The 288,358-nt window shown below is 44.1% G+C and overlaps 1 protein-coding gene across 1 annotated transcript; it reads right to left on the reverse strand.

Moving 5' to 3' along the window:
- Nucleotides 1-52,723: 52,723 nt before the first annotated feature.
- Nucleotides 52,724-206,272, reverse strand: CPZ (carboxypeptidase Z). Its single transcript, XM_069744760.1, has 11 exons — nucleotides 205,773-206,272; nucleotides 165,682-165,711; nucleotides 135,537-135,911; nucleotides 104,968-105,183; nucleotides 98,472-98,668; nucleotides 96,364-96,525; nucleotides 81,011-81,169; nucleotides 79,860-79,995; nucleotides 68,622-68,761; nucleotides 54,675-54,774; nucleotides 52,724-53,354 (listed from the first exon to the last, which is right to left on the reverse strand). Exons 1-11 carry the CDS (start codon nucleotides 205,870-205,872, stop codon nucleotides 52,993-52,995), a joined length of 1,977 nt encoding a protein of 658 aa, XP_069600861.1. The 5' UTR covers nucleotides 205,873-206,272; the 3' UTR covers nucleotides 52,724-52,992.
- Nucleotides 206,273-288,358: the final 82,086 nt, after the last annotated feature.

Genomic DNA, 288,358 nt, shown 5'->3' on the forward strand with positions numbered 1-288,358 from the left:
AAACCGGCGGACAGCTGTATTTCAAGTCACCTGTCCACCATAAACACCTGAAAACTCAGTAACGCATAGAGCCCTGGTCATGATAGAGATCTACAGCGCTCCAGGGTCCCGGTTGTTGCAGTCATATCAGTTTCCTCTACGGGGGAGTGATGTTACGTTTGGAGGCAATAAAGGAGATCTCTTTACCAGGTACCACAAACATACAACACATTTCATACTCCAGTCCACCAGGGAGAGCTATGCTCCTATTTATTAGGGCACTCTTCACAATTCGGTAAAACTGGTGGCCTGGATAGAAAGTTAGGCAGTTGCTAGCTAAGCTCCGCTCAGGTAGTTGGTCCCGGTCATACCGATTGTCCTATCCATCCGGGGGACAGAGAGAGAGACATAACATCTATAACATCTACAACATCTGTGAGGACCTTATGAGAGGCTTAGCAGTAAGGTATTACAGCACCAAGGCACTAGAGGAAGGCTACTGATTTCCACCTGGATAAGGGGACTCTGTTATGATTCGGTAATTCAGTACCACAATGGACATAGAAGTCAGAGCACATACAGTGACATGACAATAACCCAAAAACTTAGAACGAGCTCTGAGACGTGGGAACTCTGCTGACCGCAATCCCTAATCCTCTCCAACCACACTAGAGGCAGCCGTGGATTGCGCCCAACGCTCCCTATGCAACTCGGCACAGCCTGAGAAACTAGCTACCCCGAAGACAGAAAATAAGCCCACCTTGCCTCAGAGAAATACCCCAAAGGAAAAGGCAGCCCCCCACATACAATGACTGTGAGTAAAGATGAAAGACAAACGTAGAGATGAAATAGACTTAGCAAAGTGAGGCCCGACTTTCTGAACAGAGCGAGGACAGGAAAGGTAACTTTGCGGTCAACACAAAACCCTACAATCAACCACACAAAGGGGGCAAAAAGACCCTCCGTACCGACTAACGGCACGGAGGTACACCCTCTGCGTCCCAGAGCTTCCAGCAAGCAAGAAAAACAAATAAACAAGCTGGACAGAAAAAACGGCAAACAAAAATAACACAAGAGCAACTTAGCTATGCAGAGCAGCAGGCCACAGGAACGATCCAGGAGGAAGCAAGTCCTATACTAGAACATTGACTGGAGGCCAGGATCAGAGCACCAGGTGGAGTTAAATAGAGCAGCACCTAACGACTTCACCACATCACCTGAGGAAGGAAACTCAGAAGCCGCAGTACCACTCTCCTCCACCAACGGAAGCTCACAGACAGAATCAGCCGAAGTACCACTTGTGACCACAGGAGGGAGCTCTGCCACAAAATTCACAACAGTACCCCCCCCTTGAGGAGGGGTCACCGAGCCCTCACCAGAGCCCCCAGGACGACCAGGATGAGCCATATGAAAGGCACGAACAAGATCGGGAGCATGGACATCAGAGGCAAAGACCCAGGAATTATCTTCCTGAGCATAACCTTTCCACTTAACCAGATACTGGAGTTTCTGTCTCGAAACACGTGAATCCAAAATCTTCTCCACAATATACTCCAACTCCCCCTCCACCAAAACCGGGGCAGGAGGATCAACAGATGGAACCATAGGTGCCACGTATCTCCGCAACAATGACCTATGGAATACGTTATGGATGGAAAAAGAATCTGGAAGGGTCAAACAAAAAGACACAGGATTAAGAACCTCAGAAATCCTATATGGACCAATGAAACGAGGCTTAAATTTAGGAGAGGAAACCTTCATAGGAATATGACGAGATGACAACCAAACCAAATCCCCAACACGAAGTCGGGGACCCACACAGCGTCTGCGATTAGCAAAACGTTGAGCCTTCTCCTGGGACAAGGTCAAATTGTCCACTACATGAGTCCAGATCTGCTGCAACCTGTCCACCACAGTATCCACACAAGGACAGTCCGAAGACTCAACCTGCCCTGAAGAGAAACGAGGATGGAACCCAGAGATGCAGAAAAACGGCGAAACCAAGGTAGCCGAGCTGGCCCGATTATTAAGGGTGAACTCAGCCAAAGGCAAAAAGGACACCCAGTCATCCTGATCAGCAGAAACAAAGCATCTCAGATATGTTTCCAAGGTCTGATTGGTTCGTTAGGTCTGGCCATTAGTCTGAGGATGGAAAGTCGAGGAAAAAGACAAGTCAATGCCCATCCTAGCACAAAAGGCTCGCCAAAACCTTGAAACAAACTGGGAACCTATGTCAGAAACGATATTCTCCGGAATGCCATGTAAACGAACCACATGCTGGAAGAACAATGGCACCAAATCAGAGGAGGAAGGTAATTTAGACAAGGGTACCAAATGGACCATCTTAGAGAAGCGATCACAAACCACCCAAATGACTGACATTTTTTGAGAGACAGGAAGATCTGAAATAAAATCCATAGAGATATGTGTCCAAGGCCTCTTCGGGACCGGCAAGGGCAAAAGCAACCCACTGGCACGAGAACAGCAGGGCTTAGCCCGAGCACAAATCCCACAGGACTGCACAAAAGAACGCACATCCCGTGACAGAGATGGCCACCAAAAGGATCTAGCCACTAACTCTCTGGTACCAAAGATTCCAGGATGACCAGCCAACACCGAACAATGAACCTCAGAGATTACTCTATTCGCCCACCTATCAGGGACAAACAGTTTCTCCGCTGGGCAACGATCAGGTTTATTAGCCTGAAATTTTTGCAGCACCCGCCGCAAATCAGGGGAGATGGCAGACACAATTACTCCCTCTTTGAGAATACCCGCCGGCTCAGATAAACCCGGAGAGTCGGGCACAAAACTCCTAGACAGGGCATCCGCCTTCACATTTTTAGAGCCCGGAAGGTACGAAACCACAAAATCATAACGGGAGAAAAACAGCAACCAGCGAGCCTGTCTAGGATTCAACCGTTTGGCAGACTCGAGATAAGTCAAGTTCTTATGATCAGTCAAAACCACCACGCGATGCTTAGCTCCTTCAAGCCAATGACGCCACTCCTCGAATGCCCACTTCATGGCCAGCAACTCTCGATTGCCAACATCATACTTTCGCTCAGCAGGCGAAAACTTCCTGGAAAAGAAGGCGCATGGTTTCATCACCGAGCAATCAGAACTTCTCTGCGACAAAACAGCCCCCGCTCCAATTTCAGAAGCATCAACCTCGACCTGGAACGGAAGCGAAACATCTGGCTGACATAACACAGGGGCAGAAGAAAAACGACGCTTCAACTCTTGAAAAGCTTCCACAGCAGCAGAAGACCAATTGACCACATCAGCACCCTTCTTGGTCAAATCGGTCAATGGTTTAGCAATACTAGAAAAATTGCAGATGAAGCGACGATAAAAATTAGCAAAGCCCAGGAACTTTTGCAGACTCTTCAAAGATGTCGGCTGAGTCCAATCATGGATGGCCTGGATCTTAACAGGATCCATCTCGATAGTAGAAGGGGAAAAAATGAACCCCAAAAATGAAACCTTCTGAACACCAAAGAGACACTTTGATCCCTTCACAAACAGAGAATTAGCACGCAGGACCTGGAACACCGTTCTGACCTGCTTCACGTGAGACTCCCAATCATCCGAGAAGACCAAAATATCATCCAAGTACACAATCAGGAATTTATCCAGGTACTCTCGGAAGATGTCATGCATAAAGTACTGAAACACTGATGGAGCATTGGCAAGTCCGAAAGGCATAACTAGATATTCAAAATGGCCCTCGGGCGTATTAAATGCAGTTTTCCATTCATCGCCTCGCTTAATATGCACAAGATTATATGCACCACGAAGATCTATTTTGGTGAACCAACTAGCCCCCTTAATCCGAGCAAACAAATCAGATAACAGCGGCAAGGGGTACTGAAATTTGACCGTGATCTTATTTAGAAGGCGGTAATCTATACAAGGTCTCAGCGAACCATCCTTCTTGGCCACAAAAAAAAGAAATAATAATTCTAACTTGTTGAACTGGGTCACCAGAGGAGCGAGGTTTCAAGGCCAGAAACAATTTGCAATTATTTTTGAAATTCACAAACTTGGCTCTATCACCATAAAACAAATCAGGAATAGGAATTCTTGGTTCTAACATAGGATTCTGAACCACCAAATCTTGAATCTTTTGTATATTTATAACGAAATTATCCATTGAAGAGCACAGACCCTGAATGTCCATGTCCACACCTGTGTCCTGAACCACCCAAATGTCTAGGGGAAAAAAAAGGCAAAACACAGTGCAAAGAAAAAAAAATGGTCTCAGAACTTCTTTTTTCCCTCTATTGGGAATCATTAGTACTTTGGGCCTCCAGTACTGTTATGATTCGGTAATTCAGTACCACAATGGACATAGAAGTCAGAGCACATACAGTGACCTGACAATAACCCAAAAACTTAGAACGAGCTCTGAGACATGGGATCTCTGCTGACCGCAATCCCTAATCCTCTCCAACCACACTAGAGGCAGCCGTGGATTGCGCCCAACGCTCCCTATGCAACTCGGCACAGCCTGAGAAACTAGCTAGCCCGAAGACAGAAAATAAGCCCACCTTGCCTCAGAGAAATACCCCAAAGGAAAAGGCAGCCCCCCCACATACAATGACTGTGAGTCAAGATGAAAAGACAAACGTAGAGATGAAATAGACTTAGCAAAGTGAGGCCCGACATTCTGAACAGAGCGAGGACAGGAAAGGTAACTTTGCGGTCAACACAAAACCCTACAAACAACCACACAAAGGGGGCAAAAAGACCCTCCGTACCGACTAACGGCACGGAGGTACACCCTCTGCGTCCCAGAGCTTCCAGCAAGCAAGAAAAACAAATAAACAAGCTGGACAGAAAAAACGGCAAACAAAAATAACACAAGAGCAACTTAGCTATGCAGAGCAGCAGGCCACAGGAACGATCCAGGAGGAAGCAAGTCCTATACTAGAACATTGACTGGAGGCCAGGATCAGAGCACCAGGTGGAGTTAAATAGAGCAGCACCTAACGACTTCACCACATCACCTGAGGAAGGAAACTCAGAAGCCGCAGTACCACTCTCCTCCACCAACGGAAGCTCACAGACAGAATCAGCCGAAGTACCACTTGTGACCACAGGAGGGAGCTCTGCCACAGAATTCACAACAGGACTCTGGATTTGCCTCCAAACCGGCCAGACTCTGCCTTCCCTGTGATCTGGTGCCCTGGACTGTGGATGCTAAAGCCTTCAGTAAAAGGTAAAGAGACTGCAACCTTGTGTCCTCGTTCTTCACTGCGCCTCACACCATCCACCATCTACACACTGGGAAGCCCTGGGGACATACTTCACCTGTGGGAAGGTATACCATCTAGCTGCCATAACATCACCCCAGCTGACCCCTTAAAGCAGCGTTGGTCACCCTGACCGAATACCACAGGTGGCGTCATGAACATTTCCCCTTTAAAGACCTTTCCTCCCCTTTTATCAACGGACGTCCCAAGGGCCACGGAGCGGGTCAGCCACAGTGACATCCCCCTGAGAACCGAAAGACCTGGTACCGAGTACCCCACTGCCCACGGGGGCGCTCCAGATCCTGTAAAAAGGCTCAAGTTACCTGTCATGTGGGTTAGTGTCATACCTAAAGGGGGACAGAGAGAAAACGTGTGGACCTTGTGAGAGGCCTGAGGCAGCAAGGGACTACAACACAGCGCTAGAAGGAAGGCTTCCAACCCCACCTGGTTAGGGGGATTCCTGATTCACTTCCAAGCCGGCTGCACTACACCAGCACCTGTGATCTTGTACCCTGGGCTGTTACTGCCTGAATTCTACAGTAAAAAGGTGAAGAGACTGCAACCCTGTGTCTTCCGTTTCTTGCTACACCATTTACCATCTTTATCTATACACCAGGAGCCCTGGGGACCCAGCTTCACCTGTGGGAAGCCATACCATCCCTGCTGCCACAACATCACCCCAGAGTACCCCTTTAAGCAGCATCGTTCATCCTTGACCGAATACCACAGGTGGTGTCACAAACATTTATTATTTTAAAACTTTATTCAAACCCCTTTAAAGACATCCCCTTTATCATGGGAATCCAGGGCCACGGACCAGGTCACCGCTATGACATATCCCTTTAAGTATCGGCCCCGGTACCAAGTATCCCATGGCCCTGGCGGGCGTTCCAGCCCCCTGGCTCACTGGACACGATTGTCTCAGGAGATCGAGGACCGCACAATGGAGCCCCAGGAGCTGAATGCTACCCCTGGGCTGTGTGTTTGAGATTCCTGCTCTATGGTGTCATCCAGGGATACATTTGACCTTAAGAGAATCTGAAACTTTAAAGTTGAGACTCTTGAAGATAATGGAGAAGACTGTTTGTCTTATCATAACAGATGAAGACTCTACGCAATACAAATATATTATCACCACATGCCCCAACAGACTGCAGCTTAAAAAGAATCTGTCACCAGCTTTTTAATATACTATCTAAGAGCACCATGATGTAGGGGCAGAAACTATGATTCCAGCAATATATCACTTATTTGGCTGCTTTCTGAAAATTTGTTACAATCCCAGTTTTATTGCTTCAGATCTACCAGTTCTCTGAATTCTGAACTGTGTAAAACCCGCCCACACCACTGATTGACAGCTTCTGTGCACACTGTGCATAGGCAGAAACCTGCAAATCAGTGGTTGGGGGCAGGTATATACAGAGCTGATGAATATGAAGGACTAGATGACAGCAGGTATACTAGTCTTCAGTGATCACTTACTGTTGATATTACTGTGATTCTATCAAAACTACTTCAATTCACCCAGCAAGTGATACATCACTGGAATCAGGGTATCCAACTATATTGGAGATGCATGAATAAATTCAAGTGGAATTGACTTCATTTTATGAATATCTACGTTTTCAAAATTTGCTTTGGCGTGGATTCAGCAAAACGGTAGCCATGGTCCATTTTTCTGAACCGTAAAAGTCAATGACAATAACCTGACAATTTAAAAAAAAAAATGTAAACATAACCTTATACTCCCATCACCACTAACCTCTACAACGTCTCTGCTCCTCAAAGTCACCCATTTTGTCCTCGTCGTATCTTCGGATCACCATCGCAAGCCCTGAAATTTCCTGGCCTCTTAAAGGAAACCTGTCACCTGAATTTGGCGGGACAGGTTTGTGGTCATATGGGTGGGGTTTTGGGGTATTTGATTCACCCTTTCCTTACCCGCTGGCTGCATGCTGGCTGCAATATTGGGTTGAAGTTCATTCTGTGTCCTCCGAAGTACACACCTGGCAATCCTTCTGGGCTTCATCAAATCTGTATGTGCCGGCCCAGTACAAGAAGTCAACGCAAGCAGCAGTGATCTGCAGATGTCACAAGGACCGGGCGGGTAACAGTGAGGAGCGGTGTAGTCGGAGAGGTAACAATAACTAGTGAGGTATATAGAAGGATTTTTTTTTACATTTTAAGTTTATTGTAATCTGGGTTCTGTACAGACCTCAGAGAGCATAATAAGGAACATTAAGTTTGCAAAGAAAAACTTCTCAACTGATTGAATTTCCTGGCAAAAAGCAAGGGAAAGCATGAATTTGAATCTTGCCTGATCTGCTCATCTCTATTCTCCATATTGTGCTGCTCTTAGATTAGTGAGCAAGAAACCTAGTGAAAGATTCCCTTTAAACCACAACCACTGGGTAGCCGTATACAGACACATACACCATAAACATAGACAAGAGTAAAGATAATGAAGGACATTGTTGGGGGTCGAGTTCCTGCCTCTGCACAGGGGGAATCTCGGGCCATCTCTGCTGCGGTCTCCCATTCTTCTCCTGCCGCAGTGGAGCCTGCTCAGTGGAGGCGTCAGTCCCAGCGTCATGCTCAGTCTGACACTGTGAGAAGGGTTACTGCTGTCCTTCCAGCTTCTGCCATTGTGGCCAGTACTGGTCAGCAGCGAGCAGACGTCTTTGGGACTAAGTCCTACTTTTCCCCTTCTGAGCATGCCCAGGGTAAGATCTCTCATTGGAGATCAAGGGTCACATGCTCAGGTACTGCAGCAAATCCTATTGGTCCTCTAGGAAGGTCCTGAAGGTGTTCAACGTCTGTGGCAGTCTCTCATTGGTCCTTCTACGAAGGTCCTGTACTTGCTGCAGCTATAAGAGGTGCGCATGACCGCACGGCCATGCGCTAGTGTCAATTTATGCACGAGCTCAGCGCCAATGTGGTCATGTTTGTGTGTGTATTCAGGGACCCAGCTGAAATAAGCCCCTAGAATGCTGGCACCTCCGGCGAGGAGTTTCATGTTTGCATTTGACTGCATGACCACCATCTGCTCTACTAAGTAGCTGTGTTCCTCTATGAGCCAAACAGGGCACAGCGTTATCCTTGCTAACAGACTCTGTGAAGTAACAGAGTCTGTTTATACTACTGTATTGTACCGCCATATCTAGCTGCAGGTGCTTTCCTGCACGGTGGATCCCGGGTTGCGAACGCACCAACTTCTTCTAATAAATATTTATATTTGGTGCGTTCCGCCAACCCTAACAGTCATATCTGTAATATTATAGGTTTAACCTATTTCCAACATTGGGTGTAATAGTACGCTGATGTAGGACTCCCCTTATTCTCAGTGTCCAAGCCCACACCTTTCCGGGCACATTACAGCTGATCTATACAGCTGACATGCGCTCACAACAGCCGTGGGTGGAATTGCAATCCACCTGTGGCTGTTAACTAGTTAAATGCCACTGTCAATTTCTGACAGCGGCATTTAACTAGCACTTACCAGAAGCGCGTTACTAATCCTGCACATCATTGACCCCGTCACATAATCACAAGTCACCGATGGGTTGGCATGACAACCAGAGGTCTGAAGCAGACCACTTTGGTTGTCATTGTCGGATTGCTATGAGCGCCGCCCCGTGATCAGAATACTGCAACATCTAGTCTCCCATGGAGACTACTGAAGCATGCAAAAAGTAAAAAAAAATGTTTTTAAAAATATAAAAAAATATGAAAGTTCAAATCACCCTTTTGCCCCATTCAAAATATAACAATTCAAATATTCACGGCGTAACGATAAAAAATTTAAAACATCAGAATTATGTTTTTTTTTTGTTCGCCACTATATTACAATAAAATGCAATAATAGGCAACCAAAAGCTCATATCTACATCAAAATGGCATCAATAAAAATGTCAGCTTGGTGTGCAAAAAATAAAAACCTCACCCAGCCCCACACCACAAAAAAATGGAGACGCTACAGGTCTCACTGAATGGCGCCATTTTATTTAACAAATTTTGTTTTTTTTCGCCACTAAAATAAAAAAGAACCTATACATCTTTGGTGTCTATGATCTCATAATGATCTGGAGAATCATAATGGCAGGTCAGTTTTAGCATTTAGTGAACATGGTAAAAAAAAAAAAAAAAAACTATAGGATTGCACTTTTTTTTGTAATTTCACTGCACTCCCATGATATGTTAAAAACAATGGTGTCATTCAAAAGTACAACTAACTTGTCCCACAAAAAGCAAGCCCTCACATGGCCATAGTGACTGAAAAATAAAAAAAGTTATGCTCTGCTGGATAGAAGGGGAGCTAAAAACAAAAACGCACAAACTGAAATACCTCTGGTCTTTAAGGGGTTAAAATGTCTGACACACAGGGTGGATACTGTTTGTTATCAGCTGTTTTCTGAGAACAAACAGCAGAATGGGCAAAAAGCAAGAGGTTTGTGCTGTCATAACACATCCCATGTAAATAAAGGCACGGATGATTGACCTCGTGGAGACCAAAACATCCAACACCGCGGAGACACCATCACGTGTTTCTCAACTCAATGATCCAGAACACTGATAGCCAGTTTCCTTCTCCACACTGATGAGGGGCAAAAACCCCAAAACAGCTGTCTGTGGATGGATAGCATGCTTGGCATAGGTGGCTTCCCTTTATTGGATGTTTTCCTTTATTGGATGCTGCCCTTCCCTTGGTTGTTCCTTCCCGGGGAAAGGCCTGGCTATTCACTGCCTGCGTTGAGAAACACGTGATGGTGTCTCTGCAGCTCCTCTACATACATCCCGTGTAAAGTTGTGTAAATCGATTCCCAAGACCCTGATCTAGGTGTCACCTCAGTAATCCATGGCTGTTGGATGGGAAACCTGCGAACCACCTCATAAGTGCTGGAATTCCAGGTGCCCCTTCTGATTTGTAGACCTGGTGTGGCATGATGGTTGTGTCGTAGCACACATGACGTCTCGATAGGCCTTCTGTCCCCTTTTGGTATTCATGGAAAGTTTACACATTTGCAGAGCGGAAAAACATCCCTCTCTAGCGCTACCTGTAACTTTGTGTGTCCATTTTGGAGATAACTATTTCAAACCTCACAAACTTGTCCCTATTATTGCATGACATACAGTATGAACTCAAAAGCGTATGTGAGTTGGCCTTGCAATGGGTGGCCTTTTGGTGAACTGATCAGTAATCACAAGTTCGATAGGACTCATGAGGTGATTCAAGGTCTGTTTTGTCAATTATATATGGATGTAGATGTCTTGTTTCCTACTTGTCGCACTTGTTGACCCCCTTATCAAAATGGGTGCTGATGTAAGTACCACAGGACCTGGCACAATATATTTGGCCTCTGGGCTTTATTATTGATTATGGGAAAAGGGTGAAACTCGGTCAAAGGAGCGCCGAAAAGAAACTCTGACACCCGTTGAAACGTGTTGCGGCTTAAACCCCATTCTGGTGTCAGAGTTTCCTTTCGGCGCTCCTTTGACCAAGTTTCACCCATTTCCTGTTTCTGTCCTCTTTCGGAGGTGTTCAGCTGGAGCTGCGGGGGGACTGTGCGCCCTCCACTCACTAGAGCTACCTATCCAGCGCTCCTAAAGAATCTGCCTTTTACTGACTTTGTTTTATTATTGATTGTGGCATCCTTATCAGTTCAGTTGATGTCAGGATTACTGTAATGGCAGCCTATTTTGGAGGAACTAGTTCATGTCCTGTGTAAGGGTGATTTTTAATCTATATTTATTTACTATCAGCTACATTCTGATCTCACCATGACAAATTAGTTTTGTTCACTGACATGGATCAAATGGATGTAAAGATAGATGATAGATAGATAGATAGATAGATAGATAGATAGATAGATAGATAGATAGATAGATAGATAGATAGATAGATAGATAAAACCTGACCAGCACCTCGTAAGTGTGAACAGGTGTAAACTGCGATAGCTGCATTATATAAAAAAAAGAAAACACAGCAGCACTCTATATAAGCCAAGATATATGCAAACACTGAAACATTTAACCTAGACTGTGTTATTACTCAGTTCTTAGCACAGCCTGATTCTGCACTTCTCCCATTGACCAGCAGGTAAATTCAATCAGCTCTAGTTATCCATTTGAATTGAAGGCTCATGGCCTGGGAGAGATGGGGGTCATGAGGGAGAAAGCAATGATAGAGGTGTTGGAAATGGCAATGATGGGGTTGGTGTGGGAGAAGGCAATGATGGAGGTGGTGGAAAGGGCAATGATGGGGTTTGGTGGGCGAAAAGGCAATGATGGAGGTGATGGAGAGGGCAATGATGGCCTACATTTCAGTAGGCCAACATTTCAGATTTTAAAATGACTTTTCAAGCTGGTGTTATAAAGTATTCTAATTTCCTGAGATAATGACTTTGGGGTTTTCATTGGCTGTAAGCCATAGTTTTATTATTATACATTATTATAGCGCCATTTATTCCATGGCGCTTTACATGTGAATACGGGGCAAATATAGACAAATACATTAAACATGAGCAGATAACAAGGCACACGAGTACATAAGGAGGGAGGACCCTGCCCGCGAGGGCTCACAGTCTGCAGGAGGTGGGTGAGGATACACTAGGAGAGGGAAGAGCTGGCTGTGCGGCTGTTCAGTAGGTTGAGGATCACTGCAGGCTGTAGGCTTGTCGGAAGAGATGAGTCTTCAGGTTCTTTTTGAAGGTTTCTATGGTAGGCGCGAGTCTGATGTGTTGGGGTAGAGAGTTCCAGAGTATGGGGGAAGCACGGGAGAAGTCTTGGATGCGGTTATGGGAAGAAGAGATGAGAGGGGAGTAAAGAAGGAGGTCTTGGGAGGATCGGAGGTCGCGTGTACGTAGGTACCGGGAGACCATGTCACAGATGTATGGAGGAGACAGGTTGTGGATGGCTTTGTATGTCAGTGTGAGGGTTTTGAACTGGAGTCTCTGGGCGATAGGAAGCCAGTGAAGGGCTTGACACAGGGGAGAGGCTGGGGAATAGCGGGGGGACAGGTGGATTAGTCGGGCAGCAGAGTGTAGGATGGATTGGAGTGGTGCCAGAGTGCTAGAGGGGAGTCCAGAGAGTAGGAGGTTGCAGTAGTCGAGGCGGGAGATGATAAGGGCATGCACTAGCGTTTTTGCAATGTTGCGGTCAAGGAAAGCACGGATCCGGGAAATATTTTTGAGTTTGAGATGACAGGAGGAGGCAAGGGCTTGGATATGTGGCTTGAAAGAGAGGGCAGAGTCGAGGATCACCCTGAGGCACCGGGCGTGTGGGACTGGGGATAGTGAGCAGCCATTGACATTGATGGATAGGTCTGGTGGAGGGGTAGAGTCAATATTAACAAAAATAAACATTTGAAATAGATCCCTCTGTTTGTAAGGACTCTATCTAAAATATGAGTTTCACTTTTTGCATTGAAGAACTGAAATAAGTTAACTTTTTGATGATATTCTAATTTTTTGAGATACACCTGTATTATTCTGTATCTGCACTGTGTGATTTGTAGTGATAATGTTTTTTGGAAATCCTTTCTTCTAAATTATCACATGTGTGTGAAATGTCCGTGTGCTTCCAGCCTTTTTTTATCGGATGACACACATACTCATAGTTCTATAGGTCCGTTCACACATACATGAAAATCACGGATCTGAGAATGATTTGTTCTGATCAGATTTTGACGATGAGAATAGGACATGTTCAATGTGTCTGTTAAATGGGGCAGCACACCAACACTGTACACGGATACAAGAATGTAGCCTTATTATGTATAGCACAGTCCCTTAGTACATAGTGTACTCACTTTTTATGTATAACACAGTCCCTTAGTATATAGTAAACTCACTTAATATGTATAGCATAGTCCTTTACTATATAGTGTACTCACTTATGTATAGCAGAGTCCCTTAGAATATAGTTTACTCACTTATTATGTATAACACCATCCTTAGTTACATAGTTTCTTCTTTTATTATGTATACCACCATCCCTTATTACGTACCATCCTCTCTAGTTATATATGGCGCCGTCCCTTATTTTAGAGCATCCTCTGCTGTTATGTACAGTGCTATCTCTTACACAGTTTTTTCTTCTTATATTTGTTATTCACAGCGCCCTCTTTTATCACATAGTCCCCTCTCTTGTTAGATATAAAATGACTGCTGATGGAGAACCGATGACCAGACAAACCAGTCCATCAGCTCCTCCATTACAAAAGAAACTTCCCCAGGATCCATCAGCCATCATTGCACTGTACATTTACCAAGACAGGATGGTATATAATAAAGAGAGGGCTCTATATAATCCGATATGTAAGGGACGGTGCTGTACGTAACAAGAGAGGGCACTGTGAAATAAGGGACGGCAATATACATAATAAAGGAGACTATGTAATATATATGCATGTATGTGTGTGTGTGGCTATATATAATATATGTAACTTTGTCGCCATAAAAGGAGGGGGGCCCGACACATTTCTTGAACAGGGGTCCTAAGCTGTCAGTGTTCGCCCTTGAATAGATAGATAGATAGATAGATAGATAGATAGATAGATAGATAGATAGATAGATAGATAGATAGATAGATAGATAGATAGATAGATAGTTTGGGAAACAATTTAGAACTAGTTTCTTTCTTTTGATTCCAAACTTTTTAATTCTGGAAGATAGTACAGTGGTGATGCTGATTTAACATAAACTTTTCTTTCCTTTACTTGCACACATAAGCTATGACAGTGCAGGAGACTGTGAAATGTGGCCCATTTAAACTAAGTCATTTCCATGAATTATTAACAAGGCATTAAAGGAACTATTTATATAGCCAATGTAAGACGTCTCGAATATAGAACACAAGCTGTTTGAGCGTCTTTTGATTGCTTTAATTCAAAAAGGGAAGCATTTAGAGATAAGATGACCACCCAAGCATGCATAACTCTCAAATTGCCATGGCTGACCCATAAAAACACGGATGGTGTCTCACTTATATCAAATCTTAGAATTACCCGCAACCTAGTTTGTAAAACGCCATATATCAGAGTTTCAACACTCACTTTAACTAGTCAAATCCTTTTAAAGTTTAGAGAGCCAGCTGTCTTCCAGTGACAGTCAGTTTTCTAGTATGAATCAATTTGTCTCCACTGACGGAAAATAATTGCAAAGCAAACAAATTATCTATGCTACGTTGGATCCTATTCACTCCGGGGATTTCGAGCGTAAAGCTTTAAAAGATTGTTATTCCTTCCACAAATTATGACCTCTTTTACAAACAGTGAAGAATGAGGCCGTCCAGAAATGGTCTGGAGGCTTCGCTGCAGTCTATTTCTGCATGGAAAAAAAAAAGAGCAATGAGTTTATTCCAAAAAATTGCAATGATTATAGGATTAACTATGCTATTTAACTTTCCCCTTAAAGGGAATGTCTCATGTATTTGATTTAGCGCCCTTTATTAGATATCAGTCTGAAGAAGAGAAATATTGAGTTTGTTCTTTTTTTCAAATGTTGTAGCTATTTATTTCTTAGCTTTTTATAAACTTTCCTGTAGGCAGCCATACTGTAGATAGACAATTACTTCCTGTACAGTGCAACAGTGTGAATTATGGCAAATGAAAGGAATGAGCATCAGCAGACAAATGCTGAGCTGAACATACTTTTACATTCAGTGAGCACAGAGAATAGTCTGCCTCAGGCGACATTCACATGGTCAGTATTTGTAAGCCAAAATCAGGAGTGGAACAATCAGAGGAAAAGTATAGTAGAATCACGTCACCACTTCTGCATTTATCACCCACTCCTGGTTTTCGCTTACAAATACTGATGTCAAATACTGACCAAATACAGAACGTGTGAACATGGCCTAAGGGCCTCCTTCACAAGTCCAAATTATTATTATTATTATTATTTATACATGACTAAGGCTCTTAGCTGAAATGCGTTGGTTGTTCATCCTAGGTTGTAGTGACCAGGATCCATGTCTTTTTTAATATACTACTGTAACAAATAAAAGTTTTTTCATTTTTTTTTACAAAAAACTTTCTTTTTTTTTTTTTTCATCGCTGAAGGTTTCTTCCCCCACCTTTTTCTATTTCCCGACTTCCAAGACTGAGATGGCTCCGGGCAATGTTACTTCATCCAGAAAGGTGCCACAACAGATGGTGAGATACCCCATCATTTTACCTCTATTGTTAAATCCTAACAAAAACCCTGTAAAATACAACTTCAGTTTAGCCTTTGCTAAAAAATTCCGAGCAAACATAAGAAATGGATGAATAAACAATTAACTAATAACATAGAACCAATAGGATAGACATATATTTTGTTTACATGGGGGTTGTTCTGTCCATTCCAGGAAGGACAGTGTGGCTCGTATTATGCACTGAAGTTTAGTACTATAGTGTTTGGTTTGCTGTGTTATAGCACCATCTAGTGGTGGTTAAATTTATAATCTGTGCCTTAGTAACAATTAGAGTGTTGCATTTTGGGATTGTACCAAGGTATGCTGGGAGAGGGAAACTCCATTATTTTCTGTGTACCTTCTGGGACACACGTGCTCATGTGCTGTGCTGCAACCATCTCACTTACTTGCCATCCTGGTTAAGTTTATTCGGTAAGATTGTTGCCTCTGTTCTTGTAAGATAGTGTTGTACAGAATGTGATTTATTGTATAGCAGCTAGTACATAGGAAATGTATTATCAGAGACTTGCTGTATGTAGTTATATACACAAGTTGCATCATACTGTATACTTTCTCTGTTAGTTGTAAAGTGTCAGCTGTGCTATTATTTGGCCCAATACTTATTTATGTCATTTGTATTCTTATAGTTTTACCGCGTTTACAATACCTGTTTACCAATAAATAAGTTAGACTACAGAGAACAGTCTGCTTATTTGGAGGACAGAAGTGGTTTATGCTGTATGTTGGATCACACACCGTATCAACGTGTATGAAGACAGAACAGGGGTACAAGTTTTACGTGAGCGGGCTCATACTGTAATACTAACATTGATCTTTTAATTATAGCAAGGAGGTTAACCCAAAAGGAGGGATGGCATAAAAATCCTTGTAACTGGTAAAAGTAAGAAGGCGGCCAAGGAAAAGGGTGGCAAGAAAAAAACTCTCTAAATATAATCTCTTACTATCAACAAGGGTTGACACCCTAAAAAGGCTAAATAGTGGTGAATCCGTTTCTTGGTGTCTGTGCAGCAAATATTCCATTTTTCATTTAGAATGACAGGACGCAAAGAAAAAAACATTATTATACATTTATGAATACAGTAGAATAACAAAATTACAATGTGCCCCAGAGTAAACTTTTGAATATGCTCTACATTATCATTCCACATCACCATGACCACTACTAATCTCAACATTCTATGGCACAACCTCCCTTTCCACCCTCACTTATCATTCCATGGCACAACCTCCCCTTCCATCCCCACTTCTCAGTTTCTGATTCTATGGCACAACCTCCCCATTCCAGCATCGCTCCTCAGCTCATCATTCCATAGAATAACCTCCCCTTCCACTTCCACTTCTCAGCTCGTGATAAAAAGGCACAACCTCCCCATTCCAGCATCGCTCTTCAGCTCTTCAGTTCAAGTCAAACCTCCCTTTCCAACCCCACTCCTCAGCTCATGATTCCACTGCACAATCTCACCTCATTACCCTTGCCTCAACTTGTCAGTCCAGTGCATTGAACTTTAAAATTCCTATTTTGCATCTTTGTTCTTCAAAAAAGCAAATGCAACATCAACATAAGAGGATCCACATTGTAAACAGAGAAATGGTGAGGACACATTTAGCTAATTTAAATGAATTTATATCTCAATGTCCACATCAATTACATCCTAGGGTACTGAAAGAGAAAGGACAAAAAATTGCGGAACCACTAGCTTTGAAATATTCTGGAGAACAGAAGAAGACCCAGGAGATTGGAGAAGGGCAAATGTTGTCGCTATCTTCAAAAACGCGTCCGCTCTTCGCCAGTCGTTACACTGGCTGCCTATTCATTATAGAATCCAATTCAAAGTACTTGTTCTCACCCACAAAGCTCTTTACAGTGCGGCACCCCCTTACATCTCTTCCCTCATTTCTGTCTATCGGCATAACCAACCTCTGTGCTCTGCAAATGACTTTTGACTAACCTCTGCACTAACCCGTACCTCCCACTCCCGACTCCAAGACTTCTCCCGTGCTGCGCCAATCCTCTGGAATGCTCTACCCCAAGATATTAGGACCATTCACATTTTGCATAGTGTTAGGCGCTCCCTCAAAACACATTTGTTCAGATCGGCCTATCACATTCCCTAATCAGTCATTTTATGTTTGTGTGTAGCCCATTCACTACTTCCATCTATCCCCCATTGTTAACATTGTTACCTATGACTTTTGTGTTTGAAACTGTTAAGCTGTAAAGCGCTGCAGAATATGTTGGCGCTATATGAATAAAGATTATTATTTATTTATTAAAAAGGAAAGAAAGGAGCCAGGAAGTTGCAGGCTAGTGAGCTTTACAAAAAAAAAAAAAAATATATATATATATATATATATATATATATATATATATATCTAATATATAAAGCTGAATGTGTGTGTGTGTATGTGTGTGTGTGTATGTGTTATGATACGGTGGTCTAGGAGCAACATGGAACGAGCTCTGAAGGACGTGGTAACTGTACTGACCGCAGTCCCTAAGCTCAACACAACACTAGAAGTAGCCGTGGAATGCTCCTCCCTAGGCATCTCGTCACAGCCTAAGAGCTAACTACCCCTAAAGAAAGAAGCAGGAAAACTATCTTGCCTCAGAGAAAATCCCCAAAGGATAGATTAGCCCCCCACAAATAATGACTGTGAGTGGAGAGGGAAAAGACATACACAGAATGAAACCAGGATGAGCACAGGAGGCCAGTCTAGCTAAATAGATAGGACAGGATGGAATACTGTGCGGTCAGTATAAAACACTACAAAAATCCACGCAGAGTTTACAAAAAAAAAAACTCCACACCTGACTAAAGGTGTGGAGGGCAAATCTGCCTCCCAGAGTTTCCAGCAAGACAGAATAAATTCACACGGATAAGCTGGACAAACATAGAAATCACAGAATGGATAAGTCCACAATCTATGGACAGAAAAGAGCAAGCAAAAACTTAGCTTAGCTGAACTGGTCAGGATAACAGGGAACTCCAAAGAGATGTGAATCCAACCAGAAACCATTTACAAGTGGCACTGGCAGAAGACAGAGCCAAACCTAAATAGCTGAGCAGAAGATAAGATAAGGGGAGGCAGCTGATGACAGCTAACTCCAAGGAGCAGCCATACCACTAGAAACCACAAGAGGGAGCCCAAGAGCAGAACTCACAAAAGTGCCACTTACAACCACCAGAGGGAGCCCAAGAGCGGAATTCACAACAGTACCCCCCCTTGAGGAGGGGTCACCGAACCTTCACCAGAGCCCCCAGGCCGATCAGGACGAGCCAAGTGAAAAGCACGAACCAAATCGGTGGCATGGACATCGGAGGCAACAACCCAAGAATTATCCTCCTGGCCATAACCCTTCCACTTGACAAGATACTGAAGCCTCCGCCTCGAAAAACGAGAATCCAAAATCTTCTCAACCTCATATTCCAACTCTCCCTCAACCAACACCGGGGCAGGAGGGTCAACCGAGGGAACACCGTCACCACATATTTCCGCAACAAAGATCTATGGAAAACATTATGAATGGCAAAAGAGGCAGGAAGAGCCAAACGAAAAGACACCGGATTAATAATTTCAGAAATTTTATAAGGACCAATAAACCGAGGCTTAAACTTAGGAGAAGAAACCTTCATAGGAACATGACGAGAAGACAACCAAACCAAATCCCCCACACGAAGCCGGGGACCAACACACCGACGGCGGTTAGCAAAACGTTGAGCCCTTTCCTGAGACAACGTCAAATTGTCCACCACATGAGTCCAAATCTGCTGCAGCCTGTCCACCACAGAATTAACACCAGGACAATCAGAAGGCTCAACCTGCCCAGAAGAAAAACGAGGATGAAAACCAAAATTACAAAAGAAAGGTGAAACCAAAGTAGCCGAACTAGCCCGATTATTAAGGGCAAACTCGGCCAACGGCAAGAAAGACACCCAATCATCCTGATCAGCATACACAAAGCATCTCAAATAGGTCTCCAAGGTCTGATTAGTTTGCTCAGTTTGGCCATTAGTCTGAGGATGAAACGCCGAAGAAAAAGACAAATCAATGCCCATCCTAGCACAAAAGGCCCGCCAAAATCTAGAGACAAACTGAGAACCTCTGTCAGACACAATATTCTCCGGAATGCCATGCAAACGAACCACATGCTGAAAAAATAATGGAACCAGATCTGAGGAGGAAGGCAACTTAGGCAAAGGTACCAGATGGACCATTTTAGAGACCTGGTCACAAACAACCCAGATAACAGACATCTTCTGGGAAACAGGAAGATCCGAAATAAAATCCATGGAAATATGCGTCCAGGGCCTCTCAGGGACCGGCAAAGGCAAAAGCAATTCACTAGCGCGGGAACAGCAAGGCTTGGCCCGGGCACAAGTCCTACAGGACTGCACAAAAGCACGCACATCGCGCGACAAGGAAGGCCACCAAAAGGACCTAGCAACCAAATCTCTGGTACCAAAAATCCCAGGATGACCAGCCAACACTGAACAATGAACCTCAGAAATTACCTTACTTGTCCATCTATCAGGAACAAACAGCTTCCCCACTGGACAGCGGTCAGGCCTATCAGCCTGAAATTCCTGAAGCACCCGCCGCAAATCAGGGGAGATAGCAGAAAGAATCACCCCCTCCTTAAGAATGCCAACCGGCTCAAGGACTCCAGGAGAATCAGGCGAAAAACTCCTAGAGAGGGCATCAGCCTTAACATTCTTAGATCCCGGAAGATACGAGACCACAAAATCAAAACGGGAGAAAAACAGGGACCATCGAGCCTGTCTAGGATTCAGCCACTTGGCCGACTCGAGGTAAATCAGATTCTTATGATCGGTCAGGACCACAACACGGTGTTTAGCTCCCTCAAGCCAATGTCGCCACTCCTCAAATGCCCACTTCATAGCCAACAACTCCCGATTGCCGACATCATAATTGCATTCCGCAGGCGAAAACTTTCTGGAAAAAAAAGCACACAGTTTCATCAAAGAACCATCAGACTCCCTCTGAGACAAAACGGCCCCTGCCCCAATCTCAGAAGCGTCGACCTCAACCTGAAAAGGAAGAGAAACATCCGGTTGACGCAACACAGGGGCAGAAGTAAATCGACGTTTAAGCTCCTGAAAGGCCTCAACAGCCTCAGAGGACCAATTAGTCACATCAGCGCGTTTCTTCGTCAAATCAGTAAGGGGCTTAACCACACTGGAAAAATTGGCAATGAAACGGCGATAGAAATTAGCAAAGGCCAAAAATTTTTGAAGACCCTTCACAGATGTGGGTTGGATCCAGTCATGAATAGCTTGGACCTTAAAAGGATCCATTTCTATAGACGAGGGAGAAAAAATAAAACCCAAAAAAGAGACCTTCTGAACTCCGAATAGGCACTTAGACCCCTTCACAAATAAAGCATTATCACGAAGGATCTGGAACACCATCCTGACCTGCTTCACATGAGACTCCCAATCATCGGAAAAAATCAAAATATTATCCAAATATACGACCATGAATTTATCAAGATAATTGCGGAAAATATCATGCATGAAAGACTGGAACACAGATGGAGCATTAGAGAGCCCAAATGGCATCACAAGGTATTCAAAATGGCCTTCGGGCGTATTAAATGCAGTTTTCCATTCATCACCCTGTTTAATACGAACAAGATTATATGCCCCTTGGAGGTCAATCTTAGTAAACCAACTAGCCCCCTTAATCTGAGCAAACAAATCAGTAAGCAAAGGCAAGGGGTATTGGAATTTGACCGTGATATTATTAAGAAGACGATAATCAATACAGGGTCTCAAGGAGCCATCCTTCTTAGCAACAAAAAAGAAACCCGCTCCCAATGGTGACGAAGAGGGCCGAATATGCCCTTTCTCCAAAGATTCCTTAACATAGCTCCGCATGGCGGCGTGTTCTGGCACAGACAGATTGAAAAGTCGGCCCTTAGGGAACTTACAACCAGGAATCAAGTTAATAGCACAATCACAGTCCCTATGTGGAGGAAGGGAATTGGACTTGGGCTCATCAAATACATCCTGGAAATCCGACAAAAACTCAGGGACCTCAGAAGAGGGGGAAGAGGAAATTGACATCAAAGGAACTTCACTATGTACTCCTCGACAACCCCAACTAGTCACCGACATAGTTTTCCAATCCAGCACCGGATTATGTTCCTGTAACCATGGAAATCCCAGTACAACAACATCATGCAGGTTATGCAACACCAGAAAACCGCAATCTTCCTGATGTGCAGGAGCCATGTACATAGTCATCTGTGTCCAATACTGAGGTTTATCCTTGGCCAAGGGTGTAGCATCAATGCCCCTCAAAGGAATAGGGCTGTGCAAAGGCTGCAAGGAAAAACCACAGCGCCTGGCGAATTCTAAGTACATTAAGTTCAGGGCAGCGCCTGAATCCACAAATGCCATGACAGAAAAGGATGACAATGAGCAAATCAGGGTCACAGATAAGATAAATTTAGGCTGTATATTACTAATGGTAACAGACCTAGCGACTCTCTTAGTACGCTTAGGGCAATCAGAGAAAACATGAGCCGAATCACCACAGTAAAAACACAGCCTATTCTGACGTCTGGATTCCTGCCGTTCTATTCTAGTCAAAATCCTATCACATTGCATAGGTTCAGGACTTTGCTCAGAGGATACTGCCATATGGTGCACAGCTTTGCGCTCGCGCAGACGCCAATCAATCTGAATGGCTAGAGACATAGATTCGCTCAAACCGGCAGGCGTAGGAAAGCCCACCATAACATCTTTAAGGGTTTCAGAAAGACCTTTTCTGAAAATAGCAGCCAGAGCCTCTTCATTCCATTTAGTGAGCACAGACCATTTTCTAAATTTCTGGCAGTATAACTCTACCGCTTCCTGACCTTGACACAAGGCCAACAGGGTTTTTTCTGCATGATCCATAGAATTAGGTTCGTCATACAATAATCCGAGCGCTTGAAAAAATTCATCTACATTCAATAATGCCGGATCCCCTGTTTCAAGAGAAAAAGCCCAGTCTTGAGGGTCACCACGCAGCAAGGATATGATGATTTTTACTTGCTGAATGGGATCACCAGAAGAACGGGGTTTCAAAGCAAAAAACAATTTGCAGTTATTTTTAAAGTTCAAAAACTTGGATCTGTCCCCAAAAAACAAATCAGGAGTAGGAATTCTGGGCTCTAAAGCCGGAGTCTGGACAACATAGTCCTGGATACTCTGTACTCTCGCAGCAAGTTGATCCACACGAGAAAACAAACCCTGAACATCCATGCCAAGGCATATATCCTGAACCACCCAGATATCAAGAGGAAAAGAAAAAAAAAAGACAAACCAAAGCACAGAAAAAAAAATGGTTCAGAACTTTCTTTTCCTTCTTTTGAGATGCATTTAATTCATTTTTGGCCACTTGTACTGTTATGATACGGTGGTCTAGGAGCAACATGGAACGAGCTCTGAAGGACGTGGTAACTGTACTGAGCGCAGTCCCTAAGCTCAACACAACACTAGAAGTAGCCGTGGAATGCTCCTCCCTAGGCATCTCGTCACAGCCTAAGAGCTAACTACCCCTAAAGAAAGAAGCAGGAAAACTATCTTGCCTCAGAGAAAATCCCCAAAGGATAGATTAGCCCCCCACAAATAATGACTGTGAGTGGAGAGGGAAAAGACATACACAGAATGAAACCAGGATGAGCACAGGAGGCCAGTCTAGCTAAATAGATAGGACAGGATGGAATACTGTGCGGTCAGTATAAAACACTACATAAATCCACGCAGAGTTTACAAAAAAAAAAACTCCACACCTGACTAAAGGTGTGGAGGGCAAATCTGCCTCCCAGAGTTTCCAGCAAGACAGAATAAATTCACACGGATAAGCTGGACAAACATAGAAATCACAGAATGGATAAGTCCACAATCTATGGACAGAAAAGAGCAAGCAAAAACTTAGCTTAGCTGAACTGGTCAGGATAACAGGGAACTCCAAAGAGATGTGAATCCAACCAGAAACCATTTACAAGTGGCACTGGCAGAAGACAGAGCCAAACCTAAATAGCTGAGCAGAAGATAAGATAAGTGGAGGCAGCTGATGACAGCTAACTCCAAGGAGCAGCCATACCACTAGAAACCACAAGAGGGAGCCCAAGAGCAGAACTCACAAAAGTGCCACTTACAACCACCAGAGGGAGCCCAAGAGCGGAATTCACAACAGTACCCCCCCTTGAGGAGGGGTCACCGAACCTTCACCAGAGCCCCCAGGCCGATCAGGACGAGCCAAGTGAAAAGCACGAACCAAATCGGTGGCATGGACATCGGAGGCAACAACCCAAGAATTATCCTCCTGGCCATAACCCTTCCACTTGACAAGATACTGAAGCCTCCGCCTCGAAAAACGAGAATCCAAAATCTTCTCAACCTCATATTCCAACTCTCCCTCAACCAACACCGGGGCAGGAGGGTCAACCGAGGGAACACCGTCACCACATATTTCCGCAACAAAGATCTATGGAAAACATTATGAATGGCAAAAGAGGCAGGAAGAGCCAAACGAAAAGACACCGGATTAATAATTTCAGAAATTTTATAAGGACCAATAAACCGAGGCTTAAACTTAGGAGAAGAAACCTTCATAGGAACATGACGAGAAGACAACCAAACCAAATCCCCCACACGAAGCCGGGGACCAACACACCGACGGCAGTTAGCAAAACGTTGAGCCCTTTCCTGAGACAACGACAAATTGTCCACCACATGAGTCCAAATCTGCTGCAGCCTGTCCACCACAGAATTAACACCAGGACAATCAGAAGGCTCAACCTGCCCAGAAGAAAAACGAGGATGAAAACCAAAATTACAAAAGAAAGGTGAAACCAAAGTAGCCGAACTAGCCCGATTATTAAGGGCAAACTCGGCCAACGGCAAGAAAGACACCCAATCATCCTGATCAGCATACACAAAGCATCTCAAATAGGTCTCCAAGGTCTGATTAGTTCGCTCAGTTTGGCCATTAGTCTGAGGATGAAACGCCGAAGAAAAAGACAAATCAATGCCCATCCTAGCACAAAAGGCCCGCCAAAATCTAGAGACAAACTGAGAACCTCTGTCAGACACAATATTCTCCGGAATGCCATGCAAACGAACCACATGCTGAAAAAATAATGGAACCAGATCTGAGGAGGAAGGCAACTTAGGCAAAGGTACCAGATGGACCATTTTAGAGACCTGGTCACAAACAACCCAGATAACAGACATCTTCTGGGAAACAGGAAGATCCGAAATAAAATCCATGGAAATATGCGTCCAGGGCCTCTCAGGGACCGGCAAAGGCAAAAGCAATTCACTAGCGCGGGAACAGCAAGGCTTGGCCCGGGCACAAGTCCTACAGGACTGCACAAAAGCACGCACATCGCGCGACAAGGAAGGCCACCAAAAGGACCTAGCAACCAAATCTCTGGTACCAAAAATCCCAGGATGACCAGCCAACACTGAACAATGAACCTCAGAAATTACCTTACTTGTCCATCTATCAGGAACAAACAGCTTCCCCACTGGACAGCGGTCAGGCCTATCAGCCTGAAATTCCTGAAGCACCCACCGCAAATCAGGGGAGATAGCAGAAAGAATCACCCCCTCCTTAAGAATGCCAACCGGCTCAAGGACTCCAGGAGAATCAGGCGAAAAACTCCTAGAGAGGGCATCAGCCTTAACATTCTTAGATCCCGGAAGATACGAGACCACAAAATCAAAACGGGAGAAAAACAGGGACCATCGAGCCTGTCTAGGATTCAGCCACTTGGCCGACTCGAGGTAAATCAGATTCTTATGATCGGTCAGGACCACAACACGGTGTTTAGCTCCCTCAAGCCAATGTCGCCACTCCTCAAATGCCCACTTCATAGCCAACAACTCCCGATTGCCGACATCATAATTGCATTCCGCAGGCGAAAACTTTCAGGAAAAAAAAGCACACAGTTTCATCAAAGAACCATCAGACTCCCTCTGAGACAAAACGGCCCCTGCCCCAATCTCAGAAGCGTCGACCTCAACCTGAAAAGGAAGAGAAACATCCGGTTGACGCAACACAGGGGCAGAAGTAAATCGACGTTTAAGCTCCTGAAAGGCCTCAACAGCCTCAGAGGACCAATTAGTCACATCAGCGCCTTTCTTCGTCAAATCAGTAAGGGGCTTAACCACACTGGAAAAATTGGCAATGAAACGGCGATAGAAATTAGCAAAGGCCAAAAATTTTTGAAGACCCTTCACAGATGTGGGTTGGATCCAGTCATGAATAGCTTGGACCTTAAAAGGATCCATTTCTATAGACGAGGGAGAAAAAATAAAACCCAAAAAAGAGACCTTCTGAACTCCGAATAGGCACTTAGACCCCTTCACAAATAAAGCATTATCACGAAGGATCTGGAACACCATCCTGACCTGCTTCACATGAGACTCCCAATCATCGGAAAAAATCAAAATATTATCCAAATATACGACCATGAATTTATCAAGATAATTGCGGAAAATATCATGCATGAAAGACTGGAACACAGATGGAGCATTAGAGAGCCCAAATGGCATCACAAGGTATTCAAAATGGCCTTCGGGCGTATTAAATGCAGTTTTCCATTCATCACCCTGTTTAATACGAACAAGATTATATGCCCCTTGGAGGTCAATCTTAGTAAACCAACTAGCCCCCTTAATCTGAGCAAACAAATCAGTAAGCAAAGGCAAGGGGTATTGGAATTTGACCGTGATATTATTAAGAAGACGATAATCAATACAGGGTCTCAAGGAGCCATCCTTCTTAGCAACAAAAAAGAAACCCGCTCCCAATGGTGACGAAGAGGGCCGAATATGCCCTTTCTCCAAAGATTCCTTAACATAGCTCCGCATGGCGGCGTGTTCTGGCACAGACAGATTGAAAAGTCGGCCCTTAGGGAACTTACAACCAGGAATCAAGTTAATAGCACAATCACAGTCCCTATGTGGAGGAAGGGAATTGGACTTGGGCTCATCAAATACATCCTGGAAATCCGACAAAAACTCAGGGACCTCAGAAGAGGGGGAAGAGGAAATTGACATCAAAGGAACTTCACTATGTACTCCTCGACAACCCCAACTAGTCACCGACATAGTTTTCCAATCCAGCACCGGATTATGTTCCTGTAACCATGGAAATCCCAGTACAACAACATCATGCAGGTTATGCAACACCAGAAAACCGCAATCTTCCTGATGTGCAGGAGCCATGTACATAGTCATCTGTGTCCAATACTGAGGTTTATCCTTGGCCAAGGGTGTAGCATCAATGCCCCTCAAAGGAATAGGGCTGTGCAAAGGCTGCAAGGAAAAACCACAGCGCCTGGCGAATTCTAAGTACATTAAGTTCAGGGCAGCGCCTGAATCCACAAATGCCATGACAGAAAAGGATGACAATGAGCAAATCAGGGTCACAGATAAGATAAATTTAGGCTGTATATTACTAATGGTAACAGACCTAGCGACTCTCTTAGTACGCTTAGGGCAATCAGAGAAAACATGAGCCGAATCACCACAGTAAAAACACAGCCTATTCTGACGTCTGGATTCCTGCCGTTCTATTCTAGTCAAAATCCTATCACATTGCATAGGTTCAGGACTTTGCTCAGAGGATACTGCCATATGGTGCACAGCTTTGCGCTCACGCAGACGCCAATCAATCTGAATGGCTAGAGACATAGATTCGCTCAAACCGGCAGGCGTAGGAAAGCCCACCATAACATCTTTAAGGGTTTCAGAAAGACCTTTTCTGAAAATAGCAGCCAGAGCCTCTTCATTCCATTTAGTGAGCACAGACCATTTTCTAAATTTCTGGCAGTATAACTCTACCGCTTCCTGACCTTGACACAAGGCCAACAGGGTTTTTTCTGCATGATCCACAGAATTAGGTTCGTCATACAATAATCCGAGCGCTTGAAAAAATTCATCTACATTCAATAATGCCGGATCCCCTGTTTCAAGAGAAAAAGCCCAGTCTTGAGGGTCACCACGCAGCAAGGATATGATGATTTTTACTTGCTGAATGGGATCACCAGAAGAACGGGGTTTCAAAGCAAAAAACAATTTGCAGTTATTTTTAAAGTTCAAAAACTTGGATCTGTCCCCAAAAAACAAATCAGGAGTAGGAATTCTGGGCTCTAAAGCCGGAGTCTGGACAACATAGTCCTGGATACTCTGTACTCTCGCAGCAAGTTGATCCACACGAGAAAACAAACCCTGAACATCCATGCCAAGGCATATATCCTGAACCATCCAGATATCAAGAGGAAAAGAAAAAAAAAAAGACAAACCAAAGCACAGAAAAAAAAATGGTTCAGAACTTTCTTTTCCTTCTTTTGAGATGCATTTAATTCATTTTTGGCCACTTGTACTGTTATGATACGGTGGTCTAGGAGCAACATGGAACGAGATCTGAAGGACGTGGTAACTGTACTGACCGCAGTCCCTAAGCTCAACACAACACTAGAAGTAGCCGTGGAATGCTCCTCCCTAGGCATCTCGTCACAGCCTAAGAGCTAACTACCCCTAAAGAAAGAAGCAGGAAAACTATCTTGCCTCAGAGAAAATCCCCAAAGGATAGATTAGCCCCCCACAAATAATGACTGTGAGTGGAGAGGGAAAAGACATACACAGAATGAAACCAGGATGAGCACAGGAGGCCAGTCTAGCTAAATAGATAGGACAGGATGGAATACTGTGCGGTCAGTATAAAACACTACAAAAATCCACGCAGAGTTTACAAAAAAAAACTCCACACCTGACTAAAGGTGTGGAGGGCAAATCTGCCTCCCAGAGCTTCCAGCAAGACAGAATAAATTCACACGGATAAGCTGGACAAACATAGAAAGCACAGAATGGATAAGTCCACAATCTATGGACAGAAAAGAGCAAGCAAAAACTTATCTTAGCTGAACTGGTCAGGATAACAGGGAACTCCAAAGAGATGTGAATCCAACCAGAAACCATTTACAAGTGGCACTGGCAGAAGACAGAGCCAGACCTAAATAGCTGAGCAGAAGAGGAGAAGATAAGTGGAGGCAGCTGATGACAGCTAACTCCAAGGAGCAGCCATACCACTAGAAACCACAAGAGGGAGCCCAAGAGCAGAACTCACAAAAATTCCACTTACAACCACCGGAGGGAGCCCAAGAGCGGAATTCACAACAAGTATGTATGTATGTCCGGGATTGGCATCTGCACCGTCACAGCTACAGCCACAAAATTTTGCACAGTCACACGTCTGGACCCCGAGAGCGTCATAGGCTATGTTGTGAGGTGAAATTTTAACCCTGCGCGTTCCAATTCACCAAACAATTTTGCCCCTATCTACATAATGGGGAAAAAAGTGAAAGGAAAGGTGTTGGAGGCGTCGCAGCTACAGCCACAAAATTTTGCACAGTCACACGTCTGGACCCTGAGAGCATCATAGGCTATGTTGTGAGGTGAAATTTTAACCCCGCGCTTTCCAATTCACCAAACAATTTTGCACCTATCTACATAATGGAGAAAAAGTGAAAGGAAAAGTGTTGGAGGCGTCGCAGCTACAGCCACAAAATTTTGCACAGTCACACGTCTGGACCCTGAGAGCGTCATAGGCTATGTTGTGAGGTGAAATTTTAACCCAGCGCTTTCCAATTCACCAAACAATTTTGCCCCTGTCTACATAATGGGGAAAAGTGAAAGGAAAAGTGTTGGAGGCATATTGACAGCTGCCAGATTTGAACAAGGGGGACTTAAAGAATGAGAGCGATGGCACCAAAGAGAATATACCGTACAGTTGCTAAGGTGGGGCCTCGACATGGGATACTCACCACACACGGGGATATGAACACACACAAAATGCGCCACACACTACCACGTGCTTGAACACATATACCACCCTCAGCACACATTTCACCACACATACACCAACCTCGCCACATAAAAGTCGAAGCACAAAAGTCGCCGCTCAAAACTCGCCACGCGCAAAACTCGCCACATGCAAAAACTAGGCTCACGCAAAACTCGCCACAAGTGCAAAACTCACCTCATGGAAAACTCGCCACACGCAAAACTTGCACACGCGGAAAAATTGCCACATGCACAAAAGTTGCAGCACATGCAAAAGTTGCCTCACACACAACTTGCACATACTCAAAAGGCACCACACATAAAACTCGCCATGCGCAAAACTCGCCAGGCGCAAAACTTGCTGCACACAACTTGCTACACTAACCTGTCACATGCAACTCGACACACAAAAAGTTGCTACACGCATGTTGCCACACAAAACTCATCTCACAAAAGTCGCTACATGCATGTCGCCACACGCAACTCAACACACACAACTTGACAAACGAAACTCGCCCTAAAACACACACAAGTCTGGTATTATCCTTCAAAAATAAAAATTAGATTAATAAGCAGACAAACTACAAGAGCAACAAATGTACCATATAGGAAATACGGCAGCTGTCAGTCACATGACCTGTCTATTATGTGTATGTGTGAGCTAATATATACTGCCAGGGGGAGGGCTTCCTGTTGGCTGGGGATTTATCAGGCTGCCAATTTAGCTTACAAATACTGAGGTAAAAATGCTGAGCAAATAACGTGTGAACGAAGTCTAATACAGGAGGAGATGACACACAGGTATATACTATATACAGGGGAGATGACACACAGATATATACTATATACAGGAGAGATGACACACAGGTATACACTATATAGAGGAGATGACATACAGGTACATACTATATACAGGAGGAGATGACACACAGGTATATACTATATACAGGAGCAGATGACCCACAGGTATATACTATATACAGGAGGAGAAGACATACAGGTATATGCTATATATAGAAGATGACATACAGGTATATACTATAAACAGGAGGAGATGACACACAGATATATACTATATACAGGGGAGATGACACACAGGTATATACTATATACAGGAGGAGATGACATACAGGTATATACTATATATAGAAGGAGATGACATACAGGTATATACTATATATAGGAGGAGATGACATACAGGTATATACTATATACAGGGGAGATGACACACAGCAGGTATATTATATATACAGGGGAGATGACATACAGGTATATACTGTATACAGGAGATGACATACAGGTGTATACTATATATAAGGGAGATGACAAACATGTATATACTGAGGTGAAAATGAAAAGCTGTGAGTGCAAAATGAGAGGAATGAGGGAAAATAGTGGAGTGATCGGAAAATAACAGATGTGAGGTCGAAATGACAAGTGTTAGGGGGGAATGAGAGGAGTGAGGGAGAAAATGCGAGGTGTAAGGGAGAAAATGAGAGATATGAGGGGGAAAATGAAAGATGTGATTGGGAAAATGAGAAGCGTGATGGGAAAATAAGAGAAGTGAGGTGCTATAACTAACCACAGATATTTACTATGCCCAGGCAACGCCGGGCTCTTCAGCTAGTATATATATATATATATATATACATATATATATATATATATATATATATATATACATATATCTCAAAGAGAGATAATAAATGGTTGCACATTCAATTGGAAGAGAGTTTCAAAAGATGTACCCCAAGGCTCTGTCCTGGCCCCAATGTTGTTCAACAGTTTTATAAGAGTTTTATCTAGATAAGGAAACTGAAGGTAAATTAATCAAATTTGCATATGATGCAAAGCTAAAGGGGATAGCTAACACTAGAGAAGAGAGAGGATTCAGAAGGATCTAGATAAGTTTGAAGAATGGGCAGTAATTAAAGAAAGACCTTTTCTGAAAATAGCAGCCAGAGCCTCTTCATTCCATTTAGTGAGCACAGACCATTTTCTAAATTTCTGGCAGTATAACTCTACCGCTTCCTGACCTTGACACAAGGCCAACAGGGTTTTTTCTGCATGATCCACAGAATTAGGTTCGTCATACAATAATCCGAGCGCTTGAAAAAATTAATCTACATTCAATAATGCCGGATCCCCTGTTTCAAGAGAAAAAGCCCAGTCTTGAGGGTCACCACGCAGCAAGGATATGATGATTTTTACTTGCTGAATGGGATCACCAGAAGAACGGGGTTTCAAAGCAAAAAACAATTTGCAGTTATTTTTAAAGTTCAAAAACTTGGATCTGTCCCCAAAAAACAAATCAGGAGTAGGAATTCTGGGCTCTAAAGCCGGAGTCTGGACAACATAGTCTTGGATACTCTGTACTCTCGCAGCAAGTTGATCCACACGAGAAAACAAACCCTGAACATCCATGCCAAGGCATATATCCTGAACCACCCAGATATCAAGAGGAAAAGAAAAAAAAAAAGACAAACCAAAGCACAGAAAAAAAAATGGTTCAGAACTTTCTTTTCCTTCTTTTGAGATGCATTTAATTCATTTTTGGCCACTTGTACTGTTATGATACGGTGGTCTAGGAGCAACATGGAACGAGCTCTGAAGGACGTGGTAACTGTACTGACCGCAGTCCCTAAGCTCAACACAACACTAGAAGTAGCCGTGGAATGCTCCTCCCTAGGCATCTCGTCACAGCCTAAGAGCTAACTACCCCTAAAGAAAGAAGCAGGAAAACTATCTTGCCTCAGAGAAAATCCCCAAAGGATAGATTAGCCCCCCACAAATAATGACTGTGAGTGGAGAGGGAAAAGACATACACAGAATGAAACCAGGATGAGCACAGGAGGCCAGTCTAGCTAAATAGATAGGACAGGATGGAATACTGTGCGGTCAGTATAAAACACTACAAAAATCCACGCAGAGTTTACAAAAAAAAACTCCACACCTGACTAAAGGTGTGGAGGGCAAATCTGCCTCCCAGAGCTTCCAGCAAGACAGAATAAATTCACACGGATAAGCTGGACAAACATAGAAAGCACAGAATGGATAAGTCCACAATCTATGGACAGAAAAGAGCAAGCAAAAACTTATCTTAGCTGAACTGGTCAGGATAACAGGGAACTCCAAAGAGATGTGAATCCAACCAGAAACCATTTACAAGTGGCACTGGCAGAAGACAGAGCCAGACCTAAATAGCTGAGCAGAAGAGAAGATAAGTGGAGGCAGCTGATGACAGCTAACTCCAAGGAGCAGCCATACCACTAGAAACCACAAGAGGGAGCCCAAGAGCAGAACTCACAAAAATGCCACTTACATCCACCGGAGGGAGCCCAAGAGCGGAATTCACAACAAGTATGTATGTATGTCCGGGATTGGCATCTGCACCGTCACAGCTACAGCCACAAAATTTTGCACAGTCACACGTCTGGACCCCGAGAGCGTCATAGGCTATGTTGTGAGGTGAAATTTCAACCTCGCCACATAAAAGTCGAAGCACAAAAGTCGCCGCTCAAAACTCGCCACGCGCAAAACTCGCCACATGCAAAAACTTGGCTCACGCAAAACTCGCCCCTATATACAGGGGAGATGACACACAGGTATATACTATATACAGGAGGAGATGACATACAGGTATATACTATATATAGAAGGAGATGACATACAGGTATATACTATATATAGGAGGAGATGACATACAGGTATATACTATATACAGGGGAGATGACACACAGCAGGTATATTATATATACAGGGGAGATGACATACAGGTATATACTGTATACAGGAGATGACATACAGGTGTATACTGTATATAAGGGAGATGACAAACATGTATATACTGAGGTGAAAATGAAAAGCTGTGAGTGCAAAATGAGAGGAGTGAGGGAAAATAGTGGAGTGATCGGAAAATAACAGATGTGAGGTCGAAATTACAAGTGTTAGGGGGGAATGAGAGGAGTGAGGGAGAAAATGCGAGGTGTAAGGGAGAAAATGAGAGATATGAGGGGGAAAATGAAAGATGTGATTGGGAAAATGAGAGGCGTGATGGGAAAATAAGAGAAGTGAGGTGCTATAACTAACCACAGATATTTACTATGCCCAGGCAACGCCGGGCTCTTCAGCTAGTATATATATATATATATATATATATACATATATATATATATATATACATATATCTCAAAGAGAGATAATAAATGGTTGCACATTCAATTGGAAGAGAGTTTCAAAAGATGTACCCCAATGCTCTGTCCTGGCCCCAATGTTGTTCAACAGTTTTATAAGAGTTTTATCTAGATAAGGAAACTGAAGGTAAATTAATCAAATTTGCATATGATGCAAAGCTAAAGGGGATAGCTAACACTAGAGAAGAGAGAGGATTCAGAAGGATCTAGATAAGTTTGAAGAATGGGCAGTAATTAATAGAATGATATTTAACAGGGAAAAATGCAAGATTTTACATCTGGGGAAGAAAAATAAAAATTACAACTACAGAATGGGAAAAATAGAACTAAGAAACAACCCTTCTGAAAAATACTTGGGTATACTAATAGATCATAGACTGCATATGAGTCAACAGAGTGATGCAGCAACAAAATAGTCAAACACAGTTCTGGAATGTATTAAGAGAAGCATAGAGTCTAGATCACGTGAAATGATTATCCCCCTCTACTCCTCCTTAGTCTATCCTTGATCAAACCTAATCTGGAATACTGTGACCAGTTCAAGGCATCACATTTTAAAAATAGACATTGAAAAACAGCAGCAAGTTCAGAAAAGAGCTGTTAGGATGGTGAGCTGCCTGAAAACTATGTCCAGCAAGGAATGTTAAAGGATCTGGGAATGTTTAGCTTGCAAAAAAGAAGGATAAGAGGAGACTTAATAGCTGTCTACAAATATCTGTTGGAATGTCACAGTGTAGAGGGATCATCCTTATTCTAATTAGCACATGGAAACACAAGAAGCAATGGAATGAAACTGTAAGGGGGAATATACAGATTAGATAGGAGAAAAAACTTTTTGACAGTGAGGGTGATTAATAAGTGGAACAGGCTGCCACGAGAGGTGGTGAGTTCTCCTTCAATGGAAAGCTTCAAACATAGACTGAACAGATATCTGTCTGAGATGGTTTAGTGAATCCTGAATTGAGCATAGGGCTGGATCCGATTACCCTCTAGGTCCCTCTAGGTCCCTTTCAACTCTAACATTCTATGATTCTATGCTCCACAGTAGTGATAAGCAAGCCAGTTGAAGTTCGGATTCAGCAGGTTTGGCCAAACTTGACTTAAAATTTCGGTTTTGGTACAAACTTCACTCCAAACCCAATAGAACTCTATTGGGACCTGAACTTTGGTTCTTTAAAATGGCTGTTAAATAGTTGTAGTAAGGGCTAGGTGGCTGCAAAATGGAGGTAAGAACAGGGAAATTGCCCTGCAAACAAATGTAGATATAAAAATGACTTAAATCCCATAAATTAGTTAGTAAACATTGAGTTAGTTAGTTTACCCAACCAACAGGCTGGATAGAAACAAAAGAATGGTGAGAGGCTAGAAAACGCACAGTCCAAAAGCAATGTAAGTCAGTGTAGACTATTCTTGTCAATGTCACGTGTAAATATCCATCCATTCATTGAAACCCACTCAGAGTTAAATTACATTAGTAAGAAAAGCAGACAGCTGTGAGCTGGTGTTATAGTTCTGGGAAGGGTTCAATATCCATTTTTATTTTTTTCCGTTAAAAAATGGGTAAAGGGGGGTAATTATCAGGGAGTTAGTTGTGTAATTAAAGGACTTTTCTCTGTGTGTCTTTATTAATTTTGACTAAGTGGGTTAATAATAGTGGTGTCTGATAGATATCTCTACATTACTAACCTCTGTGCTTGATATCTGTGGACATAACACAGCTGGTATCAACCCCATAAACTATTACTCTGCTTGCCAACACACCAGGGCAAGTGGTACAGCCGAGGCTAAGCAGCAGAATAAGCCTTTCAACAAGCATTATTAGGCTTTTGGATGTAAAAGGAAACCGGGTGTACAATAAGAAGTTTATGTTTGGGGACTCCCTACTCCTCAGCTCATGATTCCTTTCCAACTCTCTCACTGCTTATTAGCTCCTGATTCTGCAGATTTCCTCCTCTTCTCAGCTGGCGATTATGCAGCACTATTTGGGAATTCATGATTCTGTTGCACCTCCCACCGCACGCTCCCCAGCTAGTGATTCCACGGCATCAACTTTTTCCCTCACCCCCGCACTCCTTAAATTGGAATCCGGCAGAATTACTTCCTCATTCCCCTCAACTCTTCAGCCCAGCATATTGAAAAATTATCGATGAGCTCAATGACATTGACCTCAGAGTGCACAGGCAAAGGCTTCAGTAGATGAAGGAGGCTGTCGTTTCTCTGTGGGTTCCCCAACCACCTCAAAGAGTGGTCTCACTCATTGCATTTGTTACTCCCTGGGGTACTAATTAGATATATGTCTAAAAGAAGCAGACTTCCCAGATATTTCACCCTCAGAGTCAAAGTCATACAAATATGAGCATAATAAACCTTCTAGCTGGTCTTGCAGGAGACAGACATGAGAGTGGGATGACTGGGTTCTTGATTATACTATCCTTCTCGGCCTAACTCGATTTCCTTGAAACCCATAGTGGAAATGTGCTAGGAACCTGAGCCTGTGAAAAAGAGATGTATACATTGGAACATTTTGTAATTAACTTGGATAACTAGGATAATGTTGTCTCAGGTGGTTTGGAGCATGGTAAGCAGTAATATTAACTAGAACTGAAATAACGGATCCTGCTTTAATCTGCACTAGGAGCCCACCTCTATGGCAAAATAAAACTTGCTATTTTTTTTTGTGTTGACTGAATGTTGACACCTTGCCAAAAGGTGCAGGAGTCAGGGGCAGCGACACCATTGAAAAACAAAACGAAAAAATAGAAAGCAGCACAGCCCGATATAGAGTGACCAGATGGAGTCACTGCGGGAACCACTGAGCTCAGCATGCACAGTGAGGTGCACGCGTCCAAGGCACAGCAAACATGTAGATCAAAAAATGAAGAAAGACGCGGCAACACTCACCGATCCTGTAAAGCGGGCTTTACCTCTTTATTCAAGTAAGTGTGAGACCATCTTCACGGCACGGGGGAAACAAAATGAAGGAGGTGAGCGGGGGAGAGGACAACAGCCGTTTCGCGCCTACACCGGCGCTTCTACGGGTCCACCTACGGTACCGTAGGTGGACCCGTAGAAGCGCCGGTGTAGGCGCGAAACGGCTGTTGTCCTCTCCCCCGCTCACCTCCTTCATTTTGTTTCCCCCGTGCCGTGAAGATGGTCTCACACTTACTTGAATAAAGAGGTAAAGCCCGCTTTACAGGATCGGTGAGTGTTGCCGCGTCTTTCTTCATTTTTTGATCTACCATTGAAAAACAAGCTGCGCACATGCGCTAAACTCTAGTGATTCTGCATACTGTATTTTTCGGACAATAAGATGCGCCGAACCATAAGACGTACCTAGGTTTTAGAGGAGGAAATTAGAAAAAAAAATGAAACAAAAAATGTGGTCAATTCTGTACTAGTATCCATTATCCTGGTACAGTATATATGGTCCCCTCATCCCATTCTGGTATGCATGACACCCTCATCCCTATTCTGGTATGCATGGCCCCCTCATCCCTTTCCTGGTACGCATGGCCCCCTCATTCCTACCCTGGTATGCATGGCTTCCTCATCCCTATCCTGGTATGCATGGCCCCAATCCCTATCTGGGTATGCATGGCCCCCTTATCCCTATCCTGGTATGCATGGCCTCCTCAAACCTATCTTGGTATGCATGGCCTCCTCATCCCCATCAAGGTATGCATGACTTCCTCATCCCTATTTTAGTATGCATGGCCCCCTCACCTCTATCCTGTTATGCATGGCTCCCTCATCCCTATACTGGTATGCATGGCTCCCTCATCTCTATCCGGTTAGGCATGTCCGCCTTATCCCTATCCTGGTATGCATAGCTCCCTCATCCCTATCCCATTAGGCATGACCCCCTTATCTCTATCCTGGTATGCATGGCCTCCTCAGCCCTGTCCTGGTATGCATGTCCTCCTTTACCCTATCATGGGATTCATGGCCTCCTCATCCCTCTCCTGGTATGCATGGCCTCCTCAACCCTATGCTGGTATGCATGGCCTGCTTAACTCTATCTTCGGATTCATGGCCTCCTCATCCCTACCTGGCATGCAGAGTCCCCATCTCAGTCCTGGTATGCATAGTTCCATCCTTATCCTGGTATGATTGGGCCTCATCCCCATCCTAGTATGTATCAGAAAAGCGTAAAAAAACCCATAAACCATTATACTTACCTTCCTGCACTCCCTCGCAGCATCTTGTTCCGATGCCAGCAGCTGCTTTATGCTTGTAAACAGCGCATGACAGTGACATCATGTGCTGCTTACAAGCCGAGGACAGCTGCTGGAATACTCGCTGCTGTCCTTGCTGGGATTATGTGTGTGGAGAGCAGTGAATATTCATTGCTCTTTAATAGTGGACACGCTATTAGCCACAGCTGCCGGCTTCCTGCAGCTGCCAGGCTCTTGCATGTCTTTGCTACTAAATTGAATAAATGTTCACTGCATTCCACTCCTATGGGAGTGGTGAGCAGTCAATATTCATTCACTTAAGTAGTGGAGACACGCGAAAGCCCAGCAGCTGCAGGAAGCAGGCGGTTGTGGCTAACAGCATGTGACCCGCTGCTCTGCCGCTGGCGCTCCCCCACCTCCAAATCCACAGCCAGAGCAGGTGTATCCGGACTATAAAGTGCACCCTCCATTTTTTTTGAGGAAAAAGGCGCGTTTTATAGTCAGAAAAATACGGTAATAAATTCCAGTTCATAGTGCACCTCCATAACTTTTTTGCCAAAAAAATAGTTTGGTAAGCTTATACCATATTCATAATCATGTTGGAAACAAAAATGTATGGCCTGAGACACATACAGCTGTATGTCATTACAATTCCATACATCTGCCATTGATTGCCATACAGTCATCTGTATCCAGACATACAGGTGCTTCTCACAAAATTAGAATATCATGAAAAAGTTAATTTATTTCAGTTCTTCGATGCAAAAAGTGAAACTCGGATATTATATAGAGTTATTACAAACAAAGTTATCTATTTGAAGTGTTTATTTCTGTTAATGTTGATGATTATGGCTTACAGCCAATGAAAACCCAAAAGTCAGTATCTCAGTAAATTAGAATAGTTTATAACACCAGCTTGAAAAATGATTTTAAAATCCGAAATGTTGGTCTACTGAAATGCATGTTCTGTAAATGCACTCAATACTTGTTCGGGGCTCCTTTTGCATTAACTACTGCATAAATGTGGCGTGCCATGGAGGTGATCAGCCTGTGTCACTGCTGAGGTGTTATGGAAGCCCAGGTTACTTTGATAGCAGCCTTTAGCTTGTCTGCATTGTTGGGTCTGGTGTCTCTCATATTCCTCTTAACAATACCCCATATATTCTCTATGGGGTTAAGGTCAGGCGAACTTTCTGGCCAATCAAGCACAATGATACTGTTGTTTTTAAACCAGGTATTGGTACTTTTGGCAGCGTGGACAGGAGCCAAGTCCTGCTGGGGAATTAAATTTCCATCTCCAAAAAGCTTGTAAGCAGAGGGAAGCATGAAGTGCTCTACAATTTCCTGGAAGACGGCTGCGCTGACTTTGGTCTTGATAAAACACAGTGGACCTACATCAGCAGATGACATGGCTCCCCAAACCATTACTGATTGTGGAAATTTAACAGCTTGGATTGTGGCCTCTCCACTCTTCCTCCAGACTCTAGGACCTTGATTTCCAGATGAAATGCAAAATTTACTTTCATCTGAAAACAACACCTTGGACCACTGAGCAACAGTCCAGTTCTTTTTCTCCTTGTCCCAGGTAAGACGCCTCTGGCGTTGTCTATTGGTCATGAGTAGCTTAACACAAGGAATATGACACTTGTAGCCCATGTCCTGGATACGTCTGTGTGTGGTGGCTCTTGAAGCAATTACTCCAGCAGTAGTCCACTCCTTGTGAATTTCCTCAAAATTCTGAATGGCCTTTTCATATCAATCCTTTCAAGGCTGTGGTTATCCCAGTTACTTGTGCACTATTTTCTAACATGTTTTCCTTCCACTCAACTTTCCATTAATATGCTTTGATACAGCACCCTGTGAACAGCCGGCTTCTTTAGCAATGACCTTTTGTGGCTTACCCTCCTTTTGGAGTTTGTCAATCACTGCCTTCTGGACATCTGTCAAGTCAACAGTCTTCCGCATGATTGTGGAGCCTATTGAAACAGACTAAATGCTTAGGAAGCCTTTGCAGGTGTTTCTTGCTAATTATTCTAATTCAGATAATGACTTTTGGGTTTTCATTGGCTGTAAGCCATAATCATCAACATTATCAGAAATAAACACTTGAAATAGATCACTCTGTTTGTAATGACCCTGTGTAATATATGAGTTTCACTTTTTGTATTGAATAACTGAAATAAATTACCATATATACTCGAGTATAAGCTGAGATTTTCAGCCCAAAAAAATGGGCTGAAAGTGCCCTCTCGGCTTATACTCGAGTCATGGAGGGCGGGGAGGTCGGCGGGTGAGGGGGAGCGACGCCTTTCAAATACTCACCTGCTCCCAGCATTCCTGATGTGGTTCCCGCATGTCCCACGGTCTTTGGACACGGCAGCTTCTTCCCCTGTTCAGCGGTCACTGGTACTGCTCATTAAAGTTATGAATATGGACTCCACTCCCATAGGGGTGGAGCCGCATATTCATTACTGTAATGAGCGGTGCCACGTGACCACTCACTACAGGAAGAAGTTGCCGCTCCCGGAGACGTGGGATATGCGGGGACCGCGTCAGGAATGCTGGGAGCAGGTGAGTATGTCATATTCAACTTTCCGCGTTCCACCGCCGCCTCGTCTTCCACGTTGTCTGCACTGACTGTTAAGGCCAGAGGGTGCGATGATGAATTAGTGTGGCACCATCCTCTGCCTGAACAGTCAGTGCGGAGAGACCGGACGCTGAGGAGCAGCGGGCAGCGACGAGAGGTGAGTATGTCATTTTTTTTTTTAGTTCAGCAGCATTACATGTGGCTATATGGAGCGTCTATGGGGCCATAAAGAACTGCATGGAGCATTATATGGGGCATCTATGGGGCCATAACTGCATGGAGCATTATATGGGGCATTATATGGGGCCATAAGGAACTGCATGGAGCAACTATGGAGCCATAACGGCATGGAGCATTATATGGAGCATTATATGGAGCATTATATGGGGCCATAAAGAACTGCATAGAGCATTATACGGGGCATCTATGGGGCCATAACTGCATGGAGCATTATATGGGGCATCTATAGGGCCATAACTGCATGGAGCATTATATGGGGCATTATATGGGGCAATAAAGAACTGCATGGAGCATTATATGGTGCATCTATGGGGCCATAACTGCATGGAGCATTATCTGGAGCTTCTATGGGGACATAACTGCATGGAGCATTATATGGGGCATCTATGGGGCCATAAAGAACTACATGGAGCATTATATGGGGCATCTATGGTGCCATTAAGAACTACATGGAGCATTATATGGGGCCTATTTGTATATGTCTCATCTTATGGGGCCATAAAGAACTGTATGGAGCATTATATGGGGCCTATTTTGTATGGGGCATCTTATGTGGCCATAATGAACTGTATGGAGCATTATATGGGGCTCCTGATTCAATATGGATATTCAAAAACACTTAAACTACTGATGTCTCAATTAATTTTACTTTTATTGGTATCTATTTTTATTTTTGACATTTACCGGTAGCTGCTGCATTCTCCACCCTAGGCTTATACTCGAGTCAATAAGTTTTCCCAGTTTTTTGTTGCAAAACTAGGGGGGTTGGCTTATACTCGGGTCGGCTTATACTCGAGTATAGACGGTAACTTTTTGATTATATTATAATTTTGTGAGAAGCACCTGTATATCAGTCAAATAGGACACAAAGCAGTATTTGGCCAATTTTTGTTTTGCGCTTTAATATTTTCCTCCTCTTCTCAGAATCACAACTTTTTTTATTTCTCCATATATATAGCCATAAGAGGACTTGTTTTTGAGCAAGACAAGTTGTAGTTTTGAATTACACCATTCATTTTATTATACAATGTACAGCAAAAAAAGGATAAAAATTCTAAGTGAGTCAAAAAAATGCAATTTTGACATTTTTTTGTTTTTTGTTTTTGTTTTAACGGCATTCATTGTGCAGTAAAAATTACGTGGCAACATCATTCTTCAGTTCTATAGGATTACGGTGGTACCAAATTTGGGGAAATAGCAAAGTTTCCGGCACTATATATCATACGTCCACCTCAATGTCCTTTTACTTATATTCATATTATCCCACTAGACAATAGGGATCTTGGATGCAACTCCAAAATAAAGCCAATCCAGTGTGCAAACAGAAAATGAAAGGTGGCACTCACCTTCCCATGACAGATCCTATATTCAACAAAAATTAAAGCATGGATGCAGGAGAGTTTTGATCATGTAATGCATGACGGTCATTTTGCGCCTTCCTGAGCTTCAACGGGTCTTAACATTTTGATTATGATTTTTTTTATTATAGGAGTGAAAAAAAATTGTTGTGGTATCATTTTTTGAGGGCCATATATATTTTTCTGTCAATGGAGCTCGGTGAATGTTTTTTTTTTGTGTAGCGAGCAGATGTTTGTATTAATACCATTTTAGGCTACAAAGCTTTGAAAGATTTTTATTGCATCTTTTTGTGATAAATCCAGCAACTAAAAAAAACCTCAGTTTGAGGTTTAAATTTGTTTCTCTTTCTCGTGTTTACCTCATGGGTTATATGCATTTATGTTTTTACTTTTAACCCCTAACCGTCATGGCCAATTTCAGTTTTTTAATTTTCGTTTTCTTCTTACCTTCTTTCAAGGGCTATACTTTTTTATTTTTCCATCCACATGGACATATCAAGCCTCTTTTTTGGGGATGGGGAGGTGGTAAAAAATTGCACTTTTCGATGAAGTTATTCATTTTACGAAATACTGTACTGTAAAAAAAATTAACTGCAGTGAAATTGCAAAAAGACGCAATTCTGACATTGTTTTTTTAGGAAATTGATTTGACAATGTACATTGTGTGGTAATATGATTTGACATTATGATTCTCCTCGTCAGTATGCTTATACCAATACCAAACTTGTCCATTTTATTATCTTATTCATTTTTGTTTGTTTTGTGGTGAAAAAATGGACGCATAAATAGTATTTGTGTATTTTTTTAATAACTATTTTTACTGGGGGGGGAAGGGGTAATTCAAATTTTTATGTTTTTTCAATTTCTTAAAATATTTTTCTTTTTATGTTTTTTTGTCTTGAACTTAAAGGGACTCAGCAGGATTGTGCACAGTAACCTACACACAGTGTCAAGTCGGTGCCGCTATACTGATTACAATGATACCTGCTCCTCAACCTCAAATCTGTCTTAAAAAAACATAAAACAAGTCACCCACTCTCCTCCCATCTGCTCAATCTCCAATAAGCTTCATGTGATTCATGACCTTTTTCTCTCACAAGCTTGCCTTCCTTGGCCTCACAGAAACATGGCTAACACCCTCTGACACCGCCTCCCCTGCTGCGCTGTGTTACGGTGGCCTCCACTTCACCCAACAGACATGGTGGAGGAGTGGGTCTTCTCCTTTCTTCTAACTGCAGCTTTAACCTAATCCCACCACTACCCTCCCTTATCCTCCCCTCTTTTGAAGTCCACTCTGTTCGCATCTACTCTCCCTCCAACCTCCAAGTGGCCGTCATATACCGACCTCCGGGCCTGGCCACTGCCTTTATTGACCAATTCTCCACCTGGCTTCTTCACTTTCTCTCTATTGACATTCCCACCATCATCATGGGTGACTTCAACATCCCCACTGATACCCCTCAGTCAACAGGCTCCAAACTCCTGTCCCTTACTTCATCTTTTGGACTTACACAGTGGTCCTCCACAGCCACCCACACAGACGGACATACACTAGACCTGGTCTTCACCCGTCTATGCTCTCTATCTAACTTCACCAACTCCCCTATCCCTCTATCTGACCATCATCTGCTCACTTTCTCATCCCTGTCCTCCTCACCAGTCACCCATGCCCAGCAACATGCGCATCCCCGCATAAACCTTGCACATCTAGACTCCCACACGCTCTCTGACTCTATCCTACCACTGGCATCCATATCCTTACTCCATGACACAGGCAATGCCACTGCTTTCTACAATGCCACTCTTGCATCAGCTATTGACACGGTCGCCCCTCTCGTTCATGGCAGAGTGCGACGTATCAATAGACAGCCCTGGCACAATAACATCACTAAAAAGCTCCGGCAACTGTCCAGGGTTGTAGAGCGGCATTGGAAGAAAACACATTTGCAAGATGACTTCACTGCATTCAAACAGGCAACACTCGCTTTTAAATCTGCTCTCACCTCTGCTAAACAGGTCTTCTTCACAACCCTTGTATCTTCCCTATCCTATCCTATCCTATTTAAAACCTTTAACTCCCTCCTCCTCCCCCCACTGCCCCCTCCAACCTCCATTATCTCTGCTGAGGACTTTGCCACACACTTTACAAATAAGATCAAACAAGGCAAGTCTTCATTGTTCAACCACCACAACCCCTTTGTATACCAGACCAATGCCCAAACCCCATAACTTCCCTCTCCAAGATCACTGAAGGGGGCTTAATTGTATCCTCTCCAAATCACTCCTCACCACCTGTGCACTTGACCCCATCCCATCCCACCTTCTCCCCAACCTCACTACCAAACTTATCCCACCCCTAACCCACCTCTTCAACCTATCACTAACTTCTGGCACCTTCCCTTCTGCTTTCAAACATGCCACAATCACGCCTATCCTTAAAAAGCGAACCATCAACCCAACAGCTATGTCCAGCTATCGCCCAATATAGCTGCTTCCATTCGCTTCCAAAATCCTGGAGCAGCACGTCCACGCTGAACTTTCCTCCAACCTCTCATCTAACTTGCTCTTTGACAATCTACAATCTGGTTTCCGCTTCCATCACTCAACTGAGACAGCCCTGACCAAAATAACTAATGACCTACTTACAGCCAAAGCTAACGGACAATACTCTGAACTCCTCCTTCTAGACCTGTCCTCTGTTTTTGACACAGTTGACCACTGCCTCCTACTATAGATCCTCTCCTCCTTTGGCATCAAAGTCCTCGCCCTATCCTGGATCTCCTCATACCTTTCCAACCGCACATTCAGCGTCTCCCACTCCCATACTACCTCCTCATCCCACCCTCTCTCTGTTGGACTACCCCAAGGCTCTGTTCTAGGACCCCTACTCTTCACAATCTCTACACTTGGCCTGGGACAACTCATAAAGTCCCATGGATTCCAGTACCACCTTTATGCTAATGACACTCAGATCTACCTTTCTGGCCCAGACGTCACCTCTCTGCTGTCCAGAATCACGGAGTGTCTATCAGCCATATACTCCTTCTTCTCTCACTTCCTCAAACTCAATGTGGACAAATCGGAACTCATCATCTTTCCTCCATCTCATAGATCTTCCATACCTAACCTATCTATCGCAATTAACGAAATCACGCTTTCCCCCGTGCCGGATGTCCGCTGCCTCGGAGTAACCCTTGACTCTGCCCTGTCCTTCAAACCGCACATCCAAGCTCTTTCCACCTCCCGTCGTCTCCAGCTCAAAAATATCTCCAGAATCCGTCCTTTCCTCAACTGTCAATCTACTAAAATGCTTGTGCATGCCCTCATCATCACCCGCCTTGACTACTGGAACATCCTTTTCTGTGGCCATCCTTAACTCTGCTGCCTGACTAATTCATCTCTCTCCTCGCTACTCCTCCGCTTTACCCTCTGCAAATCTCTTCACTGGTTCCCATTCCCTCAGCGTATCCATTTCAAATTACTAATACTGACCTACAAAGCCATCCATAACCTGTCTCCTCCATATATCTCTGAACTAATCTCCAAATATCTTCCCTCACGTAATCTCTGGTCCTCCCAAGACCTCCTTCTCTCCTCCACACTTATCCGCTCCTCACCCAACCGCCTCCAAGACTTCTCCAGAATATCCCCCATCCTGTGGAATTCTTTGCCCCAACACATCCGACTATCAACCACATTCGAATCATTCAGACGGAACCTAAAAATCCACCTCTTTAGGAAAGCCTACAGCCTGCACTGACCCTGCTGCCTCACCACTACCGAAGCTACCACCTCACCAACACCAGAGCTCCTGCAACCCTCAACCTATTGTCTTCATCCCCACCATCCTGTAGAATGTAAGCCCACAAGGGCAGGATCGTCACCCCTGTGTATCAGTCTGTAATTGTTAATTTGCTTCTGTAAGTGATATCTGTATTTTTTATGTAACCCCTTCTCATGTACTGTACAGCACCATGGAATCAATGGTGCTATATAAATAATAATAATAAATAATAATAAATAATAATACCTGGTGATTAGTGTTGAGCATTCGGTACTGAAATATCTGGTATCGACCAATATTCGCTGTATCGGAGTTCCGATACTGAGTTCCGATACTTTTATAATATCGAATACCGGAATCGGAAGTGCCCATAATGCAATGAGCCAGTTTGATTTTATTCAGCCAATGAGGATCCTAAGAAGTGTGGGCACATCCTGTTAGGCATGTTAACTAATGGCTTGGCTGTGATTGGCTGCTGAAATGATGTCATGATGCACTATAAAAGCCACCGTCGCCATTTTGGGTTCACTCTGCTGTGAATTTACTTAGGGACAGGACGCTGCTGTTCTGACTCTGAGGGACAGTTTGAGCTAGCGATTTGCTTTATTGTGCTTTACCCAGGCTACTTTAGCAACCGCTGTGTGAGAAGCTTTCTTTTGCCTTGCAGCGCTGTTCACGGCTGTCTGCGAGGTCTCTGTGTGTGAGTACAGCTCACGCTGTAGTGTGTTCTGCAGCCACCTCCGGTTGTAGTCCGCTCAGCATGCATCACTGCCTCATACATTGTCCTTTTTTGCATTAGTGCTGCTCATTTTTCCTGATTTCTCCTATTAGTGTGGTTCCATCCATATCTATGCCTTTAATGTCTCCTCCACCTCCCCCAATACATTCTACATTATTCTTAGGCTACGTTCACATTAGCGTTTCCCGATGCAGCGTCGGGAAACGCAGCGGCGATGCATGCGTCATGCGCCCCTATATTTAACATGGGGGGCGCATGGACATGCGTTGTGCTGCGTTGTGCGACGCATGCGTTTTTTTTGCCGCAAGCGTCGGGCGAAGAAAACGCAACAAGTTGCATTTTTTTTGCGTCGAAATTTCGGCAAAAAACAACGCATGCGTCGCAAAACGCAGCGTTTTTGCGTGCGTTTTGGTGCATTTTTATTTGCGTTGTGCGTTGCGTCGCAACGCAACGCAAATGTGAACGTAGCCTTAGTTGTTTTCCTTCATGTAGAATTAACCTACAAGGAAAGAAAGGGTTTATTTTCATTCCGATATTTGTGTCCCATTGACTTGCATTGGTTTCCAGTATCGGGATCGGCGATATCCAATATTTTTTGGGTATCGGTCCGATCCAATACGATCCGATATTTCCCGATATCGGAAGGTATCGCTCAACACTACTGGTGATGAAATCCGTCTTGTGGTTATTGTTTATTCTTTATTTTCAGTATTTAATTAATGATATGCTCATGATCCGGGGTGACATGTGGTGGGTGTCTTTATGTGGTGCTCTGATTAGATATTCACAATGCAGACTGGAGACAAGTCCCTCACTGACCCCACTAGTTTACATAATGAAAATCTGTACATACTGAAGAAAAAACAATCCATCTGCAGGCAGGAGCCAGCCGTGGCTTCTGCGCTGCTGCATAATCTCATGTTTAACCCCTTTCTGACCTTGGACGATATAGTACGTCCGAGATCAGATCCCCTGCTTTGATGTTTTGAACAGCTGACATGTGCCCGTAATAGGCACGAGCAGAATCGCGATCTACCCGCGCCTATTAACTAGTTAAATGCCGCTGTCAAACGCAGACAGCGGCATTTAACTACCGCTTCCGGCCGGGCGGCCGGAAATGACGTCATCGCCGACCCCCGTCACATGATCGGGGGTCGGCGATGCTTCAGAATTTTAACCATAGAGGTCCTTGAGACCTCTATGGTTACTGATTGCCGGCAGCTGTGAGCGCCACCCTGTGGTCGGCGCTCACAGCACACCTGATTTTCAGCTACATAGCAGCGAACAGCAGATCGCTGCTATGTAGCAGAGGCGATTGTGCTGTGCCTGGTTCTAGCCTCCCATGGAGGCTATTGAAGCATGGCAAAAGTTAAAAAAAAAGTGAAAAAAATAAAAAAAATATAAAAGTTTAAATCACCCCCCTTTCGCCCCAATCCAAAGAAATCAATAAAAAAAAAAAACCAAATCTACGCATATTTGGTATCGACGCACTCAGAATCGCCCGATCTATCAAATAAAAAAAAGCTTTAACCTGATCGCTAAACAGGGTAGCGAGAAAAAAATTCAAAACGCCAGAATTACGTTTTTTTGGTCGCCGCAACATTGCATTAAAATGCAATAACGGGCGATTAAAAGAACGAATCTGCACCAAAATGATATCATTAAAAACGCCATCTCGGCACGCAAAAAAATAAGCCCTCAACTGACCCCAAATCATGAAAAATGGAGACGCTAGGGGTATTGGAATATGGCGCAATTTTTTTTTTTTTTAGCAAAGTTTGGAATTTTTTTTCACCACTTAGGTAAAAAATAACCTAGTCATGTTAGGTATCTATGAACTCGTACTGACCTGGAGAATCATAATGGCAGGTCAGTTTTAGCATTTAGTGAACCTAGCAAAAAAGCCAAACAAAAAACAAGTGTGGGATTACACTTTTTTTGCAATTTCTACGCACTTGGAATTTTTTTCCCGTTTTCTAGTACACGACATGCTAAAACCAATGATGTTGTTCAAAAGTACAACTCGTCCCGCAAAAAATAAGCCCTCACATGGCCAAATTGACAGAAAAATAAAAAAGTTATGGCTCTGGGAAGGAGAGGAGTGAAAAACGAAAACGGAAAAACGAAAAATCCCAAGGTCATGAAGGGGTTAATGTCCCAATAATAAATGTGGTTGGTGTTTTTCAGATAGAAAAAAATACATTTTAAAATGGCACCCGTCGCGCCTGTGCAATAGCATCTATCGGTGTATATAGGTGATCTGATAGCTGCTACTGCGCATGCGCCAGCTGCTCCATCTTGCTGGAGAAGAAGAACAATTCCTCCTCCAAGATGGCGCCGCCTTTGCAGTAGCAGCCCTTGGCTATCTCTGATAGCTGCTACTGCACATGCACCGGCGGCGCCATCTTGCTGAAGAAGAAAAAAAATGTTCTCCTCCAAGGTGTCACCACTGGCGCATGCGCAGTAGCAGCTATCAGAGATAGCCAAGAGCTGCTACTGCACAGGTGCAGGCGGTGCCATCTTGGAGGAGGAATTTTTTTCTTCTCCAGCAAGATGGCGCCGCCGGCGCATATACAGTAGCAGCTAACGGATCACCTATATACACAGATAGCTGTTACCGTGTAGGCATGGCAGACACCATTTTAAAATTGATTTTTTTTCAATCTGAATAACATCAACCACATTTATTATTGGGTCATTAAAAATGCAATTATGCTGCAGCGCAGTTGCCACAGCTGGCACCTACCTGCAGAAGGTTTTGTTTTTTTCTTCAGTATGTCCAAATATTAATTATGTAAACTACTGGGCAGGTTAGTGAGGGATCAGTAGTAACCTGTTAGCACTCCGCATTATGAATATCTAATCAGAGCACCACATGAAGACCCCCACAGGCCGCCCCGGAGCATGAGCATATCATTACCACAAAACTGACAATAAAGATTAAACAACAACCACAAGACGGATTTCGTCAACCAAGGTATCATTTTAATCAGTATAACAGCGCCGACCTGACACTGTGTGTAGATTACTGTATACAGTCCTGCTGACAGGTTCCCTTTAAACCTACAATTGTCTGATCAACTGTTCCATTACTGCAGTATATAGGTAAATCCCAGTTATAGTACTTCACAAGACCATGGGGGGCCTTCAACATGCTGTCATGGAAACACATCGGCATCATGCATTTAATTGGCAAATAGCAGTGATCTGAGAATAGCTCTGATTGCTGCTGTTACATGCATACTTTTGATGTGAAGCACCACCGGCAACTGCCTGGTATGGTGCTGGCTCAGCTCTTGAGCCCATTTCATTCACCTGCGCAGACTGCATAACATAATTTTACATTGTGTTAAGTTTCTTGTCCAGGTCACTTACCTGGTGTATCTGTTTGGGGAAGTTTTTGTGTTGTGCACAACATTACATCAGGTAGCGTGTAGGAATTAAATCTAACTTCCTCCAGTTGTCCATAGAGAAAGCCTACTTCCTCCACTTGCACAAGTCAAAACCTGTGATTCTTACTTCATCCACTCGCTCATAGAGAAAGCCTGTGAGTCCTGCTTCCCATGTTCACATTCTGCTTGTTGACATTTTCAACTACATACAAATTTATATAGGAAGAGTAAAATCACCAAGTGTGGTTAGAGAAAGCAGGACTCATAGTTTTCAGATTTTTTCCAGGAGTATAAAAATACATAGTAACATAGTAACATAGTAACATAGTTAGTAAGGCCGAAAAAAGACATTTGTCCATCCAGTTCAGCCTATATTCCATCATAATAAATCCCCAGATCTACGTCCTTCTACAGAACCTAATTGTATGATACAATATTGTTCTGCTCCAGGAAGACATCCAGGCCTCTCTTGAACCCCTCGACTGAGTTCGCCATCACCACCTCCTCAGGCAAGCAATTCCAGATTCTCACTGCCCTAACAGTAAAGAATCCTCTTCTATGTTGGTGGAAAAACCTTCTCTCCTCCAGACGCAAAGAATGCCCCCTTGTGCCCGTCACCTTCCTTGGTATAAACAGATCCTCAGCGAGATATTTGTATTGTCCCCTTATATACTTATACATGGTTATTAGATCGCCCCTCAGTCGTCTTTTTTCTAGACTAAATAATCCTAATTTCGCTAATCTATCTGGGTATTGTAGTTCTCCCATCCCCTTTATTAATTTTGTTGCCCTCCTTTGTACTCTCTCTAGTTCCATTATATCCTTCCTGAGCACCGGTGCCCAAAACTGGACACAGTACTCCATGTGCGGTCTAACTAGGGATTTGTACAGAGGCAGTATAATGCTCTCATCATGTGTATCCAGACCTCTTTTAATGCACCCCATGATCCTGTTTGCCTTGGCAGCTGCTGCCTGGCACTGGCTGCTCCAGGTAAGTTTATCATTAACTAGGATCCCCAAGTCCTTCTCCCTGTCAGATTTACCCAGTGGTTTCCCGTTCAGTGTGTAATGGTGATATTGATTCCCTCTTCCCATGTGTATAACCTTACATTTATCATTGTTAAACCTCATCTGCCACCTTTCAGCCCAAGTTTCCAACTTATCCAGATCCATCTGTAGCAGAATACTATCTTCTCTTGTATTAACTGCTTTACATAGTTTTGTATCATCTGCAAATATCGATATTTTACTGTGTAAACCTTCTACCAGATCATTAATGAATATGTTGAAGAGAACAGGTCCCAATACTGACCCCTGCGGTACCCCACTGATCACAGCGACCCAGTTAGAGACTATACCATTTATAACCACCCTCTGCTTTCTATCACTAAGCCAGTTACTAACCCATTTACACACATTTTCCCCCAGACCAAGCATTCTCATTTTGTGTACCAACCTCTTGTGCGGCACGGTATCAAACGCTTTGGAAAAATCGAGATATACCACGTCCAATGACTCACCGTGGTCCAGTCTATAGCTTACCTCTTCATAAAAACTGATTAGATTGGTTTGACAGGAGCGATTTCTCATAAACCCATGCTGATATGGAGTTAAACAGTTATTCTCATTGAGATAATCCAGAATAACATCCCTCAGAAACCCTTCAAATATTTTACCAACAATAGAGGTTAGACTTACTGGCCTATAATTTCCAGGTTCACTTTTAGAGCCCTTTTTGAATATTGGCACCACATTTGCTATGCGCCAGTCCTGCGGAACAGACCCTGTCGCTATAGAGTCCCTAAAAATAAGAAATAATGGTTTATCTATTACATTACTTAGTTCTCTTAGTACTCGTGGGTGTATGCCATCCGGACCCGGAGATTTATCTATTTTAATCTTATTTAGCCGGTTTCGCACCTCTTCTTGGGTTAGATTGGTGACCCTTAATATAGGGTTTTCATTGTTTCTTGGGATTTCACCTAGCATTTCATTTTCCACCGTGAATACCGTGGAGAAGAAGGTGTTTAATATGTTAGCTTTTTCCTCGTCATCTACAACCATTCTTTCCTCACTATTTTTTAAGGGGCCTACATTTTCAGTTTTTATTCTTTTACTATTGATATAGTTGAAGAACAGTTTGGGATTAGTTTTACTCTCCTTAGCAATGTGCTTCTCTGTTTCCTTTTTGGCAGCTTTAATTAGTTTTTTAGATAAAGTATTTTTCTCCCTATAGTTTTTTAGAGCTTCAATGGTGCCATCCTGCTTTAGTAGTGCAAATGCTTTCTTTTTACTGTTAATTGCCTGTCTTACTTCTTTGTTTAGCCACATTGGGTTTTTCCTATTTCTAGTCCTTTTATTCCCACAAGGTATAAACCGCTTACACTGCCTATTTAGGATGTTCTTAAACATTTCCCATTTATTGTCTGTATTCTCATTTCTGAGGATATTGTCCCAGTCTACCAGATTAAGGGCATCTCTAAGCTGTTCAAACTTTGCCTTCCTAAAGTTCAATGTTTTTGTGACTCCCTGACAAGTCCCCCTAGTGAAAGACAGGTGAAACTGCACAATATTGTGGTCGCTATTTCCTAAATGCCCAACCACCTGCAGATTTGTTATTCTGTCAGGTCTATTAGATAGTATTAGGTCTAAAAGTGCTGCTCCTCTGGTTGGATTCTGCACCAATTGTGAAAGATAATTTTTTCTTGGTTATTAGCAGAAACCTGTTGCCAAACATAGCAAAGCCCTCAGTAAAACAGGATTTAGTAAGAAAGTTAGCTTCTGGCGGGAGCATTTTCCAGCCACTCAGTCCCATATTTGCTTGATATATTGCAGAAGATAATTGTTGCAGATGCCTTTTATCCCAAATAGATTTGCTCGGAATAAAAATGCTAGTATTAGATTTTTTTCAATCTTCTGCTGATGAAGCGCAACTCAGTTAACTATGAATCAGTTCAGCAACATCAAATTGAGTTTATTTCTGCATGTTGTGACTTATTTGTACACAGCATCAATGTCATAAAAATATATAAATTATATACAGGAATATTCCTAAACATCATTCGAAGAAAGAAAAAAAACATGGGCATAAAAAAAAATGTAATGGCCATATGGACAATCACTAAAGCAAATAAGGTAGGTTAAATTGTGACTACCAACACAAAATACATATAAAAAATAAAATAGTGAAATTGTTGCCTTTTAAAATTCAGAAATTAATAGTTAGTTGTTTTTAAGTAGCCATGATGGCCTGTTATGGCCCAACATGCTAAAATATGACCACCACCAAGGCTTTTCTCCATCTTGAGACTGTTCATCTCCTTCCCCTTCTTCTCGTTGACCCTGTTGTGTATGAGGATCATAAGAATCGAGTGGGTCATATCGTTCATAGATATCTTCGGGAATAAGTTTATCATATTTGCGAGTTTTGATCTCAACGCGGTTCAAAACAAAGTCAACTCGTCCAGGCTGGGTCATACTAGGTGGAAGAGTAATCTTCTTGGAGACCTTAGAGTAGCCAAAGGCTTCTGCAGAGACCACGTAGACACCTGGAATCAAGAGTCGCCAGTAATCTCCATTTTCAGCTTTATAAAACAAACAAAGAAAATTTTGTTGGCTAAGAGAATATAATCAATAGTTATTATTATGAATAAATGATGAAACAGCATCTAGAAAAGCTCTCCCAGAGGAGGTCAGATAACAGTGGTAGGAGAAAAAATTCATAGCTCATACAAAATGCACATATGAAGATAAATTGGGATAATTTGCAAAAACAACAGGGAGGACAAACAGAGGTTTCGGTAACTATCAGAAAAATCGTATAACAGTTTTCACATTTCTCAAAGTTTTCTTATTATTTATATTTACTTCTTATTCCAATTTATTTCTAATAGACTAAACATTTTTTAAGACTTTCTAACTAGATATAATCGTATCTGACAAAATTTGAATTTGCCAAATCATGTGGATTTTACCAAGAATTTTGATTTCCTGCCCACCTAAATATTAAGTGTAAAATAGCAATGTTCAACAAAATATATTAAAAACACTTTCGAATTAGCAACTTAACCCCTTAAAGACCAAACCTAACTTGGCAATTAAGTCCACACATTTTTTTTTCAATGTTATATTCCAGAAGCCTGATTTGCTACACAATTCTGGGGAGGGTGGAGAATAATAGTATTATTTCTTTCTTATTACTTTTTATACAATAAATACTGTTTGAAAAAAAAAATCTTTTATTTTTGTATCACCATATTATGAGAGTCATAAGCTTAACATTTTTTCTGTGAACAGAGATCTGTGAGAGCTGATTTTATTAAGGGATAAGATACAGTTTTCATGGCTCCGATTTTCATTTACATATGACTTTGATCACTTTAATCCACTTTTTGGGAGGTGCAATGAATAAAATGTAATTTGGGATTTTTTATTTTCACTTTTTAAACTCCAATCACCGTTCACTGCAGTTAACACACCACTTTTTTCCTGCAGGTCGATACGATAACGAGAATAACGAATTTACTTTTTTTATGTTTTTCTACTTTGCTGAGACCCATGGACTTTTTATTTTCCCATAGACTAAATAGTTTGAGGGTTTATTTCTTGTTAGTTGCACTTTATACTTGTACCATTTTTGGGCACATATGACTTATTGATCACATTTTTATTTTTTTAGGTGTAAGGAGGGTCAACAAAAAACTGCAATTCTGGTATTGTTATTGTCTTTTTTTATATGTTTTACAACCGATTATTGTGATGCTATATAATTCTTAAAATATATGACTAGCAAAAAAAAATATCTTTCCAGTCCTCTTATAAAAAAAATCTGGTCTCATTCATTATAATAAATATGGTATATGAATAAATATAATTGTATAATGCTCAGACTTGTATAATAATACCTGTCGTTATATCATGGCGAATTCCTCTCACTGAAATTCGTGCATTCTTTATTGGATTCCCATGTTCGTCCTTAACTACTCCTTTAATACCGCGATGAACCTAATAAAAATACAATCAATTTTAGGGACTTTTGTTAGGTTTCAATAGAAAATATAATATTAACCTACTGTATATAAAAGAAATGAAATTTATGGTAATTATGAAACTAAGGATCTTAAATGGTGGCCATACACATCAACTATCCCTCCTAACTGCCATCCATATCTGTAGCGGGGGCTTATCTCATTGTAGAACAAAAGTAATGAGCGTTTAAATTCAAAATGGCCGCTCTTTCTCCTCTCTAATATCATCTGACAGGAGATGGTTGAGACTTTCTCTTACACATTTGATGACCGCTGGCCATTTCCACTAAGTATTGTGAAATCTGATGACAGGCCCCTGTAAATTTCAAGCTGCATGCATTAGTAAAAACATTTCTTAGTTAGGAAATAAAACTGATGTGACTGGTATGCTTACTTTGAAAATACATATCAATACAGTCCTGAAACTAAAATGGACATATTATGAGTACAGTAAAAGAGTGAGACAGCTCATGAGTAGTGTTGAGCGATACCGTCCGATACTTGAAAGTATCGGTATCGGATAGTATCGGCCGATACCCGAAAAATATCGGATATCGCCGATACCGATATCCGATACCAATACAAGTCAATGGGACATCAAGTATCGGAATGTATCCTCATGGATCCCAGGGTCTGAAGGAGAGGAAACTCTCCTTCAGGCCCTGGGATCCATATTAAAGTGTAAAATAAAGAATTAAAATAAAAAATATTGTTATATTCACCTCTCCGGCGGCCCCTGGACATCAGCGGGAGGATCCGGCGTCCGGCACGGCTTCTTTCTTCAAAATGCGCGCCTTCAGGACCTGTGGAATGACGTCCCGGCTTCTGATTGGTCGCGTGCCGCCCATGTGACCGCCACGCGACCAATCAGAAGCCGCGACGTCATTCCTCAGGTCCTAGAAGGCGCTCATTCTAGGACTTTAGCTGAGGAATGACGTCGCGGCTTCTGATTGGTCGCGTGGCGGTCACATGGGCGGCACGCGACCAATCAGAAGCCGGGACGTCATTCCACAGGTCCTGAAGGCGCGCATTTTGAAGAAAGAAGCCGTGCCGGACGCCGGATCCTCCCGCTGATGTCCAGGGGCCGCCGGAGAGGTGAATATAACAATATTTTTTATTTTAATTCTTTATTTTACACTTCCGATACCGATACCCGATATCACAAAAATATCGGATCTCGGCATCGGAATTCCGATACCGCAAGTATCGGCCGATACCCGATACTTGCGGTATCGGAATGCTCAACACTACTCATGAGTCCAAGTTTATTCAGTCTCCATTAGAGATGTATTAATATATTCAAGTTTAATTGAACTCCATTCGAATATTGCAAATGGACAATAAATGATTTTAAAAAATTCAAAAAAATTCCTAGTACAAGCCTCACCACACACCTCTCTGGACCCTCTGCTTTTCGCTGTTAACTGTCCAGTTCTCATTGCATCTTCTGATCACCATTGCTCACTAGTGATGAGCGAATATACCCGTTACTCGAGATTTCTCGAGCAAGCTCGGGTGTCCTTCGAGTATTTTTAGGGCTTGAAAATTTAGTTTTTCTTGCCGCAGCTGAATGATTTACATCTGTTAGCCAGCATAAGTACATGTGGGAATTCCCTGGCAACCAGACAACTAAATCTCCCAGCACTAAAAAATACTCGGAGGACACCCGAGCGTGCTCGGGAAATCTCGAGTAACGAGTATATTCGCTCATCACTATTGCTCACGCTTAATCTCAGGTTCTCTTCATCCTGTCCAGGACTTCATGCTCTGATGAGATTCGGGATGTTTCCGCACATGCATCTGCAAGGTCATAACGTGTCGTAACATTGTGACCTTACATGCACTTGTGCAGAAACGTCCCAGGCCTCATCAGAGCCAAAAGTCATGGCTGGTATGAAGAAACTGAGGGATTGAGCATGAGCGGCAATGCTAAAAAGTTGCAACAAGGACCAGATCAGTGATGGTGAGGAGTAAAGGGGTCAGACAGGTGACTGGTAAGGCGAGTATAAGTATTTCTATATATATTATTACTTTTATTATTGTTATTGATTTATATAGCACCATTAATTCCTGGGTGCTGTACATGAAAAGGGGTTAGATCAAAATACAAATATAACTTACAGTAAACAAAACTAACATTGACAGACTGATACAGAGGGAAGAGGACCCTGCCCTTGTGGGCTTACATTCTACAGGATTATGGGAAAGGAGACAGTAGGTCTGGGGTTGCAGTAGCTCCGATGGTGTTGAGGTGGCCGTGTAGTCATTACAGGTTGTAAGCTTCTTTGAAGAGGTGGGTTTTAAGGTTTCTTTTGAAGGATCCAAATGTAGTGGATACCCGGACGTGTTGTGACACAGAATTTCAGAGGATGGGGAATATTCGGGAGAAGTCTTTGAGGCGATTGGGTGAGGAGCGAATAAGCATGGAGGAGAGAAGGAGGTCTTGGGAGGACCGGAAATTACATGAGGGAAGATATTGGGAGATTAGTTTGGAAATATACGGAGGAGAAAGGTTATGGATGGCTTTGTAGGTCAGTGTTAGTAGTTTAAACTGGATACACTGGGGAATTGGGAGCCAGTGAAGGGATTTGCAAAGAGGGGAAGCAGGAGTGTAGCGAGGAGAGAGATTAATTAGTCGGGCAGCAGAGTTAAGGACAGACTGAAGGGGTGTGAGAGTGTTAGAAGGTGAGCCACAGAGGAGGATATTGCAGTAGTCGAGGCGGGAGATGATTAGGGCATTCACAAGCATTTTGGTAGAGTGAGGGTTGAGGAAAGGACAGATTCTGAAAATATTTTTGAGCTGGAGTCGACAGGAGGTGGCGAGAGCTTGGATGTGTGGTTTGAAGGACAGGGCAGAATCCAGGGTTACTGTGAGGCAGCAGATTTTGGGGACAGGGGAAAATGTGATTTCATTTATTTTGATAGATAGATCAGGTAGGGAAGATATACGAGATGGAGGAAAGATAATTAGTTCAGATTTGTCCACATTGAGCTTGAGGAAGCGAGAGGAGAAGAAGGAGGATATGGCTGATAGACACTCTGGGATTCTGGAGAGCAGAGAGGTAGATCTGAGTGTCATCAGCATATAGATGGTACTGGAAGCCATAGGACCTTATGAGTTGTCCCAGGCCGAGTGTATAGGTTGAGAAGAGTAAGGACCCAAGGACAGAGCCTTGAGGGACACCAACAGAGGGGGGCGAGATGAAGAGGTAGTATGGGAGTAGGAAACGCTAAATGTGCGGTTGGTAAGGTGTGAAGAGATCCAAGATAGGGCGAGGTCTTTGACCCCAAAGGAAGAGAGGATCTGTCGTAGGAGGCAGTGGTCAACTGTGTCGAAGGCAGAGGACAGGTCTAGAAGGAGGAGTATAGAGAATTGTCTGTTAGCTTTGGCTGTAAGCAAGTCGTTAGTAATTTTGGTCAGGGCAGTCTCAGTGGAATGGTGGGGACGGAAGCCAGATTGTAGGTTGTCAAAGAGAGTTAGATGCAAAGTGAGAGGAAAGTTCAGCATGGATGTGCAGCTCAAGGAGTTTGGATGCAAATGGGAGCAAAGATATGGGGCGATAGGTGGACATAGCGCTTGGGTCAAGGGATGGCTTTTTGAGGATAGGTGTGATTGTGGCATGTTTGAAAGCAGTGGGGAAGGTACCAGAAGTTAGTGATAGGTTGAAGAGATGGGTTAGGGATGGGATTAGTGTGGTGGTGAGGTTGGGGAGGAGGTGGGATGTGATGGGGTCAAGTGCACAAGTGGTGAGATATGATTTGGAGAGAAGATGAGCAAGCTCCCCTTCAGTGATTCTAGAGAGGGAAGTTATGGGGTATTACACTTATTATATTCTGGAGGTCTTAAGAGACCCAATAGCATATTATGGGACATTTAATCAGAATACATTTCTCTGCCAATTGAATTTCCCAGGAAAATCCACGCAAATTTGAATTTTGCCGGGTTTGCTCATCTCTAGACTCCAGGCCTCAAACAGATGTAAATTTTTCACATATGGTGGATTTCACTGATAGCATTTGTGCATGTGATAGTTTATGGGTCCATTCACATGTCTGTGATCTTTTGTAGAGACATGCCTGATTTTGATCAAAGGGTCTGATCAAAATCAGCAATGAAAGCCTAAAGGTCCTTGAATATAAATCAGACCGCAATCGTATTGCATCTGATCGCAGTCCAATTTTCACAGACTGTCACATAAGAGAAAGTGGACAAATGTTTCTTTTCTTGACATACGAGAAAAACAGATGACACTCTGATCAAAATAATCCGTTTTTCTCATACGCAAGAAAAATGGATGAATGAATGAGGCCTAACAAAACTTCAGATTGGGCTGAGCAGAATGAGATTTCAGCTGAGGAAGGACACTGAGGAGCAGTCAACGAGGCTAGTTGGGAGGTGATTGAGTTAAACTTGAAAAACGTATTATACAGCCACTCTAACGTAGATTTTCAAAGTCCATCAGCATCATCAGGTCAAAGAGGCTCTATTTAATACAATATACAGTTTGTATTGTAAAATCTAATTACAGATGTGGTTTAATCAGCCTTAGGCTTCACAATGGGACAATATTCAGAACAACCTAAACTCAGCAGGGCATTTCTACTCAGTGAATATTTCGAAATGAGAAGCAAAATGTATTTCATTGAGCCATCTAGTCCTACTGAAGAAAACGCTAATTACAAGAGTCTGCTCAGTGTACCTGGGAATATTGACTTTCGAACTGTCATCTTAGACACTTTACTTAAGTACTGTACTTTCCTAAACAAGCTTCTGTAAGGACGTCAAATAATTACATGAAACCGCTTCATCCAGATATAAGATAATCAATCCAGCAGGTATCTCACATCCCGAGAAGTGGATCTGTTGCACATCCGTGTGTAATATTCTAGATTGGTCTTGGCAAATTTTAACAATAGATAAAGTAATTGACTCATCGTTATCAGTGGATTTTATCAGAGCCCTGTATTTGCTCTTCACTGTGGATGAGCTAGACTTTCACAGTGTCTCCACTGCTCAAATCTTCAATCTTGAAAGCTTTAATGTGTAATGTGTATGGATTTTATTGTGCCTTATTGGGCTCACAAACACAAAGTTTCACTGGAGAGCTGTAAAATAGAATGGACTTAGTGGTCTGAACTCTAGTACTTAAGTTGTAATAAAACTCGCCACAAAGAACATTAATGTTGTGCACAAAGAGCCTCCAATGCTCCAGTGAGGCCGGCAACTGTATCAATAGTTTCACTGTTAGTTAAAGTAATGTGAAGACATAAAAACTCAACTCCGGTCAGTTGGAAGAAAAATAACCATCACTGCTTGTGATAAACACAAATAGGGTCAACGATGAAATACTTATATTTATCATGATTAATCTTTTAAAGGAAATCTGTCAGCATGATTTCCCCCTCCCCTCCCCAAGCTATTTATACGTGCATGTAGCTCTTTCAATGTCAAGTCTTGTCCATTCCTCTTCAGCTGAGAAATCAGCATTTGAATTGATATGCATATAAGAGCTTTTTCAAGATCTGAAGCCTTTGTCACTCCAGCTCTCTTCCCCACCCATTGTCATCTCCTCTTACTTAACTGACAGCCTCTATGCTGTGTGACTTCAGACAATGGAGATGTTAGTCAAGTAGGAGGATATACTGCCAGCCAGGGAATAGAGCTTGAGTGACAGAGGCTTCAGATCTACAAATAGATCTTTGGCCAAATCTGCATATACATTCAAATGCTGATTTTTCAGTAATGGAGGAAAGGACTGGCCATGTAAAAGTATTGCTGGACTTGTCTTTAAAACAGTTACATGGACATATAGTTTGGGTGGTGAAATCCTGCTGACAGGTTCCTTTTAACTGATAAGAACATATGTGGAAGCACTAATTTGAAACTAGGGATCATAATTAAATTTTTTTTCTATATTTGTGTAAGAGAGAAGTGGAAAGTAAAAAACTGTGGGATAAAGAAATAAGATCCGTCTTTTACTGGTGTTTCCCCCCTGCATCGACTCCAGAGGATGATAAAGGAACATTTTCTTATGTTATCACCCCATAGAAAGTATGTACTCTCTACTTGGCTCATATAAGCCTGGCCATACATATCTGATATTAATTTATCTCTCCCTTTCTATGCCATATACATACAGTTGTGCTCAAAAGTTTACATACCCAACAGAATTTTTGCTTTGTTGGAATTTTTTTCAGTGAATATGAATGATAACACCAAAACTTTTTCTCCACTCATGGTTGGTGGTTGGGTGAAGCCATTTATTGTCAAACTACTGTGTTTTCTCTTTTTAAATCATAATGACAACCCAAAACATCCAAATGATCCTGATCAAATGTTCACATACCCCATTTCTTAATACCGTGTAATGCCCCCTCTAACATCAATGACAGCTTGAAATCTTTTGTGTTAGTTGTGGATGAGGTTCTTTATTTCCTCAGATGGTAAAGCTGCTCATTCTTCTTGGCATAAAGTCTCCAGTTCCTGTAAATTCCTCGGCTGTCTAGCATGAAATGCGTGCTTGAGATCTCCCCAGAGTGGCTCAATGTTATTGAGGGCAATAGACTGTGATGGCCACTCCAAAACTTTCACTTTGTTCTGCTGTAGCTAATGACAGGTCGACTTGGCCTTGTGTTTTGGATCGTTGTTATGTTGGAACGTCCAAGTACGTCCCATGCGCAGCTTTCAGGCTGATGAGTGCTAACTTGCCTCCAGTATTTGCTGATAACATGCTGCATTCATCTTTCCTTCAACTTTGACCTAGTTTCCTGTGCCTTTGAAGTTCACACATCCCCAAAACATCAGTGATCCACCTCTGTGCTTTACAGTAGGAATAGTGTTCCTTTCTTCATAGGACTTGTTGACCTCCAAATGTAACGTTTATGATTGTGGGCAAAAAGTTAAATTTTGGTCTCATCACTACAAAATACCTTGCTCCAGATGTGTTGAGGCTTGTCTCTGTGCTGTTTTGCGCATTGTAGGTGAGATACTTTGTGGCATTTGTGCAGTAATGGCTTTCTTCTGGTGACTCGACCATAGAGCCTATTTTTCTTCAATTGCATTCTTATTCTGCATCTTGAAACAGCCATACTGCTAGTTTTCAGAGAATTCTGTATTTCAGCTGATGTTATTTGTGGGTTTTTCTTTGCATCCCGAACAATTTTCCTAGCATTTGTGGACGACATTTTTGTTGGCCTACCTCACCACGTTATTTTTCTACAGAGCCACTGGTTTTCCATTTGTTAATCACAGTTTGAATGCTGCTGACTGGCATTATCAATTCCTTGGATACCTTTATGTATCCCTTTCCTGTTTTATACAGTTCAACTACCTTTTCCCATAGATCCATTTACAATTCTTTTGCTTTCCCCATGATTCACAATCTAGAAACGTCAGTGGCTGGATGAAAGATGCAAGAATCTGTCTGGATCCCAGAAACTCACTCAGCTTTTATGTGCACATACTGATTACAAGCAAACAGGTCACAGGTGAGGATGTTACATTTAGTAGCCATTCAAAGCCATTTGTGTCAACTTCTGTGCATGTTATCAGGCCAAAATCACCAGGGTATGTGAACTTTTGATCAGGGTCATTTGGATGTATTGGGTTGTCATTATGATTTAAAAAGAGAAAACACAGTAGCTTGACAATAAATAGCTTCACCCTACAACTAACCATGAATGTAGAAAAAGTTTTGGCGTTATTATTCAAATTCTCTGACAAAAGGCCAAGAAAGCAAAAATTCTGCTGGGGTATGTAAACTTTTGAGCACAACTGTACATGCTGAGCTCATTCATGTGTTTTCAATAGAGATAAGCGGATCAGGCAAAATTTAAATAGTTCCTTTCATGCAATTTTCCTTGAAAATTCAATTCACAGAGAAGTTATACTTTGCAAATTGAATGTCCTTTATTATGTTCTGGGATGTCTCCAGAACCCAGAGCATAATTAACGTAATTGTAAAAAATAAAAATCTTTATACTTACTTCACTGCTCACCTCTCCGACCCTTCACCACCAACTATTCAGTCCTCTTTGCATCTTTAGATGTGTTCAGCAATCCAAATATGCGGGGATCACCAGACGGGTGGTGGTAAGGAACAAAGGGGTAGGAGAGGTTAGCGGTAAAATGAATATAAGGATTTTTCTTAATTTGTAATACTTTTATGGTTCAGAAAGTGTTAAACCTAAGGTACCTTTCACACTTATAAATGATAGTATAGTAAAAGACATTCATGGCAAGGCTAAACTTATCAGGAGAATGGGGGTCCCCATTCTGAAAGTCGCATACAGGAAACAATAGAGACTAGGGCATTGAGTCTTGAAAATATTGACACCAGAAAACCATTAGAAAAACTTTAAGAAGTCAGAAAATGTTTCCACAAAGAGGAGTTGCACAAAAATGTTGCGACTTTTAGCTCCAGAAATGTTTTCCAGCCCTTGACTACAGTAGCATTTCTGCCAAGGCGCATGCCATTGTGAAGATGTGCCGCATTCATTAAGTGGTGTGTACCACTCCAAAACACCTCTTCATTAAGACTGGCATATACAATTCCAGTCTTAATTAATCGGGTCCTAAATCAATTATTTCTATATATTTTAATAAAAAAAAACATTAATTGTCCGCCTGATTTTGTGTATACTCATCAGATATAACAACAGAGACAGTTTTGGTCAACAACCCCCAGAGCCCTTCCTCCCGACTTCCCAGCCCTCCGCCTCCAAAACCAACTTCTCCACCATTACAGAAGATCAACTCTCCACTCTACTCTCAAGATCGCATCTCACTACCTGTGCACTTGACCTGCTCCCATCCCACTTAATCCCAAACCTCACCACAGTCTTCATCCCAACCCTAACCCAACTCTTCAACCTATCACTAACAACTGGTGTTTTCCCCTTAAGCTTTACACATGCCTCCATCACACCTATCGCAAAAAGCCTTCTCTTGACCCATCCTCTGTATCTAGCTATCGCCCTATATCACTTCTCCCCTATGCCTCAAAACTACTGGAACAACACATTTACCTTGAACTGTCCTCCTATCTCTCTTCTTCCTCCCTCTTTGACCGCTTACAATCTGGCTTCCGGTCACACCATTTCACTGAAACTGCCCTAACTAAGGTCACCAATGACCTCTTAACTGCCAAGAGCAAGCGACACTACTCTGTCCTCCTCCACCTCGACCTGTCGGCTGCCTTTGACACAGTGGACTATTCCCTATTATTACAGACCCTCTCATCCCTTGGCATCACAGACTTGGCCCTATCCTGGAACTCATCATACCTAACAGACCGGACATTCAGCGTCTCCCACTCACACACCACCTCCTCACCTATCCCACTATCTGTCGGAGTCCCACAAGGTTCAGTCCTAGGGCCCCTGCTCTTCTCCATTTACACCTTTGGCCTGGGACAGCTCATAGAATCTCATGGCTTTCAGTATCACCTCTATGCTGATGACACACAAATCTACATCTCTGGACCAGATATCACCTCCCTACTAACCAGAATCCCTCAATGTCTGTCCATTATTTCATCCTTCTTCTCCACTAGATTTCTGAAACTTAACATGGACAAAACAGAATTCATCATCTTTCCCCCATCTCATGCGACCCCCCCAACAAACCTATCCATTGCAGTAAATGGCTGCCCACTCTCCCCAGTCCCACAAGCTTGCTGCCTCGGGGTAATCCTTGACGCTGATCTCTCCTTCAAACCACATATCCAAGCCCTTTCTACTTCCTGCCGACTTCAACTCAAAAATATTTCACGAATCTGTACATTCCTCAACCAAGAATCTCCAAACACCCTAGTGCATGCCCTCATCATCTCTCGCCTTGACTACTGCAACCTCCTGCTCTGTGGCCTCCCCTCTAACACTCTCGCACCCCTCCAATCTATTCTAAACTCTGCTGCCCGACTAATCCACCTGTCCCCCCACTTTTCTCCGGCCTCTCCCCTCTGTCATTCCCTTCACTGGCTCCCCATTGCCCAGAGACTCCAGTACAAAACCCTAACCATGACGTTCAAAGCCATCCACAACCTGTCTCCTCCATACATCTGTGACCTCGTCTCCCGGTACTTACCTACACGCAACCTCCGATCCTCACAAGGTCTCCTTCTCTACTCCCCTCTTATCTCCTCTTCCCACAATCGTATACAAGATTTCTCTTGCGTATCACCCCTACTCTGGAACCCTCCACCAGAACACATCAGACTCTCGCCTACCATCGAAACCTTCAAAAAGAGCCTGGAGACCCACCTCTTCCGACAAGCCTACAACCTGTAGTAACCACCGATCGACCAAACCGCTGCATGACCAGCTCTATCCTTGCCTACTGTATTCTCACCCATCCTTTGTAGATTGTGAGCCTTCGCGGGCAGGGTCCTCTCTCCTCCTGTACCAGTTATGACTTGTATTGTTTAAGATTATTGTACTTGTTTTTATTATGTATACCCTTCCTCACATGTAAAGCGCCATGGAATAAATGGCGCTATAACAATAAATAATAATAATAATAATAATAATAATACTCTCAAGGATAAACTTTCGCACTCATAAGTCCTTTAAGTTGCAAACAATTTAGAATTTTATTTTCAAAACACCAAAATTAAATGATTCAAGGCAAAGGAGAGGAAAGGAGACGAAATATTTCATGAGAGGTGCTGGAGTCCCATTAGGGGCTACTTGTATGCTGCATCTGGAGACTGCAGTGGTGTCTCATTAAATATTTCCTCTCCTTGCCTTTCTACTATAAGTAAGGTTTCATAAAGACCCAGTGGGTCAAAACGTTACCTTATATCATTGGAATACGTTATTGTCTCAATTGCAGTGAATCATTTAATTTTGGTGTTTTGAAAATAAAATTCTAAATTGTTTGCAACTTAAAAGACTTCTGAGTGCGACTGGTTATCCTTGAGATTACATTTTGTGGAATAACTCCACGTCCAGTCAGCACCATCGTAGCAAGAGTGCACGTCTTTTTCTTTTCTATGATTCTGTGCATAAGCCATAAATGTCTAAATTGAGAAAAGTTCTTCAAAACAAAATTTACACCAAATTCTGAGTTCCCATTGAGCTTCATTCATAATGGTCCCATCTAAAGAGGTACATGGCACTGCTCAGCTATTATTATGAGCTCTGTACTTACGATTGGTGCTCCCAGTGCCAGACCCCCACTGATCCAAGAGTTATTTTACTTATAAAACTTTTAAATGGTGAGAAAACTCTGTAAATAACTATGTTAATCTGGGTTCAGGCACCATGATTCATGTTGTTGAATGACAATATACTGAATTTATACAAACACAGTTAATATCATGTGATCATTCCAATGAAACTGTGTTTAGTTACACAAATGTCTTTATTCCTTGACCAAATAACTATATTTTTATCAACATTCCGACCTATGATCCAGCTAAATGACAACAGTTCCGAAAAAGTTGGAATTTTTTTTTAACTAAAGTTCCATTTAAGTGATTTTCCACACATCGTATGTACATCAAGGGGATTTTTTTCTGAATAAAATGCACACACGGGGATACTGTATAAGTTATTCAGTTATTCATAGTCTTTCCTTGGCTGCAGCAGGAACTTTACTTCTTCATGGAGAAGCTATCAATTACACATGCCTGCAGGTAAAAGCTTTAAATTCTGAGCTGTCCATCTTGCTTCCTCAGTGCATCCATTCTCTTTTCCTCTCTAAAGGAAATCATTAAGCTTCCTTTCGGCACAGTAAGCTAATATTCTCTGTGCTTAACCCGACTCTGGACCATTTATGTAACCAAACTACTCACGTGAGAGGAAATGCAAATCGACCGACTCAAGCTAACGTCTGACTCGTGACCAGCCATGATCTATTCGCCATGTGTTGTGCAGATTTTCAGAAACGGTTCCCCTGGAGTAACAACTCTAGTTACAATAATATGAAACATCACTTAACCTTTAACACCCTAACAAGAGATTTATAATAGATATAACATCCTCAGTAGCAGTTCGTAATTACAGAATTAAATATGGCTGGTGGATCTGGGACAATGGTCGGTCATAATCATAAAACCTCAAACCATGTCTAGACTTCATGGAAGCAGTAAGTAGGATAAAGAAAAGCCAAACATGTAACACGATCCAAGGACATCTCTGCTTACAATTAGACTTTGCTAAGGTGTTTACCTTACTTTCTACCTTACTTATGAAATTCTAATAAATTGATAAATTGAAAAATTAAAAAAATTAAAAAATTGGAATGAATTCGAAAACCGAGTCCACTTTATGGAAGGAAATGAGCGGAAAAAAAAATACTTTGGACTCTGCACTTCAAAAACATTCTTGGATTAGAGAAGAAAAAAAAATCAAAGCAACCTCCACCGAAAATTGTGGATGCAAATTTTTGGCAGGAAATTGTTAGTCTGTCTGTTACTCTTATACAAGACATTTTAAATAACCACACGTATCCCAAAATGTAATATGACTAGAATAATAAAAAGGGAAGGCTTGGTTTATGGGATGATTTACATTTGCCTCAAAGTTTCAAACGGCGTTAACCTAAAACTAAAAAAAAGTGAAATTACATTTTATAAAAATATAAATATTCACAAATGAGTAATGTATTAAAAATGTTAAAACTAAATATAATATATCCTGTATGATATGATACAGTGGATTATCTCAATATCATACAGTATCAGAAATTTGAATAATTTTCCTTGTTTTGATATTTTTTGCATTTTTCGCTCAAGATCTTAAGAAAAATGCAGTTATACATTTGCTTTAAGTTTTCTTTTTTTTTTTTATTTCTACATGACGTCGGAACAGAAAACTCTAAGGCTGGCCTTATCTTATTGTAAATTACAGACGTTTTGATAGGGATGAGGGAATTTATGGCAATTCATGATTAAGAGATGTGAGTGGTGATGTCCTCTCACTATCCAGATTCACCCCAAAATGGTAGCTGCATTCCCTGCTTCTGCTTTTATACAGGCCGTGATAGTGCCTCCTGATGGGCTTCACTACACTTTGTGAAGTGATCACTGCTAGTCACTTTGGGAAAGGCTGCCCAGCTGGGCACAAGATCATATAATCTTCTTCTGGTTGATACAATCATCTGTAATGTGTGTAAAGGCGAACAAAAAGTTGCTTGAATTCACTGGGTTCAGTGAATTCCCCAAAAAATTCAACAAAAATTTGATTTCCATTGAATCAACTTGCTCGTCTTTACTTTTTGTACATCTGTGTTTTTAGTTCTGGCGATAATAACAAAGAATGTAAGTGAAGATGCAGGAACATAGGGGTGTGTGCTCTTTTGGAAAATGTTATTGTCTCCTGAGAACTTTTCCATCTAAATGCTGCAAAGCTGTATGCTGCCTAGATTATGCTGCGATCCCGTGTAATGGCCGTGCAACAAATTCCTACATTGAAGGACTTGAATTTTGGAAATGTGTTATCCCTTTCTTTATATGGAAAGTCCTATCTAAAATTAGAGGTCATTTGAAAAAAGATTAAATAAAGAATCCCCGTTGGTGCAATGGAATGTAAAATTGGCAACATCGGAGATGAGGAAAAGAAGAATGACAAAGGTTATATCTGGAATTAAATACACTCAGTTATTTGGCCTGCCCCAAAACATGGACTCATACCTGAAATATCAGGACTGTCATGAGAGGAGAAGGCTGAAACTTCCTCTCAATTTGATAAACGTCTTGAATACAGACCCCTTCCTCCCCTCCTTCTACTCCCCGTCTATTCCCATTCACTAACAGTGGGACTTGACATATTAGTGAAATATTTTGTCATAATTCTGCATGCTGAAGCGCTGCCCTGTACCATTTCAATTAAGCTCAGCAGAGATTCTTTATTGTCTTGCCAGGCAGGATACAGTTCGTCCTCAGTTGGGAACTTCTCACATCCCAGCTCCAGGGTAAGTTCGAAACAATTGGTGTGGAGATAACTGAAGTCTGACATTCCTAGAAAAGAATTTCATGACATGAGACCGGTAGTTTCGTACAGTACAAACCATTCGTAGTGACGAAGAATATAACTGAAAACAACTGGCCCACGTTCCTAAGAAAATCATCATGCATGTTCTCCAGGAATCAACCATTATATTTCTTTTTGCTACTAAGCACAATGGGGGACATTTTTCATTCCATTCGTGTCCAAATTTTTTTAGAAGATTTCAACATTTCAAAGTTATGTCTAAGCCAAAGTTATTAATGTTTTACATAATTAATTATTAAGTGCCTGCCTCAAAGCTTAAGGGTATGTGCACACGTAGAAAGATCCTCTGCGGATTTTTCCGCAGCGGATTTGATAAATCCGCAGTGCAAAACCGCTGCAGTTTTATCGCGGATTCTATTGCGGATTCCGCTGCGGTTTTACATCTGCAGTTTTCTATTGGAGCAGGTGTAAAACCGCTGCAGATTCCGCACAAAGAATTGACATGCTGTGGAAAATAAAAAAAGCTGCGTTTCCGCGTGGTTTTTTCCGCAGCACGTGCACTGTGGATTTTGTTTCCCATAGGTTTACATTGTACTGTAAACTCATGGGAAACACTGTGGATCCGCAGCAAAATCTGCAACGTGTGCACATACCCTAAAAATGACAAGAAAGGGGGGTACGGTTAACCTTTTGACATTAGTTTGCGATATAATAATGAATGCCTTTCGATATAAAAGTTGCCAAACAGTTGCATGTTTGGACAGGTAATAGCTGTTTAAAAAAAAAAAAGATGTGGAACAATTATATTTATGTTGCAACAATTCTTAACATGCGCAAAAAATGCAATTTACATAAATTACTATATTAATATGCATTATTTGGCATATTGTTTTCTCGCTCTTTTGTAACAGAAAGTGTACCACTTAACATGAATTAAAACATTGCAATCCATTAAAAAAATACTAGCATGAACAATGGTGGAACAAGACAGAGAACGCTAGTTAGCTCGCACTGCTTGTCGCTCAGTGTATAGCACACAAGGCTGTGTCAATCACACACAGCAACGGAAAAGACGCTCCGCAGTAGAGCTGTGTCACTCATGCACAGTAACAGAGCAGGTATGGCGCTAAACACGAACCCTGTTAACTTCACAGGAGAACGGTACCCTCACTGGGGCAAAGGAACCGGTAGTGGGTACAAACACAGCATGTGCACGCACACTAACTCCTGCCGGAATTCTAAAGACTATACGCCTGCCCTGAGCGCACGCAGACAAGTCCACACTACCGTTAGGTTCCACACGCTCACAAAACATAAATGATCTTAGCGCACCAATGGGCGCGCCAGAGATTCTTTGATACATGTAGAAAAGCCGCGGAGACACCATCACGTGTTTCTCAACGCAAGCAATAAATAGCCAGGTCTTTCACCGGGAAGGAACAACCACGGGAAGGGCAGCATCCAAAAAGGAAAACCACCTATGCCAAAACATGGTATCCATCCACAGACATCTGTTTCGGGGTATTTGCCCCTCATCAGTGTGGAGTAGGAAACTGGCTATTAGGAGCAGTGCCTAGTTAAAGTCCTTTTACTAGGCACTGCTCCTAATAGCCAGTTTCCTACTCTGTAAAAAAATAAGGGATATGAGATGGTTTACTGTATGTAAACCATGTCTCATATCCTGTCGGGTTTGATCAGGAGATAGCAAAAGCCGGCAATTGAATTACCGGCTTTTAAGCTATCTAGCGCTGTATGAAATATAAATAAATATACTTTAATATAGTTTACTCCTTGCTTGGGTGGTCTCCAAGTGTTTATGACTGCTCGGAGATTTAGTTTTCATCGCCTCCGCTGAATGATTTACAGCTACTAGCCAGGCTGAGTACATGTGGGGGTTGCCTGGTTGCTAGGGAATCCCCACATGTACAACCCCTGGCAAAAATTATGGAATCACAGGACTTGGAGGATGTTCATTCAGTTGTTTCATTTTGTAGAAAGAATGCAGATCACAGACATGGCACAAAACTAAAGTAATTCCAAATGGCAACTTTCTGTATTTAAGAAACACTAAACGAAATCAAGAACAAAAAAAGTGGTAGTCAGTAATAGTTACTTTTTTAACCAAGTTTAGAGAAAAAATTATGGAATCACTCAATTTTGAGGAAAAAAATATGGAATCATGAAAAACAAACAGACAAAAAAAATCACTAGTATTTTGTTGCACCACCTCTGGCGTTTATAACAGCTTGCAGTCTCTGAGGCCTGGACTTAATGAGTGTCACACAGGACTCTTCATCAATCTGGCTCCAACTTTCTCTGATTGCTGTTGCCAGATCAGCTTTGCAGGTTAGATCCTTGTCATGGACCATTTTCTTCAACTTCCACCAAAGATTTTCAATTGGATTGAGATCCGGACTATTTGCAGGCCATGACATTGACCTTATGTGTCTTTTTTCAAGGAATGTTTTCACAGTTTTTGCTCTATGGCAGGATGAATTATCATCTAGAAAAATGATTTCATCATCCCCAAACATCCTTTCAATTGATGGGATAAAAAAGTGTCCAAAATATCAATATAAACTTGAGCATTTATTGAAGATGTAATGACAGCCATCTCCCCAGTGCCTTTACCTGACATGCAGCCCCATATCATCAATGAAATTTGCATGTTCTCTTCAGGCTGTCATCTTTATAAATCTCATTGGAACGGCACCAAACAAAAGTACCATCATCATCACCTTGCCCAATGCAGATTCGTGATTCATCACTGAATATGACTTCCATCCAGTTATCCACAGCCCACAATTGCTTTTCCTTAGCCCATTGTAACCTTGTTTTTTTCTGTTTAGGTGTTAATGATGGCTTTTGTTTAGCTTTTCTGTATGTAAATCCCTTTTCCTTAAGGTGGTTTCTTACAGTTCGGTCACAGACATTGACTCCAGTTTCCACCCATTCGTTCCCCATTTGTTTTGTTGTGCTTTTCCTGTTTTGGAGACATATTGATTTAAGTTTGCGGTCTTCACGCTTTGATGTCTTCCTTGGTCTACCAGTATATTTGCCTTTAACAACCTTCCAATGTTGTTTGTCTTTGCTCCAGATTTTAGACACAGCTGACTGTGAAAAACCAACATCTTTTGCAACATTGCGTGATGATTTATCCTCTTTTAAGAGTTTGATAATCCTCTCCTTTGTTTCAATTGACATCTCTCATGTTGGAGCCATGATTCATGTCAGTCCATTTGGTGCAACAGCTCTCCAAGGTGTTATCACTCCTTTTTAAATGCAGACTAACGAGCTGTTAGGTGTCGAGTTCCTGCCTCTGCACAGGGGGAATCTTGAACCATCTCTGCTGCGGTCTCCCATTCTTCTCCAGCCACAGTGGAGTCTGCTCAGCGGAGACGTCGTTCCCAGCGTCTTGCTCAGTCTCACTCTGTGCATAGGATTACTGCTGCTTTTCCTGCTTCTGCCATTGAAGCCAGTGCTGGGCAGCGGCGAGCAGATGCTTTTGGGACTAAGTCCTGCTTTTTCCCTTCTGAGCATGCCCAGGGTGAGATCTCCCATTGGAGATCGAGGGTCACATGCTCAGATGCTGCAGCGGTTCCCATTGGTCCTCCTGGAAGGTCCTGAAGGAGCTAACTTCTGTGGCAGCTTCCCATTGGTCCTTTATTGGAAGGTCCTGAACGTGCTGCAGCTATATAAGCTTCGCATGACCGCACGGCCATGCGCTAGTGTACAATTGTAATCGTGTGTGTGTTGATGAGTGCAAGTCGTTCCTTAAAAAAACCATCCCTTGTGTATGACTGTTCACGTAAGGTGTATGGCTGCAATCTAGCGCCCGTCTGTACTCACAGTGTTTACCCACGAAACAGCGCCTACTGCTGTGACCGCCAGTACAGTGCCACGTGCCATTAGAGCGCTTCTTTAACCCAAGTCAGGGTGGTTAGTGGCGTCTGCCAGTACGACAGAGTTCGCACTCTCGTGCTATTCAATTATTAGTTTTGTTATGTGCGGTACTGCGGCCCTGTGACGCAACAGGGTTCGCTTGCTTCACACAGGGTGAAGTTAACCCGTGTGTGTATTCACATTGTACCGCCATATAGTCCGTCATTACTTGGCAGCAGGTTCCATCTCTCCACGGTGGACCCCGGGCTGCGAACGCACCTTAATCTATCTTATTATTTGATGCATTTCGCTAGCCCTAACACGAGCAGATCTAATTAGATGCAGGTGTTAGTTTTGGGTATGAAAATTTACAGGGTAATTCCATAATTTTTTCCTCAGAATTGAGTGATTCCATAATTTTTCCCCTATGCTTGGTTAAAAAAGTAACCATTACTGACTACCATATTTTTTGCTCTTGATTTCTTTTAGTGTTTCTTAAAGCCAGAAAGTTGCCATTTGAAATGATTTTAGTTTTGTGCTATGTCTGTGATCTGCTTTTTTTCTACAAAATTAAACAACTGAATGAACATCCTCCAAGGCCGGTCATTCCATAATTTTTGCCAGGGGTTGTAATCAAGCTGGCTAGTAGCTGTAAATCATTCAACTGAGGCAATGAAAACTAAATCTCCAAGCAGTCATAAATACCGTATTTTTCGCTTTGTAAGACACTCCGGATAATAAGACGCACCCCAAATTTTGAGGAGAAAAATAGGAAAAAAACTTTTTAATAAATTGGTGGGGCATCTTATAATCCATGTGTCTTATTACTCACCAGGGGTTGTGGCTGCAGTGGATCAGGGTCCCAGGGTCGGTGCTGGAGGCAGGAGTGGAGCATTGCTGCAGGCTGGGATGAGGGGGTCTGCAGGGGGGCTCCTGTGCTGCAGGGGGGCTCTGGGGCTGCAGGGCTGTCTCAGGGGCTGCAGGGATGTCTCCGGGGCTGCGGGGGGCTCTGGCGACATTTTGTGAAAGACCAGAGCCCCTTGGCAGTTCGTCCATGCGTTCCTGTATGACTGACTCTGGGAAAATGGCCGCCAGAATCTCGAGAGATGAGATCTCAGCGCTGAAATCTCATCTCCCGAGATTCCGGCGGCCATTTTCCAAAGTCAGTCATACAGGAACGCATGGACGAACTGCCAGGGGGCTCTGGTCTTTCACAAAATGTCGCCAGAGCCCCCCGCAGCATCGGAGTTTCCAGGATCTCCCGGGCAGCAGCGGACAACCGCGGCAGCGGTGGCGGGCGGCAGCGGGCGGCGGCGGGCGGCAGCGGGTAACAGCGGACACCCCCTCATCCCAGCCTGTAACGGTAAGCGGTATATCTGCTTTGTAAGACGCACCCCCATTTCCCCCCCCCAAATTTGGGGGAAATAAAGTGCGTCTTACAAAGCGGAAAATACGGTACTTGGAGGTCACCCGAGCGTGCTGGGGAAAACCCGAGCAACGAGTATACTCGCAACAAGTATACTCGCTCATTACTACTAATAACCCTTTCCTGCACAAGTCTTAGACATTCCACCTCAATGTATAACAGATGGAATTTAGATTTTTCAGAACTTTTCAGACATCTCAAAATGTTGTTGGAAAATAAGCATATTTGTAATTGTAACAGAGGATAATGAAGCCCTTTGTCGGGATTCTCTGGTTTGATCTATGATCTGAGTAGAATAAGAACACTGTGAAAAGTAAACAGACTTCAAGACAAATTTGAGCAAATCCGACTATTCTGAAATTGAAATTCACATGATCAACAAAGCAGCGATGAATCTGCTGATCTGTGTTACTATGCTGATCTGTGTTACAAGACAGGAGCAGATTCATCATGGACCATAATTAACACTTATTTTCCCTTATGCTATTTATTTTGTTTCCCCTTTGTATTTATTTTTGTGACAATTGTTCTGCCGTATTTGTCCATACAAATTGTTCAGTCTTTCCTTCTTGTTGCTGATGTTTTGCATGCAAACATACAATACATGGCAGCATAGCTAAATCTTGCCACTTGGTTATCAGTAATGAGCGTTGCCTGGTTGCAACTTTCTGTAGGGTTAATACTGGCAAAAATCAATGTTAAGATGCGCAGTGGTGTGGAGCACTGGTGTTGCTAAAAAGGTAGGCGCCCATGCAAAGGAGGAAGTAAGAGTAGTGGTAAAATAGAGACCAATTGTAATGCCATAGGGACCTTCTGCTATATACGTAGCATGAATTGCCAGCACCCATTTGCAGGGCAAGTACTTTTTACCCACCAAACCCATTTTAACATTTGTGCACCAATTCATGCCTCCTTCCACTTTGGACGTTGGGTACCTTTGTGGCTTGTGACACATGACGGCGCCAGTCCTGTTTTTTTCCCATCGACTTTAGTTGCTGCTTTATAAGGGAGTTATGAGTTATGAGTAATTTTTGGGGTAGGCTTTGATCATTCCTTCCCGAGAGTTCTGGGTGGGGCATTCAACTATTTTAAAACCCAGAAGCTCCGACTCGAATGCCAGTCAATAGCATTGATATCCTGGTGCATACTGCTGTGCTCCTGTTTGTTTGTTCTTATTATTCCTGTTCTATGACCTCGGCTTGATATTAGACTATCCGCTTGCTTTACGACCTTCTCCCAGACAAGACCTCTTGACTTAACACGGCTTGATGACTAGACATTGGTGGATGTTTTACGAACAAGATCGATCATCTCAAATTCAGCACGAACGCAGCACATTCGGATTCGTGTTGGCTTTCCCAAGCATTTTTCCTCAAAATCAGCAAAATTTGGTTTCCACTAATGGTTTTGTTTTCACTTTGACTAGGAAAATGATGCTGTATGATGAACGTGTTTTATGAAGGGAGGAGGTGTGTCTAGGTCAATGGAGCTGTGGAATGTAATTTTTCATTTTATTATATTTCTTTTTTAACTTAACGTGTGTACATTCCAGCAGCCAATCAGGGTACAGAATCCATCCACAATGTCATGACACAAGGTCTTCTGTGATTTTCTACTGAAGTCACATGTCCCTGTCCATATAAAAAGCAAACATCTTGTTTTGCTGGTGGCATTTTCTCAGTGTAACAGCACACAGAGGCCCTCATGCTGCTGCTGAAAGTGAACTTGTCCATTAGCTAGCTAGGATATTGTCCTGTGCAAAATTGATCATCTGGCATCTAACTAGATTGTGCTAAAACTGTGTTGCAATGAGGAACCAGGAGTCAAATTTGTTCATCAAAATAGTTAGGCCTAATATTCAGCTCAGCCAAGAGGACCTTTTTGCTAATCCAAATAATTTGGGACAAAAAATGTTTTGCAGTGAGGAATCAGGAGGCTCCATTTGCCCTTAAAAATACTTAGGCCTATTATAGGTGTTAAGCCAGGAGGCCCTATTTAATAATCCAAATCGTTTGGTTGTTAGGTGTTAATGTTAATGAAAGCTCAACTGAAAAAACACTGTCTCATCCTATCCAAAGACCACTGACAACACCTGTTACTGGACTGGCTACTCTATTCCCTTCCATTGGCAGCCACACAGTGGTACGCCTTGTAGATGAGGGTCAGATAGAGCATGTGCTCCAGTGGATGACAAGCGCTGCATCAAGTGGCCTCTCCTCCTCTTCCTCCACTTTTACATCACACACAGGGCCTTTCTGCAGAGCTGTTCATACATTATATTTTATGAGCATCAGAGGTCTGCTCCAAAAATTCACAGAATCTAGAGGAGGAAAAGCATATGCACAATGCCAAAACTTTTCATGTTGGATCCTGGAGCACGACCCTCGTCACCAGACATCAACCACCATGGATGTAGGTGATCCTGATTAGAATCATGTAGCACCCCAGGAGCCCAGTTGCCACACTGGCATTGCCTCCCTCACAGGGGGTGATGCCATGCCTGGAAGTAAGAGGGGTCCCCTTTCCAGGTAATTTCAGAATACAACACCTTTCCTGACTCCAGACCAGAAGGGTCTGGCCTGGAGGTGGTGTTAGTGAGTTTGAATCAGAGAGCAGACAGTGAAGGAAGAAGAGGCAAGAGGTGAGGAGAATCTGGGGATAGGAGCTGCGACTGAGCTCACCCTGAGACTAAGCGCAGAAGACTGGACACCGGAGTCCATATTTTTGTGGGAACTTCAGGCCCCACAATGAAATCCAGAGGACAGGAAATTGCAGGTTTCCTGGCCCCAGCTGACTGCCATGTGGGTAGTGTTTCACTTAGTGGACAGACTGAGGGAGGGACTTGAGGAGAACTAAAAGCACCAAGCACCCAGAGAACAGCTCAGTAGGAAGGCCTCCAACCCCACCTGGCTAGGGGGACTCTGAATTTATTCCAGGCTGCCCGGATCTCCATCACCAGCTGTGAATTGTGTCCTGGACTGCACCTTCAACCTGAGATTAAAGGTAAAGAAACTACAGTCCTTGTGTCCTCCACTCATTTCCTGCACCCCCATTCCTGCACCCCAACATCTACCATCCCTCATAAACTGTTCTGGTAACCCACCTGCGAGATGCGGAACCATCTCAGCTGAAACACCACCGGCCCCAGCGATCCCCTTAAGCAGCGTTAGCCATCTATAGCCAAACACCACATTCGAGGTCACGTACAATCACTTATGAACTTCCCCATTCTTATTTTTATTGCATGCCCAGGGCCACAGACCAGGTCATTGCTGTCGTGAACACCCATTTAAGAGCCATGCGACCCGGTTCTGAGTACGCCACGGCCCTAGTGGGTGCTGCACTTAGATACAAGAAGCGCAAGCAGACTGTACTGTGGTGTCAGGGCATGACATGGAGGAGGGTGACTCTCAGGGCGAGGTGTGGAAGAACAGAGAGAATAATGATGAGGTTGTAGATCCTACTTGGTGTGAACCCAGAGGTACGCAGTTGAGTAACTAAGTAGATAAGGTGGAGGAGGAGGAAAATGAAGAGGTTACGCTGCAGCTTCCCGCACAGAAACTGAGTGATGCAACCATGACAAGCACTGTATCTTCAGCCACAACTCTGGCTGTGGCCAGCACTGGTCGCGAGCCTGCAGTTTGCAGGAGCCACAAGAGTTGCCTAGATTGGGCCTTTATTGAGACCAAAAAGGATGACTCAACTCACATTTTCTGCCAAATTTTGAAAAAAAGACTCAGGTAAAGAAACTACAGTCCTTGTATCCTCCACTCATTTCCTGCACCCTCACTCCTGCACCTGAACGTCTACCATCCCTCATAAAATGTTCTGGTAACCCACCTGCGAGAAGCCGAACCATCTCAGCTACAACACCACCGGCCCCAGTGGTCCCCTTAAGCAGCGTTGGCCATCTATACCCGAACACAACAGGTGGCGTCACGTACAATCCCTTATGAACTTCCCTTTCTTATATTTATTGCGTGCCCAGGGCCACGGACCAGGTCATTGCTGTCGTGAACACCCCTTTAAGAGCCATGCAACCCGATTCTGAGTGCCCCATAGCCCTAGCAGATGTTGCACTCAGATACAAGAAGCGCACGCGGACTGTGCTGTGGTGTCAGGGCATGTCGTGGAAGAGGGCGACTCTCAGGGCGAGGTGTGGGAGAACAGAGAGGATAATGATGAGGTTGTAGATCCCACTTGGTGTGAACCCAGAGGTACGCAGCTGAGTAACTAAGCAGAGAAGGTGGAGGAGGAGGAAAACAAAGAGGTTACATTGCAGCTTCCTGCACAGACACCGAGTGATGCAAACATGACAAGCACTGTATCTTGAGCTACAACTCTGGTTGTGGCCAGCACAGGTCACGAGCCTGCAGTTTGCAGGAGCAGCAAGAGTTGCCTAGATTGGGCCTTTATTGAGACCAAAAAGGATGACTCAACTCACATTATCTGCCAAATTTGAAAAAAAAAGACTCAGTAAAGGCAAAATTGCAATAATTTGACAACTACATGCATGAACCGGCACATATGCAATCAACATGCCTTAGTCTGGGAATCTTTCTGCACTAAGGTGCGAACTAGCGGGCCTTGCGAATCATTGGCCGTTCCATCCACCACATCTGCTGCTTCTTCCTACTTCATCACCATGCCAAGTCTTCTCACACAGGTCTCTGGCCATAGAAACTTCACTTGTTTACCCCCTACAGTCGAGGTGAGTGAGAGCCCATCAGCTGATACAAAAGTGGACATGTTTTTTTGACACATAACAGATCTTTCTCAATACACCATATCATCTCCACCTGCACTTCACTCACAGTCCAACAGTGTGTCCTGTTCACCCTACTCCACCTTCTCTCAACACAGCAGCTAGCCCTCGGTCTTGCCATTGTGGTCGCCTACAGGAAATGTGTGATTGCAGTTGTGTGCACTTACAGGCTTCAATAGGCCCTCTGCGATGTGTAGCTGGGGCCTGCTGATGGCCTCCATCGCTACTATCTTGGCACTCCTCTTAAGCTCAGCTACAGAGACTGCACTTTACACTGCATACTACATAGTATTGCAGTTTATTGCATACTCAATCAAACAATCACAGGCTCAAGTCCCCTAAAGGTACAAAAATAAAATATAAAGAAAGTTTTAAAAAAATATAAATAATTTCTCAGTTTAAAAAATAAATGAATAATAAACTTACAAGTATGTGATGTCACAGCATTCATTAAAGTCTGGTCTATTAAAATATAAAAATATTTAAGTTGAAAGCTGAAAAGAAAAGGTGCCCAGTATACATTTTTTTAGTCCACGCATTTCCCCCAAAAATGCAATAAAAAGTGATTAATTTGTCGAATGTACCACATAAAGATATAAATAAAAATATCAGCTCAGCATACAGAGAACAAGCCCTCACACAACTCCATCGTTGAAAAAGCACAAAAACTTGTGCGTCTCAGAGAATGGCGACAAGCATAATTTGTTTTTGCAAACTTCTAAACCCTATTTCACCAATAAAATCTAAAGAAAACATACAAGTTTGATATTGCCGTAATTGTAATGACTTGGAGTATAATGTTGCTACTTCGTTTTAACAGCACAATGCATTCTGTAAATATTCATATACACAGGTAGTAAAATGTAGATAAAGCATGGCTAGAATTCATATAAGATCCATCAACAGTAGTAAGAATTATTAACATTTAAACAGAGATAAAAGTGGAAAAATAAAGAAAGACAGTTAAGATGATGAATATTTAATACCAAGAAGCTATTTCATATTTGCTGAGCCACGTAATAATTGAGTAAAATAAATGAAGTCAACCTACCTCCACTGAAGCTGTACCATTCCGCACCATTTATTATGGATCCTTTCTTAACAAAATTTCCACCACATCTTTCGGTCAACTGGTCTGACATTTTGGGATTTGAAGCGACATAGGTTTTTGAAAGTAACTTAAATACCTGATGAAATGGATGAAGATTGATTTGCGAATAACACCATGGCTGCTTTCTTTTTAATAGATAACTTTATTTGAAATATTGTTCAAAATGATATTTTATTTACATTTGATTTAGTTTTTCTTGCTAAGAATAGGGATCAATTGAGCCATTTCAGTCAACTGTCAAAATAATGAAATATTCATGCAGAACCTTATTTTTGTGTTAGATTAATGTTGGTGTAGGCATTAAATGTAGTTTGCCTGAATTCAGATACACGAAAGCTAAGAACAGTTGTCACTTCCCTTCCCCCACCCATTTGGTAAAATAACCCCAAATTTCTCCTTTTAAAGACAGTAAAGTTCAACATTCCTACATGCCTTTTTGATGAAAATGTGATTAATATATCACTTTCATCACAAATGTAAAAAGACAAGTTATTCTTCTCTAAGAAGATCAGACACCAAATGTTTCATGTTGAACTGGATAGACCATGTAATAGTGGCTGAAGAATGGAATACATTTTTTTTGTTTTTTTGTTTTTCTTTTAATCTTACTTCTACATTGCAGATATATTGCCAATCAAAGTATTTGGCACTGAATGAGTTAACTTTTGTTAAGACTAATGGTTTTCACTGGAGGAGTGTACTTCTTCTCCGTCTATGAGTTGTCCAATCATAATCAGGCAGCAACACAGCAGAAAAAGGACACACCCCCACCATAGCTTAGAGCAGGTTTCTCAGACGGTGAGATGTAATGATACAGGTCTGATCTCCTGGTCTAATCTTCTGCATGATCAGAAAATGCAGCTTAGTTTAGCTGTGACACAATAAAAACCCTTCTATCATCTCTCCTCTCTTAGTATGGTCAGCTCTACTGTACTGCCCTTTCGTTCAAAAGAAGGAAAGGAAAAAAGAAAGAAAAATTAGAAAGGATAACAGCAATCAAAAAAATTGTGCAAATAAACTGGCCTTTTCCTTATTCTATTGCAATGTCTCAGATTATAGAATATATATTTTATATGGTGCCTGCTTCTCACCTTGTCGTCTGGAGTAGGAGAAAACATTTTTTCTTCTAATGGATGTTTTGAGAAGTCATAAGGGTAACTGACAACCAAGTCACCTCCGTGAAGACTCCCAGATAGAACAAATGGGATTTTTCTCATCCATTTCATGACCGCTTTTGTCTCTGGAGCGACCTACATGGAAATGAGGGAAATATAGAAGATGTAAACTGCCTCAATAGGGTATAGTAGTGCCTGGAGGAGACCACTGTAGGATTTCAGTATAGATACTGGTGACATAGGACCAATATCCATGATGGGGCAGTAGAATATGCCAGCAGGATCTAATTGATGGGCATCTAGCAATTGTGACCTGTGCTATTAGCTAGGTCAAGTTGAAGAATGATTGGAATGCACCAATGAGATTCTTCCATTGGCTCTTTCAGGCATCCACATGGACACTGTTGACTATCAATCGGATATTGGTAATAATCCCACCATCGTGCCTAGTCATGTAAACAACACAATGAGGACAGAAAATGTCTTCATATTTCAATTACTTTAAAGTTTTAGTTCCAGACGTTTGCATATAGTAAGTGGATCATTTCATTGTTTAAAGCTAAACGGTTAAAAGTAAACCCATCCTGGTCATGTGATGACTACTCAGGAGCACTTTACACTAGCAGGGATTGTAGGGATGGAGACGGAAAGTGACAACACAGCATTTATTTTTTTTCCACAGTTCTGGAGACATAGGCCATTGTTCGTATGATACTGAACGTTGACTCTTGAATGGATGTTTGTTGTAGTTGTGACCACATAGCATTTGTTCTTGATTAGGCCAGATGTGTCTTTCGGGAAAATGAAGAGACCTAAGCCATTGTTCATATAAGCCTGAATATTGACTCTTTAATTGATGTTTGTTGCAGATTATTGTGTTGCTATCCATGGAGGACAGGGACACAAAGTAATTAAACACTTGATGTTTGCTGATATGTTGATGGCAAGAAGGACCACTGTAAACTATAAAAGGGGATCTCCCTTTGTTACCAAAGAGACTTTACATGACAGTAGCCAAGGCACCATCTCTCCAACCAGAAGATTACAGATTTGAGACCCTCTACAAGACGTCAGCTCCAGCTGGAGGAATACAGATCTGCTCCATTGACCATCACCTGAACCCATGGAGATGTTTGGAGAAGCCAGGTTTGGACAATCAGGACACCTGGCCCAAAGGAGACGTTCACAGAAGACAGGTTGTGAGAATCAGGTCATCTGGCTACGTACCTCAATTGACCATCAAAAGTGGGGTGCCAATGGTGGGGGTAGTTGGCCGTGGAAGCCCTGAAGTTGCAGCTGCTCTAATCCCAGTGAGCCAGCAGAAGGGTGAGACTCTAATTTACACCATCTTGTGTATTTGCTGGGACTGTTCTATATTTTATTTTCTGTTGGTGGTTCAGTAAAGTATTGCCACACTGTTTTTCTCTCACCCTCTGTTGTCTGAGTAGTATTCTGCCCACGGGGAAGGAGTTCGAGTGTTCAGTGGGATGAGCCCTTGTCCATGGGGTTTTTCTAAAGACAGCCGGGCCAGCGGACAAGAGCACCCACTGACCTTCGTGTCTCCACAGCCCCTTTTCATTAAGGTGATGAAAAGTTGTCCTCCTTCTGAGACACTGTTGATCATCTGTGTATTTTCTGGAAAATCTGAAAAGTAATTGCTTAGTTTTCCTGCAGCGCCTCCACAGGAAAAATGGGGTAATGAGTATTGAAAAAGTGTCCATTAAATGACACATTAAAGGATTGTCCATATAATGAAAAAGACTAGCCATGAAATTAGGATCCTGAACAGATTACCCCCCCCCCCAGTACTTACCATAGTACAGTATATATTAGTTTCATATACTGTATAGTAGTGACATACCTATAGGTATTTGAAAATGGATTGTGATCATCTCATAACCAGAAGAAAACCATGATAGTTCACAAGAATTTAATAAAAATTCACTGAGGCTGGTTTCACACTTGCGTTTTGATCTGCAGCATTTTAAACGCAAACGCATTTAAACGCATTTGGTGCAAAACGCGTTTAAACGCTGCGTTTTTTAGGTGCATGCGTTTTTGCATGTTTTAACGCAAATGCGGCGTTTTGACGCGTTTACAAGCGTTTTTTCCTGCGTTTGCGTTTTTGAAACGCATGATGAGAAGTGTGTGACAGCTGCCAATCATCAAAATCAACTAGAAAACCCACTATAAACAGAAATACCTAGGGTTAGGGTTAGGGTTAGGATCCCTAGTAACCCTAGGGATCCTAACCTTAACCCTAACCCTAAAACACAAACTCTAACTCTAACCCTACCTCTAACCCTAAAACACAAACTCTAACCCTAACCCAAACTCTAATCCTAATCCTAACCCAAACTCTAACCCTAACCCTAACACAAACTCTTACAAACTCTAACACAAACTCTAACCCTAACCCTAACCCTAAAACACAAACTCTAACCCCAACCCTAAAACACAAACCCTAACCCTAACACTAACCCAAACTCTAACCCTAACCCTAACACAAACTAACAAACTCTAACACAAATTCTAACCCTAACCCTAACCCTAAAACACAAACTCTAACCCTAACCCTAAAACACAAACTCTAACCCTAACCCAAACTCTAACCCTAACCCTAACACAAACTCTAACAAACACTAACACAAACTCTAACCCTAACCCTAACCCTAAAACACAAAGTCTAACCCTAACCGTAAAACACAAGCTCTAACCCTAACCCTAACCCAAACTCTAACCCTAACACAAACTCTAACAAACTCTAACACAAACTCTAACCCTAACCCTAACCCTAAAACACAAACTCTAACCCTAACCCTAAAACACAAACTCTAGCCCTAACCCTAATCCAAACTCTAACACAAACTCTAACACAAACCGTAACCCTAACCCTAACACAAACTCTAACACAAATTCTAACACAAACCCTAACACAAACTCTAACCGTAACCCTAACCCTAACCCAAACTCTAACCCAATGTTATGATACGGTGGTATAGGAGAAACATGGAACGAGCTCTGAAGGAAGTGGTAACTGTACTGACCGCAGTCCCTAAGCTCAACCCAACACTAGAAGTAGCCGTGGAATGCTCCTAACTCTCCCTAGGCATCTCGTCACAAGCCTATCTTGCCTCAGAGAAAATCCCCAAAGGATAGATTAGCCCCCCACAAATAATGACTGTGAGTGGAGAGGGAAAAGACATACACAGAATGAAACCAGGATGAGCACAGGAGGCCAGTCTAGCTAAATAGATAGGACAGGATGGAATACTGTGTGGTCAGTATAAAACACTACAAAAATCCACGCAGAGTTTACAAAAAAAAAACTCCACACCTGACTAAAGGTGTGGAGGGCAAATCTGCCTCCCAGAAATTCCAACAAGACAGAATAAATTCACATTGATAAGCTGGACAAACATAGAAAGCACAGAATGAATAAGTCCACAATCTATGGACAGAAAAGAGCAAGCAAAAACTTAGCTTAGCTGAACTGGTCAGGATAACAGGGAACTCCAAAGAGATGTGAATCCAACCAGAAACCATTTACAAGTGGCACTGGCTGAAGACAGAGCCAGACCTAAATAGCCGAGCAGAAGAGAAGATAAGTGGAGGCAGCTGAAGACAGCTAACTCCAAGGAGCAGCCATACCACCAGAAACCACCAGAGGGAGCCCAAGAGCAGAACTCACAAAAGTGCCACTTACAACCACCGGAGGGAGCCCAAGAGCGAAATTCACAACACCCAAACTCTAACACAGAATCTAACACAAACTATAACACAAACTCTAACCCTAACTCTAACACACACTCTAACACAAACCCTAACACAAACCCTAACCCTAGGGATCCTAACCCTAACCCCTAGGGTTAGGGTTAGGATTAGGATCCCTTAGGGTTAGGGTTTGTGTTAGAGTTTAGGTTAGAGTTTGGGTTAGGGTTTGTGTTAGGGTTTGTGTTAGGGTTAGGGTTAGAGTTTGTGTTAGAGTTTGTGTTAGAGTTTGGGTTAGGGTTTGTGTTAGGGTTAGGGTTTGTGTTAGGGTTTGTGTTAGGGTTAGGGTTATAGTTTGTGTTAGAGTTTGTGTTAGGGTTTGTGTTAGAGTTTGTGTTAGAGTTTGGGTTAGAGTTTGGGTTAGGGTTAGGATTATGGTTTGTGTTAGGGTTTGGGTTAGAGTTTGGGTTAGGGTTTGTGTTAGGGTTAGGGTGTTTTCTTGTGTTTTTCTATAAAAACGCATGCATTTAAAAAGCATGCAAATGCATGTGCTTAAAAACGCATGCGTTTACATAGACATCAATACGTTTTTTTGCCGCGAAAAAACGCATGCGTTTTTGCGGCAAAAAAAACGCAGCAAAAATTACTACATGTTGCATTTCTGCAACACAACGCATGCAGAGAAAAAACGCATGCGTTGCAAAAACGCGTCAAAACGCATGCAAAAAACGCATGCATTTTTAATGTTAAATATAGGAGAAAAAACGCATGCTTCTTTTGCGTTTTTTACAGCAAAAACGAAAAAAAAAACGCAAATGTGAAACCAGCCTAACAGCAAGCAGAAATAGGGAAAATACACGAGGAACTAAAACAAAAGGGGTAGATAAACGTTTGATGACATTTGTCCGGAGCTGCAGATTTTGCAGATGTCAACCAACCATCTAATGTGAATGGGGGCCTCCCGACTCTCCCCAAGAGATAATGTCAAGTAAGAATCTGATGGATGAATATTGGAGCCTGATCCTTTTGTTTGGCAGGGAGGTTAGCCACAATTAGATGATCCTCTATCTCCTCAAGAACACAGAAATATTCAGCAGAGTGAGCTGTCAGCCCAATGAGTGTCCGCCCGACAGCTAATAAATGTGTATGGCCACATACAAATAACACGTGTAACTATTTTATTTATTTTACTTGCTTATATAGCGCCGTCATATTCCGCAACACTTTCATGCCATTGTGAGCCCAGATGGGGACAGTGAGGATAATCTAAATTACTTATGTATGGGTTTGAAAGGAAACTGGAGGAAACCAATGCCAATACCAATTTTTGTTTGGGTGGGGTTTGAACACAGGACCCCAGCACTACAAAGAAACTATGCTAGCAACTGATTGATAAGGAGTTGTTTTACTAGTGGTCAACCCCTTGGACATACAACATATAATACTGCGGATCCTCCGAATATATATTGAGTCTGCATTCTGGACCAACATTTCTATATTTCAGGGGGCTCCTACTTAAGTAAATTAGTCATAAAGATCTTTTGTAAGCACTAGGAAACTTTTGAAGCACTGCCCCTTCATTAAGTAGCATATCAACCTGTAATGTCAAATACAACTGAGGACAGTGAGGAGTAATGAACCAGAGAGATTTTAGAGATTTCCTGCATGTGCTCATTAGCTGCCTTTTTATCTTTTTTGTTTAGATTCAGATTTTTGACCATTGTCTTTTCTTTTTTTTTCTTGAAGAAAACTTTGTATAGAATTTGATCGCCACTAGGGGGAGCTAACTGTACACGTCCAACTTTTGCAGATTTAGCTGGTTTATCTTCAAAGCATGGGGAAATAAATCAATTATAAGGTATTAGGATGCAATCTAAAACATAAACAATAAATAAAAAAGGCAAATTGTCCACTATGGACTCACAAATACTGGTTTATATAGTGCAGACAAAGTGAACCTCCATGGCTTCACAAATTCTAGAGCATGGTGGTGACCCAGGTCCTGACACCCTGATACAGCTTATCAGGAGTTTACTTCAGAGGACTCAGCATGAACTTCAACCCAATATTGCGGCCAGCATGCAGCCAGCGGGTAAAGAAAGGGTGAATCAAACACCCGAAAACCACGCCCATATGACCGCAAACCTGTCCCGCCAAATTCAGGTGACAGGCTCCCTTTAAACGACAACCACTGTGTAAGTTGAAATTGAACATTTTGCTGGAAAATAATTTTTTCCCTTTCTTTTTTTTCGTTTTTACTATATTTTGGTTATAATAACTTATTTTTAGTTTATCATATTTTATTATTTGGATATTAACTAATATGCATAGGATCGGAATCAAAATTATGTTTTATAGCATGCTGAGTGCCAAGCACAACCACTGTACGCAGTGATCATATACAATCCCAACATGTGATGCAGACTAGTAACGCAGAATCGCGTTGCCATCGCCTTGATGAGAGCGACATCTGGCGAGTGAACGACTTCTTCGTTTTTATAGATCAATCCTGACATCTTGTGGAAAAATTGTATAATGCACTGATTCCAAAAATTAATAAACAAGATCACTTATGTTTGAAAGGAGAATCTTCATTAAAGTTTCAAAACCAATGACATTGCCTCTCTTCCCATCTTAGCTGGAATTCAACACTACTGAGCCAACCTATTCTGCAAATAATATTAATTGATATCATATATAAGGTTTTTTATTGATCATTGGCATGTAAGCCCGCAAGGGCAGGGTCCTCTTCCCTCTGTGCCAGTCTGTCATTGTTAGTTTGCTCAGTGTAAGTGATGTTTGTATTTTGATGTAACCCCTTTCTCATGTACAGCACCATGGAATTAATTGTGCTATATAAATACATAATAATACTACTAATAATAATAATGTGGGTGTCTTATTGTTTTTCTGCTTTCTTTAAATGATTACCATTAAATATCTTCTGCTACAATAGATCCGTTTGAAGAAAACTTATACTACGAATTAATCCACTGGATAATCCACCGAACGTCCCATAGTATTGGATATTCGCTCTTTTCTCTACCAGTGCTGGAGCCCTAGGTTCAATTCCAACAAAAGAAAAGCACCTGCATAAAGTTTGCACTGATTTCCTCTGTGTGCTCACACATAGTAAAAGCCAATATGTAGGCAATGTGGAATTTAGATTGAGCCTACAGCAAGATTACAAACTAGCCCCTTATCTGGAAAAACTCCTGAACTCCAGAGACTGTCAGATGTTGAGGTAACACAAATGAAGTTCCCACAGGCCATCGAGGCCATGGAGAGCAGATTGTGCCAACACTGTGACCTGGAAGCCTCGGAGGCTGTGATTTACTGCCTGCTGCAATGCACTCAATGCTGAGCACCCACTTGAGAAGAATCTGTGATCGTTTCTCGGTGTTCATCTCCATGGATGAGGAAGAGAAACTATGCATCCTTCTGGGCGAAGAAAAAATGACTGTGGACATAGCAGCTAGAGATGGGTGGATCCATTCACTGGACTCAGGTCCATCAACCAGGTACAGTGGGGCAAAAAAGTATTTAGTCAGTCAGCAATAGTGCAAGTTCCACCACTTAAAAAGATGAGAGGCGTCTGTAATTTACATCATAGGTAGACCTCAACTATGGGAGACAAACTGAGAAAAAAAAACCAGAAAATCACATTGTCTGTTTTTTTAACATTTTATTTGCATATTATGGTGGAAAATAAGTATTTGGTCAGAAACAAACAATCAAGATTTCTGGCTCTCACAGACCTGTAACTTCTTCTTTAAGAGTCTCCTCTTTCCTCCACTCATTACCTGTAGTAATGGCACCTGTTTAAACTTGTTATCAGTATAAAAAGACACCTGTGCACACCCTCAAACAGTCTGACTCCAAACTCCACTATGGTGAAGACCAAAGAGCTGTCAAAGGACACCAGAAACAAAATTGTAGCCCTGCACCAGGCTGGGAAGACTAAATCTGCAATAGCCAACCAGCTTGGAGTGAAGAAATCAACAGTGGGAGCAATAATTAGAAAATGGAAGACATACAAGACCACTGATAATCTCCCTCGATCTGGGGCTCCACGCAAAATCCCACCCCGTGGGGTCAGAATGATCACAAGAACGGTGAGCAAAAATCCCAGAACCATGCGGGGGGACCTAGTGAATGAACTGCAGAGAGCTGGGACCAATGTACAAAGGCCTACCATAAGTAACACACTACGCCACCATGGACTCAGATCCTGCAGTGCCAGACGTGTCCCACTGCTTAAGCCAGTACATGTCCGGGCCCGTCTGAAGTTTGCTAGAGAGCATTTGGATGATCCAGAGGAGTTTTGGGAGAATGTCCTATGGTCTGATGAAACCAAACTGGAACTGTTTGGTAGAAACACAACTTGTCGTGTTTGGAGGAAAAAGAATACTGAGTTGCATCCATCAAACACCATACCTACTGTAAAGCATGGTGGTGGAAACATCATGCTTTGGGGCTATTTCTCTGCAAAGGGGCCAGGACGACTGATCCGGGTACATGAAAGAATGAATGGGGCCATGTATCGTGAGATTTTGAGTGCAAACCTCCTTCCATCAGCAAGGGCATTGAAGATGAAACATGGCTGGGTCTTTCAACATGACAATGATCCAAAGCACACCGCCAGGGCAATGAAGGAGTGGCTTTGTAAGAAGCATTTCAAGGTCCTGGAGTGGCCTAGCCAGTCTCCAGATCTCAACCCTATAGAAAACCTTTGGAGGGAGTTGAAAGTCCGTGTTGCCAAGCGAAAAGCCAAAAACATCACTGCTCTAGAGGAGATCTGCATGGAGGAATGGGCCAACATAACAACAACAGTGTGTGGCAACCTTGTGAAGACTTACAGAAAACGTTTGACCTCTGTCATTGCCAACAAAGGATATATTACAAAGTATTGAGATGAAATTTTGTTTCTGACCAAATACTTATTTTCCACCATAATATGCAAATAAAATGTTAAAAAAACAGACAATGTGATTTTCTGGATTTTTTTTTCTCAGTTTGTCTCCCATAGTTGAGGTCTACCTATGATGTAAATTACAGACGCCTCTCATCTTTTTAAGTGGTGGAACTTGCACTATTGCTGACTGACTAAATACTTTTTTGCCCCACTGTATGTAGTCTCTGGTTGCTAGAAGGGAGGCTGAAAAATGTTTTACTTTCTGGGATCCACGTTGTGGCTTTTAATTAGCTGGGCTGGTGCAATGTCATCCTTGCATCACAATGAAAGTATGACGTCAAAAAAAGTCCTACTGATCAAAATCAATGGTGGGGATCCCAGATTATGAGATTTACGAGCCTCACATCCAGTGGTCAAAGACTACTGATGAAGCGATGGTCGGGGAACCTCCACGGTGCAGGAAGACTACTGTACACAAGATGAGGTGCAAACAACAAAGGGTAGATTTATTGGAAGGCAAGGACTGAAGGGAATGAGGAAGATGCAAACAGGGGTATACAATGGCTACAGACAATTTACAAGAGTTATGAACTTTAACTTTCCCGTAAAACAGCACGGTGTTACAACTATTGCAGACTCAAAATATGTCTAGCAAGCAAATGTAAGCAATAAACAAGTGATGATGCTACTCTACGTATAACCTCCCTAGCCTTTACCAAGCAGGCCACATGGCTCCCGTGTACTGACTATTGAAGCCTACACTAGGCCCTAACAGGTGCACCAAACAGGAACAGACTCACGGTGATGTTGGAGAATCAGATCCAGTCCAGGGGGGGGGGGGGCAGCAGTCTAATATGGTGGTGCGCACGGTTTTCTGTCAGCTCTGTGAAACGTGGTCTTCTCCTTGCTTTTGGATCCTAGGGATGCTCCTGGAAACTGTAAATCCCTTTTTCTGTATCTTCGTGGCTCTCTTGCAGGTATATCAGGACACAGTTCTTCTCTCTTTCAGCTTTCAGCACAAGAAGTCCTCTCTGCAGCAGCCTCAGCTCACACACACTGCTCCAGCTCCACACCTGCACTCTGCACAGACTAGTTCATTACACCGACTCTTGCAGGGGAGAAGCAGAACATTCCATTATGCCAGACAAGGGGCTGCAGCCTCTTAAAGTGACAACGTGTTCCTTACTGTCCATATCAGCACCACCCTCTTACACTGAACTGGTTGATGGACTGGAGTCCTGTGAATCAATCCACCCATCTCTAATAGTGACACAATGCGGGAGTGGACACCATAGACTGAGAGTCATATGAAAACTCATGAACTTCTATAGATTCTACCTCTGATATATCCATATATTCCCACCGCCACATGCCCCAACTCCCAACTTTACACTTGATTTGTCAATGAAATCCCATGTCCTCTATGTGTCCAGAGAAACCTGCGACTTCCCTGTGGAGACAGACATGTGGCACGTCTTTCCAGACTGCAGCATGTCTATTTATCTTGCAGCGATGCGAGCCTCTGCAAGAGACATTTCATCCATACAATATATTAGGCGCAATGAATCTGCACGGTTCAATGAACACATGTGGATTCACCAGTGTTTAATATCTGGCAGCGCTTTGGACGCAGCAGACATGTGCTGCGTCCAAAGTGCTGGCAGTTCCTGATCATCTACACATTCCCTAAAAGGCCTAACATTAAAGATGGCACATTTCCTGTGCATTTTAGGCAAAAAAATATATATAATGTCAGGTCCTATTATGATCCGTGTTTGAGGATCAGACTTGACTATACAAGTCAATGTGGATCCTTTAAACACGAATGAGAATTGGAGTGCTATAAATTAAAATAACTATAATTTACATTTTAATGTCCATTCATTTGGATTTTTTTTTAAATCCTAAGTTCAAATAGGATTTACAATAAATTTAACTTGAGAATATTACTCATTGGAACTTAACTAAAGCATGCAAAATGACTTCAATATCCTAAGATGTGAATAACCTGAAGAAAAAATGCAGATGACAGTTTAATGGCGAACGGACGCAGTAATTGTTTCTGACCCTTTGAATAATCTCCATAATTGCTTTTAATGAGCACATATACGCCATTCATACCTTGCTCCTAACCGTCACGGCTGAATCTCATTAAATTAAAATCTGAACTTATTATAATTTTCCTATGACATGAGATGAACTTAAAAGAGATCAAGAAAATGGCTGTTGAGCTCAGTAGCTGATGAGTCAGTGATTGCATCAGATGAGACAGAATGGTATGGAAATAATAGTGGTAACTGGTAACTGCAAAATCGAGTGGTCATCAAACCTGTACAATACATTCAGAATCTGGGTTATATATTGTCTACACTGATAACAAATAGTGAATGTCCACCGACCACCTCTGGAGTCCCGTGCCCTGAAACAGCAGCTATAGTTTTAGTTCCATTATGGATCGCCCCCGTAGGGCAGTGGGGTACTCGGTAACGGGTCCTTCGGTTCACAGGGGGATGTCATGGTTCTGGGACATCCGTGTAAAAGGGAAAGGTCTTTAAGGGAAATGTTCGTGACACCACCTGTGGTATTCGGTCAGGGTGACCGACGCTGCTTTAAGGGGTCCGCTGGGGTGAGGTTATGGCAGCTAGATGGTATACCTTCCCACAGGTGAAGTATGTCCCCAGGGCTTCCCAGTGTGCAGATGGTGAATGATGAATGGCGCAGTGAAGAACGAGGACACAAGGTTGCAGTCTCTTTACCTTTACTGAAGACTTCAGCATCCACAGTCCAGGGCACCAGATCACAGGGCAGGCAGAGTCCGACCGGTTTGTAAGCAAGTCCAGAATTCCCTTATCCAAGTGGAAATCAGTAGCCTTCTCTTGCGCTGCGGTGGTGTAGTCCCTTACTGCCTATGGCTTCACATAAGGGTCCCACAGATGTGATGTTTCGCTCTCTCTGTCCTCCATATAGGATAGGACAATACCCGTATGACTGGTGACTTGAGCCTGTTTATAGGGTCTCTTATATAACCCGGCTCTGTAGGTGTCACCGTGCCTCCTGGGTGTAGGTGCGGACAGGTAACCTGCAATTAGCTTTCCTGCCGGTCTCTGAAATAAGGCATAGAGGTCCTTACTCCCTCGGTGTTCCGGCTACTGGGATGTTGCGCCTCAGAAGGAGACAGCTTGAGCGGGGCTGGTCCCCTTCTGGTATCCTCTCCTTTGCTTCGACTTCCTTCATGTTCGCTGCAATACAGTTCTGCCTTTCAATGTCTCTTTCGGGGAGCTGCAGCTCTGAGGGCATGCACAGCTCCTTTAACCTTCCATCCACATCAGACTCTGGTTTGGAACATTGTAACTTTCCCTACAGACTACCAGTGATATATATCTATGGGGAGTGACCTAATAAATTAGAGCAAAAGCTCCCCCTTCTGGTCTGAAGTGTGACATGTGTTGCATGTTTGTGATACCTGGATGCAGTTATCCTTATTTGCCTCCAAACGTAGCATCACTCTCCCAAAGAGGAAAGCAATACCACTGCGACGACCAGGACCCTGGGGCGCCGCACTTACTATGTGCACTTCACTCGTTCCTGGGTTGATCGGTCTCTTTTATACGCACACGTATTTTGAATCGCATCTTATTAGATGTATGTTTAACCCCTTTACCCCCGAGGGTGGTTTGCACATTAACGAGCAAGCCAATTTTTATAATTCTGTCCACTGTCTCTTTTTGAGGTAATAACTCTGGAATGCTTCAATAGATCCTGGCGATTCTGAGAATATTTTTTTTTATTACATATTGTACTTCATGATAGTGGTATAATTTCTTTGATATGATGTGTTTATTTGTGGAAAAAATGGAAATTTGACAAAAAAATTAAAAATTGCGCAATTTTCCAACTTTGAATTTTCATGCCCTTAAATCACAGAGATATGTCACACAAAATACTTAAAAAGTGACATTTCCCACATGTCTAATTTACATTAGCACAATTTTGGAACCAATTTTTTTTTGTTAGTAAGTTATAAGGGTTAAAAGTTGACCAGAGATTTCTCATTTTTAGAACACCATTTTTTTTAAGGACCACATCACATTTGAAGTCACTTTGAGGGGTCTATATGACAAAAAATACCCAAAAGTGACAACATTCTAAAAACTGCACCCCTCAAGGTGCGCAACACCGCATTCAAGGAGTTTATTAACCCTTCGGGCGCTTCACAGGAAATTTTGGAATGAGGAATAAAAATAAACATTTAACTTTTTTCCGCAATAAATTTACTTCAGATCCAAATTTTTTTATTTTGACAATGGTAACAGGAAAAATGGACCCCAAAATTTGTTGTGCAATTTCTCCTGAGCATGCCAATACCCCAAATGAAGGAGAAAACTACTGTTTGAGCGCACTGCAGAGCTCGGAAGAGAAGGAGCACCGTTTGACTTTTTGAATGTAAAATTTGATGGAACAATTGGCGGACACCATGTTGCGTTTGGAGAACCTCTGATGTGCCTACACAGTAAAAATCACCCACAAGTGATACCATTTTGGAAACTAGACCCCTCAGGGAATTGATCTAGATGTGTGGCAAGCACATTGAACCCTCAGGTGCTTCACAAAAGTATAAATCGCTGAGCCATAAAAATAAAAAAAATCTAAATTTTACCCCCAAAAAGTTTTTAACACAAAATATTGCATTTTCATAAGGGTAAGAGGAGAAATTGCACCAAAAATTTTTTGTGCAATTTCTCCTGAGTACGCCAATACCCAATATGATGGCGAAAACTACTGTTTGTGCGCACGGCAGGGCTCGGAAGGGAAGGAGCGTCATTTGACTTTTTGAATGTAAAATTTCCTGAAATCAGTAGTGGACGTCATGTCTCATTTGAAGAGCCCCTGATGTGCCTAAACAGTGGAAACTCCCCACAGGTGACCCCATTGTGGAAACTAGACCCATCAAGGATTGCATTTAGATACATGGTAAGCACCTTGAACCCCCAGGTGCTTCACAGAAGTTTATAACGTTCAGCAGTGAAAATAATAAAATCATATTTTCCTCACAAAAATGTTATTTTAGCCCCAAATTTTGCATTTTCATAAGAGTAACGGGAAATTGCACCATACAATTTGTAGTGCAATTTCTCCTGAGTACGCTGATACCCCATATGTGGGGGAATACTACTTTTGAGTCACAGCGCAAAGCTCAGAAGGGAAGAGGCGTCATATTGGAGTTCAGATTTTGCTGGAATGATTTGCGGGTGCCAAGTAACATTGGTAGAGCCCCTGAGGTGCCAGGACAGCATGAGCACCCCATATGTGAACTCATTTGTCTAGGGGTGCAGTGATCATATTAACACCACATGTGCCTCACGGAGTTTTATACCACTGAGCGGTGAAGAAAGAATAAATTACATTTTTACCATTGAAATGTTGTTTTAGCTCCAAGTTTTTAATTTTTCTAAGGGCTAATAGGATATCTTTTTACAACAAACTGAGGTCCATTTTTTACTAAGTGTGCCAATACCCTCCATATAATTGGGAAATATTTTTCCGTCACAGTATAAAGCTCAGAAGGCAAGGAGCACCAGATTTTACTGTTATGGCTTGCAGGTGCCATGACCCACTGGGAGAGCCCATGAAGTGCCAGTACAGTAGAACCCCCCATAAGTGACCCTATTTTACAAACCACACCTCTCAATGAATTCATCTAGGGGTGCAATGATTATATTGACACCACGGGTGTGTCACAGAATTTTATACTATTGAGTAGTGAAGAAAAAATACACGCGGGGTCAAAATTGTTGGTACCCTCCATTTAAAGACAGAAAAACCCACAATGGTCCCAGAAATAACTTTAATATGACAAAAGTAATAATAAATTTAAAAAAAACCTATGAAAATGAACAAATGAAAGTCAGACATTGCTTTTCAACCATGCTTCCACAGAATTTAAAAAAATAAATAAATTCATGAAATCGGCCTGGACAGAAATAATAGTACCCTTAACTTAATATTTTGTTGCACAACCTTTTGAGGCAATCACTGCAACCAAACGGTTCCTGTAACTGTCAATGAGACTTCTGCACCTCTCGACAGGTATTTTGGCCCACTCCTCAAGAGCAAACTGCTCCAGTTGTCTCATGTTTGAAGGTTGCCTTTTCCAGGCGGCATGTTTCAGCTCTTTCCAAAGATGCTCAATAGGCTTTAGGTCAGGGCTCATAGAAGGCCACTTCAGAATAGTCCAATGTTTTCCTCTTAGCCATTCTTGGGTGTTTTTAGCTGTGTGTTTTGGGTCATTATCCTGTTGCAAGACCGATGATCTGCGACTGAGACCAAGCTTTCTGACACTGGGCAGTATAATAAACACTCATAGGCAAAATATAGGTTGGCATGAGAGAGTTTAAAACGCAAAACTAAAAAATCTAGAACAAAGAGCAGGAAACTAATATTTAGAAACAATATGTCCAATGTGTCCAAAAAAGGCAGAACTGAGCTGGAATGTTATTAACCTGCAAATTAACCCTATATCTGCAGATTATTAGTATTTTGAGACATGGCAAAATTATAAAAATATAGTATGCAAATAAGTTGAATATAATTTAGAAGTATAAAATTCTAAAACTATAGTAGAAGTAAATATGACAAATTTTTGATCAGCATAAAATCATATAATATTGTACAAAATGAATATAAAAATCAAAATCCTTCATACCTTACCCCACCAATACGACTCAGGGATTGGCATATGATCTACTCGTGCTGAGCGAACTTTCATAATCTTATGCACCTCTGATGTCAAATCAGGGAAATTTCTATTGAGATCAATATTCTGAGCCGTCATTCGCCCATTTGTCCAACCATTGTAGCCCGCGCCCTGAGAGATGAAGACATTCAGATAAGTCTAAAGACTATTTTTTTTCTTTTTCATAAGAGAAATATATATTTTTAATCATATGGATTCTATAAAATTATATTTTTCTGGGAGTTCTGAAACTTTATTTTTATAAACTTTTCTATATAGCAAATGATAAAATATATAGGGTAATCAAATGGTTAAAAGCATCATGGAGACATTGATTAAAGTGATTCTCCACATTTCTTCAAAATTAAGCCCCACAATTAATTCCTTGAGATATCTCTATGACCATCTGAATTTCGTATAAATACATCTTTCTCTACTTATAAGCCACTTCTCCTCCAACCCACTCCCATCTCCTGAACTTATCACTCAAAAATACAACTAAAATCCATTTGGTTGTCGAGAAAACAGACTGTAAACTCATGAGGGATCAGATTACATTTGCCTATTGAACTTCATCCAAAGGGGATGGGAAGAGTTACAGAGAAATACACACTATGATGCTGCTGCTTCTTTATTAGTGTTTTACCTCTCCCAGTGCAGGATTCACAGCTACACTGCTTTACAAAGCTCTCCATGTTGCTTTTGTTTCTATAGGCAAGCCTAAAATAGAGGCAGGAGTATGAATTTATCATATCTTTGTGTGCTATGTATCAGATACACCATAACAGCTAGTCTTCAGTAAGTAGTGTTAGGGGTCGAGTTCCCGCTTCTGCACAGGGGGAATCTCGGGCCGTTTCTGCTGCGGTCTCCCATTCTTCTCCTGCCGCAGTGGCACCTGCCCAGCGGAGAAGTCGGCCCTTGCGTCTGGCTCAGTCTCACTCTGTGCTTAGGCTTGCTGTTGCTTTTCCAGCTTTTGCCATTAAAGCCAGTGCTGGGCAGAAGCGAGCGGACGCTTTTGGGACTAAGTCCTGCTTTTTCCCTTCTGAGTATGCCCAGGGTGAGATCTCCTGTTGGAGATCGAGGGTCACATGCTCAGATGCTGCAGTGGTTCCCATTGGTCCTCCTGGAAGGTCCTGAAGGTGCTAACTTCTGTGGCAACTTCCCATTGGTCATTTATTGGAAGGTCCTGAACGTGCTGCAGCTATATAAGCTTCGTATGACTGCACAGCCATGCGCTAGTGTACAATCGTATACGTGTGTTTGTTGTGAGTGCAAGTCGTTCTTTAAATACCCCTTCCCTATTGTATGACTGTTCGCGTAAGGAGTATGGCTGCTACCTAGCGCCCGACTAACCACTCAACGTGTTACACACGAATCAGCATCTATTGCTGTGACCGCCAGTGCGGCGCCACGCGCCAGTAGTGCGCTTCCTAACCCATGTCCGGGTACTTAGTGGTGTCTGCCAGTACGGCACAGTTCGCACTTCGGTGCTCTAACTATACCTATCACACCCAGTTGCGGTGTTGTGCGCAAGTAGTCTGTACGGACTTCAACCCTGAGTCTTGGGATTGAGTTCGCTGACTCCTTGCTTGCACTCATTGGTGCGGTATTGCGGACCTGTGACTTTTCAGGGTTCGCTTCCACCGCCATATAGCGCTGCCATTTACTAGCAGCAGGTTTTCACCTGCACGGTGGACGCCAGACTGCGAATGCACCAATATTATTTCACCTTTTACTTGGTGCGTTCCGCCGGTCCTAGCAAGTAGCTCAGAGAAAACTGAAAATTAGAGCGAAAGCAAGCGGAAGGGAACATTGGCGAAAACTGTTGGATATATGTCATCTAATGGTCAGAAATAGATTATTCCAAAACTACAGGAACACTTTAATGTAATGATTGTATGCAGTAAATTCCTAATCTCCCCCTAGTTGTGGCGACTGATAGTATACCGTATTTCATATCCATGTCTAGAGAAGTAAAAAGTAAAATGACAAATCAAAACAAAATGTAAAAACAATGAGACAAAAAGGAGAGATGTCACTGATAAGAGCTTACAATCTAAAAGAATTTAACATGTTACCTCCTCTGATGCCAACTCATAGCCATCTGGGTTCATGGAGGGCAAAAGGTGAATTCTGGTGGTGTTGATCAATGTCTGGATCCTGGGATTTCCAAGACGATATTCTGAGCACAAATACTGTGCTAGATAAATCAGTAATTCTCTTCCAACGACTTCATTGCCGTGCATGTTGCCAATATATCTAAATTCTGGCTCCACTGTTAACAAAAAAAAAAATAATAAAAAATTAATATATTAGAAAGAAAACATTTTATTCTTCATATTCCAAATTTTACCCAGTGAAATCTCCTTTAGATGACTGCATAAATGTCATTAAATCAGTTGTACCAGAATTATTGTGCTGACCTCCACTTAGGATGAGATGTTTCGGCTCTGCACACTGGGTACATTGGGCCGCAGCAGGAACTGCAAACAGCTGATTAGTGAGGGGCCGAGAAAGTATTGGATAATGTTGCAAAATGCTCATTGAGTTTTTGTGATGGTGAGCTTCAACCTTATTGATTGATTTTGGGCTACTTTTTTATATTTTAGCTTTTTTTTATCTGCCTTTCTAGGGCATCTGAGTTTACTGTTGCGTTTTGCACACAATTTTACTACTCATTGGTTCTTCATATATAGGTATTGCTGGGAAATATCCTTGGTTCACCTGCTTCACTTTAAGGGCCTAATTAATGAAGGTGTTTTCGCCAAAATACTGTCATAAAACACCTTCAAATGTCACAACAAGTTGCACAAAAAAGTTGGCAACTTTTGGCATTTTCACAACCATTTCGGCAAGCTCCACCAAAAGAGCTGGGGTTGGGACAGGGTGTGGCGAAGCCCTGCTGATAGCTTAATCAACAGCTTTGGCATTGCTTAAAGAGGTTGTCCACTAACCTGACCCAGTTCTTGGTTTTGCAATTAACGCTGAAGGGTAATGCCGCTAAACATCCCCATACATCTTTTCTAACAAGTTTCATGTTTTATGTAGTGATGAACAAATATATTCGGCACTATTTGTTACTCGCACAAATATTAAAACTTAAATGCCCCTATAAACCAATAGTAGGGAACCTATGGGTCAGGATCTGCTAATAATAGAATACAGAACACAAAAAAATGTTTAATAAGGAAAGGACTAGGGAGGATATTGGTTCCTTACCCTAAAATATTCCCTTCCTTGCAGCGGAGGTTGGCACCCTGGGATACGAAATGGCGCCCCCGCTCAACGTAGACTGACCCTGGAAACCCTAACAGGTATCCCTACCAAAAGCCACCACCCACAAAAACACCACAAAACAGAAAAAAGTGACTAAATACACTAACGTGCTGCAGCTAGGACTGACTATGGGTGCATCAATGGCACCGGTGAGCTTGATTCAATGAACCCTGAGGAATTCCTGAGACTTTCAGTGATGTTAATACTGAGAGATAAGGTGATTTACAGAAATGAAATGTAAAAAGTATTTTGTAACACAGTGTACTCTTCCTTCTGGATGTAGTTCAATCGGTACAGGAAAGAGACATGAAAAAATACTGGCTAATTACCTCAGATGGTAAAAAGAATATACATTATTTACATGAGCAATCCATCTCGTTTCATATTGTAGCCTTTTGGCTGAGAAGGAATTATAATCACCTATTAGAAGAAAGCCATTTCGTATCCCAGGGTGCCAACCTCCGCTGCAAGGAAAGGAATATTTTAGGGTAAGGCACCACTATCCTCCCTAGTCCTTTCCTTATAAAACAATTTATTTTTTTGTGTTCTGTATTGTATTATTAGCAGATCCTGACCCATAGGTTCCCTACTCTTGGTTTATATGGGCATTTAAGTGGTTCCTAGTTTTAATTATTGATATTAAAGCATATACTTTTAGGTCTTTTTTTTTTGTTTTTTTCGGTTTTCCTTGTTGATTCGACCTAGTCCATTCTTTTTGGTTTTCTCTACTCGCACAAATAGTACGGTATTCGCGGGTATTCATTACTTGGCGAGTAATTAGGTATTCGCCTCAGTATATTCGAGTGACCCGCCCAGCATGTTTGGTGCTTTATTTGCAGAGAATGAACATGCTGGGCTGGCTTGCCAATCACAGTAATGCCGGAGCCATCTTTGGTGTGGTATTCCTGGGCTTGGCTGGTCTTCCAGCATCATAGGAACTATTTAAAGGCTGCCGATGCCATCTTCAGCACATTGCAGCCGCAAACAGTGTAGGGAGAGCATAGTTTCCGCATAGGGACAGTAAAAGGAGCGTAGGGAAAGTGATAGGAGTAACAGTGAGCATTATTTGTTCCAAAAAGCTATTTTAAGAGCTGAAGATTGTCAAGAGACTACTTGTTAAGTAGGGATGGCGTAGGGAGGAATTTAAAAGGAGGAAGGGTGAAAGGCAGGCACCCGGGTGTTCTCATCATTGCAAGTACATGCTGCAGCTCTCTGCTATTTTCCACCTAAAATGCCTAATATTTGTCTAGCAGTTGTGCGGCTAGGGCAATCCGGATACAGATAATCTTACGTGACAATTTAGCAGAGGCAATAATCTTCATTACGCCACATTTGGAGTGTGTCAGCAAGACGACTGAAAAAAATCATAATTTTCTACTGGTTTATTGGTATTTCATTGAAAAAATATAAAAATTTAAATCAATCCCCTTCAATAAAAAAATACACACTTGGTATCACTGCATCCATAAAGGTCAGATCTATCAAAATATTAATTAAGACGATCTGTAAACACCATAAACAGAAATAAATGCAATACGCCAAAACTGCATTTTGGGGGAGGAAATTGCAATGCAACAAAAAATTGCCGGCATTGCATCATTTGCGTTTTCATGTCACTTTTTTTATGGTAATCGCACCCATTGCGCCAAATTCATCAAACTTCAGGTGCAAAGGCAATGATGAATCAGGGCCATTCTATCGATCACAAAATGGCAGTGAAAAGCATCTGCTTTCCCCACAATAAACAAACTCATCTAGCACCATTAACTAAAAAATGAAAATGTTACAAGTCTCAGAAAATGGCGACACTAACCAAAACAATATTTAATATTTTTTTTTAATTTCCTATTTTTTGCCACTGAAATAATAATTAAAAAAATGGATAAGTTTGGTATCGCATAATTGTACAGACCTGGAGATTCATGATGCAGATCATTTTTACTGCACAGTGCATGCCATAAAAACAAAACTCAAAAAACAATTTCAGAATTGCTGTATTTTTTTTATAGCACTTGAAATATATCTTTCCCATTTCCCACATAATTCAAAAGGAGAACTCATCTCGCAATACATAGACTCTCATACAGCTATGTGTATGGAAAAATAAAACAGTTATAGATTGTGAAAGAAGGGAAGAAAAAAGAAAAAATTGGTGGTGGAAAGTGTTCAAGCTCTGCAAAATGATATTCATTCATTACAATTAATAAACACAAAGGAAACGAATGCATTACTATTCACTAACATTTAGTAGTGGCACCTTTTACAGCCATATGTCCAGAGTAGCCTCAGGGTGGATGTTGCCCTATGTGGTACTGTGTATTAGAATCATGCAATCATAGAATATTTGAACATGAAGGGACCTCCAGGGTCCTCATGTCCAACCCCCTGCTCAATGGAGGACTCACTAAATCATCCCTACAGAGATCTGACCAAGCAGAACTAGAGGGGGATAATTGCTTCACGTGATCTAAACTCTATGTTTCTCTTAATAAATCGCCAGAACTATGTTTGCTTTTTTGCTGCTGCATCACACTGTTGACTCATGTACAGTCTGATCTACAGTATTCGTATACCCAAGTCTTTTTCACACGTGCTCTTGCTTAATTTTATTCCTCCTATTCTGTAATTGTTGCTTTCGTTTTTCTTGCTCAGATGTAGAATCATACAATTCTCTCTGTTCAATACCATTTTATTAGTCGCTGCAAATTTGATTAGTTTACCTTCAGTTTCCTTCTCTATATCATTAATAAAAATGTTGAACACTGGGGCCAGGACAGAGCCTTTCGGTACTCCACTTGAAACACTCTTCCAACTGGATGTGCAACCATTTATTACCACTCTTTGAGTATGATTACTGAGCCAGTTATGAATTCACCTAACCTTGTAAATCCCATACTTGGTCGTTTTTTCAATAAGGTTAGAATGAGATACTTAATCAAATGTTTTACTAAAATCCAGATATACTATATCTACCGCATTTCCCTGATTTATATCTACTGATTATCTACCTAAATCTACCGATTGCACAGATCTGCAGATGGAAAAACTGGCGATACAAGTCATATAATAGCCAGAAAGGTGAATTCCTATGGAAACAAAACATCTTATTCTGAAAAGTTACTTATAAATACACTTACTTGAAATGAGCGAATCTATTGACATTTGAATTTGCCAACTTCACCAAATTTTCCCAAAAAATTGATTTGCACTGTATAAATTTGAGCAAATGTCAATACTGGAAAGCATCTAATTGCTCAGGAGATACACGTGGGGGAGAAGAGAGAGAAAACCTCACTTACCATAAGAGCTTAAATTCTTCAGGAGAGAAAGAGAGGGAAAAGAAGAGAGAAAGGACCATACTAACCATAAAAGCTTCCACTCTACTGAAAACAGAGAGAGACCCCCACTGATCTTAAGATATCACACTACAGGAGAGAGAAAGGACCCCGCTGACCATAAGAGCTTACACTCTACAGGGGAGAGAGAGGACCCCGCTGACCATAAGAGCTTATACTCCACAGGAGAGAGACCCCACTGACCATAAGATCTTACACTCTACAGGAGAGAGACCCCACTGACCATAAGAGCTTACACTCTATAGGAAAGAGAGAGGACCCCGCTGACCATAAGAGCTTATACTCCACAGGAGAGAGAGGACCCCACTGACCATAGGAACTTACACTCTACAGGAGAGAGAGGACCCCACTGACCATAAGAGCTTACACTCTACAGGAGAGAGAGAGGACCCTGCTGACCATAAGAGCTTACACTCTACAGGAGAGAGAGAACCCCACTGATCATAAGAGCTTACACTCTACAGGAGAGAGAGTGGATCCAGCTAACCAAGAGAGCTTACACTCTACGAGAGAGAGAGAGAGAGAGACAGGATCCTGCTGACTATAAGAGCCTACACTCTACAAGAGAGAGGATCCCATTGACCACAAGAGTTTACATTCTGCAGTAGAGATAGCACTCTGCTGACCATAAAAGCTTGTACTCTGCAGGAGAGAGAGAACTAGGTGTCATGCAGATGGTTGTGGAATCACTGTGACACGGACCGCGCAGAGCCTGGAGGGGCGTAACTAAGCAATCACCTGGTTCTTCATTTGAGTCCCTGATGGTATGATTAGACTTATGCTGCAGGTAGATGCTAGTTACCACTCCTGGACAGAACCACGAGCAAAACCTGCTGACCCAAAGGGATAGGGAAGTAAGGATGAACTCGGAGAGTCAGACAGGCCAGGAAACAATTCACAGGATGGATGGATGTGGTACAGCTGGTTGACAGGACGGATACTGGAACTGGCAGGGCAGGTGCACGAATACAGGGCAGACTTCAGGGAAATGATCTTGGGCGCTAGTTCAGACTAGGTAGGAGCAAAATTAGGTACAGATGAGAACAAAGCAGATCAGAATCATGGTAAGGTACAGGCAGGATGGGAAGGTCATGTTCGGACAGGATGGGTAGGATCATGATTAAGTAGTATGGATATAGGGGCATTATAACTAAGTAGGAAGTGTACACACTAAACACTAATGTTGCTCAGGCACCTCCCCAAAGCTATTTGAGGGGGACATTTTCTGAAGTGTTTATTCTGCCCCTTTAAGAAGCGGGGAATGCGTGCATGTCCTAAACGCAATCCCGGGAGACATATGTGCTATGCACAGGTCCTATAAGGAAGAAGCTGCAGCGGGGACCACAACAGCGTGACCATGGCAGTGAGCATGTCAGTGTCCATGCCGGGAGAAGGAAGGTGGATCGTGCAGGAATGCCGGACTTGACATTACAATAGGACCCCGTTGACCATAGAACTTAAACTTTATAGGAGAGTGTGGGAAGATCGCACTGACCATATAAGAGCTTACACTCTACAGGAGTGAGAGGAGGGACCCCACTGACCAAGAGCTTACAATCTACAGGAGAAAGAGACTTACCCAGTGATTCTGGAAATGGAAAATGACACTGTCATACAAAATATGCTCCACAGGGAACCGCTGATCTGTGATGGCCCCGGTACTGACCACCATTGTACCACGTATTATAGTCCGATAGATGTCAAAGCTGAAGGGCATTATAGAGAGGCCTACGTGTCAATGCATCATTGACGTTAGCTTGCTCTCTGATTCTTCAGCAGTGTGGGAATGCAATAAGCAAGGTTTTTTCACATATCACAAATCTCAGTAAATTGTACTTAAATTCAGTCCTCCTTAAATCAATCCGCTCATGTCTAACACTTACTCTTTAAGCCTGCTTTCAAAATGTAACTCTTAGCGTATGTAGATTGAACAGGTACTCACGTAATTCATGCTGTCCTGGATTGTTGGAAAACTCAATAACAAAAATGTCTTTTCCTTCAAAGCTTCTTCCGATGCTGTATGTCTTGGCTACTTGGGGACACTTGGCTGCCGTCTTCTTTAGTATGGTGACCATCTCGGTATAGCTGTGGTGGTTGAAGTGTATGAAAGTAGTTGGCATTTGAGTGGCAAGGTCTTCAGGAGTGATCTCAACATTAACTATAAAACACAACCATAAAGAAACAATAATCTGCTATAAACGTTTGTTATTAAGAGTCTTTAGAAATTTCATCCGCCATAGTCATGTAGATGCTTACAAAAGTTTACATGTATTCCCATCTTAGTAAGTGATAGCATACTGCTGTGATATGCCATCACTTAACAGGACCAAGTCATTCCTCCCCCCTTTCTGACTCGGCAAATTTTTGTTTTTTATCGTACGAAAATCTTCCCTTAAAGGGGAACTGTCAGTAGGATCAACCCCCTTGAACTGTCTGTATGGGCATGTAGATCATAGAAAGCTGTAAAAATGATTCCTTGATATCTGCGATCTGATATCTTTTTCTAGAGAAGTCCGTTTTTCTTAATATGTAAATGAGCTGTTAGGGTCTATGGGCCAGACATACAGTTAAGTCCATATATATTTGGACAGAGACAACATTTTTCTAATTTTGGTTATAGACATTACCACAATGAATTTTAAACAAAACAATTCAGATGCAGTTGAAGTTCAGACTTTCAGCTTTCATTTGAGGGTATCCACATTAAAATTGGATGAAGGGTTTAGGAGTTTCAGCTCCTTAACATGTGCCACCCTGTTTTTAAAGGGACCAAAAGTAATTGGACAGAATAAATAATTTTAAATAAAATGTTCATTTCTAGTACTTGGCTGAAAACCCTTTGTTGGCAATGACTGCCTGAAGTCTTGAACTCATGGACATCGCCACACGCTGTGTTTCCTCCTTTTTGATGCTCTGCCAGGCCTTCACTGCGGTGGTTTTCAGTTGCAGTTTGTTTGTGGGCCTTTCTGTCTGAAGCTTAGTGAAAATTCATTGTGATAATGTCTATATCCAAAATTAGAAAAATGTTGTCTCTGTCCAAATATATATGGACGTAACTGTAGATCTCTCTGAGAATCTTCATCCAGAGCTTTTTGAAATAAAAGGGATATTGTCAATGTGAGATGTATAGATCAAGAGATCAGTCATTACATGTCTCACATAAGTAACCCCTCCTCTCATTTCAAATAAGCTCTAGAGCCAGATTCTAAGAGAGATCTATGTCCAGCCCATAGATCTCAACAGCACATTTACATATTAAGAAAAACAAAGATTTCTCTAGATTAAAACGAAAAAAAAAATTTGGTCTAAAGTAAAATTTTTGTGGAAAATGTTCATTTATTCCTTCCACATTGCATTAATTCCTGTGAAGCACTTGAAGGATTAATAAACTTCCATAATGTGGTTTTGAGCAGTTTTAGGGGTGCAGTATTTAGAATGGTGTCACTTTTGGGTATTTTCTGTCATATAGGCCCCGAGAGTCACTTCAAATGTCATGTGGTCCCTAAAAAATGGTTTTAAATTTTTTGGGGGAAAATTGAGAAATTGCTGATCAACTTTTCATCCTTGTAATTTCCTAACAAAAAAATGTTACAAAAATTATGCAGATGTAAAGTAGACATGTGTGAAACATTATTAATTAACTAATTTGGTGACATAACTCTCTGATTTAAGGGCGTAAGAATTACAATTTTAACATTGCAACATTTTCACAAATAAACGCAAGTCATATCGAATACATTTTACCACTATCACGAAGTACAATCTATCATAAAGAAACAATCTCAGAATCAGTCGGATCCCTTCAAGCGTTCCAGAGTTATTACCATATAAAATGACACTAATCAGAATTGTAAAATTTGTCCTGGTCATGAAAATGAAAACAAGCTCAAGGTGAAGGGGTTAAAAAAAGTGGACTGATATTGGAAAAAGGGGCCAGGGAAAATTTTCTAAAATTCATGGCAGAACAGTGACATATATTGTTACTGAAATGTATGCCAATTCATAGTCATAGATGTTTTTTCTGTTTGCTAAAAACTGACATATCAAATGCAAGTTTTGATAGTTTAACGTAAAATGGATGGACAAATATAAAAGTTATGGATCTCGGAAGAACGGGAGGGAAAAATCAAAGCGCAAAAATGGAATGAATGAAATCTTTCACTTTAAGAAGAAGAACATTTTAATTTTTATTTTACACATCATTAGAACATAAGGCAAACACCTTAAACTCTAACAATGTTTCATTGCTTCGATCTGGCACTGGTGCATACATGCTAACTGAAAGGGCGTGAATGAATATTTTTCACCAAGCTTGAAACCATCTATGAAAAATGTCAGAAATTAGAAGAAATCCATTTTTAATGTTATGCACCTAAATACCTAACCATATAGACAAACACTTCTGCTAGTTTTTCTCTATTTTTTTCATAGTATACCAGACATTATCATACTTCTTCAACTATATCGTAATCCTTATGTGTCATCTGTTTATTCTGTAGCACTGTTCACCGAATGCCATCACTCATATTAGTCCCTGTTTTTCTACCCCTGTGCAGGATTTTATGAATGGGCCCCATGCTTTTAATGGCAACAAACCTACAAAAATATTCATACAGCATATACAGTACATTCACTTTACTTACATACTAAAAACAAGTTTATATACAGTTGTGCTCAAAAGTTTACATACCCCCGCATAATGTTTGCTTTCTTTGCCTTTTTACAGAGAATATGAATGATAACACCAAAAGTTTTTCTCCATTCATGGTTAGAGGTTGGGTGAAGCCATTTATTATCAAACTATTATCACATGCACCATTTCTTAATACCGTGCATTGCCCCCTCTAACATCATTGACAGCTTGAAGTCTTTTGTGGTAGTTGTGGATGAGTTTCTTTATTTTCTCACATGGTAAAGCTGCCGACTCATCTTGGCACAAAGCTTACAGTTCCTGTAGATTCCTCGGCTGTCTAGCATGAACTACGCGCTTGAGATCTCCCCAGAGTGGCTCAATGATATTGAGGTCAGGAGACTGAGATGGTCACTTCAGAACCTTCACTTTGTTCTATTGTAGCCAATGACAGGTCGACTTGGCCTTGTTTTATGGATTGCTGTCATGTTGGAACGTCCAAGTACGTTGCATGCTCAGCTTCAAGGCTGATGAGTGCAAATTTGCCTCCAGTATTTGCTGATAACATGCTGCATTCATCTTTCCTTCAACTTTGATCAAGTTCCCTGTGTCTTTGTAGCTCACACATCCACAAAACATCAGCGATCCACCTCCATGCTTTACAGCAGGAATGGTGTTCCTTTCATCATAGGCCTTGTTGATCTCTCTCCAAATGTAGCGTTTATGGTTGTGGCCAAAAAGTTCAATTTTGGTCTCATCACTCCAATCTATCTTGTTCAAGAAGTTTTGAGGCTTGTCTCTGTGCTGTTTTGCGTGTTATAGGTGAGATACTTTGAGGCATTTGCGCAGTAATAGCTTTCTTCTGGCGACTCGACCATGCAGCCCATTTTTCTTCAAGTGCCTCCTTATTGTGCATCTTGAAACAGCCACACTGCTAGTTTTCAGAGTCCTGCATTTCAGCTAATGTTATTTGTGGGGGTTTTCTTGCATCCCAAACAATTTTCCTGGCAGGTGTGGATGGCATTTTTGTTGGTCTTCCTGACCATGGTTTTGTTTTTACAGAGCCCCTGATTTTCCATTTGTTAATCACAGTTTGAACGCTGCTGACTGGCATGATCAATTCCTTGGATATCTTTTTGTATCCCTTTCCTGTTTTATACAGTCCAACTACTTTTCCCATAGATCCATTGAAAATCCTTTTGCTTTCCCCATGACTCACAATCCAGAAATGTCAGTGGCTGGATGAAAGATGCAAGAGTCTGTCTGAATCCCAGAAACTCACTTAGCTTTTATGCACACACTGATTACAGGCAAACAGGTCACAGGTGAGGATGTTACCTTTAGTAGCCATTCAAAGCCATTTGTGTCAACTTCTGTGCATGTTATCCGGCCAAAATCACCAGGGTATGTAAAATTTGGATCAGGGTCATTTGGATGTTTTAGGTTGTCATTATGATTTAAAAAGAGAAAACACAGTAGTTTGACAATAAATGGCTTCACCCAACCACTAACCATGAGTGGAGGAAAAGTGTTGGTGTTGTCATTCATATTCTCTGAAAAAAGGCCAAGAAAGCAAAAATTCTGCTGGGGTATGTAAACCTTTGAGCACAACTGTACATATACAGTTGGAAGACTCATTGGAAGATGTCCATTTGGAAGACCAATTCAACCCAAGCTTTAACTTCCAGCAAAACAACCCCACAACATGAACCTGCCACTCCCATGTTCCACACATAGGGTGGTGTTCTTAGGCTTCCAAGCTTCTCCCTTTTTCCTCTAAACGTTAACAATGGTCATTATGCCCAAAAAGTTCAATTTTAGTTTCATCAGGCCCAGGGTTTGTTACTTTAGTGCTCGGTTTATACGACATGTTGAACCAAAGCACATTCTTCTCTGGGACACAGAACCCGTCTCCTTCCTGAGCGGAATGATGGCTGGACATTCACATCTTGTTTATCTTGTTGTACTTGTGTATAATTGTTTATACAGATGAAAGAGGCACTTTCAGGTATCTTGAAATTGACCACAAGAATGAGCCAGACTTGTTCAAGTCCACAATTCTCTTCCCGATATCTTTGCTTTCTTTAGACTTTCCTATGATTCTACACAGTGATTTTTAGATGTGCATTAAAATACATGCACAGGTGTATCTCTAATTAACTCAGATGTTAACACCCTCGACCCATCATGCGCAAACAACTACAGACCAGTCTCCAATCTCCCCTTCATCTCTAAACTCTTGGAGCGCCTGATATACTCCTGCCTTACCCATTACCTCTCCACTCACTCCCTCCTAGACCCTTCACAGTCCGGTTTCTGCCCCCTACATTCAACAGAAACTGCACTCATCAAAGTGACCAATGACCTTCTGACAGCAAAACATAATGGTGACCACTCTCTGCTCATTCTTCTCGACCTTTCTGCAGCTTTTGACACGGTTGACCATCCTCTCCTACTCTCTAGGCTCCAGTCACTAGGCATTAAGGACACTGCTCTCTCCTGGTTCTCCTCCTATCTTTCTGACCGCTCCTTCAGTGTTCTGTTCTCTGGCTCCACTTCATCTCCTCTTCCTGTCGCTGTCGGGGTACCTCAGGGCTCAGTCTTTGGCCCCTTCTCTTCTCTCTCTACACGGCCCCAATTGGACAGACCATCAGCAGATTTGGCTTTCAGTACCATCTTTATGCTGATGACACACAACTATACAGGTCATCCCCTGACCTTACTTTAACGCCACTGACTGTCTATCTGCAGTCTCCAACATCATGTCTGCTCTCTATCTGAAACTCAACCTCTCCAAAACTGAACTTCTTCTGCTCCCACCATCTACTAACCTCTCTAAATCTGACATTTCCCTCTCCGTTGGTGGCACCATAGTAACACCCCGGCAGCAGGCACGCTGTCTGGGTGTTATGTTTGACTCCGGTCTCTCCTTCACCTCCCATATACAATCTCTTGCCCGCTCGTGCCGCTTACACCTAAAGAACATCTCTAGAATCCGAGACAACTAAAACCCTCACTGTCAACCTGATCCACTCCCGCCTGGACTACTGCAATGCTCTATTAATTGGCCTCCCCCTCACTCGACTTTCCACTCTCCAGTCTATCCTTAATGCGGCAGCCAGGGTCGTCTATCAATATCTGGCTAATCGTTACTCGGACGTGTCCGCTCTTCGTCAGTCATTACACTGGCTGCCCATTCATTACAGGATACAATTCAAAGTACTTGTTCTCACCCACAAAGCTCTCCACAGTGCGGCACCCCCTTACATCTCCTCCCTCATTTCTATCTATCGGCCTAGCCGACCACTGCGCTCTGCAAATGACTTTCGACTAACCTCTGCACTAATCCGTACCTCCCACTCCCGACTCCAAGACTTCTTCCGTGCTGCGCCAATCCTCTGGAATGCTCTACCCCAAGATATTAGGACCATCCACAATTTGCATAGTTTTAGGCGCTCTCTCAAAACACATTTGTTCAGAGAGGCCTACCACGTTCACTAATTATTATTATTATTATTATTTATTTATATAGCACCATTGATTCCATGGTGCTGTACATGAGAAGGGGTTACATACAAGTTACAAATATCACATACAGTAAACAAACTAACAATGATGGACTGATACAGAGGGGCGAGGACCCTGCCCTTGCGGGCTTACATTCTACAGGATTATGGGGAAGGAGACAGTAGGTTGAGGGTTGCAGGAGCTCCGGTGTTGGGGAGGCGGTAGCTCCGGTGTTGGTGAGGCGGTAGCTCCGGTGTTGGTGAGGCGGTAGCTTCGATAGTGATGAGGCAGCAGCTGTGTCAGTGCAGGCTGTAGGCTTTCCTGAAGAGATGAGTTTTCAGGTTCCGTCTGAAGGATCCGACTGTGGTTGATAGTCGGACGTGTTGGGGCAGAGAGTTCCAGAGGATGGGGGATATTCGGGAGAAGTCTTGGAGGCGATTGGATGAGGAGCGAATAAGTGTGGAGGAGAGAAGGAGGTCTTGGGAGGACCGGAGATCACGTGAGGGAAGATATCGAGAGATTAGTTCAGAGATATATGGAGGAGTCAGGTTGTGGATGGCTTTGTAGGTCAGTATTAGCAATTTGAACTGGATACGCTGAGGGAATGGGAGCCAGTGAAGAGATTTGCAGAGGGGGGAAGCGGAGGAGTGGCGAGGAGAGAGATGGATTAGTCGGGCAGCAGAGTTAAGGATGGACTGGAGAGGTGCAAGGGTGTTAGCAGGGAGGCCACAGAAAAGGATGTTGCAGTAGTCAAGGCGGGAAATGATGAGGGCGTGCACAAGCATTTTAGTAGACTGGGGGTTGAGGAAAGGACGGATCCTGGAGATATTTTTGAGCTGGAGGCGACAGGAGGTGAAAAGAGCTTGGATGTGTGGTTTGAAGGACAGGGCAGAGTCGAAGGTTACTCCGAGGCAGCGGACTTCGGGTACAGGGGAAAGCATGATGTCATTGACTGCGATAGATAGGTCAGGTAAGGAAGATTTGTGGGATGGAGGAAAGATGATGAGTTCAGATTTGTCCACATTGAGTTTGAGGAAGCGAGAGGAGAAGAAGGAGGATATGGCTAATAGGCACTCTGGGATTCTGGATAGCAGAGCGGTGACGTCTGGGCCAGAGAGGTAGATCTGAGTGTCATCAGCATAGAGGTGGTACTGGAATCCATGGGACTTTATGAGTTGTCCCAAGCCAAGTGTATAGATTGAGAAGAGTAGGGGTCCTAGAACAGAGCCTTGGGGGACTCCAACAGAGAGAGGGTGGGATGAGGAGGTAGTATGCTAGTGGGAGACGCTGAATGTGCGGTTGGAAAGGTACGAGGCGATCCAGGATAGGGCGAGGTCTTTGATGCCAAAGGAGGAGAGCATCTGCAGTAGGAGGCAGTGGTCAACTGTGTCGAAAGCAGAGGACAGGTCTAGAAGGAGGAGTACAGAGTATTGTCCAGTAGCTTTGGCGGTAAGTAGGTCGTTAGTGATTTTGGTCAGGGCAGTCTCAGTTGAGTGATGGGGGCGGAAACCAGATTGTAGATTGTCGTACAACAAGTTAGATGAGAGGTGGGAGGAGAGTTCAGCATAGACGTGCTGCTCCAGGAGTTTAGAAGCAAATGCGAGCAGCGATATTGGGCGATAGCTGGACATAGCAGTTGGATCGAGGCTTGGCTTTTTAAGGATAGGCGTGATTGTGGCATGTTTGAACGCAGAGGGGAAGGTGCCAGAAGTTAGTGATAGGTTGAAGAGGTGGGTTAGGGATGGGATAAGTGTGGTGGTGAGGTTGGGGAAGAGGTGGGATGGGATGGGGTCGAGCGCACAGGTGGTGAGGTGGGATTTGGAGAGGAGACAATTAAGTCCCCCTTCAGTGATGTTGGATAGGGAGGTTATGGGGTTTGGGCATTGGTCTGGTATACAAAGGGGTTGTGGTGGTTGAACAATATAGACTTGCCTTGTCTGGTCGATCTTATTTTTAAAGTGTGTGGCAAAGTCCTCAGCAGAGATGAGGAAGGTTGGAGGGGGCAGTGGGGGGCGGAGGAGGGAGTTAAATGTTTTGAATAACTGTTTGGGGTTGTGGGATAGGGAAGATACGAGGGTTGTGAAGTAGGTCTGTTTAGCAGAGGTGAGTGCAGATTTAAAAGCGAGTGTTGCTTGTTTGAATACAGTGAAGTCGTCTTGCGAGTGTGTTTTCTTCCAACGCCGCTCCGCAACCCTGGACACTTGCCTTAGCTTTTTGGTGGTGTTATTATGCCAAGGTTGTCTATTGATACGTCGCGCTCTGCCATGGACAAGAGGGGCAACCGTGTCAATAGCTGATGCAAGAGTGGCATTGTAGAAAGCAGCGGCACTGTCTGTGTCGTGGAGTGAGGATATGAATGCCAGTGGTAGGATGGAGTCAGAGAGTGTGTGGGTGTCTAGGTGTGCAAGGTTTCTGCGTGGGTGAGCATGTTGCTGGATATGGATGATTGGTGAGGAGGACAGGGATGACTAATCAAAGTCATTTTATGTTTGTGTGTGTGTGTAGCCCACTCACTATCTCCATCTATCCCCACCCCCTGAAGATGGCTGGACCATCATTGTAAATACATCATTGTAAATACACACCTGTACATTGTATCTCCCCCACCTCATTGTAGATTGTAAGCTCTCACGAGCATGTTCGTCTTATTTCACTTTAATTATTGTACTGTTAACGTTGTTACTTATGACTTTTGTGTTTGAAACTGTTAGGCTGTGTGCACACGTTGCGGTTTTTTCGCGTTTTTTCCCAATAAAAACGCTATAAAACTGCAAAAAAAACGCATACAATAAGCATCCCATCATTTAGAATGAATTTCGCATGTTTTGTGCACATGATGCGTTTTTTTCCGCGAAAAGAATGCATCGCGGTAAAAAACGCAGCATGTTCATTAATTTTGCGTATTTTTTTGCGGATTTCCCACTACAAAATGCATTGGGAAGTGTCTGGAAAAAAACGCGGAAAAAACGCATCAAAACCGCAGAAAAAACGCGGCAAAACCGCGGCAAAATCGCGGCAAAAACGCATGCGGTTTTCTTGCAGATTTCTTGCAGAAAATGTCTGGTTTTTCTCAGGAATTTTCTGCGAGAAATCCTGAACGTCTGCACATAGCCTTAAACTGTAAAGCACTGTGGAATATGTTGGCGCTATATAAGTAAAGATTATTATTATTATTAGCACTGCAGCCTTGAAGCGCTGGAGTCCTGGGTTCAAATCCCACCAAGGACAACATCTGCAAGGAGTTTGTATGTTCTCCCCATGTTTGCGTGGAAAAACACAGATCTTAATTTTCCAGACAACCATGTTTTTGAAAACCAAGGAGAGCTGACTTTTTATCTGTATATTGGCTTGTGAATTTGGGTGTTTGTGTCTGGTGGGTCAAGAAGACAGACTTGCAAACTGATATACTATCTAACATACTCTGTAAAGGTACCGTCACACTAAGCGACGCTGCAGCGATACCGACAATGATGTCGATCGCTGCAGCGTCGCTGTTTGGTCGCTGGAGAGCTGTCACACAGACAGCTCTCCAGCAACCAACGATCCCGAAGTCCCCGGTAACCAGGGTAAACTTCGGGTTACTAAGCGCAGGGCCGCGCTTAGTAACCCGATGTTTACCCTGGTTACCGTTGTAAATGTAAAAAAAAAACACTACATACTTACATTCCCGGTGTCTGGTCATGTCCCTCGCCTTCAGCTTCCCGCACTCACTGAGCGCCGGCCGTAACGTACAGCGGTGACGTCACCGCTGTGGTGTACTTTACAGCCGGCCGGCGCTCACCAGTCAGTGCGGGAAGCTGAAGGCAAGGGACATGACCAGACACCGGGAATGTAAGTATGTAGTGTTTTTTTTTTACATTTACAACGGTAACCAGGGTAAACATCGGGTTACTAAGCGCGGCCCTGCGCTTAGTAACCCGATGTTTACCCTGGTTACCAGTGAAGACATCGCTGAATCGGCGTCACACATGCCGATTCAGCGATGTCAGCGGGAGATCCAGCGACAAAATAAAGTGCTGGACTTTCCCCAGCGACCAACGATCTCCCAGCAGGGGCCTGATCGTTGGTCGCTGTCACACATAACGATATCGTTGCTACGTCACAAAAAGCAACGATATTGTTAACGATATCGTTATGTGTGACGGTACCTTAATAGTGTCTGTACATAGTGTGTGTTTAGCTTTGATTGATGGTGTGTGCTGATACGCTAATAGTGCATTATATTCTGGAACCAACTTGTTGACTTTGAAAGCAGAGAGGGAAAAACTGTGCAAATAGATTGAATGGTCAAAGGTGTAGTACATGATCACATCACGATTGTTTACCTTATCTTGATGTTGGACTGAATTACACTGGGTAATTCTAAAAATAGCTTACATGCCTTGGGTATAAAAAGACTCAGAGATCACATCACGGGAGCCGGAAGTAACCCAGAGCTACCAGCCAGACATTCTGCTAACCACCCAACAGACAAGAGAAAGGACCGCAGCCAATTCATCATGGCACCATCACGAGGGACACTGATCTTTGATTCTATAGGAAAAATCCTAGGGGTTTTCGGCTCCGGTTGGAAGGACACAGATCTAACATAGTAACATAGTAACATAGCTATTAAGGTTGAAGGAAGACTTTAAGTCCATCTAGTTCAACCCATAGCCTAACCTAACATGCCCTAACATGTTGATCCAGAGGAAGGCAAAAAAAACCATGTGGCAAATAGTAAGCTCCACTTTGGGGAAAAAATTCCTTCCCGACTCGACATATGGCAATCAGACTAGTTCCCTGGATCAATGCCCTATCAAGGAATCTCGTCTGTTATTATGCCTAAACCTTCCTTCCTCCAGATGTAGAGGATGCCCCCTTGTCCCTGTCTCAGGTCTAGGATTAAAAAGATCATCAGAAAGGTCATTGTACTGTCCCCTCATATATTTATACATTAAAATAAGATCACCCCTTAGTCTTCGTTTTCCTAGCTAAATAGCCCCAAGTGTAATAACCTATCTTGGTATTGCAGACCCCCCAGTCCTCTAATAACCTTGGTCGCTCTTCTCTGCACCCGCTCCAGTTCAGCTATGTCTTTCTTATACACCGGAGACCAGAACTGTGCACAGTATTCTAAGTGTGGTTGAATCAGAGACTTGTATAGAGGTAAAATTAAATTCTCCTCATGTGCATCTATGCCTCTTTTAATGCATCCCATTATTTTATTTGCCTTTGTAGCAGCTGCCTGACACTGGCCACTGAACATGAGTTTGTCATCCACCCATACACCCAGGTATTTTTCATTGATGGTTTTGCTCAGAGATTTAGAATTAAGCATATAATTATCCATCTTATTACTTCTACCCAAGTGCATGACCTTACATTTTTCCCCATTAAAGCTCATTTGCCATTTATCAGCCCAAGCTTCTAGTTTACATAAATCATCCTGTAATATAAAATTGTCCTCCTCTGTATTAATTACCCTGCAGAGTTTAGTGTCATCTGCAGATATTGAAATTCTGCTCTGAATGCCCCTACAAGGTCATTAATAAATATGCTAAAAAGAAGAGGGCCCAATACTGACCCCTGTGGTACCCCACTACTAACCGCGACCCAGTCCGAGTGTGCTCCATTAATAACCACCCTTTGTTTCCTATCCCTGAGCCAGCTCTTAACCCACTTACACATATTTTCCCCTATCCCCATTATTCTCATTTTATGTATCAACCTTTTGTGTGGCACCATATCAAAAGCTTTTGAAAAGTCCATATACACTACATCCACTGGGTTCCCTTGGTCCAGTCCGGAACTTACCTCTTCATAGAAGCTGATCAGATTAGTCTGACATGAACGGTCCCTAGTAAACCCATGCTGATACTGGGTCATGAGGTTATTCCTCTTCAGATACTCCAGTATAGCATCCCTTAGAATGCCCTCCACGATTTTACCCACAGTAGAGGTTAAGCTTACGGGCCCATAATTTCCGAGTTCAGTTTTTGTCCCCTTTTTGAATATTGGCACCACATTTGCTATACGCCAGTCCTGTGGTACAGACCCTGTTATTATGGAGTCTTTAAAGATTAAAAATAATGGTCTATATTATATATATTATAATCGGGGGTGTATCCCATCCGGGCCCGGTGATTTGTCAATTTTAGTGATTTTTAGACGCCGCCGCACTTCCTGCTGGGTTAAGCAGGTGAAATTCAATGGGGAATTTTTATCACTAGTCGTTTTGTCTGCCATGGGATTTTCTTGTGTAAATACTGATGAAAAAAAGTCATTTAGCATATTGGCTTTTTCCTCATCCTCATCCACCATTTCACCAAGACTATTTTTAAGGGGGCCAACACTATCATTTTTTAGTTTCTTACTATTTATGTAGTTAAAGAATATTTTGGGATTATTTTTACTCTCTCTGGTAATGAGTCTCTGTCTCAATCTTTGCTGCCTTGATTTGCATTTGCAGGTTTGGGACCCGCTGGTCGCCTGGTTCCATGGAGATGGTCAGATAAGCCAAGTGGTGACTCTCGTGTCAACTGGCTTTGGACCTTGTATGGACTCTATGGACAGTTCTTGGATATCTCCCTACGCTTGTCGTTACCTCTTCTCTGTGCGTATCATGGGTGGAATAGCGACCCTGGGAGCTCTGACATCATGTCAACTGGCTTTTGACCTTGTACGGACTCTATGGAAAGTCCTGTCATCTTCCTACGCTTGTCGATATCTCTTCTCTGTGTGTATATCACAGGTGGAATAGCGACCCTGGGAGCTCTGATATAACATCTACCATTATCCCAGCAAGACAACAGAAGAGTAAGACCCTGTCATGTGCACTATGTTGGGGTAATTGCTGAGATTGTTCTGTTTGCTATTGTGTATAAGCTTGGGCTGATAAATGGCAAATGAGCTTTAATGGGGATAAATGTAAGGTCATGCACTTGGGTAGAAGTAATAAGATGTATAACTATGCGCTTAATTCTAAAACTCTGGGCAAAACCGTCAATGAAAAAGACCTGGGTGTATGGGTGGATGACAAACTTACATTTAGTGGCCAGTGTCAGGCAGCTGCTACAAAGGCAAATTAAATAATCGGATGCATTAAAAGAGGCATAGATGCACATGAGGAGAATATAATTTTACCTCTATACAAGTCTCTGATTCAACCACACTTAGAATACTGTGCACAGTTCTGGTCTCCGGTGTATAAGAAAGACATAGCTGAACTGGAGCGGGTGCAGAGAAGAGCGACCAAGGTTATTAGAGGACTGGGGGGTCTGCAATACCAAGATAGGTTATTACACTTGGGGCTATTTAGCTAGGAAAAACGAAGACTAAGGGGTGATCTTATTTTAATGTATAAATATATGAGGGGACAGTACAATGACCTTTCTGATGATCTTTTTAATCCTAGACCTGAGACAGGGACAAGGGGGCATCCTCTACGTCTGGAGGAAAGAAGGTTTAGGCATAATAACAGACGCGGGTTCTCTACTGTAAGAGCAGTGAGACTATGGAACTCTCTGCCGTATGATGTTGTAATGAGTAGTGTTGAGCGATACCGTCCGATACTTGAAAGTATCGGTATCGGATAGTATCGGCCGATACCCGAAAAGTATCGGATATCGCCGATACCGATATCCGATACCAATACAAGTCAATGGGACACCAAGTATCGGAAGGTATCCTGATGGATCCCAGGGTCTGAAGGAGAGGAAACTCTCCTTCAGGCCCTGGGATCCATAGTGAGGTGTAAAATAAAGAATTAAAATAAAAAATATTGTTATATTCACCTCTCTGGCGGCCCCTGGAACATCACCGCGAGGAACCGGCGTCCGGCAGGCTTCTTTGTTCAAAATGAGCGCCTTTAGGACCTGCGGAATGACGTCGCGGCTTCTGATTGGTCGCGTGCCGCCCATGTGACCGCCACGCGACCAATCAGAAGACGCGACGTCATTCCACAGGTCCTAAAGGCGCTCATTCTAGGAATTTATCTGAGGAATGACGTCGCAGCTTCTGATTGGTCGCGTGGCGGTCACATGGGCGGCACGCGACCAATCAGAAGCCGCGACGTCATTCCGCAGGTCCTAAAGGCGCTCATTTTGAACAAAGAAGTCTGCCGGACACCGGTGACTCGCGGTGATGTTCCAGGGGCCGCCGGAGAGGTGAATATAACAATATTTTTTATTTTAATTCTTTATTTTACACCTCCGATACCGATACCCGATACCACAAAAATATACCCGATACTTGCGGTATCGGAATGCTCAACACTAGGGTTGAGCGAAACGGGTCGAACATTTTCAAAAGTCGCCGACTTTTGGCTAAGTCGGGGTTTCATGAAACCCGATCCGACCCCTGTGCGGGGTCGGCCATGCGGTACGCGACTTTCGCGCCAAAGTCGCGTTTCAATGACGCGAAAAGCGCCATTTCTCAGCCAATGAAGGTAAACGCAGAGTGTGGGCAGCGTGATGACATAGGTCCTGGTCCCCACCATCTTAGAGAAGGGCATTGCAGTGATTGGCTTGCTGTCTGCAACGTCACAGGGGCTATAAAGAGGCGTTCCCGCCGACCGCCATCTTACTGCTGCTGATCTGAGCTTAGGGAGAGGTTGCTGCCGCTTTGTCAGAAGCAGGGATAGCGTTAGGCAGGGTCCATTAACCACAAAACCGCTTGTGCTGCAGCGATTTGCACTGTCCAACACCACCCTCGGTGTGCAGGGACAGTGGAAGTTTTTTTTTTTTTTTTTTCCCCTCAGCGCTGTAGCTCATTGGGCTGCCCTAGAAGGCTCCCTGATAGCTGCATTGCTGTGTGTACGCCGCTGTGCAAACCAACTGCTTTTTTCAAAGCACAAATCCTCTTGTTCCTTCCTTTCTGCACAGCTATCTTTTTTGTTTGTCCACACTTTTTATTTCATTTGTGCATCAGTCCACTCCTTATTGCTGCCTGCCATACCTGGCTGAGATTACTGCAGGCAGGGAGATAGTAGCTGCCTGCCATACCTGGCTGAGATTACTGCAGGCAGGGAGATAGTAATTGTAGGACATTCCCTGTTTTTTTTTTTTTTTTTTTTTTTTTTGGTGGGAGATTAAGATTGGCAATTTGGCATTTCTGCTAGAGTGCCATCCCTGTGTGTGCCATCTCTCTCACATAGTGGGCCATAGAAAGCCTTTTCATTTTTCTGTATTTTTTTTTGTGGGGTGTATAAATTCTCCCTGATAAAAATACAGTGGGAGATTAATATTGGCCTTTGGGCTTGTGTGCCAGTTCTGAGTGTGCCATCTCTCTCACAAATAGTGGGCCATAGAAAGCCTATTTTATTTTTTTTGGGGTTTTATAAATTCTCCCTGAAAAAAAGGGAGATTAATATTGGCCTCTGGGCTTGTGTGCCAGTCCTGAGCGTGCCATCTGTGCCAGCCCTGAGCGTGCCATCTCTCTCACAAATAGTGGGCCATAGAAAGCCTATTTAATTTTTTTTTTGGTTTTATAAATTCTCCCTGAAAAAAAGGGAGATTAATATTGGCCTCTGGGCTTGTGTGCCAGTTGTGAGCGTGCCATCTGTGCCAGTCCTGAGCGTGCCATCTCTCTCACAAATAGTGGGCCATAGAAAGCCTATTTAATTTTTTTTTTGGTTTTATAAATTTTCCCTGAAAAAAGGGAGATTAATATTGGCCTCTGGGCTTGTGTGCCAGTTGTGAGCGTGCCATCTGTGCCAGTCCTGAGCGTGCCATCTCTCTCACAAATAATGGGCCATAGAAAGCCTATTTAAATATTTTTTTGGTTTTATAAATTCTCCCAGAAAAAAAGGGAGATTAATATTGGCCTCTGGGCTTCTGTGCCAGTCCTGAGCGTGCCATCTGTGCCAGTCCTGAGCGTCCCATCTCTCTCACAAATAGTGGGCCATAGAAAGCCTATTTAATTTTTTTTTTGGTTTTATAAATTTTCCCTGAAAAAAGGGAGATTAATATTGGCCTCTGGGCTTGTGTGCCAGTTGTGAGCGTGCCATCTGTGCCAGTCCTGAGCGTGCCATCTCTCTCACAAATAGTGGGCCATAGAAAGCCTATTTAAATATTTTTTTGGTTTTATAAATTCTCCCAGAAAAAAAGGGAGATTAATATTGGCCTCTGGGCTTCTGTGCCAGTCCTGAGCGTGCCATCTGTGCCAGTCCTGAGCGTCCCATCTCTCTCACAAATAGTGGGCCATAGAAAGCCTATTTAATTTTTTTTTTGGTTTTATAAATTTTCCCTGAAAAAAGGGAGATTAATATTGGCCTCTGGGCTTGTGTGCCAGTTGTGAGCGTGCCATCTGTGCCAGTCCTGAGCGTGCCATCTCTCTCACAAATAGTGGGCCATAGAAAGCCTATTTAATTTTTTTTTTGGTTTTATAAATTTTCCCTGAAAAAAGGGAGATTAATATTGGCCTCTGGGCTTGTGTGCCAGTTGTGAGCGTGCCATCTGTGCCAGTCCTGAGCGTGCCATCTCTCTCACAAATAGTGGGCCATAGAAAGCCTATTTAAATATTTTTTGGGTTTTATAAATTCTCCCAGAAAAAAAGGGAGATTAATATTGGCCTCTGGGCTTCTGTGCCAGTCCTGAGCGTGCCATCTGTGCCAGTCCTGAGCGTCCCATCTCTCTCACAAATAGTGGGCCATAGAAAGCCTATTTTTTTTTTTTGGGGGGTTTTAGAAATTCTCCCTGGAAAAAAAAAGGGAGATTAATATTGCCCTTTGGGCTTGTGTGCCAGTACTAAGCGTTCCATCTCTCTCTCTCTCTCTTAGTCAGTGGGCCATAGAACGCCTATTTTTGGTTTTATTTGTTTTCTAAATTCTCCCTGAAAAAATCATTTTATTTTATTTGGTTTCTAAATTCTTCCTGATAAAATCATATTTTTTTTATTATTTTTTTTTCTAAAGTCTCCCTGAAAAAAAAAAAAAAAAACAACCAAAAAAAACAGTGGGAGATTAATATTGGCCTTTCTGCTTGTGTGCCAGTCTTGACTCCTGGGTGTGCCATCTCTCTCTCTCTCTCTCTCTCTCTCTCTCTCTCTCCAATTGTGGTCCATAGAAAGCCTATATTTTTTTTCCTTGATTTGGGTTCCAAAATCTACCAGAGAAAATAACTCCATCAATCATTGGTAGAAAAATATTGGCCTCTGGGCTTGTGTGCCACTCCTGATTCCTGTGTGCGTCATCTCTCAGTCAGTGGGCCATAGAACGCCTATTTTTGGTTTTATTTGTTTTATAAATTCTCCCTGAAAAAATCATTTTATTTTATTTGGTTTCTAAATTCTTCCTGATAAAATCATATTTTTTTTATTATTTTTTTTTCTAAAGTCTCCCTGAAAAAAAAAAAAAAAAACAACCAAAAAAAACAGTGGGAGATTAATATTGGCCTTTCTGCTTGTGTGCCAGTCTTGACTCCTGGGTGTGCCATCTCTCTCTCTCTCTCTCTCTCTCTCTCTCTCCAATTGTGGTCCATAGAAAGCCTATATTTTTTTTCCTTGATTTGGGTTCCAAAATCTACCAGAGAAAATAACTCCATCAATCATTGGTAGAAAAATATTGGCCTCTGGGCTTGTGTGCCACTCCTGATTCCTGTGTGCGTCATCTCTCAGTCAGTGGGCCATAGAACGCCTATTTTTGGTTTTATTTGTTTTATAAATTCTCCCTGAAAAAATCATTTTATTTTATTTGGTTTCTAAATTCTTCCTGATAAAATCATATTTTTTTTATTATTTTTTTTTCTAAAGTCTCCCTGAAAAAAAAAAAAAAAAACAACCAAAAAAAACAGTGGGAGATTAATATTGGCCTTTCTGCTTGTGTGCCAGTCTTGACTCCTGGGTGTGCCATCTCTCTCTCTCTCTCTCTCTCTCTCTCTCTCTCTCTCCAATTGTGGTCCATAGAAAGCCTATATTTTTTTTCCTTGATTTGGGTTCCAAAATCTACCAGAGAAAATAACTCCATCAATCATTGGTAGAAAAATATTGGCCTCTGGGCTTGTGTGCCACTCCTGATTCCTGTGTGCGTCATCTCTCAGTCAGTGGGCCATAGAACGCCTATTTTTGGTTTTATTTGTTTTATAAATTCTCCCTGAAAAAATCATTTTATTTTATTTGGTTTCTAAATTCTTCCTGATAAAATCATATTTTTTTTATTATTTTTTTTTCTAAAGTCTCCCTGAAAAAAAAAAAAAAAAAACAACCAAAAAAAACAGTGGGAGATTAATATTGGCCTTTCTGCTTGTGTGCCAGTCTTGACTCCTGGGTGTGCCATCTCTCTCTCTCTCTCTCTCTCTCTCTCTCTCTCCAATTGTGGTCCATAGAAAGCCTATATTTTTTTTCCTTGATTTGGGTTCCAAAATCTACCAGAGAAAATAACTCCATCAATCATTGGTAGAAAAATATTGGCCTCTGGGCTTGTGTGCCACTCCTGATTCCTGTGTGCGTCATCTCTCACTCAGTGGCCCATAGAAAGCATATAGTTTGTAACATTTGTTTTCTAAATTCTCCCTGCAAAAATCAATTTTTTTTTTTTGGGGGGGTTTCTAAAGTGTTCCTGAAAAAAATAAAAATAAAAAAAAAATAATAGTGTGACATTAATATTAACATTTGTGCTTCAGTGACAGTCCTGCGTGTGGGGCATCTCTCTAATTTGCAGCCACCAAAAAAAGAGTGTGTAACATTGGGCCTGATTTTCGCTGTGGTCTCACCAACCTGTAAAGGGGTAGCTAAATCATACTGAAGTTATAGCTCACCGTGTAAGTTGTGTGACTGCAACAAATAACGTTAGTTTGGTTACGTTTTTAAAACAATGAGGAAGTCTAGTGGAAGAGGTCGTGGCCGGGGGCGTTCATTGTCAGCTGGTAATGAGGGTAGTGGTAGTGGTGGAGCATCAGGTGGTCGTGGGGAAAAAAATATTGCACCTAAGTCTGGAGCTGTGGAGCCAGGTTCGTCGTCCGGCTACACAAGGCCTCGAACGCTCCCTTTTCTGGGATTAGGAAAACCGCTTTTAAAGCCGGAGCAGCAAGAGCAAGTTTTGGCTTATCTTGCTGACTCAGCCTCTAGCTCTTTTGCCTCCTCTCGTGAAACTGGTAAAAGTAAAAGCAGCGCGTCGTTAGTGGATGTTCACGGTCAGGGACAAGTCACTTCCTTGTCCTCTTCAGCAAAAACAACAACAGAGAAGAATGCAGCAGGCGACACAACGGGTTACTCCATGGAGCTCTTTACACATACCGTCCCTGGCTTAGAAAGTGAAGCAGTTAACAGTCCATGCCCATTACAAATTGAATCTGACATGGAGTGCACTGACGCACAGCCACAGCCAGACTACTATGCTGGTCCTTTGACTCAGACCACAACATTGCCCTCGCAGGGTGCTGATCAAGAATCAGACCCTGATGAGACTATGTTGCCCCATCACGAACGCTATACCACCGAACGACACGGTGACACAGACGAAGTTGCGCAGGAGGTACAAGAAGAGTTATTAGATGACCCAGTTCTTGACCCCGATTGGCAGCCATTGGGGGAACAGGGTGCAGGCGGCAGCAGTTCTGAAGCAGAGGAGGAGGAGGGGCCGCAGCAGGCATCAACATCGCCACAGGTTCCATCTGCCGGGCCCGTATCTTGCCCAAAACGCGTGGCAAAGCCAAAACCTGGTGGAGGACAGCGTGGCCATCCGGTTAAAGCTCAGTCTGCAATGCCTGAAAAGGTATCCGATGCTAGAAAGAGTGCAGTCTGGCATTTTTTTAAACAACATCCAATTGATCAGCGCAAAGTCATCTGTCAAAAATGTTCTACTTCCTTAAGCAGAGGTCAGAATCTGAAAAGTCTCAATACTAGTTGCATGCATAGACATTTAACCACCATGCATTTGAAAGCTTGGACTAACTACCAAACGTCCCTTAAGGTTGTTGCACCCTCGGCCAATGAAGCTAGTCATCAACGCAACATCCCTTCCGGCAGTGTAGGACCACCATTTAGCGCACCACCTGCTGTATCTGTGCAGGTATCTTTGCCAGGCCAAAGCAGTCAGGGTCAGGGAATCACCAGTTTCGTAGTAGGAAACACTGCATCTAGGGCACCGGCGGCAACAATACCATCTCCCACCGTCTCTCAGTCTGCCATGTCCACCGGCACCCCCGCTAGTTCCACGATCTCCATCTCTCCAGTCCAGCTCACCCTACATGAGACTATGGTTAGAAAAAGGAAGTACTTAGCCTCGCATCCGCGTACACAGGGTTTGAACGCCCACATAGCTAGACTAATCTCGTTAGAGATGATGCCCTACCGGTTAGTTGAAAGCGAAGCTTTCAAAGACCTGATGGACTACGCTGTACCACGCTACGAGCTACCCAGTCGACACTTTTTTTCCAGAAAAGCCATCCCAGCCCTCCACCAGCATGTTAAAGAGCGCATCGTCCATGCACTCAGGCAATCTGTGAGCACAAAGGTGCACCTGACAACAGATGCATGGACCAGTAGGCATGGCCAGGGACGTTACGTGTCCATCACGGCACACTGGGTAAATGTGGTGGATTCAGGGTCCACAGGGGACAGCAAGTTTGGGACAGTTCTGCCTAGCCCACGGTCTAGTAAACAGTTGTCTGTAGCCGTTCGCACCCCCTCCTCCTCCTCCTCCTCCTCGTCCTCCTGCAGAAGCAAGAGCTCGTCCACAGACCGCAGTCGCACAAACACTCCATCCGCACCTGCCACTGTTGCACACCAGGTCTCCCATTATGGGGCAGCTACTGGCATACGTCAGCAGGCTGTATTGGCTATGAAGTGTTTGGGCGACAATAGACACACCGCGGAAGTTCTGTCCGAGTTCTTGCAGCAAGAAACGCAGTCGTGGCTGGGCACTGTAGATCTTGAGGCAGGCAAGGTAGTGAGTGATAACGGAAGGAATTTCATGGCTGCCATCTCCCTTTCCCAACTGAAACACATTCCTTGCCTGGCTCACACCTTAAACCTGGTGGTGCAGTGCTTCCTGAAAAGTTATCCGGGGTTATCCGACCTGCTCCTCAAAGTGCGTGGACTTTGCGCACATATCCGCCGTTCGCCTGTACACTCCAGCCGTATGCAGACCTATCAGCGTTCTTTGAACCTTCCCCAGCATCGCCTAATCATAGACGTTGCAACAAGGTGGAACTCAACACTGCACATGCTTCAGAGACTGTGCGAACAGAGGCGGGCTGTTATGTTTTTGTGGGAGGATACACATACACGGGCAGGCAGTAGGATGGCAGACATGGAGTTGTCAGGTGTGCAGTGGTCGAAGATTCAAGACATGTGTCAAGTCCTTCAGTGTTTTGAGGAATGCACACGGCTGGTTAGTGCAGACAACGCCATAATAAGCATGAGCATCCCCCTAATGCGTCTGCTGATGCAAAGTTTGACGCACATAAAGGATCAGGCGTCTGCACCAGAGGAAGAGGAAAGCCTTGATGACAGTCAGCGATTGTCTGGTCAGGGCAGTGTACATGACGAGGTACCGGGCGAAGAGGAGGTGGAGGATGAGGAGGATGATGGGGATGAGTATATTTTTAATGAGGAAGCTTTCCCGGGGGCACGGGAAATTGGTGGCGTGGCAAGGCCGGGTTCTGTTTTTTTGAGGGACACAAGTGACGTAGATTTGCCTGCAACTGCCCCTCAACCAAGCACAACCGCAGATTTGACAACGGGAACTTTGGCCCACATGGCGGATTATGCCTTGCGTATCCTCAAAAGGGACACACGCATTACAAAAATGATGAACGATGACGATTACTGGTTGGCCTGCCTCCTTGATCCTCGCTATAAAGGCAAATTGCAAAATATTATGCCACATGAGAACTTGGAACTAATATTAGCAACAAAACAATCAACTCTTGTTGACCGTTTGCTTCTGGCATTCCCTGCACACAGCGCCCGTGATCGTTCTCACACGAGCTCCAGGGGCCAGCAGACCAGAGGTGTTAGAGGGGCAGAAATCAGAAGTGGCGTTGGCCAGAGGGGTTTTCTGACCAGGTTGTGGAGTGATTTTTCTATGACCGCAGACAGGACAGGTACTGCAGCATCAATTCAAAGTGACAGGAGACAACATTTGTCCAGTATGGTTACAAACTATTTTTCATCCCTTATCGACGTTCTCCCTCAACCGTCATTCCCATTTGATTACTTGGCATCCAAATTAGACACCTGGCCAGAATTGGCAGAATATGCATTGCAGGAGCTTGCTTGCCCGGCAGCTAGTGTCCTATCAGAAAGAGTATTCAGTGCTGCAGGTTCAATACTAACAGAAAAAAGGACTCGTCTGGCTACCCAAAATGTAGATGATCTAACCTTCATTAAAATGAACCACAACTGGATTTCAAAATCTTTTGCCCCACCCTGCCCGGCTGACACCTAGCTTTCCTATGAAAAGGTCTTGCCTGTGGACTATTCTGAATGACTTTTCCAATCTCGTAATTTTCTTCACCTGATTGTCCAGCATACGACATGTTTCCACCTCACGAAATGGCCAAACTCCCCACACGGGGCCGTGCTATCGCCACTTTGCGCTTGGACCCTTGAGAGTGCTGTTTGTCTGAAGAGGTGGGTGTGGCCGCTTTTGGTCGACGGCACTGCCACTGGGTCCCTCATAGTACAATAAAGTGTCTCTGGCGGTGGTGGTGCGCACCCAACGTCAGACACACCGTTGTAATATGAGGGGCCCTGTGCCTGTACCGCCGGCCACAAGCCAGTTCCCCCCCCCCAGCTCAAACAGTGCTCTACCACTAGCAAAATTATCTCTCACAGCTTCACCAATGTGTAGTCTAGGCGCTGACATCCTTCAATGCCTGGCACTGACAATACCATTGTTTTGACATTTTTGTTATGTTAGGCCTTCGAAGCCTGTCTGCGGTCCCTTCTTTCTACAACTACTACACTGACCAGGCCACTGCTGGCCGTGTTACCCTGGAACCAATTTAAAAGTGCCTACAGTCAGCCCAATTTTGTTATGTTAGGCCTTCGAAGACTGTCTGCCGTCACTCCTTCCACTAGACTTCCACTGACCATACACTGCTGCCCATGTACCCCTGGAACCAATTTAAAATTGCCTACAGCCAGCCCAATTTTTTTATTTTAGGCCTTCGATGCCTGTCTGCGGTCCATTCTTTCAACTACTACTACACTGACCAGGGCACTGCTGCCCAAGTACCCCTGGAACCAATTTAAAATTGACTACAGCCATGTGTTAATATTTTAGGCCTTCGATGCCTGTCTGTGGTCACTCCTTCCACTAGGCCTCCACTGACCACACCACTGCTGCCCGTGTACCCCTGGAACCAATTTAAAATTGACTACAGCCATGTGTGATTATTTTAGGCCTTCGATGCCTGTCTGCGGTCACTCCTTCCACTAGGCCTCCACTGACCACACCACTGCTGCCCGTGTACCCCTGGAACCAATTTAAAATTGCCTACAGCCAGCCCAATTTTTTTATTTTAGGCCTTCGATGCCTGTCTGCGGTCCATTCTTTCAACTACTACTACACTGACCAGGGCACTGCTGCCCAAGTACCCCTGGAACCAATTTAAAATTGACTACAGCCATGTGTTAATATTTTAGGCCTTCGATGCCTGTCTGTGGTCACTCCTTCCACTAGGCCTCCACTGACCACACCACTGCTGCCCGTGTACCCCTGGAACCAATTTAAAATTGCCTACAGCCATGTGTGATTATTTTAGGCCTTCGATGCCTGTCTGCGGTCACTCCTTCCACTAGGCCTCCACTGACCACACCACTGCTGCCCGTGTACCCCTGGAACCAATTTAAAATTGCCTACAGCCAGCCCAATTTTTTTATTTTAGGCCTTCGATGCCTGTCTGCGGTCCATTCTTTCAACTACTACTACACTGACCAGGGCACTGCTGCCCGTGTACCCCTGGAACCAATTTAAAATTGCCTACAGCCATGTGTTATTATTTTAGGCCTTCGATGCCTGTCTGCGGTCACTCCTTCCACTAGGCCTCCACTGACCACACCACTGCTGCCCGTGTACCCCTGGAACCAATTTAAAATTGCCTACAGCCAGCCCAATTTTTTTATTTTAGGCCTTCGATGCCTGTCTGCGGTCCATTCTTTCAACTACTACTACACTGACCAGGGCACTGCTGCCCAAGTACCCCTGGAACCAATTTAAAATTGACTACAGCCATGTGTGATTATTTTAGGCCTTCGATGCCTGTCTGCGGTCACTCCTTCCACTAGGCCTCCACTGACCACACCACTGCTGCCCGTGTACCCCTGGAACCAATTTAAAATTGCCTACAGCCAGCCCAATTTTTTTATTTTAGGCCTTCGATGCCTGTCTGCGGTCCATTCTTTCAACTACTACTACACTGACCAGGGCACTGCTGCCCGTGTACCCCTGGAACCAATTTAAAATTGCCTACAGCCATGTGTTATTATTTTAGGCCTTCGATGCCTGTCTGCGGTCACTCCTTCCACTAGGCCTCCACTGACCACACCACTGCTGCCCGTGTACCCCTGGAACCAATTTAAAATTGCCTACAGCCAGCCCAATTTTTTTATTTTAGGCCTTCGATGCCTGTCTGCGGTCCATTCTTTCAACTACTACTACACTGACCAGGGCACTGCTGCCCAAGTACCCCTGGAACCAATTTAAAATTGACTACAGCCATGTGTTAATATTTTAGGCCTTCGATGCCTGTCTGTGGTCACTCCTTCCACTAGGCCTCCACTGACCACACCACTGCTGCCCGTGTACCCCTGGAACCAATTTAAAATTGACTACAGCCATGTGTGATTATTTTAGGCCTTCGATGCCTGTCTGCGGTCACTCCTTCCACTAGGCCTCCACTGACCACACCACTGCTGCCCGTGTACCCCTGGAACCAATTTAAAATTGCCTACAGCCAGCCCAATTTTTTTATTTTAGGCCTTCGATGCCTGTCTGCGGTCCATTCTTTCAACTACTACTACACTGACCAGGGCACTGCTGCCCAAGTACCCCTGGAACCAATTTAAAATTGACTACAGCCATGTGTTAATATTTTAGGCCTTCGATGCCTGTCTGTGGTCACTCCTTCCACTAGGCCTCCACTGACCACACCACTGCTGCCCGTGTACCCCTGGAACCAATTTAAAATTGCCTACAGCCATGTGTGATTATTTTAGGCCTTCGATGCCTGTCTGCGGTCACTCCTTCCACTAGGCCTCCACTGACCACACCACTGCTGCCCGTGTACCCCTGGAACCAATTTAAAATTGCCTACAGCCAGCCCAATTTTTTTATTTTAGGCCTTCGATGCCTGTCTGCGGTCCATTCTTTCAACTACTACTACACTGACCAGGGCACTGCTGCCCGTGTACCCCTGGAACCAATTTAAAATTGCCTACAGCCATGTGTTATTATTTTAGGCCTTCGATGCCTGTCTGCGGTCACTCCTTCCACTAGGCCTCCACTGACCACACCACTGCTGCCCGTGTACCCCTGGAACCAATTTAAAATTGCCTACAGCCAGCCCAATTTTTTTATTTTAGGCCTTCGATGCCTGTCTGCGGTCCATTCTTTCAACTACTACTACACTGACCAGGGCACTGCTGCCCAAGTACCCCTGGAACCAATTTAAAATTGACTACAGCCATGTGTGATTATTTTAGGCCTTCGATGCCTGTCTGCGGTCACTCCTTCCACTAGGCCTCCACTGACCACACCACTGCTGCCCGTGTACCCCTGGAACCAATTTAAAATTGCCTACAGCCAGCCCAATTTTTTTATTTTAGGCCTTCGATGCCTGTCTGCGGTCCATTCTTTCAACTACTACTACACTGACCAGGGCACTGCTGCCCGTGTACCCCTGGAACCAATTTAAAATTGCCTACAGCCATGTGTTATTATTTTAGGCCTTCGATGCCTGTCTGCGGTCACTCCTTCCACTAGGCCTCCACTGACCACACCACTGCTGCCCGTGTACCCCTGGAACCAATTTAAAATTGCCTACAGCCAGCCCAATTTTTTTATTTTAGGCCTTCGATGCCTGTCTGCGGTCCATTCTTTCAACTACTACTACACTGACCAGGGCACTGCTGCCCAAGTACCCCTGGAACCAATTTAAAATTGACTACAGCCATGTGTTAATATTTTAGGCCTTCGATGCCTGTCTGCGGTCACTCCTTCCACTAGGCCTCCACTGACCACACCACTGCTGCCCGTGTACCCCTGGAACCAATTTAAAATTGCCTACAGCCAGCCCAATTTTTTTATTTTAGGCCTTCGATGCCTGTCTGCGGTCCATTCTTTCAACTACTACTACACTGACCAGGGCACTGCTGCCCGTGTACCCCTGGAACCAATTTAAAATTGCCTACAGCCATGTGTTATTATTTTAGGCCTTCGATGCCTGTCTGTGGTCCCTCCTTCCACTAGGCCTCCACTGACCTGTCTACTGCGGCCCGTGTACCCCTTGAACCAACCTAATAAAATATTTAAAAAATTAATTTGATTATAAAAAATAAGATCGTGTTGAGATCTCAAATGCAGACATTTTAACAATCAAAACAAACACACAACAAATATCTGGAACTGTACTACAAAGGTCCAACAGCTACAATTTCTTTCTCCTGCAAGAAGTTAACTGAAAGTTTTTTGGAGTTGTTAACACAGATATGGCATCCACCGAGTGTTGTCCTGTCGCGTCTCCTTTAAATTATTTCCAATAAGATGTTAAACTATTATCTTAATAAAATCAATAATTAAAAAAATAATTGAGTAAGTCAAAAGCACATTGCAAATAAACATTAATTACAAATCAAGAAGCATGGCGCGTCCGAGGGTGAGTAGATACCGAATAAGAATATAATCACCCTCGGACGCGCAATGCTTATTTACAACAGCCTTCCTTCCTAAGAATCAGCCCTTCCGTGGTGTAGAGAGAGGTTGTTGTTACACTCCAAGGTGTTCCCCAGGTTGCCTTTCCTGAGCTTCGATCTTCCGGCTCTCGTTTAGTAGCTGTTGGAAACTACGCTGCATTAGGCCTACTAATTGTGTATGGGTGAAACAGTGGCGCATCTGCGGTCCCTCCTTCCACTAGGCCTCCACTGACCTGTCTACTGCGGCCCGTGTACCCCTTGAACCAACCTAATAAAATATTTAAAAAATTAATTTGATTATAAAAAATAAGATCGTGTTGAGATCTCAAATGCAGACATTTTAACAATCAAAACAAACACACAACAAATATCTGGAACTGTACTACAAAGGTCCAACAGCTACAATTTCTTTCTCCTGCAAGAAGTTAACTGAAAGTTTTTTGGAGTTGTTAACACAGATATGGCATCCACCGAGTGTTGTCCTGTCGCGTCTCCTTTAAATTATTTCCAATAAGATGTTAAACTATTAATTTAATAAAATCAATAATTAAAAAAATAATTGAGTAAGTCAAAAGCACATTGCAAATAAACATTAATTACAAATCAAGAAGCATGGCGCGTCCGAGGGTGAGTAGATACCGAATAAGAATATAATCACCCTCGGACGCGCAATGCTTATTTACAACAGCCTTCCTTCCTAAGAATCAGCCCTTCCGTGGTGTAGAGAGAGGTTGTGTTACACTCCAAGGTGTTCCCCAGGTTGCCTTTCCTGAGCTTCGATCTTCATGCTCTCGTTTAGTAGGTGTCGGAAAGTAGGCTGCATTAGGCCTACAAATTGGGTATGGGGTGGAGAGAGATGGTGTGTTACACTCCAAGGTGTTCCCCAGGTTTCCTTGCCATTGCTTCGGTCTTCCGACTCTCGTTTAGTAGTTGTAGAAAAGTACACAGCATTAGGCCTACAAAATGGGTATGGGGTAGAGAGAGATGGTGTGTTACACTCCAAGGTGTTCCCCAGGTTGCCTTTCCTGAGCTTCTATCTTCAGGCTCTCATTAAATTGTGGTTAAATGGAACAACTGCATTTGGCGTACTAGTTGGTTTGGGGCCTACTATCGGTGTCTGCCACTCCTTGCTGTTCTCCTGGTTTCCTGTCCTGAAATTCCATTTTCAGCCTCTCGTTAAGTAGTTGTTAATGTTAGACTGCATTTGGCCTACTAGTTGGGTTGGGGCCTACTATCGGTGTCTGCCACTCCTTGCTGTTCTCCTCCACTGAACAAAGCTGTGCCGCCTGTTTACTACGGTTGCCAATTTTGAACTGCATTTCGACTACTTACTGATTTGGCCCTACTCTCTGTGTCAGCCTCTCATTCCAGTTGTCCTCCACTGCAATGCCCCCTGGTTATTCCTGTGTTACCAATTTTGAACTGCATTTAGCCCACTTTCTTCTTTGGGCCTATATCTGTGTTTCCACTTCATCGTGCCCATTGCCCAGCCAGTGATAGATGAGTCTGCTGGTACATTGACCCATAACGCAACATTCCCCGTGCACGCTACACAACAACATTGTGACCCTGCTGAAAGTCAGGTTGCTCTTCCCGCATACCATACCACCTTACACGGGGACAAAGAGGAAGGTGCAGATGAAAGTGCAGGTTCCTTCATCAGGTGGGGGGAGGAATACTAGTTGGCGACGTCACTGGCACAGGGCCTCTCATAGTACGCAAAAGTGTTGCTGCCGGTGGGAGGCGCCCCCGCCGTGCAAACACACCGCTGTACTTTGAGGGGCCCTGTGCCAGTGCCAATGCCAACGAGTGGGCCCCCCCTGCTTGCTCAGGATCACAGCACTTGCAAAGTTGAAATACTTACCTCTCCCTGCTCCACTGCCGTGACGTGGTCCAGATTTACTGGGCCCACTAATTACTTGAACCAGCCCTACCCCCCACAACTTTAGCCAAATGACCCCCAATTTCAAATGCCTTCCAATTATTATAAGGTAAATTACGCTTGACAAGCTTCATTAAGAAGAATGGATGGTTTTGACATTAAAATGGGCACTCTAGGTGTTTTCCTGGCCCCCACTCACTGCCGACTATGCTGCCCCATTGACTTGCATTGGGTTTCGTGTTTCGGTCGATCCCGACTTTACGTCATAATCGGCCGATTTCACTCGACCCGACTTTGGACATAGTCGGGTTTCGCAAAACCCGGCTCGACTCTAAAAAGGTCAAGGTCGCTCAACTCTACTCAACACTAGTAATGAGTGATTCATTACTAAATTTTAAGAGGGGATTGGATGCCTTTCTTGAAAAGTATAATGTTACAGGGTATATATACTAGATTCCTTGATAGGGCGTTGATCCAGGGAACTAGTCTGATTGCCGTATGTGGAGTCGGGAAGGAGCTTACTCTTTGCCACATTGGTTTTTTTCCTCTGGATCAACATGTTAGGGCATGTTAGGTTAGGCTATGGGTTGAACTAGATGGACTTAAAGTCTTCCTTCAACCTTAATAACTATGTTACTATGTTACTATATCACACAATTCACATTCTAGGTATATTAGTGTGAAAATTGTATGTGGTATGTGTTCTAGGTGTGAGTATTGTGAAAGGTATACAGTATACCATTCACAACTAGAATACATACTGCCTAAACCATTCACACCTGGAACACATACATCATACTTAGACACACATACATCATACAGTACATTAGACACACCTAGAACACTTACTGCACACCAATCTCACTTAGAAAACATAATGTATACACCGTTTACAGCTAGAATGTACATCACATACACGGTCATGATTCATTATGGGATTTGTGGCAGCTCTGGTTCTGTTGTAATTTAAATATTTTTCCTTTTGGTCCAACAAGAGTTAATGTCAGTCTCTTGCTGGCACCTGCTTTTTGGCTGGCCAGCTGATGTTGGTTGGTAACCACTCCCGCATCCTTTAAATAGTCACATGACCCATTAGCTGATGGTTGGTAATAGAGTTATTCTATGCAGATTAGCTTGGAGTGAGGAGCACTCTTGCGTGGGTGGAGTAGCTGCTGCTGCTGTGGGAGTTTGGATTCCTGGTGCCGTATTCTCTGCTGCTTTGGAGCTTAGCAGCAGAGCCTGAATCTGAGAATGTATTCCCTTATCTTTGTCTGTCCCGTGTTTGTTACTTCCCCTGTGTTTTTACCATCTGCAGTAGTGAGGCTAGCGTCCTTGCCGGCCAGTGCACTAGCCAGGGTATATGGAGGTGACAATCAGAAACTAGGCACATGAAAGTAGCCGGGGGAAGGACCCCGATAGGGGATTAGGGGAGCTTATGGACAAGCACAGATTGGTGTCAGGAGGTGTCCCATCTCTCGCTCCCTACCATTAGGGCCTTACTCTTTATTTTCCATTCTGTCATAGTTTGCTTTGTCACTTACCCGTGCCCGAGTGTGACATACACTATTCACAACTAATCCATTCAAATAATCTATTTATATTCCAAAGTTGTATGACAATTTTTGGCTCATGGTACAAACATTTTTTGCTTTACCTCTTAACTTCTCCAGTGGATCATGGCAGCCTTCCACTTCCCCAGCAAAGAATCGATCACAGTCAAAAAAGTAAGGCCATGCCATGTCAATAGCATCGAAGGCAGGCAGGCAATTTTTCTTTAACGTTTCACATACATTCCGACATGGTTTTAAAATCTTGTTCTTTTCACATTTTGGAGCCAGAACAGAACATCCCACAAGTCTGAGGTCAGGGTTACATTCTCCTTGAAGCAAATTGTCAAGAACACTCAACAGAATGTACTCAGCGCTATACTCAACGTCTCCCCTGGATCGATGGTCTAATAAATTGGGAAACATTGTTTTGCTGTAGGGTAAATCATCACAATATCCCAGGAAATTATCTGTGCAGGTTCCTAGAAAGAGGAAAACAAAAAGCAGATTAGATGTGAAATCCATGCAAGAGATTTCTGTAATTTTTTCTTTTTGGTATCAAGTTCACATTCTACTTAACTCTTTCTAGTGGTTCATTAGAAACATATTTAATTAATATGGTTCACCAGCTGAGTATGGTACAATAAAGGCAAAGCATTATGGGAGAAATGCTTACACAGTAGCTCTCTTGAGGAATAAAAGAAACTATCTTGCAACTACCACCTTCCTTGGAGAGGTAATTACCCTATGAGCAAGGTCTTGCAACATGATCAGAGATAAATAACAAGCCAAAAACACATTTACAGACCACCTGTTCCAGGGTATTTGCCCCTCATCAGTGAAGAGTAGAATCTGTCTGACTGAATGTAACAACTTTGAGGCAATGTGGAAAAAAAAATACTGGTTCTCCTTAAATAGATCAGCTGAATATTGAGTCATAGAAGACTTCCCGGGAGAAAAATATGCAAATTAGCTCTCTTGCAGAACAAAAGAATCTCACAAGTACCACCTAGGAGGTCTGACCCTTTTATGAGCTTTGCAACATGATCAAGGAAATGCTTAGTGTGGTGATAGCCCTACCTGAGTGGGTTGGGGGACGCTCACTTGGCACGGGATTAAAGCACTCAGGCACGGTTGCTCCACGTAAACAGTAGAGATGAGCGGTGTTCGAGTCGAACTGTTCGCCAATTTCAAATTTGAGCTGTTTTGGGCGGTGTTCGATTCGTTCGTCGAACTTGAACAATTTGCTTAAAATTCGGCTGTTCGAGTTTCTGTTCGATAACTGTTCGTTCACCAAAAGCCTCGCTTGATTTGCACATTAAACCTGTTTATCATTGTTAATAGACTGTTTCAGTGTGTAGTGGGTGGGGGGGTGGGGGATAGATCTGTGCTGAAATAACGCCGATCTCCTTTTTTTTTTTTTTCTTTCCCGCATTTACAGTGGAGCGGTGCAGTCTCTCAGCCTATCAGCAGTGCACACACACAGCAATGTGCATGTGATGCACACAAGCAAGGGCATGTGTCATTAGCTGAGTATGTCACATATCCTTGCCCTATAAGAACCAGCCATTTGCCCCGTCGCCACCATTTCCTCACTGCTGCAGCTTAGTGTTAGACGGCACCGCTGCTGCTGTGGGCGCTATACAGACTAAGAGTGTTTTTTGGGAGCGAATTTACAGAGAGATAGGTTTAGGGAGTCGGGAGTCGGGATTAGTTGTAATAACAGCCCTTCTCAGGGTAGGTTACAGCAGTTCCTAGCACTTTATGCCAGGCAGGTCTGTGCCAGTGCTGTGCAAGTGTTTGTCACAGCATTTGGTGTAATCAAATCCTTTTGGGCTAGTAGCATTGTCTGGTAGTCATCTGAGTAGCCTGCCTGTGAAGCTAGCTACACCACCTGTGTGTCTAAATTTATACTGTATCTAACCCAGGAAATCGTTTTGGGCTTAGTAGCAGTGTCTGCACGTCAGCGGAGTAGTCCACCTGTGAAGCTAGCTACGCCGCCTGTGTATCTACATTTTTTCTGCATCTAACCCAGTAAATAGTTTTGGGCCTAGGAGCAGTGTCTGCACTTCAGCGGAGTAGCCCGCCCACACAATAGTATACAGCATAGCCCACATAGTAGTAGATAGCAAAGCCCACACAGTAGTATATAGCAGAGCTCACATAGTAGTATATAGCACAGCCCACACAGTAATGTACAGCAGAGCCCACGTAGTAGTATATAGCACAGCCCACACAGTAGTATACAGCAGAGGCCACACAGTAGTATATAGCACAGCCCACACAGGAGTATATAGCAGAGCCCACATAGTAGTATGTAGCACAGCCCACTCAGTAGTATACAGCAGAGCCCACATAGTAGTATATAGCACAGCCCACAGAGTAGTATACAGCAGAGCCCACACAGTAGTATATAGCACAGCCCACATAGTGTACAGCAGAGCCACATCTCTCCTCCCCCCCTAGAATGGCCCCACAGTTCAGTAAAAAAAAACACACTCCTCACCTCATGCCAGCATTGCTTCCTGCTCCTGTCTCGGTGGCTGCCGCTGCACTACCTGGGACACAGTGAGTGAGCGCTCACCCGCAGTGTCAGACGCAGAGCGGGGAATGATGGAAGAGGGGGCGTCAGCAGATGCTTTCTCCTCCATCATGGCATTCAATTGTACCGGTGTCATAGACGCTGGTATAGTTGAATGCGGCGGTGGCGCTGGGGGGGGGAAGGGAAGGGTGAGTTGGCACGCAGCGGCCCACTACTGGCACCGGCCCTTCTGGCATTTGCCAGAACTGCCCGATGGCCAGTTCAGCCCTGTTAACATCATATCTGGTGGTAACAGCAATTTTTCCCAATCATTTCAAGATTTTTTTAGACTATCCTTTGCAAGGCCACATCTCTCCTCCCCCCCTAGAATGGCCCCACAGTTCAGTAAAAAAAAACACACTCCTCACCTCATGCCAGCATTGCTTCCTGCTCCTGTCTCGGTGGCTGCCGCTGCACTACCTGGGACACAGTGAGTGAGCGCTCACCCGCAGAGTCAGACGCAGAGCGGGGAATGATGGAAGAGGGGGCGTCAGCAGATGCTTTCTCCTCCATCATGGCATTCAATTGTACCGGTGTCATAGATGCTGGTATAGTTGAATGCGGCGGCGGCGCTGGGGGGGGGGGAGGGAAGGGTGAGTTGGCACGCAGCGGCCCACTACTGGCACCGGCCCTTCTGGCATTTGCCAGAACTGCCCGACGGCCAGTTCAGCCCTGTTAACATCATATCTGGTGGTAACAGCAATTTTTCCCAATCATTTCAAGATTTTTTAGACTATCCTTTGCAAGGCCACAGGAGACAAGAAGTCTGACGCACAGCCAACGCCTAGAGAGGATAGTACAAGAGTATCTCCAAGTTAACATCGATGCCATGACTGTGGAACTGGACCCTTGCTCATTTTGGGCTTCCAATCTTGAAAAATGGCCTGAGCTCGCCACTCACGCCTTGGAGACCTTGTCATGCCCTGCAGCCAGAGTTCTTTCTGAATGTGTGTTCAGCGCTGCTGGTGGTGTGCTGACAGATAAGCCATTGTCCAGTGACAATGTAGACAGACTAACGTTCATCAATATGAACAAATCCTGGATTCGCAAGGACTTTTCTACCCCTGTGTCATCCTGGGGAGACTAAAAGCTTGATGATTTTTGAAAATCACCTCACCAAACGTTTTAAAAAAACTCTGGCGAAATTGAGGCCACTTAAGTGGTGTCTGTGGCTGAATTTTTGGAAAAATGGAGACTCTTTATTGAGTCCCCTTGCTGTGTTTTACATGACGTTGTCATCGTCAATTCCAGGTGGGTGGGGTCATCTGCAGAGTTGTTTACTCACACTATGGCCTGGGATTCAGAGGTCTGCTCCAAAGCTTCAGTGTCTGCTAGTCAGCAGAGTAGACCACCCACCCACCCACCGCCTGTTTATCTAAGTAATAATTTTTAACTGCATCTAGCCCAGGAAATTCTTTTGAGCCTAGTAGCATTTTGTGCTACTCAGCAGAGTACCCAACCCATGAAGCAAGCTACACTGCCTGTTTACCTAAGCACTATTTTTTAACGGCATCTAGCCCAGGAAATCCTTTTGGGCCTAGTAGCAATTTCTGCTACTCAGCAGAGTACCCCACCCATGAAGCAAGCTACACTGCCTGTTTACCTAAGTACTATTTTTTAACTGCATCTAGCCCAGGAAATCCTTTTGTGCCTAGTAGCATTTTGTGCTACTCAGCAGAGTACCCCACCCATGAAGCAAGCTACACTGCCTGTTTACCTAAGTACTATTTTTTAACTGCATCTAGCCCAGGAAATCCTTTTGTGCCTAGTAGCATTTTGTACTACTCAGCAGAGTACCCCACCCATGAAGCAAGCTACACCGCCTTCTTCCTTTCTCAATCTAACCCCTCGGCTCTGGGGTGTCCACTCTCCCTCCAGCTCTCTCCTTCTTACAGGTGGACTACCGCGTGTATTCACACTGTGGCGAATCTTTTGGGCCCAGGCATAATAATAATAATCTTTATTTTTATATAGCGCTAACATATTCTGCAGCGCTTTACAGTTTGCACACATTATCATCACTGTCCCCGATGGGGCTCACAATCTAGATTCCCTATCAGTTTGACTTTGGAATGTGGGAGGAAACCAGGGTACCCGGAGGAAACCCACGCAAACACGGAGAGAACATATAAACTCTTTGCAGATGTTGTCCTGGGTGGGACCCAGGACCCTAGCGCTGCAAGGCTGCAGTGCTAACCACTGCGCCACCGTGCTACCCATAATGGTAATGGATAAAGGTAACCATAAAGGTAATGGATAATATGTGCCGCCTTACAAACATCCATGACGACCCATTCGAGGAAGCAACTAAACACCTCAAATAGTGAGCAGGATATGGAGCACCCCATGGGCAAACAGCGATCTATGTAGTATGCTCCTTCACAGAAGCAGCCCAATGGGAGGACACTATTCGGAGGCACAGGTAGTAACCGGAACGCCCCCTCAATGTCTGTTTTGGCCATTAGGGTGCCCCTTCCCAACTTCTTGACCCGCCTGATTGCCTCGTCAAAGGAGGTACAGTATAAAGTACTGTACTTGATTCTACGTCAATGTTGTTGTTTACTGACCCGCCCCTTGGATATGACAAATGGTGGATTAGTCTGAATGTATTGGGTTCATTTTTTGGCACAACTCCCAATGGGGGTACCACTACCTCTTCTAAGCAAATTGTTCTGAATGGACCCGCCGCCATTCTACCTAAAGATATTTATTTTTTTATTTTTTTTGTCACGACGTCTGGGTGTTGGTAGGGTGATTTTTGATTTTTACTCCAGCCTTTCTTGATTTTAGAAGGGCATGACATGCCTATATCTGTGTCTCCTCCTCCTTTTACTCCTCCACGTCTTTTCTTTTTGAATGACTATATGTAGTTGTGACTTTTCCATGTGTTTGTGGTGTCTTCTGAGCAGTTTGTCAGCTTTTGGACACCTTTTAAGGTGTTTTCCATGTGTTTTCTATGTGTTTGTATGTGTTTGCACTTGACTGCCATTGGTTTCAATGGGGTTCAACGGTGTTCATTGACCGTTCAGCGAACATTCATCGAACACGCACCAGTTCGACGAACCGAACTCGAACACTAGGGGGGTGGCTCAACACTAGTAAACAGTCTATTCTGGTTTGTTAAATGTCATAAACCGCGTCACAAACAGTTCATTACAGTTCATTATATACATCAACGGACCACATTAAGCAAAAACAGTCTGTTCCAAAGTCATATACAGTACAGAGCAAAAGTTTGGACACACCTTCTCATTTAAAGATTTTTCTGTATTTTCATGACTATGAAAATTGTAAATTCACACTGAAGGCATCAAAACTATGAATTAACACGTGGAATTATATACTTAACAAAAAAGTGTGAAACGACTAAAAATATGTCTTATATTCTAGGTTCTTCAAAGTAGCCACCTTTTGCTTTGATGACTGCTTTGCACACTTTGGCATTCTCTTGATGAGCTTCAAGAGGTAGTCACCGGAAATAGTTTTCACTTCACAGGTGTGCCCTGTCAGGTTTAATAGGTGGGATTTCTTGCCTTATAAATGGGGTTGGGACCATCAGTTGTGTTGAGCAGAAGTCTGGTGGATACACAGCTGATAGTCCTACTGAATAGACTGTTAGAATTTGTATTATGGCAAGAAAAAAGCAGCTAAGTAAAGAAAAACGAGTGGCCATCATTACTTTAAGAAATGAAGGTCAGTCAGTCCGAAAAATTGGGAAAACTTTGAAAGTGTCCCCAAGTGCAGTTGCACAAACCATCAAGCGCTACAAAGAAACTGGCTCACATGAAGACCACCCCAGGAAAGGGAGACCAAGAGTCACCTCTGCTTCTGAGGATAAGTTTATCCGAGTCACGGCCCTCAGAAATTGCAGGTTAACAGCAGCTCAGATTAGAGACCAGGTGAATGCCACACAGAGTTCTAGCAGCAGACACATCTCTACAACAACTGTTAAGAGGAGACTTTGTGCAGCAGGCCTTCGTGGTAAAATAGCTGCTAGGAAACCACTGCTAAGGACAGGCAACAAGCAGAAGAGACTTGTTTGGGCTAAAGAACACAAGGAATGGACATTAGACCAGTGGAAATCTTTGATTTGGTCTGATGAGTCCAAATTTGAGATCTTTGGTTCCAACCACCGTGTCTTTGTGTGACGCAGAAAAGGTGAACGGATTGACTCTACATGCCTGCTTCCCACCCTTAAGCATGGAGGAGGAGGTGTGATGGTGTGGGTGTGCTTTGCTGGTGACACTGTTGGGAATTTATTCAAAATTGAAGGCATAGTGAACCAGCATGGCTACCACAGCATCTTGCAGCGACATGCTATTCCATGGGGTGCTTCGACAGATGACCTGGCCTCCACATTCACCAGACCTGAACCCAATCGAGATGGTTTGGTGTGAGCTGGACCGCCTGTGTGAAGGCAAAAGGGCCAACAAGTGCTAAGCATCTCTGGGAACTCCTTCAAGATTGTTGGAAGACCATTTCTGGTGACTACCTCTTGAAGCTCATCAAGAGAATGCCAAGAGTGTGCAAAGCAGTCATCAAAGCAAAAGGTGGCTACTTTGAAGAACCTAGAATATAAGACATATTTTCAGTCGTTTCACACTTTTTTGTTTAGTATATAATTCCACATGTGTTAATTCATAGTTTTGATGCCTTCAGTGTGAATTTACAATTTTCATAGACATGAAAATACAGAAAAATCTTTAAATTAGAAGGTGTGTCCAAACTTTTGCTCTGTACTGTACATGTACAGTGCTGGTTCCCAGGGGAAACTGCCTCACTGGGGTCACTGTTATGATGCGGTGGTCTAGGAGCAACATGGAACGAGCTCTGAGGGAAGTGGTAACTGTACTGACCGCAGACCCTAAGCTCAACACAACACTAGAAGCAGCCGTGGAATGCTCCTAACTCTCCCTAGGCATCTCGTCACAGCCTAAGAGCTAACTACCCCTGAAGACAGAAGCAGGAAAACTATCTTGCCTCAGAGAAAATCCCCAAAGGATAGATTAGCCCCCCACAAATAATGACTGTGAGTGGAGAGGAAAAAGACATACACAGAATGAAACCAGGATGAGCACAGGAGGCCACTGTAGCTTGATAGATAGGACAGGATGGAACACTGTACGGTCAGTATAAAACACTACAAAAATCCACGCAGAGTAAACAAAAAATCTCCACACCTGACTAAAGGTGTGGAGGGTCACTCTGCTTCCCAGAGCTTCCAGCAAGACAGAAAACAATTCAAACTGAAAATGCTGGACAAACAAAGAAAGCACAGAATGGATAAGTCCACAAACTATGGACAGAAAAAGTAAGCAAAAACTTAGCTTTGCTGAACTGGTCAGGATAACAGGGAACTCCAAAGAGATGTGAATCCAACCAGGAACCATTTACAAGTGGCACTAGCTGAAGGAACAGCCAGGCTTAAATAGGCGAGAGAGGAGACGATAAGTGGAGGCAGCTGAATACAGCTAACTCCAAGGAGCAGCCATACCACTTGAAACCACAAGAGGGAGCCCAAGAGCAGAACTCACAAAAGTGCCACTTACAACCACCGGAGGGAGCCCAGGAGCAGAATTCACAACAGGTCACTGTCCTTGTGACCAAGGCACCTCAGATAGTCCAGACCCGCATAAGGAACTGTAGATTCCCCAACACAGTAGCCGTCACAGGCTCTGTAGATGCAGCTTCTCCATGCGCTTTTCAGGGAGTCCAGTCCCAGGCACTTCCAACACATGGGCCATCAGTCCGTAGCCTCACCAGGTGCTTCCAGGACTCCAGTCCACTCCAGGACAATCCAACACAGGCTATTCCAGGACTCACACTCTCAACAGGTGCTTTCAGGACGTCTCCACTCACAGGAGACTCTAACACTGACCTGACCTTGCACATGGACCATACAGATCCAAACCCTCTCCACCCTGTGACCCACAGCCTGGTCACATTATGTAGCTGTAACCGCCCCCATAGGTGGGTGGTGTGTGTGTGGTTACCCAGTCCCACCCAGCTCACCAGCTAACCCTATAAGCCCGCCCTTATAAGTAAACACAACAAACACTTGTGAACTATAAGTTCCCACAATAACCATATCATTTTGGGCTTACAGTGCAGAGTTCCTCTGCGACACATACCGGTCATTTACAATAATGCCATTACCTAATTCACCATCCTAATTATGTCTCCAAGCGCATCCTGAAGTGCACACACAGCGCCCCCTGGCTCTAACATGGGTCACTGCACCACATTAGCTAGAAACTCATCTACAGACATCCTGTTTTGGGCTTCTTGCCCCTTATTATTATTATTATTATTATTTATTTATATAGCACCATTAATTCCATAGTGCTGTACATGAGACAGGATTACATCAAAATACTAATATCACTTATAGCAAACAAACTAACAATGACAGACTGGTACAGAGGGAAAAGGACCCTGCCCTTGCGGGTTTACATTCTACAGGATTAAGGGGAAGGAAACAGTAGGTCGGGGGTTGCAGTAGCTCCAATAGTGTTGCGGTGGCCGTGTGGTCATTACAGGTTGTAAGTAGTGATGAGCGAGTATACTCGTTGCTCGGGTTTTCCAGAGCATGCTCGGGTGGTCTCCAAGTATTTATGACTGCTCAGAGATTTTGTTTTCCTTGCTACAGCGACAGCTTGATTACATGTGGGGATTCCCTAGCAACCAGGCAACCCCAACATGTACTCAGGCTAGCTAGCAGCCGTAAATCATCCAGCTGTGGCAAGGAAAATGAAATCTCTAAGTAGTCAAAAATGCTCGGAGACCACCCTAGCTTGCTCGGGAAAACCCAGGCAACGAGTATACTCGATCATCACTAGTTGGAAGCTTTCTTGAAGAGATGGGTTTTCAGATTCCGTTTGAAGGATCCAAATGTAGTGGATAACCTTAAGTGTTGGGGCACAGAATTCTAGAGGATGAGGGATATTCGGGAGAAATCTTGGAGGCGATTGGGTGAGGAGCAAATAAGCGTGGAAGAGAGAAGGAGGTCTTGTGAGGACCGGAGATTATGTGAGGGAAGATATTGAGAGATTAGTTCAGAAATATATGGAGGAGAAAAGTTATGGATGGCTTTGTAAATCAGTGTTAGTAGTTTAAACTGGATACACTGGGAAATTGGGAGCCAGTGAAGGGATTTGCAAAGAGGGGAAGCAGGAGTGTAGCGAGGAGAGAGATGAATTAGTCGGTAGCAGCATTAAGGATGGACTGGAGGGTGAGAGAGTGGATGTTGCAGTAGTCAAGGTGGCAGATGATTAGGGTATGCACAAGCATTTTGGTAGAGTGAGGGTTGAGGAAAAGACGGATTCTGGAAAATATTTTTGAGCTGGAGATGACAGAAGGTGGCGAGAGCTTGGATGTGTGGTTTGAAGGCCAGGGCAGAGTCGAGGGTTACTCCGAGGCAGCGGATTACCGGGACAGGGGAAAGTGTGAATTCATTTATTGTGATAGATAGATCAGATAGGGAAAGCATGAGAGATGGAGGAAAGATAATTAGTTCAGATTTGTCACATTAAGTTAGAGGAAGTGAGAGGAGAAGAAGGAGGATATGGCTGATAGACACTCTGGGATTCTGGAGAGCAGAGAGGTGACATCTGGGCCAGAGAGGTAGATCGGAGTGTCATCAGCATATAGATGGTACTGGAAGCCATATGACTTCATGAGTTGTCCCAGGCCAAAGGTATAGATTGAGAAGAGAAGGGGTCCTAGGACAGAGCCTTGAGGGACACCAACAGAGAGGGGCGAGATGAAGAGATAATATGTGAGGAGGAAACGCTAAATGTGTGGTTGGTAAGGTATGAGGAGATCCAGGATAGGGCAAGGTCTTTGACACTAAAGGAAGAGAGGATCTGTAGTATGAGCCAGTGGTCAACTGTGTCGAAGGCAGAGGACAGGTCTAGAAGGAGGAGTATAGAGAATTGTCTGAAGGCATCAAAACTATGAATTAACACATGTGGAATTATATACTTAACAAAAAAGTGTGAAACAACTGAAATTATGTCTTATATTCTAGGTTTTCCAAAGTAGCCACCTTTTGCTTTGATGATTGCTTTGCACACTCTTGGCATTCTCTTCATGAGCTTCAAGAGGTAGTCACCGGAAATGGTCTTCCAACAATCTTGAATGAGTTCCCAGAGATCCTTAGCACTTGTTGGCCCTTTTGCCTTCACTCTGCGGTCCAGCTCACCCCAAACCATCTCGATTAAGTTCAGGTCTGGCGTAGCACCCCATCACTTTCCTTCTTGGTCAAATAGCCCTTACACAGCCGGGAGATGTGTTTGGGGTCATTGTCCTGTTGAAAAATAAATGATGGTCCAAATAAACGCAAACCGGATGGAATAGCATGCCGCTGCAAGATGCTGTGGTAGCCATTATGGTTCAGTATGCCTTCAATTTTGAATAAATCCCCAACAGTGTCACCAGCAAAGCACCCCCACACCATCACACCTCCTCCTCCATGCTTCACGGTGTGAACCAGGCATGTAGAGTCCATCCATTCCCCTTTTTTTGTGTCGCACAAAGACACGGTGGTTGGAACCAAAGATCTCAAATTTGGACTCATCAGACCAAAGCACAGATTTCCAATGGTCTAATGTCCGTTCCTTGTGTTCTTTAGCCCAAACAAGTCTCTTCTACTTGTTGCCTATCCTTAGCAGTGGTTTCCTAGCAGCTATTTTACCATGAAGGCTCCTCTTAACAGTTGTAGTAGAGATGTGTCTACTGCTAGAACTCTGTGTGGCATTGACCTGGTCTCAAATCTGAGCTGCTGTTACCTTGCGATTTCTGAGGCTGGTGACTCTGATAAACTTATCCTCAGAAGCAGAGGTGACTCTTGCTCTTCCTTTCCTGGGGCGGTCCTCATGTGAGCCAGTTTCTTTGTAGTGCTTGATGGTTTTTGCAACTGCACTTGGGGACACTTTCAAAGTTTTCCCAATTTTCGGACTGACTGACCTTCATTTCTTAAAGTAATGATGGCCTCTCATTTTTCTTTACTTAGCTGCTTTTTTCTTGCCATAATACAAATTCTAACAGTCTATTCAGTAGGACTATCAGCTGTGTATTCACCAGACTTCTGCTCAACACAACTGATGGTCCCAACGCCATTTATAAGGCAAGAAATCCCACTTATTAAACCTGACAGGGCACACCTGTGAAGTGAAAACCATTCCCGGTGACTACCTATTGAAGCTCATCAAGAGAGTGCCAAGAGTGTGCAAAGCAGTCATCAAAGCAAAAGGTGGCTACTTTGAAGAACCTAGAATATAAGACATAATTTCAGTTGTTTCACACTTTTTTGTTAAGTATATAATTCCACATGTGTCAATTCATACTTTTGATGCCTTCTGTTGTGAATTCTGTTGTTGAACTCCCTCCTGTGGTCGTGAATGGTACTTCGGCGAGTTCTGTCCATTGACTCCCTCTGGTGGCTGTGAGTGAAGCTGCTGCTTCTGAGGTTCCTTACACAGGTGACGTGGTTTATCCTTTGGTTGGCTGCTCTATTTAACTCCACTCTGATCGTTACTCCATGCCAGCTGTCAATGTTCCTGTGCTGGTTCAGTTCGCTCTTGGATCTTTCTGGAGACCTGTCTCTTCCTGCAAGAAGCTAAGTCCCCGTTTGTTTTTTTCTGTTCTTGGTTTTCTAGTCCAGTTTGCTTTCATGATTTTGTCTTGCTAGCTGGAAGCTCTGGGATGCAGGGTGCGCCTCCGCACCGTGAGTCGGTGCGGGGGTCTTTTTGCACACTCTGCGTGGTCTTTTGTAGTTTTTGTGCTGACCGCAAAGATACCTTTCCTATCCTCTGTCTATTTAGTTAGTCTGGCCTCCCTTTGCTAAAACCTGTTTCATTTCTGTGTTTGTGACTTTCATCTTAACTCACAGTTAATATTTGTGGGGGGCTGCCTTTTCCTTTGGGGAAATTTCTCTGAGGCAAGGTAGGCTTTATTTTCTATCTCTAGGGCTAGCTAATTCTTAGGCTGTGCCGAGGCGTCTAGGCCTGTTAGGTACGCTCCACGGCTATTTCTAGTGTGTGTGATAGGATTAGGGATTGCGGTCAGCAAAGTTCCCACTTCCCAGAGCTTGTCCTGTGAGTTTAACCATCAGTTCATTCCTGGTGCTCCTAACTAGAGTTGAGCGACCTTGACCTTTTTAGAGTCGAGCCGGGTTTTGCGAAACCCGACTATGTCCAAAGTCGGGTCGAGTGAAATCGGCCGATTATGACGTAAAGTCGGGATCGACCGAAACACGAAACCCAATGCAAGTCAATGGGGCAGCATAGTCGGCAGTGAGTGGGGGCCAGGAAAACACCTAGAGTGCCCATTTTAATGTCAAAACCATCCATTCTTCTTAATGAAGCTTGTCAAGCGTAATTTACCTTATAATAATTGGAAGGCATTTGAAATTGGGGGTCATTTGGCTAAAGTTGTGGGGGGTAGGGCTGGTTCAAGTAATTAGTGGGCCCAGGAAATCTGGACCACGTCACGGCAGTGGAGCAGGGAGAGGTAAGTATTTCAACTTTGCAAGTGCTGTGAACCTGAGCAAGCAGGGGGGGCCCACTCGTTGGCATTGGCACTGGCACAGGGCCCCTCAAAGTACAGCGGTGTGTTTGCACGGCGGGGGCGCCTCCCACCGGCAGCAACACTTTTGCGTACTATGAGAGGCCCTGTGCCAGTGACGTCGCCAACTAGTATTCCTCCCCCCACCTGATGAAGGAACCTGCACTTTCATCTGCACCTTCCTCTTTGTCCCCGTGTAAGGTGGTATGGTATGCGGGAAGAGCAACCTGACTTTCAGCAGGGTCACAATGTTGTTGTGTAGCGTGCACGGGGAATGTTGCGTTATGGGTCAATGTACCAGCAGACTCATCTATCACTGGCTGGGCAATGGGCACGATGAAGTGGAAACACAGATATAGGCCCAAAGAAGAAAGTGGGCTAAATGCAGTTCAAAATTGGTAACACAGGAATAACCAGGGGGCATTGCAGTGGAGGACAACTGGAATGAGAGGCTGACACAGAGAGTAGGGCCAAATCAGTAAGTAGTCGAAATGCAGTTCAAAATTGGCAACCGTAGTAAACAGGCGGCACAGCTTTGTTCAGTGGAGGAGAACAGCAAGGAGTGGCAGACACCGATAGTAGGCCCCAAACCAACTAGTACGCCAAATGCAGTTGTTCCATTTAACCACAATTTAATGAGAGCCTGAAGATAGAAGCTCAGGAAAGGCAACCTGGGGAACACCTTGGAGTGTAACACACCATCTCTCTCCACCCCATACCCATTTTGTATGGCCTAATGCAGTGTACTTTTCTACAACTACTAAACGAGAGTCGGGAGACCGAAGCAATGGCAAGGAAACCTGGGGAACACCTTAGAGTGTAACACACCCTCTCTCTACACCCCATACCCAATTTGAAGGTCTAATGCAGTGTAGTTTCCAAGAACTACTAAACGAGAGCCGGAAGATCGAAGCTCAGGAAAGGCAACCTGGGGAACACCTTGGAGTGTAACACACCCTCTCGCTACACCCCATACCCAATTTGAAGGCCTAATGCAGCGTAGTTTCCAACAACTACTAAACGAGAGCCGGAAGATCGAAGCTCAGGAAAGGCAACCTGGGGAACACCTTGGAGTGTAACAAACCCTCTCTCTACACCCCATACCCAATTTGTAGGCCTAATGCAGCGTAGTTTCCGACAACTACTAAACGAGAGCCGGAATATCGAAGCTCAGGAAAGGCAACCTGGGGAACACCTTGGAGTGTAACACACCCTCTCTCTACACCCCATACCCAATTTGTAGGCCTAATGCAGCGTAGTTTCCGATAACTACTAAACGAGAGCCGGAATATCGAAGCTCAGGAAAGGCAACCTGGGGAACACCTTGGAGTGTAACACACCCTCTCTCTACACCCCATACCCAATTTGAAGGCCTAATGCAGTGTAGTTTCCAAGAACTACTAAACGAGAGCCGGAAGATCGAAGCTCAGGAAAGGCAACCTGGGGAACACCTTGGAGTGGAACACACCATCTCTCTACACCCCATACCCAATTTGAAGGCCTAATGCAGCGTAGTATCCAACAACTACTAAACGAGAGCCGGTAGATCGAAGCTCAGGAAAGGCAACCTGGGGAACACCTTGGAGTGTAACACAACGTCTCTCTACACGACGGAAGGGCTGATTCTTAGGAAGGAAGGGTGTTGGAAATAAGCATTGCGCGTCCGAGGGTGATTAGATTCTTATTAGGTATATACTCACCCTCGGACGCGCCCTGCTTCTTTATTTGGAATGAATGTTTATTTGCAATGTGGTGTTGACTTTCTCTATTATTTTGGTAATTAATGATTTTATTATTTTCATTATTTTGCATCTTCTCGGCAATAATATAAAGAAGACGCGACAGGACAACACTCGGTGGATGCCATATGTGTGTTTTCAATTTAAAAAAACTTTCAGTTAACTACTTGCAGGAGAAAGTAATTGTAGCTGGTGGCCATTTTCAGTACTGTACCAGATTTTAGTTGTGTGTTTGTTTTTAATGTTAAAATGTCTGCATTTGATATCTCAACAGTATTTTCTTTTTTATAAGCAAAATACTTATTTTTATATTTTCTGATGTTGGTTCCAGGGGTACACGGCCAGCAGTGCCCTGGTCAGTGTAGTAGTAGTTGAAAGAATGGACCGCAGACAGGCATCGAAGGCCTAAAATAAAAACACATGGCTGTAGGCAATTTTAAATTGGTTCCAGGGGTACACGGACAGCAGTGGTGTGGTCAGTGGAGGCCTAGTGGAAGGAGTGACCGCAGACAGGCATCGAAGGCCTAAAATAATAACACATGGCTGTAGGCAATTTTAAATTGGTTCCAGGGGTACACGGGCAGCAGTGACCTGGTCAGTGTAGTAGTAGTTGAAAGAATGGACCGCAGACAGGCATCGAAGGCCTAAAATAAAAAAATTGGGCTGGCTGTAGGCAATTTTAAATTGGTTCCAGGGGTACACGGGCAGCAGTGGTGTGGTCAGTGGAGGCCTAGTGGAAGGAGTGACCGCAGACAGGCATCGAAGGCCTAAAATAATAACACATGGCTGTAGGCAATTTTAAATTGGTTCCAGGGGTACACGGACAGCAGTGGTGTGGTCAGTGGAGGCCTAGTGGAAGGAGTGACCGCAGACAGGCATCGAAGGCCTAAAATAATAACACATGGCTGTAGGCAATTTTAAATTGGTTCCAGGGGTACACGGGCAGCAGTGACCTGGTCAGTGTAGTAGTAGTTGAAAGAATGGACCGCAGACAGGCATCGAAGGCCTAAAATAAAAAAATTGGGCTGGCTGTAGGCAATTTTAAATTGGTTCCAGGGGTACACGGACAGCAGTGGTGTGCTCAGTGGAGGCCTAGTGGAAGGAGTGACCGCAGACAGGCATCGAAGGCCTAAAATAATAACACATGGCTGTAGGCAATTTTAAATTGGTTCCAGGGGTACACGGACAGCAGTGGTGTGGTCAGTGGAGGCCTAGTGGAAGGAGTGACCGCAGACAGGCATCGAAGGCCTAAAATAAAAACACATGGCTGTAGGCAATTTTAAATTGGTTCCAGGGGTACACGGACAGCAGTGGTGTGGTCAGTGGAGGCCTAGTGGAAGGAGTGACCGCAGACAGGCATCGAAGGCCTAAAATAATAACACATGGCTGTAGGCAATTTTAAATTGGTTCCAGGGGTACACGGACAGCAGTGGTGTGGTCAGTGGAGGCCTAGTGGAAGGAGTGACCGCAGACAGGCTTCCAAGGCCTAACATAACAAACTTGGGCTGGCTGTAGGCACTTTTAAATTGGTTCCAGGGGTACACGGGCAGCAGTGGTCTGGTCAGTGGAAGTCTAGTGGAAGGAGTGACCGCAGACAGGCTTCCAAGGCCTAACATAACAAACTTGGGCTGGCTGTAGGCACTTTTAAATTGGTTCCAGGGGTACACGGGCAGCAGTGACCTGGTCAGTGTAGTAGTAGTTGAAAGAATGGACCGCAGACAGGCATCGAAGGCCTAAAATAAAAAAATTGGGCTGGCTGTAGGCAATTTTAAATTGGTTCCAGGGGTACACGGACAGCAGTGGTGTGCTCAGTGGAGGCCTAGTGGAAGGAGTGACCGCAGACAGGCATCGAAGGCCTAAAATAATAACACATGGCTGTAGGCAATTTTAAATTGGTTCCAGGGGTACACGGACAGCAGTGGTGTGGTCAGTGGAGGCCTAGTGGAAGGAGTGACCGCAGACAGGCATCGAAGGCCTAAAATAAAAACACATGGCTGTAGGCAATTTTAAATTGGTTCCAGGGGTACACGGGCAGCAGTGACCTGGTCAGTGTAGTAGTAGTTGAAAGAATGGACCGCAGACAGGCTTCGAAGGCCTAACATAACAAACTTGGGCTGGCTGTAGGCACTTTTAAATTGGTTCCAGGGGTACACGGGCAGCAGTGGTCTGGTCAGTGGAAGTCTAGTGGAAGGAGTGACCGCAGACAGGCTTCCAAGGCCTAACATAACAAACTTGGGCTGGCTGTAGGCACTTTTAAATTGGTTCCAGGGGTACACGGGCAGCAGTGGTCTGGTCAGTGGAAGTCTAGTGGAAGGAGTGACCGCAGACAGGCTTCGAAGGCCTAACATAACAAAATTGGGCTGGCTGTAGGCACTTTAAATTGGTTCCAGGGGTACATGGGCAGCAGTGTATGGTCAGTGGAAGTCTAGTGGAAGGAGTGACGGCAGACAGTCTTCGAAGGCCTAACATAACAAAATTGGGCTGACTGTAGGCACTTTTAAATTGGTTCCAGGGTAACACGGCCAGCAGTGCCCTGGTCAGTGTAGTAGTAGTTGAAAGAATGGACCGCAGACAGGCATCGAAGGCCTAAAATAAAAACACATGGCTGTAGGCAATTTTAAATTGGTTCCAGGGGTACACGGACAGCAGTGGTGTGGTCAGTGGAGGCCTAGTGGAAGGAGTGACCGCAGACAGGCATCGAAGGCCTAAAATAATAACACATGGCTGTAGGCAATTTTAAATTGGTTCCAGGGGTACACGGACAGCAGTGGTGTGGTCAGTGGAGGCCTAGTGGAAGGAGTGACCGCAGACAGGCTTCCAAGGCCTAACATAACAAAATTGGGCTGACTGTAGGCACTTTTAAATTGGTTCCAGGGTAACACGGCCAGCAGTGCCCTGGTCAGTGTAGTAGTAGTTGAAAGAATGGACCGCAGACAGGCATCGAAGGCCTAAAATAAAAACACATGGCTGTAGGCAATTTTAAATTGGTTCCAGGGGTACACGGACAGCAGTGGTGTGGTCAGTGGAGGCCTAGTGGAAGGAGTGACCGCAGACAGGCATCGAAGGCCTAAAATAATAACACATGGCTGTAGGCAATTTTAAATTGGTTCCAGGGGTACACGGACAGCAGTGGTGTGGTCAGTGGAGGCCTAGTGGAAGGAGTGACCGCAGACAGGCTTCCAAGGCCTAACATAACAAAATTGGGCTGACTGTAGGCACTTTTAAATTGGTTCCAGGGTAACACGGCCAGCAGTGCCCTGGTCAGTGTAGTAGTAGTTGAAAGAATGGACCGCAGACAGGCATCGAAGGCCTAAAATAAAAACACATGGCTGTAGGCAATTTTAAATTGGTTCCAGGGGTACACGGACAGCAGTGGTGTGGTCAGTGGAGGCCTAGTGGAAGGAGTGACCGCAGACAGGCATCGAAGGCCTAAAATAATAACACATGGCTGTAGGCAATTTTAAATTGGTTCCAGGGGTACACGGGCAGCAGTGACCTGGTCAGTGTAGTAGTAGTTGAAAGAATGGACCGCAGACAGGCATCGAAGGCCTAAAATAAAAAAATTGGGCTGGCTGTAGGCAATTTTAAATTGGTTCCAGGGGTACACGGGCAGCAGTGGTGTGGTCAGTGGAGGCCTAGTGGAAGGAGTGACCGCAGACAGGCATCGAAGGCCTAAAATAATAACACATGGCTGTAGGCAATTTTAAATTGGTTCCAGGGGTACACGGGCAGCAGTGACCTGGTCAGTGTAGTAGTAGTTGAAAGAATGGACCGCAGACAGGCATCGAAGGCCTAAAATAAAAAAATTGGGCTGGCTGTAGGCAATTTTAAATTGGTTCCAGGGGTACACGGACAGCAGTGGTGTGGTCAGTGGAGGCCTAGTGGAAGGAGTGACCGCAGACAGGCATCGAAGGCCTAAAATAATAACACATGGCTGTAGGCAATTTTAAATTGGTTCCAGGGGTACACGGACAGCAGTGGTGTGGTCAGTGGAGGCCTAGTGGAAGGAGTGACCGCAGACAGGCTTCCAAGGCCTAACATAACAAACTTGGGCTGGCTGTAGGCACTTTTAAATTGGTTCCAGGGGTACACGGGCAGCAGTGGTCTGGTCAGTGGAAGTCTAGTGGAAGGAGTGACCGCAGACAGGCTTCCAAGGCCTAACATAACAAAATTGGGCTGGCTGTAGGCACTTTAAATTGGTTCCAGGGGTACATGGGCAGCAGTGTATGGTCAGTGGAAGTCTAGTGGAAGGAGTGACGGCAGACAGTCTTCGAAGGCCTAACATAACAAAATTGGGCTGACTGTAGGCACTTTTAAATTGGTTCCAGGGTAACACGGCCAGCAGTGGCCTGGTCAGTGTAGTAGTTGTAGAAAGAAGGGACCGCAGACAGGCTTCGAAGGCCTAACATAACAAAAATGTCAAAACAATGGTATTGTCAGTGCCAGGCATTGAAGGATGTCAGCGCCTAGACTACACATTGGTGAAGCTGTGAGAGATAATTTTGCTAGTGGTAGAGCACTGTTTGAGCTGGGGGGGGGAACTGTCTTGTGGCCGGCGTTACAGGCACAGGGCCCCTCATATTACAACGGTGTGTCTGACGTTGGGTGCGCACCACCACCGCCAGAGACACTTTATTGTACTATGAGGGACCCAGTGGCAGTGCCGTCGACCAAAAGCGGCCACACCCACCTCTTCAGACAAACAGCACTCTCAAGGGTCCAAGCGCAAAGTGGCGATAGCACGGCCCCGTGTGGGGAGTTTGGCCATTTCGTGAGGTGGAAACATGTCGTATGCTGGACAATCAGGTGAAGAAAATTACGAGATTGGAAAAGTCATTCAGAATAGTCCACAGGCAAGACCTTTTCATAGGAAAGCTAGGTGTCAGCCGGGCAGGGTGGGGCAAAAGATTTTGAAATCCAGTTGTGGTTCATTTTAATGAAGGTTAGATCATCTACATTTTGGGTAGCCAGACGAGTCCTTTTTTCTGTTAGTATTGAACCTGCAGCACTGAATACTCTTTCTGATAGGACACTAGCTGCCGGGCAAGCAAGCTCCTGCAATGCATATTCTGCCAATTCTGGCCAGGTGTCTAATTTGGATGCCCAGTAATCAAATGGGAATGACGGTTGAGGGAGAACGTCGATAAGGGATGAAAAATAGTTTGTAACCATACTGGACAAATGTTGTCTCCTGTCACTTTGAATTGATGCTGCAGTACCTGTCCTGTCTGCGGTCATAGAAAAATCACTCCACAACCTGGTCAGAAAACCCCTCTGGCCAACGCCACTTCTGATTTCTGCCCCTCTAACACCTCTGGTCTGCTGGCCCCTGGAGCTCGTGTGAGAACGATCACGGGCGCTGTGTGCAGGGAATGCCAGAAGCAAACGGTCAACAAGAGTTGATTGTTTTGTTGCTAATATTAGTTCCAAGTTCTCATGTGGCATAATATTTTGCAATTTGCCTTTATAGCGAGGATCAAGGAGGCAGGCCAACCAGTAATCGTCATCGTTCATCATTTTTGTAATGCGTGTGTCCCTTTTGAGGATACGCAAGGCATAATCCGCCATGTGGGCCAAAGTTCCCGTTGTCAAATCTGCGGTTGTGCTTGGTTGAGGGGCAGTTGCAGGCAAATCTACGTCACTTGTGTCCCTCAAAAAACCAGAACCCGGCCTTGCCACGCCACCAATTTCCCGTGCCCCCGGGAAAGCTTCCTCATTAAAAATATACTCATCCCCATCATCCTCCTCATCCTCCACCTCCTCTTCGCCCGGTACCTCGTCATGTACACTGCCCTGACCAGACAATCGCTGACTGTCATCAAGGCTTTCCTCTTCCTCTGGTGCAGACGCCTGATCCTTTATGTGCGTCAAACTTTGCATCAGCAGACGCATTAGGGGGATGCTCATGCTTATTATGGCGTTGTCTGCACTAACCAGCCGTGTGCATTCCTCAAAACACTGAAGGACTTGACACATGTCTTGAATCTTCGACCACTGCACACCTGACAACTCCATGTCTGCCATCCTACTGCCTGCCCGTGTATGTGTATCCTCCCACAAAAACATAACAGCCCGCCTCTGTTCGCACAGTCTCTGAAGCATGTGCAGTGTTGAGTTCCACCTTGTTGCAACGTCTATGATTAGGCGATGCTGGGGAAGGTTCAAAGAACGCTGATAGGTCTGCATACGGCTGGAGTGTACAGGCGAACGGCGGATATGTGCGCAAAGTCCACGCACTTTGAGGAGCAGGTCGGATAACCCCGGATAACTTTTCAGGAAGCACTGCACCACCAGGTTTAAGGTGTGAGCCAGGCAAGGAATGTGTTTCAGTTGGGAAAGGGAGATGGCAGCCATGAAATTCCTTCCGTTATCACTCACTACCTTGCCTGCCTCAAGATCTACAGTGCCCAGCCACGACTGCGTTTCTTGCTGCAAGAACTCGGACAGAACTTCCGCGGTGTGTCTATTGTCGCCCAAACACTTCATAGCCAATACAGCCTGCTGACGTATGCCAGTAGCTGCCCCATAATGGGAGACCTGGTGTGCAACAGTGGCAGGTGCGGATGGAGTGTTTGTGCGACTGCGGTCTGTGGACGAGCTCTTGCTTCTGCAGGAGGACGAGGAGGAGGAGGAGGAGGGGGTGCGAACGGCTACAGACAACTGTTTACTAGACCGTGGGCTAGGCAGAACTGTCCCAAACTTGCTGTCCCCTGTGGACCCTGAATCCACCACATTTACCCAGTGTGCCGTGATGGACACGTAACGTCCCTGGCCATGCCTACTGGTCCATGCATCTGTTGTCAGGTGCACCTTTGTGCTCACAGATTGCCTGAGTGCATGGACGATGCGCTCTTTAACATGCTGGTGGAGGGCTGGGATGGCTTTTCTGGAAAAAAAGTGTCGACTGGGTAGCTCGTAGCGTGGTACAGCGTAGTCCATCAGGTCTTTGAAAGCTTCGCTTTCAACTAACCGGTAGGGCATCATCTCTAACGAGATTAGTCTAGCTATGTGGGCGTTCAAACCCTGTGTACGCGGATGCGAGGCTAAGTATTTCCTTTTTCTAACCATAGTCTCATGTAGGGTGAGCTGGACTGGAGAGCTGGAGATCGTGGAACTAGCGGGGGTGCCGGTGGACATGGCAGACTGAGAGACGGTGGGAGATGGTATTGTTGCCGCCGGTGCCCTAGATGCAGTGTTTCCTACTACGAAACTGGTGATTCCCTGACCCTGACTGCTTTGGCCTGGCAAAGATACCTGCACAGATACAGCAGGTGGTGCGCTAAATGGTGGTCCTACACTGCCGGAAGGGATGTTGCGTTGATGACTAGCTTCATTGGCCGAGGGTGCAACAACCTTAAGGGACGTTTGGTAGTTAGTCCAAGCTTTCAAATGCATGGTGGTTAAATGTCTATGCATGCAACTAGTATTGAGACTTTTCAGATTCTGACCTCTGCTTAAGGAAGTAGAACATTTTTGACAGATGACTTTGCGCTGATCAATTGGATGTTGTTTAAAAAAATGCCAGACTGCACTCTTTCTAGCATCGGATACCTTTTCAGGCATTGCAGACTGAGCTTTAACCGGATGGCCACGCTGTCCTCCACCAGGTTTTGGCTTTGCCACGCGTTTTGGGCAAGATACGGGCCCGGCAGATGGAACCTGTGGCGATGTTGATGCCTGCTGCGGCCCCTCCTCCTCCTCTGCTTCAGAACTGCTGCCGCCTGCACCCTGTTCCCCCAATGGCTGCCAATCGGGGTCAAGAACTGGGTCATCTAATAACTCTTCTTGTACCTCCTGCGCAACTTCGTCTGTGTCACCGTGTCGTTCGGTGGTATAGCGTTCGTGATGGGGCAACATAGTCTCATCAGGGTCTGATTCTTGATCAGCACCCTGCGAGGGCAATGTTGTGGTCTGAGTCAAAGGACCAGCATAGTAGTCTGGCTGTGGCTGTGCGTCAGTGCACTCCATGTCAGATTCAATTTGTAATGGGCATGGACTGTTAACTGCTTCACTTTCTAAGCCAGGGACGGTATGTGTAAAGAGCTCCATGGAGTAACCCGTTGTGTCGCCTGCTGCATTCTTCTCTGTTGTTGTTTTTGCTGAAGAGGACAAGGAAGTGACTTGTCCCTGACCGTGAACATCCACTAACGACGCGCTGCTTTTACTTTTACCAGTTTCACGAGATGAGGCAAAAGAGCTAGAGGCTGAGTCAGCAAGATAAGCCAAAACTTGCTCTTGCTGCTCCGGCTTTAAAAGCGGTTTTCCTAATCCCAGAAAAGGGAGCGTTCGAGGCCTTGTGTAGCCGGACGACGAACCTTGCTCCACAGCTCCAGACTTAGGTGCAATATTTTTTCCCCCACGACCACCTGATGCTCCACCACTACCACTACCCTCATTACCAGCTGACAATGAACGCCCCCGGCCACGACCTCTTCCACTAGACTTCCTCATTGTTTTAAAAACGTAACCAAACTAACGTTATTTGTTGCAGTCACACAACTTACACGGTGAGCTATAACTTCAGTATGATTTAGCTACCCCTTTACAGGTTGGTGAGACCACAGCGAAAATCAGGCCCAATGTTACACACTCTTTTTTTGGTGGCTGCAAATTAGAGAGATGCCCCACACGCAGGACTGTCACTGAAGCACAAATGTTAATATTAATGTCACACTATTATTTTTTTTTTATTTTTATTTTTTTCAGGAACACTTTAGAAACCCCCCCAAAAAAAAAAAAAAGATTTTTGCAGGGAGAATTTAGAAAACAAATGTAACAAACTATATGCTTTCTATGGGCCACTGAGTGAGAGATGACGCACACAGGAATCAGGAGTGGCACACAAGCCCAGAGGCCAATATTTTTCTACCAATGATTGATGGAGTTATTTTCTCTGGTAGATTTTGGAACCCAAATCAAGGAAAAAAAATGTAGGCTTTCTATGGACCACAATTGGAGAGAGAGAGAGAGAGAGAGAGAGATGGCACACCCAGGAGTCAAGACTGGCACACAAGCAGAAAGGCCAATATTAATCTCCCACTGTTTTTTTTTTTTTTTTTTTTTTTTTTTTTTTTTCAGGGAGACTTTAGAAAAAAAAATAATAAAAAAAATATGATTTTATCAGGAAGAATTTAGAAACCAAATAAAATAAAATGATTTTTTCAGGGAGAATTTATAAAACAAATAAAAACAAAAATAGGCGTTCTATGGCCCACTGACTGAGAGATGACGCACACAGGAGTCAGGAGTGGCACACAAACCCAGAGGCCAATATTTTTCTACCAATGATTGATGTAGTTATTTTCTCTGGTAGATTTTAGAACCCAAATCAAGGAAAAAAAATATAGGCTTTCTATGGACCACAATTGGAGAGAGAGAGAGAGAGAGAGAGAGAGAGAGAGATGGCACACCCAGGAGTCAAGACTGGCACACAAGCAGAAAGGCCAATATTAATCTCCCACTGTTTTTTTTGGTTGTTTTTTTTTTTTTTTTTTCAGGGAGACTTTAGAAAAAAAAATAATAAAAAAAATATGATTTTATCAGGAAGAATTTAGAAACCAAATAAAATAAAATGATTTTTTCTGGGAGAATTTATAAAACAAATAAAACCAAAGATAGGCGTTCTATGGCCCACTGACTGAGAGATGACGCACCCAGGAGTCAAGACTGGCACACAAGCAGAAAGGCCAATATTAATCTCCCACTGTTTTTTTTTTTTTTTTTCAGGGAGACTTTAGAAAAAAAAATAATAAAAAAAATGTGATTTTATCAGGAAGAATTTAGAAACCAAATAAAATAAAATGATTTTTTCAGGGAGAATTTAGAAAACAAATAAAACCAAAAATAGGCGTTCTATGGCCCACTGACTGAGAGATGACGCACCCAGGAGTCAAGACTGGCACACAAGCAGAAAGGCCAATATTAATCTCCCACTGTTTTTTTTTTTTTTTTTCAGGGAGACTTTAGAAAAAAAAATAATAAAAAAAATGTGATTTTATCAGGAAGAATTTAGAAACCAAATAAAATAAAATGATTTTTTCTGGGAGAATTTATAAAACAAATAAAACCAAAAATAGGCGTTCTATGGCCCACTGACTGAGAGATGACGCACCCAGGAGTCAAGACTGGCACACAAGCAGAAAGGCCAATATTAATCTCCCACTGTTTTTTTTTTTTTTTTCAGGGAGACTTTAGAAAAAAAAATAATAAAAAAAATGTGATTTTATCAGGAAGAATTTAGAAACCAAATAAAATAAAATGATTTTTTCAGGGAGAATTTAGAAAACAAATAAAACCAAAAATAGGCGTTCTATGGCCCACTGACTGAGAGAGAGAGAGAGAGAGATGGAACGCTTAGTACTGGCACACAAGCCCAAAGGGCAATATTAATCTCCCTTTTTTTTTCCAGGGAGAATTTCTAAAACCCAAAAAAAAAAAAAAATAGGCTTTCTATGGCCCACTATTTGTGAGAGAGATGGGACGCTCAGGACTGGCACAGATGGCACGCTCAGGACTGGCACAGAAGCCCAGAGGCCAATATTAATCTCCCTTTTTTTCTGGTAGAATTTATAAAACCAAAAAAAAATTTAAATAGGCTTTCTATGGCCCACTATTTGTGAGAGAGATGGCACGCTCAGGACTGGCACAGATGGCACGCTCACAACTGGCACACAAGCCCAGAGGCCAATATTAATCTCCCTTTTTTCAGGGAAAATTTATAAAACAAAAAAAAAAAATAAATAGGCTTTCTATGGCCCACTATTTGTGAGAGAGATGGCACGCTCAGGGCTGGCACAGATGGCACGCTCAGGACTGGCACACAAGCCCAGAGGCCAATATTAATCTCCCTTTTTTTCAGGGAGAATTTATAAAACCCCCAAAAAAAATAAAATAGGCTTTCTATGGCCCACTATTTGTGAGAGAGATGGGACGCTCAGGACTGGCACAGATGGCACGCTCAGGACTGGCACAGAAGCCCAGAGGCCAATATTAATCTCCCTTTTTTTCTGGGAGAATTTATAAAACCAAAAAAAAATTTAAATAGGCTTTCTATGGCCCACTATTTGTGAGAGAGATGGCACGCTCAGGACTGGCACAGATGGCACGCTCACAACTGGCACACAAGCCCAGAGGCCAATATTAATCTCCCTTTTTTCAGGGAAAATTTATAAAACAAAAAAAAAAAATAAATAGGCTTTCTATGGCCCACTATTTGTGAGAGAGATGGCACGCTCAGGGCTGGCACAGATGGCACGCTCAGGACTGGCACACAAGCCCAGAGGCCAATATTAATCTCCCTTTTTTTCAGGGAGAATTTATAAAACCCCCAAAAAAAATAAAATAGGCTTTCTATGGCCCACTATTTGTGAGAGAGATGGGACGCTCAGGACTGGCACAGATGGCACGCTCAGGACTGGCACAGAAGCCCAGAGGCCAATATTAATCTCCCTTTTTTTCTGGGAGAATTTATAAAACCAAAAAAAAATTTAAATAGGCTTTCTATGGCCCACTATTTGTGAGAGAGATGGCACGCTCAGGACTGGCACAGATGGCACGCTCACAACTGGCACACAAGCCCAGAGGCCAATATTAATCTCCCTTTTTTCAGGGAAAATTTATAAAACAAAAAAAAAAATTAAATAGGCTTTCTATGGCCCACTATTTGTGAGAGAGATGGCACGCTCAGGGCTGGCACAGATGGCACGCTCAGGACTGGCACACAAGCCCAGAGGCCAATATTAATCTCCCTTTTTTCAGGGAAAATTTATAAAACAAAAAAAAAAATTAAATAGGCTTTCTATGGCCCACTATTTGTGAGAGAGATGGCACGCTCAGGGCTGGCACAGATGGCACGCTCAGGACTGGCACACAAGCCCAGAGGCCAATATTAATCTCCCTTTTTTTCAGGGAGAATTTATAAAACCAAAAAAAAAAATAAATAGGCTTTCTATGGCCCACTATTTGTGAGAGAGATGGCACGCTCAGGGCTGGCACAGATGGCACGCTCAGGACTGGCACACAAGCCCAGAGGCCAATATTAATCTCCCTTTTTTTCAGGGAGAATTTATAAAACCCCAAAAAAAATAAAATAGGCTTTCTATGGCCCACTATTTGTGAGAGAGATGGCACACTCAGGACTGGCACACAAGCCCAAAGGCCAATATTAATCTCCCACTGTATTTTTATCAGGGAGAATTTATACACCCCACAAAAAAAAATACAGAAAAATGAAAAGGCTTTCTATGGCCCACTATGTGAGAGAGATGGCACACACAGGGATGGCACTCTAGCAGAAATGCCAAATTGCCAATCTTAATCTCCCACCAAAAAAAAAACAAAAAAAAAAACAGGGAATGTCCTACAATTACTATCTCCCTGCCTGCAGTAATCTCAGCCAGGTATGGCAGGCAGCTACTATCTCCCTGCCTGCAGTAATCTCAGCCAGGTATGGCAGGCAGCAATAAGGAGTGGACTGATGCACAAATGAAATAAAAAGTGTGGACAAACAAAAAAGATAGCTGTGCAGAAAGGAAGGAACAAGAGGATTTGTGCTTTGAAAAAAGCAGTTGGTTTGCACAGCGGCGTACACACAGCAATGCAGCTATCAGGGAGCCTTCTAGGGCAGCCCAATGAGCTACAGCGCTGAGGGGAAAAAAAAAAAAAAAAAAACTTCCACTGTCCCTGCACACCGAGGGTGGTGTTGGACAGTGCAAATCGCTGCAGCACAAGCGGTTTTGTGGTTAATGGACCCTGCCTAACGCTATCCCTGCTTCTGACAAAGCGGCAGCAACCTCTCCCTAAGCTCAGATCAGCAGCAGTAAGATGGCGGTCGGCGGGAACGCCTCTTTATAGCCCCTGTGACGTCGCAGACAGCAAGCCAATCACTGCAATGCCCTTCTCTAAGATGGTGGGGACCAGGACCTATGTCATCACGCTGCCCACACTCTGCGTTTACCTTCATTGGCTGAGAAATGGCGCTTTTCGCGTCATTGAAACGCGACTTTGGCGCGAAAGTCGCGTACCGCATGGCCGACCCCGCACAGGGGTCGGATCGGGTTTCATGAAACCCCGACTTAGCCAAAAGTCGGCGACTTTTGAAAATGTTCGACCCGTTTCGCTCAACCCTACTCCTAACCACCAGGTCATAACAGCCTTCAGTGTGAATGTACAATTTTCATAGTCATGAAAATACAGAAAAATCTTTAAATAAGAAGGTGTGTCCAAACTTTTGGTCTGTACTGTATTTGCCATGAAACCCGTAAAATTTTATGGTTCAAGCAACTACTAGTGATGAGCGAGTGTACTCGTTGCTCGGGTTTTCCCGAAAAAGCTCGGGTGACCTCTGAGTATTTATGATTGCTCGGAGATTTAGTTTTCATCTCGACAACTAAATGATTTACAACTACTAGTCTGCTTGATTATATGTGGAGGTTCCCTAGCAACCAGGCAACCACCACATGTACTCAGCCTGGGTAGCAGCCGTAAATCATCCAGCTGCTGTGATGAAAACTAAATCTCTGAGCAGTCATAAATACTCGATGGTCACCTGATCGTGCTCTGGAAAACCTGAGCAATGAGTACACTCGCTCATCACTAGCAACTACCTTCATAAGACACATGCCTAGTGAAAGGAAGTACACCCGTGTGCAATCTACGGCTAAGTTCACACTAGCATGTGGCTGCGTAGTTCCTCCCTTAAGCTCTGCCTACTTCTACATGTGTCCTGCGCACCTATCTTTAACAATGGGTACGCAGGGACATGCGGTCGGCGTTTTGACGTGACCGCCGACCACACGTGAATGCAATTTTTTGCCATTACTTACGCATAAAAATTGTAAAGCTCATTTTGAATTTACCAAAAGACATGTGGTAGACTCCCCAAATGTATGGAAGAAGGTGCTGTGGTCACTGAGATCAAAATTGATATTTTTGACCATCAAGGTTCAATGCTTCAACTGGTGCCAAACCACCACAGCCCATCACCCCACGAATATCATTCCCACAGTGAAACATGGTGGTGGCAGCATCATGCTGTGGGGATGTTTATCGGCAGCAGGGACAGGGAAAATTGTGCGAGTTGAAGGGAAGATGGATGGTGAAAAATACAGGGATATTCATGAGCAAAACTCATTTCAGGTTGTCAGTGATTTGAGATTGGGATGGAAGTTCACTTTCCAAGAGAATGACCCAAAGCATACTGCTAAAGCAACACTCAAGTGGTTTAAAGGGACACATGTAATGACTTAATCCGATTGAAAATCTGTGGTCAGACTTGAAGAGGAAACCATCTAACTTGAAGGAACTGGAGTAATTTTGCCATGATGGGCAAAACTCCCAATGGCAAGATGTGGAAAGCTCATAGAGACTTATCCAAAGTTGCAGCTGTAATTGCCGCAAAAGGAGGTTCTACAAACGACTGACTTTAGGGGGGGTGAATAGTTATGCACACTGATGTTTTCAGTTTTTTTGTCCTATTTGTTGTTTGCTTCACAATAAAAAGAAAAACAAATGTTCACAGTTGTAGGCATGTTCTTTACATGAACTGATGCAAACCCAACGGCGTGAATACATTTGCAAGCCACTGTATATTTTGCATAGAAAATAGGTCATTTTGCAAAAAAGTTCCAGGAGGAACTGTAATGTTATGGTAACCACAAGGCTTAATATATAAAAGCACAACTTTTTCTTTTTAATTGAATCTCGGAGTGATGAGATATTTTGCATCATATCTACGCATGAATTTGATTGAAGTCCCTGGACTTGCACCCATTATGGTGCCGCATCAGCTTTCCTGTTCCACATATTTAAAATAGGTGGTATGTCAGAAATCACCATATAAAGCTGTTTATCCAAGTTTAGAACACCCATTCCCCGGCTGCAGTTTGTTTTAAAAAAGCAAACTTGAGCTTCACTCACGCTCCGAGGGTCCAGCATTGTGTCTCTTCATCCACTCTTGGTGTCTGTTATTGCCTGAAACACTCACTGGTTGACTGCAGTGCTGTGGACATAACAGACACTGGGAGCAGTGAGGGAAACTTAGTGGGGAAGGGGGAGAAGAGTACAGGTTTAAAAAAAAAAGGCGAGGGGTCAGGGGCTTTCTGGGACAGGAAAACACTATTAAGTTACATATATATATACAGTATATACAGTACATCCCTGTTGACGAACCTGCAGCCCCTGTTATATTTCCTAGGTCTGTATCATAAAAGATGTAGAGCTGTTAGATGTCCGCCAAACAAACGATATTTTTCCATGGAACATGGACATTTAGAGGATTTTATATTTTCATATTGACTTTTTTTATTAAAAGGAAGAAAGAAATGAACACATATAGAAAGTGATTAATTAATACATCATAATGCTTACCTTTCTCCGAAGCTGGATCCATGCATCTTCCTGAAACATACAACAAAAAATAGGAATAAATAATTAGATGATAAAAACATTTTGATTTACATGCACATTGTCAGCCATAGTTTTTGAATATGACCTATACACATTAGGGCTCATGCAGACGACGTCTTAAGTTGGACAATTGCTATCTGTGGTTTTCAAGGATAGCACTCGTACCTCTGAAAATGAGACGGCAATCACCCATTCATGTTTATGGATATGTGAAAAAAAAATGGACCTCACTCGGATCACATCTGGGTGAGATCCTTTTTTTCATAGACAGATATAATGAAGAAACATTTTTTTTCTCTCCATATCTGAAAAAAAGGCATCCCACTGATCCAACTCTGATCAGAGTGGGAGTAGCATAAACCGACCGATTTTCTCGGATGGAGAGAAAACAGTTGTCTGCACCTAATCTTGCACCAATGTCGGCCAAATGATGGTCAGGAGAGATGTCGATCAAGCATGTCCTACTTGGGACTGCCGATCTCATTGTTCTCTCAGCCGTCATCTCAGTTGATAGCCTTCTCCTACAAAACAAAGGAGCGCTCCTGTGTATGGGAGAGACAGCCAAGATTGCTGTCAACAGAACGATGGGCCAAAACACTGTTTGGCCAGCAGCCATCTAATGTGTATGACAAGACTTTTTGAGGCAAGTATGTATTGAAAGTTTTCATCGTAATCAAGACTCCCGAGGCTAAGACCATGTTCAGACATCATTCCCCACCAAAAATCAGCAACAAACTACAGTACAATGCCAATGAACCTATTTTAGTTTACATACACAGAAACCAAATTCATGCCTTATGAAGGTCATTGAGTTATTTTACATTTTTTAGCAATTTCACCCTTTGCGATATAAAGAAGTAAAACCTGGTCATGTCACAAAACGCCTATTAGGATATGTTGAGAAAAGCATGGAAGGACAGATCTGTATGAAAACAAATATGCTTGTAGCCATGTCTACAGCTTTTACCCATTGTGTGTAAAGTTCTTCATTTCCACTTGTGTACGCCTGCATCCTCCCACCATCCCTAATTTGGGAACTACTCTACCACAACAGGAAGCTACAACCTAGGTATATTTAAAGAAGACTTGTGACCAAGTCAAAAGTCGCCAGATTGCACTTAATTCATTCCTGCTGCTCCCTTTGTATTCTGTACTTTTTTCAATTCCAAAGATACAAGTGCTTCTCACAAAATTAGAATATCATCAAAAAGTTAATGTATTTCAGTTTTTCAATACAAAAAGTGAAACTCCTATATTATATAGAGTCATTACACACAGAGTGCTCTATTTCAAGTGTTTATTTCTGTTAATGTTGATAATTATGGCTTACAGCCAAAGAAAACCCAAAAGTCATTATCTCAGCAAATCAGAATAATTAACAAAAAGCACATGTAAAGGCTTCCTAAGTGTTTAAAAAGGTCTCTTAGTCTGTTTCAGTAGCTCCACAATCATGGGGAAGACTGCAGACTTGACAGATGTCCAGAAGGCAGTCATTGACACACTCCACAAGGAGATTAAGCCACAAAAGGTCATTGCTAAAGAAGCTGGCTGTTCACAGAGTGCTGTATCCAAGCATATTAATGGAAATTAATGGTGAGTGGAAGGAAAAAGTGTGGTAGAAAAAGGTGCACAAGCGACCGAGATAACCGCAGCCTTGAAAGGATTGTTAAGAAAAGGCCATTTGGGGGGGCGTGGCTAACAGCTGAAGGAGCAGGACGTGCTTCCATTAAGCTCCTCTGCTGGCCGTTCTTATCCAGCTAAATCCACTTCTTTTCATAAGACATCCATTGGCCTTAAGAACTTTTCTCATCTCCTCGCTGGCATAGGAGTCTTTTTCATCTTATTATACCCCACAAATTGGCCTCTCTTAGAACTTTGGCCCTGAGGCCTGCACGTGGGCCAGAAGCCTGCCGGAGGATCCCTTCTCCCTGCCGGTGGAGGGCTGAGAGCTGCGCCTAGTGTGGAAAACCACCCAGACTTCTCCCTGCAGCGGGTGCTTTCCCGCTTCCCTCTACGCCTGGTGCCCTTGCTGTCTGGAGTGAGGGAGTCTTGAGGACTGTGCTGCGGCGCCGGGGGAAGGTAGGACTGAGGGGGCGACACTCCCCCTGGCCGCCGAGAGTGCCGCGGTTTTACCGAGCCCTGGTGAGAGGAGCGGAGGGTGGTGTGACGTGGCGCCGCCTTGGAGACGGTCCTGCACCGGAGGGAGCTGTCCCCCGGAGGTGCTGCTGCTGGGCGCCGCTCCTGCGCCCTCGCCCCGGCTCAGCGACCACACATTCCTGCCTCCTGTTGCAGCGGTCTGGGACTGGGGACCTGCGGAGCCGGTACCTGCGTCCCCTCTTGGCCCTCATCTCCGGCCACTGAGCGCGGGGATCCAGAGGGGGGAGGCGCGGTGCGGCCGGCGGTTCGCGGCCCCTCTGTCCCGGCAGTTGGTCACCGGCATAGCCGCCCCTGGGGAAGCACGGGAAATTATCGCGCCAACGCCATCTTGGATTCGTCTTAGAAGTGGTGAGTGGACTCTGCAACTACTGGCGGTGGGGAGTAATAGCCTGTCTCTTGCTGTCTCCCTTGTCCCGGAGGGCTCATCATCTGCTCCTCTCTGCTGCCCCATACCCAGAAGCAACGGGCACACATAACAGGATGCCGCAATTATATTAAACTCTTAAGCTGCTGACAAAACCCTAGAGCTTTTTGGGCTCCACAGCGTTCACTTATACAGCATAAAACCTGATAATCTTTCTCCTGCTGCCCCATACCCAGAGACATAAGTGGCTAACAACAGGGCACTGCGATCACATTGGTAATAAATCCGCTGCACATAAAAAGCACACAAAAAGCTCCTTTAAATACCGGAGACTATAAATATAATTGGAGGTGGCATTAACCCCCTCTGGTGATCAGGGCTGCGACGGACTGAGACGGCATTGTTCTCTGCACTGGGGTTCCCTCCTGCCCCTTCTCTCCCCTGCACTGTGGTTTCGATTATCTCGAGCTCTCATACCCTTAAATCATCTGGGTGATAACTTGTGGTGCATTCATATAATACAAACTCCTTTACAACTCTGCTACATCTTACTTATATCAACAGAGAGCTAGTAAGAAAAAGCCACAGTCCACCGCTGCCATCATCTGGCGACTTACAGGAACTGCTGCTCCAACCACATTTTTATTTCAATTTTATTGTTTTTTATTTTTTCTTTTACAATTTTATTTAGTTTTTTCTCATCTGCATACTTTATCCCCGGTCGAAACCGGTCAGCCATAAAGCGCAAAATTATGCTCAAACAGGAGAGAACCGTTTCTCAACAATGAACTAACACTTTTTACTTGAATGTCCAAGTGGTGACGAGAGTTGAGCGACCTTGACCTTTTTAGAGTCGAGCCGGGTTTCGCGAAACCCGACTATCTCAAAAGTCGGGTCGAGTGAAATCGACCGATTATGACGTAAAGTCGGGATCGACCGAAACACGAAACCCAATGCAAGTCAATGGGGCAGCATAGTCGGCAGTGAGTGGGGGCCAGGAAAACACCTAGAGTGCCCATTTTAATGTCAAAACCATCCATTCTTCTTAATGAAGCTTGTCAAGCGTAATTTACCTTATAATAATTGGAAGGCATTTGAAATTGGGGGTCATTTGGCTAAAGTTGTGGTGGGTAGGGCTGGTTCAAGTAATTAGTGGGCCCAGGAAATCTGGACCACGTCACGGCAGTGGAGCAGGGAGAGGTAAGTATTTCAACTTTGCAAGTGCTGAACCTGAGCAAGCAGGGGGGCCCACTCGTTGGCATTGGCACTGGCACAGGGCCCCTCAAAGTACAGCGGTGTGTTTGCACGACGGGGGCGCCTCCCACCGGCAGCAACACTTTTGCGTACTATGAGAGGCCCTGTGCCAGTGACTAGTATTCCTCCCCCCACCTGATGAAGGAACCTGCACTTTCATCTGCACCTTCCTCTTTGTCCCCGTGTAAGGTGGTATGGTATGCGGGAAGAGCAACCTGACTTTCAGCAGGGTCACAATGTTGTTGTGTAGCGTGCATAGGGAATGTTGCGTTATGGGTCAATGTACCAGCAGACTCATCTATCACTAGCTGGGCAATGGGCAGGATGAGGAGGAAACACAGATATAGGCCCAAAGAATAAAGCTGGCTAAATGCAGTTCAAAATTGGTAACACAGGAATAACCAGGGGGCATTGCAGTGGAGGACAACTGGAATGAGAGGCTGACACAGAGAGTAGGCCCAAATCAGTAAGTAGTCGAAATGCAGTTCAAAATTGGCAACCGTAGTAAACAGGCGGCACAGCTTTGTTCAGTGGAGGAGAACAGCAAGGAGTGGCAGACACCGATAGTAGGCCCCAACCCAACTAGTAGGCCAAATGCAGTCTAACATTAACAACTACTTAACGAGCGCCTGAAAACGGAATTTCAGGACAGGAAACCAGGAGAACAGCAAGGAGCGGCAGACACTGTTAGTAGGCCCCAAACCAACTAGTACGCCAAATGCAGTTGTTCCATTTAACCACAATTTAACGAGAGCCTGAAGATAGAAGCTCAGGAAAGGCAACCTGGAGAACACCTTGGAGTGGAACACACCATCTCTCTCCACCCCATACCCATTTTGTAGGCCTAATGCTGTGTAGTTTTCTACAACTACTAAACGAGAGTCGGAAGACCGAAGCAATGGCAAGGCAACCTGGGGAACACCTTGGAGTGTAACACACCATCTCTCTCCACCCGATACCCATTTTGTAGGCCTAATGCAGTGTAGTTTTCTACAACTACTAAACGAGAGTCGGAAGACCGAAGCAATGGCAAGGCAACCTGGGGAACACCTTGGAGTGTAACACACCATCTCTCTCCACCCGATACCCATTTTGTAGGCCTAATGCAGTGTAGTTTTCTACAACTACTAAACGAGAGTCGGAAGATCGAAGCAATGGCGAGGAAACCTGGAGAACACCTTGGAGTGTAACACACCATCTCTCTCCACCCGATACCCATTTTGTAGGCCTAATGCAGTGTAGTTTTCTACAACTACTAAACGAGAGTCGGAAGACCGAAGCAATGGCAAGGCAACCTGGGGAACACCTTGGAGTGTAACACACCATCTCTCTCCACCCGATAACCATTTTGTAGGCCTAATGCAGTGTAGTTTTCTACAACTACTAAACGAGAGTCGGAAGACCGAAGCAATGGCAAGGCAACCTGGGGAACACCTTGGAGTGTAACACACCATCTCTCTCCACCCGATACCCATTTTGTAGGCCTAATGCAGTGTAGTTTTCTACAACTACTAAACGAGAGTCGGAAGATCGAAGCAATGGCGAGGAAACCTGGAGAACACCTTGGAGTGTAACACACCATCTCTCTCCACCCCATAACCATTTTGTAGGCCTAATGCAGTGTAGTTTTCTACAACTACTAAACGAGAGTCGGAAGACCGAAGCAATGGCAAGGCAACCTGGGGAACACCTTGGAGTGTAACACACCATCTCTCTCCACCCGATACCCATTTTGTAGGCCTAATGCAGTGTAGTTTTCTACAACTACTAAACGAGAGTCGGAAGATCGAAGCAATGGCGAGGAAACCTGGAGAACACCTTGGAGTGTAACACACCATCTCTCTCCACCCCATACCCATTTTGTAGGCCTAATGCTGTGTAGTTTTCTACAACTACTAAACGAGAGTCGGAAGACCGAAGCAATGGCAAGGCAACCTGGGGAACACCTTGGAGTGTAACACACCATCTCTCTCCACCTGATACCCATTTTGTAGGCCTAATGCAGTGTAGTTTTCTACAACTACTAAACGAGAGTCGGAAGACCGAAGCAATGGCAAGGCAACCTGGGTAACACCTTGGAGTGTAACACACCATCTCTCTCCACCCGATAACCATTTTGTAGGCCTAATGCAGTGTAGTTTTCTACAACTACGAAACGAGAGTCGGAAGATCGAAGCAATGGCGAGGAAACCTGGAGAACACCTTGGAGTGTAACACACCATCTCTCTCCACCCCATACCCATTTTGTAGGCCTAATGCAGTGTAGTTTTCTACAACTACTAAACGAGAGTCGGAAGACCGAAGCAATGGCAAGGCAACCTGGGGAAAACCTTGGAGTGTAACACACCATCTCTCTCCACCCGATACCCATTTTGTAGGCCTAATGCAGTGTAGTTTTCTACAACTACTAAACGAGAGTCGGAAGATCGAAGCAATGGCGAGGAAACCTGGAGAACACCTTGGAGTGTAACACACCATCTCTCTCCACCCCATACCCATTTTGTAGGCCTAATGCTGTGTAGTTTTCTACAACTACTAAACGAGAGTCGGAAGACCGAAGCAATGGCAAGGCAACCTGGGGAACACCTTGGAGTGTAACACACCATCTCTCTCCACCCCATACCCATTTTGTAGGCCTAATGCTGTGTAGTTTTCTACAACTACTAAACGAGAGTCGGAAGACCGAAGCAATGGCAAGGCAACCTGGGGAACACCTTGGAGTGTAACACACCATCTCTCTCCACCCGATACCCATTTTGTAGGCCTAATGCAGTGTAGTTTTCTACAACTACTAAACGAGAGTCGGAAGATCGAAGCAATGGCGAGGAAACCTGGGGAACACCTTGGAGTGTAACACACCATCTCTCTCCAGCCAATACCCATTTTGTAGGCCTAATGCAGTGTAGTTTTCTACAACTACTAAACGAGAGTCGGAAGATCAAAGCAATGGCGAGGAAACCTGGAGAACACCTTGGAGTGTAACACACCATCTCTCTCCACCCCATACCCATTTTGTAGGCCTAATGCAGCCTACTTTCCGACAACTACTAAACGAGAGCATGAAGATCGAAGCTCAGGAAAGGCAACCTGGGGAACACCTTGGAGTGTAACACACCCTCTCTCTACACCACGGAAGGGCTGATTCTTAGGAAGGAAGGCTGTCGGAAAGAAGCAGGGCGCGTCCGAGGGTGATTATATTCTTATTAGGTATATACTCACCCTCGGACGCGCCCTGCTTCTTTATTTGTAATGAATGTTTATTTGCAATGTGGTTTTGACTTACTCTATTTTTTTGGTAAAGAATGATTTTATTATTTTCATTGTTTTGCATCTTCTTGGCAATAATATAAAGAAGACGCGACAGGACAACACTCGGTGGATGCCATATCTGTGTTTTAAATTGAAAAAAACTTTTAGTTAACTACTTGCAGGAGAAAGTTATTGTAGCTGGTGGCCATTTTTAGTACTGTACCAGATTTTTGTTGTATGTGTTTGTTTTTAATGTTAAAATGTCTGCATTTGATATCTCTCCAGTATTTTCTTTTTTATAAGCAAAATACTTATTTTTATATTTTCTGATGTTGGTTCAAGGGGTACACGGGCAGCAGTAGACAGGTCAGTGGAGGCCTAGTGGAAGGAGGGACCGCAGACAGGCTTCGAAGCCCTAACATAATAAATTGGGCTGGCTGTAGGCAATTTACAATTGGTTCCAGGGGAACACGGGCGGCAGTAGACAGGTCAGTGGAGGCCCCTAGTGGAAGGAGGGACCGCAGACAGGCTTCGAAGCCCTAACATAATAAATTGGGCTGGCTGTAGGCAATTTAAAATTGGTTCCAGGGGAACCCGGGCAGCAGTAGACAGGTCAGTGGAGGCCTAGTGGAAGGAGGGACCGCAGACAGGCTTCGAAGCCCTAACATAATAAATTGGGCTGGCTGTAGGCAATTTAAAATTGGTTCCAGGGGAACCCAGGCAGCAGTAGACAGGTCAGTGGAGGCCTAGTGGAAGGAGGGACCGCAGACAGGCTTCGAAGCCCTAACATAATAAATTGGGCTGGCTGTAGGCAATTTAAAATTGGTTCCAGGGGAACCCGGGCAGCAGTAGACAGGTCAGTGGAGGCCTAGTGGAAGGAGGGACCGCAGACAGGCTTCGAAGCCCGAACATAATAAATTGGGCTGGCTGTAGGCAATTTAAAATTGGTTCCAGGGGAACACGGGCAGCAGTAGACAGGTCAGTGGAGGCCTAGTGGAAGGAGGGACCGCAGACAGGTTTTGAAGCCCTAACATAATAAATTGGCCTGGCTGTAGGCAATTTAAAATTGGTTCCAGGGGAACCCGGGCAGCAGTAGACAGGTCAGTGGAGGCCTAGTGGAAGGAGGGACCGGAGACAGGCTTCGAAGCCCTAACATAATAAATTGGGCTGGCTGTAGGCAATTTAAAATTGGTTCCAGGGGAACACGGGCAGCAGTAGACAGGTCAGTGGAGGCCTAGTGGAAGGAGTGACCGCAGACAGGCTTCGAAGGCCTAACATAAGAAAAATGTCAATACAATGGTATTGACAGTGCCAGGCATTGAAGGATGTCAGCGCATAGACTAAACATTGGTGGAGCTGTGAGAGAAAATTTTGCAAGTGGTAGAGCACTGTTTGACCTGGGGGGGGGACTGTCTTGTGGCCGGCGGTACAGGCCCAGGGCCCCTCATATTACAACGGTGTGTCTGACGTTGGGTGCGCACCACCACCGCCAGACACTTTATTGTACTATGAGGGACCTAGTGGCAGTGCCGTCGACCAAAAGCGGGCACACCCACCTCTTCAGACAAACAGTACTCTCACGGGTGCTGGCGCAAAGTGGCGATACCACGGCCCCGTGTGGGGACTTTGGCCATTTAGGGAGGTGTTAACATGTCGGATGCTGGACAATCAGGTGCTGCAAATTACGAGATTGGAAAAGTCGTTCAGAATAGTCCACAGGCAAGACCTTTACATAGGAAAGCTAGGTGTCAGCCGGGCAAGGTGGGGCAAAAGATTTCGAAATCCAGTTGTGGTTCATTTTAATGAAGGTTAGATCATCTACATTTTGGGTAGCCAGACGAGTCCTTTTTTCTGTTAGTATTGAACCTGCAGCACTGAATACTCTTTCTGATAGGACACTAGCTGCCGGGCAAGCAAGCTCCTGCAATGCATATTCTGCCAATTCTGGCCAGGTGTCTAATTTTGATGCCCAGTAATCAAATGGGAATGACGGTTGAGGGAAAACGTCGATAAGGGATGAAAAATAGTTAGTAACCATACTGGACAAATGTTGTCTCCTGTCACTTTGAATTGATGCTGCAGTACCTGTCCTGTCTGCGGTCATAGCAAAATCACTCCACAACCTGGTCAGAAAACCCCTCTGGCCAACGACACTTCTGATTTCTGCCCCTCTAACACCTCTGGTCTGCTGGCCCCTGCAGCTCATGTTAGAACGATCACGGGCGCTGTGTGCAGGGAATGCCAGAAGCAAACGGTCAACAAGAGTTGATTGTTTGGTTGCTAATATTAGTTCCAAGTTCTCATGTGGCATTATATTTTGCAATTTGCCTTTATAGCGAGGATCAAGGAGGCAGGCCAACCAGTAATCGTCATCGTTCATCATTTTTGTTATGCGTGTGTCCCTTTTGAGGATACGTAAGGCATAATCCGCCATGTGGGCCAAAGTTCCAGTTCTCAAATCTGTGGTTGTGCTTGGTTGAGGGGCAGTTTCAGGCAAATCCACGTCACTTGTGTCCCTCCAAAAACCAGAACCCGGCCATGCCGCGCCAACAATTTCCACTGGCCCCGGAAAAGCTTCCTCATTAAAAATATAATCATCCCCATCATCCTCCTCGTTCTCCTCCTCCTCTTCGCCCGCTACCTCGTCCTGTACACTGCCCTGGCCAGACAATGGCTGACTGTCATCAAGGCTTTCCTCTTCCTCAGCTGCAGACGCCTGATCCTTTATGTGCGTCAAACTTTGCATCAGCAGACGCATTAGGGGGATGCTCATGCTTATTATGACGTTGTCTGCACTAACCAGCCGTGTGCATTCCTCAAAACACTGAAGGACTTGACACATGTCTTGAATCTTCGACCACTGCACACCTGACAACTCCATGTCTGCCATCCTACTGCCTGCCCGTGTATGTGTATCCTCCCACAAAAACATAACAGCCCGCCTCTGTTCACACAGTCTCTGAAGCATGTGCAGTGTTGAGTTCCACCTTGTTGCAACGTCTATGATTAGGCGATGCTGGGGAAGGTTCAAAGAACGCTGATAGGTCTGCATACGGCTGGAGTGTACGGGCGAACGGCGGATATGTGAGCAAAGTCCACGCACTTTGAGGAGCAGGTCGGATAACCCCGGATAACTTTTCAGGAAGCACTGCACCACCAGGTTTAAGGTGTGAGCCAGGCAAGGAATGTGTTTCAGTTGGGAAAGGGAGATGGCAGCCATGAAATTCCTTCCGTTATCACTCACTACCTTGCCTGCCTCAAGATCTACAGTGCCCAGCCACGACTGCGTTTCTTTCTGCAAGAACTCGGACAGAACTTCAGCGGTGTGTCTGTTGTCGCCCAAACACTTCATAGCCAATACAGCCTGCTGACGTTTGCCAGTAGCTGCCCCATAATGGGAGACCTGGTGTGCAACAGTGGCAGCTGCGGATGGAGTGGTTGTGCGACTGCGGTCTGTGGACGAGGTCTCGCTTCTGCAGGAGGACGAGGAGGAGGGGGTGCGAATGGCTACAGCCAACTGTTTCCTAGACCGTGGGCTAGGCAGAACTGTCCCAAACTTGCTGTCCCCTGTGGACCCTGCATCCACCACATTTACCCAGTGTGCCGTGATGGACACGTAACGTCCCTGGCCATGCCTACTGGTCCATGCATCTGTTGTCAGGTGCACCTTTGTGCTCACAGATTGCCTGAGTGCATGGACGATGCGCTCTTTAACATGCTGGTGGAGGGCTGGGATGGCTTTTCTGGAAAAAAAGTGTCGACTGGGTAGCTCGTAGCGTGGTACAGCGTAGTCCATCAGGGCTTTGAAAGCTTCGCTTTCAACTAACCGGTAGGGCATCATCTCTAACGAGATTAGTCTAGCTATGTGGGCGTTCAAACCCTGTGTACGCGGATGCGAGGCTAAGTACTTCCTTTTTCTAACCATAGTCTCATGTAGGGTGAGCTGGACTGGAGAGCTGGAGATCGTGGAACTAGCGGGGGTGCCGGTGGACATGGCAGACTGAGAGACGGTGGGAGATGGTATTGTTGCCGCCGGTGCCCTAGATGCAGTGTTTCCTACTACGAAACTGGTGATTCCCTGACCCTGACTTCTTTGGCCTGGCAAAGAAACCTGCACAGATACTGCAGGTGGTGCAGAAAATGGTGGCCCTACACTGCCGGAAGGGATGTTGCGTTGATGACTAGCTTCATTGGCCGAGGGTGCTACAACCTTAAGGGACGTTTGGTAGTTAGTCCAAGCTTGCAAATGCATGGTGGTTAAATGTCTATGCATGCAACTTGTATTGAGACTTTTCAGATTCTGCCCTCTGCTTAAGGTAGTTGAACATTTTTGACAGATGACTTTGCGCTGATCAATTGGATGTTGTTTAAAAAAATGCCAGACTGCACTCTTTCTAGCATCGGATACCTTTTCAGGCATTGCAGACTGAGCTTTAACCGGATGGCCACGCTGTCCTCCAACAGGTTTTGACTTTGCCACGCGTTTTGGGCAAGATACGGGCCCGGCAGATGGAACCTGTTGCGATGTTGATGCCTGCTGCGGCCCCTCCTTCTCCGCTTCAGAACTGCTGCCGCCTGCACCCTGTTCCCCCAATGGCTGCCAATCGGGGTCAAGAACTGGGTCATCTATTACCTCTTCTTGTAGCTCGTGTGCAACTTCGTCTGTGTCACCGTGTCGGTCGGTGGTATAGCGTTCGTGATGGGGCAACATAGTCTCATCAGGGTCTGATTCTTGATCAGCACCCTGCGAGGGCAATGTTGTGGTCTGAGTCAAAGGACCAGCATAGTAGTCTGGCTGTGGCTGTGCATCAGTGCACTCCATGTCAGATTCAACTTGTAATGGGCATGGACTGTTAACTGCTTCACTTTCTAAGCCAGGGACAGTATGTGTAAAGAGCTCCATGGAGTAACCCGTTGTGTCGCCTGCTGCATTCTTCTCTGTTGTTGTTTTTGCTGAAGAGGACAAGGAAGCGACTTGTCCCTGACCGTGAACATCCACTAACGACGCGCTGCTTTTACTTTTACCAGTTTCACGAGAGGAGGCAAAAGAGCTAGAGGTTGAGTCAGCAAGATAAGCCAAAACTTGCTCTTGCTGCTCCGGCTTTAAAAGCGGTTTTCCTACTCCCAGAAAAGGGAGCGTTCGAGGCCTTGTGTAGCCAGACGACGAACCTGGCTCCACAGCTCCAGACTTAGGTGCAATATTTTTTTTCCCACGACCACCTGATGCTCCACCACTACCACTACCCTCACTACCAGCTGACAATGAACGCCCCCGGCCACGACCTCTTCCACCAGACTTCCTCATTGTTTTAAAAACGTTACCAAACTAACGGTATTTGTTGCTGTCACACAACTTACACGGTGAGCTATAACTTCAGTATGATTTAGCTACCTCTTTACAGGTGGGTGAGACCACAACGAAAATCAGGCACAATGTTACACACTCTGTTGTTGGTGGCAACAAATGAGAGAGATGCCACACACGCAGGACTGTCACTGAAGCGCAAATGTAAATATTAATCTCCCACTGATTTGTGTTTTTTTTTTAAAAAAAGGAGACTTTAGGAAAAAAAAAAAAAAAAAAAGATTTTTTCAGGAAGAATTTATAAACCAAATAAAATGAAATGATTTTTTCAGGGAGAATTTAGAAAACAAATAAAACATAAAATAGCCTTTCTAGGGCCCAGTGAGTGAGAGAGGACGCACACAGGAGTCAGGAGTGGCACACAAGCCCAGAGGCCAATATTTATCTCCCACTGATTGATTTAGTGATTTTTTCAGGTAGATTTTGGAACCCAAATCAAGCAAAAAAATTAATAGGCTTTCTATGGCCCACAATTGGAGAGAGAGAGATGGCACACCCAGGAGTCAAGACTGGCACACAAGCAGAAAGGGCAATATTAATCTCCCACTGATTTGATTTTTTTTTTTTTTCAGGGAGACTTTAGAAAAAAAAATACAAGAAAATGAAGTTTTCAGGAAGAATTTAGAAACAAAATAAAATAAAATGATTGTTTCAGGGAGAATTTAGAAAACAAATAAAAAAAAATAGGCTTTGTAGGGCCCACTGAGTGAGAGAGGACGCACACAGGAGTCAGGAGTGGCACACAAGCACAGAGGCCAATATTTATCTCCCACTGATTGATTTAGTGATTTTTTCAGGTAGATTTTGGAACCCAAATCAAGCAAAAAAATTAATAGGCTTTCTATGGCCCACAATTGGAGAGAGAGAGATGGCACACCCAGGAGTCAAGACTGGCACACAAGCAGAAAGGGCAATATTAATCTCCCACTGATTTGATTTTTTTTTTTTTTCAGGGAGACTTTAGAAAAAAAAATACAAAAAAAATGATTTTTTTCAGGAATAATTTAGAAACCAAATAAAATAAAATGATTTTTTCAGGGAGAATTTAGAAAACAAATAAAACAAAAAATAGGCTTTCTAGGGCCCACTGAGTGAGAGAGGACGCACACAGGAGTCAGGAGTGGCACACAAGCCCAGAGGCCAATATTTATCTCCCACTGATTGATTTAGTGATTTTTTCAGGTAGATTTTGGAACCCAAATCAAGCAAAAAAATTAATAGGCTTTCTATGGCCCACAATTGGAGAGAGAGAGATGGCACACCCAGGAGTCAAGACTGGCACACAAGCAGAAAGGGCAATATTAATCTCCCACTGATTTGATTTTTTTTTTTTTTTCAGGGAGACTTTAGAAAAAAAAAAAAAATGAATTTTTCAGGAAGAATTTAGAAACAAAATAAAATAAAATGATTGTTTCAGGGAGAATTTAGAAAACAAATGAAAAAAAAATAGGCTTTGTAGGGCCCACTGAGTGAGAGAGGATGCACACAGGAGTCAGGAGTGGCACACAAGCCCAGAGGCCAATATTTATCTCCCACTGATTGATTTAGTGATTTTTTCAGGTAGATTTTGGAACCCAAATCAAGCACAAAAATTTATAGGCTTTCTATGGCCCACAATTGGAGAGAGAGAGATGGCACACCCAGGAGTCAAGACTGGCACACAAGCAGAAAGGGCAATATTAACCTCCCACTGATTAGATTTTTTTTTTTTTTTCAGGGAGACTTTAGAAAAAAAAAATGATTTTTTCAGGAATAATTTAGAAACAAAATAAAATAAAATGATTTTTTCAGGGAGAATTTAGAAAACAAATAAAACAAAAAATAGGCTTTCTAGGGCCCACTGAGTGAGAGAGGACGCACACAGGAGTCAGGAGTGGCACACAAGCCCAGAGGCCAATATTTATCTCCCACTGATTGATTTATTGATTTTTTCAGGTAGAATTTAGAACCCAAATCAACCCAAAAAATAAATAGGCTTTCTATGGCCCACTATTTGTGAGAGAGATGGCACGCTCAGGACTGGCACACAAGCCCAGAGGCCAATATTAATCTCCCACTTTTTTTTTTTCCAGGGAAAATTTATAAACCCAATAAAAAAAATAATAAATAGGCTTTCTATGGCTCACTATCTGAGAGAGAGAGATGGCACGCTTAGGACTGGCACACAAGCCCAAAGGCCAATATTAATCTCCCACTGATTGATTTATTGATTTTTTCAGGTAGAATTTAGAACCCAAATCAACCAAAAAAATAAATAGGCTTTCTATGGCCCACTATTTGTGAGAGAGATGGCACGCTCAGGACTGGCACACAAGCCCAGAGGCCAATATTAATCTCCCACTTTTTTTTTTTTTTCCAGGGAAAATTTATAAACCCAATAAAAAAAATAATAAATAGGCTTTCTTTGGCCCACTATCTGAGAGAGAGAGAGATGGCACGCTTAGGACTGGCACACAAGCCCAAAGGCCAATATTAATCTCCCACTGATTGATTTATTGATTTTTTCAGGTAGAATTTAGAACCCAAATCAACCAAAAAAATAAATAGGCTTTCTATGGCCCACTATTTGTGAGAGAGATGGCATGCTCAGGACTGGCACACAAGCCCAGAGGCCAATATTAATCTCCCACTTTTTTTTTTTTTTCCAGGGAAAATTTATAAACCCAATAAAAAAAATAATAAATAGGCTTTCTATGGCCTACTATCTGAGAGAGAGAGATGGCACGCTTAGGACTGGCACACAAGCCCAAAGGCCAATATTAATCTCCCACTGATTGATTTATTGATATTTTCAGGTAGAATTTAGAACCCAAATCAACCAAAAAAATAAATAGGCTTTCTATGGCCCACTATTTGTGAGAGAGATGGCACGCTCAGGACTGGCACACAAGCCCAGAGGCCAATATTAATCTCCCACTTTTTTTTTTTCCAGGGAAAATTTATAAACCCAATAAAAAAAATAATAAATAGGCTTTCTTTGGCCCACTATCTGAGAGAGAGAGATGGCACGCTTAGGACTGGCACACAAGCCCAAAGGCCAATATTAATCTCCCACTGATTGATTTATTGATTTTTTCAGGTAGATTTTGGAACCCAAATCAAGCAAAAAAATTAATAGGCTTTCTATGGCCCACTGAGAGATGGCACACACAGGAGTAAGGAGTGGCACACAAGCCCTGAGGCCAATATTTTTTTCCCACTGATTGATGTAGTGATTTTTTCAGGTAGATTTTAGAACCCAAATCAAGCAAAAAAATAAATAGGCTTTCTATGGCCCACTGAGTGAGAGATGACACAGACAGGGATGGCACTTTAGCAGAAATGCCAATCTTAATCTCCCACAAAAAAAAAAAAAAAAAAAGGAACTGTCCTTCAATTACTATCTCCCTGCAGTAATCTCAGCCAGGTATGGCAGGCAGCAATAAGGAGTGGACTGATGCACAAATTAAATAAAAAGTGTGGACAAACAAACAAGATAGCTGTGCAGAAAGGAAGGAACAAGAGGATTTGTGCTTTGAAAAAAGCAGTTGGTTTGCACAGCGGCGTACACACAGCAATGCAGCTATCAGGGAGCCTTCTAGGGCAGCCCAATGAGCTACAGCGCTGAGGGGAAAAAAAAAAAAAATGTAGCTTCCACTGTCCCTGCACACCGAAGGTGGTGTTGGGCAGTGGAAATCGCTACAGCACAAGTGGTTTGGTGGTTAATGGACCCTGCCTAACGCTATCCCTGCTTCTGACGAAGCGGCAGCAACCTCTCCCTAGGCTCAGATCAGCAGCAGTAACATGGCGGTCGGCGGGAACGCCCCTTTATAGCCCCTGTGACGCCGCGGACAGCAAGCCAATCACTGCAATGCCCTTCTCTAAGATGGTGGGGACCAGGACCTATGTCATCACGCTGCCCACACTCTGCGTTTACCTTCATTGGCTGAGAAATGGCGCTTTTCGCGTCATTGAAACGCGACTTTGGCGCGAAAGTCGCGTACCGCATGGCCGACCCCGCACAGGGGTCGGATCGGGTTTCATGAAACCCGACTTTGTCAAAAGTCGGCGACTTTTGAAAATGTTCGACCCGTTTCGCTCAACCCTAGTGGTGACCATTGCATATCACGCCATCAGAAGCTTTACTATGGGTAAAACAAACAAAGAGCGTGAAAAACTTTCAGCTAAACCTCTCGCTGACACTCAGACTTGTAAAGCACATGGAAATTTAGATAAATATCTTAAAAAGGGGGCAGATATGCTGCAGACTCCCTAAAAAAAATCATACAAGAGAGCTATCTCTTCAGACATCTTGGAAGACTCAGATTCCAGTGGGGAGGGCTCTGACTGTGAATCCACTTTGGAAGACTTAGCCCTGATCTCTAGAGCCTTCATGAAAAAATTACTTGCACAAAGCATGCAGCCACTTTTGGAAGAAATTTCTGGGTTGCGTGCAGATCTACAGCATATGGGCCAGAGAGCGGAAACCCTAGAATCCGCCAACATGGAAGCGACTGATGCCATCTTGTCCCTACGTGACCAACTCCTACAACAACAACACCAAATCAACACTGCCCTCCTAGCTGCGGAGGACCAGGAAAACCGCAGCAGAAGAAAAAACATCAGGCTGAGAGGCGTTCCTGAATCCTTTGCTCGGGAATCACTGGATAAGGTCACCAGAGAAATTTTCTCTGACCTCCTAGGGAAAGAGAGAGCGGAATCCATTGTTATTGAGAGAGTTCATCGCGCCCTCAAACCCAGGCCTAAACAGGGAGAGCCGCCTAGAGACATCATCTGTGGCCTCCTGAGCTTCGTTGATACCACAGCGGTCCTAACTGGCGCTAGGGAAAAAGACAATCTCTTATATGAGGGTGCTCATTTACAACTCTTCCAGGATCTTGCCCCATCCACTCTGGCTAAACGGAGAATTCTCAAACCACTCCTATCTGAACTGAGGTCACGCGGCCTGATGTATAGGTGGCTCTACCCCTTCGGTCTGGCCATCACGGTGGGCAACCGCCAGATCACAATACGATCCCCGTCAGACCTTGATGAAGCCTGGTCGACTCTTGACATTTCGCCGATAGACATTCCCTCCTGGATGCCAGTTGACACAGGATGGAATTTCCCTAAACTGACAAAACCACAAGAATGGTCAGTTAAAAAGAAACACGCTTCTCCTAAACCGAAGAAAACCGCCCCTAAAGTTCTCCCAACATGAAGCAGACCGGTTACGCTGGTTTGGTTTTTTCTTCCTCTTGAAAGGGGCAAAAATTACGACCTGACTCCTGAGTCTTTTTTCTTTTTTATTTTTCACCAAACCAAGTTCTTCTTATGATTCTTTTTCTCCTGTTGCCAATGTTTTTCCTCATCTGTTCACATTGACTGGAGTCGACAGAATTTTTGTCATCTCTCTGGACTTGGAGAAAAACTCCATATTGTTGATTGCATTATGTTTCTGTTCCTTAACACTAGTGTTTTCTCGATACTTTGATAATAGCTCCACTGCTATGTTCACATATTTGTAGAGGTCACCACTTGGGCCTTCTCTCGCTTATGTTTGGGTTCTTGTACCCCCCCCCTGCGATAAGCGAGTTGTATTTTGTATATAGTTGGTTAACTACCATGTTTTATGTTTTTTTCAGGCTCTATGGTGTGACGGGGGACTCTGAGGAAGGAGTGGATGGCAACTAACCGAACTGACGTGGGTACGGTTACGGTAGCGTCCCTTAATGTGAAAGGTTTAAATTCCCCTGCAAAACGCAGTCAGATCCTAACACTGTTAAAAAAACAATCTACACAAATAGCCTTCTTGCAAGAAACTCACTTTAAAATGGGAAGAACCCCTAACATGTCTTTCTCCCCTTTCCCAACTTGGTACAATAGCTGTTCTTCTTCCGCCTCTAGGGGTGTAAGTATTGCGCTTAAAAAAGGTCTCCCATTCACACTGGAGGACAGTCTGACTGATTCGGAAGGCAGATTCGTTTTTATAAAAGGGCTTTTAGCAAACACAAAAATAACCTTAGCAAATTTATACGCCCCAAATATAAACCAGACACAATGGATTCTCAAATCATTGGATACTTTACAGCTTTTTAAGGAAGGTTTATTGATTGTGGGTGGGGACCTAAACCTGACTCTACAACCCAAAGTAGACACCTCTAGTGGTTCCTCTTCCATTCCTCAAAAATCGAGACAAAAACTTCTAAATAAGCTAAACTCTTTACAACTAATAGACCCCTGGCGAAGCTTCTACCCCACAACGAAGGATTACACATTCTTCTCGTCACCACACAACTCTTATCATCGCATTGACTACTTTTTAGTACAATCTCGAGCCTTACATCTAATAAAATCTTCTAAAATTGGCACAATCACTTTATCAGATCACGCCCCTGTCTTCATTGAGATTCTCATCACCACGCTACCTAGACCTGCTTTGACCTAGAGACTTAATGAATCGTTGATTGATAGCCCGAGACATACAGACAAACTTAAAGCCATCATCTCTCAATTCTTCAATGAGAACATAAATACGGGTCATCTCACTCCCATTATATGGGAAACACATAAAGCCGTCCTCAGGGGTGAACTCATCTCACTTAGCTCGTACATTAAAAAACAAAGAGAAAAAGAAGTCCAATCTCTCCTCCACCAAATAACCACTGCAGAGCGTACACATAAAAGTACTAAATCACCCGAGTCTCACCAGGATCTTAGTTTCCTTCGTAACAAACTCAAAGACCTATTAAATGTAAAGTCAGCTAAATTGTTTATGTATTGTAGACACCGCTTTTATTTGCATGGCAATAAAAGTGGGAAACTCACCACACAATTACTAAAGAAGCAAAAAGAGAAAAAATTCATAAAAAAAATTATTACGACGACAGATAAGAGAGTGGTGGACTCAAAAGAGATTGCTGAGACCTTCCGGCAATACTACGAATCCCTCTATAACCTGCCCCTTTCTGATGACATGAAAAATTGCTCGACAGCCATGACTAAAATCCAAACTTTTTTGGCCTCTCTTCCCCTTCCAAAAATCTCCCCTGAGGAAGGTAACGCACTCACGGCCAAAATTACACTTAAAGAATTAGAAGACATTTTAAAAACCATCCCGAATGGGAAGGCACCTGGCCCCGACGGTTTCCCGGTGGGCTATTACAAAAAGTTCTCTGATATTCTTCTTCCCCACCTAGTTGATCTGTTTAATTCCTTTCTAGAGGGGAAGCTCCCACCTCGCCAGGCATTAGAGGCCTACATTGCTATTATACCTAAGGAGGGGAAGGACGACAGCCTGTGTAGCAATTACCGCCCTATCTCATTGCTCAACACTGACCTGAAATTATGGGCCAAGGTGTTGGCTTCGAGGTTGAATGGTGTCTTGGGCAGAATTATTCGGCCTGACCAGGTGGGTTTCGTGAAGGGTCGCGAGGGCAAACATAATTCTACCAAAATCCTCCACGCTATTTCATATGCAAAGAAGACTAAGACTCCATTGACTATTTTGTCGACTGATGCTGAAAAAGCATTTGACAGAATTAGCTGGAGATACATGGTCTGTACGCTTCAAAAGTTTGCCTTCCCACAAGCCTTTATAGATGCTGTAATGTCCCTCTACGTAGATCCATCTGCTAGGGTCGGTGTGAATGGTATTTTTTCCGAACCATTTAATATAACTAACGGTACCAGACAGGGCTGTCCTCTCTCTCCCTCCCTTTTTATCATGGTCATGGAAACCCTGATGGAAAAGATTAGACAGGATAGTGAGATCATAGGCCTTAAGATGGGTAAACTAGAGGTCAAAGTAGCTGCTTTTGCCGACGACCTTTTAACCCCTTTCTGCCATTAGACGTACTATTGCGTCCATGTGGGGTGGGCTTTACTTCCCAAGGACGCAATAGTACGTCATATGCGATCGGCAGCGCTCACGGGGGGAGCGCCGCCGATCGCGGCCGGGTGTCAGCTGTTTATCGCAGCTGACATCCGGCACTATGTGCCAGGAGCGGTCACGGACCGCCCCCGGCACATTAACCCCCGGCACACCGCGATCAAAGATGATCGCGATGTGCCGGCGGTACAGGGAAGCACCGCGCAGGGAGGGGGCTCCCTGCGGGCTTCCCTGAGCCCCCCGCAGCAACGCGATGTGATCGCGTTGCTGCGAGGGTCTCACCTCCCTCCCTGCTCCCTCCAGCCCCGGATCCAAGATGGCCGCGGATCCGGGTCCTGCAGGGAGGGAGGTGGCTTCACAGAGCCTGCTCAGAGCAGGCACTGTAAAGCAGCCTGCACTCCTATCAGATCAGTGATCTGACAGAGTGCTGTGCAAACTGTCAGATCACTGATCTGTGATGTCCCCCCCTGGGACAAAGTAAAAAAGTTAAAAAAAAAAATTTCAAATGTGTAAAAAAAATAAAAAAAAATATTCCAAAATAATGAAAAAAAAAAAAAAATATTATTCCCATAAATACATTTCTTTATCTAAATTTAAAAAAAAAACAATAAAAGTACACATATTTAGTATCGCCGCGTCCGTAACGGCCCGACCTATAAAACTGGCCCACTAGTTAACCCCTTCAGTAAACACCGTAAGAAAAAAAAAAAAAAAACGAGGCAAAAAACAACGCTTTATTATCATACCGCCGAACAAAAAGTGGAATAACACGCGATCAAAAAGACAGATATAACTAACCATGGTACCGCTGAAAGCGTCATCTTGTCCCGCAAAAAACGAGCCACCATACAGCATCATCAGCAAAAAAATAAAAAAGTTATAGTCCTGAGAATAAAGTGATGCAAAAATAATTATTTTTTCTATAAAATAGTTTTTATCGTATAAAAGCGCCAAAACATAAAAAAATGATATAAATGAGGTATCGCTGTAATCGTACTGACCCGAAGAATAAAACTGCTTCATCAATTTTACCAAACGCGGAACGGTATAAACGCCTCCCCCAAAAGAAATTCATGAATAGCTGGTTTTTGGTCATTCTGCCTCACAAAAATCGGAATAAAAAGCGATCAAAAAATGTCACGTGCCCGAAAATGTTACCAATAAAAACATCAACTCGTCCCGCAAAAAACAAGACCTCACATGACTCTGTGGACCAAAATATAGAAAAATTATAGCTCTCAAAATGTGGTAACGCAAAAAATATTTTTTGCAATAAAAAGCGTCTTTCAGTGTGTGATGGCTGCCAATCATAAAAATCCGCTAAAAAACCCGCTATAAAAGTAAATCAAACCCCCCTTCATCACCCCCTTAGTTAGGGAAAAATTTAAAAAATGTATTTATTTCCATTTTCCCATTAGGGCTAGGGTTAGAGTTAGGGCTAGGGTTAGGGCTAGGGTTAGGGCTAGGGTTAGGGTTAGGTTTAGGGCTAGGGTTAGGGCTAGGGTTAGGGTTAGGGCTAGTGTTAGGGTTAGGGCTAGGGTTAGGGTTAGGGTTAGGGCTAGGGTTAGGGCTAGGGTTAGGGCTAGGGTTAGGGCTAGGGTTAGGGCTAGGGCTACAGTTTAGGTTGGGGCTAAAGTTACAGTTAGGGTTTAGATTACATTTACGGTTGGGAATAGGGTTGGGATTAGGGTTAGGGGTGTGTCAGGGTTAGAGGTGTGGTTAGGGTTACTGTTGGGATTAGGGTTAGGGATGTGTTTGGATTAGGGTTTCAGTTATAATTGGGGGGTTTCCACTGTTTAGGCACATCAGGGGCTCTCCAAACGCGACATGGCGTCCGATCTCAATTCCAGCCAATTCTGCGTTGAAAAAGTAAAACAGTGCTTCTTCCCTTCCGAGCTCTCCCGTGTGCCCAAACAGGGGTTTACCCCAACATATGGGGTATCAGCGTACTCAGGACAAATAGGACAACAACTTTTGGGGTCCAATTTCTCCTGTTACCCTTGGGAAAATACAAAACTCAGGGCTAAAACATATTTTTTGTGGGAAAAAAAAAGATTTTTTATTTTCACGGCTCTGCGTTATAAACTGTAGTGAAACACTTGGGGGTTCAAAGTTCTCACAACACATCTAGATTAGTTCCCTGGGGGGTCTAGTTTCCAATATGGGGTCACTTGTGGGGGGTTTCTGCTGTTTAGGTACATTAGGGGTTCTGCAAACGCAATGTGACGTCTGCAGACCATTCCATCTAAGTCTGCATTCCAAATGGCGCTCCTTCCCTTCCGAGCTCTGCCATGTGCTCAAACGGTGGTTTCCCCCAACATACGGGGTATCAGCGTACTCAGGACAAATTGGACAACAACTTTTGGGGTCGAATTTCTCCTCTTACCCTCGGGAAAATACAAAACTGGGGGCTAAAAAATAATTTTGGGGGGAAAGATTTTTTTTTTTTATTTTCACGGCTCTGCGTTACAAACTGTAGTGAAACACTTGGGGGTTCAAAGCTATCACAACACATCTAGATGAGTTCCTTAGGGGGTCTAGTTTCCAAAATGGTGTCACTTGTGGGAGGTTTCTACTGTTTAGGTACATTAGGGGCTCTGCAAATGCAATGTGACACCTGCAGACCATTCCATCTAAGTCCTCATTCCAAATGGAGCTCCTTCCCTTCCGAGCCCTCCCATGCGCCCAAACAGTGGTTCCCCCCCACATATGGGGTATCAGCGCACTCAGGACAAATTGGACAACAAATTGTGGGGTCGAATTTCTCCTGTTACCCTCGGGAAAATACAAAACTGGGGGCTAAAAAATAATTTGTGTGGAAAAAAATTTTTGTTTTATTTTTACGGCTCTCCATTATAAACTTCTGTGAAGCCCTTGGTGGGTCAAAGCGCTCAGCACACATCTAGATAAGTTCCTAAGGGGGTCTACTTTCCAAAATGGTGTCACTTGTGGGGGGTTTCTACTGTTTAGGTACATTAGGGGCTCTGCAAACGCAATGTGACACCTGCAGACCATTCCATCTAAGTCTGCATTCAAATGGCACTCCTTCCCTTCTGAGCCCTCCCATGTGCCCAAACAGTGGTTCCCCCCACATATGGTGTATCATCGCACTCAGGACAAATTGGGCAACAAATTTTGGGGTCCAATTTCTCCTGTTACCCTCAGGAAAATACAAAACTGGGGGCTAAAAAATAATTTTTGTGGGAAAAAAATTTTGTTTTATTTTTACGGCTCTGCATTATAAACTTCTGTGAAGCACTTGGTGGGTCAAAGTGCTCACCACACCTCTAGATAAGTTCCTTAGGGGGTCTACTTTCCAAAATGGTGTCATTTGTGGGGGGTTTCAATGTTTAGGCACATCAGTGGCTCTTCAAACGCAACATGGCGTCCCATCTCAATTCCTGTCAATTTTGCTTTGAAAAGTCAAACGGCGCTCCTTCCCTTCCGAGCTCTCCCATCCACCCAAACAGTGGTTTACCCCCACATATGGGGTATCAGCGTACTCAGGACAAATTGTACAACAACTTTTGGGGTCCAATTTCTTCTCTTACCCTTGGGAAAATAAAAAATTGGGGGCAAAAAGATAATTTTTGTGAAAAAATATGATTTTTTATTTTTACGGTTCTACATTATAAACTTCTGTGAAGCACTTGGTGGGTCAAAGTGCTCACCACACCTCTAGATAAGTTCCTTAGGGGGTCTACTTTCCAAAATGGTGTCACTTGTGGGGGGTTTCAATGTTTAGGCACATCAGTGGCTCTTCAAACGCAACATGAGGTCCCATCTCAATTCCTGTCAATTTTGCATTGAAAAGTCAAACGGCGCTCCTTCCCTTCCGAGCTCTCCCATCCGCCCAAACAGTGGTTTACCCCCACATATGGGCTATCAGCGTACTCAGGACAAATTGTACAACAACTTTTGGGGTCCAATTTCTTCTCTTACCCTTGGGAAAATAAAAAATTGGGGGCGAAAAGATAATTTTTGTGAAAAAATATGATTTTTTATTTTTACGGTTCTACATTATAAACTTCTGTGAAGCACTTGTTGGGTCAAAGTGCTCACCACACCTCTAGATAAGTTCCTTAGGGGGTCTACTTTCCAAAATGGTGTCACTTGTGGGGGGTTTCAATGTTTAGCCACATCAGGGGCTCTCCAAACGAAACATGGCGTCCCATCTCAATTCCAGTCAATTTTGCATTGAAAGTCAAATGGCACTCCTTCGCTTCCGAGCTCTGCCATGCGCCCAAACAGTGGTTTACCCCCACATGTGGGGTATTGGCATACTCAGGACAAATTGTACAACAATGTTTGGGGTCCATTTTCTCCTGTTACCCTTGGTAAAATAAAACAAATTGGAGCTGAATTAAATTTTGTGTGAAAAAAAGTTAAATGTTCATTTTTATTTAAACATTCAAAAAATTCCTGTGAAGCACCAGAAGGGTTAATAAACTTCTTGAATATGGTTTTGAGCACCTTGAGGGGTGTAGTTTTTAGAATGGTGTCACACTTGGGTATTTTCTATCATATAGACCCCTCAAAATGACTTCAAATGAGATGTGGTCCCTAAAATAAAATGGTGTTGTAGAGATGAGAAATTGCTGGTCAACTTTTAACCCTTTTAACTCCCTAACAAAAAAAAATTTTGTTTCCAAAATTGTGCTGATGTAAAGTAGACATGTGGGAAATGTTATTTATTAAGTATTTTGTGTGACATATCTCTGTGATTTAATTGCATAAAAATTCAAAGTTGGAAAATTGCGAAATTTTCATAATTTTCGCCAAATTTCCGTTTTTTTCACAAATAAACGCAGGTACTATCAAATAATTTTTACCATTGTCATGAAGTACAATATGTCACGAGAAAACAATGTCAGAATCACCAGGATCCATTGAAGCGTTCCAGAGTTATAACCTCATAAAGGGACAGTGGTCAGAATTGTAAAAATTGGCCCGGTCATTAACGTGCAAACCACCCTTGGGGGTAAAGGGGTTAATCTTAACCTCCAATCCCAAAACATCTTTCCCGAAGTTAATGTCCCTGTTTGCTGATTTTGGTGAGATATCTAACTTTAAAATAAACGCAAATAAATCTGAAGCATTAAATGTCTCAGCAAACAACTCAGATATCCTGGTTTTAAAAGAAAACACCCCTTTTAATTGGCCATCAGAGAAACTAAAATATCTTGGAATTTATCTAACGGCCGACCCTTCCTCCCTTTATAAATGTAATTATACTCCCCTCCTGACACGGCTTCAAACGGACTTAAAAAATTATGACATACCTTATTTATCTTGGATGGGCAGAATAAATGTCTTTAAATCTTATATTTTCCCCAAAATATTTTATACCATGAACATGGTTCCCATACCCCTTCCCAACTCATTCTTCCATTCAGCCAACCAACTGATCTCCCAGTTTATATGGAAATACAAAAGAGCCAGACTCCCTTTTAAAATTCTTTCTCTTCCTAGAGGTAGCGGCGGTCTTGGCCTTCCAGACATCAAAACCTATTACAAAGCCATACATATTGCTAGATGGTTTAACCTGGTAAAACCCAGTCCAGAAAATCTCAGTACAAATCTAGAACTTGCTATACTAGGGGATGAAGCTGATCTCTATCTCTGGTCGTCTTTTAATTGCACACGCATAAAATCTAATGAGATCCTGTCCAACACTCTATATATAAAACGTTCCCTTATACCAAACCAGATTCCGTATTGTCATTTTCTAGACAATATTCCAATTAAGATCATCCCATGGTTGGTGGACCCTACCTATGAGGACGTTTATGGACTCTGGACATCCCTACCAGACGCCCCAATTTCTCAGTTCCTTTCAAACCGAATACCTTGCATTGATAATTGGCCGATCAGTGCCACAAAACAACCTACTAATTTTCTCCAGAAATATCACATACACCGTATAATGACCGCGTTTAGAACTAAGATAAACCAATCTACGGATTGGCTCTGGCTTGACTTGCTAGTGAAGTTGAAAGCTCCAATCACTAAACTGGTTTCTAAACTATACGCGAACCTCCTCAAAAGTTCAACTCAATTTAAACCTTTATATCTTTCTTCCTGGGAGACGGAGTTGGGAATGACGCTTTCCCCTCATGAAACTCAGCGGGTACTTGCCAATTCCCATGGGTTCTCCAGATGCATCCTATTACAGGAAAATACATTTAAGATCCTTTCCAGGTGGTATTATACCCCAGAAAGACTGTTTCATTTGGGATTGGTGGATTCCCCGCTGTGTTGGAGGTGTTCTCGAGGTGTGGGGTCCTTAGCGCATATCTTCTGGCTCCGTCCGGAATTAAAACAATTTTGGGCAGATGTAAATATGTCTTTACACGATATGGGCCTGATAGATCGGGATCTAACTCCCCAGGAGGTGTTGCTCTCTCTTCCTTCTTCCTCTTTTAACCCAAAGAAACACGACTTACTACCCATTTTATTAGCAGCCGCAAAACACTTAATCTCATTACACTGGAGAAAAACATCTCCTCCAACGCTGGAGGAATGGATCCTCAAAGTCCAAGATTTATATCGTTTGGAGGAATTATCTAGTTGGGAAACACGCTCTCACGAGAGATTCAAGGATTCTTGGCTTCCATGGGAAGTGTTTTTGTCCCCCACTCCTGGGTTTGGGGCGGAAGACCCCCCATGAGGACTTCATCTACTAGTTCCCTACCAAGAGTTCTGTTTTAACCCTTCCAACTTATCTTTTATTTAGCAAGACGCGATGACCGTCCCGACTCTATTTTTTGCATGTTCTAGCCTTTTTCTTTGCCATCCACTCCTCCTCCACCTCATCTGAATTCAATTTTATCCGCGGTAAAATAGTCCTTCCGTCGCACCCTCTAGCCTTCCAAATTTCTATTATAACTTGTATTGTATCTAGGGCTAGTTCTTTGCAGTCCTGAAATTTTGTTCTAAGTTCTGTAAGCTCAATTGTCTTCACTGTCTAAAGACTGCATACGTATAATTCAGATGCCATGATTATCCTTAGACATATTATAAAATGACAAATACCTGTATTTCTTGACATGAGAGCGAATGTTTACTGTTTTATTTCTGTTAATTGAAAACTTAAATAAAGAATTTCAAAAAAAAAAGAAAAGGCCATTCAAAAATTGGGGAGATTCACAAGGAGTGGACTGCTGCTGGAGTCATTGCTTCAAGAGCCACCACACACAGACGTATCCAGGACATGGGCTACAAGTGTCGCATTCCTTGTGTCAAGTGAAATAGATCGCTCTGTTTTGTAATGACTCTATATAATATAAGAGTTTCACATTTTTTATTTAACTATTGAACTAAGAACTAAAATAAATAGATTTTTTGACGATATTCTAGTTTAGTAAAGGTACCGTCACATTTAGCGACGCTGCAGCGATCTAGACAACGATGCCGATCGCTGCAGTGTTGCTGTGTGGTCGCTGGAGAGCTGTCACACAGACAGCTCTCCAGCGACCAACTATGCGAAGTCCCCTGGTAATCAGGGTAAACATCGGGTTACTAAGCGCAGGGCCGTGCTTAGTAACCCGATGTTTACCCTGGTTACCAGTGCTAATGTAAAAAAAACAAACACTACATACTTACATTCCGGTGTCTGTCCCCGGCGCTGTGCTTTCCTGCACTGACTGTGAGCGCCCGCGGGCCGTAAAGCAGAGCGGTGACGTCACCGCTGTAATTTGCTTTACGGCTGGCCGGCACTGACAGTGCAGAGAAGCACAGCGCCGGGGGACAGACAGACACCGGAATGTAAGTATGTAGTGTTTTTTTTTTTTTTTACATTTACACTGGTAACCAGGGTAAACATCGGGTTACTAAGCGCGGCCCTGCGCTTAGTACCCCGATGTTTACCCTGGTTACCAGTGAAGACATCCCTGAATCGGCGTCACACACGCCGATTCAGCGATGTCTGCGGGAGGTCCTGCGACGAAATAAAGTTCTGGACTTTCTGCAGCGACCAACGATGTCACAGCAACGTGTCAAACACAACGATATCGCTATCCAGGACGCTGCAACGTCACGGATGGCTAGCGATATTGTTGTGAAGTTGGTCAGTGTGAAGGTACCTTAAGAAGCACTTGTATGTGCCTTTATTTATTTAAAAAATGTTACGGTGTTTACAAGGAGGTGTGGCTCACAGGATCCTCTGGGACATGTATTTAGCCTGTTTTACATAATTACCCTGTGAGCACCACCCCCTAATTATACACTATAAAAATTAGCACTAAATTGAAAGGCCTATATCTCTGGAACCATATGGCGGGTATAAGAGAAACAAAAAATGGAATACTTAGGGCAGCACCAGGAATAAAAAAGAGAAAAAAATGGCAACTTTTGACTTGGTGACAAGTCATCTTTACAAGATGGGATATAGAGTGGTATGCCTCTAACATGTTCAGCCCTTATAAACATATATTAATATTAGTTTTGCAATGATGAATTGTATATTAGTTCCTTGACAACAAAAGGCAATACTTGTTTATTCTGTCACCTTCAATAGGTTGAGCTGTAAGAGGATCATTTCTACCACCTAATTTACATGTATTGGTATAGTGGGATAGCGATTCTTGTAGGAGTTGGGAGATTGTGTAGAAAATCTCAATCTCTATGCTATAATCCCAAAATTTGGGTGTCTCAAAAAAAGTTACTGCAAGTTCACCAAACAGGGAAAGTACAGTACAAGGATCTTATATATAATTGCCTAGAATACTACTTCCTGCAATTTGTGCCAACTTCCGTGGCTTTGTCCGGAGCTAATGTCCGGAGCTAATGTGCGGAGATAATGTCCGGAGCTAATGTGCGGAGATAATGTCCGGAGCTAATGTCCGGAGCTAATGTCCGGAGATAAGTGACGTCAACAGTGTCCAGTGTCTGATTGGTTGCCGCCTGCTGCGAGCGACCAATCAGAAACGTGCCGTACTGTGACACACTCCGCCCGCCATTTTGGTGTGATTTTTGAATTTTTACCTCACAGCAAGTTTCTACTGCGTGGAGGCGGGCCCAGTGAAGTTGCTCTTCAAGCTCCTGCCGAATTTCAAGTATATATGGATTCTAGACTCCCGATTCTTTAGAATCGGGCTGCCATCTAGTATGTAATAAAACTAAATTCAGCCTGCAAATGTGTCCATGAAACCTGACACAAACTAAAAGGTTTCTTTGAGCATTCACTGGTTTCATTGATATTTTTTACATAAGGGATTAATGGATGAATTACTCCATTGCACATCATTTGTTGTCGTCCATCCGCCTTTGGCACATTTATTAGGAAACGTCTCCCTATATATGCCAAACAGAGCCCAATCTCTATATTTAACTTTTCATGGGCCGGTGTAAAGCACAGACAGGCCCCAGGTCCTGGTCAGCTCCAGCCTATTTTGGGGTATGACGGTACATAGCGAGGTGAGATACTAGAGATAGGGACCATCCTGATAGGGTATACCTTGTCGTGGTGGGATGGCTTTTTCACTTTTTCGAAAAAATAAATAAATAAAAATATACTAAGTACCGTATGTTTTGTACATGCATAATTCCTATGTAGTCACTTACTGCAGGGAATCTATCTAATCATTGTTTTTATTCTAGAGCATATTCATCCTAATCTTTCTTGGTACTTAAGACAAGTGTTCACCCAAAATGTGTCAGCACTGATTTATTTTAGCTGTTTAATCCACAAACTGCACACGTCCCCTCCAAAAATAAATATATTTTCCAGATTTACATTGCATAACTGTGCACCCCCACTATATTCAAGAGAGATAACCTTAACCCTATTCCCTATATAGTCACCTACCACTGGTTAAGCACTTTCTGTAGCTCCTCGGCAAATATCATACTTTGAGCATTAACCCCTTAATGACCAGAGATATTTTGGTTTTGTATTTTCATTTTTCACTCCCCTTCTTCCCAGAGCCATAACCTTTTTTTATTTTTTGGTCAATAGGGACATGTGAGGGCTTGTTTTTTGAAGGACGAGTTGTACTTTTGAACAATACCATTGGTTTTACCATGTCTTGTAATATAAAATGGAAACAAGAATTCCAAGTCAGTGAAATTGCAAAAAAAGTGCAATCCCATACTTCTTTTTTCTTTGGCTTTTTTTGCTAGGTTCACTAAATGCTAAAACTGACCTGCCATTATGATTCTCCAGGTCATTACGAGTTCATAGACACCAAACATGCCTAGGTTCTTTTTTATGTAAGTGGTGAAAAACAATTCCAAACTTTGTGGAATTATTTTTCCACAAAGTTTGGAATTGTTTTTTGTTTGGAAAACAAAGTTTGGAATTGTTCGCAATTTTTTTATTTAGTCATTTTTTTTACCCGTAGCGTCTCCATTTTTTGGGACCTGGGGTTGGGTGAGGGCTTATTTTTTGCATGCCAAGCTGACATTTTTAACTCCTTCACCCCGAAGCCTGTTTTCACCTGACAGGGCCAATTTTTACAATTCTGACCACTGTCATTTTATGAGGTCATAACTCTGAAACGTTTCAACGGATCCTGGTGATTCTGAGAATGTTTTCTCGTGACATATTGTACTTTATGATAATGGTAAAACTTCTTCGATATGACTTGCATTTATATGTGAAAAAAATGGAAATTTGGCGAAAATTGGGAAAATTTAGCAATTTTCAAACTTTTAGTTTTTATGCCCTTAAATTAGAGAGTTATATCACATAATATGGTTAATAAACAATATTACCCACATGTCTGCTTTACATCAGCACAATTTTGGAAACATAATTTTTTTTGTTAGGGAGTTATAAGGGTTAAAAGTTGACCAGCGATTTCTCATTTTTACCACCAAATTTGCAAAACCATTTTTTTTAGGGACCACCTCACACTTGAAGTGACTTTGAGGGGTCTATATGACATAAAATGCCCCAAAGTGACACCATTCTAAAAACTGCACCCCTCAAGGTACTCAAAACCACATTCAAAAAGTTAATTAACCCTTCAGGTGCTTTACAGGAACTTTTGGAATCTTTAAAAAAAATTGAACATTTAACTTTTTTTCACAAAATTTTTACATCAGATCCAATTTGTTTTATTTTACCAAGGGTAACAGGAGAAATTGGACCACAAAAGTCATTGTACAATTTGTCCTGAGTAGGCTGATACCCCATATGTGGGGGTAAACCACTGTTTGGGCACATGGCAGAGCTCAGAAGGGAAGGAGCGCCATTTGACTTTTCAATGCAAAATTTGCTGGGATTGAGATCGGACACCATGTCGCGTTTGGAGAGCCCCTGATGTGCCTAAACAGTAGAAACCCCCCACAAGAGACACCATTTTGGAAAGTAGACCCCTTAAGGAACTAATCTAGATGTGTGGTGAGTACTTTGAACCTCCAAGTGCTTCTCAGAAGTTTATAATGTAGAGCCGCAAAAAAAATCAAATTTTTTTTCACAAAAAATGATCTTTTCGCCCCAAATTTTTTATTTTCCCAAGGGTAACAGGACAAATTGGACCCCACATCTTGTTGTGCAATTTGTCCTGAGCACGCTGCTACCCCATGTGTGGGGTTAAACCAGTATTTGGGCGCATGGCAGAGCTTGGAAGGGAAGGAGTTCCGTTTCACTTTTCAATGCAAAATTGGCTTTATTGTGATCGGACAGCATGTCGCGTTTGGAGAGCCCCTGATGTGCCTAAACAGTGGAAACCCCCAACAAGTGACCCCATTTTGGAAAGAAGTCCCCTAAGGAACTTATCTAGATGTGTGGTGAGCACTTTTAACCCCAAATTGTTTCAATAATGTTTAGAATGTAAAGCCGTGAAAATTAAAAAATCATTTTTTCTTTCCACAAAATGATCTTTTAGCCTGCAATTTTTTTTCCCAAGGGTAACAGGAGTATTTGGACTGCAAAAGTTGTTGGCGCCGGCTAGCCACCTCACGTTGCTCTGGTGGGAGAGCGCAGGGAGCCCCATCCCTGCGCGATCCCCCTCTTTGCCGCTGTCACTACTGACAGCAGCATCAGAGGGGATAAATGCCCACGATCGGTGCTAGCACCGATCGCAGGCATTGCGGCGGGGTGTCAGCGGTCACATACAGCTGACACCTGCACCTGATCACCGCGGCGCTCGCGGTGATCGGTGCGCCGTACTAGTACTGCGGCTGGCACAATTTCAGTTGGCGCATGAAGGGGTTAATGATATCATTTTGGTGCAGATACGATCTTTTGATCGCCTATTATTGCATTTTAATGCAATGTCACGGCAACCAAAAAATGTAATTCTGGCGTTTTGACTTTTTTCTTGCTAGGCCGTTTAGCGATCAGGTTAATCCTTTTTTTTACAGATTGGGCGAATCTAAACACGGCGATACCAAATATGTGTATGTTTGTTTTGTTTTTTATTGTTTTATTTTGAATGGGGCGAAAGGGGGGTGATTTGAACTTTTATATATTTTTTATTTTCAAAACAGCTGATATGTGCCGGGAAAGATGTGGGCTGACCGCCGGAGCCCACATCAACGGGAGGGAGTCTGACATCGGTGTACTATTATGCCTGATGTCGGAAAGGGGTTAATGGGGCAGTTCAAAACTAATACTGATTTAATCCTAAATTCCTATCTATTTAATGTATTAATTTGCTTTCTAATATACTTTTATAAAACATTCCCTATTGTTTCCTCTTTAATTTAACTGCCTTTTTTTTTACCAGCTTTCTCTTTGATGATATTTTGTTTGAGAATTCCCAGAACATGTTGGGATACTCAAACGAAACATCTTCAAGGGTGGAGGCTGTGGTCACTGCCACAGCCTCTGTCCCCACCCATAAACAGAGACGCATGCTCAGTAGGATGCTGTCACAGTGAACTATTCTTTTTAATGCACTGTGACAGTGTGCTCTCTCGCCGGCTCGTTGAGAAGTAATGAGCTGGCAAGAGAGCAGACAGTCAGTGCGCATGGCGACAGCATGGTGGCTCAGTGGTTAGCCCTGTTGATTTGCAGCGCTGGAGTCCTGGGTTAAAATTCCACCTAGGGAACATGCAACATCTGCAAGGAGTTTGTATGTTCTCCCCATGTTTGCGTGGGTTTCCTCCGGCCACCACTCCGGTTTCCTCCTACATTCCAAAGACATACTGATAGGGAATTTAGATTGTGAGACCCATCGGGGACAGCGATGATAATGTGTGCAAACTGTAAGGAAAAAGATTGTAAGGAAATTACCCTACAAGAAGAGACAAACCCAGCCCACAAATCCTATGTCATTTTTGGGGTCTGATCTGATCTTTGCTTTAGCTGCTCTCTGGGTTATCTCCTTAGAATGCATACTAACAGTGCGCTCTCTTGCCAGCTCGTCACTTCTCATCAGAGTCAGGGAGGGAGCGCACTGTCATTGTACATTAAAAAGAATATTGCACAGTGACAAGACCCTACTGAGCATATATTGGAATTGACAACTGATTAATGCTCAGTAAAGCAGGGACTAACCCACAACCCTGAAATGGACGTTACTAAGGATGCTTCGCTTCAGGGTGGGGACAAATGATGCAACAATGACCGTAGCTTCTTCTCCCTGATAAAGTCTCATTTGAGTACAGTATCTCAGCACGCAATGGGGATTCTCAAATGATGGGTCAAACTTGAAGTTGGAAAAAAAAGTAAAACAGTTAGAGAGAGTAGAGAGGGAACGATAGGGAATTTTTAATAACAGTATATTAGAAAAGCAATTAGATTAAGACACTAAATAGATAGACATTTAGGATTAAATCAGTGTTAGTTTCATACCAACCATTTAAAAAGGACTTTTCACTGGATTTTTTTTTCCTTAAACCAATTACCTCCTCAAATTGCCTCAATTCTACTGATTAAGGTGTAGTGTTTCTTTTTCTTCTGTTCCCCTGCGTTCCAAAGTTATGCCCTTCGAAATGAAGATGCAAATTTTTCTTTAACCAACTGGGCGTATACCATAGAACTTCTGCTTTTTCTCTTCTGACATTGCCCAATCAAAACACAGAAGAGACATTCTATGGTATTCGCATGTTGGACACAGGCAAAATTTGCTTCCTTACTCCCGAAGGCATAACTTTAGTACAAAGGGTCACAGAAGAAAACAAAAAACTGTTCCAGAATCAGTGGAGCAGCCACAATCGGAGGAGATACTAAGTTTAAAAAGAAAAGTCTGCTGAAAGATCCTCTTTTAATATATACCGGTGGCGCCACAAACCCTTTTCAACACCAGTACATTTATCAGGATTTTCTTAATGAACTCCTTATCAACTTTTTTCACCCCAAGACAAACTTCTTAACAAGATTCAAATGGCTAGTGCTGTAAGTACTTCAGGTCAGGGATTAATTATTGCAGGACATTCACATTCCAGATGATGGACAATGAAGCAAGTCTGGACATTCCCTGACCTATCTGGACGCAGGGTCCTTACCAAACCCATCAACACTTCCAAATATCCTGCTTTGTGGATGCTTCCTTACACCATAAGAATACACCATGTAATAAGATAATACATCAAGTCTTGGAATTTCATAGCGCCTCCGTTTCAGAATGAATCCCTTCTTTGCATTCCTGCCTACTGTATCTCCAATCATTACAGGGTAAAAATACCAACTGCTAACAGGACAGGGTCATTAAACGCTGCTATCCCCACAGGCTATGCTGGGCTAAAAAGAATGAGGACTGGGAAAATCCGTCAGGGAGGAGAGATAACTGTATCTCTTGAGAAATCACAAATACAGGTCAAGACGGTCACATTTATGAGCTTAGCAAGGGTTTTACAACCCATCTGAAATCAAGGAAAACAGTGGAGTAGTATTGGACAGAGAATGATAAAAAAATATGGGAAATTATGAAATGTATTACAAACTTTACATTCTAGGGGCTTTTTTATGTTTTTCTGTGTTTTTAGCATTTTTTGCTTTTTATATATTGCGACATACTCTAGATACGGTATTTTTTTGCAGGTATTTTTGCGTCGAAAAAATGAATATCAAAAGTGTGTGGTCAGACAAATCATTTACATTTCTTATACAACAAACAATGAAATGTATGGTGTTTTTTACAAGCACAAAAACTGTTTGTTTATATGGTCCTGTAGTTTTTTTTAAATAAAATTTTAGGGAATTGTTCAATTAGAAACATTAATTTAGACTGGACTTGTACAGACAATAAAAGGCATTACAGAATAATAATAATCACATAAATCAGATACCAAGAGGAGTGAGGGCCCTGCTCGTAAGCTTACAATCTGTGAGAAAATAGGGGAGACACCAGAGGTGGTGGGTAACAATTGCTTTCGTTGTTCGGACCGGCCATAGTGTAAGGATCGGGTGTTTATGTAAAGCTGCATAAACCGGTTATCATCCTAAGTATGTAACAGTACAGACACAAAGGGCTATTAACTGCATAAGGTGTATTAGAACATGATGCGAGGAACCTGATTATGATTTAAGATTTTTGAATGGGCAACACAGGGATAATTAGATTAGTGTGTTGAGGCGGTAGGCCAGTCTGAAGAAATGCGTTTTTAGGGCACGCTTAAAACTGAGGGGATTGGGGATTAATCTTATTATCCTAGGTAGTGCATTCTAAAAAAATTGGCGCAGCATGTGAAAAGTCTTGGAGATGGGAGTGGGAGTTCTGATTATTGAGGATGTTAACCTCAGGTCATTAGCAGAACGGAGGGCACGGGTAGGGTGGTAGGCTGAGACCAGGGAGGAGATGTAGGGTGGTGCTGAGCCATGAAGAGCTTTGTGGGTGAGAGTGATAAGTTTATATTGAACTCTGTAGTGGGTGGACAACCAGTGTAATGACTGGCACAAGGTAGAGGCATCGGTGTAACGGTTGGTGAGGAATATGATCCTGGCTGCAGCATTCAGGACAGATTGGAGTGGGGAGAGTTTGGTAAGAGTGAGGCCGATTAGCAGAGACTTACAATAGTCCAGACAAGAATGAATAAGATAAACAGTAAGAGTTTTTACAGAGTCAAAAATAAGAAAAGGTAGAATTCTCAAAATGTTTTTGAGGTGTAGATAACAAGAGCGAGCCAGTGATCGGATGTGGGGGTGAATGAAAGCTCAGAATCAAGTATGACCCCAAAACAGAAGGCATGTTGCTGGGGAGTAATGGTGGAACCGCACACAGAAATGGTAATGTCGGGCAAAGGTAGGTTAGTTGAGGGAGGAAACACAAGGAGTTCAGTGTTTGACAGGTTCAGTTTCAGATAGAGGGAGGACATGATGTTGGAGACAGCGGTAAGGAAATCGCTGGTGTTTTGTGATAATGCAGGTGTGATATCAGTAAAGGTGTATAATTGGGTGTCATCAGAGTAGAGATGGTACTGGAACCCAAATTTACTGATTGTCAAATAGGGGTATTATACAAGGAGAAGAGGAGGGGGCTTAGAACCAATCCTTGAGGAACCTCAACAATATGGGCAAAAGGAGAGGGGTAGGAGCTAGCAAAAGATACAGTGATGGAGCAGTCAAAGAGATAGGAGGAGAGCCAGGAGAGAACGGTGTCCTTGAGGCCAATGGAATGGAGCATAGTGAGGAGGAGCTGATGGTCCACAGTGTTGAATGCTGTAGAGAGATCAAGAAGAATTAGCATGGAGTAGTGACCATTTTGTGACAATTTAGCTGGTAGTAGAACATTAGAGACTTTAGTGAGGACAGTTTCAGTAGTCTGCAAAGAGTGGAAAATCGGCTTGTAGAGGGTCAAGAAGAGAGTGATCTAAGAGATAGCGGATTACACGGGAGTGGACCAGGCGTTCCAGGAGCTTAGAGATGAAGGGAAGATTAGAGACAGGTCTATAGTTAGCAGCACAGTTTTGGTCATGGGATTTTCTTAAGTAATGGATGTATGCTGGTGTGTTTAAATGAGGAGGGAAAGACACTGGAAGAGAGCGAAAGGTTGAATATTTTTGTTAGGTGAGTGGTGACAGCTGGGGAAATGGACTGGAGGAGATGTGAGGGAATAGGATCACTGGTGCAGGTAGTAGGGTGAGAAGATGCAAGGAGCCTGATCACTTCTTCTACAGTAGCAGTAATCACACTGCCACCAGTTTACATAAGGATCTAGGAGCTGAGATTGAGCTACTCAGCATGTGTGACCTCCAGCGCTGGACACATTAGGTGGACTTTCAGAGAGGGAAACAAAATACCAGCTGGTGGCACCATAACAAATTTGTAACAGATATTTCTACACACAGGAGCATTTTTTAAGATTTATTCCAGAGGAAAATTGTTCTTTGGGTGCTCTAAAATGAAAATTGAACTGTGGGTTGCATTTTTGGCAAAGGCTCAGAGCCCTCTGAAATCTAAAAATACATTTTTATTTGGTTTCGAGAGATAAAATAATTTTTGGTAAATAGTTTAAATATAACAAGCCATATCACAACATTACCATGGTTGGGGCTACATGGCGAATTTGAGCACAACAGTTCTTGCAGTCAGAGATTCCTGTATGGTGCTGCAACTTTATAGCATAGTGCAAATGAATGGGGTCACCTTGCCACCTGCAAAGTACCGCATGCAAGTTGCAAAAACCCAAGTAATCCCGACTATTTGCAACTAGCTTTTAGTGACACCTTGCATATCTTATTAGGGTGTAATGTAGCAGCAGCATTCAGCAATGTTTGACTGCGTGACGCATGTTAGAATATAGTCGCCATATAACCCTATCCTAAAGGAATATTCCCACTTTAGACATGTATGGTGTACCCAAAGGATAGACTATAAATGCATGACAGGTGATATTTTTATTTCTTGGACCATCTATTGTTAAGACAACATGGGTCCACTACTTTGGAGGACCATCCACAAGTATGCTCAATAATTGCATCTCTTTCCTTTAAAGGAAACCTGACAGCTGTTACATGCTGCCATTTTCACAGGCAGCAAGAATCAGGCACTCACTGTATAATCTCCGACAGCCGCACAAAAAAATGATTGGAACGGCTGTTCAGCACATGCACTGCCAATCTGTTCATCCATTATGCAATATACAAGTCCATGTCCATGATGGAACTCACAATCTAATGTCCCTTTAACACCAGACAGATCCCACTTTTATAACCCCATGAATTCCCAGTGTGGCAACCAACAGTCTTCTGATCAAAGCTGATTACGAGGAATCCCACTTCTAGGCCTATGCTGTGATCAGCTGTTATATCGCGGGGTCCTCACGGTAAATACTTACAGAACCCAATGTAGTCGATGGGCTTCTTCTGATAACAATTGATGCAGGCATTCCTCCGGAGAACAATCATGCGTGACTCAGATCTTGGCTGTCACAGTAGAGTTTGTAACAGATCATGGAACCTTCTCTCTACATAACCTTGCAAAAATCTACTATGAATGTCGGCCTCCCAAGTGTACTCCAATGGCTTTTGTATTGACTGGTGATCAAACATGTTGTATTTTAGCTTGCCCCATCGTCCGTTGCCTCAGTAGATAAATGGACAGCCATCGCCACTCTCACCAGTGTGAAGTAAAAATTCATGCTCGGCCAAAGCAAGTATGCATGTTTATAATGGCTCGTGCAGAAGACTGTATTTTCGGTCCGAGGGCGATCCAATGTTTTGTCCAATGTTATTCTATGGGGCCGTGCACATGTCCGATTTTTTCCTGGGACTGAGTCTGTCCAAGGCAGAAAATTGCAGCATCCAATATTCAGATTGCACTCGGCCATGCAAGTCAATGAGTCCGTGGAAAAAAGTCGGACGTTGTCTGAGTGCAGTCTGATTTTCATGGGACTGACAGAATGGGGAAGATGGAGACATTTTTTTCCCATCTTCTACTCATCCGAGAAAATTGAATCAAACTCTAATCACAGATTGATTAGTATAACTGGACAGATTGCCTTGGAGGGGAAAAATTACTGTTGTGGGACCCTAGCCTACGAAGGACGGGAGACATTCTGTATATACCAAACTGCTAAATATAATATACCGTATAAGATGACTTTTTAACTCCTGAAAATCTTCTCAAAAGTCGGGGGTCATCTTATATGCCAGGTGTCGTCTTATACGGCGTGTGTGGAGCTCTGCGATCGCCGCATATGGGGCGGGGGGCGGTCCCGATGACGACGTGCCTTACCGGGAAGGTGTGAGTGAATCTAGCCTGCCCTCCTTCTTTCACCCGTCTGGCCAACCCTTCTCTGCCGCTCAAATCTTGTGAGGATGGAAGGGAATCCGTGCCTTCTCTTTCACCCAACATGGCCCACCCTTCTCTGCCTTTCAAATCTTGTGGGGATGGAAGTGAAGCGGCGCATGCGCGCATGTGCCGCTACACTTCCATCGCCGTGATATTTGAAAGTCAGAGAAGGGCAGGCCAGACGGGTGAAAGAGAAGGAGGTAATAGAATACAAGGGCGGGCTTGATTCACTTACACCCTCCCGATGAGGGAACTCGTCACCGGGACCGCTCCCTGTACCATATGCGGCGACCACAGAGCTCCACACACGCCGTATAAGATGACACCCGGCATATAAGATGACCCCCGACTTATACGGCGAGTATATCCCAAACTCTATATTTTAAATGGAAAAGTTGGGGTCGTCTTATATGTCCAGTCGTCTTATATGTCGGAAAATACGGTAAAGATAAATACACATACATATACACAGATATACACACATACTATATATACATAAATTTAATTTATTTACAATCATTTTACCATGGTTTAACTTTCAACACAACACAAGGAAAAAGTTTAATTTAAAGCAAAAGGTTTGTAGAAAGTTTATAAACACACACATATGCATTGATAGATCGTAAAGAAGCATAAAGACATGAAAACTAGTATATAATGTTCTTACCTAAGGCCCGGTCTCCGGGGAAGCAGCTGGGGGAGCAGCGAACGACCCCCACAATGATGATGAGCAATCCTCCAAGAAGGGGACACCTGGATCCTGCCATTCTGGGCAGGGAGTGAGCAGACTGATGTGGCACAGGCAGCAGCAGGAGGGTCTGCACCACTTCTGAGACTCTGGGCTGTATCAAGACACTTTTTTTTTTCTTTCTTTCTTTCCAGGCGGCCAAATTGCTCACGTGTTACAATGAATACATCCCTGGGGTCATGTTACATTCGATGTTCTGGGGATATTCAGATTAACTAGGAGCAGGCTGCAGATCCCTAGCCAGTCTCAAAGACAATAGTTTTCCCCTTACATAGGAAATCATTAATTCCCGCCTCTTTATGAGTATTTACAAGCCGCTTGTTCTGAAGAATAGCCCAGGGATGACTATGAATTCCTCAGTACAGGAGGCAGATGTGTTTTCCTTACTATGAGGGAATGCATATGTCTCTAGCTATTCCCTCGCTTATGGTTGCACAAGAGTAAAAATGCTCCCAGTCTATAACTAGTAACCGCAGCACCACAAAAATGCACACGGATTCTTGCTACGTACACAACGAAGCTCGAGGCATGAGTCCGTAAAGTCTTGTAACATCCCGTGCATGATAAAAAAGCATAGCAGTAATTACTGTCTTATCATTTAACCCTTTCATTCCAGCGGGGTAATGGGAGGTGCCCCTCTGAGCGATGGGGCTCAAAGATCCATATGCGTATATCAGAATCCATGCGCAGTATAAAGGCTGCAGGGTAGATAGGGTTTTGTTACATATTTTTGCCAAGGAACCCCCAAGAGTCTTCCATATTTTCAGACTTAGGCCGGCTTCACACTCAGCGTATGAAAATACGGTCCGTATATTACGGCCGTAATACGCTGAAAAGTCCCGAAAATAGTGGTCCGTAGCTCCTCCGTAGGCAGGGTGTGTCAGCGTTTTTTGCGCATGGCATCCTCCGCATGTAATCCGTATGGCATCCGTACTGCGTGTTTTTATCGCAGGCTTGCAAAACCGACATACAGCTATACAAGGGATCCATGTGTAAAAAAAAAAAAAAACATATATACTGTCTATATATATATATATATATATATATATGTCAGTAGACACATATATGTATATATATAAATATTTCATCCAGCGCGATATAGCAGAAAGCCGGTAATTCAATTGCCGGCTTTTGCTTTCTCCTTCCTAAAACCCGACATGATATGAGACCTGGTTTACATACAGTAAACCATCTCATATCACCATTTTTTTTGCATATTCCACACTACTAATGTTAGTAGTGTGTCTATGCAAAATTTGGCCGTTCAGGCTAGTAAATTAAGGGGTTAAATGGCGGAAAAAATTGGCGTGGGCTCCCGCACAATTTTCTCCGCCAGAGTAGTAAAGCCAGTGACTGAGGGCAGATATTAATAGCCTGGAGAGGGTCCACGGTTATTGGCCCCCCCTGGCTAAAAACACCTGCCCCCAGCCACCCCAGAAAAGGCACATCTGGAAGATGCGCCTATTCTGGCACTTGGCCACTCTCTTCCCATTCCCGTGTAGCGGTGGGATATGGGGTAATGAAGGGTTAATGCCACCTTGCTATTGTAAGGTGACATTAAGCCTAATTAATAATGGAGAGGCGTCAATTATGACACCTATCCATTATTAATCCAATACAAGTAAAGGGTTAAAAAAAAATACACAAACACATTATTAAAAATTATTTTAATGAAAAAAACACAAAGGTTGTTGCAATATTTTATTGAACGCCCAATCCAATCACTGAAGACCCTCGTGCGGTGTAACGCACTCCATTAACGCAGCTATTAACCCTGTGTGACCAACTTTTTACTATTGATGATCTGTATGCAGCATCAATAGTAAAAAGATCTAATGTTACAAATAATAATAATAAAAAAAAGGTTATTCTCACCCTCAGCTGTCGCGTCCTCTCCTCGGCAGTGCAAGCGGCAGGTTCCGGGGCCAAGGATGGTATGCGAGAAGGAACTTCCATGACGTCACGGTCATGTGACCGCGATGTCATCACAGGTCCTGCGCTTATCCAACCCTGCGACCGGAAGCTGCCGCGTGCACCGCACACTGGCGACAGGACTACAAGGGCTCCCTCGGAAGGTGAGTATATGTTTATTTTTTTATTTTAACTCTTTTTTAATCTGTTACATACGTGTCTGGGCAATATACTACGTGGCTGGGCAATATACTACGTGTCTGGGCAATATACTACGTGGATGGGCAATATGCTACGTGACTGGCCAATATACTACGTGACTGGGCAATATACTACGTGACTGGCCAATATAATACGTGACTGGGCAGTATACTACGTGGCTCTGTGCTGTATACTACGTCGCTGTGCAATATACTACGTCGCTGGACAATATACTACGTGACTGGGCAATATACTACGTGGCTCTGTGCTGTATACTACGTGACTGGGCAATATACTACGTGACTGGGCAATATAATACATGGCTGGGCAATATACTACGTGTCTGTGCTGTATACTACGTCGCTGTGCAATATACTACGTAACTGAGCAATATACTACGTGACTGGGCAATATACTACATGACTGGGCAATGTACTACGTGGCTGGGCAATATACTATGTAGCTGGGCAATATACTACGTGACTGGGCAATATACTACGTGGCTGGGCAATATACTACGTGGCTGGGCAATATACTACGTGGCTGGGCAATATACTACATGGCTGGGCAATATACTACGTGGCTGGGCAATATACTACGTGGGCTGGGCAATATACTACGTCGCTGTGCAATATACTACGTAGCTCAGCAATATACTACGTGACTGGGCAATATACTACATGACTGGGCAATGTACTATGTGGCTGGGCAATATACTATGTAGCTGGGCAATATACTACGTGACTGGGCAATATACTACATGGCTGGGCAATATACTACGTGGGCTGTGCAATATACTACGTGGCTGGGCAATATACTACGTGGCTGGGCAATATACTACATGGCTGGGCAATATACTACGTGGCTGTGCAATATACTACGTGGACATGCATATTCTAGAATACCCAATGCGTTAGAATCGGGCCACCATCTAGTGTCTTTATAATCTCATACAGCCCCTTTAAACAACCCTTTTAATAAGAAATCACACAAAAAAATTGTAAAGTCAAGTATAGGATTTGTGCTGCTCGCAGTGCTCATTTGGACTCTTCAATCCTTCAAACATACTCTAAGGGATCAGAAAATAAGGTTTCTACAAAATGATACAACTTTTTTATCTCTTCACAACATAGGACGCAATAGTCCTATGTTGGGTACTAATTTATGGAGTGGATTTAGGGACTGAGTTTATAAGGGGGAAAATTTGGCCGATAGCTAATTCTACAACTTTAAGCACCCTACATAGGGGTCCCTGGGTTTTTGCGTGTGGTTCTGTTGCTGCTACGGACACCGTCAGATTATGTTCTCATACCATTTGTGTTGTACCGAACTTCTTTAAACTCATGATGAAGGAAATAGACGAGCTTGCAAAAATAAAGTCCTCTTTACTAATGCAGCGCCCCAGAGTCCTGGTCGTTGCAGTAATATCATTCTCCTCTAGGAGGAGTGATGTTACGTTTGGAGGCAAAGAAGGACAACTGAATCCAGGTATCACAAACATGCAACACATTTTGCACTCAAGGCCACCAGGGGGAGCTCTGCTCCTATTTATTAGGGCACTCCTCACACTTTGGTAAAACTGGTTGCCTGGGGAGGAAGTTAGTAAGTTGCTGGCTGAGCTTCGCTCAGTTAGTTGGTCCCTGATAGGGGTGGGATCCTGTCAGAGATCGAGACAGAAAGACACGCCCTAAGTGCCGCAGCTTCTAGAAAGAGACACTGAAGGAGGACTGTATTGTAGAGAGGGTGAAGAAGTCGTAGCAAAGGAGTGGATATCAGAGTAGTTCTGCCCTACACAGGCTGCCTCCTTCTGAGGCACAGGATCCCGGTAGCTGGAACACCAAGGGAGCAACGATCCTTTATGCCTTGCTCCAGAGACCGGCAGGACAGCTAATTTCACATTACCTGTCTGCCCCTACACCCAGGAGGCAAGCTGGCACCCCTTAGAGGCTGGGGCATGATAGAGTCCCTGTAAAATGCCTCAAGCCACTGGTCATATGGGTTTGTCCTATCCATCTGGGGGACAGAGAGAGAGAGACATAACATCTATAACATCTGTAAGGACCTTATGAGAAGCTTAGCAGTAAGGTACCACAACACCACGGCGCTAGAGGAAGGCTACTGATTTCGGCCTGGACAAGTTCAATCTGGATTTGCCTCCAAACCGGCCAGACTCTGCCTGCTGTGTGGTCTAGTACCCTGGACTGTGGATGCTGAAGCCTTCAGTAAAAGGTAAAGAGACTGCAACCTTGTGTCCTCGTTCTTCACTGCACCTCACACCTTCCACCATCTACACACTGGGAAGCCCTGGGGACATACTTCACCTGTGGGAAGGTATACCATCTAGCTGCCATAACATCACCCCAGCGAACCCCCTTAAAGCAGCGTCGGTCACCTTGACCGAATACCACAGGTGGCATCAAGAACACAAACTTTATCCCTTTAATGACCTTTCCCACGGATGTCCCAGGGCCATGGACCGGGTCAGCCACCGTGACATCCCCCTGTGAACCGTAGGACCCGGTACCGAGTACCTGGCTGCCCTTGGGGGTGCTCCACTAACAATAAAACTTATATACAAAGGTAGCAGGAAATAAACTTGCTGTTTTTTTTTTTGCAAAACAGATGCATATTCTTTTTGGCTATGGTGCCGCAATACGTGTGATGAACATTACTGAAGAACAACAGGACAAATTGGGCACCTCCATCTTGGTATAGGGCCACATGTGTTAGGTTAGTGTGGCACCCCAGGGTCCTGGTCATCGCAGTAGCATTGCTTTACTCACGGGGAGTGATGTTTGAAGGCAAGAAGGGATAACTGTCACCAGGTAAACACAAGCCTGCAACACATTCACACCAGGGGGAGCTTTTGATCCTATTTACTAGGTGACTCCCCATATATATGGTAGTTTGTAGGGAAAGTGGGTCAGTTCCTGTCAGAGAGACAGCGGGTAAGGAAGCAGAAAGATGTGCTAGAGAGGGAGATTGCCAGAAGGGAGCTTGTCGTGGAACATCAGCTGAGGTAGAGCTGGTACAATAGGAGAATAGCTGCAGCTCCTGGCAGAAAGAGGAAACTAAGAAGGAAAGAACATCGTTCAGACAGTTTGTGCCAGGAAGCAGACTGGAGCAGTCTGTGGCACAATAAGCTGTGTAGCTGTAGTGCTGCAGCTCCTGGGAAAAGTTAACACGAAAGCTGAATATATTGCAGTGAGCGTGTAGGAGAGAAGAGCACAGGAGAGGAACACCAGTGGGAGACCAGCCACGAGCAGGCTGCCTCCTTCTGAGGCAGAGACCAGTAGCCGGAACACCGAGGTTGTAAAGGCCTCTGCAACTTACATCAGAGAACGGCAGGACATCTGAACTCCAAGTTACCTGTTCGCCTTAATATCCAGGAGGCACGGTGACACCCTTAGAGCCCGGGGCATGCTAGAGTTCCTATAAACAGGCTAGAGTCACCAGTCATACGGGTTATGTCCTATCCTATACAGGGGACAGAGAGAGAATATCTGTGAAGACCTTATCTGAAGCCATAGGCAATAAGGGACTACAACACCACCGCGCTAGAGGAAGGCTTTGATCTCCACCAGTATAAGGGGACTCCTAACTTGCCTCCTAGCTGGCCGGACCCTACCTGTACCTGTGATCTGGTACCCTGGACTGTGGCTGCCTGAAGTCTTTAGTAAACAAGGTAAAGAGACTGCAAACCTGTGTCCTCGTTCCTTACTGCGCCATTCACCATCTTCCATCCACATACCGGGAGCCCTGGGGATATACTTCACCTGTGGGAAGTTACACCATCTAGCTGCCATAACATCACCCCAGAGGAACCCTTAAAGCAGCGTTGGTCCCCACTGACCGAATACCACAGGTGGCATCACAAACAAACTTTATTCCCTTTAAAGACCTTTCCCTGGGCGCCCAGGGCCACGGAGCAGGTCACCACCGTGTCATCCCCCTGTGAACTCAGGACCCGGTACCGAGTACCCCACAGCCCAGGCAGGGCGACTCATCAGGAAGGGGTCAATAATTCATGTCCCTTCCCAGCCTATTAATATCAGCCTGGAGCTCTCTGTTTAGCCTTTGCTGGTTACTAATAATAGGTGAGACCCCCATGTAATTTTTTTTGGTCGGATGCTAGTTGAGAAAAATCGCATTGTACTGACATGACACTCATCCTACTTTTCTGGATCAACATAAGAGCAATTTTATTTTTATGCAGATGAGTGTGAGCCCCTTAAGATAAAGAACGTTAGTACACACGCCCAGAGAACCCAATTGTATGGTGTTTAGGGCTTCTGAAGTAAACCTCCATAAGGGAATTCCCTTACATGTGTTTCTATTATACTTTTCTTCTGATTGTTCCACTCCTGGTTTTGGCTTTCAAATTCTGATGTAAAATACTGACCAAATAGATTCCATCTTATTCATTGTAAAGGATAATTTTTATGGTTAAAAAATAGCATAAATTAAGGGGGATTTAACATCTGTTCTACATTCCCACACCGAGCTTTTGTTCAGTTTTAATGGTGCAGAAAATCTGAAATATTTCTGCACTTGTTAAGTAAATTAGATTACTTGGGTTTTATTTTATTGTACCTGAGTAATTTTGTTTACACGTTTTTATTGCTGTGGGATTTTTTTTGCCTCTTGTTGATTTGTCATGTTTTAAATAAAGCTACTTTGCTTTTCATACCTCCCGATAATCGTCTTTGACAAAACTTTATTGATGCAGCGAAAATACACAGCGTCAAAAACTCATCATGGCCCATGGGCACACACTCAATAATAAGGACAGCAGCATTTATAAGAGGAGCGATCCTGCCTGAGAAACATGATTGAGGGGTGATGATTGGTTGACATAATAGCTCAAGGTCTTGCTGAGTCCCCCCTGGCTGCTCTTTTGGTACTCCTGTGAAGCCTAGCCAAAGGCTAATTACTGAATTGTTATAGAATGGCCGTGTATAAAACAAAGTTTCCAATGAGTTCTAAAATGAGTTCTAAAAATAAAAAAATAAACAATGAAAAGAAAATTTTAAAAATACATGAAAATTTTAATCACCCTTTTTAACCCCTTAGTGACAGAGCCAATTTGGTACTTAATGACCGAGCAAATTTTTGCAATTCTGACCACTGTCACTTTATGAGGTTATAACTCTGGAACGCTTCAACGGATCCCGCTGATTCTGAGATTGTTTTTTCGTGACATATTGTACTTCATGTAAGTGGTAACATTTCTTCGATATTACTTGCGATTATTTATGAAAAAAACAGAAATATGGTGAAAATTTTTAAAATTTTGCAATTTTCAAACTTTGTATTTTTATGCCCTTAAATCAGAGAGATATGTCACAACAAATAATCCATAAAGAAACTAAATGAAAGTGGCACTCACCCGGATGTTGCTGAAAAATGATGTCCTTTATATGGGTGACCTGGACCCGTAGAAGCGCACAAGCGCGAAACGGCCGTCGTCCCTTTCCTCCTTCCCGCACCCTAACTGCTACCAGCTGCCTCTCCACTCCATGTTTGTCCATTTGTTTTTCTGAATAAAGGACATCATTTTTCAGCAACATCCGGGTGAGTGCCACTTTCATTTAGTTTCTTTGTGGATCATTATGATATATCTTATAGTTGAGCACCACCCACTAGTTGCTATCCTGGATTTTGTGCCGCATATATCCTGAATTGAATCCTACGTGAAGAAGTGAATTGTTTGCCTCTTAACCGCCTTAGTGCCTTCCTACCTCTGGTCTTTTTGCATGTCACAACAAATAGTTAATAAATAAAATTTCCCACATGTCTACTTTATATCAGCACAATTTTGGAAACAAATTTTTTTTTTGTTAGGGAGTTATAAGGGTTAAAAGTTGACCAGCAATTTCTCATTTTTACAACACCTTTTTTTTTTTAGGGACCACATCACATTTGAAGTCATTTTGAGGGGTCTATATGATAGAAAATAACGAAGTGTGACACCATTCTAAAAACTAAACCCCTCAAGGTTCTCGAAACCACATTAAAGAAGTTTATTAACCCTTTATGTGCTTCACAGGAACTGAAACAATGTGGAAGGAAAAAATGAACATTTAACTTTTTTTTGCAAACATTTTAATTCAGAACCATTTTTTTTATTTTCACAAGTGTAAAAACAGAAATGTAACCATAAATTTTGTTATGCAATTTCTCCTGAATACGCTAATACCCCATATGTGGGGGTAAACCACTGTTTGGGCGCACCACAGAACTTAGAAGTGAAGGAGCGCCGTTTGACTTTTTCAATGCAGAATTGGCTGGAATTGAGATTGGACGCCATGTCACGTTTAGAGAGCCCCTGATGTGCCTAAACAGTGGAAACCCCCCACAAGTGACACCATTTTGGAAACTAGACCCCTTAGGAACTTATCTAGATGTGTGGTGAGCACTTTGAACCCCCATGTGCTTCACAGAAGTTTATAACGTTGAGCCGTGAAAATTAAAAAAATCACATTTTTTCTACAAAAATGATTTTTTGCCCCCAAATTTTTATTTTTACAAGGGTAACAGGAGAAATTAGACCACAAACATTGTCGTGCAATTTCTCCTGAGTACGTCGATACCCAATATGTGGGGGTAAACCACTGTTTGGGCGCATCGCAGAGCTTGGAAGAGAAGGAGTGCCGTTTTACTTTTTCAATGTAGAATTGTTTGGAATTGAGATCGGACGCCATGTCGCGTTTGGAGAGCCTCTGATGTGCCTAAACAGTGGAAACCCCCCACAAGTGACCCCATTTTGGAAACTAGAGCCCCCATGGAACTTATCTAGATGTGTGGTGAGAACTTTGAATGCCCAAGTGCTTCACAGAAGTTTAGAATGCAGAGTCGTGAAAATAAAAAATATTTTTTTTTTCCACAAAAAAGATATTGTAGCCCCCAAGTATTTATTTTCACAAGGGTAACAGGAGAAATTGGACCGCAATAGTTGTTGTCCAATTTATCCCGAGTACACTGATGTGCCATATCTGGGGTAAACCACTGTTTGGGTGCACGGCAGAGATCGGAAGGGAAGGAGCGCTGTTTTGGAATGCAGACTTTGATAAAATGGTCTGTGGGCGTTATGTTGCGATTGCAGAGCCCCTGATGTACCTAAACACTGGTAACCCCCAACAAGTGACCCCATTTTGGAAACTAGACCCCCCAAGGAACTTATCTAGATGTGTGGTGAGAACTTTGAATGCCCAAGTGCTTCACAGAAGTTTAGAATGCAGAGTCGTGAAAATAAAAAAATATTTTTTTTCCACAAAAAAGATTTTGTAGCCCCCAAGTTTTTATTTTCACATGGGTAACAGGAGAAATTGGACCCCAAAAGTTGTTGTCCAATTTATTCCGAGTACGCTGATGCCCCATATGTGGGGGTAACCCACTGTTTGGGCGCACGGCAGAGCTCAGAAGGGAGGGAGCACCATTTGACTTTTTGAGCGCAAAATTGGCTGTCGTGTTTGGAGACCCCCTGATGTACCTAAACAGTGGAAACCCCCCAATTTTAGCTCCAACCCTAACCCCAACACACTCCTAACCCTAATCCCAACCCGATCCATAATCCTAATCACTAACCCTAACGATAATCACAACCCTTACCCGAAAACAACCCTAATGTCAACCCTAACCATAACAGTAATCAAAACCCTAAATCCAAACCTAACCCTAATCCCAATACACCCCTAATCACAACCCTAACCTTAACCCTAATCCCAAACCTAACCCTAATCCCAAGCGTAACCCTAATGCCAACCCTAACCCTAATACCAACTCTAATCCAAACCCTAACCCCAAATCTAACCCTAACTTTAGCCCCAACCCTAGCCCTAACTTTAGCCCCAACCCTAACCCTAGCCCTAAGGCTACTTTCACACTTGCGTCGTTGGCATCCGTCGCAATCCGTCGTTTTGGACAAAAAACGGATCCTCCAAATGTGCCCGCAGGATGCGTTTTTTTGCCCATAGACTTGTATTGCCGACGGATCGTGACGGATGGCCACACGTCGCGTCCATCGTGCACTGGATCAGTTGTGTTTTGCCGGACCGTCGGCACAAAAAACGTTCAATGTAACGTTTTTTTGTACGTCACGTCCGCCATTTCTGACCGTGCATGCGTGGCCGTAACTCCGCCTCCTCCTCCCCAGGACATAGATTGGGCAGCGGATGCGTTGAAAAACTACATCCGCTGCCCACGTTGTGCACAATTTTCACAATGTGCGTCGGTATGTCGGGCCGACGCATTGCGATGGCCCCGTACCGATGTGTGAAAGAACCCTATCCCTGAATTTAGCCCCAACCCTAACCCTAAATTTAGCCCCAACCCTAACCCTAGCCCTAACCCTAGCCCTAACCCTAGCCCTAACCCTAGCTCTAACCCTAGCCCTAACCTTAACTCTAACCCTATCCCTAGCCCTAACCCTAACCCTAGCTCTAACCCTAGCCCTAACCCTTACCCTAGCCCTAACCCTAACCCTATTTTTAGCCCCAACTGCTCTTCTCCTGTCGGCCGGCAGATGGCGATAGATGGCGGGCGCACTGCGCATGCGCCCGCCATTTTCTTTTCCCCGGCAGCCAGGAGGAGCAGCAGGAGGATCCAGGGACACCGGTAAGTATAATAGGGTCCCGAATCCCCCTATTTCTCTGTCAGAGAATTACACTTTGATTTTTTTTTTTTGCGGTCGCCGGTAAACAGTTAATTACCGGCGATCGCAAAACAGGGGTCGGTAAAACCGACCCCGATCATGTTCTTTGGGGTCTCGGCTACCCCCGGCAGCCGAGACCCCAAAGATTCTCCCGGTGCCGGCCGGCGGGCGCTCTGCGCATGCGCCCGCCATTTTGAAGATGGCGGCGCCCACCGGGAGCCACGAGGAGCACTGGGGGGAGATAGGTGAGTATCGGGGGGCTATCTGGGACCCCTTTTCTCTGTCCTCTGATGTGCGATCACATCGGAGGACAGAGAAATTAAAAACAGATCGCGTATTTTTTTTTTGCGATCGCCGGTAAACGGTTAATTACCGGCGATCGCAAATGCGGGGTCGGCAAAAAAAACCCCGAATCATATTCTCTGGGGTCTCGGCTACCCCCGGCAGCCGAGACCCCGGAGAAAATCCGACTCTGGGGGGCGCTATTTACTTTTTCCACAGCGCCGTTAATTAACGGCGCTGTGGTTTAAGTACCCTTAGCGGCCGCCGTTAAAAGGCGTATCGGCGGTCGCTAAGGGATTAAAAACAGAAATAAATAAATAAGAAAAAATTTGGATATTGCTTCCACAACTCCGATGTATCAAAATATAAATTCATTCAGCAAGTAAACGCCCAAAATGCAAAAAAATATAACAATGATTCCCAGTTTTGAGTCAGTGCATCTTCCCCCAAAAAATTAAGTAAAATGTGATCAAAGAATCATATTTCTTAAAATGCTATTGATAATATTACAGAATATAATGTCTGAAAATGGAGGCACAAACCAAATCTTGTTGTTTTTACAAATTTGTACAAATTTCAGAATTGTTTTCACCACTCTTTTTCAGAAAAAAAAATTATATATACATTTGTCAATTTCAATATATATTATGTATGGATATAAGTTTGGCATCACCATAATTTATTTTTTATGCAATGTTTATATAGCGCTATCATATTCTGCAGATCTTTACATAGATTATCATCACCGACCCCATTGGGGCTCACACTCTAATTCCCTATCACTATGTCTTTAGAGTGTGGGAGGAAACCCACACAAACACGGGGAAAACATACGATCTCCTTGTAGATGTCGTCCTTGGTGGGATTTAAACTTAGGATCCCAACGCTATGCGCTTTATGTAAGATGCAGAGCCAGAGCCGTAGTCGTGGCTGAGATTAACTGAGTTCACATGCTCTGGCCCCCTATTACATGTAAGCAGTGACCCTTCTGCGGCATACCTTTTGCTTCACCCTCTGCACCATCTGGGTCCCATTGGGCTGGATGTGGTTCCGCTGCTTCCATTGAACAATAAGAGACAGAGTCCTTTTCCAACTTAGAACGAAGAACTTTACTATTAGACTTTCTCAGCACATTCCAGTCAGTAACAGCATTAGCATCAGGTTCCACGCAGTTCACATGCTTCGCGTTCCCTACGCTTTCCTCTACGTCCTGCAGTACATTACGGGGACATACCGCCTCTTGCGATAATGCAGCGCCTCCCTGTGCGAGCTCAATACACCTGCGTGTTCCTCTGTCCGTTTCGCCCAGGTACCAATGGCGTCAGCCCAAGCAATGATCTGCCACATGGCAAGCGACCTGTGTCCCTGTACTGGTTAAGGACCATTTCTTGACTTCTGTCCTGAACCGTGGAAAGCGCTTCTGACTCAGCTGTATTCTTGGTCCATCCGGACACTGTATGGCTGGGTACTTTATTTAAAGTTACGGGGCTGTCCCTGTGCGGTCCTGGACGTTAGGCCCCACGGGACTAACTGGGCACTATGGCCCTCCTGAACTGTTCAGCTCCCAGGCTCTTACTGACCAATAAACAGGAAGACTTACTTTTCAAAGGCAGCCCCTCCTACCAAACTATGTATAAAGTGGAGCCCCATCTAGTGTCCTACACTTGTCCTACATTACACAACATTACATAGCAGCATAACACATTTACATTTAAAGGGTTTACCCAATTAAAGAGGTAGGAATGCGACACCCCTTACAGCTACAATGGTGCAGTATTAACCACTGAGCCACCGTGCTGCCCATAGAGTAATCAAAACCCAAAAAACATGAGTAGAATTACATTTCTTTCCCCATTTCATGCAAATGAATGGTGTTACTCAAAACTACAGCTCGTCCTGCAAATAAGAAGCGCTCATACGGCGATGTCGATGGAAAAATGAAAAAAGTTATAAATGTTGAATGAGGGGGGAGGAAAAAAAAACAAGCTCAAAAACTAAAGTTAGTTGTGGCGGAATGGGGTTAATTTCGTTATTCTAAAAACAAATTAGTAGAAAGTAGTTTTGCATTGACCCTTGTCCTTTTCTTGGAAGATGTCCATTATTACACAAGTCTGGCCTGAGTTAATAAGAGACCGTGAACACAGTCAGGGTTGAGCAATAGACTTGTGTACAGGGATTGAAATCAGCCATTCTTGAATTGGATTTTCACAGTAAGTACAACAGTCCCAAGTACAGTATAGGCTGTTGTTCTAAATACTGTGTGTAGCTTCTATGGGAAAAAAAATAAAATGCAGATTTTTCTACAAATCTGTGGCAAAATCAGCAACAAATCTATTCACGTGTGGATTTTGCTGCTGATTTTCCATGGATTAAATCTTATATAAGGAAAAAGGGTAACTTTTGTGGTTAAAATACATGACATAAAATTAACATAGATTTAACATCTGCTCACAGATGGAACCCACACTAAAATATGAGCTATCCAAACAAAGGCTATGTGCACACGGCCAGGGGTGAACCTAGTCTTTCTGCTGCCTGAGGCGAACTGCAAAATGGTGCTAACCCCCTCCCCCCTTTCCCCCATGGTAAAATCAGTACAAATAAATCTGGTTTACTCTTTACTAGCCTAACCTGACACACATGTAAAATACATACACTTTTAAATAGGAATATATTTAGGAAATAGGAAAGATTTTTTAAGCCTCCACCACGACAAGGTAGACCCTTTCGGCCCAGCTCTACTCTACTCTAACGTATTAAACATTTGTTAAAATATCCAATACAATTTAGGTATATTTTTATTTTTCAATTTTTAAAATGATCAATAATATCACATACAGGGGACAAATACCACCGCACCATGACCAAACCATATATTACCACCACATAGAGATCTATAATACCACATACAAGGAACAAATACCACCATACCATGTCCAGACACCATATTACCACCTTAACGACCGAATAATACCACATACTAGGAACAAATACTACCACACAATGACCAGACCATATATTACTCCCACATGGTGACCGAATAATACCACATACAAGGGACAACTACCACCACACCATGACCAGACTACATATTACCACCACATAGTGACCAAATAATAAAACACCATGACTAGACCACATATTACCACCACATGGTGACCAAATAATAGCACATACAAGGAACAAATAACGCTACACCATAGCCGGACTACATATTACCACCACATAGTGACTGAATACTACAATACTGATCATTAACAAAAAAAAGACACAATACTAATATCACCTTAAGTACCATTAAACACAGGAGATCTGTACATAGTATGCAGTGTCTGTGTACAGGTAATACAGTGATCACCGGTGACATTATACACAGGAGCTCTGTCTATAGTGTCAGTGTACAGGTAATATAGTGATCACCAGTGACATTATACACAGGAGCTCTATATACAGTGTCAGTGTACAGGTAATATAGTGAACACCCGTGACATTATGCACATGAGCTCTGTATATAGTGTATAGTGTACAGATAATACAATGATCACCAGTGACATACCCAGGAGCTCTGTATATAGTGTCAGTGTACAGGTAATGCAGTGATCACCCATGACATTATACACAGGAGCTCTGTATACAATGTCAGTGTGCAGGTAACACAGTGATCACCGGTGACATTATACACAGGAGCTCTGTATATAATGTATAGGTAATGCAGTGATCACCGGTGACATTATACACCGGACTGCTGTATATAGTATGCAGTGTATAGTGTGCATGTACATGTAATACACTAACTCACCAGTGACATCTCTAGGTGAAGTCCTTCATCTTCGCTTTTAATCTTCATCCAGCACAGACCGCCATCACGTCTTCCAGCTAGGGCTCATCTCTGCAGGAAATAATAAAGTTCTCTACGGCACCTCTTCCAGAACACATTACTTAATTTTATCCCAAATTCTAAACTATACCAGATGAAGAAAAAAAGCGACAGTGTTGCTCTGCACATTAACAGGACCGCCTCCCCCATTTAAAACAGTATCCTCAAAAAAATAATATAAATACATCACTGCAGTAATAATATCCCTTAATTAGCATATAAATCAGGAATAGAACAATCCACAAAATAGATTATCTGTGTAGAAAGATGCATATTAAAACTTATCCTTTATTAGGTAAAATTGTAAAAAGCCAAATTAGTCAAACAAAAACAAAGGGGTACCACGGTGAAGGAAGTGCCCTATAAACAACGAACAGAAAAAGGGGGGTTATTAAAAAGGTACTGCTGGCCTCTCAGATCCTCAATATTAATCTGACCTGACTATAGTTGCCCATAGGATATGTCCTCCACTTGCTCAAGTAAGTCACAATAACATTTATGAGTATAACATCCTTTTCTTATAAGCGCCATATAAATGAGATCATGTATATACTATTCATGCTATGGGCAACTATAGCCATTTTGCTATCAGGTCAGATTAACATTGAGGATCTGAGAGGCCAGTAGTACCTTTTTAACGCCCCCACCCCCCTTTTCTGTTCGTTGGTTATAGGGAAAGGAAGAACAGAGAGAGAGAAAGAAAGAAAGAAAGAAAGAAAGAAAGAAAGAAAGAAAGAAAGAAAGAAAGAAAGAAAAAGAAAGGAAGTAGAAAGAAAGAAAGAACGAAAGAAAGAAAGTAGAGAGAAAGAAAGAAAGAAAGAAAGAAAGAAAGAAAAAACAGAGAGAGAGAAAGGAAGAACAGAGAGAAAGAAAGGGGAAAGAAAAACAACAGAGAGCGAAACAAAGAGCAGAGAGAGAGAGAGAAAGAGGGAAAAGAGGGGAAAGAAAGAAAGAACAGAGAGAGAAAGGAAGAACAGAGAGAAAGAAAAAGAACAGAAAGCAAAAGAAAGAACAGAGAGAGTGAGAGAAAGAAAGAAAACAGAGAGCGAGGAAGAAAGAGGGGAATGAAAGAAAGAGGGGAAAGAAAGAACAGAGAGAGAAAGAAAGAAAGAAAACATAGAGTGCGAGAAAGAAAGAGGGGAAAGAAAGAAACAACAGTGAGATAGAAAAAAAAACAGAGATAGAAAAAAAAGAACACAGAGAGAAAGAAAGAAAGAAAGAAAGAACAGAGAGAGAAAGAAAGAAAGATTAGAGAGGGAAAGAAAGAACAGAGAGAGAGAGAGAAAGAAAGATTCTATAAAGATACTATAGCAGCCCGGCTCCCATTGTAATGCCCACCTGAGCCTCCCGTTGCAGGACATATCATGATCCGCTCACATGGGCGGCATCCCCGATTCCAAGGTGATCCCGCTGTCCGAGGAGGACACGGTGATGGATCTGAAGCATTCCCTGAAGTGCCTCCATGTTTCCGTCACAATCTCCTCCCGAAACTACCTCATTTCCGGTCAGCTTCCAGTACGTCACTTCCCATGGAACGTCATGTGCGAGTTTTAAAGTGCTCCTTGGGGCTCCGCTGTGTACTCCTGTGTCCGCGGGAAAAGTAAGCTCCCGGCCGGAACAGCAGGGCAGACTCTCAAAATTGGAACTGTCCCGCTGGATCCAGGACGGTTGGGAGGTATGAAATTTGCTCCTTACCATTCACTGACTTCGTACACGCACGGCTCCGCACACCTCATACACACAAGGTTCCGCTTTGTATGCCTCGTACACACACAGCTCCGCTCCGTACACATGGCTCCACTCAGTGAATATGCGGCTCTGCTCCGTACACCTTGTACACACGTGGCCACGCTATGTACACCTCGTACACACATGGCTCCACTCTGTAAACCTTATACCTGCTCCATACACCTTGTACTCATGCGGCTCTGCGCCGTACACCCCGTACGCACAAGGCTTTGCTCCGCTCTGTACACACATGGCTCAGCTCTGTACACTTCGTACTCACAGGGCTCCATTTCGTACACCCTGTACAGATGCGGCTCCGCTTCGTACACCCCATACACACACGGCTCCGATCCGTACACCAAGTACACACACGGCTCCATTCCATACACCAAGTACACACACGTCTCTGCACCGTACACCAAGTACACACACGGCTCCGCTCCGTATACGTTGTACACACACGGCTTCCCTCCGTACACCTCGCACTTATGCCGCTCTGTGCCGTACACACCGTACACACACGGCTACGCTCTGTATACGTTGTACACACACGTCTTCCCTCCGTACACCTCACACTTATGCGGCTCCATTTCGTACACCCCGTATACACACGGCTCCCCTCCATACACACACGGCTCTGCTCCACACAGCTCGTACACACGCGGCTCCGCTCCACATACCTCGTACACACGCCGCTCCACTCCACACATTTCGTACACACGCGGCTCAGCTCCACAAACCTCGTACACATGCACCTCCACTCCACACACCTCGTACACACGCGGCTCCGCTCTGTACACACACAGCTCTGCTCCACACGCCTTGTACACACGTGACTCCGCTCCACACACCGCGTACACACGCAGCTCAGCTCCGTACACCTCGTACACATGGCTCAGCTACATCCACACTGTAAACCCCTCCTGACCCCACACATAAACTTCCCCTCATCCAGCACCAAGACAAACAGCACAGCAGAGTCCTGCATACACAGAGGCCACTGATCATGTGGCCCCTGACTACTCCCCTCCTGTGACCTTATCACAGGTCCTGTGGGCACAGAACAGCCTTCTATAAGCAGCCCGAGCAGATGCAGCGACTTCAGCTTCATGACCTGTGATGATGTCACGATCACGTGAGGGGATTCGGGATGCAAATTCAGTAACTACCAGGGCAGCATCTGCCGCCCCCTCTCTTCATTGAAGGTAGTGCCGCCTGAGGCAAAGTTCTGAACTTGCCAAATGGTAGCGGCGCCCCTGCGCACGGCATCCAAAAAAGCAGAATCTGACTGAAAATGCGCCATAAACGTGGTCCATAAAATGAACATGATGCACAGCAATGTCAAAACAAACTACTGTGCACATGTTCGGTTTTCTTTCTTCTTTTAACCACTTCAGGCTTTGGAAACCGAGTCGGTTAAAATAAGTGACTGTGAGATAGCGCTTACTGCATGGGTTGGGGGACACTCGCTTAGCAATGGGATTCAGTCACACAGGCACGATTTTCTCTATTAAACAGTCTATGCAGTTTATTATGGCATCATAAACCAGGTCATGCACTGTCCATTACACTTCATGGAACACAATAGGCACCAACAAGATGACATTAAGTTGCAGCTTTAGCTTAGATACTTCATATACGGCTTTAACTAACAGTTCAGACACTACACCCGCCAGCCCTCCTTGACCAGTTCCCGAGGGTGTCCGTATGCCGTTTCAATGTCTCTACTCATATAGTGCACACAACATTGGTTCGCAGTCTGTAAACATGCTGGACCTCACTTCATCCAGTTACTGTGGGAGATCACACAGTCCATTACTGACCCCCTGTCAGTGCACACAGTTCCCCATACTCTGGTTTACCTTCCAGGAGCTCCTGCTCTACATGCTGACTTCTGTCAGTACTCTCTCTCTCAGGGAAGCTGCCGAACTGGGGTCACCATCACGGACAATGCCTTGCTCACTAGGCCACCTGACCGTCCAGATCCTCAGATGGGCTGTAGCACCCCCAGTGCAGTGCCATCACAGACTCTGCATACACGCCTTCCCATGTGCTCTTCAGGAAGTCCTACTCCCATTACTTCCAACACAGGTTGTGCTATTTAGGAAGTCCTACCCCCAGGACTTCCAACACAGGCCTCTCAGTGCGCTATTCAGGGATCCGGTCCACGCACAGGACCTCCCAACACACAAGCCATCCAGGGCCTACACACTCTCTACCACAGAGATCATGTGACCACACCATGGTCTCATTATGAACCTGTAACTATTCCCATAGCTGTGAGGTGTGTGTTGTTAGCCAGACTCACCCAGCTCTCCAGCTAACCCTGCAAGCTTCCCTTTAAAACTATGCAAACAATTGAGGTCCCAGAACAACAACATTACTTCAGGCTTACAGTGCAGACTCCCTCTGCGACACATAACGGCCATTTTCAATCCTACCGGTCACTGTTTCACCATCATAATCACAGATACACCTCCACGTGTATTTTGAGGAGCACATACAGCTGCAGCATGGGTCACTGCATCACATGACATACGAATTATTCAGCAGGAATTGGAAACAAAAAGGCGCATATAGTCCAGGCGCTGTGCAAGTGTCATGGTGGTAAACTGTATGCCTCGTCAGTGCCACTCTACTAACCATGGCCATCACATGGCTCACTGAGTTTTGCCTCTTGCAGCACTGCTGCATCTTAGAGTGGTTTCCATTTTGCTGCAGGAGCGTGGCTGGTCTCAGCAGGAATTTAGGTTTAGGAAATTAGGTTCTCCAGCCAATCTCCTGTCAGCAAGCTCTATATCTGGCAGCTCCACCCACCACCCCTTGCCTAAAAGTTGGTTTCTGGCATGTTTGTTCAGTTATAGTTCTGTTTGTGCTGAGTCTGGTTTACCCGTTACTGACAGCTTGTTTACCTGTCCTGTCTGACCTTCACTACTTTTGCTGTGCCGCCTGCCCCGACCTTAGAGCATCTGACTGCGTGTTTGTCTTTGCCCTCCTGTACCGCATTCCCGTGGCTCTGAAGCCCGGTGAGCTGCTGCAGTCCTGGAGTTGTGCCTGGTGACTACCTGACAAGCCTATCCTCGCCACCAGAAGCTCTAGCAAAAACCAGCTGCTTAGTCATGTCCCTTCAAGGTAAGCCTGGCATGTGGCACAGTGGTCCACATCTACCAGAGTTATATACACCCCCCAGTGTTACAGGGAGAAGAGACCATCGCCTGGACCATATCGACCTTTTCCTTTCCAATTTCTGCTCTTGATACGGCTCCAGCCCAAGGTGATTGGGGCCAGCAGAGGTCAGAGAGCCACCTATGCAGTTTTCAGTTTTGTGACTGTTAAACACAACCCTTGGAGGTGAGTGAGATTCACCATTCTCATGCTGTCTAGTGTCACTAATTCATGCATGGAGTGCTTTTTTTGACCACATGTTCAGGCGTTCTCCGGGAGGTAGCGGGTCCAATTGGCGAGTAGAATGGCATGCCCTAATGCAGTAGGTCATGAATACATGCCTCAAGCAGAAATTAACTCCAGCATTTGACAAGTTGACACCAGCAGGTGGAGCTCAGCTCTTCTTGTTGCTGTAGGAATGCAGTTAGACAGCCATATAAATGAGACTGTATTGTTTGGACTGGCTTGTGGCTCACCCAACCTGAGCATTATAGCTTCATAAACTTCTATGTAACTGTAATCCTCAGGTCAGAGAGCTGTTGCCAGTCCAAGCATTGCGGTCTGATTTATACAGCCGTCTGACTGAACTCTTAGTGATGGCTCTGTAATTCAGGTGCCTGGATGGAACATATAGAGATCACGAGGTGGAAACAGCCAGGGGTCTGAAGTCAGTGTCTGTGCTCTCGGATCCAGACACTTGGCCTACTGCTCGGACAGAAATCCTTCTGCCTCCAGCTCCAGTTCAGTAATGTCTTGGCCGCTTCGGCCAAATAGCAGCATGTAATGGGTGTAACCGGTAGTTGCATGGACTTGATTATTGTATACCCACACCATCTCAGACACGAATTAGGGCCACTTCATCTTCTTGTTCTCTTCCAAGGTCCACAACATTTGCAACAGTGTTCAGTTAAAGCACTCACAGGCCACGTTCCCCTGTGGATGATATGGGGTGGTTCGGGATTTGCTGATTCCACAGATAAGATACAGTTTGTTCATCAATCTTCCTTGGGAGCAGACCCCTTGGTCAGAATAAATTCACTTCGGGCATCCATATAAGCGAATGAAGTCCTGACAGATGGCTCTGGTTGCAGCTTCGACTGTCTGATCCCGGGTGGGAGTCACCACTGCAAATTTAGTGAAGTGATCAGTCATCACCAAACAATACCCATAGAAATTATATGAAGTACTGATCATCAGATAGTCGATCATCAGGACCTCCAAAGGTGCAGAAGTTCGGATTGCCTGAATTGGAGCCCTCTGTTTTGGGGTTTTGTTTGGCTCACACCGGCAACTTTTTTGGCGAACTCCTTCGACCTCCTGCCGCAGTTGAGACCAGTACACCAGTTGTTGCAGCCACCGAAAGGTCTTCTCTACACCAAAGTGAGCACCCCTCACAAGCGCTTCTTTAGCTACTTGCACTGTCAGTGCTTTTAGAGCCACTACTTGCCAGGTAACATCGAACTCTCAAGGGAGTTGAATCCTCTGGCACAGCAGGCCATCTTTCAGGAAGAGCCTTTCCCACTGGCCAAAGATCTGCAGGGTATTTAAGGGCAAAGCAGCCCTAGGTTCATGATCAGGCCTTTGCCCCAGAGCGACCCACTTCCTCAGCTTTGCAAGCTCTGGATCGAACTGTTGCAGGTGTATCCACTCGTCCCTTGATCTGCCCAGAATCTGGGTGGGTCTGGGCTCTTCTCTATAATCTTGAGTGGTTAATAAAGCCGTGGCAAACTGCCTAAAATCCAGGATCTCATCACACTCAAGCTCTTCATCTATGTCCGTCTTCGGTCCAGCTTGGGTGACTCGGGACAAGGCATCTGCATGGGTATTCTGGGACTTAGACCAATAGGATATCTTGTACTGGTATTTAAACATCTTTGCGACCTACCGCTGCTCTTTCACTCCCAGCTTTGCATTTTCCAAGTAGGCCAGGGGGTTGTTATCTGTCCGCACATGTATTTCTGACCCTGACAAATACTCAGGCAAATTGTCCAGATTCTTCTCTGTGTTTCTCAGTGACTTACTGGCATACCCGATCACCCATTCTCTTCCTACTTGTACCTGAGCCAATACTGCCCCCAGTCCATGTAAGCTTTCATCGGTGTACAGCACGACAAGCTGTGAGAAGTCGGCATAGGCCAAATCGGGGCATTTGTCAATGCCATTTTCAATGCCTAAAATACTTCTACTTGTTGTGGGCCCCATTAAATGGGTTGACATTTGGCTCCCCCAGCCATTGATTGGTACCGCAATCTTGGCAAAGTCCTTTACCAACCTGCGGTAGTATCCAGCTAGACCTATGAACTCTCTCAGCTCTCTTAGGTCAGTGGGCGTGGGCCACTTCAGAACCGCAGCCACCTTTTCTGCAGTGGGGTAAACTCCTACACTAGACAAGGTGTGTCCCAAGTATTCAATTTCCCGCTTGAATAGGTGACACTTCAGGGGCTTAATTTTTAATCCATGTCTTTGAAGCACTTGCTCCAACCGGTGAAGATGCTCTTCAAACGTGGCAGAATAGATGATTATGTCATCCAAATAGATCAAGGAGGCTCCGAAGTTCAGGTCCCCCAAGCATCTTTCCATCAACCGCTGAAAGATTTCTGGTGCATTCATCAGTCCAAAAGGCATCCCGTCGAACAGGCCCATAGAGAGGACAAAGGCTGTTTTCGAGTTTTCCTTCTCAGTCACTGGTACTTGCCAGTAGCCACTAGCTAAATCAAGTGAAGAAAAATATTTGGCTTTTCCATTTGCAAATAGGGACTCCTCACTTCTGGGCAAGGAATAAGAGTCCCGTACGGGTCACACGTTCAGCTTTCGGTAGTCCACGCAGAACCTCAGGGTACCATCCTTTTTCCAAACTAACACGATGGGGGCTGCCCAGGGATTCTGGCTCTCACAGATCACGACATTGCACAACATGTGGGCCAACAGTCCTTTAATTTCTTGGTACATCTGAGGTGGAATCTGCTGATACCTCTCTCGAATGGGAGCAGTGGTTCCGGTAGGGTTCTCGTGCTGAATAGCCTGGGTGCACCCAAAGTCATCTTTATGCTGTGCAAACTTCCCTCATTATCACTGTAATATCCATCTGTTCAACCTGCCCAACTTAACTCTAGGAAAATTCTGTGAGGTTGGTCTCCATTTGTTCCAAGAGTTGACATCCAGCCAGAGGTTCGCTTTTGTTTTCCTGACTATCGAGTGACACCGCTACGGTCCATGGGTCTCCTCCCACAGGTGTCAGTCCTAGAGCATCAGGAGATCTTCTGGCATTATGTAAACCCGAGCAACTGCTTGTCGGGTCATCAAATGTAGACTTGCTCCACTTAAGTTTATACAGTGCACAGGAACTCGTTCTTGTCGCACGGTGGCCAGGGTGCAGGCAACCAATAATCCAGAGATCGCTTCTTCTCCCTCTATAGGCTAAACTGGACATCCACACCCTCTAAAGATACATGGGCCAGTACTGGCATAGTGAGTACAGTCTGTCCCACTGGAAGTCACTGTTACCTTGGGCACTATCAATACTTTGCTGAGATACTGGGAGGCAGCGGTTAACTTCTAAATTTGTCTGACTCGCACCAGTTGCTGGAACACCTTCTTACTGGCTGGGTCACGGGTGGCACGGGTTCAATTGTTTTCATCGTGGTCCTCTGCTAAGAATTGTCCAACTTCTTTTAGCACATTCATTCTTTGGGTTACAATAGGTACTCCGCCCCCTTTATCAACACTATTCCTTTTTGGTCCAGATCCTTTCCGCACATCCGGACAAACATCCACACTACTCCTGCTACTGGGATAGGCAGTTGATTAGCCGCCACCAGTCGAATAGTGTGTTCTTTTCTGGAGTGAGCAACTTTGGGAAAATTACTCTGGAAATATGCCTCAGGCATTGTGGTCACCTGAGACCCCATGTCCATTAAGCAGCGAATGCGTTGTCGATTGAATTCAGCCCATGTAAGAGGTCTTTCGGAGACAATATCCCGAGAATTTTCTCTTCCACTCTCTGAGACTCAAAACCCCATGGTATGCTCCACGGCCGTGGGGTGCGTTAGTTTAACAGGCGCCCCCATCTTCTCCTTTCTCGATTCGCACAGTCTCGTGAAATATGCCCTCTTCCACTACAGGTCCAACACTATCGCTCGCGTTATGCTGATGGGCTACGTACGCAGCATGATGGGGTCTTTCTCACTCTGACCTCCTCTCACGTGAGGTCGGGGAGTCAGCCAGAGGGCTGGTGGCTGGGGTCCCTTTGATGTTGCACAGCTCGCCTCAAATGTCCCATATCTCTTGACGTATCTCTCGCACCCAGTTGGGCTCAGTATGTGTTGACTCAGTGGTGACCACTTCATGACTCTGAACTGGGGCAGTGAGAACAGGGGTCTCTCTCTCCAAGACTCTAGCTTCTGCCCCAACCTTAAGAAAGCCCATACCGGGATTCAGGCGTAGGCATTCCTTTATAATCTGCTTCAAAGGTGCATCCTTCAGTCCAGCAATGAGTTGGTTCCGCAGCACTTCGTCCAAGGGGCCCAGTTCTCGGTGCCAGTCCCGGGTCTTCTTGGTGATATGCGTCGTCACTTCCAGCAATGCATTAACATACTGAGCTATGGTCTCACTTTCCCCTTGGACCCACTTTAACAACTGCATATGGAGGTGCCCCAGGTCCATAGTGTCAACATGCATATCCTCCAAGATTTTTATCACCTTTTCCAGTGTAACGAACTCTAGGCGGGGGTACATAACTGTCTGCCGGGCCTCCCCGTCAAGGGTCAGGAGGGTAGCTCTGCCTGATTGGAAAGGGTCAGAAGATACATGTGTAGCATGCTTTTCAGGCTCTCTACCCAGTCTCACAATGACACACTGCTCCCCGTGAACTTTGGACGGTTGCTGAGCATAGACCCCAAAGGTATATTTCCCTTGCCAGGCTTGGTCACAGACTGGTCCACCATCTATGTGTCTAAACATTGCATCCTGCCGACTACGTCAAATGTAACTCTTAGTGATGGCTCTGTAATGCAGGTGCCTGGATGCAACATACAGAGATCACGAGGCGGAAACAGCCAGGGGTTGAAATATTGGTATTTTGATAACTACTAAACAATTAAGGTTAGTAATAGTAAATATGTAATTTAACAATATAGAGAATTATAACAGGTTATGAACAAGCTAGGAAGTTTCTCAGTGCTTAACATCAGTGGTGTGCCCAGTCTTGGGAAACACCATGTGAGTTCTTACTTGAAGCTCTGGCTCTAGCGGGGGGCACTGGATTTTCCCGCTAGGCCGCAAGTCTCTTCCTGATGTAGTCTATTAAAACCCACTGAGCCTCCCACGCACCATCCTGCCCCCTTCCAACCTGTAATCCTAGTCCCAGCCAACCCCAGTACCGTAGGCGATAGCCGGAAGTGACAGCCCCCTCACTTGCACTGTCCCTCCGCTCTCGCAGGCATGCCTCTCCTGTCAGTCACTGCACGGCTCTTCTCGGCTTGACCATCAGCGAAAGTCTCTCAGACTTGGGGCAGAGAGGACCGGGCTTCAACTCTTGACAGGCATAGTCTGACCTTGGAGACTTGACCAGCACAGGGCGCAGATTACAGCTCTGACCAGCGTAAGCCGCACTCAGGGATATCTGGACCTTGCCAGGTGGTAACCGACACCCAGGTAGCACAGACTTCCTGCTGAGGGCTGTCACATTGGTCTCAGTGGAGTCTCTAGAGCACGTCTGCCCCACTTCCTTTCCAGGCGCCAAGTCTACCTGTGGTTTGGCGTGCTGGGCTTTTATATCAGGGCAGTTTTTAAACAGGCTCATCTGATCTCATCCAGCACACAAGGTTCCTCCTGTTGTGAATTCTGTGGTCACAAGTGGTATTGCAGTCTCTGGGCGTCCTCCCTCAGGTGTTTTGGTGAGCTCGTTGGCTGCCTTGCTATTTAGCTCCACCTGAGTCTGTCTTCCTTGCTCCTTGTCAATGTTCCAGTGTTGGATCTGAGCTACTGCATCTTTCCTTGGGCCTGCTGCTCTGCTAGATAAGTGCTTCTAGTTTGTTTTCTGTTTTTTCTGTCCAGCTTGTTATTATCTTTTGCTGGAAGCTCTGAGAAGCAAAGGGGTGCACCGCCGTGCTGTTAGTTCGGCACGGTGGGTCTTTTTTGCCCCTTTGCGTGGTTTTCGTTTTAGGGTTTTTTGTAGACTGCATAGTTCTCTTTGCTATCCTCGCTCTGTCTAGAATATCGGGCCTCACTTTGCTGAATCTATTTCATTCCTACGTTTGTCTTTTCATCTTGCTAACAGTCATTATATGTGGGGGCTGCCTATTCCTTTGGGGTATTTCTCTGAGGTAAGTCAGGCTTGTATTTCTATCTTCAGGCTAGTCAGCTCCTCAGGCAGTGCCGAGTTGCATAGGTAGTGATAGGCGCAATCCACTGCTGCTTCCAGTTGTGTGAGGACAGTTCAGGTACTGCAGTCTACAGAGATTCCACGTCTCAGAGCTCGTCCTATTGTTTTGGGTTTTTGCCAGATCTCTGTATGTGCGCTGATTACTGCACGCTGTGTTGCCTGATTGCCAGCCATAACAGTACAAGGAGCCTATTCAATGATTTCCAATAGAGGGAAAAAAGAAATCCTGACATCATTTTTTTTTCTTCTTAGCTCTGTCTTCAGTCTTTTTTTTCCCCTAGACATTAGAGTGCTTCAGGACACAGCTGTGGACATGGATATTCAGGCTCTGTGCTCCTCAATGGATAATCTCGTTGTAAATGTACAAAAGATTCAAGATACTATTGATCAGAAATCGATGCTAGAACCAAGAATTCCGATTCCTGATTTGTTTTTTGGTGACAGAACTAAGTTCCTGAGCTTCAGAAATAATTGTAAGCTATTTTTGGCCTTGAAACCTCATTCTTCTGGTAATCCTATTCAACAGGTTTTGATTATTATTTCTTTTTTGCGCGGCGACCCACAGGACTGGGCGTTTTCTCTTGCACCAGGAGATTCTGCATTGAGTAATATTGATGCATTTTTCCAGGCGCTGGGATTGCTTTACGATGAGCCTAATTCAGTGGATCAAGCTGAGAAAAATTTGCTGGCTTTATGCCAGGGTCAGGATGATGTAGAACTATATTGTCAGAAATTTAGAAAATGGTCAGTACTCACTCTGTGGAATGAATCTGCACTAGCGGCTTTGTTCAGAAAGGGTCTCTCTGAAGCTCTTAAGGATGTAATGGTGGGATTTCCTATGCCTGCTGGTTTGAATGAGTCTATGTCCTTGGCCATTCAGATCGGTCGTCGCTTGCGCGAGCGTAAATCTGTGCACCATCTGGCGGTATTGTCTGAGAGTAAGCCTGAGCCTATGCAGTGCAACAGGACTATGACTAAAGTAGAACGGCAAGAACACAGACGTCTGAACAGACTGTGTTTCTATTGTGGTGATTCTACTCATGCTATTTCTAATTGTCCTAAACGCACTAGGCGGTTCGATAGCTCTGCCGTTATTGGTACTGTACAGTCCAAATTCCTTTTGTCCATTACCTTAATGTGCTCTTTGTCATCATATTCTGTCATGGCGTTTGTGGATTCAGGCGCTGCCCTGAATCTGATGGATTTGGATTATGCTAAACGTTGTGGATTTTTCTTGGAGCCTTTGCGGTGTCCTATTCCGTTGAGAGGAATTGATGCTACACCTCTGGCCAAGAATAAGCCTCAGTACTGGGCCCAGCTGACCATGTGCATGGCTCCTGCACATCAGGAAGTTATTCGCTTTTTGGTACTGCATAATTTGCATGATGTGGTCGTGTTGGGGTTGCCATGGCTACAAACCCATAATCCAGTATTGGATTGGAACTCTATGTCGGTAACCAGCTGGGGTTGTCAGGGAGTACATGGTGATGTTCCATTTTTGTCTATTTCGTCATCCATTCCTTCTGACATCCCAGAGTTCTTGTCGGACTTTCAGGATGTATTTGAAGAGTCCAAGTCTGATGCCCTTCCTCCGCATAGGAATTGTGATTGTGCTATCGATTTGATTCCTGGTAGTAAATTCCCTAAGGGTCGTTTATTTAATTTGTCCGTACCTGAACACACCGCTATGCGCAGTTATGTGAAGGAGTCCCTGGAGAAGGGACATATTCGCCCATCGTCGTCACCATTGGGAGCAGGGTTCTTTTTTGTAGCCAAGAAGGATGGTTCGCTAAGACCGTGTATTGATTACCGCCTTCTTAATAAGATCACTGTTAAGTTTCAGTATCCCTTGCCATTGATTTCTGACTTGTTTGCTCGGATTAAGGGGGCTAGTTGGTTTACTAAGATTGATCTTCGTGGTGCGTATAATCTGGTGAGAATCAGGCAGGGAGATGAATGGAAAACGGCATTTAATACGCCCGAGGGTCATTTTGAGTATCTGGTGATGCCGTTCGGACTTGCCAATGCTCCATCTGTTTTTCAGTCTTTTATGCATGACATTTTTCGTGAGTATCTGGATAAATTCTTGATTGTTTACTTGGATGACATTTTGATCTTCTCAGATGATTGGGAGTCTCATGTAAAGCAAGTCAGAATGGTTTTCCAGGTACTGCGTGCTAATTCCTTGTTTGTGAAGGGATCAAAGTGTCTCTTCGGTGTGCAGAAAGTTTCATTTTTGGGGTTCATCTTTTCCCCTTCTACTATCGAGATGGATCCGGTTAAGGTTCAGGCCATCCAGGATTGGACTCAGCCGACATCTCTAAAAAGTTTGCAGAAATTCCTGGGCTTTGCTAATTTTTATCGTCGCTTCATCTGTAATTTTTCTAGCATTGCCAGACCATTGACCGATTTGACCAAGAAGGGTGCTGATTTGGTTAATTGGTCTTCTGCTGCCGTGGAAGCTTTTCAGGAGTTGAAGCGTCGTTTTTGCTGTGCCCCTGTGTTGTGTCAACCTGATGTTTCTCTTCCGTTCCAGGTCGAGGTTGATGCTTCTGAGATTGGTGCAGGGGCGGTTTTGTCACAGAGAGGTTCTGGTTGCTCAGTGTTCAAACCATGTGCTTTCTTTTCCAGGAAATTTTCTGCTGCTGAGCGTAATTATGATGTGGGCAACCGAGAGTTGCTGGCCATGAAGTGGGCATTCGAGGAGTGGCGTCATTGGCTTGAGGGTGCTAAGCATCGCGTGGTGGTTTTGACTGATCATAAGAACCTTACTTATCTTGAGTCTGCCAAGCGCTTGAATCCTAGACAGGCCCGTTGGTCGTTATTTTTTGCTCGTTTTGATTTTGTGATTTCATACCTTCCGGGCTCTAAAAATGTGAAGGCGGATGCTCTGTCTAGGAGTTTTGTGCCCGACTCTCCGGGGTTATCTGAGCCGGCGAGTATCCTCAAGGAAGGAGTCATTGTGTCTGCCATCTCCCCTGATTTGCGGAGAGTGTTGCAGAAATTTCAGGCTAATAAACCTGATCGTTGTCCGGCCGAGAAACTGTTCGTCCCTGATAGGTGGACTAGTAAAGTTATCTCTGAACTTCATTGTTCGGTGCTGGCCGGTCATCCAGGAATCTTTGGTACCAGGGAGTTGGTTGCTAGATCCTTTTGGTGGCCGTCTCTGTCGCGGGATGTGCGTGCTTTTGTGCAGTCCTGTGGAATTTGTGCTAGGGCTAAGCCCTGCTGTTCACGTGCCAGTGGGTTGCTTTTGCCCTTGCCGGTCCCGAAGAGGCCTTGGACACATATTTCGATGGATTTCATTTCTGACCTTCCCGTTTCTCAAAAGATGTCTGTCATTTGGGTGGTCTGTGATCGCTTTTCTAAAATGGTCCATCTGGTGCCCTTGGTTAAATTGCCTTCCTCCTCTGATTTGGTGCCTTTGTTCTTCCAGCATGTGGTTCGTTTACATGGCATTCCTGAGAATATTGTTTCTGACAGAGGTTCCCAGTTTGTCTCAAGGTTCTGGCGAGCCTTTTGTGGTAGGATGGGCATTGACCTATCTTTTTCCTCGGCCTTCCATCCTCAGACTAATGGCCAGACCGAACGAACCAATCAGACCTTGGAAACATATCTGAGATGTTTTGTTTCCGCTGACCAGGATGATTGGGTGTCATTTTTGCCGTTGGCTGAGTTCGCCCTTAATAATCGGGCCAGCTCGGCTACCTTGGTCTCTCCATTTTTCTGCAATTCTGGGTTCCATCCTCGTTTCTCTTCAGGACAGGTTGAGTCTTCGGACTGTCCTGGTGTGGATTATGTGGTGGACAGGTTGCAGCAGATCTGGACTCAGGTAGTGGACAATTTGACCTTGTCCCAGGAGAAGGCTCAGCTTTTCGCTAATCGCAGACGCCGTGTGGGACCCCGACTTCGTGTTGGGGATCTGGTTTGGTTATCTTCTCGTCATATACCTATGAAGGTTTCCTCTCCTAAATTTAAACCTCGTTTTATTGGTCCGTATAGGATTTCTGAGATTCTCAATCCGGTGTCTTTTCGTCTGACCCTCCCAGACTCCTTTTCCATACATAATGTATTCCATAGGTCGTTGTTGAGGAGATACGTGGCACCTATGGTTCCATCTGTGGAGCCTCCTGCCCCTGTTTTGGTGGAGGGGGAATTGGAGTATATTGTGGAGAAGATTTTGGATTCTCGTGTCTCTAGACGGAAACTCCAGTATCTGGTCAAATGGAAGGGTTATGCTCAGGAAGATAATTCCTGGGTTTTTGCCTCTGATGTCCATGCCCCAGATCTTGTTCGTGCCTTTCATGTGGCTCATCCTGGTCGGCCTGGGGGTTCTGGTGAGGGTTCGGTGACCCCTCCTCAAGGGGGGGGTACTGTTGTGAATTCTGTGGTCACAAGTGGTATTGCAGTCTCTGGGCGTCCTCCCTCAGGTGTTTTGGTGAGCTCGTTGGCTGCCTTGCTATTTAGCTCCACCTGAGTCTGTCTTCCTTGCTCCTTGTCAATGTTCCAGTGTTGGATCTGAGCTACTGCATCTTTCCTTGGGCCTGCTGCTCTGCTAGATAAGTGCTTCTAGTTTGTTTTCTGTTTTTTCTGTCCAGCTTGTTATTATCTTTTGCTGGAAGCTCTGAGAAGCAAAGGGGTGCACCGCCGTGCTGTTAGTTCGGCACGGTGGGTCTTTTTTGCCCCTTTGCGTGGTTTTCGTTTTAGGGTTTTTTGTAGACTGCATAGTTCTCTTTGCTATCCTCGCTCTGTCTAGAATATCGGGCCTCACTTTGCTGAATCTATTTCATTCCTACGTTTGTCTTTTCATCTTGCTAACAGTCATTATATGTGGGGGCTGCCTATTCCTTTGGGGTATTTCTCTGAGGTAAGTCAGGCTTGTATTTCTATCTTCAGGCTAGTCAGCTCCTCAGGCAGTGCCGAGTTGCATAGGTAGTGATAGGCGCAATCCACTGCTGCTTCCAGTTGTGTGAGGACAGTTCAGGTACTGCAGTCTACAGAGATTCCACGTCTCAGAGCTCGTCCTATTGTTTTGGGTTTTTGCCAGATCTCTGTATGTGCGCTGATTACTGCACGCTGTGTTGCCTGATTGCCAGCCATAACATCCTCCGTCTGCAAATCTTCCAGCACAGTCTGGTTCCGCTAGATTTTGGCAGGCCAGCAGATGGCAGTTTTTCCTCATTAATGGCACATCTTTCTCCAATTTTACAGAGTGGTCATGTTGTCTGGTCACAGCTCATCTCTAGTGATGAGCGAGTATACTCGTTTTTCCGAGCATGCTGTGGGGGTTGCCCATTTGTTACGGAATCCCCACATGTATTCAGGCTGTATAGCATCCCAAAATCATGCAGCTATGGAGACAGAAAATAAATCTCCGAGCACATCAAAATACTCGGAGATCACCCAAGCATTCTTGGGAAATCATGAGTTACGAGTATACTTGCTCCTCAATACTCATCTCCTTCCATGGACCGGGTAGGTTTCCACAGTCCCTTGTCACTATGTTACAGAGAGTTCCAGAGTAAGGAGGATGCCCGGGAGCAATTTTGTATGCGATTTTGGGAGGAGGGGAGTAAAGAAGGAGATCTTGTGAGGATCAGATAATTCCATTTTTCATGAACATAGAAAAATCAGACGTGAATGAGACCCAAGTCATGGAAAACCACTAATATCATATTATGAGGTCATGATTTTGTTAAGGCCAGGGTCACACAAGCGATTATTTTCTCAAGCGAGAGAATCCGATTGATTATGTTAATGACACTCCGATCAAACTCTCATCAGAGTTTGCTCAGCGTGTCCGATTAATGTGCTCTGATTCCGATGAGAGAATCATAGCACACTGTCAGAAGATGGAGAACAAAATTCCTCCATTCTGAGAGTCTGCAGAAATTGGTTGCACTCAGATGTCATCCAAATGAAATGAAATATTTCCCAAGAACCTGTAGACTTGAATGGGTGAGTGGCATCTGATGTGCTCTGCAAATCACAATTTTTTTCTCATGCCCAATTGTAATGAGAAAAAAACGCTAATTAGCATTACCATTACATTGTGTCAAATGCTATCCAATAAAACATTAGATAGCTCTCATCCAACGTAGAGTGGGAAAAATAAGTATTTGAAACACTGCCAATTTTACAAATTTTGCCACCTACAAAGAATGGAGAGGTCGGTAATTTTTATCGTAGGTACACTTCAACTGTGAGAGACAGAATCTAAAAATAAAAACCAGAAAATCACATTCTATGATTTTTAAACAATTATATTACATGAAATAAGTATTTAATCACCTACCAACCAGCAAGAATTCATATTAATTGCACCTGTTTGAATTCATTATCTGTATAAAAGACACCTGTCCACACACTCAATCAATCCTACTCCAACTTCTCCACCAAGGCCAAGACCAACGAGGACACCAGGGACAAAATTGCATACTTGCACAAGACTGTGATGGGTTATAGGACAATAGGCAGGCACTTTGGTGAGAATGCCACAACTGTTTGCACAATTATTAGAAAATGGAAGAAACACAAGATGACTGTCAGTCTTCCTCGATCTGGGGCTCCATGCAGGTGTAAGGGGGTGTGCAGGCCGCTGGTTTGAGCCCTGCATTCCTGTGCATGCCTACCTAATGAAACTGGGTACGTTTTATGTTTGCTGTGTTTCCTGTGTTGCTTATGATAGCTGACACTCTTTAATATGATAATGGTTGACACTGTTCTGATATCTGTATGTTAGGGACAGGAATAGGGACAGTCAGTGGCAGTGGTAGGTCAGCATTGGTAAGGTTTATGGCAGTGTAGTTGTGTGGTGATTTACAGAGTTACAGTTGAGAGAGACAGAAGAAGCACTGAGGGAAGCAGGTCTGGAGATGATAGATCTTGAAGCACGTGAAAAGCGAGGCAGTCTGCAAGGGTCGGTGGCTTGTCTGTGGGTTACCTCCCGTGACGTCCGGGACTTAAGGTCCGAACAGGAATTGCAGAGGCAACCTGACTTTTCGCCCAGGATGGGGAAAGTGGACGGGGAGCACCTAGTATCAGAAAGTTGGAATTCCCAGGGGACTGCGGTTCTGGAAGCCACGGTGCTAGACGATAAGTTGAAGGAAAAGACCAGGGAAAGTGCAAGAGGAGAAGTTCTTATGTCTTTTGAAGATTGTTGGATTAAAGCTGTTATGAAGATACACGAGTTAAGTAAAGTTTTATTGAAAATGAATCGGGACTTTGATAACATTTGTGTGTGTCTGCGACGGATTGGAGCCCTGTATGCTGTGAAGGATTCTGACCCACAGGTGGGTGAACTACTTGACCCACACAGCACACCACAAAATGGACATGATATTTCTGTAGCGGTGCGTCGGGGTGTGATGAGGAAGCAGCCGCAATCCCTCGGTACGGCTACCACCCTGGCCCCCGTTACACAGGATCTCACCATGTGGGGTAAGGATGATTCTGGGAAAGGTCAGGTACCAGCCCAGAACTACACGTAAGGACCTAGTCAATGACCTGAAGAGAGCTGGGACCATAGTCTCAAATATTAACACACTACGCTGTCATGGATTAAAATCCTGCAGGGCACGCAAGGTCCCCTGCTCACATCAGCAGATGTTCAGACCCGTTTGAAGATCACCAATGACCATATTGATGATTCAGAGGAGGCATAGGATAAGGTCATGTGGTCAGATGAGACCAAAATAGAAGTTTTCGCTGTGTTTGGAGGAAGAAGAAAAATGAGCACATCTGTAAGAATACAGTCCCAACTGTGAAGCATGGTGGGGGAAACATCATACTTTTGCAGATGCTTTTTTGCAAAGGGGACAGGATAACTTCACTGTATGGAAGGGAGGATGGATGAGGTCATGTATCATGAGATTTTGATCAACAACCTGCTTCCCTCAGTAAAAGCTGTAGTGCAGCGGGGTTGGTTCAGTGTGACAGACAATGGCCACAGGAAAAGTTCACAGCAAATGTGTTTTAATGTCCACACTCACACAGTGTACAGCTTTTGGTATCCTCCAGATCGCAGGTGGGAAACAAAACAGTCCGTGGGAGTCCTGTTGCCGAGGGCGATGGCACCGCCGTATCACGCTGCGGGGTGCCAAGAGTTTGCTCCTCTGGCTCTGCATTCACTTACACAGGTTGAGCTTCTGCAGAGCAGTCCGCTCTGCAAGTTGCAAACTCCAAATTGACACATCCAACCCACTGCTGTTGCAGCTTTAATAATCAACCTGTGGCCGTAGCCCACATGAAAAACCCGGCCGGGGGAGGAAATGGACCGCCCCACTACTTTCCTGTAGTTCATTTCAAACTTAAAATTCCATGCCAGGTTTTCCTAAATCTGCCCAGGACAAATAGCTTGCCCAAAACTACACTTACTTTTATTCTGCATTGTAATCACAGCTATGCCTGTTACTGCAATGTACTCCCACGGCCTCAATTCGCTTCTGAGCTCATCCTGGAGGACACATAGTGACCCTCGCAAATAATGCTAGTCGCTACCTCACATACCATTCATGTTCAAACTTGTGGGGTTGAACATTTTTCACCATACAGAGGGCCCGTGACATTGCATCCGCATTTCCCTGTGACTTCCCCGCCTGATGTTCCATGATAAAATTTAAATTTTGCAAAGACAGGAACCATTGGGTAACCCGCGCATTTCTCTCCTTGGCATTCCTCATCCAGACCAAGGGTGAATGATCTGTCACCAAGCAAAATGGTCGACCAAGCAAATAATAGTGTTGGGATTCCAAGGCCCATTTAATGGCCCGGAACTCCTTTCTCCACTACGCTGTAATTTTTCTCGGCTGGGGTGAGTTTCCTACTTAAGCAGGTGACCGGATGCTCCTCTCTGTCCACCTCATGTGACAGGACCGCTTCTAGGCCCACGTTAGAGGCATCTGTCTGCTCAATGAAGTGTTTCTGAAAGTTGGAGCTAATAAAGACGGGCTGTCCTCACAGCTCCACCTTCATGGATTGTTACACTTCCTCCGCCTGGGGGTTCCACCGAACCATGACTGACTTCTTTCTCTTGATGAGATCAGTAAGAGGTGTAAGAGGTTTAAAATTAGGTATAAACCCCCTGTAATACCCAATGATTCCAAGAAACGCTCTCACCTGTTTGGTGATAACAGGTCGGGGCCAGTTCTGAATTGCCTCGATTTTATTTATTTGAGGTTTAATAACCCCACAGATGATTACGTAACCCAAGTTCCGGGCTTCCTCGAGCCCTATCACACATTTCTTGGGATTTGCCGTAAAGCACGAGGTTCTGAACGGATCTACTACCGCTTGTACCTGGGATAAGTGGCTATGCCATTCAGTACAAAAGATGATGATGTCATCTACGTACGCTGACTCATACTTCCGATGGGGTTCCAGCACTCTATCCATTAACTTCTGGAATGTGGCAGGGGCCCCATGTAGTCCAAAGGGCAAGACTACATAGAGTTAAAGACCCCCAGGTGTTATGAAGGCGGTCTTTTCCTTTGCCGACTCTGTAAGAGGCACCTGCCAATAACTCTTGGTGAGCTTGAGCGTGGTGAATCACTGGGCCTGACCCAGGCGCTCGATCAGCTCATCCACCCTAGGCATTGGATAAAGGTCGAACTTTGACACCTCATTCAACTTACAGAAGTCATTACAGAACCGTAATGAGCCATTTGGCTTTGGGATTAGCCTAATCGGGGTAGCCCAGTCACTCCGGGATTCCTCAATTACTCTCAACAGAAGCATTTGCTTCACCTCACTCATGATGGCTTGTCTCCAGGCCTCGGATACAGTAGGGTTTCATTTGTACCCTTATGTGAGTTTCAGTGACAATGTCATGCTGATGACAGAGGTGCGATGGGGTAAACTCGAGAATACATCAGTTTTCCCTTGTACCAATTTCAGCACCTCTCGCTGCTGCTGTTTCAAGAGGGTGTCTCCTATCTTTACCTCTCCCTCGGCCTCCGTCCGGGCCGATATCGGAGGGTCCTCAGATGATATGTTGGTAATCATCTCGGTAAGCATACACTCCCAGTCCTTCCACACTATCATCAGATTAACGTGTTATAACTGTTCAGGTTTTGTTTTCCCGGGCTGGTAAACTTTGTAGTTTACTTCACCACTTTTTCCCGAACTTCATACGGCCCTTGCCACTTGGCCTTAATTTTGCATTTGGTGGTGGGCACCAAAGCCAACACGCGATCTGCCGTATTTTTGTTATATACGTGGCTCTGCGCTACCTGAGCATCCACCAAATGCTCCTTTACTATAGGCATGACCACAGAAATTCAGTCCTGTATGTTGGCCACGTGCTCAATGACACTCTTATGGGGTGTAGGTTCCTGCTCTCTTGTCTCTTTGGCTAGGTCAAGCAGATTCCTAGGATGCCTGCCATACAGTAGCTCAAAGGGTGAAAATCCCGTGAAAGCCTGCAGTACTTCCCAAATGGTGAACATCAAGTAGGGCAACAACATGTCCCAATCCCTTCCATCCTTGGAGACTACTTTCTTCAACATGGATTTGAGGGTCTTGTTGAAACGCTCGACTATCCTGTCAGTCTAGGGGTGATACACTGACGTGCGCAACTGTTTTATGTTTAGAAGCTTGCATAGTTCCTTTGTCACCTTGGACATAAAAGGAGTCCCTTGATCAGTGAGGATCTCCTTCGGTAGCCCAATGCGACAGAACATGGCAAACAACTACCGAGCGATAAGTTTAGCTGAGGTGTGCCGAAGTGGAATGGCCTCTGGGTACCGGGTGGCGAAATCTACAACCACCAATATGTATCGGTGGCCCCGGGCAGATTTTACTATTGGCCCCACTAGATCCATCACAATCCGATCAAACGGTACCTCTATGATGGGCAGAGGTACCAATGGACTCTGGTAGTTCGCGGTGGGTGAGGTCAGTTATCACTCCAGACTCGAGTCACAGTACCTCTGGACCTCCGCGTAGACCACAGGACAAAAAAAGCTGCATTATGCGTTCCTGTTGTCTTTTTGGCCCCTAAGTGCCCTCCCAGCATGTGGGTGTGAGCTATTTTGAGCACTGCGCATCGGTAGGATTGAGGTACTATCAATTGTTCTACCACTTCATCCCAGATTTTGTCAATTCTATACAATACAATAGGTCTTGGTTGACAGCCATGCGGGGAAAAACCATTTCTGCACCTGACCCGGTTGCGGAGCCACTCTATTAACCTCTATCAACCTTTCTCTTTCCCGAGCAAGGGTGGGGTCCTGAAGCTGAGCTGTCCCGAACTTACCAGGAGACACTTCCAGCTCAAGGATCGGTGGGGTCTCCTTGACCTCTCCTGCCAATACCCCTAGGGGAAACCTATCATGGTTATACTCTATCCCTATATTGGTGACCCCTACGGCAGGTATCCCTGACTCGGGATCTTCGGGTTCTGCGCCCGGAATTTCCTTTACCTTGGAAGGGTTAACTATGGTCTCCCATTGGGACCAGAACAGGGGTAAGTCTCTTCCCAATACAGTCCTATACAGAAGAGTCTTTACCACTCCCACCACATGTCTTATCTCTCCACATGGGGTGGAAAACGTAACCTCCGCAGTTGGGTACTCTCGGAGTTCCCCATGTATGTATACCCAGGGCCGCCATCAGGGCATTACAGCCGTGACTGGCGTAAGGGGCCCGGTGAGCAGAGGGGGCCGGCGTCGGGCCCCCTCTTACCTGCTCACCGGGCCCCTACCGGCAGCCGCAGGCTGAACCGGGCCCTTAGCGGCGGCCGGCGCTGCAGCTGTACGCTATTGACATGCGGGCCCGCGCCCGCACGTCAATAGTTAACAGCCGCAGCGTGCATGTCGCCGGCGTCTGACGTCATTGTCAGTCGCTGGCGAGTGCACAGTGCAGCTGCGTGGAGAGATCAGGAGCGCGGCAGGTAAGCAGAACTTTTTTTTTTTCTATTGAGAGCGGCGATAGGGGGGGGGGGTTTGGGCAGAAGGCTGGACACAGAGGGGGCAGAAGGCCTCTGGACACAGGGGGGCAGAAGGCCTCTGGACACAGGGGGGCAGAAGGCCGCTGGACACGGGGGCAGTAAAGCTGGACACAGAGGGGGCAGAAGGCAGCTGGACACAGAGGGGGCAGAAGGCAGCTGGACACAGAGGGGGCAGAAGGCCGCTGGACACAGGGGGGCAGTAAAGCTGGACACAGGGGGGGGCAGAAGGCCGCTGGACACAGGGGGGGGGCAGTAAAGCTGGACACGGGGGGGCAGAAGGCTGGACACGGGGCAGAAGGCTGGACACATGGGGGCAGTAAAGCTGGACACAGAGGGGGCAGAAGGCCGCTGGACACAGGGGGGCAGTAAAGCTGGACACAAGGGGGGCAGTAAAGCTGGACACAGGGGGGGCAGAAGGCCGCTGGACACAGAAGGGCAGTAAAGCTGGACACAGGGGGGGCAGAAGGCTGGACACAGAGTGGGCAGTAAAGCTGGACACAGAGGGGGCAGTAAAGCTGGACACGGGGCAGAAGGCTGGACACAGGGGGGCAGTAAAGCTGGACACAGAGGGGGCAGAAGGCCGCTGGACACGGGGGCAGTAAAGCTGGACACAGGGGGGGGCAGAAGGCCGCTGGACACAGAAGGGCAGTAAAGCTGGACACAGGGGGGGCAGAAGGCTGGACACAGGGGGGCAGTAAAGCTGGACACAGGGGGGGCAGAAGGCTGGACACAGAGGGGGCAGTAAAGCTGGACACAGAGGGGGCAGTAAAGCTGGACACGGGGCAGAAGGCTGGACACAGGGGGGCAGTAAAGCTGGACACAGAGGGGGCAGAAGGCCGCTGGACACGGGGGCAGTAAAGCTGGACACAGGGGGGGGCAGAAGGCCGCTGGACACAGAAGGGCAGTAAAGCTGGACACAGGGGGGGCAGAAGACTGGACACAGGGGGGCAGTAAAGCTGGACACGGGGGGCAGAAGGCTGGACACAGAGGGGGCAGTAAAGCTGGACACAGAGGGGGCAGTAAAGCTGGACACAGAGGGGGCAGTAAAGCTGGACACGGGGCAGTAAAGCTGGACACGGGGCAGTAAAGCTGGACACAGGGGGCAGTAAAGCTGGACACGGGGCAGTAAATCTGGACACAGAGGGGGCAGTAAAGCTGGACACAGAGGGGGCAGTAAAGCTGGACACGGGGGGGCAGAAAGCTGGACACAGAGGGGGCAGAAAGCTGGACACGGGGGGGCAGAAAGCTGGACACGGGGGGGGGCAGAAAGCTGGACGGGGGGGCAGAAAGCTGGACACATGGGGGCAGAAAGCTGGACACGGGGCAGAGTGCTGGACAGAGATGGGGCAGAGTGCTGGACAGAGATGGGGCAGAGTGCTGGACAGAGATGGGGCAGAGTGCTGGACACAGATGGGGCAGAGTGCTGGACACAGATGGGGCAGAGTGCTGGACACAGATGGGGCAGAGTGCTGGACACAGATGGGGCAAGATTGGAGACAGATGGGGCAGGATGGATACGATGGAGACAGATGGGGCAGGATGGGGAGATCATATGGGGCAGAATGGATACTCATGAGGGCAGGATGGGAGAACATATGGCTGGAGCCTGGAATGAGACACACGGGGGCTAGGATGGCGAATATTACCATAGGGGCTAATTAAGGGATATTATTATTGCAGTGATGTATTTATTTTATTTTTTGAGTATACTGTTTTAAATGGGGGGGGCGGTCCTGTTACTGTGTAGAGTGATACTATGTTGCCTTCTTCATGTGGTGTAATGTAGAAGTTGGGAAAATTAAGTAATGTGTTCTACAAGCGGAACTCGAGATAACTGTTTTATTTCCTGCAGAGACGAGTCCTGGCTGGATAAAGTGATGGCGGTCTGTGCTGGATGAAAGATGAAGGACTTCACTTAGAGACGTCACTGGTGAGTCAGTGTTACCTATACACTTACACTATACACTGTATACTATATACAGAGGTCCTGTGTACAATGTCACCAGTGATCACTGTATTATCTATACATTATATACAGAGCTCCTGTGTGTAATGTCACCAGTGATCACTGTATTACCTGTACACAGACACTGCTTACTAATTACAGATCTCCTGTGCATAATGGCACTAATGGTGATAGTATTGTGGGTTTTTTTTTTATTACTGATCAGTATTGTAGTATTCAGTCATTGTTGGTAATATGTGGTCTGGTCATGATGTGGTGGTAATATGTGGTCTGGTCATGGTGTAGCGGTATTTGTTCCTTGTATTTTATATTATTCGATCACTGTGGTGGTAATATGTCATCTGGTCATAGTGCTGTGGTATTTGTTCCTTGTATGTAGTATTATAGGTCATTTTAAAAATTGAAAAAATAAAAATATACCTAAATTGTATTGCATATTTTAACAAATATTTAGTAGGTTACAGTAGAGTAGGGCCCGGCCAAAAGTTTCTACCTTGTTGTGGTGGCGGCTTAATAAATCTTTTGGCCAAAACAAAAGCTGCCGGCTATATGTGTGATCTGGTGATGGGAACTGTTAATGTGTGATAGGTGAGAAGTGGAGATTTTCCAAGAGAGAGCTGTGGGACTGTGGACAGTTCGTGGGGTGGAGCCTGGAGGCGGGGCTGGGGTGGAGCCTGGGCGGAGTTTCAAGGGGGCCCCGAAAATTTTGCCAGTATGGGGCCCCAAAATTTCTAGTGGCAGCCCTGTGTATACCACCCCACCTTCTGTCCATTGAGGTTGTCCCCAGCAACAAGGGACCCATGTACCAGAGTCACAAAGCTACCAGAGTCCAAGAGAGCGTTCGACTGATACCTGTTACCCGTTAACGAGTACCTTGCACAGTTGGGGGTTCGGTACCAGCAGTGCCTGTGGTGATGGTGCAGAGTGGCTGGGCATACATAGACACACGGCGTGTATACCCACAGTCCATGAGTTCCGCTGTCAGGGGGCAGTTGGCTTCCACATGTCCAGGGCCCTGGAACTGACAATACTTGATAGCTGCGACACGACTGGATCTTAGGGCCGACTGAGGGGACATGGGTCTCCTGTCACTCTCTCTTTAGAACACCTCCTCAGTACGGGCTCGGTCCTGATAGGCCCCAATAGAGGAATGTGGATTTTTCCCACATTGGTGGGGCCCGGTGTGACAACCGTAATGGAGCCGTGTCCCATATAAAGTCCTGAGTGGCCGTGTACCGCTCATTCCGTCCCATCACCTGGCAGAGCTCTCACCAGCCAGTCGACCACCACCCTCTCCACCATCTGGGCTGGAGTCAAAATCTCAGGTTGTGGCCACCTTTTCACAAGCTGCAGCAAGTCATAAACCTGGGCTTCCACAAAAGTCCATGAAAACAGCCACTGGGCTCTCACGTAGGTATTAACCCCCAGTCGTGCAAGTATCTCACCTTTTGGCTTGGCGCAGTTCTGGTTGTCCTCCCTCAGAGCCACCACTTTGGCCCACTAGGACGTTGGCAGGTTCTTCTGCTCTGCCATGCGCTCCTAGATGGTGAGGTAATCTTCCAAGTCATCTTCCAGACTCAGTTTCCTCAAAGCAGAGCGGACCTTGTCTCGGGCCTTTCGACGTTCCGGGGTCGGTGCTGGAAGTGCCTTACGCAGGGCTGCAATTTGCTGCAGCAACAGGCTATTGGTGTGTTGCTGTTGTTGCTGCGTGAGGACCAAGTGCCTCAGGATTTCTTCCATTTTGTTGGCAGGCCTGGGTTGCAGTGTGGCAGGCCTAATGATAGACATGCAGCTGGTGCTGGGGTATGCGTCAATTCACACTGCCCGCATTCTCCAAACAACTGTAATGCAGTGTGGTTGGTTCAGTGTTACAGACAGTGACCAGAGGAAAAGTTTTAATGTCCACTCACACAGTGCACAGCATACAGTATTCTCCGGATCGCAACCAAGAAACAAAACAGTCCATTGGAGTCCGATTGCCAATGGCACTATATACTCCAATTCCCCTTCAACCAAAACCGGAGCAGGAGGATCAATAGATGGAACCATAGGTGCCACGTATCTCCGCAACAATGACCTATGGAACACGTTATGGATGGAAAAAGAAGCTGGAAGAGTCAAACGAAAAGACACAGGATTAAGGACCTCAGAAATCCTATATGGACCAATGAAATGAGGCTTAAATTTAGGAGAGGAAACCTTCATAGGAATATAACGAGATGACAACTAAACCAAATCCCCAACACGAAGTCGGGGACCCACACAGCGCCTGCGGTTAGCGAAACGTTGAGCCTTCTCCTGGGACAAAGTCAGATTGTCCACTACATAAGTCCAAATCTGCTGCAACCTATCCACCACAGTATCCACACCAGGACAGTCCGAAGACTCAACCTGCCCTGAAGAGAAACGAGGGTGGAACCCAGAATTGCAGAAAAACGGCGAAACCAAAGTAGCCGAGCTGGCCCGATTATTAAGGGCGAACTCAGCCAAAGGCAAAAAGGACACCCAATCATCCTGATCAGCAGAAACAAAACATCTCAGATATGTTTCCAAGGTCTGATTGGTTCGTTCAGTCTGGCCATTTGTCTGAGGATGGAAAGCCGAGGAAAAAGACAAATCAATGCCCATCCTAGCACAAAAGGCTTGCCAAAACCTCGAAACAAACTGGGAACCTCTGTCAGAAACGATGTTCTCTGGAATGCCATGTAACCGAACCACATGCTGGAAAAACAACGGCACCAAATCAGAGGAGGAAGGCAATTTAGACAAGGGCACCAAATGGACCATCTTAGAGAAGCGATCACAAACCACCCAAATGACCGACATTCTTTGAGAGACGGGGAGATCCGAAATAAAATCCATAGAGATATGTGTCCAAGGCCTCTTCGGGACCGGCAAGGGCAAAAGCAACTCACTGGCACGAGAACAGCAGGGCTTAGCCCGAGCACAAATCCCACAGGACTGCACAAAAGAACGCACATCCCGCGACAGAGAAGGCCACCAAAAGGATCTAGCCACCAAATCTCTGGTACCAAAGATTCCAGGATGACCAGCCAACACCGAACAATGAACCTCAGAGATAACTTTATTCGTCCACCTATCAGGGACAAACAGTTTCTCCGCTGGGCAACGGTCAGGTCTATTAGCCTGAAATTTTTGCAGCACCCGCCGCAAATCAGGGGAGATGGCAGACAAAATTACCCCCTCTTTGAGAATACCCGTCGGCTCAGGCAAACCCGGAGAATCGGGCACAAAACTCCTAGACAGGGCATCCGCCTTCACATTTTTAGAGCCCGGAAGGTACGAAACCACAAAGTCAAAACGGGAGAAAAACAGCGATCAACGAGCCTGTCTAGAATTCAACCGTTTGGCAGACTCGAGATAAGTCAAGTTTTTGTGATCAGTCAAGACCACCACGCGATGCTTAGCTCCTTCAAGCCAATGACGCCACTCCTCGAATGCACACTTCATGGCTAGCAACTCTCGATTGCCAACATCATAATTTCGCTCAGCAGGCGAAAATTTCCTGGAAAAGAAGGCGCATGGTTTCATCACCGAGCAATCAGAACTTCTCTGCGACAAAACAGCCCCTGCTCCAATTTCGGAAGCATCAACCTCGACCTGGAACGGAAGCAAAACATCTGGTTGGCACAACACAGGGGCAGAAGAAAAACAACGCTTCATTTCCTGAAAAGCTTCCACAGCAGCAGAAGACCAATTGACCACATCAGCACCCTTCTTGGTTAAATCAGTCAACGGTTTAGCAATGCTAGAAAAATTAGCGATGAAGCGACGATAAAAATTAGCAAAGCCCAGGAACTTCTGCAGACTCTTCAGAGATGTTGGCTGAGTCCAATCATAAATGGCCTGAACTTTAACAGGGTCCATCTCGATAGTAGGAGAAAAAATGAACCCCAAAAATGAAATCTTCTGAACACCAAAGAGACACTTTGACCCCTTCACAAACAAAGAATTAGCACGCAGGACCTGGAACACCATTCTGACCTGCTTCACATGAGACTCCCAATCATCCGAGAAGACCAAAATATCATCCATGTATACAATCAGGAATTTATCCAGGTACTCTCGGAAGATGTCATGCATAAAGGACTGAAACACTGATGGAGCATTAGAAAGTCCGAATGGCATAACCAGGTACTCAAAATGGCCTTCGGGCGTATTAAATGCTGTGTTCCATTTATCGCCCCGTTTAATACGCACAAGATTATACGCACCACGAAGATCTATCTTGGCGAACCAACTAGCCCCCTTAATCCGAGCAAACAAATCAGACAGCAGCGGCAAGGGGTACTGAAATTTGACCGTAATTTTATTTAGAAGGCGGTAATCAATACAAGGTCTCAGCGAACCATCCTTCTTGGCCACAAAAAAGAACCCCGCTCCCAATGGCGACGATGACGGGCAAATATGACCCTTCTCCAAAGACTCCTTCACGTAACTCCGCATAGCGGCGTGCTCAGGTACAGATAAATTAAACAGTCGACCCTTAGGAAACTTACTACCAGGAATCAAATCGATAGCACAATCACAATCCCTATGCGGAGGCAGGGCATTGGACTTGGGCTCATCGAATACATCCCGGTAATCAGACAAGAACTCTGGGACCTCAGAAGGGGTGGATGATGAGATAGACAGAAATGGAACATCACCATGTACCCCCTGACAACCCCAGCTGGACACAGACATTGATTTCCAATCTAATACTGGGTTATGGACTTGTAGCCATGGCAACCCCAACACGACCACATCATGCAGATTATGCAACACCATAAAGCGAATATCCTCCTGGTGCGCAGGAGCCATGCACATGGTCAGCTGGGTCCAATACTGAGGCTTATTCTTGGCCAAAGGCGTAGCATCAATTCCTCTCAATGGAATAGGACACTGCAAGGGCTCCAAGACAAACCCACAGCGCCTAGCAAACTCCAAGTCCATCAAATTCAGGGCAGCGCCTGAATCCACAAATGCCATGACAGAATAGGAAGACAAAGAGCAGATCAAAGTAACGGACAAAAGAAATTTCGACTGTACCGTACCAATGGTGGCAGACCTAGCGAACCGCTTAGTGCGCTTAGGACAATCGGAGATAGCATGAGTGGAATCACCACAGTAGAAACACAGCCCATTCTGACGTCTGTGTTCTTGCCTTTCAGGTCTGGTCAAAGTCCTATCGCACTGCATAGGCTCAGGTTCATGCTCAGATAATACCGCCAAATGGTGCACAGATTTACGCTCGCGCAAGCGTCGACCGATCTGAATGGCCAAAGACATAGACTCATTCAGACCAGCAGGCATAGGAAATCCCACCATGACATCCTTAAGGGCTTCAGAGAGACCCTTTCTGAAAATAACTGCCAGCGCACATTCATTCCATCGAGTGAGCACGGACCACTTTCTAAACTTCTGACAATGAATCTCTATCTCATCCTGACCCTGACACAGAGCCAGCAAATTTTTCTCTGCCTGATCCACTGAATTTGGTTCGTCGTACAGCAATCCGAGCGCCAGAAAAAACGCATCAATATTACATAATGCAGGATCTCCTAGCGCAAGGGAAAATGCCCAGTCTTGAGGGTCGCCATGTAATAAAGAAATAATGATCTTAACTTGTTGAACTGGGTCACCAGAGGAGCGGGGTTTCAAAGCCAGAAATAGTTTACAATTATTTTTAAAATTCAAAAACTTAGCTCTATCTCCAGAAAACAACTCAGGAATAGGAATTTTAGGTTCTAACATAGGATTCTGAACCACTAAATCTTGAATATTCTGTACATTTATAGCGAGATTATCCATCAAAGAGAACAGACCTTGAATATCCATGTCCACACCTGTGTTCTGAACCACCCTGATGTAAAGGGGAAAAGAAAGACAGAACACAGTGCAAAGAAAAAAAAATGGTCTCAGAACTTCTCTTTTCCCTCTATTGAGAAGCATTAGTACTTTGGGCCTCCAGTACTGTTATGAACAGGTAATTCAGAATCACAATGGACATTGAAGTTCAGAGCACACAAAGTGATCTGACAATTACCAAAAACAAGGACGAGCTCTGAGACGTGGAAACTCTGCTGACCGCAATCCCTAATCCTAACACACCACACTAGAGGTAGCCGTGGATTGCGCCTAATGCTCCCTATGCAACTCGGCACAGCCTGAGAAACTAACTAGCCCTGAAGAAAGAAAAATAAGCCTACCTTGCCTCAGAGAAATTCCCCAAAGGAAAAGGCAGCCCCAACATATAATGACTGTGAGTAAGATGAAAATACAAACACAGAGATGAAATAGATTTAGCAAAGTGAGGCCCGACTTACTGAATAGACCGAGGATAGGAAAGATAGCTTTGCGGTCAACACAAAAACCTACAAACAACCACGCAGAGGGGCAAAAAGACCCTCCGCACCGACTAACGGTACGGAGGTGCTCCCTCTGCGTCTCAGAGCTTCCAGCAAGCAAGAAAAACCAATATAGCAAGCTGGACAGAAAAAATAGCAACAAAAATAACACAAGCAAAACTTAGCTTATGCAGGATAGACAGGCCACAGGACCGATCCAGGAGGAAGCAAGACCAATACTAGAACTTTGACTGGAGGCCAGGATCAAAGCACCAGGTGGAGTTAAATAGAGCAGCACCTAACGACTTAACCTCATCACCTGAGGAAGGAAACTCAGAAGCCGCAGTACCACTCTCATCCACCAAAGGAAGCTCATAGACAGAACCAGCCGAAGTGCCACTCTCGACCACAGGAGGGAGCTTGGCCACAGAATTCACAACATGCTTCTAGTGTTGTGTTGAGCTTAGGGACTGCGGTCAGTATAGTTGCCACCTGCTCAGAGCTAGACACATGTCGCTCCTTAATCACCAGATCATAACAGGTCCCTCCCGCAGTAAGGAAATGACTATCACCACCCGCTGACTCTCATCTACTGAAGATCGAGGTCTAAGAGAAAAAAAAGCTTCCAACTCTCCTTAAAAGTATGAAATCTCTCCCTCTCCCCAGAGAAGGTATCTGGGAGCTTGACAGTAGGTTCAGGAGAGTGCAAAGAGACATCAACAGTGTCAGAGTGCTTACAGTCAGTCTGCAACAATTTAACTGTGTCAGAAAACTCCCTTTGCAGGTGGTTATGAGATGAGGACAAGGCCCTCTGTTCCACAAACAGGTCTTGTAACATAATTGTATAAAAATATTAAAAAATGGAGTAAAAAGTACAAAAGTAATACAAAAATCAATTTATTAAGAGAATCATAATTTTATACAACAGGTAGAATAGACTAGGATCAGGTAATAACAGGACACACAAATCCTGATCAAAGATGTTAAATATACAACATGGGTAAGGTGCCCAAGTGCCACAGAGAAAGACCGAAAAGTCCAGAATACATTGGTAACTAGGTGACCAGGTAAGTCTGCGCGCTATACCATTCCAAAGACTGGGTCCCAGACTAAGTAAATTGCTTACCCATGCTCATAGTGTGTCAGGATCAGTGTCCACCCTGCGTGTCCAGGTGGCTTACCTGGTCACCTGGTTACCAATGTATTCCGGACTTTTCGGTCTCTCTCTGTGGCACTCGGGCACCTTACCCATGTTGTATATTTAACATCTTTGATCAGGATTTGTGTGTCCTGTTATTACCTGATCCTAGTCTAGGGTTTAGGGTTAGGGTTTGGATTAGGGTTAGGGCTGGGGTTAGGGTTGGGATTAGGGTTAGGGGTGTGTTAGAGTTAGGTTTGTGGTTAGGGTTATGGTTAGGGCTGGGATTAGGGTTAGGGGTGTTTTGGGGTTAGGGTTGGAGTTAGAATTAGGGGGCTCCCACTGTTTAGGCACATCAGGGGCTCTCCAAACACGACATGGCTTCTGATCTCAATTCCAGCCAATTCCGCATTGAAAAAGTCAAACGTGCTCCTTCCGTTCTGAGCGCTGCTGTGCGCCCAAACAGTGATTTACCCTCACATATAGGGTATCGGCGTCTATGTGGTCCCTAAAAAAAATTGGTGTTGTAAAAATCAGAAATTGCTGGTCAACTTTTAACCCTTATAACTTCCTAACAAAAATACATTTTGGTTCCAAAATTGTGCTGATGTAAAGTAGACATGTGGGAAATGTTACTTATTAAGTATTTTGTGTGACATATCTCTGTGATTTAAGGGCATGAAAATTCAAATTTGGAAAATTGCAACATTTTCAAAATTTTCGCCAAATTTCAGTTTTTTTCACAAATAAACGCAAGTCATATTAAATAAATTTTACCACTCACGTGAAGTAAAATATGTCACGAGAAAACAATGTCAGAATCACTGGGATCCAGAGTTATTACCCCATAAAGGGGCAGTGGTCAGATTTGTTAAAAATGGCCTGGTCATTATCGTGCAAACCACCCTTGGGGGTAAAGGGGTTAATGTACCCCATACCACGGAATACTGTATGGGTGAGTAATTTAATCCAGAATTTTTAAAACGCTGTTTGGAAGTTTTAGATATCACAGAAATGTACCCCTGGCCACAGAAATCTCGATGGATGAGTAATTTAATCCAGAAAAAAAATTCAACATTATTTTGGAGTGTTATACTGTATAACACAACAATGTACCACAAAGCACATAATACTCAATGGATCTCACAATGTATTCAATTTTTTCACATATAAAAAAAGCCACAGCTATGTATTTTGCTAGGGACTCCACAGCCCTAATCCCTGTCTACAGACTGTATTTTGCCACTGTCCGTGCTTCAATGTCTCCAATTGAGATTATCCCAGTAATAGCAGATAATTACAGCTGGAACATCCATGATCTGTTATTTGAAGGCAGGGGCCGATTAAGGGTAGTCCGGCTGCCCCCCCCTGGGCAATTTGGGATGTGTGAGCCCCCCTGCACCTGATGAATCATGTGACATGTCACATGGCATTTTGGAGAAGTCCTGCAACAGGTCTCATAATAAACATACAGGAGCTCGGGTGCACATCAGCAGATGTAAGGAGCCTGACAGAATTATTTCCCTCTAGTACAGAGATACACAAAATTATGAACAAAAACATGTCACAAAAAACAATCACAGAATCACAGCAATGTGTTAAAACATTCCTGAGTCATTAACACTTAAAGTGATTCTGGTCAGATTTGGAAAATGAGGCTACATGTGCCTACATGGTGGCTCAGTTCTTAAGGGGTTAGTTTTGGCTCTGATTAAATAACTTGTCCTCATCTGACAGTTCCGCAATGTCTATTTGACAAATATTCTTCTAGACTCCTATTACACAAATGAGAAAACAATCAATAAGCAAGAAATAACAAAGAAACTAGAAGTACAGCTATGCTGCAATGCTCCTTACCGCCACCAGGCGACCCCATTGTCACATATATGTCACCTACGCTTACATCTCTGCAGTTTATACCTGTTACATCTGAATGCAAATCCAGCTGAACATCTATAATCCATAAAATTAATATTTGCAAATAAAAAAGGAGCAACAATTTTAATATTCTCCATTTATTCTCAAACAACACTCGTAGGGAATAGATGGCGACGGTGGTGGAAATGTGGGAAGTCAAAAAAGTCTTTGTTGTAATCTCTATAGGTGAGTCGTTACTGGAATAGTCATGTCGGTCTGAGCTAGATGAAAAGACGGGAAAAATGAGAGACTCTAAGAAAGAGAGATAATCACTTACAGAACAGAACGAGGGACAAACTATGCGGCGCGCTTAGCTCATCATGGCAAATGGTGACCACGGCCCTAGTTGTCCACAAGTCACAACCATTTATCATTTCTTTCTATCCTGGCAGGAGGAGATGTTAGAGAGGGCAGGGAGGGACAATTACCAGATCACCTGGGACTGCAGTACGTTGGCCCAAATCCGGGATTGTATCCTGGACAATTGAAAATTAGGGGAATGATTTGTGGGGCTCTGGCCCCGTGTCCAGGTCAGTGGTACCTAGCTGCTGTTCAGATTTCTGGGATGCACGAACACAGATAATGATGCGGAAGTAATCAACTAAAGCTATTTATTTTCTACCACAGAATTAAAGTTGAACGGGGTGTAATTCGGATATAGGGTAACAAGTCACACAATAATTAATAGCAACAACAACCGTATAACTATTGTACTATCTTGTTGTATTTATCTCTATTTGTCACAGTTCCACCCCTCAGGGTGTCTGGGATGCAGTTACTGACAGCTCAGCCGTCCAATCTGGTAGAGGGGCGTGCTGAAGCTGTCAGTACTTTGATTGACAGCATGACCGTGCAGTCTGGTTCAGGGGCGTGCTGAGCTGTCGGTGTGTCTATTGACAGTTCGACTAGCCAATCTGTGATTGGAAGGCATCGGCTATCTCAGGTGTTCACTATCCCGGTTAACTGAGCATCTTCTCCCAGACCACAGCCAGACTTACATTCTTTTAGAATCTATTTCGCTTAGACCACCCTCCATCTTGTTGTGGTTTTTAGGCTGCTGGTCTTTTTCCTCTGGTGCTGGGTTTGTCCTTGGTCAGGTGATTGTATCACCCTTTATTACCCAGCACTTCCCTCCTAGTCCTTGCTGGACAACAGTGTTAATCCGCTAGAGTTCTGGCTAGGTGTCCTGTTAGCTTTCTGTGTTTGATATTGTGCAGTTCTGGGTTCTCTGGTTCTGCCAGTTTAGTTTTTGTTTTTCCGTTCATTTCTGAAGCTTCCTCTATTTTCCTACTAGGAGGTTACCTGTTTTTGTTCCCAGTCCCTAAATCGTTCAGGGACACCCTTCCCCCCTATTTGTAGGTCTTCATTTGAATTTAGCCTAGAAAATCATCGGTCGGTCTATTCACAAGGAATAGGTCGCCCACTACATCGTAGAGTTTCAGCCTATTTCTAGTTCAGGGTCAGCTTTTCCCCCTGCTACCCTAATCTTGAGTTGCAGATCCGTAAAAATTTGTCCAGCCACACATATAAAAAAAAGAAAACCCTGTCCTGGACTTGCGGAAATATGAACAGTGTCCAAGAACTTGCTCAACGCTTGCAAAGGTTAACTTTGGAAGTAGCCAGCATGCAACAGCATGTGAGTAATTGCCCTGGAACTTGCTCACTCCCAACGACAGGCTCGTTACTGTAATATGCACTTCTGATTATTATAATGGCTCTAACAGGTGTCTCTGGCCGCAATTCTTTATAAGCGAGTCACTAAGACAGGGACAAGGGGGCATCCTCTATGTCGGGGTGAAAGAAGGTTTAGGCATAATAACAGACGCGGATTCTTTACTGTAAGAGCAGTGAGACTATGGAACTCTCTGCCATATGATGTTGTAATGAGTGATTTATTACTTAAATTTAAGAGGGGATTGGATACCTTTCTTGAAAAGTATAATGTTGCAGGGTATATATACTAGATTCCTTGATAGGGCGTTGATCCAGGGAACTAGTCTGATTGCCGTATGTAGAGTCGGGAAGGAATTTTTTTCCCCAAAGTGAAGCTTACTATTTGCCACATGTTTTTTTTTTGCCTTCCTCTGGATCAACATGTTAGGGCATGTTAGGTTAGGCTATGGGTTGAACTAGATGGACTTAAAGTCTTCCTTAAACCTTAATAACTATGTTACTTTGTTACTATGTTACTTAGTACCCCGTGTCTGTTTGTCACACTGGCCGCCCTTGGTTACTTATGAAGCACGACCCCTTTGGTGCTTGACCTGCAGTGACTAAATATCGGGTCTTGACTGGTGAATAGAGTTGAGCGACCTAGACCTTTTTAGAGTCGAGCCGGGTTTCGCGAAACCCGACTATCTCAAAAGTCGGGTCGAGTGAAATCGGCCGATTATGACGTTAAGTCGGGATCGACCGAAACACGAAACCCAATGCAAGTCAATGGGGCAGCATAGTCGGCAGTGAGGGGGGCCAGGAAAACACCTAGAGTGCCCATTTTAATGTCAAAACCATCCATTCTTCTTAATGAAGCTTGTCAAGCGTAATTTACCTTATAATAATTGGAAGGCATTTGAAATTGGGGGTCATTTGGCTAAAGTTGTGGTGGGTAGGGCTCGTTCAAGTAATTAGTGGGCCCAGGAAATCTGGACCACGTCACGGCAGTGGAGCAGGGAGAGGTAAGTATTTCAACTTTGCAAGTGCTGTGAACCTGAGCAAGCAGGGGGGGCCCACTCGTTGGCATTGGCACTGGCACAGGGCCCCTCAAAGTACAGCGGTGTGTTTGCACGGCGGGGGCGCCTCCCACCGGCAGCAACACTTTTGCGTACTATGAGAGGCCCTGTGCCAGTGACGTCGCCAACTAGTATTCCTCCCCCCACCTGATGAAGGAACCTGCACTTTCATCTGCACCTTCCTCTTTGTCCCCGTGTAAGGTGGTATGGTATGCGGGAAGAGCAACCTGACTTTCAGCAGGGTCACAATGTTGTTGTGTAGCGTGCACGGGGAATGTTGCGTTATGGGTCAATGTACCAGCAGACTCATCTATCACTGGCTGGGCAATGGGCAGGATGAGGAGGAAACACAGATATAGGCCCAAAGAATAAAGTTGGCTAAATGCAGTTCAAAATTGGTAACACAGGAATAACCAGGGGGCATTGCAGTGGAGGACAACTGGAATGAGAGGCTGACACAGAGAGTAGGCCCAAATCAGTAAGTATTTGAAATGCAGTTCAAAATTGGCAACCGTAGTAAACAGGCGGCACAGCTTTGTTCAGTGGAGGAGAACAGCAAGGAGTGGCAGACACCGATAGTAGGCCCCAACCCAACTAGTAGGCCAAATGCAGTCTAACATTAACAACTACTTAACGAGCGCCTGAAAACGGAATTTCAGGACAGGAAACCAGGAGAACAGCAAGGAGCGGCAGACACTGTTAGTAGGCCCCAAACCAACTAGTACGCCAAATGCAGTTGTTCCATTTAACCACAATTTAACGAGAGCCTGAAGATAGAAGCTCAGGAAAGGCAACCTGGAGAACACCTTGGAGTGGAACACACCATCTCTCTCCACCCGATACCCAATTTGTAGGCCTAATGCAGTGTAGTTTTCTACAACTACTAAACGAGAGTCGGAAGACAGAAGCAATGGCAAGGAAACCTGGGGAACACCTTGGAGTGTAACACACCATCTCTCTCCACCCGATACCCATTTTGTAGGCCTAATGCAGTGTAGTTTTCTACAACTACTAAACGAGAGTCGGAAGACCGAAGCAATGGCAAGGAAACCTGGGGAACACCTTGGAGTGTAACACACCATCTCTCTCCACCCGATACCCAATTTGTAGGCCTAATGCAGTGTAGTTTTCTACAACTACTAAACGAGAGTCGGAAGACCGAAGCAATGGCAAGGAAACCTGGGGAACACCTAGGAGTGTAACACACCATCTCTCTCCACTCGATACCCATTTTGTAGGCCTAATGCAGTGTAGTCTTCTACAACTACTAAACGAGAGTCGGAAGACCGAAGCAATGGCAAGGAAACCTGGGGAACACCTTGGAGTGTAACACACCATCTCTCTCCACCCGATACCCATTTTGTAGGCCTAATGCAGTGTAGTTTTCTACAACTACTAAACGAGAGTCGGAAGACCGAAGCAATGGCAAGGAAACCTGGGGAACACCTTGGAGTGTAACACACCATCTCTCTCCACCCGATACCCAATTTGTAGGCCTAATGCAGTGTAGTTTTCTACAACTACTAAACGAGATTCGGAAGACCAAAGCAATGGCAAGGAAACCTGGGGAACACCTTGGAGTGTAACACACCATCTCTCTCCACCCGATACCCATTTTGTAGGCCTAATGCAGTGTAGTTTTCTACAACTACTAAACGAGAGTCGGAAGACCGAAGCAATGGCAAGGAAACCTGGGGAACACCTTGGAGTGTAACACACCATCTCTCTCCACCCGATACCCATTTTGTAGGCCTAATGCAGTGTAGTTTTCTACAACTACTAAACGAGAGTCGGAAGACCGAAGCAATGGCAAGGAAACCTGGGGAACACCTTGGAGTGTAACACACCATCTCTCTCCACCCGATACCCAATTTGTAGGCCTAATGCAGTGTAGTTTTCTACAACTACTAAACGAGAGTCGGAAGACCGAAGCAATGGCAAGGAAACCTGGGGAACACCTTGGAGTGTAACACACCATCTCTCTCCACCCCATACCCAATTTGTAGGCCTAATGCAGCCTACTTTCCGACAACTACTAAACGAGAGCATGAAGATCGAAGCTCAGGAAAGGCAACCTGGGGAACACCTTGGAGTGTAACACACCATCTCTCTCCACCCGATACCCATTTTGTAGGCCTAATGCAGTGTAATCATCATCCAAAAGAGCAAATATGAAGCAACATAGCAACTTGCTTCTGGAGGTAGATGGTCTCTTTAAAGATGAAAAAATTATGCTCCAGGGCGAAGGTTAGCAAAACAAGAAGAAAGTCGGCAAAATCAGGATCATGCTCAGTCATTGTCAAAAATGTTCTAACCGCTTGAATTCCATCTTGATGGTGAATAGATGTGTACAACGACTCGACATCCATTGAGACGAGCCACATATCCTCCTCCCATGGTATCCCCTCGATTTTCCTCAGGACATCACCAGTGTCTTTAGCATAAGATGGAAGGTCACATACTAATGGCTTAAGGTGGAAATCCAAAAATTTTGAGATAGTCTCGCATAAATTACCATTACCTGAAACTATAGGCCGTCCAGGTGGAATATCTGGATTTTTATGTATTTTAGGTGTAAAATAAATACAGGCCATTCTTGGATGTTGAGGGATAAGATTACTTTGTAAATCTTTAGAGATTAGGCCATTATAAAATGCCTCATCCAGAATATTCTGCAATTCTTGTTGGAATTTGGACGTAGGATTAAAGGTTAGCTTTTTGTAGCAGGTCTCGTCTCGTAGCTGTCTGAAGGCCTCTCTCTCGTACATGTATGTTGGCCACACTACAACATTCCCTCCTTTGTCAGCAGGTTTGATTAATACCCCCTTGAGGTTTTTGAGCTCTTTGAGTGCTGCCCTGTGAATCCCCGAAAGGTTGTGCCCTCTAGGAGATGTGCCAATTTTTTCAAATTCAGCTGTAACCAATTTAACAAACATCTCTATATCTGGATAGAGATTTAGCGGGGGAAATTTCTTAGGAATAGGAGGAAGAAATTTTTTTAGATTACCTGCATGGACTCCTTGGTCAGTTTGTTGTTCACCCTCTAGTTCCTCCAGAATGGCTATGGCTTGCAGGTCAGCGTCTGTCCAATTTTCCCCGATATTTCTATCATGCAGTTTTTTAAGGACCAATTTACGGGCAAATAACTGAAGATCCTTTATAGCTAGGAAGGAATTAAAGGATGAGGTGGGTGAGAAAGAAAGGCCTAAGCTAAGCACCTCTTGTTGTGCTGTTGTAAGCTCATAGTTGGACAGATTGATCACCTGTAATTTAGAGGTCGAAGCGCCTCCATTATTTCTCCCAAATTTTCTAGGAGTATCATTCCTCCTTCTAAAGTTGTTTTTACGCAGATTATATATCCGACTATGCCCCTCTTCTCCCTCTTTAGAGGACAAGGATGACATGGATGATGAACGAGATAGGTTGGATGATTTAAAGGTAGCGGATTGCCATCTGTAGACAGTACCACTCTTGTAGTCTTGTAGATCCCTCTGAAATTTCTTTGCTTTAGTTTCTTTAATTTCTTTTTCCCAGATAGCGAATTGACTATCAATTTCTTTATTAAAATTATCCATTTCAGATGCAGTTAGGTTCTCATTCAATTTCTTCTGAGTGTCTTCTATTTCCGTATCCAACTTATCCAAACTTTTTTTGTTGTTGCCTATGAGAAGCTCCATGAACACCTTAGAGCAGGTTGAACATGCTTCTTCCCATCTTGTTTTAAAGGACGTGTCCTCAACTGGAAAGGAGGGCATAATACGTACCCGTAGGCCCCTCGGTATGAGGCCTTTCGCTAAATAACTTTCCAGGGATGCCTTATTCCACCAGGTTCGAGTTCTCTTCTTTAGAAAGAATTTCATAGAGGTTTTTAGTTCCAATTTTTGCCCACTTTCTGCAGATACCTGTTGCATAGATTCCCCACCAAAAATCTTATCAATAGACGTAAGCCAGCTTCTATCTCTGGCTTTCAAATCCATCCTGGCAGAAAATAGAAAAACTGTAAGCTAGTACAGCAATAACAATACATCAAATCAGAAAAAGTACCTGCCTAGTCAAGTGGCAATGCTCCAAATAGGTATAATCATCATCCAAAAAAGCAAATATGAAGCAACATAGCCATAAAATGAGTCAAATTTTATTAGAACACATATCAATACATAAGACAAAAAAGTTTATAAAAACTGGGGCAGAAAATATGCAAAAAGAAAAACCACCGTAAGGAAAAATATAATACAAATACTAAATGTACCGAGGTAATCAATGAAAAAAATATATATATATAATGACTTCAATATGTTAAACTGTACGCACCAGACAAATGTCAGACATGGCAATAGCCTATGCCGTGCAACAGTGAAAACAAAAGAAAGACCGGCATGCTACATAGTCCCATCAGACAGTGTTCACATGTAATACAAAAAATGTAGTAAATCCCTACGGCAAACCAAAATTGGTTAAATAGTACACTGCAAACAGAATATCTAAATATATAATAAGAAAAAAGTTCTTAAGTAAAATGGAGCCATCCTCAAAAAATATCCAAAAAATGTTTATTAACTGTAAGAACTTAGTATGCGCAGCAAATGAACATAGCAATAAACCTATGCCTATAATGCAACCAGATGGCTAAACCAGTGTATGCAACTAAGCAGAGAATTTGGAGGGATGATGGGATAAGTTTGGATAAGTTGGATACGGAAATAGAAGACACTCAGAAGAAATTGAATGAGAACCTAACTGCATCTGAAATGGATAATTTTAATAAAGAAATTGATAGTCAATTCGCTATCTGGGAAAAAGAAATTAAAGAAACTAAAGCAAAGAAATTTCAGAGGGATCTACAAGACTACAAGAGTGGTACTGTCTACAGATGGCAATCCGCTACCTTTAAATCATCCAACCTATCTCGTTCATCATCCATGTCATCCTTGTCCTCTAAAGAGGGAGAAGAGGGGCATAGTCGGATATATAATCTGCGTAAAAACAACTTTAGAAGGAGGAATGATACTCCTAGAAAATTTGGGAGAAATAATGGAGGCGCTTCGACCTCTAAATTACAGGTGATCAATCTGTCCAACTATGAGCTTACAACAGCACAACAAGAGGTGCTTAGCTTAGGCCTTTCTTTCTCACCCACCTCATCCTTTAATTCCTTTCTAGCTATAAAGGATCTTCAGTTATTTGCCCGTAAATTGGTCCTTAAAAAACTGCATGATAGAAATATCGGGGAAAATTGGACAGACGCTGACCTGCAAGCCATAGCCATTCTGGAGGAACTAGAGGGTGAACAACAAACTGACCAAGGAGTCCATGCAGGTAATCTAAAAAAATTTCTTCCTCCTATTCCTAAGAAATTTCCCCCGCTAAATCTCTATCCAGATATAGAGATGTTTGTTAAATTGGTTACAGCTGAATTTGAAAAAATTGGCACATCTCCTAGAGGGCACAACCTTTCGGGGATTCACAGGGCAGCACTCAAAGAGCTCAAAAACCTCAAGGGGGTATTAATCAAACCTGCTGACAAAGGAGGGAATGTTGTAGTGTGGCCAACATACATGTACGAGAGAGAGGCCTTCAGACAGCTACGAGACGAGACCTGCTACAAAAAGCTAACCTTTAATCCTACGTCCAAATTCCAACAAGAATTGCAGAATATTCTGGATGAGGCATTTTATAATGGCCTAATCTCTAAAGATTTACAAAGTAATCTTATCCCTCAACATCCAAGAATGGCCTGTATTTATTTTACACCTAAAATACATAAAAATCCAGATATTCCACCTGGACGGCCTATAGTTTCAGGTAATGGTAATTTATGCGAGACTATCTCAAAATTTTTGGATTTCCACCTTAAGCCATTAGTATGTGACCTTCCATCTTATGCTAAAGACACTGGTGATGTCCTGAGGAAAATCGAGGGGATACCATGGGAGGAGGATATGTGGCTCGTCTCAATGGATGTCGAGTCGTTGTACACATCTATTCACCATCAAGATGGAATTCAAGCGGTTAGAACATTTTTGACAATGACTGAGCATGATCCTGATTTTGCCGACTTTCTTCTTGTTTTGCTAACCTTCGCCCTGGAGCATAATTTTTTCATCTTTAAAGAGACCATCTACCTCCAGAAGCAAGGCACCGCAATGGGTGCAGCATTTGCATCTTCATACGCAAACTTGTTTTTGGGTATGTGGGAGAGGGGGCTGTTTCTCACGAAACCGGTGGCATACATCGAGGGGGTCCTGTTCTGGACCCGCTACATAGATGACATTTTGTTCATCTGGCAGGGTTCAGAGCAGGACCTCCTTGAATTTGTTAAAATTTTAAATGACAACAATTTGAATATCAGGCTAACTGTGAAATATAGTCAAACTACTATTGATTTTTTAGATATTCAAATTTCAGGTATAGTGGGAAAAACCCTGGAAACAGATGTTTTCAGGAAGGAAACTGTAGTTAATAGCTTGCTCCATGCCTCTTCCTCTCATCCCAAACCCCTCATAAACAGTATCCCTACGGGACAATTTTTGAGAGCGAGACGAATCTGCTCTAATGATGTTATGTTTCAAGAACAAGCCAATGCGCTTGCAACCAGATTTGAAGAGCGAGGTTATTCAAAAAGAAGCATAAAAAAAGGCTACAGGAAAGCCAGAGGAGCAAATCGTATGGATCTACTGCAACCCCATGGTAATGAAAAAACCACTGCTGAGTCGACGGTGCGCTTTATTTCAACATACAACAGTAAATGGTTTGAAATGAGGGAGGCTTTGAAAAAATACTGGCCTATTTTATTGACTGATCGTACCCTTACTAAGCATCTACCACGAAATCCAGCTATCACATACCGTCGATCCCCGAATCTAAAAGACCAACTGGTGCATAGTTACTATCGCGGACCACAAATAGAGAAAAGCTTCACATCTAGAGGCCCTAAATGGGGATTCTACCCATGTGGGGAATGCATAGCTTGCCCCAATATGCGGCATGCAACAAAATTCAAATCATGTGATGGTAGCAATATATTCACCATCACGCAGCACATTACCTGTAACACTACTGGGGTTGTATACATAGCTACATGCACGTGCCCCAAGATATATGTGGGACTTACTTCTAGGGCGCTTAAAACCAGGGCGAGGGAGCATTATCGAGACATCGTAAATGCCCCTAAGATAGATGATCCCGCACTCTTAAAGCCCATCCCCAGGCATTTTAGAAAATTCCACAATTGTGATGCTACACTCCTATCTGTCACTGGTATTGATAAAGTCTACGTTGACACTCGGGGAGGTAACTGGAAGAAGAAACTAGCGCAACTAGAGGCCCAGTGGATTTTTAGGGTGGGTTCCATCCAACCGTCAGGTTTAAATGAAGTTCTCAGTTTTGCCCCATTTTTGTGAAAACTTTCTGTTATGTTTTTGTGTTTTTATATTTTTAGGTATGCTTTTATTGCTTATTTAGTATTGGTTTTTTTGTTTTTAACTCTTGTTTTTTATTCATCTTTCTAGTTATTGATGTGGTGAAGTACCGGTCTAATCACGATTTTTTTATCCATGAGGTCTGACGCCGCTATGAATTTTACCTCTAAACTAGGATGACCGTATCAAGAAGGACCTGTTCTTTATCTCTCAACAGCCCATGGACACTTTCTGCACATGTTCTAATATTTGCAATTATATTACCTGTGACTATATTCACAGCTATTTCTATGTACTAGTATTTATTGTATATGCATATTTTTGTTAATGTGGTATTTATAATAGCTTTTCTTATTAAGCTTTAATATTTTATTCTACACTTTGCACTTTGATATTGGAGAGCATCTTTTAGGTGCTCCTTTTAGATTCTAGACACGCACTTTTGACACTTTTCCCATTAGTTGGAGGTTGTTTCCTCTCAACTAAATTAGTTATTGTCCTTCCTGTTACAATTTCTTTTATGGCCTTATGTGGCCTCTATAGATGGCACCTTCATCCTGTAAAATCCTTCAGAACCCCTTTGTAGGATAGTCTCCGATATTACGAACCTTACTTATCCTGAGGGCGCACCTGCACGTATATATTTTTTCATTAGCGCAGTATGCGCGTATGCAGGCTCTTGATTTCTGTGGCTGCCATGGAGACGCATCCTAGTTGGCGTCTGTGCCTCCTACTACCTTTGGTGCAGTGTGCGCTTGCGTGGGCTCCCTGTTCTTGTGGTCGCTGTGGAGACGCGTCTTTGCTGGCGTTTGGCCCGCCCCCCGCCCTGACGCGTCGGGCCGGGGGTATGGCCACGCGTCACATGACGCCGATCAGCAGCGGCGGCGTGCGGGAACGCCCGCGGAAGCGCCGTAATTTTACTGCAACCAATCATGATTAGTCCTCTACTATTTAAGCGTCTGGCAATGCACATTTAGTATGCACTCATCCCCGGACGAAGCTACACGCGAAACGCGCGTCGGGTTGCTGCTACCACCGCTAGGTAATTACTATGGTTGCTTATTTCCCATCGGTTGCACTGCTGCACGTTTAGCCTATGTGACTTTAAACTTAGACGGGTCTTTATCCCATCATCCCTCCAAATTCTCTGCTTAGTTGCATACACTGGTTTAGCCATCTGGTTGCATTATAGGCATAGGTTTATTGCTATGTTCATTTGCTGCGCATACTAAGTTCTTACAGTTAATAAACATTTTTTGGATATTTTTTGAGGATGGCTCCATTTTACTTAAGAACTTTTTTCTTATTATATATTTAGATATTCTGTTTGCAGTGTACTATTTAACCAATTTTGGTTTGCCGTAGGGATTTACTACATTTTTTGTATTACATGTGAACACTGTCTGATGGGACTATGTAGCATGCCGGTCTTTCTTTTGTTTTCACTGTTGCACGGCATAGGCTATTGCCATGTCTGACATTTGTCTGGTGCGTACAGTTTAACATATTGAAGTCATTATATATATATTTTTTTTTCATTGATTACCTCGGTACATTTAGTATTTGTATTATATTTTTCCTTACGGTGGTTTTTCTTTTTGCATATTTTCTGCCCCAGTTTTTATAAACTTTTTTGTCTTATGTATTGATATGTGTTCTAATAAAATTTGACTCATTTTATGGCTATGTTGCTTCATATTTGCTCTTTTGGATGATGATTATACCTATTTGGAGCATTGCCACTTGACTAGGCAGGTACTTTTTCTGATTTGATCTAATGCAGTGTAGTTTTCTACAACTACTAAACGAGAGTCGGAAGACCGAAGCAATGGCAAGGAAACCTGGGGAACACCTTGGAGTGTAACACACCATCTCTCTCCACCCCATACCCAATTTGTAGGCCTAATGCAGCCTACTTTCCGACAACTACTAAACGAGAGCATGAAGATCGAAGCTCAGGAAAGGCAACCTGGGGAACACCTTGGAGTGTAACACACCCTCTCTCTACACCACGGAAGGGCTGATTCTTAGGAAGGAAGGCTGTCGGAAAGAAGCATTGCGCGTCCGAGGGTGATTATATTCTTATTAGGTATATACTCACTCTCGGACGCGCCCTGCTTCTTTATTTGTAATGAATGTTTATTTGCAATGTGGTTTTGACTTACTCTATTTTTTTGGTAAATAATGATTTTATTATTTTCATTGTTTTGCATCTTCTTGGCAATAATATAAAAAAGACGCGACAGGACAACACTCGGTGGATGCCATATCTGTGTTTTAAATTGAAAAAAACTTTCAGTTAACTACTTGCAGGAGAAAGTTATTGTAGCTGGTGGCCATTTTTAGTACTGTACCAGATTTTTGTTGTATGTGTTTGTTTTTAATGTTAAAATGTCTGCATTTGATATCTCTCCAGTATTTTCTTTTTTATAAGCAAAATACTTATTTTTATATTTTCTGATGTTGGTTCAAGGGGTACACGGGCAGCAGTAGACAGGTCAGTGGAGGCCTAGTGGAAGGAGGGACCGCAGACAGGCTTCGAAGCCCTAACATAATAAATTTGGCTGGCTGTAGGCAATTTAAAATTGGTTCCAGGGGAACACGGGCGGCAGTAGACAGGTCAGTGGAGGCCTAGTGGAAGGAGGGACCGCAGACAGGCTTCGAAGCCCTAACATAATAAATTGGGCTGGCTGTAGGCAATTTAAAATTGGTTCCAGGGGAACCCGGGCAGCAGTAGACAGGTCAGTGGAGGCCTAGTGGAAGGAGGGACCGCAGACAGGCTTCGAAGCCCTAACATAATAAATTGGGCTGGCTGTAGGCAATTTAAAATTGGTTCCAGGGGAACACGGGCGGCAGTAGACAGGTCAGTGGAGGCCTAGTGGAAGGAGGGACCGCAGACAGGCTTCGAAGCCCTAACATAATAAATTGAGCTGGCTGTAGGCAATTTAAAATTGGTTCCAGGGGAACACAGGTGGCAGTAGACAGGTCAGTGGAGGCCTAGTGGAAGGAGGGACCGCAGACAGGCTTCGAAGCCCTAACATAATAAATTGGGCTGGCTGTAGGCAATTTAAAATTGGTTCCAGGGGAACACGGGCAGCAGTGGCCTGGTCAGTGTAGTAGTAGTGGAAAGAACGGGCCGCAGACAGGCTTCGAAGGCCTAACATAACAAAAATTGGGATGTAGGCAATTTACAATTGGTTCCAGGGGAACACGGACAGCAGTAGACAGGTCAGTGGAGGCCTAGTGGAAGGAGGGACCGCAGACAGGCTTCGAAGCCCTAACATAATAAATTGGGCTGGCTGTAGGCAATTTAAAATTAGTTCCAGGGGAACACGGGCAGCAGTAGACAGGTCAGTGGAGGCCTAGTGGAAGGAGTGACCGCAGACAGGCTTCGAAGGCCTAACATAAGAAAAATGTCAATACAATGGTATTGACAGTGCCAGGCATTGAAGGATGTCAGCGCATAGACTAAACATTGGTGGAGCTGTGAGAGAAAATTTTGCAAGTGGTAGAGCACTTTTTGACCTGGGGGGGGGGACTGTCTTGTGGCCGGCGGTACAGGCCCAAGGCCCCTCATATTACAACGGTGTGTCTGACGTTGGGTGCGCACCACCACCGCCAAACACTTTATTGTACTATGAGGGACCTAGTGGCAGTGCCGTCGACTAAAAGCGGGCACACCCACCTCTTCAGACAAACAGTACTCTCACGGGTGCTGGCGCCAAGTGGCGATACCACGGCCCCGTGGGGGGACTTTGGCCATTTAGGGAGGTGTTAACATGTCGGATGCTGGACAATCAGGTGTTGCAAATTACGAGATTGGAAAAGTCGTTCAGAATAGTCCACAGGCAAGACCTTTACATAGGAAAGCTAGGTGTCAGCCGGGCAAGGTGGGGCAAAAGATTTCGAAATCCAGTTGTGGTTCATTTTAATGAAGGTTAGATCATCTACATTTTGGGTAGCCAGACGAGTCCTTTTTTCTGTTAGTATTGAACCTGCAGCACTGAATACTCTTTCTGATAGGACACTAGCTGCCGGGCAAGCAAGCTCCTGCAATGCATATTCTGCCAATTCTGGCCAGGTGTCTAATTTTGATGCCCAGTAATCAAATGGGAATGACGGTTGAGGGAGAACGTCGATAAGGGATGAAAAATAGTTAGTAACCATACTGGACAAATGTTGTCTCCTGTCACTTTGAATTGATGCTGCAGTACCTGTCCTGTCTGCGGTCATAGCAAAATCACTCCACAACCTGGTCAGAAAACCCCTCTGGCCAACGCCACTTCTGATTTCTGCCCCTCTAACACCTCTGGTCTGCTGGCCCCTGCAGCTCGTGTTAGAACGATCACGGGCGCTGTGTGCAGGGAATGCCAGAAGCAAACGGTCAATAAGAGTTGATTGTTTGGTTGCTAATATTAGTTCCAAGTTCTCATGTGGCATTATATTTTGCAATTTGCCTTTATAGCGAGGATCAAGGAGGCAGGCCAACCAGTAATCGTCATCGTTCATCATTTTTGTTATGCGTGTGTCCCTTTTGAGGATACGTAAGGCATAATCCGCCATGTGGCCCAAAGTTCCAGTTCTCAAATCTATGGTTGTGCTTGGTTGAGGGGCAGTTTCAGGCAAATCCACGTCACTTGTGTCCCTCCAAAAACCAGAACCCGGCCTTGCCGCGCCAACAATTTCCACTGGCCCCGGAAAAGCTTCCTCATTAAAAATATAATCATCCCCATCATCCTCCTCGTCCTCCTCCTCCTGTTCGCCCGCTACCTCGTCCTGTACACTGCCCTGGCCAGACAATGGCTGACTGTCATCAAGGCTTTCCTCTTCCTCAGCTGCAGACGCCTGATCCTTTATATGCGTCAAACTTTGCATCAGCAGACGCATTAGGGGGATGCTCATGCTTATTATGGCGTTGTCTGCACTAACCAGCCGTGTGCATTCCTCAAAACACTGAAGGACTTGACACATGTCTTGAATCTTCGACCACTGCACACCTGACAACTCCATGTCTGCCATCCTACTGCCTGCCCGTGTATGTGTATCCTCCCACAAAAACATAACAGCCCGCCTCTGTTCACACAGTCTCTGAAGCATGTGCAGTGTTGAGTTCCACCTTGTTGCAACGTCTATGATTAGGCGATGCTGGGGAAGGTTCAAAGAACGCTGATAGGTCTGCATACGGCTGGAGTGTACGGGCGAACGGCGGATATGTGAGCAAAGTCCACGCACTTTGAGGAGCAGGTCGGATAACCCCGGATAACTTTTCAGGAAGCACTGCACCACCAGGTTTAAGGTGTGAGCCAGGCAAGGAATGTGTTTCAGTTGGGAAAGGGAGATGGCAGCCATGAAATTCCTTCCGTTATCACTCACTACCTTGCCTGCCTCAAGATCTACAGTGCCCAGCCACGACTGCGTTTCTTTCTGCAAGAACTCGGACAGAACTTCAGCGGTGTACAAAAGGAGAAAGAAAAAAGAATGGACTAAAACAGGCCTGCACAACCATGTAGAGAAATAATAATAACAAAATACGTTTATTAAACACCACAGAACATCATAAAAACACTAAAAACACAGCAATGTGTAAAACACCCCAATATACATCAGTACATAAGCAGCAGTAAATATAAGGTATATACTATCAGATAGTCTAAAGTGTAAATACCCACAATCTAATAAATCTAAAGATATCATAGAAAAGAGAGGCCCCACAATATGTATATACTTCGATACAATCAAAGAAATGTAGAGTGAAGGCTTCTAGAAATATACCTAAGCTCAAAAGTAATGCACAAAATCCATCTGAATAAAGCACATAACATGTGGGTTACCAAATACAGCCCAAATGGAATAGGGTCTGATTAAACAGATCACAGCTCCTTAATAGGAAGCAAAGACGTCATGACGCCAAATAAATACCTCGCTGGATCTAAAGATAGACTGAAGTGGAATCAGGAGAGCCGAAAAGCTGAAGTAATGCTGCAGAGCCACATGCCATAAATGGCCAGAAGTGATCAAGAGGGGGGGTGTAGGAACAAAGCCCCACGCGTATCGCCGCCGCAGCGGCTTCGTCAGGGGAAGTAGATATGTGGTGCGTATCTTGCATATAAATAAAGGCATCAATCAATGTAGTTACGTACCGGTGTGCCATTCAGTAGCAAGGTGAGGAGGGGGCGGAAGTGGAACGCAACCGCGTATGAAAGGAGAAGAACGGAGGCCTCCGTGGGACAAGAACGGCGCGTGCGCAGACGCGGCTCCAAGAATGAGCCGCACTGCGCATGCGCCAAGGGTAAAACGCCGAAGCAAGACTAGGCTATGCACCGGAGCCCATGAAAATAGGAATACATAGTGGACATAATGGCCGGGACATACCAGGGGAGGGACGGAAAGATAGTATAGGGAAAAAGAAAGAAAAAGCAAAGAAAATAAAGACAATAAAAAGCATATATAGCCAAACATTATATTATGCCACCAAAAAATAAACAAAATAAGGAAATCCCGCGATCGGGCGAGCCTCAAAGCGAGTACAAAGCCAGGAACCTCCAGGTTCAAATAGTAAGTAATCCATGTAGCAGAGTACCTAGAACCTAGAAAAAGCATAATAAACTTTATATACAAAAAACAAAAAACAAAAATGTAAATCAAAATAGAACAGGGATATTTGTAAAAAATGCAAATCCCCTAATAGTGAGTGGTATTGCAATCCTATGCAATACATAACAGAAAAAAGTCCCAATATCCCCACAGATCATATATAGGAGAAGTCCAATGGTCAATACATGACCATAACAAAATAGAAACAACATGGAGAAGTCCAGTCCTGATGTAATTTTCCATCTGCAGGTTAAAGATGTAAAATATGGCAGAAGAGAGTCCCAGGTACCCGCAGGTCATGCACAGGAGAAGTCCAATGGTCAATAGATGACCACAGCGAGGTAGATACAAGATGGAGAAGTCCAATCCAAATATTATTTTCCATATGGAATATGTCCGGTAGAGATCTCCCTCACTAAGGAAACCATGGTGACTTCATCCATGGTCCACGATGAACTCACGTCCCAGATGGTCGTCCGTCAGATATAGAGAGGAACATAATGCAGAAAAGACATCCATTGACTCTGGGTCCTGTAGAGTAGGTACAAGTGAGTCTGAACCCAGTAGACAGCTGAAAATGAAGAACCAAAATAGGTAAAAGGAGACCAAAAAATCCTCATATAACCAAACTGTCCACAGACGTGAAAGACTGACACCAAAATAGGTGTACAGACACCCAGAACTCCACAAAAGGGCCAATCATCCCAGAAACCCTGTGAAGAGGAGCTCTTCATTCAAGCCCGCAGGGGCTATAGTATGTAACTGAAAGATCCACCTGGACTCAGTTTGGAGGAGGAGCTTGTGTTTATCCCCCCCTCTCTCATTATAGGTGAGTTTTTGCAAACCCACCACCTGCAGGTTGGCCGAGGATCCCCCATGCTTGGCTAAAAAGTGTTCAGCTACTGGGGTGAGGACCTTACCCTTCCTCCGGTCCGATGCTGCCAAATGTATCGTAGAGATATGTTTCTGGGCCCGCTTCCTTAATTCTTGGGTAGTCTGCCCAACGTATATCATCCTGCAGGGACAAATGAGGGCATAGATCACGTCCCTAGATCTACAATTAATGTAAGACCTAAGGGAGTGTCTACTGAGAAGGGTAGGATGTGTAAAGAGGTCACGAGTTGGAATCATGTGGGGACAGATGTTACAGTCCCCACATGGAAATGAACCTCTCAAATTGATCCCTCTGTTCAACTTGACAGTCGGTCTTTTGAAGTGACTCCGGGTAAGGAGGTCCCTAAGATTGGGTGCCCGCCTAGCTGTTAAAAGGGGTCTATTACTAGTGACCTCCGAGGTTTGTATATCCGTCCGGAGAATCTGCCAATGTTTAGACAGAATGTCACTGACCTGTTTCCAATTGTTGTTGAAATCGGTTATAAATCTGGTCTGTGCCTCCTTGTCTTGCCTCTTGGAAGATAAGAGTGACCTCTGATCTTGTGCCTTTGCTCTTTGGTAGGCTGTGGAGATAACACGCCTCGGGTAGCCCCTATGTCGAAAGCGGTCCGAAAGTTCACGAGCCCGAATCGTAAAGTCGGTGTCGAGGGTACAGTTGCGTCTAATGCGTAAGAACTGTCCAGTGGGAACACCCACCCTTGTGTGCCAAGGGTGGAAGCTGGAAAATTCCAAAAGCGCATTTGTTGCCGTAGGCTTTCTGAAAAGATCAGTCGCCAGATGTTGTTCATGTGGGAATACTCGCAAGTCCAGAAAGGTGATGTCACTAGCGGAGATGGAGAACGTGAGAAAGATGTTAAGAGGATTAGAATTCAATTTTTCAAAAAACATGACACATTCCTCCTCGGTACCCTTCCAGATAATAAAGACATCATCTATAAAGCGATACCAGGCGTGGACGTGGGCAGCGAATGACGGGGAGGAATAAACAAATTTCTCCTCCCACCAGCCTAAAAAGATGTTAGCATAGGCTGGTGCACACTTCGCGCCCATCGCCATGCCTGATCGCTGTAAATAATAGACCCTGTCGAAAAGGAAAAAATTATGATGAAGAACGAAAAACATCAAATCGAGGAGAAAAGAATCATGACCTCTATCCATGGAAGTCTTTTTGTCAAGAAAATGCGCTATCGCTTCTACTCCATCCTTGTGTCCAATATTTGAATAGAGCGATTCCACATCACAGGTAACGAGTAGGAAGTTGGTGGGAAGTACCACCTGATCACACATCCCAATAAAGTGTGAGGAATCACGAATAAAGGAAGGAAGAGATGAAGCGATAGGCTGGAGAAAGAAGTCCAAGTACTCACTTGCCCTCTCGCACATGCTGCCAATACTGGACACAATAGGTCTACCGGGGGGTCTAATGCTGTCCTTGTGAATCTTCGGCAACATGTAAAATGTTGCCGTGACCGGATTGGCCACCCAAAGATATTGTTTCTCCTGCGAAGAGATGATATCCCGCTGTAGAGCTCTGCAGAGTAATTGTTCATACTTTGGAAGAAAGATAGAGGTAGGGTCAGAGGGGAGTTTCTGATAGTATTGTACATTACTCAGCTGGCGTTTGGCCTCGGTTTCATAAAGTTGAGTTGACCACAAGACCACATTACCCCCTTTATCTGCTTCTTTGATGGTAAAGTTCTTATTATTCTGCAAAGCAGTAAGGGCACGTCTTTCTTCTATACTTAGGTTGGATGGACCACTTACCTGAATAGGCATAGCCATGATGTCCCTCTTGACCAACTCAAAAAATATTTTGATGGCCGGCACCAGAGAGAAGGAGGGAGTTCTAAGGGATTTATTCCGATATGGAAACCTCTTTCTGTGTGAGCTTGGTTCGTTCTCCTCTAGTAGTTCCAGTAGATCTTGGAAAGTCTGACGTTCATCAATGGGCATAGTCTGTAGAATATTGGGTCTCCTGTGCATGACCTGAAAGGTTAACTTTCTGCAAAACAAATACAAATCTTTAATAAGAGTAAATTTATCCGCAGTGTGGGTGGGGACAAAAGACAGACCCCTCTGGAGTACGGACAACTCCATAGATGTAAGAACATGCTCAGAAAGATTAATAACCTGTAATGTTGTAGAATCAGGTACATGCATCAATGCATCTTGGTGAGGAGCCTCCATATTCTCTATTTCCGCCTGGTGGGATACTTGTGGCGAAGGGGAGATGTATATCCTCTGTGTTGCACAATCCGTTTTGTTACGTATCTTGTGCTTTCCCCCTCGTCTGGTCCGTGATCGACCTCGCTTCCGGCGGAAGATAAAAAATCGCTGGAACTCTCTTCTCTGTATGAAGGGATTGCATTTGTAGAAGGGGGATCACTCCTATGGGGTCCCGGTCGACGAGCATTACCAAGATGCCTCCATCTGTATGCTTTCCCTTGTTCAAAATCAGCTTTATCCCTCTGGAATTTTTTACTTTTACGTTGCGTAACCTCAGTCTCGTATTTATCAAGAGTATCCTTCAATTTATTCCTAAATACTAGAGCAGGGCCCTCGTCAAAACCAGCTAATTTGGTCTCCACCTCCTTAATTAGGGTTTTAGTTGATGAAAACAAAGTTCTATCATGTTCCAATAGCAGTTTGATCAAGATATTTGAACATCGGGTAAGTCCCTGTTCCCAAGTTTGTCTGAAGGCATCAGAGGGTTCCCAAGCAGGAAAGATTGACACACGGAGGCCCCTGGGAATGAAGCCTGATTTCATATACTCCTCTAAACTCCTCATATTCCACCAGAGCCTCACACCAGTCTTGTGGGCCCTGGTCAAATCCGAGCACTATGTATTCCTATTTTCGTGGGCTCCGGTGCATAGCCTAGTCTTGCTTCGGCGTTTTACCCTTGGCGCATGCTCAGTGCGGCTCATTCTTGGAGCCGCGTCTGCGCACGCGCCGTTCTTGTCCCACGGAGGCCTCCGTTCTTCTCCTTTCATACGCGGTTGCGTTCCACTTCCGCCCCCTCCTCCCCTTGCTACTGAATGGCACACCGGTACGTAACTACATTGATTGATGCCTTTATTTATATGCAAGGTACGCACCACATATCTACTTCCCCTGACGAAGCCGCTGCGGCGGCGATACGCGTGGGGCTTTGTTCCTACACCCCCCCTCTTGATCACTTCTGGCCATTTATGGCATGTGGCTCTGCAGCATTACTTCAGCTTTTCGGCTCTCCTGATTCCACTTCAGTCTATCTTTAGATCCAGCGAGGTATTTATTTGGCGTCATGACGTCTTTGCTTCCTATTAAGGATCTGTGATCTGTTTAATCAGACCCTATTCCATTTGGGCTGTATTTGGTAACCCACATGTTATGTGCTTTATTCAGATGGATTTTGTGCATTACTTTTGAGCTTAGGTATATTTCTAGAAGCCTTCACTCTACATTTCTTTGATTGTATCGAAGTATATACATATTGTGGGGCCTCTCTTTTCTATGATATCTTTAGATTTATTAGATTGTGGTTATTTACTCTTTAGACTATCTGATAGTATATACCTTATATTTACTGCTGCTTATGTACTGATGTATTTTGGGGTGTTTTACACATTGCTGTGTTTTTAGTGTTTTTATGATGTTCTGTGGTGTTTAATAAACGTATTTTGTTATTATTATTTCTCTACATGGTTGTGCAGGCCTGTTTTAGTCCATTCTTTTTTCTTTCTCCTTTTGTGCTATATATTAGTGGACTTGGCTTTGCACCCTCTTCTTATATTGGATTTACGGCTAGAGTGCACCCTATTTCTATATTTAGAACTTCAGCGGTGTGTCTGTTGTCGCCCAAACACTTCATAGCCAATACAGCCTGCTGACGTTTGCCAGTAGCTGCCCCATAATGGGAGACCTGGTGTGCAACAGTGGCAGCTGCGGATGGAGTGGTTGTGCGACTGCGGTCTGTGGACGAGGTCTCGCTTCTGCAGGAGGACGAGGAGGAGGAGGAGGGGGTGCGAACGGCTACAGCCAACTGTTTCCTAGACCGTGGGCTAGGCAGAACTGTCCCAAACTTGCTGTCCCCTGTGGACCCTGCATCCACCACATTTACCCAGTGTGCCGTGATGGACACGTAACGTCCCTGGCCATGCCTACTGGTCCATGCATCTGTTGTCAGGTGCACCTTTGTGCTCACAGATTGCCTGAGTGCATGGACGATGCGCTCTTTAACATGCTGGTGGAGGGCTGGGATGGCTTTTCTGGAAAAAAAGTGTCGACTGGGTAGCTCGTAGCGTGGTACAGCGTAGTCCATCAGGGCTTTGAAAGCTTCGCTTTCAACTAACCGGTAGGGCATCATCTCTAACGAGATTAGTCTAGCTATGTGGGCGTTCAAACCCTGTGTACGCGGATGCGAGGCTAAGTACTTCCTTTTTCTAACCATAGTCTCATGTAGGGTGAGGTGGACTGGAGAGCTGGAGATCGTGGAACTAGTGGGGGTGCCGGTGGACATGGCAGACTGAGAGACGGTGGGAGATGGTATTGTTGCCGCCGGTGCCCTAGATGCAGTGTTTCCTACCACGAAACTGGTGATTCCCTGACCCTGACTGCTTTGGCCTGGCAAAGAAACCTGCACAGATACTGCAGGTGGTGCAGAAAATGGTGGCCCTACACTGCCGAGGGTGCTACAACCTTAAGGGACGTTTGGTAGTTAGTCCAAGCTTGCAAATGCATGGTGTTTAAATGTCTATGCATGCAACTTGTATTGAGACTTTTCAGATTCTGCCCTCTGCTTAAGGTAGTTGAACATTTTTGACAGATGACTTTGCGCTGATCAATTGGATGTTGTTTAAAAAAATGCCAGACTGCACTCTTTCTAGCATCGGATACCTTTTCAGGCATTGCAGACTGAGCTTTAACCAGATGGCCACGCTGTACTCCAACAGGTTTTGACTTTGCCACGCGTTTTGGGCAAGATACGGGCCCGACAGATGGAACCTGTTGCGATGTTGATGCCTGCTGCGGCCCCTCCTCCTCCGCTTCAGAACTGCTGCCGCCTGCACCCTGTTCCCCCAATGGCTGCCAATCGGGGTCAAGAACTGGGTCATCTATTACCTCTTCTTGTAGCTCGTGTGCAACTTCGTCTGTGTCACCGTGTCGGTCGGTGGTATAGCGTTCGTGATGGGGCAACATAGTCTCATCAGGGTCTGATTCTTGATCAGCACCCTGCGAGGGCAATGTTGTGGTCTGAGTCAAAGGACCAGCATAGTAGTCTGGCTGTGGCTGTGCATCAGTGCACTCCATGTCAGATTCAACTTGTAATGGGCATGGACTGTTAACTGCTTCACTTTCTAAGCCAGGGACGGTATGTGTAAAGAGCTCCATGGAGTAACCCGTTGTGTCGCCTGCTGCATTCTTCTCTGTTGTTGTTTTTGCTGAAGAGGACAAGGAAGCGACTTGTCCCTGACCGTGAACATCCACTAACGACGCGCTGCTTTTACTTTTACCAGTTTCACGAGAGGAGGCAAAAGAGCTAGAGGCTGAGTCAGCACGATAAGCCAAAACTTGCTCTTGCTGCTCCGGCTTTAAAAGCGGTTTTCCTACTCCCAGAAAAGGGAGCGTTCGAGGCCTTGTGTAGCCAGACGACGAACCTGGCTCCACAGCTCCAGACTTAGGTGCAATATTTTTTTTCCCACGACCACCTGATGCTCCACCACTACCACTACCCTCATTACCAGCTGACAATGAACGCCCCCGGCCACGACCTCTTCCACCAGACTTCCTCATTGTTTTAAAAACGTTACCAAACTAACGGTATTTGTTGCTGTCACACAACTTACATGGTGAGCTATAACTTCAGTATGATTTAGCTACCCCTTTACAAGTGGGTGAGACCACAACGAAAATCAGGCACAATGTTACACACTCTGTTGTTGGTGGCAACAAATGAGAGAGATGCCACACACGCAAGCCTGTCACTGAAGCGCAAATGTAAATATTAATCTCCCACTGATTTGTTTTTTTTTTTTTAACAGGGAGACTTTAGAAAAAAAAAATAATAAAAAAAAATGATTTTTTAAGGAAGAATTTATAAACCAAATAAAATGAAATGATTGTTTCAGGGAGAATTTAGAAAACAAATTAAAAAAAAATAGGCTTTCTATGGCCCACTGAGTGAGAGAGGACGCACACAGGAGTCAGGAGTGGCACACAAGCCCAGAGGCCAATATTTATCTCCCACTGATTGATTTAGTGATTTTTTCAGGTAGATTTTGGAACCCAAATCAAGCAAAAAAATAAATAGGCTTTCTATGGCCCACAATTGGAGAGAGAGAGAGAGAGATGGCACACCCAGGAGTCAAGACTGGCACACAAGCAGAAAGGGCAATATTAATCTCCCACTGATTTGATTTTTTTTTTTTTTTTTTTCAGGGAGACTTTAGAAAAAAAAAATACAAAAAAATGAATTTTTCAGGAAGAATTTAGAAACAAAATAAAATAAAATGATTGTTTCAGGGAGAATTTAGAAAACAAATAAAAAAAAATAGGCTTTGTAGGGCCCACTGAGTGAGAGATGACGCACACAGGAGTCAGGAGTGGCACACAAGCCCAGAGGCCAATATTTATCTCCCACTGATTGATTTAGTGATTTTTTCAGGTAGATTTTGGAACCCAAATCAAGCAAAAAAATTAATAGGCTTTCTATGGCCCACAATTGGAGAGAGAGAGATGGCACACCCAGGAGTCAAGACTGGCACACAAGCAGAAAGGGCAATATTAATCTCCCACTGATTTGATTTTTTTTTTTTTCAGGGAGACTTTAGAAAAAAAAAATACAAAAAAATGAATTTTTCAGGAAGAATTTAGAAACAAAATAAAATAAAATGATTGTTTCAGGGATCATTTAGAAAACAAATAAAAAAAAATTAGGCTTTGTAGGGCCCACTGAGTGAGAGAGGACGCACACAGGAGTCAGGAGTGGCACACAAGCCCAGAGGCCAATATTTATCTCCCACTGATTGATTTAGTGATTTTTTTAAGGTAGATTTTGGAACCCAAATCAAGCAAAAAAATAAATAGGCTTTCTATGGCCCACAATTGGAGAGAGAGAGAGAGAGATGGCACACCCAGGAGTCAAGACTGGCACACAAGCAGAAAGGGCAATATTAATCTCCCACTGATTTGATTTTTTTTTTTTTTTCAGGGAGACTTTAGAAAAAAAAAATACAAAAAAATGAATTTTTCAGGAAGAATTTAGAAACAAAATAAAATAAAATGATTGTTTCAGGGAGAATTTAGAAAACAAATTTAAAAAAAATAGGCTTTGTAGGGCCCACTGAGTGAGAGATGACGCACACAGGAGTCAGGAGTGGCACACAAGCCCAGAGGCCAATATTTATCTCCCACTGATTGATTTAGTGATTTTTTCAGGTAGATTTTGGAACCCAAATCAAGCAAAAGAATTAATAGGCTTTCTATGGCCCACAATTGGAGAGAGAGAGATGGCACACCCAGGAGTCAAGACTGGCACACAAGCAGAAAGGGCAATATTAATCTGCCATTGATTTGATTTTTTTTTTTTTTTTTTCAGGGAGAGTTTAGAAAAAAAAAATACAAAAAAATGAATTTTTCAGGAAGAATTTAGAAACAAAATAAAATAAAATGATTGTTTCAGGGATCATTTAGAAAACAAATTAAAAAAAATTAGGCTTTGTAGGGCCCACTGAGTGAGAGAGGACGCACACAGGAGTCAGGAGTGGCACACAAGCCCAGAGGCCAATATTTATCTCCCACTGATTGATTTAGTGATTTTTTCAGGTAGATTTTGGAACCCAAATCAAGCAAAAAAATAAATAGGCTATCTATGGCCCACAATTGGAGAGAGAGAGATGGCACACCCAGGAGTCAAGACTGGCACACAAGTAGAAAGGGCAATATTAATCTCCCACTGATTTGATTTTTTTTTTTTTTTTTCAGGGAGACTTTAGAAAAAAAAAATGCAAAAAAATGAATTTTTCAGGAAGAATTTAGAAACAAAATAAAATAAAATGATTGTTTCAGGGAGAATTTAGAAAACAAATAAAAAAAAATTAGGCTTTGTAGGGCCCACTGAGTGAGAGAGGACGCACACAGGAGTCAGGAGTGGCACACAAGCCCAGAGGCCAATATTTATCTCCCACTGATTGATTTAGTGATTTTTTTAAGGTAGATTTTGGAACCCAAATCAAGCAAAAAAATAAATAGGCTTTCTATGGCCCACAATTGGAGAGAGAGAGAGAGATGGCACACCCAGGAGTCAAGACTGGCACACAAGCAGAAAGGGCAATATTAATCTCCCACTGATTTGATTTTTTTTTTTTTTTCAGGGAGACTTTAGAAAAAAAAAATACAAAAAAATGAATTTTTCAGGAAGAATTTAGAAACAAAATAAAATAAAATGATTGTTTCAGGGAGAATTTAGAAAACAAATTTGAAAAAAATAGGCTTTGTAGGGCCCACTGAGTGAGAGATGACGCACACAGGAGTCAGGAGTGGCACACAAGCCCAGAGGCCAATATTTATCTCCCACTGATTGATTTAGTGATTTTTTCAGGTAGATTTTGGAACCCAAATCAAGCAAAAGAATTAATAGGCTTTCTATGGCCCACAATTGGAGAGAGAGAGATGGCACACCCAGGAGTCAAGACTGGCACACAAGCAGAAAGGGCAATATTAATCTCCCATTGATTTGATTTTTTTTTTTTGTTTTTCAGGGAGACTTTAGAAAAAAAAAATACAAAAAAATGAATTTTTCAGGAAGAATTTAGAAACCAAATAAAATAAAATGATTGTTTCAGGGATCATTTAGAAAACAAATTAAAAAAAATTAGGCTTTGTAGGGCCCACTGAGTGAGAGAGGACGCACACAGGAGTCAGGAGTGGCACACAAGCCCAGAGGCCAATATTTATCTCCCACTGATTGATTTAGTGATTTTTTCAGGTAGATTTTGGAACCCAAATCAAGCAAAAAAATAAATAGGCTTTCTATGGCCCACAATTGGAGAGAGAGAGAGAGATGGCACACCCAGGAGTCAAGACTGGCACACAAGTAGAAAGGGCAATATTAATCTCCCACTGATTTGATTTTTTTTTTTTTCAGGGAGACTTTAGAAAAAAAAATACAAAAAAATGAATTTTTCAGGAAGAATTTAGAAACAAAATAAAATAAAATGATTGTTTCAGGGAGAATTTAGAAAACAAATAAAAAAAAATTAGGCTTTGTAGGGCCCACTGAGTGAGAGAGGATGCACACAGGAGTCAGGAGTGGCACACAAGCCCAGAGGCCAATATTTATCTCCCACTGATTGATTTAGTGATTTTTTCAGGTAGATTTTGGAACCCAAATCAAGCAAAAAAATAAATAGGCTTTCTATGGCCCACAATTGGAGAGAGAGAGAGAGATGGCACACCCAGGAGTCAAGACTGGCACACAAGCAGAAAGGGCAATATTAATCTCCCACTGATTTGATTTTTTTTTTTTTTTTCAGGGAGACTTTAGAAAAGAAAAATACAAAAAAAATGATTATTTCAGGAATAATTTAGAAACCAAATAAAATAAAATTATTTTTTCAGGGAGAATTTAGAAAACAAATAAAACAAAAAATAGGCTTTCTAGGGCCCACTGAGTGAGAGATGACGCACACAGGAGTCAGGAGTGGCACACAAGCCCAGAGGCCAATATTTATCTCCCACTGATTGATTTATTGATTTTTTCAGGTAGAATTTAGAACCCAAATCAACCCAAAAAATAAATAGGCTTTCTATGGCCCACTATTTGTGAGAGAGATGGCACGTTTAGGACTGGCACACAAGCCCAGAGGCCAATATTAATCTCCCACTTTTTTTTTTTTTTCCAGGGAAAATTTATAAACCCAATAAAAAAAATAATAAATAGGCTTTCTATGGCCCACTATCTGAGAGAGAGAGATGGCACGCTTAGGACTGGCACACAAGCCCAAAGGCCAATATTAATCTCCCACTGATTGATTTATTGATTTTTTCAGGTAGAATTTAGAACCCAAATCAACCCAAAAAATAAATAGGCTTTCTATGGCCCACTATTTGTGAGAGAGATGGCACGCTCAGGACTGGCACACAAGCCCAGAGGCCAATATTAATCTCCCACTTTTTTTTTTTTTTCCAGGGAAAATTTATAAACCCAATAAAAAAAATAATAAATAGGCTTTCTATGGCCCACTATCTGAGAGAGAGAGATGGCACGCTTAGGACTGGCACACAAGCCCAAAGGCCAATATTAATCTCCCACTGATTGATTTATTGATTTTTTCAGGTAGAATTTAGAACCCAAATCAAGCAAAAAAATTAATAGGCTTTCTATGGCCCACTGAGTGAGAGATGGCACACACAGGAGTCAGGAGTGGCACACAAGCCCTGAGGCCAATATTTTTCTCCCACTGATTGATGTTGTGATTTTTTCAGGTAGATTTTGGAACCCAAATCAAGCAAAAAAATAAATAGGCTTTCTATGGCCCACTGAGTGAGAGATGGCACACACAGGAGTAAGGAGTGGCACACAAGCCCTGAGGCCAATATTTTTCTCCCACTGATTGATGTAGTGATTTTTTCAGGTAGATTTTAGAACCCAAATCAAGCAAAAAAATAAATAGGCTTTCTATGGCCCACTGAGTGAGAGATGACACAGACAGGGATGGCACTCTAGCAGAAATGCCAATCTTAATCTCCCACAAAAAAAAAAAAAAAAAAAAGGAACTGTCCTTCAGTTACTATCTCCCTGCAGTAATCTCAGCCAGGTATGGCAGGCAGCAATAAGGAGTGGACTGATGTACAAATTAAATAAAAAGTGTGGACAAACAAACAAGATAGCTGTGCAGAAAGGAAGGAACAAGAGGATTTGTGCTTTGAAAAAGCAGTTGGTTTGCACAGCGGCGTACACACAGCAATGCAGCTATCAGGGAGCCTTCTAGGGCAGCTCAATGAGCTACAGCGCTGAGGAAAAAAAAAAATGTAGCTTCCACTATCCCTGCACACCGAAGGTGGTGTTGGGCAGTGGAAATCGCTACAGCACAAGCGGTTTGGTGGTTAATGGACCCTGCCTAACGCTATCCCTGCTTCTGACGAAGCGGCAGCAACCTCTCCCTAAGCTCAGATTAGCAGCAGTAACATGGCGGTCGGCGGGAACGCCCCTTTATAGCCCCTGTGACGCCGCGGACAGCAAGCCAATCACTGCAATGCCCTTCTCTAAGATGGTGGGGACCAGGACCTATGTCATCACGCTGCCCACACTCTGCGTTTACCTTCATTGGCTGAGAAATGGCGCTTTTCGCGTCATTGAAATGCGACTTTGGCGCGAAAGTCGCGTACCTCATGGCCGACCCCGCACAGGGGTCGGATCGGGTTTCATGAAACCCGACTTTGCCAAAAGTCGGCGACTTTTGAAAATGAACGACCCGTTTCGCTCAACCCTACTGGTGAAGACTGGGTTTTGGATCTTGACCAACGAAGTCTGGGCCTCATGCCTTGACTGGCGTAGTCTGAGCTTTGGTGCTTGGCCAACAATGTCTTGCCTGCCTATGTCTCCAGCCACCCTTTTGGTCATTCTGCCTCTGCTTTCTACCATTTCTGGACTTTTATATTTGATAACTGTGCCACAGCTACCACCTGACCTTGCGTCCCCTTCAAGTTTATCCCTCCAGAAATGTTTCCTCCATCTTTTAATTCTGCCCTACTCAGTTCACTCAGCAAATGGTGACTTTCGGTCGTGAGTGCCACAGAATGTTGACAAACTCCTTCTTCTGCTTCCCCCTCCTTACATTCCTTTCTCCTTTTAACTCACCAGTCCTCGGGTGAGGGGAGTCCTTACCTGTCCTAACGTTCTTCAGGGGTTGGTCCTATTGTTGCCAGTAATCGAGCACACCATTGAGTCTTTTGTATAATTTTTTTGTATATGAACTCAGCTTGCAGAAATTTGGAAAGGGGAATGCCAGCATTGGTGCATTCAGTCCTCTTGCGAGGGTTCTACAGGGGCACTCAGACCTTCTGAAGCTTCATACGGAGGTTCGATTTTGGGTACATTCTTCAATTCTGCTGAAGGCGATGGTTCCCCCTCTGGAAGCTCTGTGCGCACTGCAAACCATTCATCCTCATCGCTGAAAGCATTTCTAGAGACAGTATTGCACTGCATCACTGGAGACTCAACCCTTTTATCTTCTTTCTGCCTCTGCGCTCCACCACTAATACGTCCTCTTGGTCTCGCTTGCTGGTGCCAACTGTCTTCCCACCATACTACTCCGGCCTTTTTTATTTGATAACCACTGGACCTGCCATCCCCTTCAATTTCCTCCCTCCAGAAATACATCCTGCATCTTTCAGTTCTGCCCTACTCAGTTCACTCAGCAGATGGTGGCATTTGGTCATGATTACCATAGAATGTTGATGAACCACATCTTCTGCTCTGCACCCCCTTACATTCCTCTCTCCTTTAAGCTCACCAGTCCTTTGGTGAGGGAAGTCTCAGTATTCTTTAGGGGTTGTCTTTTGTATGATGTTTTGCCATATGAACTAGTCCAACACATATTTTTTAGGGGGAATATTGGTATTGGCACTTTTAGTCCGTTGCAGCTCCTGATACTAAGGTTCTACAGGGGTACTAAGAACTTTGGGAGCTTGATGAAGAGGTTCAATTTTGGGCCCATCCTTCAATTATACTGAAGGCGGTGGTGATACCTCTGGAGGCGCTGTGGGCACTGCAAACCACTCATCCTCATCGCTGTCAGCCTTTCCCAATGCCACATTGCGATGTTTCATTGGAAAGTCAACCCTTTTACCTTCTTTCTGCCTCTGCGTCCCACCACTAACCTGTCCTCTCCGTCTCGCTTGCTGGTGCAAACGGTATTCATGCCCTAATACTCCTTTTTTATATTTGATAACTGCACAACAGCTACCACCTGACCTACCGTCCCCTTCAAGTTTATCCCTCCAGAAATGCTTCCTCCCTCTTTTAGTTCCACCCTACTTGGTTCACTCAGCAGATGGTTACATTTGATTATGAGTGCCATAAACCATTGATCAACCACATCTTCTGCTCCCCACCTCTTACAGTTGGATGAGAGGCCCATGAATCTTACATTACAGCATCCCCATTTGCACCAATGATGTTGAGTCAGCCCTCAGAAATCAAATGTCAATGGGGAGGCAGGAAGGTAAAAGTTTTGCGGACCGTATAGGCACCAGGTACCACTGACCTGGACACTTGACCGGAATCCCGTGAACTGATCCATTCATCTCTGGTTGGGACCTATGAATTTTTTTTTTGCCCAGTAATTCTTTTTTTGGAACCATAACTTTATCATTTTTCCTTAAGCTTCACTATATGACATCTTTCTTTATGTTCTTTCTGTACGGCTCTGTTCCCAGATTGCACAAATACTATGTTTTTTGTTTTCTGCAGATGTCCGCACCATAGTAAGCAATGACAATATTGTCTGGTTATTGCAAGCTTGCTGCATTTAGTACGTTTCTCCCTTTATTTGATGCATTTTTTATGTAGATGTGAAGCACTGTTTTTAATGCGTTTCTTTTTTATAGTATGAGCAGGAGATATAGAGCAATGAAGCTTGCTGCAGAGAAGCCATCGCACAGAATGAATGGAATTCCGGACACGCCCTGACCTTCCAAGACTGTGGGACTGATTGGTCAAATTGGGAAAGTCCTACTGGATCTAGATCGATTGGGAGCGATTTTCAGCAGGTCTATAGGTCTTACAGTGTACTAGTATTTTGACCTGTACATAGTGCCCATTTCAACATCAGGTGCTTCCATTTTGCAGGGTTGGCCTAGATTCCATGTTCCTCTCGCTGTAAAACTTTTTGCAATGGCCATTTGCCATTCCACAATCACTCTGTGAGCATCTCCTTCTCTCTGTGCCTCCCAGCTCTGCCCGGCCGCTGATGGACATTCAGTTGTTTGGTCAGTCTGGACCCTCTCTGTCTGGCTTAACCCCTTGTTTTGTTTCTCTCTCCTCTCCAAATTGTCAGAAAATCTCCCCCTTCCAAATAATTTCCCGACTTTACATGCTCTTTGAATTGTGATCTCACCATGTTACAGCAGACCTTCTGGAGAGCACTTCTGACCTTTGAGGCTTCTCAGTCTCACTGCACCGGAATTTGCCTCACATTTGAAGGTTAGTATTTTCTCTTTTTATTCATCACAATTGTTTATTTAGCTTGTTTATGAATGAATAATGCAAAGTTTGTGGAAATAAAACAATTTTCCTATAAAAAAAAAAAGATGGTGACTCCTAAGGCATATTGTGCCCTAACACATGCTCTCTCGCTTCAGATTCTCTGCAGATATGGTCGCTAAAATGTATGAGTTATCCAACCCCCTTATAAAGAATCTGCTGTTAAATGATGCTGAGGAAAACCCCACACTGAGTGAAGATTTATGGGAAAAGAGTTTCATTTCATCTCAAAATTAGGTGGAAGAATGTAAAAGTGATTCAGGAACAGAGCAGGATGGTGAGGAGACTGTTACAGATGAACAACATGAAGATAAAATCTATGATTTGGGAAATGATAAAAAGACCAAGTGGAGCAAGAAGCCACTTACAGCGTTGACCAAAACACCAAGTGCGGCGCCCCAGGGTCCTGGTCATCACAGTGGTATTGCTTTCCTCTCGGGGAGAGTGATGCTACATTTGGAGGCAAAGAAGGATAACTGCATCCAGGTGTCACAAACATGCAACATGTTTCACACTCCAGACCACCAAGGGGAGCTTCTGCTCTGCTCCTATTTATTAGGTCACTCCCCATATATATATAACTGGTAGTCTGTAGGGAAAGTTAGTTCAGTTCCTGGCAGAGCTCCAGTCAGGAGTTCTGTTAGTTCCAGACCAGAGTCTGAGGAGGATGGAAGGTTAAAGGAGCTGTGCATGCCCTCAGAGCTGCAGCTCCCAGAAAGAGACATTGAAAGACCGAATTGTATTGCAGCAAGCTTGAAGGAAAGCAAAGGAGAGGATACCTGTTATGAACAGGTAATTCAGAACCACAATGGACATTGAAGTTCAGAGCACACAAAGTGACCTGACAATTACCAAAAAACATAGGACGAGCTCTGAGACGTGGGAACTCTGCTGACCGCAATCCCTAATCCTATCCAACCACACTAGAGGTAGCCGTGGAGCGCTCCTGACCAGACCTATGCGCCTCGAGCACAGCCTGAGAAACTAGCTAGCCCTGAAGATAGAAAAATAAGCCTACCTTGCCTCAGAGAGATACCCCAAAGGAAAAGGCAGCCCCCCACATATAATGACTGTGAGTAGAGATGAAAATACAAACGCAGAGATG

Source organism: Ranitomeya imitator, chromosome 1 (genome assembly GCF_032444005.1).
Source record: "Ranitomeya imitator isolate aRanImi1 chromosome 1, aRanImi1.pri, whole genome shotgun sequence".
In the NCBI taxonomy this organism is placed as follows: Eukaryota; Metazoa; Chordata; class Amphibia; order Anura; family Dendrobatidae; genus Ranitomeya; species Ranitomeya imitator.

Coding starts and splice junctions, on each gene's coding strand:
- CPZ (XM_069744760.1), bottom strand. CDS start 205,872: ATGGCAGGATCCAGGTGTCCCCTTCTTGGAGGATTGCTCATCATCATT. Junction 105,184..135,536: donor TCCACTGGAGAAGTTAAGAG/GTAAAGCAAAAA, acceptor TGTGTTTTATAG/TTAATGTTGAGATCACTCCT. Junction 68,762..79,859: donor ATGGTACAGCTTCAGTGGAG/GTAGGTTGACTT, acceptor ATTCTTTTCTAG/GAATGTCAGACTTCAGTTAT.